Source organism: Lepeophtheirus salmonis, chromosome 8, assembly GCF_016086655.4.
Source record: "Lepeophtheirus salmonis chromosome 8, UVic_Lsal_1.4, whole genome shotgun sequence".
In the NCBI taxonomy this organism is placed as follows: Eukaryota; Metazoa; Arthropoda; class Copepoda; order Siphonostomatoida; family Caligidae; genus Lepeophtheirus; species Lepeophtheirus salmonis.
In genome coordinates this window covers 31266417-31554774 of record NC_052138.2, presented here as the reverse complement: position 1 = coordinate 31554774, position 288358 = coordinate 31266417, and the positions used below count along the sequence as shown (strand labels likewise).

The following is a 288358-nucleotide window of genomic DNA, read 5'->3' as shown; positions in this document are numbered from 1 at the left end:
ATGGGTAGACTTTGAAGAAAACATATTGATTATAACCTTAGATTAAAGGTTTTATTTTATTTATTGGGGTGATATTTCGTTATTATTTTTTGGCAAAGGAGAATTTAAATAAAATATATTCATGTTTTTGAATGATATGATAATTATTAACGAGTCCTTGCCAATGGATCTGTGACAATTTGAATACTATCTCATTTTCCGACTCCTGAGTGCATATGAATTGTAAAGAATTGAGACAGTACAGAAAAGAGCATCAAGTGAAGCATGTAAAACAAAATGGATGCAGGTTTTTCAACCATCTGATTGATCATTTGAAAAGGAACAAAAATATTGCAAAGATACATAATGTATATTGATTTATTTTGGTATTTATAAATCTCTAGAAGTACAAATCAATGGTTCCCCTTGAGGACAATTATAATTATCTGTTTCAAAGAGGAACGTCATTGTTCATATTGCTTTCATTCTTTTTTGCAAGAGTTTCATATTACTCCATGATTATAGAGTAAGTAGAACTACGTCCCAGATTTGAAGGAGGAGTACATATTATATGATATTTTTGCCCTTTTCTCCAAATACGTACATATGTACATGATGTCTACAAATATATGTATAGTATCAAATTGCAGTATGATGTTCTCATCAATAAACTTTTATCTCATTTGAATCACTTATTCAACCCCATTATGTAAAGGATCAAACATAAGTGTTTTGTCAGTCTTTATTTAGAACTGAAGACTACAGTCCCCTCAAGTTCTGTCTCGGTCCAATTCGATCCCGTTCAGTCTTGCAAAAAGTCCTACAAATTATAAAGCTCGTTCCTTGACAACGTGACTCAACTTTATTTCTTCTCCTTTTAAGCAGTTCTAGTACTGACAATACAGAGAATCAACATTCTAAAGGACCGGTTCTAAGACTGGAGTGTACCGAATAGTTAAGGAATGACACATCAGTAGTTGTGTAGACTTAAGTTGAACACAGGACCAGCATTAACAATTAAGGAGCCCTATGCAAAACGGATTTCATTGCATCAAAATCTAAGTCAGGCTAGGGAGGAGGATAATAATTGAGGATGAGGGTTCCTTTAGTAGGCTTTAGTATAGATAAAGCTGCAGGTATCATTTCTTTTCGTACTTTTTGAAAATTTGAATTAATTAATTTTTTTAGAAAATAAAATGCAAGGACTTTACTTATTATTATTTTTTTTGTTAGAAAATAAACTTCTTAAATAACCCTTTTTTTAAATATGCTTTTCTTTTTTAAACAGGAGAGGAGCCTAATGAAACTGCAGCCACATAGGATACAGGAGCTTAAAGTTGCCCCTGATTGAACCGTGTTGAGTTGGTAAGGATTGACTCATGACGTTAAATTGAAAAGGAAAACAAAGAGGATAATAAGTAAGAAGCAATACATGATCATAGTCAATTCATTAATGTATATTTAGATTTATAAAAAACATGTCCTAGTTTTAGTTTTTCTAGTTGGTAATCTGAAGAGCATTGTTTTTAACTCTTGAGAAGGGAAATCTAAGTAGCATGTAATAACTAGCGTATGTGCTTATGAATGTCGGAGTAATTTCAGCTTATATGTCCTTGATATATACGGAGTGGGATTTGTGTTTCTTTCCTTCCTCTCACATTTGCTTGCATCTGATCTTATAAAACTTATTGAGAGCAGAAGAAAGGATCATCCCTATAGGAATGTTATTAAAAGTACTAGTGCGTCAGTAGGATTTATTTTAAAATGTGAATGTTATCAATTTACACATATAAAATCGAAATTATAATTTTTTATTTATATTTCTGACATCCCTAAAAATCCGCTAAGCTATTGCAAATATTAGCTAAGCTTTACGGTCATCAGCTATATAATACTTTTTTCAGCTTAATAAGTGAAAATCAGAGCAATTTTCCCGCGGAAAATCAGCTAGCCTGGCAACACTGGTAAGTGGTACAAATCACGCAGTCAGCTGTGGTTTTTATTTCACTTTTTTCAAATTTGAAAGTCGACTCACAACCATTTGAGCCAATTACAAAAATCATCGAAACCGAGTCGATAGTTATTCGAGTAGACGCACCACTCTCAAATTCTCTAGTGATACCCCATTAACGATCATCATCAAAGTTAAATATAATATACTCATTTACAATACACATATGTTGGTACTACTACTACTAGAAAGAAGAAAAAGAGAAGAAGTGGGCTCCAGGTGGAAATACCCTCAATCACAATCTCTAAGTTGGAATCAAACCAAAGGAAAGAAAGAAAGAAAAAAAAACACTGTAAAATATTTTATGAACGCTTAATTGAAATTAGAAAATTTTTCCTGCAAAGGCCTGCAACATCCATGTTGTTCTCCTTGTATCACTCTCTTGTGGGTGTGCTTTACTTCACTAACATCTAAAATTACAATGTATTTTGTAGTCCGCTGTCAATTTTTCCCCCCCCCTTTTATCAGTGTTCTGATTAGTTACATTTGAATAATTCGAATAAACTCTTGTTAAGCAATGATTGAATAATAATTATACATATAGTTGGGAGTAAGGTTGTGCCCTTATCGGTCTCTCAGTTCTGGTTCTGGAACCTCAGAAACCGGAACCGATATATTTTGCTTATCGGTCTCGGTTCTTGTGTTTATTATTTATAACTTTTTAATATTCCATATTCATAGTTTTATGTGAATGAAACAAGTCGTTACTTGTATTGTACCACGCAACCTTTCATTAAAAAAGAACTGGAAGAAATCAGGTCCTCTACAAAGCTTGTTGCGTTATAATATGATAAATATAATATTTCTTAAGCTAGATTTTCCCGGACTTAAATATGCCAAGGCCCACCACACAAATACATTTTTAGATGAGACCCTTTACACAAAACATTTATACTATGTATGTGTAGACTGAAAGCCCTCCTCAAACCTCCATCTTCCAGCAACACCCCCTCCCCCAGGCCTCCCCTCACGACCCACTTTGAATACCACAGTATTAAGCAATCTTAGTTTTCAGGGCCCCTACTGTAACTCGGTGCACAACGTAATCTGCGTATTAGGTAGCTGCGGCCTGTTTCTATCTAATACTATTTTCTGGGTCCTAGTTTTACAGTAACGCCCTTTGTTTTAAGTGCCTGTTACTGAACTCAGCCTGTATAGGGGGAAAAAACGAAACTAAATACCGGTAACCAAGACTGATAAAGCTGAACCGAGACCGAACCCGTTGAAATGAAAGAAACGAGACCTGGGACCGATAGAATCACTCAAATAGATTCGGGCACAACCTTTGTTTGAAATAATAGGGTATGATCAAACTTAAAAATGTATCTTATCTGCAAGGTGGTGTATCAGTATGTAGCCTGGGCTCATATAGGTATATTGCTCGAGGGCTCTGGTGCAGCCTGTGCCCCCTGCTGCACGAATGATATACTTTGAGTTCTTATAAATTATAACTTATAAAAATGACGCTTACTGCAAAATAATTTCCATTATGCACTCTACCGGGTGGTCCATTAAAATCTGAACACTCTGAATTTTAAACTTCAACATGATATAATTTAAAACAATGATACATTCCAGTCGGTGGAAGAAGGCCTTGCACCCGCTGTGGATGTAGCCCTCTGGCATAGCATCCCAGTGCTGAGTGAAAGTGGCTTTGAAGACCTTGGTGTTTGGATGACAGACACTGCAGGCCTTCCCCTCGACATGCACCCAAAACGTGTAGTCGATAGGGATGGCATCAGGACTGTAGGTGTCCGAAAGTGTTTGAGCCAGAAAGGAATGTTGTTTATCAACCATTTTTGTTCTTCCCAGGGAGTCACATAATCGTACCCTGGTTGCCTGTACCTACCAGGAACCACATCAATGGGGCTTCCGTATCCTCAGAGGTCATACATTCGAAGGAAAGGCGGAGATAGGGTACTTTGTGGTACTAAGTATCCTTATTGATTCATCCAATTCTGCCTGTTCCTCACAGGGCCGACAGGGGTCTTTTTGAGGTCATTTTAAAGAGTCTTACAACGGTTTATTTCATTGCAGGTGTTAGCAAGACCCTCAAAACTCTTTTTATCCTCTTTTTTGATAGCTCTCTGGATAGACCAGTGTGAAATCCTGAGATCTCTTGCATGGACTCTCATGGACTCGAGGGTATTAGCCTAGGTAAGTTTCTTTAACTAGTTTGGTCTTTTACAGAGCCAACTTTCTCCTATCTCCAGGCACGAATTTATGTCGGCAACCCTTCAATTTCTAACGAGTTTTTTGTTTTGTAACTAATTGTTTGTCCTTTAATATATCGTAATATGAATTAATTTCACTCACTCTACCTTCATTAATTATTGAATTAGAAAGTGTTCAGATTTCAATGGACCAGTCGGTATGTGATAATGAGAATTATCTTTCATGGAGTTGTATTATTTTGATGCAACACTGCACCACTCTCTAATGCCTAGTTAACATCTAATATAATAAACAATGGACATACCTTATTGGCTAAATACCAAGTGATTTTGGGATTTTTTCTTTTTCTTTATTTCGAGAATGGTTTCCAGTTTCATATACATACTTTATCCATATATATGTTGTATACAAGTTGCGATGTCTGTATAAGTTTTGACTATGTTGCAACCAAAAAATAAAATGAATAATTTTGAGTGTAGGCTTCACAGTACTTAGTAGAGAATAAAGCAAGAATTGAACATTCCCTGGCTACTTTAAAAAAATGTAATTCTTCAAAATAAATTTCCAAAAAATTCCATTTTTTGTTATCAGAAGTGGATTTTTGGAAATTTCTTGTGAATAGCTATGAATTTTTGAAAAAGATATCCCAAAAAATTTAATTCTTTGTGAATAGTTGAGGATATTTAATTTTTTTTTTCCAAAAATTAAATATATGAAATTTCATTTTTGATACTTTTTCCCATAAAATTTAATTTTTACAAAAAATTTCCAAAAAGTTTAATTTTTTGTAAACGGCTGTGAACTTTTGACATTTTTTTTTTTCCAAAAAATTCCAAAAACCCCCACCCTTCAAAATGTAATCCTGCGGACGCCCCTGTTAATTACAATAATCAATGTTGTAACCAAATAATGGATTTTCAGACGAATAAATTTCAACTTTTACAATATGCTTATACAAGTTGCAACTCGTACACAATATATATACATAGAATGTACAAAGCCACTTCCCTTAATGTATATTGTAGACATACATACTAAAAAATAAATCATAAAAAAGCCAAACCTTTTTACAATTCATTCAAAATGTTTTAACAGTGTAATAAACATTACAATATTCATAAGAGAAGTGAAGAGGACTGAGGAGAGGGGATGATGGAATCATTTCTATGGGCAATGTAGCTGTTGCTTCAAAGGAAAGATTCAACAACAACTACTACATATGTACAATAACAATAACAAAACAAAACAAAAACCTCAGGAGCAACATGCATTCATTTTTCTAATCTTGATAACATATTATGTACATATGTATATATAATATACTGAACCTTGGTTGGAAATATGTCACTTATCTTAATCAGAATCGAGTGGTGCATACTTATTATACCAAAGCTTTTGATTGTATACTTTCTAGGTTGTACCTACGTAGTAGATGATTAAATGAAGGATGTTTCTCCTCTGATTGGTTTATGAGTGTCAAATTTTGTATATTAGTCAGGGGCTTCCACAAGGGGTGGGCTGGAGGACCCCTCCAGTCCCAAATTAAGGATGTTTTGATTTTTACTAGAAAACTTAATATTTGAAATTTTTTTACAAAAAAAATTAAGTTTTTTTTTGTTAACAGCTTTGGATTTTTGAAATGTTTTTGCCAAATATTTAATTTATTTCCAAAAGATTTAACCTTTTTCTGAATTGAGGTGGGTTTTTGAAATGTTTTACAAAAAAATTTAATATTTGAAATTTACCATTTGAAAGTTTTTTTTACAACAAATTTAATTTTTGGTTAACAGCTGTAAGTTTTGAAATATTTTGTGAGTAGATTTGGATTTTTGAATTTTTTTTCCCAAAAAATTAAATATTAGAAATTTAATTTTAGGATTAATTTTCAAAAAAAAATTAATATTTTTTGAAGATAGCTATAAATTTTTGAATTTTTTTCTAAAAAATTGAATGTTAGAAATTTATCTTCAGAATTTTTTGAGATTAGGAATTGATTTTTGAAAAAAATTCCAAAAATTTGAATTTTTGAATTTTTTTTTCAAAAAAATCAATTTCCTATCCCCCTCTCACCCCCCAAAGAAAAAACATATATGTATAATATGATCCTGCCCCTAATTAATAAGTATATTAGTAGTTACATGTGTGGCCATTCAACACAAAAGCAAGCTAGAATTTCACAAAATTGAAAATAAATTATATTTTATTCGTTAACAAATTATTCTTTAACCCCCTTTTGGTATGTCACAAATTGTATTTAAATCAAATAAAGGTTATAAACTAAGGTTAAAATTCTTTGGTAACTTATCCCAAAAATTTGAATACAAGGCCAAGGTATTCCACTGGACTAGAAGGGCTTCAGTCCCCTAGTTTTAACTCTAAAAACTCTACAAAATATGTATCTTCTAAGAAATTAAGGTCTTCCTGAAATAAAATCCAGCGGGAATGTACCCTTGCCGTCGAAAATAAATATTGTAAAAAATTGTTTGACAGAATATTTTATAAAGATTAAACTAATTGCAAATTATCTCCTGAGTTTTCATTGGTGCGATTTATAAAAATTAATTAATTGATTCAATTTTTAATATACTAAAAACGAATCGACGTAGCTCATGGACAAGGCGCTCGGGAGGAATTATTCTCTTGAACTCAATGTGCTATCCCAGGCCCTTCCTAGAGAGAGAAATATACTTTATAGTATTACATTTACTCCATCTAACCTAGAAATCTTGAGAGAAATCCATATACATAATGTTTACAAATACTTAATCAGTACAACTCTATCTAACCTATTAAAGGAACATTTAAAAAGAAACAAAAAACAAAAAAACACACTTTATTTAATTTGTTTTTATCATCTAAAATTTGCAAAATTATTTAGTTGTTATTAAGAAATTTTGGATTTCCCACTCTCCATGAACTGCCTACACAACCACGTATCTACTACTCATATTAATATACTTAGAGTGGAAGAACACATCTATCACGGAGGACCAAAAGGATAATTATTATAGATTTCTTGATTGACTAAAGTGATGATTTTTCCTGATGGATACTTTCAGTAAGCATTTGCGAGATGATATATCGAGTAATTCCATTCACATTTGAATCAGCAAACTATTTGTATTTGAATATTGATATTCAAATCCGCAAGATGTCATCTGCAAATCTGCATTATGATGTTCGACACATTGCTAAGGTGGGTATTATCTTTTGTTAAAAAAAAACCCACATAATTTTTCCTAAAAACACGAATTATTTGTATTTTAGAAATCTTCAAAGTTGTATATTTCTAATTATTGAGATTTCAATCACTTATCTTCCCAGTATAATCCAACCTTTCCCTTAAAAAGAGAAAGAGATAGGTCCAACATTGACTAGTGTCTGGCTTCTTCCGTCATTGGTTTTTAGAGGGATATACTTAATGAATAAACAAACGAAAAACAATCTTCAACAAAAAAGAAAGAGGGAAATGTTCTAATTTTTTTTATATTACAAAATAGACCTATTTTAGGTCTATGATAGCCCTTATATTCAAATTTCTGGGATGACTTAAGATACCGAAGAATCTTAAGTATAGTTTATGAGTCGTAATTTGGCCCCAATAGGGTCTTTCTAAAAAAAATATATCAATTTAATATTCTTTCATTGTGTTGATTAATTTTTCCTAGTTTGAGTGTAATTTGGAGCGCCTTTATAGGATTAATCAGGATAATTTGTACATATATATTGACAAATATTCGTCGACGAATACAAATGTAAATCTGATTCAATATAGAGAAAAAAATTTCGAGTTTACTTTTGTGTTAATGCGTGGATATTAAGTAAATGAAGATCAAAACACTAATAAGAGAAGAGAGATCAACAGTTGACATTTTTTTTAAAATTTAAAATATTGTGGATGTTCTATATAGATCATTGTGATTTATTGAGGAAAACCTCAAAAAAAATAGTAAACAACCTGAACAAAGACAAAACAAATATCGACCTTTAAAATGGAGGCTTTCACGATAGGAATATGATCCCCAAACCTTTATCTAGAGGACTCTAAATACACGTAATACAATTACAATAATTTATCTCAATTCATTTAAGAGACATTTTAGAATGAGGTATATCGTTCATGGCTCTACAAATCAGTCTTTCCCCCCTTTTTGTCTTTTGAAACAACAGAAAATGGGTGGAGAAGGGAAAGAACCCAGGAAGAAATACACATTAATTAACTTTAAAAAGAAAACAATGGGTAAAGAGTAGAACTTTTGAGTGGGAGAGTAATGTAAAGAAAGATCAGTTGTAAAAATGTCGTGAATCATGCACATTAGGGGGGTTCGTACTTCAACTTCTTTCGAATTTTGATTATGTGCAGTGAGGGAAAGTTGTAATATGGTATGAAAATGACCTATGCGATAACGATTTATCCTACATGATCATCTTTTGGTGGTGCATCTCAATCCAATTATGAAAAAAGACAAAAACTCTTTACTTAGACAATGTAGAAACTAAGAAGACGTGTTTAGTTATTTTGCATATAACAGTTTCGATACACATGTTTCTAACTTATAAAATGTATTTTAAAAGTTTTTTCTTAAAATTGTCATAGGAATCATTTTTTTGTAAACAGTTGTAAATTTTTTAAATTTTTTCCCGAAAAAATTTTTTTTTAAAAAATAGATTTGGATTTTTGAATTTTTTTTCATAAAATTTAATTCTTTGTTAATAGCTGCGGATTTTTGAATTTTTTATACAAAAATTTAATTTTTGGCAATTTTTTTCCATAAAATTAAATTTTTTGTGAACTGCTGTAGATTTTTTGATTTTTTTCCTACAAAATTTAATTTTTGAAATTTTTTGTGAACAGATTTTGATTTTTGAAATTTTCAAAAAATTAACTTTTTTCTAAACAGCTGTAGATTTTTGAATTTTTTTTTTTTTTAAATTTAACTTTTGGCAATTTTTTTCCGTAAAATTTCATTTTTTTATGGATAGCTATGGATTTTTGAAATTTTTCGGGAAAAAACTATAGATTTTTGGAAATTTTCAAAAAATTAACTTTTTCCTAAACAGCTGTAGATTTTTGAATATTTTTCTAAAAAATTTAATATTGGAGTTTTTTTTTAATTTCATAATAAATTTTTTTGTTAATATTTTAAAAGTTTTTTTCGTAAAATTGTGATATGAAACAATAAAAGAGAAAAAGTTTGGACCATTTGATGATTCGTGTTTAGTGTGTATCATTTCTGTACATTTTCAGAAAGGAAAAATCAAAATCTACTCACGCTATATTCTCTTATTGCTCCATAGTGTAGAAGAATTCTGTCATGATTAATAAATACAAAGTTATGATGAATCCTTGTATTTTAATCTTTATTGACGTAATAAATAATTGTTGTTCCCTTTCACACCTTGAACCAGATGTGCTACCTAAAGATGACATTATAGGGCAAAGAAATTTTGCATAGGTTATTTTCTTTCCATATCACACCTTTTACGAAGTAACCGTAATCGAAATTCGAAAAAAGGTAGAAAAAACGCCCTAATGCACATAGATGCAGATTTGGAGATTATGTAGAGTATTTGAGCCCTTCATACTTTGCATTTCATTTCATTTATGCCAATCTTTACATTAAAAAAAATTAAAAGAATCAATATATTTGATTGACATTCATTTAGTCGTTCAATATTCAGCTTCTTTATTCGAATACATCTTTTACCTCAGGGTCAAAGTTGATACAAAATGGAAAAATGATGATCGCAAGATAAATTTGTTTCCAAATTGAGTTGCCTATAATAATACTTTTTAGATGTTAGGAGTGGATAAGAGTATTACGAATTACGATATTATAACACATCCTTACTTTTATTGTATCTCGCAACTTATCCTCCAAAAATAAACAGGAAAAAAAAATTAGACCAAAAGCAATTTGGTAGTAGTTCACTCATTCTTACCAAATATGGAGTTATTATTCACATAAACTGTTGGGAATTGCTTACAGCTTAACAAAAGCTAATTCCACCAATCCACGTTCAGAAAATTGATTTGGAGAAACGAAATTTTATCTCAATGCAGAATTCCCAAATACGACTATTTACGCTGATTCCCAAATACGACTATTTACGCTGAAAAAAAAAAGGAAATTTTTTTGAATCCGAAAGTTAGTTGACCAAAACAATATTAAATGTAGTGATTATTAATACGTCAATCACTCCATATCTTGTATGGAATTGACCTATACTTCTTTAAACAATGTAGAATTCCATAAAAAAATCAAATGTAAAATACAGTCAGGTTCGAACATAAAAATTTAAAATATTGTTATAATATTATTTCTGAAGAAGTCTCCAATGGAGACGAAATCGATTAAATGTTACTGATCCTCTTAAACATCTATGTTTTATTGTGTTGGTTGAGTCAAGTCCGTTTTATTTATTTGAACATAAAATATCCACAGCGCCCTCTATTTTGCGAACATAATTATTTATTAATACTACAATTTGAATATTTTGGTCAACTAAGAACTTTTTCGCATTATCACTCTTTGTTTTTGATCTCTATGGAATTCCGTTAAGTGAAGAAAATATTGCATACGTCAGAAGTAAACTTAGAAATGTTGAGCGATTTTTTTAAATCTAAACCGAGTAAAAAAAAAAAAAAATAGCACTCAATTTTTGAAAAATGAATACCCAGAGTATCAAATATGTATTTTATAAAAATACAGTTTTATAAGAATAATTAAAGGAATCAAGATTTTAGAAAGATATTCTTCCTTTTAATTTTTGCCTTCGATCAGTTTGGTAGTTTTAAACATACTAAAAGACGTCCACATTAGTAGTTGAATGAAATCGTAAGTTGGCGAGATCTTCAGGAGTCATGGTAAACGGAGGCATCTCTTCTTTCCACCACTGATATTACGTCCAACCTTTTCCATAAATGGAAGATTAGGATTTGGGAGTTTAGTGCAAAAGTATTTCTCATTTGTTGCAAGATTCAATGGGTATTATTCAACAGTCAATTTTGTGACAAATTTATTCTTTCTCTAATTGGCTGTTGTCGGAATCTGGCTCCTTCACATATCCAATCAAGAGTAATCATAACCCTTTATATATAAACATTTTACCTACAAAAAAAGAGCCTAATGATGGAGGGTTTTGACAGGTAGATTTTCCCTTGAAAAATAGGATCAAATAATCATAAAATACTGTTATGTAATCTAATTAAAACCAAAACCCTCTATATTTCATACAAGTGATACAAAAATGAGCAGTTTTTACAAAAAAAGAAGGTCAAATTGAGCAATTTTGAGCGATTGCTTATAAATCCCAAGTCTAGTCATAAGGAAATAGGATAATGTGACGTCATATGTGCTATTTCAAAAGTGGCATATCACAAAAAAATAGGTATTTTGTAGGCAATTCAATTTGTACTAAAATTGTATCACGTGGTCCTCAGTTTGTTTAAAATGAATAAACGAAAGAGCGAACCCGATCAGAAATTTTTCAAAAAAGACGAAAGGAACGGAAGGGGTACATAACATGTGTACTTATGATTTATATTTGTTCATCCTATACATCATAAAAGGTCACCCTAGTCTGACTTTGCCCTTCTATGTATATATATATATACATTCATATATAATTTTATTACTAAAGTCCTTTTTTTTCCTGAGATTTAGAAGTAATAAAAATATTTTTGCATTTTTATTTACTTCAACCATCTGCTTACCATCTCACAATGGATTTATTCCTTGATAATAATGGTTGTATACATTCATGGTTTATTTATTTAAAGATTTTATTAATTTTAATATTTTTTATACATATATACGCATCTGTCTTAAGACTTAGATTTTATGGGTCTATTTTTCAAATTCAAATAGTGTCCTTTATTTTTTAGACTTGTTAGTCTGAAGGGTCTAAGTAGGGAAGAGGATTGTAAAAAGGCAGTGAAATCCCTCTTATTATTTAAAAAAAAATGAGGAATCCATGGTTGTTCTTGTTATGGATGAGTACAAGGCAAAATATCCCCTGTGGTTAACCCTAAAAAAAGAGGTAAAAACAAGAATGAAAAGAAAAGAAACTCTTTAACTTTTTCTCAGAGGAAAAACTTGGGTATTAGTGATAGATACTCTCTTTTTTTTCCACAGATGATCAAATTAAAAAATTCTTCATTATGGGACTTTTTTTTCAGGGATTGTTTTTATATGAGCATCCATATTATGTAGATCTTTGGTCGATATATATATATACATATATATATATAAATAGGTAAATTCCATTGTTCAAATAGTTTTAAGTCTTTATTACAATTATTTCTTGTTTCTTTGTCCCCCCATTTACTTTTTGTTCAAACAAAAATAAGCAATTTTTTTTAAAGAAGTAAAACTCAGGAATGTGTTGCTTAAATTATATTTGAAAACGATTTATTAGAATACTTTCTTTACCATCATAGGTGTATTTGTGTGTGAAACACAATTCATGTAAAAGTCTTCTCTTAATTTAATTTCCGAAATGTGAGGAAATTCTACGTGAATGAATCCGAAAATTAATGTATGTTATTCATATATATATATATATAGCAGGATGGTTTAGAAAAATGTTCTTATAACAAACCACTAACAAATTGTTGTGGTCTTACAGATTTATATTTATAGTAAGTATGTAAGATGTATCTTGTAGTACCAATGTTAATCTATAGGATTTCATTTGAAATTGGAGATGAAGAGGGGGGGGGGGCATTCCAGGCAACTGCCTAAGGATCCTCACTTAAATTAAACTTAAAAAGGATCTCTCACATTGGACCAGTTTGACCATAGTAAGACCAAAGGTAAATATGAATAGGCACAAACTTTTTTGGAGATAGACCCATATGAAAGGAGTAGGGTCGTCAAAAATATTTTGGCAACTTTGATTGACGACATGGTGCTAAAATTAATTACTTGGTAATTTCATAAATTGACTCCCTGCAAAATTTTCATACATAGACATCTTATTCCCATTTCGAAAAGGGATATTTTGTGACGTGTTACGGTTTATGTTTCTCAACTAGTCATTTTTTTTGTGTAGCACTGTAGAGGGAGGGGCCCGAGGAACTTACTTATTGCTTACGTGGATTTGAATTGTGAGAACATTAAAGGAAGAGAAAAAGGGGTTATGATCAATTTCGTGTCGGTCCTTATTTATTTGGTCCATGGTATATTAACCCAATAAGATATATGAGATATTGTTAAGAGCGTTGTGCATACCCTGTAAAAATATTCATGCTTTCGTTATAATGCCAAAACATATTCTATTATTAATAAGCTAATTAATTTATTCTAGTATATAACGGAATAATTAAACAAAGAAAAATCACCATCAATGATGTCATGAGCAAAGATGGGATGTCTGTTAAGAAAAAAACAAGTATAGCGATTAGAAAAGGAAAAACGGTTGAGCGAGTGCTCCTTCTTCTTTTTCATTCATTATTTAATCGGTCGTGCGGGTGTTAACATCTCCCTTTAAAAGAAGAATTATCTCCTATCCTTGTGTGTAAATTGCTTTTCAAATGCATAATAAAATGAATATCTATATTTTTGAAATATAATTATTATATTTTCCTTGCACTAATGCTAATTTAAATGTAGAAGATTCTCTTTTCTATAGCAGTAATTCCTTTTCTCCACCCAAATTCAAATAACAGGTATCTGATAGTAGCAAAGGTCTTAATTCAGCAATACCATATGTCTTGCTCCTGCTTTCTCCTCGCGCTCTTAACCAAATCCAATCTCTAGTCTCGAGAGAAAAATTTTACCTTCTTTAATTACCGACAAGTAAGACTGTACTTGACCGAAGTACTTGGTCCGTAATTAAAACTGGTACAACACTAGTTCTGATTATTGACTGGGATGAAGGAGAAGCAGTAATGATGGACAATAGCCAATAGCAGGAGACAAGTAGTTATATAATTTAATTACATCTCCCAAGGTACCAATAATATCCATTGATTCCATTCCTACTCACCATTAAATATTTATGATGATGTCATTTTTAAAGCATAAATACCATAAATCATACCCGTCTCCCATCCATCACTACTTATCTCCAGTGACGTTTGCCCAGTCCTCCCTGTACAGCATTTAAAAAAAGTAATCGTTTTTTTAAAACATAAATCGTATGACGTCACTTAATAAATAGCTTCAAAATGGGAACGAAATGTCCTTAGAGGGAATGCATTTACTGGGAATGAAAAGACATCACATGAATTTACTCAGAATGTAATTACCCGTCCCAAAACGACAAATATATTGACGGAGATCTCTTTAAAGACTTTAATGGTATTTGCTAATATGTTATCCGTTAAAAATAGTGGATTAATCTTTGATTTATTAATATCTTTGTTAAACAATATTTGTTCATTACGACATGTGCATTAATTAATTATTACCCTTTATCCGATAAAAGTGGACCATCTTTGATTTATTAGTAGTTTTTATTCTTGTTCAATAATTTTCGATTCTTGTTCTCATTTTTGATTTTTTTCTATAAATTTGTTTTTATTTCTGATTATTTTTGTCTATAAAAAGGAATTGATTCTATTTTAATGTCCCTTTATTTTGTTGGATGGAATATCACTTATTAAGGATAAGTAGGCATTATAGTATTACAATTACTCCATCGAACAATTGTCTTTTAAAGTCCATATACATATTATTCATAAAGGAAAGTTTATCTGTATGTATGTCTGAATGTCTGTATGTATTAAAAAAGGACGGTATATTGTAAATCTCCCTGGTATATCATTTACAGGTGTTTACTTCAATTATATTAAAAAAAGAAGTACTTTATAGTCACATTTATAAAAATGAATTTGACTTTAGAGGAGGTTTAGCAACGAGCTACAAAACTCCCTGGCTCATCAAATCCTTGTTTTTTTTTTGTTTTTTTCTCAGGCTGTTATTATTGTTTTTTTTATTCTTCAAGAGAGAACGCCTAAGTATTGAGTTAGTGTGTTGTTGAAAAATAAAACCAAGGATTTCTTACAGAGTTATTTATTTCTCGGGAAGTGACCATGAATTGAACCTACACACATTGTATTTAATAGAATAATTGCTCTCGAGTGCGTTCTCCACTAAGCTACGTTGCTTCATTGATTTTTGTATTTGACAATTTTTGATTCTATTTGGAAAAATAATAATATCTTTGTTATTTAAACTCACTCTGAGATTTGGGAAATATGACTGCGATGTCCCATTTCTAAAATCAGTCATACTTGGCCATGCAATGTACATATTTTTGCTTGTTTATTTAGTTGTGTTTATAAAAGGTTCAAAATCTCATTTATAAAAGAAACAAAAATCAAAAATGCATCTTATAAAAAAAGCAAAATTTAAAAAAATATATATAAAAAATCATTAAAACTGGCCTGATGTCTTATCCCTTCTCATATAGCCAATGAAGGGACACTGATGCCTTCACTAAATGTCGTGAAACAAAACAAAAAAATTAACGACATCCTCCTGACCAGGTCAATAACAAATAATAAGAACTTTCCATCCTTTTTCCTTACCTATAAAATTTACTTTTCCCCCCTTTCCAACCCTTTCTCCCACTACATAAAACTATGCACTACTCAGTCAAAGAGCTTTGATGGCAGATGTATGTGCTTTACGGTCATAAAAAGAAAAAGAAATAAAAAAAATTGGTATTCATTAACTCGAATTTTTTTTTTTTTATTTTTAAAAAAAAAACCAACTTAGTTATTTGTAAGGCATCTGTATAATTCTGATCACAAGTCCTGTATGAGTATGTGACGCTATTTCTCTCTTTTATATATATGTAGTACAACCTTACACCACCCCAAAATAAAGTAGGTACCTTTGCACTCTCAGCTTGGGGTCCGAAAGAGAGAGGAGAAAATGTGGGGATGAAATTGTTATTATTATGTAAACAAAAACTAAATAAGACAACTCCTTTAAATGAATTCAAGATGTTGTATATATGTTAATGATGAAAGCGTCTTTTAGTGTCTGTGAACGCATTTAATCTCTTTTAAAAAGTCATTAATGGTCATAAAAGTATTCAGGCATGAGACTTTTTCTGAATTAATGGTGAAGTTATGTACATACGTAGAGTGTGTTTCGTACCGTTTTTGTTAGTAAGATTTCAATCAACTTCATGAAAAAACAAGATGTGGATCGACCGGTTGGATTTTCATTCTTTTTCATATTTTGATTACGAGTAGTGTGGAAAAGTGATCATTTCGTATGAGAATTTCATTTTCCTACGATGTCATCTTTAGGTAAGACATCTTGTTCAAAGTTTACAAGGAGATAAAAGTTATTTACTTCGCCAATAAAGATAAAAATAGAGCATTACTCCTGATTTTATATCTATTAATGATGATAGACATTATTCTAAACTATAAGAAACATTTATTAATTTTTTTTCTTTCTAAAGTTAGCTTATGGAGGAAAAAAGAGAATAATACAAGAATGTTTGTATTTTTTCCTTTCCTTGGTCATTTTTCTGAAAATGTAAAGAAAAAAAGGATGCGTACCATAGGTGGATCATCAAATTTTCCAAACTTTTTTTTCTTCTTATTTTTATCAATAAGACAATTTTAGAAATAAATTTTTATATTTTATGAAATACAACTAAAAATCTGTTCTTAGTATCTGTGTTCACTAAGTCAAGATTTTTTGTCTTTTTTCATAATTTGATGGAGATGTGCCACCTAAATATGACCTATGTAGAACAATGCAATTTTGCATTTGTAATTTTCATACACCAGTCAACTTTTCCGCTCTTCCCGTAATCGAAATTCGAAAAAAAATCTGAAAATCAAACCGCTCAAATGTAGATGCTATCAGGAGTATTTTTTTATTGTAATTATATCGTAAAATATAAGCAATTATTTCTCAAAATGTCCTCCTTCTGCAGCCACCATGGCCTCTAGTTTTGGCTTGAAGACCTTGCACACGTAGTCAATGGACATATCAGCCCACTTTTTCTAACAGGGGACTTATTTTTTGGATTCTTTTTTTTTTTTTTGAAAAATTAAGGGGCTTCAGGGAATCAACATCGGGGTGAGGTTACTTTGCATCCCTTTTTCTCCATGAAGCCCAATATTCCATAGTCCAGTAGCGAGCAGTCTGGTGATGAGGAGAGCAACAAATTTGTAGTTCAGAAATCGGCAAAGATTTCTTTGCACCAAGCTTCAGTTGTTAGGATCTTATCGCCAGGTGTTGAGTCTTGTTGATAATACATAGTAATCCCATTTAGATCACCGACAACCTCAACAGAGTAATTAACCAGGTACATCATCTCCGTTGCAGAGGTATGTGCACGAAGAAGATTTGCAATCCATTGCATTTTTCTTGACGTATTAGAACCAATAATACAGCAAATGAAAACTGATAAATTTTGAAAACAATTTCTTTCTTATAATCCAGCATCGATGTCAACTAATAACAGCTTGATCGAGGTGCAATTTGCGCGGTATAATTTGTTCAAACACACTGTACATATAATTGAACTGTATAATTTCAAAATATATTGTCAAAAAAGGCAAAGTTTTGTATAATATGTTCAATTTTGTCCATGCCATTCAAAATCTTGTATTAATGCTTTAAATTACCTTAAGGAAAAACCTACAATTTGATGCTAATTTATCACTTTGCCTAGAATATTTTTGCCAAAATACATTTTGCTAAACGGAAACATTGCCGAAAGGACACTTGACCGAATGAACATATTACCGTAAAGAACAGTAAATATATTCGATGATGATTCATGCTGCAATATTTTTTAATTTTGTTATTCCAACTTTCAAGGATAAAACGTTTATTATGATAACCTAAAAATTGCAATAATTAAGTGTTAATTACAAATCATGGTGTTGTTACCTCTCTAATACAAAAATATATACTACTTTTCCTAGGAGCCTGCGCTCCATGTGTAGTATCATCTTCTCATTCAATGATAAATAGATCTTGAGAATTCTATACATAGTCGGAGACGATAGTTAATGAATGAACACGTCTTACTCATCTCAATTCTTGGCCAATAATTAAACATTTTATCTTGATGATTCCTGCTACAGTACTACAAACTATCATTCCAATCCATGTAATTACAATATTATAAAATAAAATGTTCAAATGTTATGTGTCGGCGCACGTAGACATTCGAAGCATGATAAATTTGCAGATATTCATAATATTTGGATGGTCTCTATATTTGAGTTTTCAATGCCCCCTCAAGTAGAGTCATATAATAAATTTGCTTAAAGAACCCTACATGTATCTACAAAGATAGTCCAGCTCAGCCTACATATGTGGGACCCATGTGAATCAACATAATAAAATCATCACTACGTTATTAGTTATTTGTTCATCTGTTTACAACTTTTTGTCTTCCAATTCATGAACTAATAATAGAGTTTGTTATAAGACTACTAATAAGTACATAATTGTTAGTATCTGCATCTTTATTATAATTCCATGGTGTGAGGTCTTTTGAAACAGAGGACAAAATAGGAATTAAATAATAAAGACATTCCTTTCTATAAATGAACTAAAAAACAAGAGAGTCTTCGTATGTTTTCTTTTTTTACTTAAAAACAAATAAACAAATAAATATGTCAAAATGCCTCCTGAAATAATAATAGTCATCCGTAAAGTGTACTTGTTTTTTGTTTTGTTTTATTCTCATGTCTTCGTTGTGCCCTCATGTCACTCAAAACTCTTCAAATAGCCTACATTGTACTTATAAAAAGAAGCTCTTATTTTGATGATTTTTTTTTTCTTCATCTTGACGGACTGTCAAATCTCATATTTATGGATGTATTTGATGGCTATTTGTTCAAACATAATATCGATGTACAGGGTGGGGATTTTAAAATCGAAACAACTTTAGACAGGGGGTACACAGGAGGTGTGGCCTGGAGGGGCTGTAGCACTCCCCAAATTAAAGAATTTGTGCTTTTTCCTGGGAAATTTAATATTTGAATTTTTTTTTTCAAAATTTAATTTTATGTAAAATAAAATTGGATTTTTGAATTATTTTTCCCAAAAATTGAATATTTGAAACTTTCTTCAAAACTATATTTTTTTGTGAATAGCTGTGGATTTTTGAATTTAAAAAAAAAAAAAATTTTTTTTTTTGTCATTAGCTGTGAATTTTTGAAGTTTTTTTTTTAAAAAAATGATATTTGAAATTTAATTTTTCTTGAATAGCTGTGAATATTTGAATTGATTTTTCAAAAAAAATAATTTTTCTCATTTTATAAAAAAAAAGAACCCCAAAAATCCCTCCCCCCATAAAAAAATAAAATATAGATAGATATATACATATAATCCTTCAGACGCCCCTGTTAGACCAAAATGTCTTGACAACTATTTTTATGAAAATTTGCCCTTCAAATTCAACCGACAAAACCGTATAAGAAAAAAAAAAACTAAATCATGGAGATGTCCTCCGAATATAAACTTCATAAAACTATTGTTATGTGTCTCCGTGCCGGGTGAACGTGCAAGGAGATTATTGAGTTTTTTCATAAAAATGCACAAATCAACTGTTTACGATGTTGCCAAGCCTTTTAAGAGTTTGATGTGTCGGCCACACTTGCAAGGAAAATTCATGATCCTTCTGAGAGCAAGAAAATAAACTCCAGACTTCCATATTTGTTTTTGAAGAAAATATGGCAGTCTAGCTTGCCAGACATGAACTCCTTGAACTAAAATGTCTGGGGTGTCATGAAGAGAGAGTCTAATAAACGTACTCATAACACACTTAAAACTTTGCAAGCATTTATTATCGAGGATTTGGTCTGGCTTAGGGCCAGATTGGAGGCTATGGTTGAAACTGGAGGTGGTTGGTTTGAGTGATTAACTTCACATTGGATCCCTTCATTTAATAGGAAAAGATTTGTAAATCTCTGAATTAATTTTTGGAAATAAATCCTCAAATTTTCTGCCTTTAAAATTCCCACCCTGAATATATATATATTAGGGTTGGACTTGGGTCTGGAAATCCTAGACTGGCCTAAAACCGTTGTAATTTTAACTAATGCCGTTCAACTTCAGTCTGGTACAGTGTTGTTATAAAATATAAAAGAATCAGCATTCATGAAAGAGAGGACGGGTTTTGGAGCTTGATCTAATGTACCCAGGTATGGTATATGTAAACATGTAATATCCAAAAAGATCCAAAACCCGATCCGCCTTCGAACTTTTAGGGATCTTTAGAAGTTTATAGTATTACTTAATAAAAATCAGACGGGTCCTGGATCTGGATTCGAAATACTTGGCTACAGTATTGTTACATTTGTATAATCCTAACAGGATTCGATTACTCGAATTTTCACATTTCTTAAAAAAAATTTCAGGGATTTTTCAGATTCTAAAAAACTGATAGAATACCTTAGTTTAAAAAATATATATTATTTATATCGAAAGAAGAATCTAAATTTATTTAGATTAGTACTTTGACCGACATCTACTTAAACAGTTGCATTGCGCAATTATTCCCCAATATTATTATAAAAATTATTCCTATAATTATGTTTTAATAGTAATAACATTGGGTTATTTATTGTTTTAGCATTAAAATGCTAACAAGAAAAAGTGTAGCCTTAATCCGGATCCTATTTTATTTAGGTGTGAACTTTGGTTAAAATGCTCATAAAATTGGATAAAAATATTCATTTAATTTTCGTTCCGGATCTGGATCTGAAAGTTTGGGTACCCAAAATTTATTCGTATATTTACGTCTAAAAATCCGAACCGATCTGATATCCGAGAAAATGTGGATCTGTATATTTGGACCAAAATATCGGTTGAAATTGTCAAAAAAAATAAATAATGTTTTGAACAATTTTTCAACACATATATTTATTTTCAACTTAGTAATGTGTCGACTTGAACAACTATCAACTCGACAAAAACTATAAATCGATTGCAACATTCGAAAAAATGCGAGTCACTTCATATTTCTAGGTCGCCTTGATTTTTATTACTCAACCTTATCAAATGTTTTGAGTTTTTTGCCACTTCTATCCTTAAGTGAGTTTTTAATCAATCACAATCAAAACTATTTATAGGTGAAATTCGACTTTATAGATTTTCTTCAACATTTTCTTGCAATTTGAGGGATTTCAACTTGAAATCGTGTCATAAAAATTTGGTTTCCTTTTTCGCTCAATATTATTTCTTCACTCGTGATGCCATTTGTAAGATTATATGACAAATTGATTCTGCAATTTCTCTCCCGAGCCAGGAAAGAAACTCTACTCATTCTATGCTTATTCTCTAATCTGTAGGAATAAATCTCCAGGAACCTCTTTTTGAATACCTATCCTCAGCCTATTAGTGAAAACATTTTTCGTCAATGATAGACTAAAACGACATGGAAAACGTATAAAAGAGCACTACTTGAGAGTCCCATTCAATTCAGGAACCGCGAAAACTCTTGTTCCACAAAAAGAAGCGTTATTTTGCAATAAATATATTTATATACCTTGTGGATAATTTATTGTCGTTTTCTAATGAAGTCATTTAAATTGATGACAAGGCCATCAACATCACCAAGTATGTAGCCTACCTATAGTACTTTACTCTTCCTTATTATTACTTCCGGCAGTTGCATGAACATGAAGACAATCCTTTAGTGTGTTTTTATGTGTATGCGTAACATCACATTAATTCTTATTACTTAAATGAAGCACTCACTCCATCTCATGGAATTCAATTCAAATTAAAGTCACGTCTATTTAGAACAGTAATAATAAAAAATAATAACAATAAATTATAATAATAAACTAAAACGATGATGCTATGATAAAGTCATCATCTCTGAACGACTCCAGACGGACGCCGTCAGTTAAAATAACTATCCACCTGGAGACTTTAAATGACAATTCGAGTCGATAATAATAAACATTATTCTGCTTTGGAATGTGGGACATCTGAAATGATTAATTAAACGCCTCATCTCTTTTTCTCTCTTCATTAACTCTTAGAATCAGTTATAATTAATGAAGTGATCTCCATTAATTATATTGTATGTAGGTTTAATTTTATTTATGGAATGAATGAATGAATACTCTCTTTAAACTAACAAAATTCCTTCATTTTATGAAAATAAGGGATTGCTAATGAGACGAGTTGCAAAACAGACCTTGTACTAGAAAAATACAATGTGAAAACAAGAGGTAAAATTTTTTTTAAATGATTTATTTTCTTAAAAAAAAGTTCAATCGGCCAAATTAAGCAGCAGAGGGAAAATTATAATTTCAACCCTAGGTTGTATTAATCAAATTAAAAAAATGAAACCCGGCTAGCATCTAAATAACTAACCAATTTATGCAGAATGATTTAAAGATTGAATGTTCTTTATAACCAATATGAGAGATTTAATCTGCTAACAGAACTTTATTTTCCACATATATATGTTTCTAAAGGAGCTATCCTTCCCTATAACATACTTTGTCTTTAAATATGTAATAGTACCTGAATTTCTTAGTCATTAAAATGGTAGCTTAGTTTCATTATTCACGGGGTTTATCTAAACTATTTGGACTTGCTTAATAATAAATTTAAAAAATACCATTTACGGGGGTGGTCTGAAAAGTAACTCGACCTAAGAAAGATATCAGACATTTTCTCTGAATTTTTCAATTTAGACTTCTTGTAGTTCTACACACTTCTCCCAACGATTCTTTCGTCTCGATAAACCTGTCCATATAGTACTCGGCGTTTTCCTCCGTAAAATAATTGTTCACGAGACTTTTTTGTGTTTGCCTCAATTACTCCCAGTTGGATTGACTTAGACGCTCCAAATTTTAACACAGCAAGCCTTTATATTTCTGCTATTGATTGAATTGATTTTAAAGTCCCACTTTCAAAAACAAATATTTAATAACAGTTCCATATTCGATTTTGTACATTGTCACATAAACACTCCCATTAACTCACTAAAACGCCTCCAAAATGGCTGAAACTTTGGTGAGTAACTGTCAACAGATGCTAGGAAGATGTGGTTAACTTTTATTTACGAGTGCTGTTATTTTCACGTTGAGGTCGGTAACTTTTCAGACCAACTTTGTATGAGAATGAATATGACACATGAATTACTTTAAAATAACAAAATTTGCTTAACTATATAAGTATGACTTCTATAAAAACAATTTAATGTGAACTTTAATAATATAACTATATACACATGAACAAATAAAACCTCTCATATCTCCCAAGCCAATAATGGACCGACAACTCTAATCTTTTTTCCTTTTTTTTTCAAGTGAGATATTGACTAAATGTTCTTCTGAAAAAAGTTTTATTTAAATCAGAGCATAAGATGGTTAAGATATTTAAGGTCAGGTCAAAAAAAAAAAAAATACTATTTTAAAGTAGAATATAAAAATTTGTGTCAAGTATTTTTTGCATAATTCAATAGCTATCAAATAATGTATTATATTCATTCATCAGATGATTGGTTTACCACGAACTACACTCCAATCGCAAGGGCCTTCAAGACGATTTTTGATCAAATTCAACATGGAAAAGAGCCTAGAACTTAGAGCTGGATTGAGTATCAGATCTGGCATTTATTTTTTGTGTCTCCAAATAATAGTTTATTTGGCATATCAAATTTTATTCAAATCGGATCAATAAAAATAAAAACAAAGTATTAATGTTCCATAATATAAAAATTTACCCCCTCTCAGAGAAAAAAAAAACGTCTAGCAAAGCCAATGTATGTATGTAGTCGTATTTAAATATTGTATGTATGTAGTGGCAACTGGCCCCCTTGTAAATACCCAAAAGTCCACTAAACAACAACAAAACAAAGGAAGCATGCCAAGAACAATAAAGATTCTCTGATTGTATTGCATTGTATTCTACACATTCAAAGACAAAGGATGAGTGCTATGCCGCCTATGAGGTTAACCCATTGGTGTGTGTGTTGGTGGTTCCTTTATTATTGTTATTATCATTACTTTTTTGGGGTAAAGGGTCGGGTCATCATCCGTCGTGGTTGATTTTTTTTTTTTTTTTTTTACGAGTTTGTAACTAATAATGAGTTTAGAAGTCTATGTACTATTTCTGGCAGCTGAAGAAGAAGGTTGCGAGAAGGAATTGACGTCATGATACATGGACTACAATAAAAAAGGAATAAAAAGAGTATTGAGACAGCTGTTGACTGCAGTCCTCAAATTCATTTCATGTATGATTTTTCATTCGTTGGTTTGTTTGTGCTAATTATTATTTCATTTTTATGGGAGTACGCACGCGGAGGGGTGGAGGGCTGTATCTCTCCCCCCCAAAAAAAAAAAAAAATTATAGAATTTTTGCTTATTTACTAGAAAATTTAATATTCAAAAAATTTTCTACAAATTTTTTTTTTGCAATTTTTTTTGTGAATAGTGCTAGTTTTTCGATTTTTTCCCCAAAAATTTAATATTTGAGATAAAAAGCTTAATTTTTTCTGAACAGCTGTGGCTATTTAAAATTTTCCAAAAAAAATAAATTTTTGAGAATATCAAAAAAAATGTTTGCAATTTTCTTTTGTGAATAGTGCTAGTTTTTCGATTTTTCCCCCAAAAATGTAATATTTGAGATAAAAAGTTTAATTTTTTCTGAACAGCTGGGGTTATTTAAAATTTTCCAAAAAAAATAAATTTTTGAGAATAACTATAGATTTAGCAAATTTTTTTCAAAAAAATATAAATTTCTATGAAATTTTTTTTTTAAATCCAAAAAAAATTGAAAGAATTTCATATTTCAAATAAATTTAAGAAAAATATCGAAATTGTATGGTATATTGTAAATTATAATTTGTATACTGAAGATAAGTCGAATATTATTCAATAAAATGAGTGTTTTATTCACAGTTATTTTCAGCCCTTTATATATTTTTAATTGTAACAAATCATTATCAAACATATTATTATTCATCTAATTTCTATAAATGTTTTCAAAATTTCTACAATTTATTTTGTTCGCGTTCTTACCTTTATTGTATGGCTCAAACTTTCCCATAAAAGAAACCGGGAGAGGCCGCAAATCAGTTTGTAGTTAGCCAAATAAGTCATTCATCAAATGTTATGTGTCTCTTATGTAATCCTAGCCTATCATTGTTACATTACTTCTCCACGATTTTTAAAAGGAATTGTGTATATATGTATACCTATATTTAATAATATTAAAATCCTAAATACTATTTCTTTTAATATTGTATTATAAATTGCTAAGTAATATTATATTAAATTTGTATATGATGGCCAAAATGTGCTCATAAAAGTATTAAGATGGCCAATATAATTATAGGCCGAGGGATCACAAAAAATTGTATTTATGTACTTGAAATAAAACAGAGAGTAAATAGATCATAACTCATAACTTATTACATCGTTTATTTATCAAAAAATGAAATAGCCATGACGTATCAAGTGAGACGAGGAAATTGACAGCTGACAACAAAATCCGCGAGATATTTTGTGTTAGCGATGTAACGCCATGAGCTATGTACGTTATGACGATTAATGTATTAGTTTATTCTTACCGTTAATTTTTTTGTTGATATACCTTGACCCCGTCTTACTTTTACTGTGCCTTGCAACCTTTCATAAAAAAATAAACAAGAAAAAAGGCCACAAATTGGTTAGTAATTCTTTGTTAATTCTTCCCAAATTATAATGATTATTTGATAATAATACATAATAGTTGATTGCAGCTAATTGCAATACAAGCAATGAAGGTTTAGGCCAGTAATAAGTAGACAAATCGACAGCTGACAACAAAATATATACAAAAGTGTACATTTTTGTCTTAGTGAGTTAACGCCGTGAAACTATGTACATACATACTGCACAACACAACAATAATGACTTAATTACAACGTCGTAGGTATATGTAGACCCAAATGCCTAAGTGCTCCCCTTTAGTACAGCACCTGAATATCAATTAATTCATTATTATTCAGTTTAATTAAGACATCCTCTCCTCCTCCTTTCAAGCATGAACCTACTACCTAGGTATGTGAGGGGAGTATAAGCCATTCAATGCCTCCTGATGACTATATTATAAATATTCATATTCAGGGGAAACCATAATTATGAACATCATTTGCCGGCTACCACTGCCACCAAAACCACCTGGGTCAAACTCATTAATACCTCTTTAATATTCAACATTAAAGACTATATTTTCTTCATTAGGGAGTTATTTAAATACGTATTACATATATATGTATAAATATGTATATTAGTAGATACTTTTAAGACTCTAGAACAGTGACTCCCAGCCTTTTTATCTCACTAGAGACCACTATAGCAGTGTTTTAATATTTCTTGGGATTTATATATTTTATTTTAATGGATAAAACAAAAAAACTTCAAATAAATATATTCACATTATATAGTAAACTCCTGAGATATGAGTGTCCTATTGGTGGATTTTTGACACTCACTGTTCTTTCTCGATAGACAGTATACGATTTCTTCATTTGCCTTTAATGCTAAGTAGATGTTACTATCATACTGGAACAAGTTGAAAGTTATATTGTTTTAACATACTACTCCATATTTTTGCTGGAACTAAAGATTGAGTTATCTTTTTTTATTTATCAGAGTTTTTTTGTTAGGTACATTAAGTTTTAAAAATATTATGTTAGTCAGTAAAAAGATTGTTTATATATAAGTTTGTTTATTTGTGTTAGTAACATGGATAAAGAGGTCATAAAATGGGAAATTAATGTTAAACTCAAATGTTTATTTAAAAAATAAATTTCCTTTATTTTATCTATTTAATGATTTGTAGTTTATAATATTAAATGGAATGGAATAAAGACCTTTCTGAAGAGAGAAAACATAACATATTAACCAGTGAGACTTTCTTTCAAGCTTTTAATTTGCATACCTTTGGTAAATTATTAACTCTATGTCAAATATGTTTTTTTTTTTTTTTCAAAAATGCTCCACCAAAATTTCTTGTAAATTATTCATGTAATCTATCACGGAGCCCTTGACGATGCGCCAAGGAGCATTGATAGAATAAGAAGGGACAAGGGGTCCATGGAGCCCCTGCAACATGGAAAAAGTAATTTTCTTCTTCGAAATATTTTTTATAAAAAAGTAAGGTATTTTTCTTAAAAAATCGCCATTTAATAAAATATATTAGAAAAAGGTCGTTGATAAATTATTTAAAATTAATTACACTGTAGTTACAATTACAATAGTAGAAGAAACACAGTATGAACTTATCCGAATTTGATCCTTTGATTTCAAATATGCCCTTATTTTTTCTATACTAGACTCATGTCCTTAAAGCTGGCTATTTTTAAAGTCCAAAGCTTTTTTATGCACTTAGTGTTGAAGATAAGGATGAGTTGTTTGAATATATTTTAAAACCTAATCTAAACAGATTCTGAAACCGTTTTTAAAGTGTTTGTATCTTATTTAAAGCTCGAATTATCATTGTTTAAAGTTGAAAATATATGTTTTTTATTCAGAGGCTCATAGCTTCAAGAAAGTTTAAAAATATCAAATTTGATAGCTGAAAGTTTGAACTTAGGTTTTTAAAAGAGAGCTTGCTCAAAATACACTCTATGTTGTTTTGAATTTGAGATAAAGCCAAGACAATATATAAAGAACAAAACTAAATATTAAATGGATCTTATAAGAAAAGTCCATATTTGTGTGTCATAGCTAGGAACTAGGAAGAGAACAAAAGTGGAATCTATAATTATTATTAAAGATTCTAAATGTCTTTGCAAAAAATCAAATTTAAAAAAAAAAAGTTAAAAATGTCAAATAATATCCTATAGCAAATTGAAAGAAGATTTCACATTAAAAAAAAAATTAAAATATGGTGCTTTGGGGTGTTTTCTATTTATTGTGAATAGCTATGGAAATTTGAAATATTTTTTCAAAAAAGTTTTATTTTAAATTTAATTTCCAAAAAAAAAAAAATTCTAAAATTATCATTTTTTGAGAAAAGAAATGAATTTTTTGAATTTAATTTCAAAAAATTTAATTTTTGTGAATAACTATAGATTTTTGAAAAAAAAATTCGAAAAAAATAATTTTTAAAATTTTTTTCTAATAAATTTTACATTTGAAGTTTAATTCTTTTAGAACAACTCTGAATTTTCAAAAAAAATCCAATAAATTTTACATTTGAAGTTTAATTTTTTTTGAATAATTCTGAATTTTTGAAATTTTTTGATTAAAAAAATGTATTTTTGAAATTTTCCAATTTATTTTTATTTTTTGTTTAACAGTGTATTTTTAAATTTTTTTTCAAAAAATTCTTATTTATTGTGAATAACTATGGAATTTTAAAATATTTTTTCTACAAAAATTTTATTTAAATTTAATTTTCAAAAAAAAAAAAAAAATTTATTTTCATTTTTTGAGCAAAGAAATTACTTTTTTAAATTTAATTTCAAAAAATTTAACTTTTTATGAATATTTGTAGATTTTTGAACAAAAAATTCAATGAAATTTAATATTCGAAATTTTTTTTACATATTTAATATTTCCAATTTGTTTTTTTTCATGAAATTTTCAATTTTTGTTTTTAAATTCCAAAAGCCAAGCCCCCCTTTCCCCATCTAATCCTGCAAACTGCCCTGCCACTCCATTCTGGTTCGGAATCTATTGCTCAAAAAGTTAGAGCTATACATAAACATACATAGTTTTGGGTCTTATTAAAAGGAAATCCAAGGAATTCTCATTTCACTCCATTATCATACCTAGTTACTTCCCTCCCTTTCTTGTTCTTAATCAGTCCCTCAAAAATACCGACGAAAAAAATAACAAAAGCGGTTCCTAGACACACACGAAATGAACTTTTGAAATAATATTATGTATATTATGTACAAAGATAAAGAAGGATCCTTTAATTTTTATTATTTAAAACATTTAGAGGCAATTTTATTTTATTTTTTTTACTTTTGTCTTATCTTTAATGCTCATTGAAGATTTTCTACTTTATTTTATATACAGGGTGGAGATTTTAATTCCAGGAACTTCGAGGATAATTTATATATCAATTTATTTCCCAAAATTAATTCAGCAATTCACAATTATTTTACCCTTAGAGTTGAAGTTAGTATCTCAAACCAACAAAATCCAGCTTCACCTGACCCTGGCTTTGATGAGGGGCTTCTTGTACATGTTAGCCACTGCACCAAAAATGGAACTTACAAAGAGTCAAGTGTGTTATGTGCACGTTTATTGGACTCTCTCCATGGGATTGATATTATCATTTTTTTATTTGTATAAATAAATTTTGGATATCATATAGAAATACAATTGTATAGCTACGCTTAGAATAAAATATTACTAAGTTAAATTATATTACAGTATCGAATAAAAATACTATGTATGATTTTAATATTATAATATATATATATGTGTAATTAATTCATTTTAAAAGTTGTGAAGAAAAAAAAAGACAATGATAGCCTGGGGGTACGTTAGTGTTTAATAGCAGTTACTCTGATTGACTTATTTGACTGACATCCTGATAATTTTGAACCTTTTTACTGTTTCCTTTTTGAAGAAAGGTTACGTGATACAATACCTAATGGTAAACAACCTGCTCAAGGATTTTGTATTTTCTCTGATACAGTTTTGTCAGCTAAAGCTGATGATTACACTTTCATAAATATAGATATCATGGTTAAAAAGATAGTTAGATCCTAACTTTTTCCGAATTTAATATCCGCACCCTGTATACCTATATTTTTTCATTAAGCTATAAAGTTTCGAATAAAAGTAATAGTACTTGACGCACAAGTATCAGACCCAATTCTCATAAAAGCCATTCACGGGGTTATTGAAAATAAAATCATTTACGTGCAAATATAGGGAACTCTTGGGCAGGAAAAACCAGGTGCTCATTTTTTTTTCAAAAATCAAATTACAATTTATTTTTGGATACCTCCTTGTGTTGTGAGTATGGTTTTAACTTTTTTGAACCATTTATTTAAATAAAAAATATATAGATTAAATTTGATATTTGAAGAAGTGTATTAAAGTGAACTTTCTTTAGTCAATTTTAACGTAGGGGGGAGAGGAAGAAATTTGAAAGAGTCCCTTTTTCTAGAACTAACTCCAAAAAGCAACAATCATCAAATGTACATGAAAATTGTATAGTATTGTAAAAAATCAATAATTTTTAAACAACCTTTTATCTTTGAGATATTGGATTAAAAATGATTTTGAGGAGTAAAAAATAGTGAAAGAACGATTTCAAAAAAAATCTCGATGACTATTCAGATGCGATTCTATTAAAAATTCCGGATGCTGATTCCAAAAGCGATTCTTTAATATTTTAAATAATAGTTAAAAAATGCCATGGTCTAATTGTTTGGATTCTTTTGGAAAAAAATACAAAAGCTTAAAATTTTTATTTTTTGAAAAAATTTCAAAAATACAATTTTAGATTAAAAAATTTCAAAAAAATACTGTTATTCACAAAAAATTATCCAAAATTCACAGTGCTTAGCAAAAATAAAAAAATTTTGGAATTATTTTTTAAAAATCCATAGTTATTCTCAAAAAAAAGTAATGTGTATTGGAAATAAAACAGATCAAAAACCCATGGCTGTTCACAAAAAATTAAACTTTTGTAAAAAAATATCAAAAATTTAATTTTCAAATATGAAATTTTTCGAAAAAAAAATCAAATATTGAAATTTTTGGAAGAAAATTTTCAAAAACCTATAGCTATCAAAAAAAAATTTAATTTTTTTGGAAGAAAATTTGAAAAATTATATTTTTTGTGAAAAAAAAAATGAAAATTAATATTAAATTTCAAATATTACGATTTTTGAAAAAAAAAATTCAAATATTAAATTTTTATTTAAAGCAAAAATTCCTTAATTTGGAGGAGTGGACTACACCCCTCCAGCCCAACCCCTCCAAACGCCCCTGAAAAGTGTTGTGACTCTCCCTATATATATTTCCTATATATTAATAATATAATTTAGGTAGATAACAAGTAGTTATAAATTAAATTAGAGAGTTAATACATGAAATGTCTCTTTGTGTATTAAATGACATTGCGCTATTTTTGAAGCCTTTATCACTCTTCAATAATGAAGGTTGAAATATCATATGTACGTACAATTCTTTTGTCTTCTATTTGGAGTGTGCCAACTATTGAAAAGTGTGGGAAGACATCAACAACAATAAAAAAAAAAAAAGAATGCTTCAAAATATAATTGTATTTTTATGTACGAGTTCATATATAATATATGAATTAAATAAACTCGGTTTTTTTAGTCGAGAGAATATTCTAATTGATTCTTTTCCGCAATAACTCACTCTCTTTGACTACAATATGATAAAAATAAACATTTGGAATCACTGACAATACATTTGATGGATCTGTGACAATTGGAGTCCAGATCATATGTAAAGCAAATGAAAAATGTCTGATAAAATGGACGCTAATTTATTAGCGTATTCATCCATTCTCATTTTTTCAAAGAATACTTTTGTTCATGCCCTCCCCCCTCCCCACCTTTGAGAAACATTGATAGTTGGTGCAAGATTTTTTTTTATATTGTCTCAAAAATTTTAAACGTCATCATTTTGGGAAATTTAAAAGTTATTTGTCAAATTTAGCATTTATGAAAAACCAAAAAAAAAAAAAATCATCATATAAATAGCCAAATAAGCTCAACATCCCCACCTCCAAAGAAATATCCTTGTCACGGACCCAAACTCTGCCGACGCCCATGATGACGTGACCATAATATAATTTTTTACAATATTTATAGAAAAGAGGATGAAAGGAGGTAGGCCTCCCTTGTTCCTACATCCTTTTACTGGTGACGATTGGAGTTATGCTTCCACGGATTCATAAAAATTAATAACTATTAACTACACATGTATTTCCAAAATAACTCCCTCTAGTTTTAAAATCCGATATTTTCTCCAATACCGATTGGCAATGCTTGATAGACATTCTTTGATATTTGAGAAGTTGACTGGCATTAAATGTGAAGAAATAAAGATTAAATTATAAAACATTTTCCTTCTTAATTAGTAACAATGAACAGTTTATTAGATGAAACACCTATTCATTTAAAGAATGATTTCATTGTACGACTGAGATCATTCACGGTTCTTGAAAAAAAAAATTGGGATTCGTCCATTTTTTTAGAAATATCTCATGGTATTCAAAGTTATAACTTACGTCAAAGTTAGGGTCATCAACTATCCTCTTGGCAACGGGCAATGTAAATTTATGCTTTCTTATGGCCCGTACCGTTTTCCGTAGATTTTGTGGGGTATGATTTCATAGTTTTACTTTGCCTCTTTCCCCAATACTCCACCAAAAATCAACCTAAATACTCAATGAAAAACGATAGGGAAAAAAGAGAAGTCCATAGGGCAATGAGATATAGTTTTACATTGCCAGTTACTTAGCCAAAAAGCAACCTAATAAATAAAAAACATTGCCCAAAATATATTCTCAAGCAGGAGTCAAAATGTACTAATACCAAATATTAAGAGATTGGACAAAATCTGTCCCCTATAAAATAAATCCACCATATATAATTCCTTATATACTATTATATAACTCATCGGGGTTTTCCGAATTTTAAATTACGTATTAAGTGTTGTCGTCTTTTAATCTTAAATTTTCGAAATATGAACGCCTCCCCTTGACCTCTTTTCTTAAGAAATCAAAATATGATCCCTCCATTTGAATCCGTTGTTGTAACCGAGTCAATGATTATACCAACAACGTTATTATGATGATGGAATAATAAGCGATAACATTCACATATGTACATATCATTTTCCCATTTGTAACGACCATCATCAAAGATAAGCAGTAGTCAGTGAATACAATCGTCATTAAGAAGTAAGGAGTCCCTAATTTGCTGCTATTTAACTGGCTTAACAACCATTGGAGGAGAAGCCCTCTTTTTCTAACTATGAGTACATACAGTATATTAGTTTTGGGGTTCGGTCTGAAAATCAAGGACCGGTTTGAGACCGTTATAACTTTTTTAGACCGAACTAAACATGTAAAATTAAAATATAAAGTATATAATCGATCGTGTTTATAATTCGGTCTAGACTAGATTAATTATTGTTGACTTCATATATGTTTCCAAATTATGGACATTGGCGCAATGACGTCATATGAATGTTAAAGGGGTTCATACAATGTGTACAACTTTTATATTTGGGTAAAGGAGAATATCAGACAACAGAGAAGGAACCCAAAACTTGTAATAGTATGAATAAGTTACGAAAAACGTGATTTTTATAGAATGCAAAAAAGACAATTTAAAACCAATTTGTGATACGTTTAAATACTATATTTGTATTATATCCAATAATAGCCTTGTGACGACGTCAAAGAGATTGGCAGCTCTTATGACGAAAGTTTTTCCATTGGCGTATAACGCTTATTTATGGCAGCTCGGACCAAATCCAAATTTGGATGTGAGGTGCAAGATACATTCTTCTCCAAGATAACCCACACTGCAAAGTCCAGGGTATGGAGGAGAGGCATTTATATGCAGACCAGAAGTAAGCCATATTATTAATAAAATCATAACTAAATGCTACTGCAAGTTTTGGGTCCTTAACCCCCACAAATATCACCAACACAGAAACATGAACATTATTCTGTTGTCAGCTGTGGATTTTCTCCCCTTCTTAATCTATAACCAATATTCTTAACGTTGATTGGTTGAATTATAATTAGTATTTATTCAATAATAAACAATTCCAAGACATTAATTATTAGATAATACAGTTTCATAGTTGAGGAAAGGAATTGGTACTAACTGAGTTTGGGCCTTTTTCTCTATTTCTTTTTGATTGAAAATTTACAACGACGTCCAGAAATATAAAAAAACCAATTAAATTTCGTTCCATGATCCAAAATCGCAGTCTCAACCGAAATATCCCTCCATATTCGTCAAGAAAAAAACCCTTAAGACTGAAACAAAATAAAAAAATCGACTGAGTCTCAACATATCTCTAATATTTTCTAAGTATTACAATCCTCATATGTATATACAGATGCAAGAAAGTAATTGAGGATAATTATCTCTATACTTTCTTCCTCAATCCTATTCATCAATTTAATCATGAGTAAGTAAGTATTCATAAGAATACTTGTGTAAGTACTTTCATAATATGTACTCATTCTCCTTCAAGATTCCATTTCATCGATGCAGATACGAGTAGATTAGAGAGAGAGAGAGTTATGTATTGATGGATGGAGATATAATAATCAATTCTGTGCATTTGTGGGTTCTGTTGAAAAGAGAGGAGACTCTTGGATCCGTCTCTCTCTCTCTCTCTTCAAATACTGGGACGACTACAAATATGCAATTAAGACGATTTGATGAAGACGGAAATGGTATATTATTATAATATTTATTATTATCAATAATATCCAAATGGAATGTATTTTGGATTTTATTTTGTATTTAAAGAAATATAAAAACAATCATCAATCATCAAGCGAGGGGGAAGGAAAAAAAAGTAGGAGGAACACAATTTGGACCTCACAATTCATTATATTATTTCTACTGCTATTATGAGAATAATGAAGACACTGAAAATGACATGTAAACGTGTCAATAAAAACAAATAAACAGACACATTCATAGATGGATGGATGGATGGATCGGGATGGAATAAATGAAGAAAGAGTTGTTGGCTGATCATAACAGGAAGAAGAAGTTCATTACTTTTTTGTCAAAATGACGTATTTACTATTTTCCAACTTCTTCTTAATTATAAGTATATTTATACATCTCGTCCTTACATTTATTGAGACTCGTAAACTTTTCCTCCACAGTAACCAGGGGGGGGGAGGCCTAAAATGAGTTGCTAGTGATTAGGCAATTCATCCTCCCAAACCTGGAATTATTATTGGATAATTGTTGACAACTTAGGAGGAATGAATTTGAATTCAACCAATCAACGTTCAGAATACTCATAAGTGGAAAATAAGAAGAAAGATCGACAGCTGACAACAAATACTGTTTATATTTTTTTGTGTTAGTAAAGTAACACTGTTACACTGTTATATGTATATAAATTTGTGTTGAGACTCGTGTCGAGACATCTCGACTGGTCTACTTCCAGATCCTCTAAGGTACTAATTGTTCAAATACCTTGGGAAAAAAATCAGAGATTCGCTTCATTTAGTAAATTTATTTCCTTTTTTTTTTGTATTCAAAGGTTGCAATAATTGAACTTTGACTTTCCGCTGCCCCTGTCTCCAATTTTGGGATAGACAAAGAAAGCATGACCTGCAGTCAAAAATACAGTGTACCTGCGAATTTTACAATGAGGTCAATCTAAACTGAATTGTCCCGAATTACTAAAAAATACAAGGGTTTGAGAATAGTAGATGATTTTTTGAACCCAACCCTCCACAAATATAAATGTACTTCCTAACAACGGACTTGACGTGTGAACTATTGTCATAAAAACGCAGAATAAAAGACCTTGAATATGACAAATTAAATGTTCTTCGTTTTAACTTTAACGGTTAAAAGCTTTGATTCATTTACTAACATAATAACTTATTATGGAGTAAAAGAATTACTCCATAACAATTCTTTAAAAATCCACACGGGCCACACAAAAAAAAAAAACACCCCATAACACAACACAAATGACATGATGAGCGGATTTCATTGTACGTATTTCCCTATTAATTTTCGTCTTAAGTTGTTGGCCTTTTCGTTGATCCTATTGATGCGGTAAAGAAGTACATAAATTAGTAGTGGTAATAGTTGAAGAGTGAGGGATGTATTAGCATGCATGTGTAAGCTTGCCTCCTGACACACACAATGACGGGCTTCCTTTATATGTATTCAATATTGGGATTTAAGTAGTAGATATATTTATTTATGAAAAAAACAAAAAAACATTCTTTTTCCGGTCCTTCAACAAATATAAAGTTATTTTTTTTTTTGTAAAATGGTAGGGGAGATGGGTTCAATGTTGTTTTTGGCTATATTACTTGGGGCTGATTTGAAGCGTACGACGTAAGGAGGGGGGGAATTGAGAACACAACCTATAAAAAAGTACGTAAATTATAGGTACTGAAATGCAAACAAACGTGGGTGGGACAAAATGCCAAAAAATGGTATACTTACTTTATACAGGGACCCTTAGACTCGCCAAATTGTAACGCAACATATCTACCTTTGTCTACTATTTTTTAAATTGGATTTGCTCCGAGCTACCATCACGACAGAGTGGGGTGCGCCATGAAGTCAAGAAAGGACAACTCAAAACCAATTTGTGATATGTTTAAATTTTATATTGAGCATTATTTACTATTTAATATGTCTGTCTTCACAAGTAATAACAGTCTTGACGCACGAGCTCCCTATCTGCTTGCTGGCGTGTCAAGACTGTATTCAATTTTATATTCGAATTTTTTTTTCAAAAAAATTACTTTTTTGAGAATAACTTTGGATTTTTGACCATAACTGTGCGTTTTTGAAAAGTTTTTTTTACAAAAATTTAATTTTTCCTTAGCAGCTGTGGATTTTGAAAATTATTTCTAAAAAATTTAATTTCTTGAGAAAAATTTCTTCAAAAAAATTTTAATTTTTCAAATTTATTTTAGAAAATTACAAAAACGAAGCCCCTCTCCTACCAAAAATATAATCATGTTTAGGCCTATGTCTTCCCTACATGCATACATACTTTTGGCCAATACATTGAGTAAGTAATTCTCACGACCATTATATCCACATAGAGTGGCTCTTTTCTTTTTTGATAAGTGGGGTTTGAGAGTGCCTATAAGGAGAACATCCAAAAAGAAAAAAAAATGATTGTTTTGACAAGAGTAGTAGTCTTTTTGTATTTTTATCCATCATTATCTTGTAGATAAATTAATCTAAAAATATAAATGTGTATATAAAATATTGTCATTTGACATGTTTTGTTAAAATAAATATAAAAAATAATTATCAATCAATTTCTAATCAAACATGGAGTCCAGACAATAGAAAAAATTTAATCACAAAAAAAACAACCAAAAAAACAATTAATAGATGTTTGTTAATTTCTTAGGACAGTCTCCTTTGCTCACAATAGATCAGTTGGTATTCAATGACTGTTAAGTTATATTTTTTTCTATTTATTTATACACAGTCAAAATTTGCTCTCATGCAAAGTCCACTTTGATTAAAAAAGTGTACATTTACAAAATAAAAATTGTTCTTATCGGTAGAATTTATATTGGTAAATAGTATTCAAAGTTTCTAATAAAGTTAAAAAATTGTATTTAAGAAAAAAATACTCTTAAACGATTTTGATTTTATTTTTAATTTTTTCTGAAAAAGGAAATGATTAGAATTTCCACAATTTCAAGTTTTTGTTGTCTAAAGGTGACATTTTGTTGTTTTTTAAATTATTTTTGTGTAAAAGAAAAATAAATTGGCAATAAACTGGATTTTTCACGAAATATTTGGAGCATTTGGACAAAAATTGTGGGCTCAAAGTTGATATTTTTTTGTCATAAAATGGACAAATTTCCAATAAATCTTGATTAAACTTCATCATATGGCTTTAAGAATAGAAAATACTTAATAATTCCATTGACAAATAGTTATATTTGAATATTATCAAAATAATATGTACTGAAAATTCTTATAAATGGCTACATTATCTTTTTTTTTTGATCGATTATGGACGAGCAAAGTAAGATCATTAGAGGAAAATATCTTATTATTTTCGTTGCAATACTTAATGCCTATCACAAAACGGAAATAAGATTGTATAACAAAATAATAACATTGTTTAATTATATACATCATAAAACTAGCAATTAGAGAGATAAATTTAAACATACAGTAAGATTCAAGTCTATTCATTTTTTGGTCCCATTTCGGCATTCATTTTCGTTAATATCTGTAGGAGTTCGACTTGCTTCGATGATATTAATTATTCATCATAGTACCTTGTATTCCTTTTCTTGTCTTTTCCTTTTTTATTTTCATAAAAAGGAATGATCATTTTGACTGAATTAATTTAAAGATATTTAAATTTTAACATATCTGTAAAAAAAAAAAAAGGTTTATATAATTATAAAATTGACCGTTTATGCTCCTAAAATGGCTAACATAAAAAATGTAACGTCAAGTAAAAACGTTTTATGATCGATGAAAAATAGTGAGCTAGAATTTGTGCCAATGATATGTCAACTTTGGTAAACTGCCCAGAGCTCTAAATGTTTTATATGTTAACCCCAAATATACTAACCTCTCCTATACCTACACTTATGAAGTTATGTGGTCGAAAAGGATAGCATAACTTATGTGTTATATAGCCTACATATAATATCACAAAAGAATATTATGTCCCAACCAAATTACTTTCCTCCAGCAAAATCCATTTTTTAAATAATGAGAGAAGAATTTTGGGAAAGTGAGAAAATTCACAAATCTCCAATATATGTATTGAAAGGTCATCTTATTTTTAGATTCCAATCAACACATATGTAAGGGGGGGGGGAAAAATTGTTATAACAATTATTGTGAATAACAGATTCTTATTATTACATCACCCACCCATTGTCGTGACGGAGCCAAAAGAATAAAGAAAAATATTGAAAAATTGTCAAGTTTCATCACTCATCACACAGAAATCATTCATTTTTTTCCCCCTAGAAAAAAAAATCGTTAATTTCTGTTTTGTTTTGTTTAGTCAACAACAATAAGAAAAAGGTTGAAGAAACGTACATAGTTAATTTGTATTTACTGCGGTGCTGATTGTGACTACATACATATTTATGATATTCATAAACATATACCTAGTGTGGAAAAGTAACTTTATATATTTGTTAGCTTGTTTGTTCATGATAATGGCTGAGGGGAGTGTTGCAACATTCTTTGTTTTTCGCTCAATTACTTTGATCTGATTTGTATCAAAAGTGATTAACCAAGATTATATATTATATATATATATATTTATTATTTTGTGGGTGGGGTGCTTGGTTTTTGAAATTTTTTGAAAAAATAAAATCCAAAAATCAAATTTTTTTGGAAAAAAAATTCAAAAATCCACAGCTTTTCACAAAAAATTAAATTTAGTGTCAAAAATTCCTAGCTATTCTCTAAAAATTAATTTTTTTGGTAAACAAAAGTTATAAAATTCAGTGCATTTCGCAAAAAATGAAATTTTTTGTGAAAAAAATTTTAAATTTAAATTGCAAATATTAAATCTTAAGGACAACAATTTCAAATATTAAATTTTTCTGAGAAAATTTCAAAATCCAGAGCTGATCTGAAAAAACTGAAATTTTTTTGGGGAAAAAAATTCTAAAAATTAAATTTTTATATTAAACTTTTTTAAGAAAAATTTCAAAAATTCATTTGTATTTCCAATAAATATTTTCTTTTTTTTCATATCCAAAGTATATGAAAACCACGATTTTTAGATACTTCGGTAAATAATCAAATACAATGAAATTTTTACTATTAAAATTAATATTTATTGCATTTATTCAGTAATTTTTTTGTGATGTTATTAGTATTGTTGTGTAGGTCCTCATTTATTCAGTTCAGTCCCGTCTTAGGATCGGTCTATCAGATCGGACTGTCATTTCTAAAACTGATTGAGCAAAGAATAAATAAAAAAGAGTCACATCATCAATCACCGAATTTTATAAGTTTTTTTATGACTGAACTGTACCGGACCGAGACTAAACTGGAAGGTACACCACTAGTTATTAGCGTTTTTCGGGGTATCACTCATGAAATATATTCATATTGATTGAAAAGCAATGTAATATGAATTTAAACGAAACAATTTACGATTTGTTACTATAAAAAAAGGAAAAATCGTCTTGGAAATTCTTCATTCTAATTTTTCCAGCAAACTCATGAATTGCTATGAAGTTGATATAAAAAAAAGGAAAAAGTTGACTTTAATCGGGGTTTTTCATTTCATGTTTGCTCTATGTGAAGTATTTTTGGAGTAAAAATTTGTATCTATTGGTTAACTAGAAGCTTTTCTTAGTTCCAAATTTCTTATATCCGGAATTTACATTAAAAGGTGTTTTTTGTACATTCGAAATTTAAGCAATTAACTAATTTTCATACTTTGCACAACTAAAAACGAATGAGGTAAATTACAGTTAGTTTCATTTTATAAAATATTATGTCAAATAATTTATTGTTTATATATATTTTTGACGACAAACAAACGTTCCTCACTAATCCAACGCATGATTGCAGCTAACTCTATTTCTCGTCAATAAAATGATACCCACCCACTGCCAAGGGTGTCCACATGGTTATATTTCATTTGGGGGGTACTTGGTTTGTTGACTTTTTTGAAAAAACATCAAAAAATTAAAATTTGTTTGAAAAGAATTTGAAAAATCCATAGGTATTGACAAAAAAATTGAATGTTTTGGAAAATAATTTCAAAAATCCCCAACTGTTCAAAATAATTTCAAATATTAAATTTTTCCTAAAAAAAATTACAAAAATTCAGTTATTTAAAAAAAAAAAAGTTTTTTAAAGTTCAAGAATCCACAGTTATTCACAAAAGATTACATCTTTTGGTAAAAAAATTCAAAAATCTACTGCTGCACACCTAAAAAATTTTTTTTTTTTAATTTCAAAAATAAATTTCAAATATCTATTTACAGAAAGTTAAATTTTTTTGGATTCTTTTTTTTAATATTTTATTTGGATATTATAATATATATTGTATTATAATAAGTCAATGAAATCCTCCCGTTATTATCCTAAAATGAGTTATAATGACTGAGTGTATTTATCTATTGTTTTTAGGAATAGAGGGGATAATTGCCGGCGAGTTCTTATAATGAGGATTACTACATATGGCTCTTTGAGCAGACTGTTTAGTAAATGTGATGAATTCATTCAACCAATTAGTGTTGATCCATTAGGAAATGATTAATACATATTTGTTTTTCCTCTCCTTCAAAGTTTTTTTTTCTCACGGACACGAATAAATGATCATTAAACCCAGTTTGACAGCACTTATCCAATCAAGTAGTTGGTAAAAATAATAATTATTGTGTTAAAATAAACACCATAATTCACATCTCCTCTTCAAAGGGAATCTCTTATGTTAGAGAATGTATTATTCGGATTCCAACATCATAAAGTAGAATACATTCCTTAAATTAATCTCTTCAAAATTAGAGCATATTTGTATGTAAAGTATATTTACTCACGTCATAAATTGCATCATAATGGAAGGAGACGCAGTCTTGGGCATATATCATTGGGCTTGACTATATGAGTAATAAACAAGACTTTACAATTACATTAAATATGATAAATAATATTTTAATATAATCAAAGTAATATGTACTAAAAATGTACTCTGAAATGGTTAGATTTGTACTCCTTTTCTTAATCCTACAATTTCAGACGAAAAAAGTAGGATAATTATAGAAAAATATCTTTTTCCCCATGGTATTAATTAATTTTTATTTACAACACGAAAAAAGGATTCTACAATTATTTAATAACATCATTTCAATACTTTTTAGGGTTGGATATGTAGTAAAACCAGGCAATAGCTCAGGCATAAATGTTTGACAAGACAGAAGACCTTAAGTTTTTTATTTCCTGGTCCCAGTTTGACATTGAATGGTTCACTATTTTCCTTAATATCAATGAAAAAGGGGATTTCATGCTTATAAAACTTGTGTGTTTAAGCTCCCCAAATGGCCACGATCAAATATGCTGACGTCACGTGAAAACGTTTTATATAGAGTAGAACAGGGATACTACTTAGAGCTATTTTGACATAGATTTGCTAAATTTTAAAACAGTATACCTACATATACAAGGCAGAAGAACGTGTAGAATCCCAAGTTGTTCTTCACGGCCCTCCTGATGGACCTAGCAGTCACGGATAAAGGTTTTTGGTGAGGCGATTCATTGGTTTGGTGGGGTACTCCTTGATATTTTTCTTCAAGCTGGACAAGAACCATCATTCTTTATCTTTGCCACCTTGAAAACCAGGCTCCCGGAGCACTTCACAACGTCAATAATCCTCGCCATTTCAACTTCAGGATCTAGGATATCTGAGATGCACTGCCTTTTGGCTTTTTGCTCACTCATGATGATGAGATAACGAAATGTTTATTATTGTTTGTTTATGCACAAAGAATGGATGAACCAGGATGTCTAAAAATAATCACTCAACTTTTCTATATTAATGAGAAAATTAACATTAATTAACATGATGACGACACTATTACTAAAACATTGATCCTTCAAAAAATCCCTTTTACACCTCAAAATAGTTTTTATCCAATATCCCAAATAATGGTTGATAAAACTTCATATATCATACAGTTATAATGTCAATTTTGGTGTTGTTACGTGTAAAAAAAGGGCCTCTTGCAAGTGTCCGAGTCTCTACATCGAATATTTGACGAATTAAAAACTTTTAAACCATCAAAATCATTGACATATTTATGGGGATGACTATAACAAATGTTAACTTTTCTAACTTTTAAAGTGCAAGAAGGTGCAATATTGAAGGAAAGACACGTGGCACATTCATTTGAAAAACGAAAAATGTTTCCTTAGTAAATGTATTCGTATTATGTATAACTTGTAATAACAATATGGTCCCTCATCAGTCATTCCTCATCTTCCTTTTCTTTTCAAACTCCGTGTTTTTTTTTCTCCTTTCTCTGTTCCCTTCAAATGACGTAATCAATGGAATCCATGAGTACACATCAACCCTTTTCTTCATTTGCTTTGAAAAAGAAAAATTAAACTCATTTATCATAGTAGCATTTGACTCTTTTCCCCTCCTCATTAGAATGAATTTTCTTCCTCCTTCCAAAAATAGAAACTATTTCTTTACCACTAGGTATTCACTGCATACCAAAGGGTCCCAATAATATATGTATGTATACATACTCCAGGTTACTTACCGTATATTTTTTTATTACACAATTAAGCATAATGAACCCACAAACTTTGAAAACTTTTTAATACATAAAAGCAGAGTATTGGGTGGTCAATAGAAACGAACTCATTGGTAGTCATTTGTAATTTTCTCTTTTAGAAAACATGGAGAGGGGAAAAATTAATTTCTAAGAAGTAGTTTTGAGAAGTTAATTCATTAGTTGTTGAAGTGATCCAACTGTTTGATTGATAGATGAATCCACAATACTACAAGGATATATAGTCCAAATGATAGCCATGAAGAACTGAGGAGGCCATCAACGATTTCTCTTACTTGGTCATCAGGGATCACAGCGTTACCACCACTTAAATGAAGATTACTATTGTATTTTATTGTCAGCGCTCGATTGTTCCACTTTTTTCTGGTTCTGAGTGTTTTAAATTTTGATTCGTTGAATTGGAATGAACCATTGTTAATCAGCAATCACTGTACCATGTCTCCTCCTACTCTGTATCATGTATCCTCCTAGTGTATCAAGTATCCTACTTTTAGTTAGTTTCGAAAACACCAATAAATGGCTATTAATTATTGCACTATATATAAATTACTTTGTGATTATTTGTCTTAGGTAACTACCAATGTCATGTTGCCCGGGCGTTGAATTATCTTTTAAATTGTGAAACTTATGCCAATTTAAAAAAATAAGTGATATGGAAAAATAGTGTACAACATCAGAGATTGTGTCATAAATTGAAGTTATGCCTAATTGAGGGCCTAGATTTAATATATTTATTAAGTAAATTTGCAAGATTACTCCTCTATTGAATAAAAATGGAATTAAATCAAATGAAAAAGTACTGTAAACCCTTATGAAGTAGTTAAATCTTGTTATAAATTGTGTTTTGGATCAATTGGGGTAAAAAAAAGTAAGATAATTTGAGAAAATATATCATTATATTCAATGTTATAATAATTTAAAGTCTACACTATGATAATAAGAATGTAAAATGATGGAATTACATATTTTTATATATATATAATTAGGGTATCATATAACTAGGCAATGGAGTCTTGGATATTTCATAGATCATAAAAGTTTAAGCCCTTTTATTTATTTTAAGTCCATTTTGACATCCAACTACAAATCAGTAGTTCATCTTTTTCCTTAATCTTGCTTATGCCTCCAAAATGACCGACATGAACAAATCTGATATTACATTAAAACACTTAAGTAGCTCACTACTAATAGAGCTTTTCCTCCGACTTCATAAATTGTTCCATAATTGAAGGGGAACATAAAATTAATATTTTTAATACTTTAAAATGCACAAATTTTCAATCAATCTGAATATAATGATGTAATAACGTATTGTTAATACATTTTAGGGTCAGATATATATAATAAAACTAGCCATTAGAGAGATAAATTTAAATAAACAGTAAGGTTTTTGTCATTTTATCTGTTGATCCCAGTTTGGTATCCAATATTTCATTTTTTTTTTTAATATTAAGAGTTTTTATTATTACAAATTTGGTTGTTTAGGCCCTCAAAATGGCTAAAATCTACAATGCTGACGTCACAACAAATCACTTTACGAATTTTGGACCTTTTTTATGCTAAGTTGCGAGATATAATAAAGATAACGACTTGCAATACCGTTCATAATTTTGTGGTGGACATATTCACCTATGTATGTATGTCTTACCACCTCCTCCTACTCAAACCCTTTCATACATACGTAATTTAACATTGTCTCCACAATCAACCTAAGTACTTCATTTTCTTACCTCATTCATTCATTAAGAAATGATTCACAAAAAAAAAAAAAAAAATAGCCGAGGCCATAAAAACAAACTAATGCAAATCTGCCAAAATTACTTTTACAATTGAAATAAGCCAAGAAAGTTTTTATGATGAGTAGGGATGTTAGACTCAGTCTCATAATAACTCTTTTGAATTCCCCTTTTTTAAGTGTGTATGATCCAAGTTTCTAACGAATTTTTGTTTCTCTTCTTTTTGAATAAATAAATTTACTCTTTTGACAAAAAAAAATTGAAATCACTACTGTACTAGGTGTACCAAAGAAATCCGGCACTTCAGGTTTCCACATTTTTTCGACATATACGAAGAAGGTATGAAAAGTTGCCGACCTAACAAAGATACAAAACATTTTATCTGAATTTTTATTTTATTTTTCAGCATCTTCTTGTTCAAATAATACTCGGCGTTTTTCTCTGCAAAATAATTCTTCACGAGACATTTTTGTCTTTAGCTCAATTACTACGAGTTCGTTAGAATTAGACGCGTCAAATTTTTAAACAACACATCTATATATCTCTGCTATTGATTGAAAGTATTTAAAAGTTACATTTAAAAAAAATAAATATCGAATGACAGCTCGATACTCGAGCTGTCCATTTTCACAAAAACGCTGATATCAACTCACTCAAACGACAGTTATATAACAATTCCGCGTCCAAAATGGAGTAAAATTTTATGAACAACTTGTCAATAAATGCTAGATAGATGTGACAAGATTTCATTTGCAATTGCTGCCATCTTCACGTTGAGATTGGAAACTTTTCAAACCACCCTCGTATGACGATTAAATTGTGCAATGGTTGTTTTTTTGTTCTAATATAAATATAAGCGTTTCATTTAGATTCCAAAACAACGTCATGTTGTCAACGACAGAATATTTCAAGACTATTCATTTCCTGAGATAGAACGAATGTGCACTATTGTGATGATTTTGTGAACAACGATCTGGATATTAGTAATGATAATGTTTCAAGGATTAACAAGACAAGAGTTGACAAGTTAAGGAAGGGTCTGGTGGAGAGCAAGGATTCAGGGCTACCTCCAGGGGCACTGCTACGACTGGTTGTTCAATGATATTTTCTCTCCTAGCTCTAACAACCTAAATACGATAAATTATTTTGTATGGAGTTACCTTGAGCTAAATGTTAATAGAGGTCCTTCCACCACTAATAAGTGAATTATGGACTCCATCGTCACGGAATAAATAATTAAGAATGGGCTCTAGTATTAAGGGACTTTACCTCGATTCAGGAACCGAATCGAGGCCTTTATTGAGATTAGGGGAGGCTCCATTGAGTGAGATATATTCTCAATCATGTATCTGCTTATCAGCCTTTGTTTTTGAATACATCTTTAAAAATGACCATTCCATGATAATTAAAAGTAGATGCACCAAAAGCGTCGGATTTTGTTGTTATACCCCTGTGTATCAGGGGTGGGCTGTGGGCTGGAGGAGTAGCCCCAAAAAAAAAAAAAAAAAAAAAAAAAAAATAATAACAAATAAATTTTTGCTTTTTACTAGATTTTTTTTCGTCATTCGAGCAAATTATCAAATTATGCAGAAGAGCAAAAAATTTAATATTTGAAATTTTTTGTGAACAGCCATAGTTTTTAGAAATTTTTTCCAAAAAAAATAATTTTTTGTGAATGATTATGGATTTTTGAAATTATTTTCAAAAAAATTTCATGTATTAATTTTTTCCCAAAAATTTATTTTTTTGTAATAGCAATGGATTTTTAAAAAAATTCCCCATAAAAATTAATATTTTAATTTTGTACATTTTTTTCAAGAAATTTAATTTTTGGTGAATAACTATGAATTTTTTTTCAAAAAATTTAATATTTGAAATAAAAAAAAAAAAATCTGTGAATAGCTTTGAATTTTAATTTTTATGTGAATAGTTATGGATTTTTTTTTAAATTCCAAAAACCAAGCGTCCCTTCCAACTTATAATCCTACAGACGCCCCTGTATACATACATATATGTATACAATATATTAGTTATGAAATAGAATTCATCCACATCCGCCCATTAGAGGAAGGTCAATCTAGGGCATAGGAAATTATAGTGATAGTATTTATCTATTTATGTATATTTTTCCATCATATATCTTACATATTTCGTGTAATCTGTATACATATAACATGACGTCTCAAAATGCGTTTAAATGAATATGTAATCATCAACCGACAATTAATTTACGATGTACTCAATTTGTCTGATTTGTGTTATTCCATGCGGAAGATTTTCAATTCAATCTGTTGTTGTGTTGTTTTTCTTCTTCTTCTTCTTCTTTTTTAAATGGTTGATCGAAATAATTGAGTGGTTGTTGCGTTTTTCATTATTCTATGCTTCTCTCTCTTCCCACGGGCAAAATACAACGCACAATTAAGGGCGATGCTTCCCTCACTGTGAAGAGCAGGTCTCTGAAATGTTTGTTATTTAATCCATTCTTTTTTTATCATGTTAAATTATTATTAATTTGAAAGTACATACCAATATAGACTTGATATCCAGCTGCTAGTTAGTCGTTCACATGAGTGGATTTTACATATACTTACGTATTGCTTAGAAAAAGCATACATGCATTTATGTTATGTAGAACTTGTATAAGGGGATTGTGCTACATGCAATTTATACGTCTTAAAATGCCTTGTTTAATCCTTGTAACTAGTGATGAAAATCGTGTGTAGAATGGACATGTTAAAAAAAGAAACCGAAAGTCAACATGGTAACCCTGTCAATTTGAAGAATGTTTTGTAGGTGATCAACAAAAATCAGCTGTGACAAGGAAGGATAGGGAGAAGGAAATAAAAAAGGACATTAGCAAGAATTACGTCCTTCTACTCTGAGTACAACAAGGACTTACAATTATAACTCAGCAACAAATCATCAACTTTTATCAGCATACCCGAATGTTCAACCAGGTTCCATTTAGGAAAGGAAGTTCCCTGCTCAGGAATGAAATAATAATGACAACTGCTGAGGCAAAGAAAATGTATTCTTTCGATTTCCAATTACAAAAAACAAAAACGGACCACCTAAAAAATTCACAACAAGGACATCACTAATTATAACACGAGTTATTTTAATCATCAAATATGTTAAAATTACACATTTATGATGTATTTGGAAATAATATAACACTAGGCATTTGAACTTTAAATATCTACTTACTATTACTCATTTTCAGAAGTGGGACAAAGGGCTTATACTGCAAGTCCAATTGTGTCTCAAGTCCTTGATTATTTTCGTCGAATCCAATTTATGTCCTTAAATATTTCTATCGAGTGCAGTTACAAGTTCTCATTTTTCCGATTAGTTCCTTGTAAGTCCATAATTAAAATATAGATAAAGAAGGGACCTGTGTATAGAAAAAGCTAAGTAAATCTATTAGAAAGGAAAAATACACAAATCCCATCTTTAAATGTAAGAACCATAGTGTTAAAGCTTTTTTTGAGCATATATACAATAGCTATCGAGTCCATTATCTGTACCATAAATACTCTAAATTATTTATGAAATCAATATATCCCCTATGTTGCCTACAACTTGTACAATTATCCAGAAAAAGTTAGAATTTCTTTGATTTTTAAATGATAGATATTATCTTATATCCAATATTAGAAAAAATAACACAAAAGAGATTGTCTATTTACTCGACCAATGTCGATTAACTTACAATAAAATAAAAATAGGTTTATGACAAAATTTAAGCCATATAAAATATATTTACCATTATATAAAATAAAACCCTAGAAGGAAATGACAACTGTGTAGACGAGACACAAATGAAAGTATTATATTTTGTTTGCAAGTTTCGATTTTGTACAAGTTGTACTTCTAAGTTCTTCATTTAAAACTGTGGATCTCATTTGTAGATTTCAACTTGTACAATCTGTTTATACTTGTCACAACTTGTACAAAATTACAACTTGTACTCAAAATTTTGCAAAAACATAAAAAAAGAATGAGTTTAATAACTTTTTGTGTGTAACAAGTATTGAATTAGTCCTTCATCATTCGGTTCAGTCGAATCAAGTCTGAGTATCGGTCCTTCGGACTGTCTGTACTACAACTGATTAAAAAGAGAAAATTATAGTTGAGTAACGTCATCAAGGACCGAACTTTATTAGTTTTAGAACTGAACTGGACGGGACTCCAGTCTTCAGGCCTCAACCAGGACTGACACTACACTAGGGTTAATTATTCATGGAGATTTTGATTCTGTAAATTCTATTTGTTTAAACTCAATATTTTTCCATAATTCAGAAGCGACCATACACTATGAATCAATTAAGAGCAAAATCATCCTATGTAACTTTATCAACCCTATCTACAATGTAGTGTTGCATTCATATTTATTTAATGTAAAACTGTTCAAAATTCCCTTAAAAAATCAATTTCTGTACTATATCTAGTATACCCTGTCACAGTTTTTTATACATACATAACAAAATTGGCTTTATTAATAAGATGTATATGCACTTCAAATACAACTCTTAGATTACATGGAGTAATTGTAAAGCTTCAATATTTACTTATATTTAATTAGTGCAACTCAATTTATAGAAATATTTAAAAAAACATACAATCTAGTGACTAATTGTTAATGGTGATGGAAACATTTGAATTTCCTATCTTCAATATTGGCGAAGATATTGTTAAGCAAAAACGGAAAGTTAAACATCTCAGTTCAAGCTTTTCTACATATAGCATGTTTTTGCACATGGTCAACGATATATAAATAGCACATATGTAGTTAGTTTTAAGAGCTAAGTAGGATAAACAAATGAGATAAGAGTCACATTATGGATGGAACATATTGGACATTCAAAAAAACAACAACAGCACTTAAATCCATCATAATTTACATACATAAAATACACATGTGCAATTTTTGAGATTTTTTTTTTTTTCGAAAGCCAAAAAGTAAACATTCCTTTGATTCACTTCCCAGAGTCAGTATGTCAATATTTTGTAACATTTTTTCGGTGGGTCTTCTTCTACTTGAGTGATAAGAGGGTTGGTTGATTAGTGTTTTCCTTGAGCAAATATGTTTAACAATAACAATATGAAGAAAAATGTATTTCACGCTTGAAATCCGAAATTGTTTCATCATCAATCCCAGAGATAGTATGTTCTTCCTTCATTCCTTTGTCTATTCCACATCTCATTCCCCTGATCGAACTAGGCCATGGATTATTTAATCTACATTTTTTATTATTAATTATAATTCTGGGCTATTATTTTACTTTCTTTGAATCTTTGAACCGAAAGGGAATAACCGCAACATTTTTCACATTGATCAAATACTTATTTTTTGTGGTTACGTCTTAATTAAGGATTTATTCGTGTAAAGAAAGTAGAGCAGTTTTTAAGAAAGGGAAACTGAGTACCAATATATATATAGATATTTATGTATTAATGGTTTTTCTTCCCTATGTATAACTAGCGGGATCACCCCACGAGAAGAAGAAATGAAGTGAATAATAGAAAAAGGAGTTTGAGTTGCTGGACGACGACCTCCAACAAAGAATTATTCTTTCTTTTGACATGTATTAAATGGAAGAATCCCCTCCTATTGTTATCGCATAGGGCATAAGCCCATAGGTCCTTCTTCTTCTCTAAATATTGTAGTATAAAAGTGTTACAACTTGTATAAGCAGATTGTACAAGTTACAATTTCCACCTCTCATAATTGACTATTAATTCATCTACTACTTAAAGATAGTATCGTGGCATTTTGATCCATTAGAATTATGTACATAGATAGTATTAGTATTGGGTTTCCGTCTGAAAATCTCAGACTGGTCTGATTTTTAGTCAACCAAACTAATTGGTCTTACAAAAAAATAGGTTTAGATAGATGTCACTTAAAATTCGGTCTAGACAAATTCATTGTATTATTTGTTGATGACGTCATGTGAGTTTTAAAATTGTGATCATCGGCTCAAGTACGTTTTTATGAAGTTAAATGTTTTGCATCAATCATATTTGTACAACACATAAATCAGGATGCGGGAGAAAATCGGTCAATAGATTGAGAACGAAAAAATTGGTTCAATTCCCGTAAGAAAAATGACTCAGGAATTAACTCTGAAAAAAAAAGTTGGGGTTGGAGCAATATACAAAAATTAAATAAGGATATTTTGTTTTTATCCCACGTCTTGATGTGGAAAAACTCCAGAGCACTAACAAAAAAGTCAACGGTTATGTCAGTGCCAAGAAAGCTGTAGAGACCGTTGGCTGAGATGTAAATGTTTCCGGCTGGAACTTGAAAGTGAGGACATGTTGAGGGAAAGAAGAAACTGGAGCTCTTGACATTGGGGAGAGGTTATATTGAGGATTTTGGATGTGATCCCTAGTCCTTTGAATTAAATAAATGAGATACAGAACAATATTGAATAAAAAATATAGTTAATTAAGTATTTAAACATATCACTTAATGGTTTTGAGTTGCCTTTTATGAAACAATAAAAATCTTTTTTTTTTTAAATATTAGATTCATGCTCCTGAAAGTTGTGAATCCCCACACTGTTTCAAGTTACAACTTGAACAAAATACCCACATGTACACTGCATAAATATGTAAATGATAGTCTAATTTGTTTCATATATTTACAAACAACTCCGCTTAAGTTATTTGTTCTCAACGATGTCTAATGGCCGAGTCTGTTCCTTCTGTTCATGTTTTTGGTCTTCTCATACAAATAATAATAAAAAAGATAAGTTATTTTTATGTCTGTAACGTCTTTAATGATAATAACCCAAGGGAAGTCATTAAAACGGAGGAAAAATAATAATAATTAGGGTTTTTATTAATTTTTGCTAAATATTTTTGTTGAAATGGCCTCAAATATAAATCTTAATGATTTCTGGAATAACTTTTGATGTTGATTTTTAAAAATACCAAAAAGAAAAGAACGTAGGTAATTAAGATTTGCAATCCATTTAGATATTAATAATAATTTCATCTCTATTATAGACGTAAAAAACGGATATCATTTAGCTAATGTTGTCTGTTTATACCTATATATTGGACCCACGATTAATTGCAATCAACCCGTAAATAACTACGTACATATTTATTAGTGTTCGGTCCAGCACCGATTTTTTTTTATTCGGTTCGGTCTTAAGTAATTTTTTATGGACCAATTTGGACTGATTTTTCGGTCTAGGCCGTGGATCGATTTTTTCGGTCTCACTTTGTAGACCGATTTTGATTCGGTCTCAATTTATGGACCGATTTTTATTGGTCTCATATATTATGAGAGATCATTTTTTTTCTCTTGATCAACTGTCATTCATTTGTTTCAATATAATCTCAAAAGTACACGAAAAGTTCTAGAACAAATACTGTATACATATACGAGACGGCAGGATCGAAATGAATGCAAGCAATCTATGTTTAAACTTCGTCTAACGTCATTGTACTTGAAAAAAACATATGATGTCATGTTATAAACAATTTATCTGTAAAATCCGTCTAGACCATTTTTTTGGGGACCGAACTAAACCGAATTTTTCCTTTGGACCGATCTAGACCGAATTTGTATATGAAACCGATACAGACCGAGCTTTTTTGTTGAACTAAACTAATTCGGTCCAACACGGTCTCAGACCGGTCCAGGATTTCCAAACCGAAACCCAACAGATATATTTATGGCTTATCAACTCAACAAAAGATTTGTAAAATAATACGATATTTTTTTTCTTTATTCATAGTAACTTAAGACGCCCGTAATTGTTATTGTTTGATACTACAAATGTTTGTGCGTACTCTTTTGTTTCTCAAGTCACAAGGAGAATGCCGCTATTTGATTTTATAAAAAGTGTATCTTGAACCACTGCTACTAATGTTACAAAATATAGCAACCTATTTTCTAAACAGAATAAAGGGGTGTCTGCAGGGGGTGGCTTGAGTGGCAGTAGCCCCCTCTGCCCAAATAAGGAATTTTTGATTTTTACTAAAAATTTTATTGGTCAGGGTAAAAAAAAAAATTATCGAAGTCAGTTGAAAAATTTTTTATTTTAAAGATTTATCTTTTTTAAAAAAAGGTAGTTGAAATTATTTTCAAAACTAGTCAAGTTTAAGTGAATAGCAATAGATTTTTGAAATTTTCTGTCGAAAAATTAAATTTTTGTCAATAGCTGTGGATTTTTGATTTTTTTTAAATTTAATATTTGAAATATAACTTTTGAAATTTTTTTTGAACAACTGTATTTATGAAATTCTTTTTGAATAACTGTATCTTTGAAGAAAATTTGAATAACTGTATTTTTGAAAAAAAAAAATTGAATAACTGTATTTTTGAAATTTTTTTCAAAAAAATTTTATCATTGAAATCTAATTTTTAATTTCTTTTTCTTTCAAAATTAAATTTTTCAATCTAATTCTTTTTTTTTCTTTAAAAATCTTTTTTCCAAAAAATTTAAGTTTTTGTAAATACCTATGGATTTTGGAAATTCTATTAAAAAAATTAAACTTTATGTAAACGACTGTGGGTTTTTAATTTTTTTTTTTCAAAAAATTTATTTTATTGTGAATAGCGAGGGACTTTTGAAATTTTTTAAATATTTTCGATTTTTGTATTTTTTTAAATTACAAAAATCATTAATGTAATGTGGAAATTGTTTAAGCATTAATGTTGTTTTGGTATGTAAAAAAACTGAAACTGAATAGGGTAACGCCGAGAATTTGAAGAATGTTTGTGAGTAAATCAGATTAACTGTCATGACGTTTTAATAAATAAGCTGCTAGCAGCTATGAGATGAAGAAAATAAACACAAGCCCCACTCCGTATCAAGCAAGGTCATTGGCAGGAGTGACTCTGTTTTCAATCCACAATTCTGATCCTAGTTCAACAGGGACTTACATTTATAACTCTCTGCCAAATCTCCAGTCTTAATCTCTGTCATGCATATGTAAACTCGTGGATAAATTTTATAGTTAGATGTTCTCTCCTCAAGAATCAAACCATAATGATAACGGCTTTATCAAGGGATTTTCGTCGTTATGACAAAGAAAAATTATGGAAAAAATTCAATTTCAAATGACGATTGGATAAAAAAAATCTGTTAAAAGCTTTAACATTTTTGGCGCTAATTTTAAATTTAAAAAAAATTAATGCCTTCGGATTCCCCATGCCATCCATTTGTAAGTGAAACTAATGTTGTACAGCTCTTCAGTATCCGATGTCTAATGTTTTGCAATATTTTAACCGATCAATACCGTTTTTCTTTGTTTTTTAAGAGGTTTTAAGAACCTCACACCCACATTTTCAAATATGTGCAAGTTCTTGAGACGATTTTAGGTTGGACCCCTATTCACTACGCAAAAATAAGGGCTTATTTAAAAATCATTTTTTTCATAGAAGACAAATTGTGATTCGTAAATATACAAGCAAACTAGAATGGTTTTTCTCAAAATTGAGTCTGGATTATATACATTTGTATTCTTCAACAAATTATCATCCATTTCCATCAACAAAGGCGCCGCACATTGTATTAACTAAGCAAAAATTTACTGTCAAAATGAAAGTATTATAAATGACTCGTTTTTATTTTATGGGGCAAATTCATTGCAATTAAATGAAGGCCTTAAACCACTGTTAACATTCTTGGATATCTCAACTTATCCCAGGAATTTGAATACAATGTCTATAATTGACTCAAATATATATGTCTATAAAAATGATGAATTGTATTTATCTTTATATTATATAAAACAAAATTATTCAAAATTTTGCCTTCTTTTGATTTTTCATCAAGATATTTTTTTGTGTTAACTCACTGGAATTTTCCTATCCTGGATAACTTTTAATAAATAAAATCCACTGATCTTCAAATTATTTTTCTTTTCTTAACTCTGAAGCCTGGGGAGATGATTATTATATATATGGCCATTTCAAGTGAAATCAATCAACAAAGGGACATTTTCAAAGCATCATCTTCGATTTTTTTTCAAATTTGGGACATATTTTAATATCTATTAAAAACTAACAAATCCAATATTTCAGCCTTTTTTGACCTCCGGTTCAGGATTTAGAGGCCTCTAATGTATCGGTCACTACTTAAATACTGCAGAGGAAAATGTGTCCATAGGAAGGTTTGCTTCAACTATCACTCTGTACAATGTACATTAGGGCAGTTTGTTTTTCAACTTTCATTGGAATTTTGATCACGACTACTTCATAAAAGTTGGGTTTGGAAATAACCTAGCTAAAATTTCATTTTTCTTCGATCTCATATTTAGGGAGGACATCTAGTTCAAATTTTGAAAGGAGACTAAAGTTATTTATTTCGTGAATAAAAATCAAACTGTACCATTAATCATTATTTAGCATCAATGTATTATGATAGACATTATTCTAACACATACAAAACATTAATAATTATTTTTTTCTAAAACTACCATATGGAGTAAAAATATAGAACAGTATTAAAAAAAATGATCGTTCCTCTCTGAAATTTTTCTCGTTTTTTCCTCAATAAGACAACTTTAGAAAAAAACACTTTATAAATACTTTTTATTTCTTAGAAAAATATCTATCAAAAACTATTTTATGTAAAATAACTAAAAATGTATTTTTAGTAACCATATTTACAATGTAAAGAGTTCTTGTCTATTTTCATAATTTGATCTACATGTGCGACCCAAAAATGACCTCGCAGGACAAGGCAATTTTGCGTAGGTGATTTTCATACCATATGACAGCTTTTGCGCATTACACCTAAACGAAATGAGAAAAAAGTTGAAAATCAAACTGCTCTGATGTACATGTTAGTTCTTAACTAAAAACTCTAAATGTATTTATGTATTGCATTTTTTTTTTTTGTCTTATACTAAATGCTTAGCAAATTTTAAACGTTTGTATCTTCTGAAGCAGTATTAGAGTCTAAAAATAAAAGAAAGTATGTTTGGACATTACGAAAATATTTAAACAATATATGTAGCTATATTCCGATACATTTATTTCATTTTTTAAACTCGTGGAACCACTTATAATTATTCTAAGATAATTCATTCAAAATGTTGAACCGTATTTGCGGAAAACGGGAGAAAATATAGGTATATATATATATTTTTAATTGTATGTAGAGCAGAATAGAATAAACATATGCAATTTAACTATACATACATATTAATAGCTTTTATGTAAAAAAGTTTATTGGACACGTATACTAATTTAAAGAGCAGCCTGATCTCTCCATGTCGGAGATGGTGAAAGGCACCAATGTCTCATGGTCCACCATGTCAAAGTGCTTCAAAGAAGGTGGTCATGTCTCTCTATCAGCGCTAAAAGTACCCCTCCTGGAAAACAGAAATTGTCTAGAAATGTTTGGGATACAATTGTAAATTCTGGGACAATAACTCTTGGGCTCCAGAATCATTAGATCTGAATCTCCTGAATTATAGTATCTGATGACATGTAGAGTCTTAGGCCTGCAGAATCTAACATCCAAATGTTGAGACCTTAAAGTCAATGATTAGTTGACTGTCATGTCAGATCCCTACATCAAAAACACGTTCAGCAAATTCTACGGCATATGGAAGCCGTTATTACTACTTACGGTGGCCATATTCAAGATAAATTATCCTTATTATAAATTATATTAATCTAACTGTTTAACTGTATACTTTTTTATAAATTCATAAATTGACTGGTTTTCGTTAAGACCAAAAGTTGAAAATGAACAAACTATTCTAAGTAGTATAATTCGACTAAATAATGAATACGCAAAAAAAAACATAATCTTTGAAACATCTTTTTTTTGTAATTTTATCAATTTTTGTATAAAAATATTATCAACCTTTCCCCTCTAAAAACCCAGACTTGATCAATCGTGAGCAACCCGTGTGTCTCCTTTTTGAAAATCAAAATATAATAATTGGCAGTGTTGTGGCTGCCCTTGTTTAGGACTGCGGTCCAGCCTAGTCCGGCAACTTCCAATGCAGTCCAATTCCATTTGTAGGTCCTTAAAGAAGGTAAAAATCCCTTGTAACGTCATTGAGGGTTTTTTTTCCTTTTTAATTATTCCGTTATATAACAGAATAAACTATATAATTAATAAAAAATATTACATGTTCGTATTTTACAACATTTTAATGAAAAAATGAATATTTTTGGCAATATATGACCAATGCTCTTTATATATAAATCTGTATTTATCTGTATATATCATATATCTTTTTTTGCTGAATATATCATCGTCATTTATGGGAAAATCCAAGTACCAACAGTTAAGGACCAAGATTCCTAAGTTACGACAGGACTGGTCCTAAGGATCGACTAGACCGAATGCAAAATGACCGACACAACAATAATAATTGTTCATCCTAATTATAAACAATTAATTAATAAATATTAACAGCCCCACCCCTCTAAAAGCGACACTGATCAATAGTGTCCGGTCCGGGTGTCTCCTTTTTGACAATCAAACTATGGTCATTGGTCATCCTCATTTGAGACAATCAATAAATGACAGGCTACTCCCCTCTACTTTGAAGATTTCAAAATGTACAATGTTTTGAAATCCACTCCCACATTATGACAGGGTATTATTGACCCATAGCCTTTTAAATGAATTATCAAGGGTACTCAAGTAGCCCTTTGTCCATCCCTCACACAAAGCCATATTAAAGAGACAACAAGCAATTTATGGTTATTCAAAGGTACAGGGAAGAAGAAGGGAAATAACCTATAAATCCATTCGTACCTCAAAACAAACTCACTTTGACAGACAGAGTATTTATGCATAGATTAACAGAATGAGAAGGTTTTTTTTTTTTTTTTTGACATTGAAAAAAATGGCATTCATCATTATGTGGGTTAAAAAAATATATTTTTTTTTTGACTAACTTGACTTTAAGGAATGTTTGAAGGAAGGAAGAGGAAAAAAAAAAGAATCTTTTAAAAATATTCAAACGGCTTTTCCACTGCACATTGCTTTCACGCTCGATTGACTATATTTTGATCACAATATTTTCATTTTCCCCCCTCCCTACTTTACTTTACTTTTTTGCAGGTATGTATCGATAACACACACACACACAAAAAAAAAACAGGGGACAGAAGAGAAACTAATCTCTTGTTCCCATTGTCATGATTACATAGGATGGTGATTATAATAGTGTCTTGGAAACGAATTCACGAACAAAATAAACAGGGAGTAAGTACATAAATCACTCCCGGGGAGAAGTAGGAAGCCACAATAAACAAGGAGTAGTAAGTAAATCCTCTAACAACCGACGCCCCCCTCCCATTATTCTTGACAATAAATGAAGTTTCTAATTAACCTCGTACCTTTTATCAAATGACACAAAGGTAACAAACAAAGTACATACATAAGTACTTATTTGTATTACAATAATCGCTTCTGAACGGCTCTTTGATTCCACGATCCCTAGAGGCTAAAAGGAGGTGGGCTTTAGATGGGGATTTCGTCCCTGGCCCTGCATTGGTTGGATATAGTTTTGTACAAATTGTACTTTTAATTTATTTTATTAGTTACTTAGCCCAGAGGCGTCCGCAGGATTAAAGGGGCTTTGTTTTAAAGTTAAAAAAATCATCCCTTTGCAGAAATGTCCTTTTTTTACGAAAAATAAATCCTTTTAAATTTTATTTATAAAAAAAACAATGATTTTTTCCTTGCTCCAAGACAAATATATATATATATATATTTGGGGGGCAGCCCTTCCACCCCTCCTCTGCAGACGCCCCTGTAGCCTCTTGTATGAGTAGGTCAAAGCTTGTAAATGATGACTTTATGAGAACTCGTGCATTCAAACATTTGTTCGACATCTTAAAAACTTAAAGTCAAACCATAGGTAATTGAATAATATATTTTTTTGAAGAGGATATTTGAACGAATATCTTCTTTTTTTTTTAAAAAAAGACAGTTTTGAATTTTTTTTTAAACAAAATTATGACATAAATTTCTTTTTTATATTGACAACTATTTAAATTTTTCTTTAAAGGGGGGGAGTAGGAAGTAATGGGCCCTATGGCCACTTTTTGCACACTGTATTGGTATATTCATACATTAAGAAAAATACATGTTATATATAAAAACATTTTAAGAATGTTCTTCTCCAAATAAAGTGATCAAAGATTTTCCGTTTCCACAAAAATGTTTTGTTTTTTAAATAAGAAATACCTTTTGCAATAAAAAAAGTCACCCACCTAAATATTACTTAAAGTCTTGTACTTGACGTAAAAAATAAGGACTCTGTGCAAAACTATTTTACTCGAAATTTCTCTTGTTAAAAAGATAATTAATTTAATTCGTATTTAAAAAAAGAAACAAAAGGTTCCCGTATGTATCCCGTACTCTGTCATGGTTCAACCAGCCCTGCCTAAAAAGTATCATAAAAGAAACGGATGAGAGTTGTTCAATATGAATGTATCCAAAAATGAACTTTAGACTTCCTTCTTACAAATGTTTGACCTAGAAAACTCATCAAAAAATATCTAACTTTGTAAGAAATAGTTTAGATATTTAAATATAATCTACACGTATCCCTAACAATGTACACCATATTTGATGCAATACAGAAAAGAAAATCATATGTTACTTAAAATAGTAAATAAATCTTTATATATAGCCTATATTTTCTTTTTCGCTTTAAAAAAAAAATGCTCGGAATGATTTGACATGAATAAAAAACGAGAAGGGAGAATAATGACCTTGCAGTTTCTACACAAAAAAGAAAAGAAATTAACGCCCATTATTTTTGTTCTTTCCTTGAGTTACAGTAATGATTCCTAATAAATTAATTGTCACTCGCTTTGAACTGTTTTTGTTTAGTATTCCCTCGAATGTTTGATTAGCAAAGTGGAAAAAATGGCTGTTTTTTTTTTCTTCATCTCCTCTTCCGTGACTTTTCACACTCTTTGTACGTAGACATAGTTGATCCGAGAGAGTGTTTTTATTTCCTACATATTATGTAGGTATCATAAAATAAATCGCATGGATTAAGTGGTAGTTAAAATCAGGAAATATTTGACACCTAAGGCTTAAAAATCCTGGAATCCATCGATACATGGGGATCCCCTTCGAAGAAATCTTTGCATTTTATTGATTTTATTGAGAAATTCCAACTTTCTTATTCATTCTATGATCAGTATGACGTAAATCAAACGCAGATAAATGAAAATCTATGCATATTCAAAGAAATTCAACTACAAAATGCGTGAGGAGCTGAATAAGTAATCAGCCACCAAATATGTATATCACAATTAGTGTTGGATCGGGCCCAGGACTGATTTCCTCATTTTTATTCTGTTTTCCCTCCCCTCTCCATATTTCAGTTATTTTTTTTATCTGTCAGATGTTTTTACCATTCATGAGTCTTAAGGACCAAGGTTGTATCCTTAGCAGTATTGCAGTTCAAGCAGTTCCGGGGCTTGAACCGCTTAAACCGGAACTAGCCAATTCGGACCGAGACCACAATAAATTACTTATCGTTCTCAGTTCTTTGGCTTTTGTTTCTATATAGATTATATGTATAAAGAAAAGAAATTAGTTATTATAAAAAATAAATTAGCCTTAATCAATAAGTCAATTTTCTGAGTTTTTTATTTTGTACAATTATATGTACAAAGCCGTTTTCGAATGATTTTTACTTGCCAGGTTGATACAGTTCTTCTGAGTTTCAAATAGCTTAGGGCTTCTAATGGATCTGAAAAGTGGTTTTACGCACCACATGGTGTAAATACAAGAGGGAAGGGGTGGGGTAGACTATGGATCCAGGTCCACTACTAAGCTTGTAGGGCCCCTATTATATTTCTTAAGTCAGGGTTTCCCAAACTTCAATATGTCCAGCTACCCCTATACTAATACATTTTAAACTGAGGCCCCGTTTATACGAGTTTTCAGAGCCCTGGTGGAACTTGGGGGTACTAAACACTCTGTGTATATGGTAGGTGCCGCCCTGTTTGTATGGAATATCATTTCCTGGGCCCAAATTTTCTAGTGACGCCCCTTGTTTTAAATTCCTGTTACCAAATTGTTCATGTACTAAAAAGAAGCGAGACCGAAGATCGGAACCGAGACTGATAAAACTGGACCGAGACCTTTCAAATAATAGAACCGAGACCGATAGAACCGCTGAACCTGAACTGGGAACAACAGATTAGTCGTTTCTTCAGTCTTAGTTATTTTTATAGCTATTCATCACTTATAGCTAAAATTAAACAATATACAAAAGAAGAAAACGTATAATGGATGATTATTATACGTTCAAGCCGCACACCTTCTATGACGTAGTTAGTAAACTGCGTCATTTTGAGCTGTTGTAGTTAACATAAAAGACGGATAAGGACTGGTCTCAGGACTGACAAATTTTATTAGGACAGGGCTATTAGGAGTTGAGTCCTTTTTTTTAACGATCCAACTCTAATTACACGTTGTTGTGAAGTATGATTAATTTTATGACGTCACCAGTGTGATTATAGTATGTTATAAATCAAAATTGATTCCCTCTGTATGCACTTATAGAATTCCAAACAGAATCTTTATACCAAGGGTTCTGCTTTCAGGCGTATTTTTTCCGGGAGCGGAAAATAACTTATTTTTCCCCACATATTTAAAAATACGTTATCCGGAATCCTATTTAATGATAAACTTCCTAGAATTGAGAAACTATAATTGCAACCCTCATTTATTCAGTTATTTATGTGATTAATAACAACCTGCTTGACGATTAATATGGATTACCTTCCACACTTTTCAATAAGCTGAAAAATTAGAAATTGATGAAATAACTAACAACTCTTGATTGTTACAATGATGATTAATCATCAGAACGGGCGTCTGCAGGGGGGGGTGAAGGCTGAAACCCCCCCCCCTCAAAAAAAAAAAAAAAAAAAAATCCCCACCAAAATTCAATTTTTTCGAACAGCTGCGCATTTTTTATTTTTTTCCAAAAATTTAACATTTGAAAATTTTTTCCCAAAAAATGTAATTTTTTTTGGACTGCTGGGGTTTTTTTAAATTTTTTCTAAAAATATAATATTTAAAACTTAACTTTTAAATTTTTCCCCAGAAAATTTCAGTTTTTCTAAAAATTTCTGGATTTTTGAATTTTATTTCCAAAAGATTCAATATTTGAAATTTAATTTTGAAATTTTTTTCAAAGAGTTTAATGTTTAGTCAACTGCTTTGGATTTTTGAATTTTTTGTTCAAAAAAGTTTAATATTTCAAATTTAGTTTTTGAATTTTTGTTCAAAAAAGTTTAATATTTCAAATTTAGTTTTTGAATTTAATTTTTTGTAAAGAGCAGTGGACTTTTGAAGTTTTTTTCAATAAAAATTCATTTTAAATAAACAGTTGTTTTTTTTTTTGACGTTTTTGTTACAAAAAGTTTAATATTTGAATTTTTTTTCCAAACAGCTTTAGTTTTTTTTTTAAATCCCTAAAATTTTACTAAAAAACTAAGCATAATACTGCGGACGCCCTTGATCAGGGTTATCAGTGTGCAATCAATCTCTTCTATCCTTTTGAACAACTTATAGTGATAATATTAATATTAATTAATCAATACAATGTATGTATTGGTTGAAGCATTTATTGACCTATCAATCCATTCCTAGCACAAGGATCCTTTCAACAACGATCAATTAATCATATAGTCCAACAACTTCCGCATGCAAATGAATCAATATTTCTAAAGATGGACTATACATAGAAAATGATTTAGTACTTTTTGATATCTTAGACAAAGAGTCATAAATGAGAGACAAATTGTCTAAGAATACATCAAATTATAATACATATGTAAAATAAAATTTCAAAGAGGTCCCTCTCCGGAAATCCTTTTTAAATAAAAGAACAAACCCTCATATGATATCCGCTTTGTCACTTCAACAATTAAAAAAGGTGACATTTTTGACAAATTCAAAGGCCTCATTTAAATAATGATTTATGGGAGTGGTTTTATTGGAGGACTACAAGAATCACGGAAGAAAACACTTCATGTCATGATAATTATTTTATATATATATTCTATCATGTCCAATGTTGTGATAACGGATTTTTCGCGTGTTTCTTTGTAAAGGGTAAAATGTAATAATTTTGGACCCTCTTCAATAGTAATATGTACGCAGTTTAAAAGTATTTTTCCTCACACTGACCAGGCTGGAGACGTGGACTCATGGACGGTATTATTATTTTATGTACATAGGTGGTTCTTTAGAGGTCAATAAGGGCACACTTTGTCGTTCATACTTTTATATATCGCTTATTCGTTGAATTTCACACAGAGCAGCTCTGCCTTAAATTTTATTACTGTTGTTATTATTATTATTCGGACGTGTGAATCGAATCGAAGAAAGATTTAAGATGTGCTATGTTATGGAGTTATAATTTGTTAAGTAACAATAATATCCCCAGAAGGGAGAGAACGAGTATTTTGATTGAAATTTGATGGGAATTGACCTCCTCCATGATGTTATTGAATTCACTCGACTCACTGTCCACACGTCATAAATATACATATAATTTACTATCCATTGATGTCATCGGTTTCTTTAAATCTTGCCATGACAAATATATTGGTTCAAGTACAAAAATAATATCAGTATTTTGATCATTGTCCTTAAAAGCAATGTTGTAACCGAAAGCCTGTTCTTGTCTATGGGATTGCGGATTCAAACTTGGCCTCAATAGAGCCCTATGAAAGCTGGTTGTCCTAGTTTTTTTAGTAATAGGGACAAGGGCTTCTAGGAGAAGGGTTTTATGAAGTTGGATTCTCTTTGACAAATAGCTATAAAACATAACAGGGCATATTTGGCATAAATTGAATGATTGTAACACTTGTTAGAAAGAGTTTAAATAAAGCAAAATAAGAACCCCCCTATTATATAAATAATAAAAAACGGAACAGTTTCAATATTTATCAGGAGCAATTAGTGTTGAATCGGTCCTCGGACTGATTTACTAATCCAGCCGTTTTTTGACGGTCCCATCTTTTTTACTAAGGACCAATACATTGATCTTTTAGTCCTTCTTATTTTCTTCATTCCTAGCTGGGATTGAAGAATATTAGAACTAAGAAAATAACAGATGATTGCTAAAGCGTATAATAATATATTTTAGTCACACACTTCCTTCGCATAACTTCAGGTATCTTGTCTCACTGATAGAGGTTATGAATTATGATAAAACTTCCGCAGCTCAAATGACGTAGTTAGTAGTTATAACGTCTTTTTAGCTCTCTTAGTTTCCATAAAAGGCTTATAAGGAACAGTCCTAGGACTGACAAATTTTATTAGGACCTCAGAGCAATTCACATACTCTTACAGAGACGAAGTAGGATTCTTGTTTGGAGTAATAGAAGGCAGCCTAATTTGTCAAATGTTTCTCTCCTCCCTTCAAAAAATGAATCAAACCTAACCCTTTCAACATAATTGATTATTTCATGAATGAAATAATCTAATTTACAACCTAGGGTTAAAAGATTTTCAACAAAATATATACTAATAACTTTCGGCCTTCTATTTATTTTTAAATATAGATCATAGATAAGGAATACATTTACATATATACATACATAATATTGAAACATATTTCAAAAACGATTGACCGATTGGCATTAAACCAACTTGATTAGTCGATTTGAATACTGCCAAGTCATATTTACAATAATATTATATATGTATACTTTTCATATACATTATATCTTATAATTTTTGAATCAGTCAATGAAGGTCAAAACATTGCTATGACGGATGTTAAAAAATATTTATATTTAATAACTAATATCGATTACAATATTATGAACAAATCATTCAATATAATCCTCATTAGCATCTATGACCAGGCTAAAAGGAATATGAAGTTCTTGTCGACTTTTTAAATGTACTCGGAACTAATGAAGTCTTAGCCTTTGTTAATGTAATTATTTAAATTTTCAAGCTCCAATGAGACTTTTGAAGGCATTGTTAGTCTACGTATATCTAGACAAAAAATCGAGTTGATTTAGATTTTGACACTTTGTAGCCATAATTCCTTTATTTTGACGCTAGGCACAGGCTTTTCCTTACGGGTGTGATGACACTCTTTGACTAAAATTTTGCTGTCAAATTTGAAATAATTTATGTAAAAGACATAAAGACATTTTGTCCAAAAATGGAAATATATTCTCAAAATTATGATTTTTTACTTTGTGTCATTTTAAAAAGCGCTTATTATTGTCAAAAAAAAAAGTTATTCAAAATTTGTTTTAACATTCTTTCAAAAATTGTCAAATATATATAAGTAAATCAACACTAATATATGTGTCTTATGTATTAGGTCCTGTTCAGTTTTCTAACCGGTTCTTTTGGTCCTTGGAACCGGTCATACGAACTATAAGTCCTTCCCTTCTAAGGACTCTCAGCTGATCTTAAAACTAGTCCTTGGACGATATTTAAGGTCGTAGCAGACCTCCAGGCGCTTGAATACATTGTACATTGTTCTTAAGGAGACACTAGTCCTGGGATGATGTTTAAGGTCGTACCAGACCTCTAGGCGCTTAAATACAGTATAGATTGAGCTCTGCACATTATTCTCCCTTCTAGACAACTCATTTTTTGTATTGCTCTCCCCTTTCTTTATAAAATGAACCTAGCGTGAGAATGTTGATACTTTATTATGCCAAATAAGATATCTTTTAAGAGTATTGCACATATCTTGCCGAAAAAAATCATGTTATGACTGCAATATAGAACGAGCATAATATATTTTACATAGTTATATAATTATTTTTTAAAGGAAAAGAAATTATCAATGACGTCATGATTTTACCATTTCTTAAGGACTGACAAGTGGGACTGGACTGGACCGAGGTCCTAAATAAGGATCGACACAATCCTAGTCACATCCTGGCTTTGTATTCTGAGCTTATCTTGAGTTGATCTTAAAACTAGGTAGTCCTGTGATGATGTTGAAGGTTGTATCAGACCTCCAGGCGCTTGAGTATAGTGTAGTTGTCTTCGAGTAGACTCCCGTCTGCATAGTATTCTCCTTTCTAGACAATTTGTTATCGTAGTACTCTGTTATATCTTTATAAAAGGAAACAATAATATTGTATACAGTAGAGTGAGCCGAAAATCGATTGATTGGGTGTATTGGGGAATTTTTAATACTATGAAAAGTTATTCCATTTTACATTTCAGAGCAATTGTATTTTGAAGGTTCCTCATTTGAGTTTCTAATATTAATTATACATCCTTTGTATATTTTTTTCCACCCATTATTATTAAGAATTGTCAGAAGTTGCATTCCTGACCATGAGTTTGACTAATTATAATTAATTTATAATAATCAAAAGGTTTCAAGTTTCGCTCTTATTTAAAAAAAGGATTTAGAGTTCCCACAACTCAAATTCTCCATCTTCAGTTCAATATTTTATCATTTTCATCATTATTCTTGAAAAGAAAAACAATGATACTTCAATTTTGACTTATTTGTTAAGGAAAGTGATTTTTTTAAGCGACGGGTGAGTCAGATTGGACATGATCACAAAAGAAAACAATTAAATGAAAAAAAATAATAATAATAATTAGTAAAGACACGTAACAAGGACGATTTTTTATTTATTCGATCTTATTTGATGACTTCGAGACCAATTTGGACCAATATTTCGGTAGAGACTGTGATTTCAATTGAAAATTGAATTTCAATTATTACATTCTTTGGGAAAAAAAAAAAATCAAAAATCTATAGCTATTCATAGAAAATTAAATTTTTATGGGTGAAAAAATTTCAAATTTTTTTTTTTTTTTCAAAAATCCACAGCTATAATAAAATAAATTGATTTGCTCTGCTGCATAATTTACCTGAATGAGGAAAAAAATCTAGTAAAAATAAAATATTTCTTAGTTTAAGGGGGCACTACCTCCCTGCGTACATATCTGTGACCATAAACAGAAATGTAATCCTTTTCAAATGGTGGACCAATTTTTTTATGTCAATATGTAGACTTATTCTTTCCGGTCTCAATCTACAGCACATTTCTCCCCGCTATCCTGATTTATGAATGATACAAATATGATTTATGCAACACACGTTACTTAATGTGACGTTGTTGTTCGATTTTCACAATTTCGAAACGCACATGACATCATCAACAATTCATATTTGGAATCAGTCTAGACCGAATTGTAAATGAGACTAATCCAAGCCCGATTACATGATGGTATAACCTTGTATTTCTATTAACCTTGGGAACCTCTGAGCCCCACTCCCTCGAGCTCATATTTTGTTATTTTATACCAATACACAACTTTTCTCGATACCCCGTGTTCAAAATTCGAATAAGCTGATTAAACCCCCTTAAATCTATTAGTTTGTCAAAAAACACTTTATAATTTAATGACAAATAATCATGAGATAATTAATATTGTGCATAATATGTATTTCTTCAAAGATAATCTATAAAAATATTTAAATTGCAGATATAAGGAGGTAAGGCTTTACCTAAATTAATTCTAAATATTTCTGTATACCTAACAATCCCATATCTAAGTCGGTATAATTAGCCTATCTATGTATAAATAGTTACTCCTATGGATGTTAACAAACTTTAACACTCTCATATGTGAGCAAAATGAACGTTTAAAAATCAATTAGTGTCAGAATTCTCACGAAACTACAGCAACAATCAATCTACTTTGTGATAAATGAACCCACATCTCAAGAGTGTTGTTTTCACCGAAAAAAACAACAGAATTAGAATACATTTGTTGGATCTTTGTAAAGGAAGTATCATTTTTTCTGGACGAAAAAATCAGGTGCATTTCCTAGGTATCAACATTGGACAAATACAGTCAAATCCTAATTAAAGAAACTGTTTTTTTCGAGACGAAAATTTGATCTCATACGGATTTTTTTCTTATTTAAAGTTAATAATATAGCTGAAATTTTTGTATATAACTGAATAAAATATATTTTATTTATTTACATTTGTAATATAATATTTATTTAATATATTCCGTAATTATTTTGTGATTTTTTTTACCGTTAAATGATGACACCAGTGGTTTGAGCCCTCCTAAAAGTTCCTGAAGTTACAATTTTTTTATCATATCTAATAAATATTAATATCTGTTTTTTGGTGTTATCACGCATGGAATCCAAAATAGTCGAACAAATCAGTATGAAATTGAACAAGTAGACGTATGAAATAACAAAGCATATTACTATGATAATTTTTTGACCGAAATAGAACCTTTTTTCCATTCTCTCTTTCTATATCTCTCTCCTTCCTTTTGTTTCTTATTTTCTGCCTTCATTCTATGTTTATATTCCAATCTATTCATCCCTGCAACACGGGGCACCCTTTACAAGTATATATATATATACTTGTAAAGGGTGCCGTTGTAAATGATTATATATATATATAATCAATTTATATAAGTAATTATAAAAACGAGTTGATAATTTTTGGGTCTAAGCCTCCCCCACCCCAAAAAAAAAAAAAGTTTAAAGTCAACAATGCCATAGATAATGTTTTTGATGATATTGTGAAGTCCGTTAAATTCAATAAATCGTCTTAATGAGTCATTCATATTCAGTTTTTCTGTCAGAATTTGCTCATTCTACATTTTTCACCCTATTAGAAGGCCTTCCTTTTCCGACTAACATTCCCAGAAGGGATGAATTTGAATAATTACATAATTACATTCATTCCCATCAAGACTAAAATTAGGAAAGAAGTTGATACTAAATTTTTACGAGACAATAGGTGTAAAAAAATTATTTTAAAGGATTTATTTTCTATAAAATAGGTCATTCGGTCAAATGATGTATCAGAGGAAAAAGTTTAATTTTTGTTCGTGGTGTCGGTCTATATTTAGGACAGGAAGCTGCAGTGCCGTCCAATCCAGTCTTGTTCCGATCCAGTTCAGACCAACAACTATAAAGTTAGGTCCTTGATGACGTCCCCTAACTTTATTTCATCTTTTATAGTTCTAATATTTCGAGTCCGAACGAATGGTCTGATAAGAACAGTACAGAGACTGGACTGGATCGAATAAATAAGGATTGACACAACACTAGTTATAATGAGTCAGTCCTGAATTAGGACTGAATACTACAGTCCCGTACGATTAAGTCTCGTTCCAGTCTAGTTCGGTCCTCCATATCAGTCACGAAACTTGTAAAGTTCCGTATTTGACGACGTCACTCAACGATATTTCTATTTTTCAATAAGTTATATTACTGACTGTGTGAAGGACGTGTCTCAACACTAGTTGATGTTTGATACCCAAAAAAGGAGAAAACCTGATTCTTATCCGATTGTTTTATTTCATATTTGTTTAAAGCTTTAAAGTTTATGTAATAAAAGATTTCTATTAAAGAGAATATTTCTTTCTGGATTTGACTGTTTAATGCAATTTCTAAAGTATGGAATCTGATACTACAAAATGAAAGTAATTGAATGAGATTCTGTGCTTATAATTAATATTTGTTTAATAAATTGGCTAACTTTTAGCCAATAAAATAAAATGAGAACTCTTAATAAACTTTAATACAAAGGGAATTACAGAGATTAAATTGAATTAATGTGGTTGATCTTGATTCCATCTCATAAAAAAATCATAAAAATATTTGTGGTCTTTCATTTTTTATAACATATTTTGATAATCTTTTAAACAAAGTAAAAAAAAAAAAATCAATTTCTGAAATTACAACTCTATTTCCAAGGATTTATCATCAGATAAGATGTTGAGCTCTGTGTAAAGTCTAAATATGTAAACATTTATTACTATAAATTATAATAAAAAACAGACTCAAATTTATACATTCCAATCGGTTTTTAGACCATAAAACCATCATCATTTGTGTTTTACTAGACAAAGTATTTAAAAAATGAAGTTTGGCTTCATTTTTAGTTTATAGACATAATTAGCTGTTGTCATATACTACCTAAGGTAGAAGATGACTGGCACCAAGAGTCACGCAGTTTATCCAATTGATGATATTCAATAATCAAGAGTCTGTGGCACTCATTTGCTAATGAGAAGAATCTAAAGGAGAGTGAAAATATATTTAATACTTTATGGAAGCAATTAAATAAGTGAAAACATAGAACTATTTTATGATACAACTGTCACGTTGTAACCTTTATTTTACAATGCAACCTTTTCTTCGACAAGAAACAAAGAAAAAAGGCCCAAAATCAGTTGGTACTTGGTAGTTAGCCAATTCTTGCAAACTATGGAACTATTGTTCAATGATTCTTAGGAAATGTTCGCGGCTTAACAATAGGTCATTCTAATTCAACCAATCAATGTTCAGAACACTGATTAGGAGAAAATAAACAGAAAAGTCAACAGCTGACAACAAAAAACTATGGTTTTTTTTAACTTTAACTATATCTCCACTTGTTGACAAATTATTTTTTTATATTCTTGAATGATTAAAGCCTGTAATGTTCTTATACACAATATGTACAAAGTAAATTTTTTGAATTACTTCAAATGTTCCCCTAAACAGGACTGTTGCTTGGATTTTGAAATCGTCGATTAGTCTAAATTATCAGTCTGTTATTTTTTATCACATAAAAACAATTTGTAAAGTACATTACATATTTTTTTATTCAGTTGGGCATACTTGGAGTTAAAAGCAATCTTAAAAATTATTGAGGTCCTGACGTCCTTGAACTCATTCCTGACTACAGCTCTATTCCAAAAGGCACACTTTTTATCAAAAATTAGATTTTCTAAAGCTTACATTATGTACTATACAGGGGTGTCCGCAGGGTGGGGCTGGAGGGGAGGTAGCCTTCCCCTAATCTAATAGGAAAACAAGAGGGAATTTTTTTTTTGAAGGATTGTTTTTCTAAAAGAAAGAAAACGGTCATTTGATCACATTCAGCAATGGAGGATTTTTTTTTTTTTTCAAAAAAAAACTTAGTACATCTTTCATCTTATTAAAATAAATTTGATATGAAGTGACCATAACAATATGATTTGCAAAAAAGAGGACTTGCATCCATTTTAGGAAGGGAGGAAATAAAATATTTCTAAAATTTAATTATAAATTATTAATAAATTTATCTCAGTTTTTTAAATTATAAAAAACATTCTGATATTGGTCTTTTTTTAATTTGATTTTTCTTTACAATAATAACACAATAATTGCATTAGGGTGTATTTTAAGACTACTTTAATAAAAATTACCCAAATAATAGTATTCTTTGGCACATGTTGAAATTCAAATGCCCAGAGTAGCATAACTTATATATACATAATAACCATTTCATTTGTTTATATTACAATAAAAGTTAGTATCAATTAATAGTTGGTAATTAAGAGGACCAATGTTGTAAGACGTGGAAATTGTACAACTTCCTTATACAAGTTAAAACTTGTACACACCCTATGTATGTCCATTGATTTTGATAACTTGAAATGCCTAAATCTCATAACAATAATATGTACTATTTACATTTTTACTTCATGTTAAAACTCTATTGATGATTATGCCTGGGGTGATCAATCGTACTTGTTTCATAGAACATATCCTTTTTTACATCCTCTCCGGGGCGTCCACTGAATTTTTTTCTTAAATTAATTATATATCCCGTTTTATAATGTATAAATGGCGCATGTTTTTAAAATCTACTTTTATTGAAAATAAGTTTAAAAAAATATATATTTATTAAAAAAACCCAATGCCATAACCAAGCGGCTTATGAGAAGGTCTGGACCCCGAATAATTTTAAAGCATTATTGAGGGACTGAAACAATAAACAAGAATAAATAGGATTTTATTCCTAAATGGATTAACTTCAAAATATAAACCCCTTCTCCTAAGCCGAGTAACCTCTAGGAAATCCAAATATGGTCACTAGGGTGTACCAAAATGACGAAAAGTGGGAATTTGGTATCGCCGGATATTTTTTATTTTATTCTTTTAAACAAGAAAATCAAACGTTCAAAAAAATGTTTAACAGTGTTGAGTGAAAACATGGATTCAATCGTGATTCTCAAACGTATGATATTTATGTATGTATACATATATTATTTTCTTATATTCGAAACAATGGATATCCCTATTCCAATCACTTCAACATTAAGTTGCGAATTGATTTCGTGAATGGAGTTAAAGTCTCTTAGTCGAATCTTTTGAGAAGAGCTACAATATTTGTTTAATAATAATATGTATTTATATAAAACAGAAAATCATTAGCATTTGTCTACTTTTCTTTTCTTATATGTATACAAATAGAATGGATATCCATAAATCCCCATCAAAGACGCCCAAAATAACGAACCCTGGGTTCATTCTATTTAGGTACTGTGCGTGCTGCCTTCTGTTTTCAATTACAAACAATTGCATCATTTAAAGACAAATTGTTTGTAATTTATCAGAGCAAATTTACGTTCTATCAATTCAATAATAATAACACCCAATTTCGGGGCTCATTGTTTCAAGTAAAATAATGCAAGAGGAGAATGAAATAAATTAATGAGAGATATGGGAAAGAGTCCTTCTTCCATCTGTTGTAGGCTCTGGCGCTGTGGGGGTGTTACATCACAACCAAACAAACATTCGACTGAAAGGAAGAAAGAAATTAAATACGATCAGCTAGGGAACCATAGGTTGAATGTACAAACACATGCAGATGAACCCCCACCAACTCCAACTTGCCACATATATTATGTTGCGCATGTACATATATTATTATTTATTTACTTGGGAAGGAGTTGATCGAGGAGCAGATGGATGGGCTTTTTCAAGTACTTGTTGCCTAAATGCTTTGTTGTTCATTGTTGTTATGTTTAAAGGAATAAATAATAATAGCAACTACCGAGAAGTAAATTCATAATTGTATATAATATTGTATTTGATCGCGACAAGAGTCTGAACATAATTTAATCATTGTAACAATGTTTTAAACATAAGAAATGGGAATAATCATATATAAATATAGAAAATATATAAATATTTAATAAATAATAATAGGAGTATAAATAGATTTTTTGGGTTATATAAATATACGGTAAACAAGAAGAGATAATTATCTATAATTAAAAATATATGTCATTAATAATTATATTATGGTAAGTAGTACAGAAGAAAGAAGAAGTCAAAGCTGAGGAAGGAGGATGAACAATGGCTTAGGATGATTTGATTTGAGACACTAGAAATTGAACATTCTTTGATGACTTTTTGATAAGCTCAAGCGTTTGATTATAGGATACATTCTCCAAAGATCGCCCATTGACTGCAATGATGCGATCCCCAGATTTCAAACGACCTTCTACAACCATAACTCCGCTGGGATCAAAGTCACCAATATAAATACCAGATGGTGTACCCGTAATTTTGACTCCTAACCGGCCTCTTGAATCCTTACTCAATACAACGGCCACAATTTCTCTTTCTGGCTGAGATGACTCATCTGACTCCATTTTGTCGAATCTCTCAATAAGAGAATCGCTTAGGCTTTCATTTTGCTGTGGAAGGAGATTATTTTCCTCATTACCCACTTTAGTTAGAACTGGTTTGGGTTTGGGAGGGAATGAAACATTTTGATAGGTTGTTAAGACCCGTTGAGGGAGAGACTTGACTTCCATTGTATCAAAGTCCAAGTCCAAATTTCTTTTCTTTGGTGCAGGGGGGAGTGTGCTCAAGTCGGTTGTGAAACGAATCCTTTCACGATGAAGAGCAGACATGGAAATTCGAGTTCCCATTCTCATGCCAGTACTTGTAACTTGAGATCCACATTGGCTCAATCTACCCATTGCAATACGTCTAGTTGGATTAGCGGATTCAGACCTTCGACGTTTTTGATGGTCGGCAATAGTAGAAATGCGCCGTCTAGAAGTTACTCCTCTGTGGAGGGGTGTTTCAATAAAGTCCCTGATGGGTTTTTCTTGAAGAGGCATTCTTTGGGCTCTATTGTTTGAAGAGCTTTCATCATCATCTGGCTCCAGATATACTTTGTATCTATCATTAAAATAAAAAGAAATTTTAAAAAAATCCAATAAAGACGGCAATGTTGATTAAATTTAATTTAAGGAGTTATTTTTTTACCTGTAGTTTTTATCTGGAGTGCAGTTTTCTTTATTGGATGTGTCCAAAATACCATTAATTCCAAGATCATTGGCCATGGAGGAATAATGTGTAAGTCTCTTGACGGTAGTTGAGGCCAAAGTGGTGGAGCGTTTCAATTGTTGATGATTATTTGAAGTTTGTTGCGTGGAGTTTGGCTTCTCTACCTCAGTGGTAGTTGCAGGCTTTGTGTATAACTTTCTTTGACTCAATTGACGTTTACTCAGAATTCTATTTTTTAGGCTCCTAATGCCTGACATACTTGGTTCTTTATAGTTGATAACAGCAGTTACATCAGCTTCAGATGTTTTATTAGAGGATGAGTAGCGCATTTGATTGTGACGTTGATGGTGAGCAGCAGAGAGATCAAACATAACTTTTGCTTGAATATCAATTGGCAAATAAAACTTGTATTTGGTGTTTTCAGTTGGACGCTCTGACTTAACAACTAAGTGGAAATGACTCTTATCAAATTGAATTCTGACAATTTGATTCCAAAGATAAGATGCAAAAACTGTGTGAGCACTGGCAGTGAATGACTTATCAAAAAGGAAAATACCCTGATTATGAATACCAACAAGACGCTTTCCATCGCGAATCTTCTTGTTTTCATAGACGGTAAAGAAATGGAAACCATAATGGCTCAATTTCTGAATTTCTTTACAAAATTTGACTTCAGCTTTACTTTGACTCTGTCCAAAATAGGCTTTGTGGAGCTGTGAAAGTGCTGCATAAGCTTCCTTCCTTCCGAATTCCTTTATGATTTCTCTAGGTAGATAATGATCCAATACAAAGTATTCTCCACCATCATGAATATCATCATTATAATCTCCAAATTCTACTTGAAGAGCCATTGCAGCAAGACCAAGGGCTTGATTGACACTTAGACGGAATTGAGATTGGACAAAGTCTCTCCTGCATTGCAAATAAAATTGATGCTTATTGTTGGGATCTTTGAAAGAGGTATCAATATCTTCCGGAAAGAATTTAAATCGTAGATAAAGAGCAAAAGAGTCACTAGAGGATTGACATCGAGCATCGTTGAATGAGGTTGAGTCCTTCCATCCAGAAGGAGCTACTTTTGATAGTTTTGTATCTGTTGATAGAGGAAGATATTCTTCCAAGCCATTCATTGTTGAAAGAGTAAATAATGATGATTCTTTGATATCTAAGGCCTGAAGTGATCTTTCCAACACTTCACCTGCTGTAGCACTAGAAGGAGTGACATGAACGACGATTCTTTGACCAGAAATCATGACAACAGTGACTCTTTTTGATATACTATCTCTTCGTGAATGAACAGTCATGTCCAAAGTAATAGGAGATTTCTCACTCATAACGAAAAACTCAGGACCAACACATCTTTTGGTTGCAGGTACTGGAGACATTGATATTTTAGTTAAGGGCTCTACTACTCTATATAGACGAGAAGGATTACGTTTGAAGGTTTTGGGTGTTTTTGCTCTTGTATTTTTAGCTGGAACTTCTGGGACAACTTCAGTATGAATTCTCTTAGGAGGAAGTGCTGGAGGAGGTGTAGAGGCTTCAGATGAAGTACTTGTATCAAGTCTCGAAAATTCTATTTCATTATTTTCTACTATTGGAGATGAAGGTAGAGGCCTTGATCTATATTGATTTAAAGTACTGGTAGAACTAGATCCTAGGGAGCATTTGCATAATTGGGCTATAAATTTTGCTTCAGGTGACAGTATGGATCCGACTAGACGTTTGAGTTCATTGGATGCAAGGCTGTGAACTTCGTTAGCTGTTTTTCCTCCGTTCATCATTTGATTCAGGCAGTTCTCCATTTTATTAGAAAGAATCGCATTTTTAGAGGCTGACTGTATGGTTTTTGCGAGTGAGTAAATGGCAATTCTTTCGAATTCTGAGGAAGGAATTTCTTTTTTGTCTGTGAGAATTTGAGGGCATAGATATTCATCTCCAATAGTAAAGGACTCGTCACTTACTTTGATGCTTCCATTGGATTTAAGCATCATGTTTTCTGGAGAATAAATAGTGGGTTTTTTGTGATAATCAAATTTTTCATTGCTGCATCCAAGAGAAGAAGCTGCAGCAGAGATAATTGCCCAACATTCAACTTCATTTAAGGGGCCATGTCTGAGTGAAATGGCTTTTCTGAGAGAGACTTGTGAAGAGGTGACTGTTGTGGTCCACTTTTTCATTTTGATTGTGAAAAGATAATTCTCTTTGAATGAAAATGATTTCAGGTCCTATGTTATTGTGGCATTTAGACTGAAAAAAATAAAGTATATATATGTATTTAACTATCATTTGAAAAATAAACATGATTAAACAAATTTGTACATCCAACAATAACAACAGATGAGGAATGAATCAACAAATTTAATAGTTCTTAAATCGATTTTTCTTCTGCAATAACTATAAATAGTGTAGCAGAGTAGAAAACTAAACCACAATAAGGTAAGCACGTCATGAGAAAAAACAATGAAATTAGGGAACTTCCGATCATTCCCTTTTCCAATCGTTTCCTGCCCTATGGAGACTAGACCAGATTTCCTTTATAACTATGCACAATGACCTGATTGGTCAGAAATACACAGCTCATTTCAAACATAAATGAGCAAAAGTACAAAAAACGGAAAGCAACGTTTGGTTATAGAGAATAATTGTTGCACAGGAAATAAATTTGGGTCCCTCAATGGGCAAGACTATAGATAAGTATCAAAGCACTTATTATTACTATTAAATATCCTTTTTAATTGAAAAAAATAGGTACACATAATACTTAAAAAAGAGCAGATGCTCAATATTAATATATATATGATTAATGTTAAGTAATTCTTACCTTCAATTATCGATATAAATTATAATTCGTGTATAGCGTGAAGCACTTGATATTTATATCTATGTAATAATGATAATCTTCTGAAGAAATGAATTGTTATTTTTTTAAAAACTCTTTAATTTTAGTGAATAAATATAATGAAGGAAACTCTGTGACCTATCAAGTCTCAAATTGAACTGATGAAGAATGGTTTTCGAGGAAAGAAGGTAGTGTGTGAAGAGGGTGATGATTTCACCCGCCCGCCCGTCTGACGCTCACTCGCAACATTCGAAAACGGAAGGATATAAAAAGAAAAAGCCATAAAACGGCTCTCCGAAAGGAATACCGATGAATTAAATAGGTACAAAGAATAAAAAAAAAAAAGAAGTGAAAAGCATAGGTATATCAAGATAATCATAATAAATAGATTATTTTAAACCGCATGGTACTATTTTTTTTTTTGTTGGTTGGTATTTATAGCCATTAATGACGGTAAATAACATTTATAAAAAACTATAACTTATATTTTCTTTAAATATATATATATATTATGATATTGTAGGAATTTCAACTCTAGAAGATCATTATAACGACATGAATATCCATTGTACAAAGGTTTAATTTGTAAGATCAAAAACCCATCCAACCAACCTAAAAAATCTCTCCCATATTACTAGTCACATTTTATAGTACATAATACAGGGGTGTCCCTAGGGAGTGGTCTGGAGGGGCTGTACCCCTCCCCCTAAATTAAGGAATGTTTACTTTTTACTAGAATTTTTTGAAATTAAATTTTTCTTTTAAAAAAAAATTAAAAAAACAGCCCCTTTTTTTTTTCCCAAAAAAAAAAATATATATATATATTATCAAACTGACGCCCTGTAATATATATATATATTTTACAATGATATCAATTCTATTAAATTGAAATAGGAAGTTTTCTGACGTCATACATAACAACATAATTTAAGAAAACACCATCTTGGGTGCTGAATTTAATATTTTTACTTTATAAAATGGACAAATTTCCTATAAATCTTGATTAAATTTCCTCAAATAGCTTTAAGAATAAATAAATAAAAAACTCCTGCATTGACTTGATGTCAATGATAAACCGTGATATTTGAATTAAATCAATTAATATTTACTGAAAAATCCCTTCATCATGTCTAAATGTATATATAAATATATCTATTTTGATTGAATAGGGACAAGAAAAGTAAAATAATTAGGGTAAAATACCTTTTCATTTCCATTGCTATATTTAATTTGTACCTACCATAAGGAAATAAAATTATATAGTTATGTAATAACATCTTCAATGTAAGTGTGCCCCATATATGAGACGTAACGAATTTTGGGAAATTATTTATCAAGAAGTCCTTGATTTTTTTCTTTAAAAATATCAGAATAGAAATGATGAAATCATAATGAAAAAGCCTGCTTATATTCAGTCCTATTGAATAATTTTTTCCACATAACATAGTTGATCAATTATGAAGTTTTAAAATTTATTTATTTTCATTTTTTTCACCTACAAATTCAAATTTATGCAGGGTCAGATATATAATGAAACAAGGGAATTGAGAAGTTTAATTTGTTAGTCCCATTTTGACATCCAAAAGCTCACTATTTCCCTTAATATGAATGAAAAGAGGGGTTATATGGTAATAAAACTTGGTTGGTTAGGCCACCAAAATGGCCGATATAAGAAAACACACTATTATCAAAAATTGCATCATAATTAAAGGTTTGCAACTCATAGGTAATGACTATATAAAATGACCATCTCGACGCACCGTTTTTTAAAGTTAACGGTTATTAAAAAAAAAGAACATTTTAACTGCTGTACGATAACTGTAAATTATGAATAAGTGGAGGGGGCATGGCCCCCTCCTCTCCATTCAGCCGGCCCTTAGCGACAATTTTTTTACAAAAATTACATTATATTAAATATTCAAGTAAGGATAATCAGTTTTGCATCAATTAGGGATTACAAAATAGGAAAATTGGAGAAAAATATATAATCCTCACAAATGTAACAGCTTATTTATGGTACCCAAAAGTTTTGTTCGGAATACCGGTACTAAAGTGATACCGGAGTACTGATGTATTTAAAACAGTACTAAAACTAAATTGGTACAGGAGCCCGTACATGCAATGGGAATATGTTATTAAATAAAATAATCATTGATTGAGTAGCTCTCCAAATTTTAGAGCCCCCCCCCCCAAACTTCAAATAAATAGAAAAGTCCTTTATAATTAAACAAAGAATGGAAATGGGCATCTCTCTCTCTCCATATATATATGTAGAAACCTTAAATTTCTGATCTACCTTCTACTCCTAACAAAAATCCTACTGCCGCCCTTAGTGCATGTGAATTACTAGTGATGTAAATCCCCTTGAATTTTTTAGCTAGTCCGTCTACATATGCTCCATTTCCAAAAGAACAAGAATACAATTTCTTGTTGATCCCTCGTCCTGAATATAATGGCCATTTTATTTTATTATTTTTATGAATAAATGCTGGCTATTTCTCGATAGAAATAATATAATAACTACTCTTCTAATAAAATATTACTAAGCAATATTATGATACAGAATCAAATAAAATACTTAGTTGATTTTTATAATATGTCATTCATTTTTAAAAATGGCGAATAAATAATATGACAGTGATAGTCCGGGAGTATAAGGGATAAATGGCAGTTGGTACAATTGACTTATTTGGCTAACTACTAGATGATTTCGGGTATGTTTCTCTTTCTTTTAGGAGAAAAGGTTGCGTGATACAATAAAGGTAACGACGTGACCCATTACAGACAGGATTTTCATCACTTTGAATTACCTTAAACGTTTTTATTTTATATTTTAGTCAAAGTATCAAAGAGTACCAAATTATTATATAAGAATGTATAATGATGTAATAATCTATTTTTATTACATCGAGATTTGATATATAATAAAGTTAGACCCGATATATTTTTGATACACAGTAAAGAGTTAACCCCCGTATTTATCACTCCTATTTTGACATTCAAACATGGCAGTAGCACACCATTTTCCTTAATCTTATGGGTTTAAATAAGTGGTTTTTTTCTGTAAAAAAATTGAAAATGGCAAACAGCAACAGTGTTAACGTCATATGAAAATATTGTATAAGGATATAATATAGAGTTTCAATAATACTAATAAAATCCCTTCGAGAAGCAAGCCCTCTAAAATATTCAAGGTTGTAATTCAATCACAATATATTATATACTAAGTATAATACACAAACTTGTCATGGACCTCAATGTCATATCAAATGATTATTTTTTGGTCCTCCTCATATATATTATATAAAAAATCTCGAAATAATTGGCGTAAAAACTGTAATAAGACACACAAAACATCTATTGTTAAAAATGATATCAAAGAGAAAAAAAAAAGAGTCTTGTGTTAACACAACAACAAAAACATTGTATTAAAAATTCACCTCAAAAAGGACATCCTCATAAATTAATCTCATTGTCAAAACCAATTTTGGGATCTCATTCCAAGGGAAGTTATTAATATGCCACAGATTTTATTGAGATATTTTTACTGCACTCTGAACCTACTCCTTTCCCCCTCTCAAATGACTCTACCTCAATATAGTTCCGGATCCATAAAAATTAATGAGCATCTTTCAAAGAGGAAATTCATTCTTAATCATTCTTAAAATAGTTATTATAATATGTACCTATACATTACATAATCATTATTCAAGAATGCAATAAGTGAATACCTTCTGAAGGTCAACTCACAAGATCTTGTCTAGATACACACTTAATTATTGTTTCAGTTGGGAGGGAAAATAACTATTTAAAAAAAGTGATTTATTTGAAAGATGAATTTTTGGCGCCCTTGTTGGACGGAGTGCTTATCAGTTTTGAAGCATCTATTTTTGCGCACTGTGCACGAAACAAGACGACAATCATGGTTGTCTTTATTGTTTTTAACTCTCAGTTAGAGAAAAGGAATTGAGGAATTTCAAACCCCTTCCTTATTATTGTATAACTTGACTCACTTGGAGAAGAAGAAAAGAAGGTGATCTTTTTAAGTCAGAAGTGAAATATGAAAAGGAGGATATAAGTACAAATTATGTGGATACTCATTATCAAGCTACTTAAGGAATTCAATAACAATAGTACATTGTGTACATTTGTTCATAGGAATTGTGAAAAAAGGTCACACAATTTGTGGGAGTAGAAAAGATAATATCTATGTACTCTCCTCTCGTTGTAGTAATACTCAAATATCTTGTTTGTTTTATACTAAAAAAGATAAATAGGTCATAAATACCCTCTTGAACCCCGGATTTCATTTTGTCGTGTAGTTATTCACCAGAGAATGATGAAAAATAAGTTCCTTAGTAGCAAGAATTACAACATGACGGTTTTTTCAACCCAGTACACACACACACACCTTAATAACATATCCGGCACGAACCTAGGATGAGAAGAGAAAAAAAAATCAAAGATGATTAGAGCAACAACGCCTTAAAAGTCATTCTGGAAATGAATCATTTTGTGTTTTAGACAGGATTAATTAATATGACAAGTAAAAGAAAAAAAAATATAAAGTTATCCTGCCGGATGTTCCAAAAGAAGAAAAAATTCATAATGACTGCTTTTCCTACATAGAAATCATTATCATCATTATTATATTATGTACAACTTTTCTTGTCCCCACCCCCAGAGAGAACATACGTAAGATCTCGTAAATAATTCACTTCTTCTCAACGCTAGACGATCATCTTCATCATAATTTTCCAAGAAAGAAATATGCCTAATAAAATATGTCAACCTCTCCCACTCAATCATAAATTTTGGGAGAGGGAAAGAGAGCTTTTATGCATATATACATACATACATTCTTTGAAGCAGCGTCTGTTTTCATAATCATACTAACATCCATACACACTCAAGGGATGACAGTACATATATATATATAACATATACATGATCATTAAACCCTCTCAAACTAAAATAATTTGCATAATTGTTGGAATTGTTTTGTAGCACGTCAATTACTCAAGACATATCATTAATTTTAAAACTACATATGGTTACATACGTACTTATATACAGATATAGACGTTCATACATTTACACTTATGGTTGTTAGATGAAGTCGAGAAAGCGTTGTTGTGTACATAGAGTCCACACATTTTTCCCACAATGAAATAATTAAAAAGTAAAAAAAAATCAAAAATATGAATGCCTTCAAGCAGGAATCCCTAAGAAGGGATTGATGAACTTCACATGTGTAATCATCCTGCTCTTCCAACCATGATTGGATATGGTAGGAATTTCTTATACATTTATATCTTAAAAGACATGGAATTTCTTCCTTCTTTTTTGAGGCTGAAGAAGATGTATGAGCTTATTATTAATAGTTCTCTTAATATGTTATATATATATAGGTCAATTGCGAAAAAGAAAGATGGTAGATAATGCATCAGAGACTCGAGCGGTGATTTCTTGGAAAGTGATGAAGATCATTATACATAATAATATATAATATTTCGAAAAAGGGAAGATAAAAAAGAATTAATCATGGAGCTCATAAATTACATTTTTCTTTCCAAAAGGTATTCTTCAGGAGGGATCCATTTGGAGCAGGAACTCCGAGTGGATCTAATGCATGCATTTCATGGTTCGTATCAACAGACACCTCGTCTCCTTTGAATAAGTATTTTCTTGTATTTCAGAAATCCTCTTGAGAGATTGCTGCTCTGTCTAGTGACTTCTCAAGAGAGACAATCTGGAATCCCTAAAAAGAGGTAAAAATCAATCAATCAATAAAATAATTATATTCTATTGATAAATAAAGTGATAAGATCCTCTCAAAAAGAAGAAGGATCCGCTGCGTCTACCGTCAAAGAGTTTCTTATCGTTTTGTTAAAATTATCCTGGGAAAATCCAAGTGAAAACCAGACTGAATGACTCTTTGACTTACCTTGTCACCGCAAACCAAACTTTTCTTTGTTTTCTGATTCCGTAGGAATAAATGATACAGAGGGGCTCGACGCTCTGTGTCACTAGTTTTGAAGGCATCATATAAGAGTTTTACTCTTCTTCTTTTCCCTATGTTCTTTACCGGTCAAAACAAAAATAGGCAGGTTTGGGAGCTAAAAAAAAGAAGGAATACAAACATGATTAATTCTACGCGCATCATGACGATGATGATCTGTTTAGGCAGATGTACTTTTATCATGGTCATGGAAAATCGGCTTTGAATGACATTACTATTAATAGTATTATTATCCCTAGACGACGTGATTTCTTTTACGACTCAATTTGTCTGATTTAATTCAAAATCAAAATAAAGAAAAGATTTTATTTTTATGGTTTTAAATCCTTTTAGCATTATTCAACAAAAAAGAAAAAGAAAAGTGATTTCGTTCCGGAAACAAAAGGGAAGAAGATATTTAATGTGATTTTTCGGAACGAGATATTCGTCTTGGCTTTGTTTTATACATAGACTTAAAAAAAGTAATAAAAAGTCCTCATGTACAAACTCCATAATATCATTATTTGGTATTTTCTTTTATTGGATAGATATGTACGCACTACAACAGGGTTTAACGATCATGAGAAATCCCTTCTACATAATATTTAAGTCCCTGCAACAACTCTAGGTGGCGTTTATTGGTATCTGATTAATGATGCTCCGGCCGTATATAACATATATTTTCCTTTTTTTATAAATATATTAATGATGTTTAGTTCTACAAGTCGGATGATGTTTTATCGTTTTTTTATGTCTAAATTCTATTTATAAAATGCCAATAACATTTTTTGTACAAAAAAAAAAACATCATTATTTTTGTTACTTAACAACATGGTATTTTGTTGTGTATCTTCTAGGTACTGTAAATATTTGCTCTTGATCCTACTCTTCTTTGACGTCATCATTCCAGCTGCTAAAAATAAAATAAAAGAACGATTTTGTCATAGAGAGGAGCTATGGATTTTGTACTCTATAAATATGTAGTAGGGTTGTGAGGGCTCGAACCAAATATCGAATTTGAAAAAAATAAAAATAACGTCGACATCATATTTATTTTGAGTAGACTTTTTTTAAATCATTTTAAATCTCAGGAACGGTCTTTTGGATTGTAAGTAATAGAACCGATTAAAAAAAGAAGAAATAAAATTGAGAGACGTTATCAAGGAACGAACTTTATAATTTATAGAACGGAAATGCAGGACTGGACCGAACCATGACTGAACAGGACGGGACTGCAGTCTTCAGTCCTAAATAAAGACCAACACAACACTAAACGTGGTAAATCTATTATGAGATGCTCGTAAAAATTGTTGCTCAATATGGTTCCCTTAGATGTCATGACAAATATTATTATTAGGACGATTCTGCGACTTATCCACCAGCTAATACATTAATTCCATCGATTTATCCTTACTCTCCCTCAAAAGCCGACTTTAGCGTGAGCGGACCCTGGAGCAAAGATAAGTATGCGGGTTCCTTTTCATTTAAAAAAAATACATTTTTAGAAAATATTTGCTTCTTCTCCTATTAACCTTTTTTTTAATAAAAAAGATCTATCCTTTTTTTTATAGGGGTTTTAATAGATTATGGATAAATATTTCACTGAATACCGTTTTTTATTACTTTCTTTATATTTTTTTTTTCAAATAAAATATCACTATATTTTCATTGTAATAATACCTATTCGTTGAATATCTAATGTACAAGTTGCAACTTGTATAAGTAAACTGTACAAGTTACAACCAAAAAATGAGATTAATAATTTTAAATGACGGATTTAAAGTGCTTGAGATGAGATTACGCAAAAATTGAATACTCCTACGAGCAGGGGTCGGGTAACTTTTTCTAGCTATATCCCAAAAGAAATTGTAGTAAAATTAATCTAATTACAAACTAGTGGCATGATGTTTATCTGTTTATTTTATTTAAAGCTAGTAACACTTAATATTCGTCTCCCCCACTAAAAAAAATCCACTTTCATACTCCAAAAAATTTATAAATTACCCCATTAATTCGCTCCTGTTTCCCGACACTGCCTTAGATGGTCGATATATTAATACTCTAGTTTTTGGTTATTTTAATACAAATGTCTAAAGTAAAAGTGTTCTGTAGAACATTATAAAGCTCAAATGCCCACTGTTGTAGTACTCATAAATACATAATAACCATGGAATTTAAATAAATCAAAATGAAATAATATTAACAATTAATAGTTGGTAATTAGAAGGACCAATATTCTTATTAAGTAATGCATTTGACGACAAAAAAATTGCAACGCATATTTAACATGTATATGAAGCAATGCAGAGCTGCAATTCTGGAGCTATCCGCGTGCAGAATATCACTGGACATCTCAAGGGGAATCTTTAGGGAGTCTGATACACAAAGAAGGACGAACTGAAGCCCATCGTCATCACTACTTGAGCCAACCTAGAGCCGGGCTTTGTAAAGTTCCGAATCAGGATGGAACTAGTCATTAAGGCAGCTTTATTGATTGAGAATGTAAGTAAAGTGTCCTTTGACTGTACTTATGAATTGAACTTTCCAAATTTGACGAGATTTTTTTTGAAGTATAACAATTTTTGTAATTTTAAAAGAGTATTGCATTTTGTGCCTTTTATGAACTACAAATAAATACAATTGTTTTAAGTAATAATGGATACTCTCATCATACTAAATATACATACTTCTAAAAGATCCTAAAGTCATAAGGAAATGAATAAAATGTGTATTTATTATACCAAGTAAGACAAAGGCTAATCCTCCTTCTGACACCTGAAATAAAACGTATTATAGGACTACAATATACCCTCCTACGTGACTTTGACGGAATTATATTTTTTTATTAGGGCTTGAGTAGTATCGTATTTATAGCCTTTACTTTCACATCTGCTGAAATTGGGCTCCACTGTTATGTGCATTGCATGCTGCTAATACTACCAAGTAAAGTATGTAATACTATGACTCTTTTCCGGAAAATTATTACCACAATTTTCCGATTACAAATAAACAAAAACCTTTATTAATTCTTATAAAAATTATAGCATCAGTCCTTTCCAAGGGGGCAAAGCAGTAGATTTATAGGGGTAAAGGTTAAACACATTTATAGGGATATCGTTTATGATCCCTCTGAATATTAAATGACTATTGTAAGTGGAGTTGGAAGCTCTGTTTATAGTCCAAATGTTGTCGTACACATCAATAGGGGGATCCGCATTGGTTTCTTTAAATACACGTTCCATTACATCTTTGTCCATGATTATTCTATTAATCATGATCCAACCAGAATCCTATTTTCTCGACTCTTGTGACATCTACTGTTGAATGTATAACTATGAAGAAAATAAAACTTTTTTTTTTTTGTTGTATATATGTAGGTAAAAATCTGATTATTTGGGATGAGGGTAATTGGGGATGTGTGCAATATCCGTTCGATTCCTACATAAATCCCTTTTCAAAATGATTAAAAAAAAGAAGATTTTTTATACTGAGAAAGAGTCATCTTTTAATTCTTTTAAAAAACCCACATAATATTCCTTATGTGATGTTTTAAGACAAGACATACTATCCCTAACACAACAAATGATTTAAGGTAAATGATTGCTTGCTTTAAACATCACTTGCAGGTGATATTCCTCTCGTTTTTTATTTTAAGATCAAAGAGATCTTTTTTCTCTGTATTTTTATTTTAGTAGAGAACCCCTACCATGATGATTGAGATAAAAAATTATGCTATTTGTTTTAAATAATTGAAGCAGAACTAAATATCCTTTAAGTTCAAAACTTTACTACAAATTTCTAACTCATCAAGAGAAATGATAAATCATCAAAACATCTACCATGGGTTCTCTCTTTGGATTTTTAAGGGGTTTATACCAACGAAAAATTTACAAAAAATGTATATTTTATCTCCGGTAAAATCGCATTTTATTATTTCATACTATAAAGCTTTTTTTATGCAATTCATTCAAGAAAAATTTGAATAGAGAATATTGTAGATTCACTCAAGCTGAAGTTTTTTAGTAATTTATGCTGGAGTCTAAATGATGTGCATCCTTAAAAAATGATGCCTAAAGAACCCCTCATTTATAAAAAGCTAACGAATAAATATTTAATTATAACTTCACCTTCTAACATTGGAAACTTTAATTAATTTTTGATCCTTTACGAATGTAAATACGGCTAAGACGGGATTAAAATTTATTTTTTCTTATTCAAATATAAAATAAATTAATTCTATTTCATAGTATTTATTGTTTAGTATCTCATCCCAGAATTTACTGGGTTCCATAAATTGAAAAATTGTTTTTTTCGGGATAGAAAATAAACCCTATTGAAGGAGGCCATGGACCTCCATAGAAATGCCATTGAGGAAAAATTGGATATATGTCAGGAAATTTGATGTAATCTAATAACAAAATTGTTTTATTTTCTGCAAAAAACAGTAATTCTTGAGGATATTTTGAATAATTAATAACAAAAAAATAAATGATGAGGTCATAAGATCATATAAAAATATCCCTTTTTATTTAAAAAAAGAGTGATCAAAAGTAATTTTATAAAAAAATAAAGATTATAAATGTTTTATCAGAGACATAAGCAGGATTATTATTTTAAAGTTATAATTTTTGGCTCGACCCCCCACAAAACGATAACTTTGAGTCGATAACTTGAAAAAATCCTTCTTTTTTTAGGAAGTTGGAGCTTCAGCCCTCCAGCTTCAAAAACGTCCAAAAATTTCAACAAAGTATTCGAATATATATTAATCATAATCTATTTTTTATACAAAAAATTTAAAGTTGTAATTTTTGGGGCAGCCCAGAATTTTGACCCAATTACCTTTTTTTGTAGAAAAAAAAAATTTGACTTTTTTTAAATGTCCGTTTACAAATTCTATTTCTTACAGCAAAGTGATAATTTTTGGATCGTTAACAACAAAAATTTCAACAAATGGAACAATGTAGATCAATGGACAACGTGCTAAGGATAAATTATTCTCTAGAACTCAATATGCATAGGTTTGATGGTCCTAGAGAAAGAAATATACTTTATGTTTATGGACTTTAAAAACATTTGCTTAGTTAGATGGAGAAATTGTAATACTATGATATTGACTTATACTTAATTACTGCAACTCCATTTGACGAATTAAACGGAAATATTAAATGTCAATAATAAAAAAATCCTGTAAAGCGATAATTTTCTGTTGATAACAGCAAACATTCCTTGGTTTGTGGGAGGTTGGGCTTGGGATTAAGGTAAATTTTATAATTTATTTAAGTTTAAGGCCTCTTCCCCCAAAGGAAAATTCATAGAACCACCCCGGGTACTAGTTCACATTTATCCCCACAACACCCAGGGACGTCCACAGGGTTATATTTTGAGGGAGGTTAGTTTTTGGATTAAAAAAACATACAAAATTTTTTTTTTGGAAAAAAAGCCTCAAAATCGACAGCTGTTCACAAAATTTATAGCTATTCTCAAAAAATTAATTTAAAAAAAAATTCTAAACTGTAAAGCTGTTCAACAAAAATTAAATTTCTTGGTAAAAAATTCGAAAAATGTACATGAATTTTTTAGAAAATTTTCAAAAATTCAATTTGATATATAACATTTTTGGAGAAAAAATTTCAAATATTAAATTTTTGAAAAAAAAAACTGAGAAATTAAATTAAATTTCGCATATTAAATTTTCTAGTGAAAAGGAGAAATACCTTAATTTTTTTTTGGGGGGGTACAGAACCCCTTCAGCTCACCCCCTGCAGACGCCCCAGACAAATTAATAGTAGAAAATGTTTTTGAGGGCGCCCCAAACTAGAGATCATCCTAGTGACGCCCCTGATGTATGTACACATAAGTATTGAATGGTGATAATGCCCCACAAATGAGTACTTAGACTATATGTGTGTATATAAATCCCCAATTTGTGAACGTGTTTTTTTGTTTTTTTTGCTTGCTCCATTTGCATGAATAAATAACGAATTTTTTTATGTTCTTTTAATAATAATCCACTAATAGTTCCTGTGAGTTGTGATCGCCTCAAAAGTAACGTCTTACACGTGTCCTCCTCAAGGAAGAAGAATAAAAAGTAAAGACGAACCTAAAAGATAATATACATGAATAAACGTACTAAATACAAGAGAACATGTGCTCAATATCATCATCAGCGACCCGTATTGTATGGAAAAGGGTTATTTATCTATGTACTGTCTACCTATTTTTAAAAGCAGGCTTACCTCAAAATTGAAAGGAATGTTCTTCAATTTTGAGCTATCCTCATCAAAAATTTGATATATATATATATATATGTAATGTTTATTCAATCGTTATTAATGATTTAATCCTCAAGAAGAATACATATTTCACACCCAATATTAGAAATTTTTCTTTTCATTTTCACACGATTTAAATACTACTGACCCCTTGGGCTGACAAGAAATAATTAGGAATTATATATTATGAATGTAGTATATTGATTGTTGGTGTTTATAGGTGGGAAAAAATTATTCATATGGAAATATTTTTATATTTACTGCTCCTCATAGAGATTTCTTTTTTTTTTTTTTGCATACGTGTGTATTTTTTAATTTCCTTCATTACATATTTTATTTCCAATGTGTATAACGGAAATTGTATCGGATATCCAGCAGTCATATACGTATTTCATTCTTTTATTGCATTTCTTGGTGCTCGTACTTTTATCTTAAACTATTTTGCCTCAGGACATTCCCCCTTAACCCGTTTGTCCTTTGGCCTTAAAGCCATTTTCCCTCAAGGATATTTCGCCTTAAAATTTAAATAAATCCTGTTTATACGTCGTTATTGTTTTTTTTTGGTTTACAATGTTGGACCCATTGAAATTTTTCATCAAAATATGTAATTTTTATTTATATGGTTGAAAAAATGATGGAATTATGGTCTTGCCACGCGGTATGCCTGTTTGTCAATCCATGAGTCTTTTCCAATATGATTAATCCATCATGTCTAATGATAATTGATTAACAGAGAAGTTTTTGGCGTGTTTATTTATTTTTCTTATTATACTAATTTTGCATCTGGTTCGAACTCCTTACATAGTGAGATTTCGATAGTATGCATGGTTTCAAATTTTGGGTACAATTCCATCATTTTTACAAAGAAAACAATCATTATTAGCCTTAATTTCCACCAAAATAAACAATAAGGATGCATAAGCCTCGTTTATTTACTTATATATTAAGGCAAAATATCCTCGAGACAAAATGGCGTTATGACGAAATGATTTAAGGTAAAATATCCTCGGACTAAATAGTTTAAGGCAAAAGTACCCTGCGCCGCATTTCTTATATTGTATCTCTAATATAACTATTTGTCTCTTTTTATTTATTTAGCTATTATTAATAGTCAACGACAGTTTTTCTAGTCTCTATTAGATACTGTACCAAAAGAACAAATTCATTCCAACTTCTCTTCGTAATTACGAACGAATAATGATATTTGGCTATAAATATGTATGTACTGTGTACTTATATTAGACTGCTCCTTTTTCGGGTTAATACTTTTTTCTTGCTGGGAACAATTTTAAAAACTGACATTCTTTTCGATGGTTCATATACAGAACATTAAACAATGCTGCAGCTTTTGTGAACATGTATGTAAAAACACTGGAGGAGACATACTGAGTTATATTGAATGTTAATCATTTTAGTTTGATCTAGATTGGCCACCATCAAATAAATTTTGAGATTTTGTACATAAGATTTGTGGCGTGTATTAAATTTCCAATTCCATTATTAAAAAACTGACTTATGCAAAGTTTGAAGCATGGATTTTAGGGTCAAAATGTGCTATTTTTATGTGTCTTTTGAACGTTGTTTTTAATAATTGAAGAGGGTCTAAGATGTACTTTCTTTGTTTCATCAAACTTTTGACTCATAGTATTATATTTTGGACCCAACATCACAGTGATCTAAAAATAACCAATTTCGACCCAAAAATATAGTTTATCCCTCTAAATTAAAATGATATTTACCAGTATTGTTGCTAGCACATTATTTTTGGGAGAAGCTTTTTTTAGAAGCTTGAAACTTTGCCAAAGTCAGTATTTTGATTGTCCCCAGCAGAAAAAATCTTGGGTGCAGGCAAAAAACTGTTTACCTAAAAACGGGACAGTCTAATATAAGTACAATCTATGTATATTTATCCTACATATCAAACAGCTGTTATGAGTTCTTCTTCTTGAACTGTTTTTCCCTCCTATACCAAAAATTCATTACTTCTTCAAGACGTTTAATTGTCAATACCGCGTGTGCTTGGTTACTTCGTTATTTTATGATTATATACCTTGAAGGTGTTGTTGAGCTTTATTTAATTAGACCTACTATTTATTGTTGCTTTTTTTCTTACCAGAGGGCAACCGCAACATCATGTCAACGTTACTACATAATAAAATGAAGAGAAAAAAAAGGGGGAATCTCCCGTCAGTTTAAGAATAAGAAAAAGAAGAAGATGCTGCTGTTCCTAGGACAATAATGATGATTTATGCTTTGCACACCTGTGAATCTTGGGAGAAGGATTTTTTTTTTATGAAGATGTTGTCAAAGTAAGGGACTTTATTGTAAGGAAATGACTTTGAAGAGAAAGAGGAAGACTATGAACTAATACTTGGACGCCTTCGTTTGAAGATGTCCAATTTTAAAAAAAAGAAAGAAAATAAATTATACGAATGTATGAATACTTTTTCAAAAAGGATGTAGATGTGAATAGCCAGGATACTAAATGAAATTGACCATTCAATAAAATATAAAGATCTTATTGACCCAGCATATGAATTTTTGAGTTTCTAGGGAGGGGGGAGGGGGCAAATTATATAATGGTGACGTCATCCGGGGTGTCCACATATATTGTTTTTAGATACGGGAGGGGGCTGTGACAATGATAGTTCCTTGGAAGAGGGGGTGCAAGGCTTTTTTGCTACTTCGAAAGAATCTTTTCCATTTTTTATAAAAAAGCCAAATTTGACAAATAACTTTTGAAATTTTTCCCAAAATTATGACAGTAAAAATTTGTTGTGATAACTATAAAAGTTCCTCTAAAGTAGGGGTAACGGCTCATTGACCCTTATGGTTCCAACACCACTGCATTTGGGATTGTTTTTTTAAAGTCTGCAGGATTTTTTGGTGGGAACTGTGACTAGGACAGTATTTTGGAGAAGGGGATACTAGGCTTTTTTGACAATTTTGATGGAGTCTTTTTTTTTAATAATACCAAATTTGACAAATAACTTTTAGAATTTTTACATTCAAGTATTACATTTAAAATTTTTTAGGCAATACAAAAAAGTCCTTGTGATAGTTGTAAAAACTCTTCAAAGTGATGGGCCAATGGCCCCTATGGTTCCAACACCACTCCATTCAAGATGTTACTGTATGTTGAGTCTGTTAAATACATTGGAGGGATGCTTATTATATCTTGTAGGATACTGCTTAATTTTTCTTTGGGCACTGTGTATGGGTATAGGAACATAAAAGTACAATTTCATTGATATATAGAATATTTACATTGAGCACGAAAGCAAAAAGTGATTACAAATGATAAAAACCAAATTTTTGGTTTTTATAATGGACCTAACAATTTTTTGGACTAAAATATCTATTTTAGATTAATATTCAGTGATTGAAAAATATGACTACCATTTTTTCGAACAATGGAGAACAATTTAAAAAAATATTTACTTCATTGACCTTTCCTACATTGCGCAAGGTAGTCACATATATTAACCGAACATACTTTATTACTTCATATAAGTATTATTTTAGGAGCAGCTTTAAATTTGTTTCTATTACATCAGTCCATATAAGTGTTTGATCGGTCTAAAAAAACTAAAAAGACTGCCGTCCTATAAGTCAGGTCCTAATAAATTTGTAAGTTGTCGGACCAGTCCTTACCGGTCTTTCATGGTAACTACAAAGGCTGAAATGACGTAGTTACTAACTATTTCCATTCTGTTGTTCAACATAGCCTCTTTCAATAAACAAGATACCTGAAGTTTAATGTAGGAAATGTGTAGCTAGAACTTATTATTATCCGTTCTAGCTATCAATATTTACTTTCTACGTTTTTATAATATTCATGTATAGCTACAAATGAAGAATAGCTATAAAGAAGCCATATATGTAGGACCGACGTATCGGTCCTTAAGACCGGTTGAAAGGTAAAAAAGATTGACCCGATAAAAAAAAAGAAGACTGAAAGGTGGAACAAAAAACACTGATTAGTCAAATATTCCTAGGATCGATCCAACACTAGTCCATATCCATTCGACAATTCACAGTCTCAAATACCTATAAACTGCAGACCACTTAATGAACTTGACCATATGTATGTATATATATATATATATTCTAATTGAATATTGTACTAATGCAATGTTTTGACGATGTTCCAATGGGTCTCCAGTGTATTATAAATTACATTTAAGTAAGGTCTTACAGTGAGAGATACAAAAATATATTTGTCTAATAATGTAAAATAGCCTTTCTTTTTCTGGATGTAGACGTTCGTTTTAATGTCTTACAGTTGCTTCGCTGCTACACACTAATGAGTAAACCTACTCATAATTGAAAAGGAAGAAGAAGAAAATAATGGGCCAAGGCGAAGAAGGGTGTCACTTTAAATTATAATAATTATCAGGAGTTGTTAACTAATTAACAAAAAGTAAGTTTGTAAGGTAAAAAAAAAAAAAAAAGACTTTTTGCATCTGGAACGATGGTATGTAGTACATATATATATATATGTATGTCTCAAGTCTCTACCGAGATTTCTCTCATTCCCTAACTCTGTCCTTTGTGGCTGGCTCGTTGAGGGATATAATTTTATTACAACCCATAAATCGCGCAAATAAAGAACTCATAAAATCCCTTGTTATTATGATTTCATGGGGAAATACTATTATTATTATTCAGAGACAGGCATATGAGTAAAAAGAGTCAACTTCCTATTTGATCACAAGAGACATAAAGACTCTGTTTTTTAAAATAATAATAATAGTATTAAATGCAAATCAAGAGGTTCCTAGATTATAATATTATATATATGTATGTATAATTTATATCGTGTATATATATATGTATGTATTTAAAGCAATAAAAAACCTTCCTGGATTTGGTTGCTCCTTTGACTACGAAGGGTGGGTAAGTAATCCTCATAAATTTAAATTTATTTATAAACCCATGAACAAATTGCAAAATATCACAGTACTACTACTTTGGGCTACACCTATAAATTGTATATACAATGTACACCTTGAGCTGAGTTAGGTTTTATATAATTTATTAAAACTCGAGAATCTACATAGGTACTTTCCTGGTAAATTATCTTTGATCCCGTTAGTAAATACTGTTAAATTGATGTATTTATTTTTATGCTTTAATTAGAAATAATATATATTTTAAGAGTGTTCTACCCATAAATATAACCTCAATTCTTCCTGTTCTTTATTTTTATCATGATCTTACTTTTTCCTAAATTGCAACACTTTATAAAATGGCGCACCTCTGTCCTATTTGCTATATTTCAATGCTTAATCCTAATAACTTATTGCATACAATTGTACCATGTGACCCTGAGAGCTTCCACCAGATCTTGATCAAGGCCGAATATTAAGGGCAGCATCGGAGGTAAAAGGGTGACCGTCAATTGCATTGCCAGACTACCAGTCACCGCTTGGTGAAGTAAGACATAAAGCTTAATCCCTACAAGAGAACAGCTCGTCGTCAGGGTTTGAAGCATTTGGATTGAGTAAAGTGTCTGACCCGGAGCAAAATATTCCTCTACAAGATGAAGAAAAAGTATCTTGGCCCCCCCATGGACTTTGATATTTTTGGGCAACTCAAAGGGAAGCTTTTGGGATCCCGATACACAAAAAAGGAACAACTGAAGGACACCATCATCACGGCTTGAACCTAACTAGAGCTGGTCTTTGTAAGGTTCCGCATCAGGATGGAACTGGTCATTAGGGCAAAATGCGGATATATTGATTGAGAATGTAAATAAAGTGGTCCTTGATTGTGTTTTAATTTTTAAAAAGTGTTGCACTTTTTACGGAGGAGCCTGTAGTGCATATGTAGATGTTTTTTTAGAGCTCTCAGGTCTGCCTTGTGGAATTCCGTAACCCCAACAGACCCGTAACAAAAAATAAGTAAATTAAGTGACAAAGAAGCTAATTTTTGGTGGATTATATATAATCCAAGTATAAAACTTCATCTAGATGCGAGATTATATATAAATGGATTGAATGTACCAAGTAGAGGTAGGAAAAAATCCTTATACTGCAAGTCCCTGTAGAGTCACACGTATTTGCTCATAAGTTCAATTCCTTGAATATTTTCATCAACCTCATTTCAAGTCCTAAGAAATCAAAGATACTTAAAAGAGTATTTTATATCCAGTGAAAAAATGGAAATGACTTTCGAGTTCAAGTTGGAGGGTCGAGTCCTAGCTTTTGAGTCCACGTCAAGTTACGATTCCAAGACCGTACACTCTGGTTGATTTAATTTACCATAGGTAAGTACGTAATAATGATACATTGATGTCATGTGCAGATATATTTTTTTTCCCTAAACCTTTTTCTAACTGAGGGAGGGGTTGAAATAATGACAATGAACGTGAATTAGTACCTTGTTCAAACAATATATGTAATGCTTTAATAACATCAAAAACTGTACATAATGCTAAATAAACGGGAGACCTGAGCTTATTTTTTTATGCAGCTAGATGGTATTATCTGAGGGCCTGTTTTTTAGTCATTTGGCTAGCTGGGTTCAATTTTGGTGCACAAGTAGGGAAAATATGGGCATTTAAAAATAAAAGACCGTTAGGCTTAGACTCCATCTAAAGTTTGTTGAAGACGAATAAAATATTAAGGATGAATGCAAATAATAAAAGAGTGCTAAGAATATGGTGCAGGTTCCCCCTAAAATCCAATTAAAAGTTAACAACTAAAAAATAATTAACAACTACCTCGCGCAATTAATTATCTTTTCTAACTTATATTTATACTTAATATTTAATTCTTCTCCTACCATTTTTTTTATCACAGACTTAAATAATAAATAAAATATCAATATCTAATTAATTATTGTGTGGCCTGGTGCTGATTGAAACACGGACCAGGGGTTGGGGACCATTGTTATAGAGCATTTGTTGTGAGGCCAGTCATATTTGATGAGGCATTAAGGAAAATAACATTTTTTACTAGGATTATAGAAAATTTTACTACTACGTATTTGGCTTTGATAATGGGGTTGACATATAAAAGTACTTATACCTTTACTGTCTATCAGAAATGTAATTATCTAACGTCTAGCTTTATTACATTTCGACCTTAATATGCATTAAAAACATATTATTACATCGTTATGCATTTTTATTTATATAAGTAGTCTAGCCAATAAATTAGCTGTTACATTTGCAAGGATAAGATATTTTTATACTTCTTTTCTTGTTCCTAATCGAAATTGAAAGATTCTACAAATCTATCCAATTCATATGTATTTACTTAATCGGTATCTATTATAGGGTAACCAACTTTAAACTTTTCGTCGGACATGTTGGCTTTATGTATCCTGCTATCGAATATCTTTTATAAATCCTTAACATGTTTAGGTTTGTTATAGATTAAGTTCAAGTAGATTTTCATCGACCAAATATAAATATAACAAGGGCGTCCGCAGGGTGTGGGCTGAAGGGCCGAATTTCTTGTGACCATCTGTGGGGTTTTGAAATTTTTGTCCTTAAAATTAATTTTAGCATTTTTTTCAAAAAAATGCTATATCAATTTTTTTTTTCCAAATAATTAATTTTTTTGGTGAACAGCTGTGGATTTTCGAATTTAATTTGAAAAGAAATTAAATTATTTTTGGAAATTTTTAGATTTTTGAATTTTTTTCGAAAAAATTTGATTTTTTGTTAATATCTGTGTATTTTTGAATTTTTTCCAAAAAAATTTGATTTTTTCATAATAACTATGGATTTTTGAAAAAATAAGTTATAAAAAATTTAATATTTTAAATTCTTTTCCAAAAAAATTCCATTTTTTGTTAATATCTGTGTATTTTTGAATTTTTTCCGGGAAAAATTTGATTTTTTCATAATAACTATGGATTTTTGAAAAAAAAGTTATAAAAAATTTAATATTTTAAATTTTTTTCCAACAAAACTAATTTTTGAAATTTTTGGGGACCATCTGTGGCATTTTAAAATTTTTTCCAAAAAATTAATTTAGTCTTTAGTCTTATTTTCACTTTTAAATACATTAAATGAACTTTTTCAAAATTTTTTTTTTGGAAACTTGTCATTATTATTTCATCAACTCTATGCCTATAATATGGGATCGTTTCGGTTTATGATGCAGTCTGTGACCTCATGTAAAAAATTCTATATAAAGACTATTAAACGTCCTGCAGATGTACGGTGCTTTTATCAGAGCAAAACTCAATAGGATTTTGAACAATAATTATGACTGGAAACATTATGAAAATTGAAAACTCGAAGGTCAAAGCAAAATTTTTATCACCAAAAAAAAAAAGAAAAAAAAATAGCAAGGAGTAATTGGAGTTTTTCGACAGAAATTCGACTTGCCCTGAGTGATTACAATTTGAAATCTTGTGAGGTTTTGATTGAATAAACTAGTGTGTATTGTTTTACATCAATGCAAACAGTCCTTATTAGCATTTTCACTGACGTCATAAATTGCATCATAATTGAAAGAAACGCCATTTTGGGAGCTCAAAGGGTGTATATTTATCTTGATCAAAGTCCATCAAATAGTTTGAATATTAATTGATGCCAATCATAGTAAATGATAAACAGTTATATTAGAATTAAATCAAAGTAATACGTACTAAAAACCCATAAAAATGGTTAGATTTGTACAATTATTTTTTTGATGGATTTGCTTGAGAAAAACAGGATAATTAAAGAAAAGTATTTTTAATTTATTTTTTACAATATGGAAATAAGGCTGTATAGCGATGGAATAAAATACTTTAAATATATAACAAAATTAGGCATTAAAGGAATACATTTTTGATAGAGGATAAGGTTCAATTTATTTTATTGGTTGATCCCATTTTGACATCCAATAGCTCAATATTTCCTCATTACTAATTAAAAAAGGGTTCTTATATTCTTATAAACATGGTCATTTAGGCCAATCAACAATGTTGATGCAACATGAAAAACTTATATAAAGTATCATAGCTCTCATCATCGTAAGAAATTCTCAGCGGGACGTCTTCAAAGGGATTGAAAAAATGGGAAAGTGCAGGACTTTAATTTGAAGAAAATTAATATATTATTATAGGAATGTACCCTCTAATGAAACATGATTTCCTTCTATCTACAATTAAACTCCCATTCTTCCATCATGCTGTGGTCATTCATCAACTCAATAAGGACCTATAAATGGCTATAATGAAATATATATTGCTCTATTTTTAAGTTGTAATTTATGTGTTGAAACAAAAAAAAAAAAAAAAGAGAGAGGGAAAAATCCTGAAATCAGATTGATTTTCTTTCTAGCAATTTCTTTTTATTTTATGACCTAGCATTATTACCTCTACATTAGACGAGTTCTCATTGTATTTTTTCTCTTGAAATGTTGGGCGGAATTATTATGTAGTCCAAAAAGGTTATTTTTGATCAGTAAATGAAAAAATATAAGGTTTGAATCATATTGATCAATGTTTGGAGTTTGACTTTGTAAGTTAAACTATTTCAAGGAGAAAAAATAAATAAATAGAATTTGTACCTAAAAAATAATTGTCGTAAGTGACAAATATAGTACCCCAATATTTTATACGTCATTTTTGTACAAAAAATAATTATTTTTCGGGTAAATTATAATCAGACTTTTGAAAGATTGTTAAGTTATCTAAAATGGTTATTTATAATAAAAAGCTTTGTTTTGAGACTATTTTGTAAATAATAATTCAATTTTTGTCATAAAATTATGAAATTTACAAATTCAAAGGATGTGCAAAACTTTTATACTTTTCATTTTTACCAAGATATTGTATGTCTTCCCCCAAACGTTTGAAAAAACAAACATTTTAAAAACTTGTTTTCTCTTCTTAAATATATGGGTCTTCATTAAATTTTCACGAGGAAACAGGTTTGACTCAAATTTGGTTACTTATGCATAAGTCAATATAATATTGGATCAGTAAATGAATTCAACTTTGAGTTTGGAGGTCGTCTTAAAGGTGAAGAAATTAGGATTTGGATAAATTTTTGATTATATGATTTTTGAGTATAATTAAAGAAGGGATCTTTGTAAAGAAAAAAATAAGTATAGATATTAGACAAGGAAAAGCGGCTGATGCGTGTGCTCTTTCTTCTCTTCTGTCCATTATTTAATTAGTCGCGGGTGTGTTAACATTTCCCTCTAGAAGACAAATTCTCGCCAATTGTTGGTGTAAATTGATTTAAAAATGCATAATAAAATAAATATATAATTATAATATTTTCTCATGTACTAACTTTATTTTAAATGTAAAAGGTTATCCTTTTTATAGGAGTAATTCATTTTCCTCTCTCAAAATCATATAATAGGTAGCTGATATTAACACAGGTATCCATTCGGTAAAAACATATTTACTGCTCTCGCCTTCATTTTACACTCTTACACAAATCTCATTTACCTTCAAAAACTGAGGAAATATTTTTTTTTATTATTATTGTTATGAAATAAAAAAGAGTTAACCATGACTTTAGATATTATAAGATGTGTGGTTTTTGATATTTGTTAAAAAAATTTAAGCAACTATAGACAGAATACTTTTAAATCTTTCAAAAACTATGTTGACTACTGATACAGTAATGGTGAAATGTATGAAAATTATAACTTTATTGTTTAGTAAAAAAACAAAACAATATGGTTTCGTCTAATATACCCTTGTATAGTAAAATAGTATATATGAACAATATCCGTTTCCTCGTAGAAAGACCCATATATTGAAAACATTTTGTGTGAAGCAAAAAAAAAAAAAAACTCGTTGACTTGTTTCTATAATAATATGTTAATAAACCAAGTTTTGTTTTGTTATATTGTAACTCTAATTCCCAACCCTTCACGCAAGGATAAAAAGGATTTATGAATAAAAACAGACACATATCATATATACACACACACACATCGTATATTGTACATGCAAAACAAACAAATAAAACATTGCAAAATAAAGCATAAATAATAATAAATCCGTGAAATCCCTCCCCCTCCCTCCATGAGTTTTTGTTAGCTTTCTTTTTTATGATTATATTTTTGCAAACAAAGGGGATGCGACTCCTCTGTATATACATACAGATACGCTTTTGCAGCTGTTGCGGACAACGTGCAAAAAAAGTAATGAGGGAATTTGAGATATTTTTTTTTTTAGCAATGCCGGATTTTCTCTCATCTTTGCAAGGATTTCATTGTAAACAATGGCTTTACTCTACATACATAAATATACATTAGGGAGGTTTGTTAGTCAACTTTGAATAAGGAAATTTTCATAGATATATGCTGTCATCCTTAGGTGGGTAATTTCGATCAAAGTTAGGAAAAAAGGACCAATTCTTTATTTAGTTAATAAAGATACGAAAAAGCATGTAGAGTTAAGTTGGTCTAAAAAATTACTAAAGAAACTGCTGTTCTATCAGTCTAGTCTTGATTAATTTTTGTCAGTCCTAAGATAAGGTCCTTATCTGTCTTTTGTGGTAACTACTACAGCTCTGGTCATGTCATTGGGGACATTTGTTTAGACAAATCATGGAGATCTAGACACATGGAATACTTGCACTTGCGCTCAACCTGTTTTTCTTTATTTCCCCTCTTGAAGGAATGGAGTAAAAATGACGTGGACTCTTTTTTTCTTTTATTTTTCCAACACATCCTATTTTTACTTTCTTCTCATGTAGCATACAAATTATTATCTTTATTTATATCCTTTTGTGGGGAGTCCCAATGACGTCATTCATTATGCTAGTACATTTTCAGGCAGAATTGAAAATTGTTAGTGACTAAACTTCTTATAATAACATTAGTAGGGACTAACTACGTCATCTCAGCTGTTGAAGTTTAATTCTGAACCCCTTTTAAAGAGACAAGGTACTTTAAGTTTAAAATATGGGTAATACGTTCAAGCTATCATTCATTATTCTCTAGGAGTGAAGAAAATAAAACGATAGCAAGGAATTAGGGCCTATTTAATCATCCTCAGGACTGTTGAAAGAAGATCAGATCGAATAGAAAAAAGACTAAAAGAGGGGGGGGAAAATGACTGATTAAAAATGCTGTCCTAGGACCGATACAAACTATAACTCCGTGATTTTTTACAATATCATTTTGATAAACATTTTTTCATGATGTATAAAAAATATTATTAGAGATTTTTTTCTAAAGTCACTCTCTATGAAAAAAAAGGAAAAAATAACATGAGAAAAATTTCGGTAAGATCAAAATATTATTAATAATGTTTTTATGCAAAATTTAAAAGACATTTATTTTAAAATTTATTTACTAAATACATAATAATTCTTTTATTTCAAACTTTGTCTAACATATACAAAGACGGACGGCATCGTAGAACAAATACAATTTTACATAGGTGGTATTTTCTAAGGAAATCACAATTTTTGTACATTAACCATAATCGAAATTCAGAAAAAGTTATCTAACACCCCGTCCTAATATCCTTCGTTATTATGAGAGATTTTTGGTCAAGTCATGCATGCTTAATCAGATTAATCCTTTAGTTTTCTACTGTTGTTATTTTAATATAAATCATTCATAAGAGATTAAAGCTCTTGTTAAATGTGTAATAATAATTAAATTTGCATTTAATTCCCTTTGGGAACGACGACTTGTTGATATGATTATTTAATGAGGAGATTTTGTTTAGTAGGAGGCAAAAAGGAAAATGAAAAAAGTGTTGTGAAAAGATCGTTACTTAGTTCTCTCGTTTTTTTTTTTTGTTTTAATGAGTTGGATAATGTGATTATTTATGACGTGAGCATGTATTGAATGAGTTGATTATATGTATGACTATACAATACAGAGCAGCCAAAGGTTTGAATTCACTTTCCATCGCCATAGTTTCTCTATTGAAAAAAAAAAAAAGTCACTGTAATTATCCTATTATTAGAATATATATATAAGTATTGTTTTAAATACTTGAACAGGCTATACATACATAAGTAATTGGTCATTGAAAACACGTTTCTGTAGAAAACTGTTGAATGTTTTGTCCTTTCTCTTAGCTTTGCAACTTTGACGTTTACTCACAATGACATTTTGTTTATACCTATAACAGTTAACTAAAAACGTTTAATCTATCTATCATTGATGCCCTAACTACAAGCGCACTAAGGGCCCCTACCTAGTGTTGTCTCAGGAGTTAATTATTCACTCCAAGCAATCCTTAGTACCGGTCTTATCGGTCCAGGGGATCAATCCTTAGAACCGGCAGTTCTTGAAAATTTTCCTCAAAATGTTGATCTGTTTATTAAGCCAAATAAATATACATTCGATATATATGAAGATCATTGCACATATGTTGCAAAAAATATTCATATTTTCAATATAATACAACCATTGTATATTTTTACTCGCTTATATAGTTTATTCTATTATATAACTGAATAACTCCCTGAATGACGTCCCAAGGGATCGATTTTACTTTCTTTAAAGAGAGACATGTAGAACTGGACTGAATGGGACCGGACTGAACGGAGGTTTTTTATCCTAAATATGGAGCAATACAATACTAACCGTAATATAAATTTGAGTATTATTCCAATTGTATTCAACTAAAATTGTGTTATTGTGACTAGATCTTAGATTATTGTGCTGAACTCTCCTTTATTTTAAAATGTGTCCCCCAAATCTATGATTACTCAGGGGAGTAATTAAGTTGAATAAATTGCACTTTCTAATAGAAAAATTCAAATGTTGGACGTTTGATTAAAAAAGGGAATTAATTAGTTCATGCCCAGAACCACATCAAATACTTTACCCTTTGGAATGTCTGTTGGAAAAACTCTGGATGAGAGACAATGTTCTTTCTTTAAAATTGAAAAAGGTATCCCGGAACATTTTTTTATCAAAATGTAAGTTTACGGAAAGGATAAGAAGTCGATTGTCAGAGACATTGTATGACAAAAACAGAGTATCATTAGGGGTGTAATCTATATTGGCACACCATCAAGAAATTTTCAAAATTTACTGCTTTAAAAATAGAATGCTTTATAAATTTAGAAGTACGATGACTCCTTTGCCAGGAGATATTATAGATTTTGTATAAAGACTTAAAGCGGCTATTAAATTTACGATTCCTTGACTTCAAAAAAAAAAAAAAAGTATTAAGAATAAATAAATATATAATAAAATTTATAATTTAAAAAATTTCCAAAACAGTTTTAAAAATGTCTGCACTAAATTTATATTTTTCTGAAGGCCACGAGGCTCTGAGACAAAAAAGAAGGCCATATTTGGAATTAGGGAATTAAACTGAACTAAGTTGAATATATGGTATTCATGTGCATAAAAAAAGGTTTATTTTGTTGAATAGTGTAATCTTTTAAATATTAAGTTTTATTAAAACCATCAGAAAATATGAGTAATAGTCTCGAATTCGGTTTATAGCAAAACACTTCAATTTGAAATAACCTTATTTAAGGTGTTTTTACCCCCCATTTTTACTGTCATAAATATGTTATTTGTTGAAAAGAACCGTAGGTTCAGAAGATATAACTATTTAAAATTTGAACTGTTCTACATTTGTTTTCTAAAATTATAACAATATCAGAGTCATTTCATATCCAAGGAATAAATCATCTGATTGCAAAAAAAAATTTAATAAGCGGGGATCAGATTGTCGCCTACTTTAAACCTTGATAACTTGAAGACGACATTATCAAATAAAAAACCGGTTACCAAATAGGAAAGCTATTCTCGTCAGCTGACGATACGTAGTTCAGTTAGCATCATGCCGTCATCATATGAGGAGATAAAGAGCTACAAGTGGAACGAGGAGCTTGCGAGGTCCGCCGTAGTCATGGTATTGGTTAATAATGGAGGTGAAATCTCCAATTCAACGATTGCTTCAACCTTAGGAGTGAATTTACGGACTGTTCAGCTTATCTGTAAGAAGCTAGAGGACACCTGGCATGTTGATGCCACCATAAAGAGGGCACCCAAGGAGGAGGGCGCCGACAGGAAGGTCAGGGACACCGACTTTGTCGACAAGGTGAAGAAGATGGTTGAGGATGACCCTACCAGGTCCATGAAGGCCATGGTGAGGGATCTGGGCTGCCATGAGAAAACAATAAGGACTCAGCACCCTGCCATGTGTCCAAAATCTCCATGCAGTGGTTAACCGAGAACTGTTATGACGTCGTAACCAAGGATTTGTGGCCTCCTAACTCTCTCGACCTTAATCCTTTGGACTATTTTGTCTGGGGCTATGTCGAGAGACATACCAACAGCCATCCCCATAGCACCAAGGCCAGCTTGATGGACTCCATCAAGGAGGTATTCGGCAACATGGACAATGAGATGGTCAGAAGAGCATGCGGCCGGTTCAGAGGCCATATTGAGGCCGTTATTGATGCCAATGGTGATTATATCGAATGAATGGCTACTCTATACCTATATACTCGTCATAGTTTTGATTTTCAATAAAAAAGTTAAAAAATGTATATTTTGTGTTGTTTTTTGTAGAAAAATATTTTGGCGACAATTTGATCCCCGCTCCATGCATATACATTTGAAGATTACAGGTAAAATTATATATGTATACTAAGTTAATTCCACCTTGCTCTGAGTTGTTAAAGTGAAGCCTATTGAGCGATTGGATGTGAAATGACTCTAAACTATATATATGATCAATATAGTTAATTGAATTATTATAAATGAGTTTGGTACAAAAAGAAATTTCTCTTCGCATGTCTAACGGTGAACTGTTCATTACATGTACGTGTATCTATAACAGTTAACTAGAAACGCTTTTTCTTTTAATTAATCTTCAAATGCAATAAGTTATACAACCCAAGATATGAGTTAATTTTACTTAGACTTCTACAGAACATGATCTACTTGATACCATCAGTTTTAATCGTTTTGTGAAAGTTGGCCATAGTCTCTTCTATCTGATACAATGTGTACAACTTGAGTTAGACTATGAATAAAGAAAATAAACTTCTACATGTGGAAAAGGTTAATGAGTTAACAATAACTTTTAAGTTTTAAAGGTCAAAAATTAGATAAAATAAGGAGTAGTGTTGTTCTGAATTCCGGGAATATAATGGTTCCCGGGTACTGAGACATTTAAAACGGTACTATACTAAACTAGAATACACTAATCAAATCAGTACAGGCACCTTCATAAAAGTATTGTCCCACCAATGACATAACCAGAGCCTTTTTAAGGGAAGAAGATTGGGGGACAGTGCCCCAGGCCCCGTTCTTGATTGGGACCTTGTGTTGGGTTGAATTTGAAATATACACACCCTAAAGAACTTTTTACAAAAACGCCATAAAAAAAAGGTCATTTGAAGAAATTAAAAATTTATTATTAAAAAAATCATTCAATAAACAGGGCCCCGCACATTTATCTTTGTCCCAGGCTCTGCTCACAATAAACCAATTTAATTTGTATATTTTGGGTGGACAAAGTAACGAAATATCGAGAGCTATTTTGACAGTTGAACGAGTACAAAAATATCGGTATTATGACGACACTTGTAAAAAGTAATATTTTTATACTGATCAAACTTATAAAGAATTTATATGAAAGATATGTCAAACTTTGCAATCAGATCTACATCAATCAATATATATATATATTATCTATGTATAAATATAAATCTATTTGTCTCTTTGAACAATAGCTTAGTTTGTCATTAATCAATTATTATTATTATATTTCTTAATCTTGTGATAATCTTGAAGAATGTGGCTAATATTTTTATTGATATTTCGAAACGGTTTTCCTTTGTGAGAAGGGTTTTACAAAAAGGAAAGAACAAAAAACCATGAGGAGTCAAATCCATTGATTTGATATCGAAACCGCTGATCCTTAGAGATATTATCCACTGATATTGATTCCTCATATAGTAATAATAATAATAATTTATGTTGTGTGACAATTTTCTGTTTTGCACATGTAACTTTCTGTGGGATCTTGATCAATAAAAGATCTATTTTACTAGGTATTTTTATTATTGATTCAATATTTTGATATATATGGAGGGATATCACTTGTATCTACCCATGAAAATATGTTGGTTCAACCATTTCTTTGCATTGCTAACATATTTTATTCATCCAAAAAAGAGTTAATTGTCTTTACTTTTGTCTAATTTTGCAAAGCCAATAATAACTATATCATTTTCTTGGTGCATTTGTAGAGATATTATCACACAAGGCTTGCGTAAGGATACTTTAATTGCTTGTATTTAAACGTTCCCTGATGGTAAAAACATGATAATTGTGGAGGACTTATCATGGTAAACTCACAAAAGGATCTTGCATGGTATTTTACCCATACTTGTTACTAAAAGGGATCTATAACCATCGACGAGTCATCCCTCGTATATAATATTATAACATTAGTGTCCACTCGATTTTTATATTAAATATAATAATGCTAGTTTGATCCTAGAGACATAAAAAAATCAACATTTAATTAAAAATACTTTTAGATATCTTATAGGTTTGAAAGGGTTAAAATGAACTCGAACGCCTTCAATGTATGTAGAAGCGATTTCAATAGAAGAGAAGAAATAATTTTCTCTCCCAGATGCAATTAGGATCCGATTCCAATATGCATGAAAAAAATCACAGAAAAGGAGATTGATATTTTTGGAATTAAATTTCCTTCCTTCTGGTCTCAAAATGTTTCCTTACAAACTTCTTTTTTGTGGAAACAATCATTTGTATTCATATGATCAAGACCTGTTACCATGACGTCTGATTGACATGTTCAGATAATGTTATTATATATCTGTGGCACCGCTGGAACCATAACAGACACGGGACCATTGCCCCACCCCAATTTTGCAGAATTTTTAAGACATAACAATAAAAAAATGAAGAAACTGTTATTCCTTCAAATTCCGTAAAATTTTAAATCTAAAATTGAAATAAATAAAGTTTTTTGTTTCTTCTAAAGTTAGTTTTCAAAAAATTTCTAATTAAAAAAAAAACGTTCTGTCAAATTTAGCATTTATAACAATAAAATAAAATCATTCTGTCAATGTTGTCAAAAAAAGTCCCCCAATACTCTCCTGATCACGTCACCACTATATAATTTGCCCCCCACTCCAACTTGCAAATACATTCTGAAGCGTGCTGTAGTTCAGTCATCAAGGGCGTCCGTAGGATTAGATATATACCTTTTTTGAGGGGGTTGGGGGCTTAGTTTTTTGAAAAAAATGTTCCCCAATTTTGCAAAAGAATTTTTCATTCTGACAAAATAAATTTCTAGTAAAAAACAAAACAGCTACAGCCACACATCCACCCCTGCGGACGTCGTAATGGGGGTAGGTACTTGGAGATCTTGATATTTTTTCAAGTGGTACTTACTAGACTGTCCCGTTTTTGTGTTAATATTCCCCCTGCAAAAGACATTATAAGACATTTTCTACCATGAAAGATCATAACCCAACATTAACAAAGTTTGAGGCCTCTAAGAACATTTTTATGCCTCTTTTAACGTTCAAAATAGGGTGTTATGAGTCAAAAACTGTAGTGTTATATTTTTGTATTTTGTTCATCAGTAATAAAATATTGTGTATCTTGCTTTTAATCATTTCAGATGTGCTCAAGGATTTGCGGTTTTCTCGCTTTATCAAACATTACAAAGAAAAATATAGCCCTGGTTAAATTAGTAGTTGTTAAAGAATTGGGAGGAACGTTAATATCTTTGATAAAACAGGGGAACCGCAAATCATTGAGCACAGCTTAAACCTCTTTGATGATTAAAACAAGGTACACTTTATTGTTTTACTTACAAAGTAAATACTAAAAGTACAGTACTTGACTATTAGTATCATATTATGAAAGGGCCAAGATTAGTGATGGGACGATTTCGAAAAAATCCCGATTCCAATGCAATTCTTGTAAACATTCCAATGGTGGTTACCATTTTTAAATAATACTTAAGAAATACCACTTTGTTATCAGAATAGAAAAAATAAACATAAGATATTAAATTTTTTGAAAAAAAATTAAAAATATAAAATTTGATACTAAATTTTTTCAAAAAATCCACAATTATTTATAAAATTTTATTTTTTTGCTACAAAATTTTAAAAATGCATAGCTATTATCAAAAAATTTAAAAATCTATATCTATCACACAAATAAAATTTTTCAGCAAAAATTTCAAAAAAACAAAGTTGTTCTGAAAAAAAATTACAAAAATTAAATTTGTAATATAAAAATGTTAAAAAAAAATTGAAATATTAAATTTATTCGATAATTTTTTTTGTTAATATATAGTTATTCACAGGAAATTAAATTTTTCGTGGAAAAAATGAAAAATTAATTTCTCTTTGCAAAAAAATTGGGAAAAAATTATCTTTGCAAAAAATGGAAATTATATTTTTTTTGCAAAAAAATTAGAAAATTAAATTAAATTTCAAATATTACATTTTCTAGAAAAAGAAAAATTCCTTTATTAGGGGGGCATTTTTTTTATAGCTTAGACAAGTAATAAATATTTAAATACCATTAATAAATAAGAATCAGAATCACAAATGAAACATTATTTTCCGGATGCCCATTCCGATTCCAGAAAAAACACCCAATTCTCAAATTCCCTTTTCTGATTAATCGTCCCATCACTGGTCAAGTGACTTCAAAATGGCCGATTTTGAGGGAAAATCTCATCATTTCACATTATTATGGCCAGGGTGCATCAAATTTTGTCCGCTTTTTTAATATCCCCCGTGGAAAAAAGACTTTATAGTGGGGGTAATCCAGTAATGGGATAGTTTAGTGCATACTGTACTCATACAAATTGTACAGAATGTAAATATATTTGTTAAGCTTATTTCATTTGACTCTGCTCACTAATTTGATACTTTTCGTCCGTTTGAAGACTTTAACTCTTCCGCTCTTTATCTATATACATAAATGACGATACTTGCTCTGAGAGTCATTAAAAGTCACTTAAAATAAAATGGACAAATACTTCTTCAGAAACCAACAACAAAAAGGGGTTTTTTCCCTTACCTTAAAAGAGGTAAAGTTGATACAATATTACAGTGTTGTTGAGTATACTGGTGCTCTAGTGATTTTGAGTTACTGGTGCATTCAAAATGATAGGTTACAAAATAGTTTTGAAAACTGTATTTGCAGTGACATAACGTCTTACGAAATTGGTCCACTGATGACGTGCCTCTCCGAATAGCTAAATTGTCCTTTATAAACAAAAATAAGAATGGAAAACTAGCCCCTTTTTACCACTTTAAACAAAAATTTGGGAGAAAGTGTACGTGAATTTCAAAATTAAAATCTTAGCAAAAAAAAGTTAAAAATCAATAGCTTTTCCAAAAAAATTGATTGAAAAAATTTCCGATTATATTTTTGGAAAAAAACCAAGTTATACGGAGTGTTTTGTTAGCCTCTGTTTATTTGCCTGCCAGTTATTTTATTTCTCTGTCGGTCACCCGGATTACAAGAAAAATTACGGATCGAACTTGACCTAACTTTATACAAATAATATCTATGGTTGCACTAAGAGACCATTAAATTTAGAGAGGTAAAGGTATCACAAAACGTTAAAAATGCATAATCGACAATAACTTTGTAGCATATTGAAGTACAAAATTCAAATTGGCCTCATAATGTAGTTTCATTATAAATTCTTCATATAGCAAAAAAACAAAACAAGGTCAAGATTGAAGGTCAAAGTCACCCATAAGGTCAAAAATATATAATCAATCCACCATTTATATTGATCAAATTTAGAACAAAAGCCGAAATCATCCTTTCAACAAGAAAATAGCATTGATTCAGCATAGTTAATATAATCTCTAGAGCAAATTGTTATTACTCTAAGTATGTTTGGAATTAAATTCATATTATTTATAAATAAAGATGGATTGTTATGCATTTTGTGACACACGATACCAGGGGCGTCCGCAGGGGGTTGGCTGGAAGGGTTGTAGCCTGCCCCCAATGACGATTTTTTCCGTTTTACTAACAAATTGAAGATTGAAATTTTTTTAGAAAAACTTCATATTTGATATTTAATTTAGTTTCTAAATTTTTTTTGGCAAAATGATTTTTTTTTTTAAATAAATTTTTAAAATATTTTTCGATAAAATTTAATTTTTGGGTATGGCTATAGATTTTTGAAATTTTTCTCCGAAAAATTTGATTTTAGAGTTTTTTTATTTTTTAAACTTGATATTTGAATCTTTTTTATTTAAATTGGATATTTGAAATTTTTAGCCATGGATTTTTGAATTTTTTTCCAAAAAAATAATTTATAGATAAAAAATCCCCCTCCCCCTAAAAAAATATAATCATGCGGACACCCTTGAATACATATTTAACACATATCAAAGTATGAATGCAATATATTTTATATTTCATTAAATGAACATGTTCACCATTCCCCATATTTGACTTCAACGGTGAGAAGAAATGATATTTCATTAAAGAAAAATGACCATAGCAAAAATTATCGAAATACCTAATCAATTTCTGTACTAAAACATTTAAAGGAAATATTCGTGTCGTTGTGTTGCACCAAAATGTTATTTAATTAGATTTTACCTACATATGAAAAATAGATTCATAGAAGGATTTATATTCATTCATTAAATATTTTCACACAGAGATTTGAAGGATTTTAACAAGAAAGAAAAAAAAAACACACACAAAAATAGAGGATGAAATAAAAACCACGCCGAAAACCCATAACAACAGCCCTACAAATACATTGTATTATCTGCAAGAAATGAGTTATGTAGAGTTTGATAAATGAATATTTCTACTAGTGAATGAAGGAATCCACAAGGCTTGCAAAAGCAATCCTTTCCCTGTAAAAACAGATCGTTAATCACGACGACTCAAACTTTAATACACGTTATATGTACATATTATTTGAATATATTCAAACATTTAAAAAAAAACTAGTGTTGGATTCGAGTAATAAATATTGAGCTCGAGTTTTTGAGCATTGAGTCGAGTCAAGTTCAAATAAATGTATTTTTATCGATATTCAATTAGACGACTTCAATCATAAGACAATTAATTAAATATATAATGTAGGTTTTAAATGTCAGGTAAATTATAGGCTCATTACAGATTCACTTCCTACAATTAAATGGGCTGAAAAGTAACGGTACAAGTATTTGCAGACTGTGTGCCAAGAGAGAGGAGGACGATATTCATTTATTCCGGAAGTGTCATTATTCACAAAGTTGAAGGTCTAATTTTTTTGCTCGTCATTATTTATTTGGTCCACTCCAGTCTTAGGACCGGTCCTTATTACTGTCAGTTCTTTGGACCGGTCCTTAACTGTAGCTCATTTGAATTTTTCTTAAAAAATATCAATGTTTTATTTAACCAAATAAGATATAGATGTCTGTTTTAAGAGGTAATTATGTTATTGTAAATTTGAGGATAATAAACCGACCAAGTTCCGAGCTAAGAAAAATATTAATATTGAAGGTAATTTTAGAAAATATCTATTTGCATATTAATAATTTATTACAAAAATTGTATCTACAATTAACAAGACATTAAAGATTTTATTGATTTGAATCTCCCGCCAAAACTATGACAAAGAAATAAACATGTAGACACCCCTTGAAATGAGATTATTCTATTTTGAGTATATAGTCGAGTTTTTCATACAATATTTCGTGTGAGATTGAGTCATTTTCAAAAAATTATGGGCTTTAGTAACTCTGAGTTTTTCCGTCGAGTTTGAGTGATACTCGAATCCAACACTAATATAAAAGTACGATTTGAATATATCCAAACATTAAAAAGAAAACCAACTTGAATACATGATTATATATGTATTTATTTTAAATAAGTATAATGAATCCAAGTCACGTTTTAAAATGTTCACCCCCTCCTTTCTCTGTTGTTGTTGTTGTTGAATAATTACAGTCACAAAACATGGGGCGCAACAGCAGCACCTGTGAGTAAAGTATTATTATTATTATCAAACATAACAATGTTTATAAATATTATTCTAATAGTAATCCGGCTACTTAATTCATCCCCTTATTAAGCTTAAAATGAGGGTTATGTCTCACGGGGTGAAAGCATTATTACTTATTTTCTCTTCCAATGATATAAAATTGTCATGTACAACTAATGTATTAGAGATTCTCAAAGAGATCTATCTGACTGTCTCCTACCCTAGATTCACATCAATTTCATAATTAATGTTGAAATGGAATTAATGGGAAAGTTATCACATTCCTGCTCTAGAATTCATAAAAATGTTTAGGGGCGTCCACAGGATTATACTTTTTTTTTTGCTTGGCTTTTTGAATTTTTAAGAAAAAAATAGCAAATTATTTTGAATTTTTTTTTGAAAAATTACATTTTTTGAAAAACAATTCAAAAAGCTACAGCTGTTTACAAAAAAAATTAAAAAAGCTACAGCTGTTTATAAAAAAATTTCAAAAAGCTACAGCTGTTTACAAAAAAATTTCAAAAATTCTTAGCTATTCAGAGAAAATTAAATATCTCTGGAAAAAAGTTCAGATATGAAATTTAAAATATGAAATTGCTTCAATAAAAAATTAAAAAATCCTCAGCTAATGCCAAAACATTAAATTTTTGGGATGAAATTTTCAAAAATTCAATTTTTTTGCAGAAAAAAATGGAAATATTTAATTTTATAAAAAAAATCTATTAAAAAGTAAACATTCCTGAATTTGGGTTGGCTACAGCCCTTTCAGCCAAGCCCCTGCGGACTCCTCTGATGTTGCATAGTTAAACGTGAGATAACGTTTACACACAGAAGGCCACAGTTTCCGATCAAAAAGACACTAATAAGGGAAGGTAATGTCTGAAGGTTTCACTTTGATTCCTCTAAATTTTTAAAGCCAATCTATGACTCCTGTTTGTTGTTTATAATTTAATCACAGTTAAATTATGTTATGTCGTCACACATCTTTGAAAAAGGCTTAAGCGTCAACACTGGGGTATATTTAGAGGTAGATATTGGGCCATATAATATTCCTCGGAGATGAATCTGATATGGATTTTTTGTGTTGAGTCAAAGGTCAACAGAGGTCTTCATACCAAGAACAAGTCCTTGATTGACTCCATCCTCCTGGAGTGCAAGAATTTAGATGGGTGGGGGTAGTTTTGAGGGCCAGTATGCTGCTCAAGACCCGAATTAAGCCTGTTATTGAGGCTAACGGAGACTATATTTACGCATATATAAATTCAATTATTGTATATTCTGCTCAGATTGAATGATATCTTAAAAAATGACAATATTATTTTAATTTAAAGCAAATAAATCAAAAGCGTCGGATTTCGTTGTTATATCCTTAATATATGATTTTTTTAAGGGTGGTGGGGGGTGCGGGAGGTGACTTATTATTATCTGACATATTGATGTTTTAAAATATTATTTTGATTCTTCCTCAGTAAATATGTAGACTCAGAGACCAAGCCCTGTTAGTCGATCATTTAATCACAATTAAATAATATGGAGTTTATTATTTTGGGTATGGTCTTGGGCAATTATCGTCCATACCCACCCACCCTAATGATAAACGGACCATTGGCTTAATAGTAAATAATATACTTAAAGGGATAGAAAATCATATACTTAAAGGGATAGAAAATCATATACTTAACGTCATGAAAAATATGATCCTTAAAAATTATATAGCTAAATAATATTCTCTTCAAAATTTATTTTTGTTATAACAAATTGAAAAGTCGGAGTCGATCACTTTTCATCGATACCGAATACTACAGCTGAATAAATGTAACGACACTCCAGCCCAAATAATAAAGTTATGTAATTTTATTTAACAGAATACAGTGTCATTCTGTAGTTCAGCTGCGTTTGCTCATAATTATATGTTTACTCCAAGGTTTTATTCTTTAAATAAAAAATTTGATACTTTTCGAAAAAATTTGACAGAAACCATAGTTTTTAATTAAATGTTTTGCTTTTTTTAATAAATAGTTTTAAAATTTTTTCCCAGATTCAATTACCATTTTAAGATATTTATTACTCAAATATATTTCGAATTTTGACAAAAAATCTTTAAGATCAATAATTTAAGTGTTTTTATATATTAAAATCCGCAAATTGTTCAAAAAAAAAATGATAAATTTTGCAACAAATTTTTGTTTTTATGACTAGGATCATACTTCTCCCAGAAGTAACGGGCCTGGACCTTTCAAATGTGTCACTACATAAGTGTACTGAAGCGAGGTATGTTATATTTAATGTGGTTTGCCACTTCTATCCTGATGTACACGTAATTTATTTCTAATACTTTTATATTATAATCTTCAAACCTCAACAAACCTCACTGTCAAAATCAAGAAGTTATGTGATTTAAAAAGAAATCTTACTTGGGAGAGAGAATATGCCTTGATAGTCTTTTTTTTTTTGCTTTCAAAATTGAATTAATCAAGGTATTTTTATTCATACAAACAAGACAAATTTTAAATCCAAATACATCTTTGATTTTGTATCTGGAATTTTTTTTTGAAATATATTTCTTTTACACGTAATAAAAACATTGTTGTAAGCTATAGATTCCCTTTGTTTCACTGGATACGTCATGGATATTTCATAATTCATTCTTTTAGATAATTAAAGGAAGTAATAATTTACACGTTTATTTATGCTCCAATTCCAAAAATACATGAATACAATAATCACTTGTTGATCCCTCGTAGCATAATATATATTGGCCTTCTTAAAGAGGGTTCAATAAGGTGCCTACAGACAATTTAGCAAGCATATCTTCTTCCTTTTTATTATTTCCTTCTGTAGCAATTTTTTAATTTTCCAAAAAAATTATGGAGTGAAGTGCAATAATAAAATGGGATAAATTGTGCGTGCTAAATGAGTGCGTAAGCACTTAAGTGAACCAACCTTGATTATTTCTATGAAGAAATGTCGTCTATAATATACCTAGAAATACAAATTTACTCTTTTAATAAAATATTCCTATGCAATATTATAATTAGAGATGTAAATCTGCGTCTTCTATTTTGGAATTGGTAATCTGAAGGATGAATTTTCTTTATTTTCATAATTATTTAATTCCTGAGTAGCAAACTTCCTTACTTAAATCGATTCAATTATACTCAAAACATGATTGCACACTCGTGTATGATCATAAAAGACGGAGTGTAAACATCAGTATTTGTTGGGGAGTTATATGTAATTGTAAGTCCTATTTGAACTCAAAGTGGAATTGGGGATCAACATTGGAGTAATTCTTGCCAATGTCCTTGTTTTTTTCTTTTTCCTTTTGTCACAGCTAATTGTAGCTCTGAATATCCTCCAAAACATTCTTTAAATTGTCCGTCTGTCCATGTGGATTTTTGTTTTTGTAAACGTGCCCATTAAACACACGATTCATCACTAATTATAGCAGAGATATATTACAAATAAAATACTATGTAGGATTTTATGAAATACATTTATGTAATTTATTTTACAGTGACTATAATAGTCTGGGAGTATTTATGAGATCAATAGCAGTTGGTATGATTGACTTATTTGGCTAACTAACTGATGATTTTAGGGCTTTCTTCAGTTTCTTTGAGGAGGAAAGGTGGCGTGATGTAAATCAAGTAACAACGTGGAAAATACATATAGACGTGGTGGACCCACCTTTACACACAATCTGTGAAGGGGCATGACCCTGTCCCCACTGACAACTGCGTCTTTGATATACATGTATACCTAAAGGACACTGTATCTTAGATTGTAGAATTTTTTTTTTTTTACTTTTCTCATGGAAACACCCATATCCTGCGTCCAATTAAGGATGAAAATGACGTCTGCATGCATACCGCTAGCTCTCATTTATTTCCTATTTGAAAGTCCATAGACTCATGACACTAAAAGAAGATGTCTCAGTGGGTTCAAAAGAGGAAAAAAGAGAGAGAGAGAGAAATGAATAGAAATCTTTTCTTCTTAATTTCTATGAAATTAAATTTAACCCAGTCACAGCATGACCATTTCATTTCACACAATAATTCATTATATATTAATAATCCTTTAGAGCCAAGGATCCATCAAAATGATGATATTGATGAATTCACTTATATAATAACTAACAAGGAGTCCATGAAAGAATAAGTGTATCCTCTTTCAGGAGTGTCCACAGGGGGAAGGTTTGTGCCCCCCGAATTAAGAAACTATTGATTATTTTTCAAAAGATTTAATTAAATTTTTCTAATTTTTTCACAAAAAATTTGACCGTCTGTAGAAAGTTATAGATTTTTGAAATTGTCTTCAAAAAATTTAATATTTGAAATTTAATTTTAGAATTTTTTTTTCAAAAATTTAGTTTTTTGTGAATAGCTGTGAATTTTTGAAAAGTTTTACATTTGAAATTTAATTTTAGTATTTTTCTTTCTAAAAAATTTAATTTTAGTATTTTTTTTTGAAAAATTTAATTTTTTGTACATGATTCTAGATTTTGAATTTTTTTTGTCAATAGGAAGAGATTTTTGAAATTTTCATCCAAAAATTTTATATTTGAAATTTTGTTTTAGTATTTTACATCCAAAAAAATAAATTTTTTGTGAATAGCTGTGGATTTTTGAATTATTTCTCCGAAAAATTTTAAGTTTAAATTTAATTTTAGTAATTTTTTTTTGAAAAATTTTAATTTTTTGTGAATAGCTTTTAATTTTTGAAATTTTTTTCCAAAAAATTTAATTATTCAATTTTTTTCCAAAAAATTGAAACTTTTGGATTTTTTTCAAGAAAATTCCCAAAAAAAATAAATATATATTATGCTGAGACCTCTTTTTCTTTTAATGCCATTACTAGAAGAGCCCATTGATGGAATCTCTGTTAAACTCATAATAAGCAGCTGTTGCCTCTTCTTTCTTTCTTTATTTCCCCAGCGTTGTATCATGACTCAGCCGGGCTACATATACATAAATACATCTCAACTTAAAAGTTGACAGAAGGAGTCGAAGGGATTTCGAATAAGTGTAGCGAAAGTAATTTGAAGAATTTGAGGGAAACAAAAAACCTGGAGCAAGAATAATAAACCTAACAATATGATTATTCATAATTCCTCATTGTTTGACTTATTTACTTATTCATTCATCATCCCTGTTCCTCCAGACGGATGATTATGCATAAAAGTTCAAACGTTTGGTTGAGTATGTAAATAAATATATGTATATGTAAATATATTGAGTTTCTTAATGAACTCTCTCTCCCCAACTCTTTGACGCAATATTCATATCCAATCCATCCATCAATAATGGGTGTGTTCGCTGAATCACTAGAGGCGCAACAGTTATATAATAGGGGAGACCGGTGCAGTTTCAACAAGGAAGAAGTTTGCAAGCGTTCCTTTTTCTTTCGACCATCAACAAGCCAGCTATATATTTACATGATAGTTCAGGGGTTTTGGTTGGTAGGGGGGGTGTTATTTTTTTATATCTTAAAAGTTCACAGCCTCAATTTGACAGAATCACTTTTTTTAAGAAAATAAATACTTTAAATAAAAATTACCCCTATTTTTTGGAGGGGTGGGGGGACAACGGACCCTCCAGCCCCCCTTATATGAACGTCTCTAGAGTTGTACAATAATATGCAAATTATTGTAGGAAAAAATCAACAATTTTTGTCTGCTTTTCTGCAAAACATTTAATATTTTCTATTTTTAAAGGGGGAAATGGTATAATGATCCCCAAAAAAAGGTTAACTGATTTTAGCCGTATTATTAAAATACTCGATAGTAGAAGACCTAAGTTTGATTTAAATGTATGGAAGAGAGTGTAATACTTTGAGGTATCTATGGAAAACAAAACCTTTAATGCATTTATGGAAATTTGGTTTGTGAAAGTCCGAGTGATTACAAATTTTCAAAAAATATATGGTATTCAATGGGTTAAGGAACTTTTATTTTTTTTTTTATTTTTTTTAGTGGTAAAACAGTTAGGTTTTTTTTTTTTTCCTATAACTGATATAATTTGAATCATTGTTTATTTTCCTATCAGTTGATGTAATATTATAAAGTTAAAACACACTCTTCAGCGTACATTTGAGATGCTGTAACTAATTTTATGTTGGTCCTTATCTATTCGGTCCATTCCAGTTTTTGGATTGGTCCTATTGGTCCTTAAAACCGGTCCTTAAGACTGTCATTACTGGGGCTGCCCCTTAACTGTTGTTCCTTGGAATTTTTCTTCAAAATATCTATGGTTTATTATGCCAAATAAGATGTATGATACATGTATTACGAGCATTGCACATAATTTGCAAAAAATATTCATGTTTTCATATAATGGAATATAATGAAAACATGAATATTTTTAATTAGTTATTTAATTCATTCTATTAACATATATAATGGAGCAATTGTAAGAAGGTAAGACACCCTCAATGACGTCACGATGAATCGATTTTATCTTCTTTTAAGACCGATAAGTGGGACCAGATTAAACTGGACCGCGGTCCTCCGTTATATAAGGATACAAGAGTAGTAACCCTTAGTACAGAAAGGAACAGTTGCAACAAGGGCTGTCATTTTCGTTGCATTAATTATTCTTCTTAAACAGAAACAGTGCTCTTGTTATACGCGCCCGCCCGCAATATTTCATTAATACCAAGGTTATGCCATAACGCTTATACGACTGATGTTTGACTTCCTCCACGCTTTAATATTGACGTCATAGTAGATGAGTAGTTGCATGTTTGTCAATAACTGTTTTTCTTGGAAGCTGTCGGTAGGATACATTAAATTGAAAATTCTGGTTATAGTGACGTCATAGACTATGAGTGGTTGCGTGTTTTGTTAAAATTTCCCTGTGTTGCCCAGCAGTTGGTACAATACATCAGATTGAAAATTGTAGCAAGCCCCATTACATGATGGTCTGACCTTGTATTTGTGGGAGTAAATTTATCCGATCTATGACATATGTAAATCTGATCATATCTTAATCTACATTGAGTTACAATGAAATTTTGTGAATGAAAAACAGGGAAAGTCTAGTTATTTATTCATAATAAAATATTACTTAGCTTATTTTTTTTCTCAATTTCCAACTCAAATTTGATATTTTTGTACTGTTACAACTCCCCAAGGCCACAGATACGTTTGCAACATCTGACAAGTCTCATTCAAGTACAATTTGTAGAACAAATGCTGATCTTTAAATAAGTTCAAAAATAAGCAGACATGTGTGAAGAAGTTGAGTAACAATTTAACGAGTCTACGCCAAACCATTTTGGAGTAATATAACCTCAAACAAATAGTGTTGCAACTGTCCTCTGTCTACCCTATGATAAAATATATCAAAATGATTTCCTTAGAGATTAACGCCATATTGTCATCTATGCATGTATTTGATCCACTCTGACATAAAAAGGATTAAATGAGGGCTAACCATCAGTTACTAATAATAATAATGACTTGTAAAAATTATGGATGGATTTTTTTTTCATTTATCTAGAGACTACCATCCTCGATGATAGATATTATGTACTTCATTAACAAGGCTTTATGGATTCCACTCCAATAGCTCCTTAATAGAATGACTAATATATATATTATTTTATTTATATACTTCTCAGATATTATAAAACTCTTAATTGATGTCTGCAAAGTGATAAACTCTGGAAGTTATTGTGCACTATTCTGTTTTGTTGTAAAAAATATTGTATTCATAGGATATTTTTATGGGTTCGTTCCGGAATCCCCATATTCATTCTTGCCTATAAAAAAATGAGTTATATAATTTCTTCAATGAGTCTTCATTTATACTCGTATATCCGTCATCAATTATAAAATGTTATTTATTTATCTTAATTAGGTATTAGGAAGTGAGCTCAAAAAAAAAAAAAAAAGAGTTTCCGATTCAACTTTGTAGTGATTGTTTATGGGTGATATATCTTTTTTAGAAACTTTTAATGATCCTTTTAAAAGAGATGTACCAATTCTCTATTTGGATATACGCGAGGGTGTATTGAAATGTATAAACGAAACATAGCGTTGCAAGATCTTTTCTTTTTGGCTCAATTACTCAGAGCAGGAACGCTTTCCTCAAAATAATAATTAATATGATGATTCATGCTGTATGTAATACTATGTAATTATGATTTCTATACCTGTAAATTCAATTATAATGGATTAAATGTTTAATTATTTGCACCAAATTGCATGATTAAGGGTTTTTATTTTTTAATTATCATCTCTGCCTCTGTAATTGTTCATATGGTTTTGTCCTTGGATGAATAACTTACACTACGCAAGGAGTATAAATCCCTGCAAAAAGTAGACCGAAAAGTATCCAAATATGGACAATGGACAACAAAATACACTATATATATAATTTGTTAGCGAGGTAAAACTCTGATTTATTGTGCGTGATCATACCTTTTGTTACTTCCGTTCTAATAGCGGGTCTAACCAACTGTTGAAGCATCTTCATAATAAAATGACTCAATTCATTATTAGTTAATTAATACTTAATGATTGCAATTCGTGACGATTAATTAAACATTTTATATTTACATGTTGGAGTATCATGAACGGATATTCTAATTTCATAGTATTGCAGCATAAATCATCATTAAATATATATATATATTGGCAAAGTATCTATTTGCTAAGTGTTCATCCGGCAATGTGTCCGTTTAATAAATTGCATTAGCGAAAGTGGATTTTGTTATATGTCCGTGCACGAGTTTAAATCTAGTTGAAGATTATACCAATTAGTGGGTTTCCTCATAAATTCACTCCTAAAATCCTCTTCAGGGCCCGGCTCTGACTAAAAATATTCTTGCATTAAAGGGGAAATATATTAAAGAATAAAAAATTGAGGAAAATTATGTTCCTTGTTGCAACTGGCCCCTTTGTAATGAGCCTATCTAAATGTAAAGCCTTAAAAAAATAGGATGAATCAATAGTTCAAATGATATGAGCTACAATAATGACAATAAAAAAACGTAGTACGTTATTAGAATAACATTACTGGTCCAAAAACATTTTCAACATTTCGTAGAAAAGTTAATAATTTTATTCCACAATAATCTACATACATTATATTTAGGGATGAAAATCGGACGGATTTTTTTGGCTCGCCCGTTTTTTGGAGTTGTGTAACTGAAGAGTGAGTGAATTTGCTTTTTCTAACCTGTCGTAACTATTATTTACCTTCCAAGTAGTGAACTTCCTTTCCTATTACATTCAATTATATACAAAACCTGATTGAACAAATGGGTGTCCTCATGAAAGACAGACAGAGAGTAACCTTGAGGATTTGTTGCAGAGTTATAAGTCAAAGTACTTGTTGTACTCCGAATCGAATCAGAATTAATCTTGCCTATGTCCTTGTTTATTTTTTTACCCTCCTCGTAACAGCTGCTTGTAGCGGATATAATGAAACGTCATGACAGCTAAGCAGCGTCTCTTTTCCAAAATATTCGTCAAATTGTAAAGGAGTCTAGGGTTGTTTTTCTTTTTTTTTTAACAGGCCCAAAATACTCCTGATTAGCATCACTAATTATATTATATGTCTTTCCTATATCACATTGTAACAGGTCAAATATGCAATGAAGGTTCATTTGAGTTCAGATAATAATAAATAAAAAAATAGAAGTATGAAATAAACACATCTAATTTAAACAATCAAAATTGGACTCAATTTGTCCAATATATGATTGCCAAGGTTGACTCCCGGCGCATCTGTTGATGAGTATGATTAGAATAAAAATATAATACCCTATTTTAATAATAATTATAATTTATTTAGCTGTGACTCAATGATGGTATTTATTTAGCGTCAAATGACAGGGGGAAGTCAACTCCTGTCTCCTGATAAGTACATACATATTATATTGAAACGATGTTTTTACTAATAAATTATCAATTCCTCAAAAGCGTTCGCCTGCGTATTATTTCCAAGGTTCACCGACAATGTCTAACAAGCAGATGTCTTAATTCCGCCCACGAGCTGATATATGTATGTATGAACTGCATTGACAATACCATGAGGAGGAGATCAAGGGTGCAACAATTCATAATTATTATCTACACATAGAGTGATAACCCTTTATAATGCGTATTATGGACATATGTATTTAAAAAATTGGGAAAATTGCCTCCATTGTATGAATAATATATATTCAGTTGCATGGGTCTTTATATCGTTTTAACCATTCATAGTTTTATATGTATATAAGAATAGCACAGAGTGATCTTGTGGACATTGTTGAAGGGGACTATCAAGATTTCCCCCTTTATTTTTTTAATGAGATGCAGAATTACACTACTTTAATCAAAGGGCGTCGTCAGGGAAGAGAACGAGGGACATATCCACACCAGATTTATTGTAGCCTAAATAAATGATAATCCCGAATTTTACATCATTTATTGAATACCCTTTTCCAATTAAAAAATCCGACCTGCGTCCATGATAGGATTTTTTTTTCGGTCCTCATTTAGGAATGAAGACTACAGTCCCGTCCAGTTAAGTCCTGCGTATGAGTTCTAAAGCATGTGTGCGGTGATAACATAAAAGCAAGCTGGGATTTTTCTTATGAAATAGAGAAAGATGCATTAGAAGTTTTTTACTTTTTTTAAAGAGTTAAATACAATATTAAACCACTGAAAAGCTGTCTAACATGTTATTAATATGATAGATATTAATTTCAATTTTTACATGAACATATTTTATACAAGTTCAGTTAATTTGATTGTGCGGTATTTGAACTTTAAATCAAATTTTGATATCATCAATATAATCAATTTGAGGTGATGAGGTTTGTTCTTAACCAACAGCTAATCCCTCGCAACGTGAATACTTATACACTTTTCTTTAAAAATAATTTTCACGTCATGACGTCTCAGTATCTTTTATGATCAGTCTTACCAAATGACCGATTCTTATCAGGTTCAGTTAACCTTAAAAACTGCAGCTCCTTAGAACTTTATCACTTTATTTTATAATTTAATATAAATTATAGTACTCATCTCAACGCATATGTTTATCATACTGTCGCAATATTGAGACAATTTATCCCAGCTTGCTTTTATGTTATCGCCAGACATCTTTGTTTTTTTTTAATGCCAAATTTGACAAATAATTTTTTCTAGAAGAGACAAAAAACTTTTTCTTAATTTTTAGACTTTTAATTTTTACAGAAGTGACAATTTGAACGAATAACAGGCTTATAAAAAGATAACTTTATAAACTTTTCTCAAAAATTCTAAGATTTTTTTTTCTTTAAAGAGGAAATTTTTATTGTGATGACTACAAACATCCTGCAAAAGTGAAGGGGGCAATTGCCCCTTGACCTCTATGGTTCTGGTACCACTGACCTAGCTGAATTATAGATATGAACATAAAATAAATTATATTCTATTAGAACCACGGCATTCTGTCCACAGTAATTTTATTATGCATAAATACATACTATCCATCGAAAAAAAAAACAACTCCTCATATCTCCCAAGGCCATATAATATATAAACTCTAATCTTTGTTTCTAAAGTGAGATATTCATTTGATCTTGTTTTGATATTTTTTTAAATCAAAAAGAAAGGAAATAATGGTTGAGATATTTAAAATAAAATAATATGGTCAAGGTCAACCATGATTTTTTTTTTTTTTTTTTTGCATTTTGTTACAATACTCAAAAGCTATTAAGTGATGTATTACATGAATCCATCATGAAAAGTAGCTCAAAACTCATAGCTGGATTGAGTGAAATATGCGTAATTTTATTTTTGAATTTCTCAATAATAGATTATTTGACTTTAATATTTATTCAAAAAACAAAACCTGAACGACAGATATAATAATTGAGAATATATCTCACTCAATTTAGCCTCTGTTATTTTGAATATGGAGCTCCGTTCGGGGCCTAAACCGGTACACAGGGCCTAGAAGCCTGATCCCCGTCTAAATTTTTGTTCTCCAGGAAGATGGCATCGAGGAGGGACTTATTGTTGATGTGAGGACACCAGTTGATCTTTGACTAAAGGTAGCTCCGGACAAAATAATTTATCGGATTCAGGTCGGGGAGCTAAGAGGTTAAATATCTTTGGACACTTAGTCGTAGAAATGCTTCTGGAGCTAATCCTGATCCCGTTTTGGAGATGAAACACGTGGTAGAGTTATGTTGCCGGATCTATGGGACATCTTTGATACATCAGGATTGACTATATACATATAGTTAATGATCAAATTAATCACAGCAGCCACATACGTTCGGCCTCTAAAAAGGAAATCTTCGGTTATTTGCTCCAGTGCGGTGTATATTCACAAAAATATAATACAAAAATGGGCAATTGCTTCATCATATATGCTGGAAATATCCGGAAATATCTATTGACAGATTTCCTTGTTACATCATGGATATATATATAAATAACGTTTTTATAAGGGTAATCCTATATACATTGTTGAAAAAAGGGCTATAAAGATTTTTTTTTTAGTTCGTGGAATACAGAATTACATTCTCCTTTAAGATATTTTTATAAACTTCATTTAATTAATGTCTCAAACTATACCAGATAGAGCTGTTGTCCCTCAAGGATACAACCATATGCGATTTAGTTTGTATGAGTAATAAAAAAAACCATACATATTTTAAATACTATGTACATATGTCACAATCACAAAAATTCTAAATCTGATTTCCTCTCTCTTGGAATGTATATATCACAAACATAGTTAATCCTTTTTCCATGGTTAACTTATTCAGTGTTTATGACATGGATTTTTAATCCTCATTGTTAGTCAGATGCATTGCATACCACCCCCAAACCTTTCAAAAAAGAAAATCAGGCATTTTTTTGGACATTTAAAAGAATTAAAATATATATATCATTGTTTCTTTAAAACATATTTCAGCTGCAGTAAGGAATGCAAGTTTTCCCCTTCTCTTAGACGTTTTGTGTCATCAGGTATTCATATAAGAAGAGTACATTCATATTATATTGTTTTAAATTCTTTTTCTTTTTCGTTAAAGAAATATTATATTCCTTAAATATTTAAGGAAATGGTATTTTTGTCTTCTTTTTCTATATAATTCTTGATGAACTCTTTATTTTTATATATATATACATGTATGTAAGACGAAATCCAACTGTCGGGTATGAAAAGAGGTTGATAGGAGGACCTCTTTCTTGAGCCACCTGCTGTTTCATGTATATATAAGTTGACTTAAAAAAACATTCTTATGAAGGAATTAGGAGTAAGGAATATCTTATAATATAATATAATAATCTTGGTTGTATAAAAAATATCAATATATTTATGTAACTTCTTGATCGAATATGATTAAAGATACATTCCATTGACGAGATAGTCTCCATCTGCATCTGTCATCACATTGCGTTTTACTCCAAAAAAGTTCCTTCTTGCACGAATCTTACAAGCCAGTACGATAACCAACACTAGGCTCAATGACATCCCTGAAATGAAGATAATATTAATGACATGTTAAGTCTGTACGTAGTACATAGGGTAATTGAGGGGCGGAAATGTGCTGACGTTTCAATACATTGTTCATTTGGTGAGTTCTACGTCTTTTAACTTTTCTACTAATACTAAGTAGAACTAGTGATGGATCGGTCCTAGGACGGATTTCCTAATTAGTAGACTTAGGAAATTTGTAAGATATTCGTGAATCACTCACTTTGACCTATTTTGTGAGATAATTGCTCATTTTTTTAAAGACTACTAAGCAATAAATAGAGTAAATTTAGCTTTTGATGATATTTTTTAAAGGTAAATCCCCCTTCAAAAAACCTTCCCTCATTAGGCTCTCTTTTTGGAGGTAAAACGGTGTATATAATGCAATCAGGCTTAAGATTAGTGCTGTGTCAGTCCTGATTTATTCGTTCCGATCCAATCTTAGGACCGATTCAATCAGTCACGGATACCGTTCCTTAGGACTGTCATTACTAGAACAGATTATAAAAATTAGAAATTTAGTTGAGTCAATCAAGGACAGAGCTTTTTAATTTTTAGTATTGTAATGCAGGACTGGCTTGGACTGACACAACACAAGTAATGATTACATGATCAAATATGTAACAACCAGCTAGAGGAAGGGGAAATTTAGGCCAAAATTTACTGTTAGAATAACCTTGAATCTTGTAATAAAGAGGAAACAATTAGACGCCAAATTGCGAAAACTTGATTTGTCTATATAATATACAAGAATATACCAATAAGTTATGATAAATTATACAAAATACTAATTACTTTAAATTACTATTACAAAAATGCTTTTTTTTTAATACAAGTAGCTCAATTTTGATATTTAGGGTGCTCATTTTCCAAAATTTTAGTGCTCTTTTTTGTGTGCTTATTTAGGTCAAAAAACCAAGCTCAAAAATACTAGATCTACTAATTAGCCTTACAGTATTTTTTTATGGGTACGATCTTTTCTACAATTCAAGGGCTCTAAAAACCAATTTGTCAGTCCTCCAGTTATATGCCATTGCTATCGTTTTATTGAAGAATAATGAAGGAAATAATTTTATGATACCTATAACTTAAAATAGTCAAGCATTATACGTTTTAGCAACACACCTCTAACTTTAAACTTTTGGTATCTTTTCTCTTTGAAAGATGTTATGAATGATAAAACTTCACAACGTAGTTAGTAACTACGTTATTTCAGCTGTTGATGTTAACATAAAAGACCGATAAGGAGCTGTCCTAGTGGTTTTACCCCAAGTGGACATATTACAAAGATTTATGTGCTGGATCTTTTATTTAAAATTGGAATTCAATTTCAAATTTTGTTTGTTGCTTAGAAATTAGACTTCGAATCTTGATTTTTGTAAGGAAAAAATTTGGCTATTTTTTTTGTTTTTTTTGAAAATTTTGAATTGCTTTTTTGGTTTTATTTATATTTTTGTTTAATAAATTTTTGATTATTTTCATAACGATGTTTTTTTATAAAATAAATTTTGTATTTTTTTTTTAAATCACATTTTTTTAAATAAAAATTTATTCATAATACAATCAAGCACGGGGTCTTTAATCAGATTTAATTTCATCTGCATTAATCCCATTTTGTTTTATTTCTTTTTCTCCCGTCTTCATCAAACTTAGTCTCGTCTGTATTTTCTCAAGAAAATAAAATATATCTTTTAGTCGAAGCGAAACATAAAAAAAATGTTTCTATTCGTATCTTAAAATTTATACAAAACACATTCGTTGACAGATACATTTTTCTAGTCCATAGAATTCTAGAGATCTGGAATAATCAGACATAACTTTTATTCCCCCATGAGGGAAATATCAAAGGAGTGATTGGTTTAAAAAAGGAAAAAAAAAGAGTCAACATAATTATACTCATTTTTTTAAAGAGTGGAAATGTAGAAAACAACCTAATTTGCAAGCATGATTATTCCAATTGTCTTGAATTCTATGGTCTCTTCATATCTTACAAAAATATATCCATGGAACCGGGAGTGTCCTTTACATCGGACCCTCAGAATAGGGGGTAGAGAGCAAAGAAAGTGCTATTGGTACTAATAATAACACCTTCTTTAAAGGTTGATTTATCAAGTTAAATATACACTAAATATATTTATTAGTTTTGTGACTAGGTCCAGCACCAAATTTTTTCCCGGTTCGGTCTTAAGTGATTTTTTCTGGACCGATTTCTACCTATTTTTCGATCCAAACCGCGGTCTCAAACCGTGGACTGATTTTTTTCGGTTTCAATTTATGGACCAATTTTGATTCGGTCCCACTTCATGGACCAATTTTTTTAGGTCTCATATATTATGAAAAGTCATACATATAAGAGACGGTGGGATCAAAATTAATCTGAGCTATCTCTGTTTAAACTTCACATAACGTCATTGTACCTGAAAATACATATGATGTCATGCCATAAACAATTCATCAGTAAAATCGGTCTATACCGAATTTTTATATGAGACCGGTTCAGACCGAGCTATTCTGTTGGATCAAACTAATTCGTCAAATAGTGTGCTTTTTCTCTTTTTAATTATTCCTTTAATTCATATAATAAATTATATAATTAAGCAAAAATATATGTTATGTTGGTATTATATTGTATCATAATGAAAAATATAATATTTTTTGCAATATATGTGCAATAATCTTAATAGATGTTTCATATATCTTATTGGCTCAATATTTTTTATGAAAAAATCCAAGGAACGACAGTCCTAACGATCAGTCTCAAGGACGAACGGTCTTAAGTGTTGAAGGCCCAATCCTAATACTGGAATGGACCGAATAATAAGGACGTACACAACACTTCTTCCGACCCTCTTATTTCAATAATATGCATGTACTTGCCTATAATTAATGTAAAAATGGCTGCAGAAGGTGTTTCCATAACCAAGTCCACATCTTTTAAATCCTTGATGAGAGAATTTTTAATTTGCTCAATTTTATCCAAGGAGTCGTTTGTCGCAAGGTTACCGGCCAGATCCGTTGGTGTTTTCTTTTTTGACACGGACTGTAACATGAAAAACAATTATAATAATTAATAACAGAGCAACACTTTTGCGTGGGAGAGACATCAACGTATTTTAACTCTAACGGTAAGTAAAGCGGAAAAAAAAATGAGGCAGAAGTAAAATGATTATAAACTTTTACATATATTATTGAGCATAAATAATGTGGGTTCGTTCATGGTTGTAGTACATATATGTATGCTATAATTATAGACCACTTCATTCGTTTTTTATATATGGCGAATTTCTTTCTTTAAAGAAAGAAAAAGGGTCAAGGAATTAGCAACATCTGCCATTCCACAGCGATTTTTTTTTGCATGCAGTGATTACAATTTTCATTTTTTTTTTGTGGGAATTGTCAGTTCATCATCATATATAATAAGCCTCCCCTATGAATTTAACATACACGGCTTAAAATATACATTTTCCCCTCTCTTTAAAACAATCTTTGTTTTGTTTTGTTTTGTTTTTGGGGGTCATCATAAAGCTGGAACCATGGGATTTACATACTACATGTGTTTTTGATTTTTTGTTTACGTTCCCACCTCTTATGGATAATTTTGCAAAAATTGCTCATTTTAATAACAATAATAATAATATAGTCACAATATGATAATAATGGATACCAACGGACCCTGAGAGTATCCGGTATGGTTACACATCCTAAAAGATGGACATATTGATAATAATACGAATAATTCTTTTTGATTTTCTCTCACTTTTAAAATAAGGATTTGCATATCTTTAAGATCTAAAAGTGTTGGATTTCATGGGAAAAATCACGGGATATTCACATCAAGCGTATATATATATGTGAGTATACGTTCTCCTACTAGTATTGTGTTAGTCCATATTTATTCGGTCCGGTCCAGTCTTAGGACAGATTCTTTGGACTGTCAGCATGGCTTTACCTCGCTAACACAAAAATACCCTGTTCATTTTGCTGCCAGCACCCGAATCCCTAATGGTTAATTGAATAAGTTATTCTATACGTTTTCATAAGAACAGGAATACAATTTATTGTTGATCCCTCGTCAAATATATATATCAACTGTCCATTTTATTATTTCTATTAGGAAATTTTGGTTATCATATAGAAATAATACAAATGTATTGCTATCTTTTATAAAATATGCAGTATCAAATACTATGTATTGTTTTAATGATCTTATTAAGCATATTTAATTTGTAATTCATTTTAAAAACTGGATAAAAATGATGTCTGGTTTGTAATTCATTTTAAAAACTGGATAAAAATATGACAATGAAGTCTGGGAGTACTTAAAAGATAAAGCTGCTGTGGTACTTATATGGCTAACTAACATATGATTCCTGGCTTTTCTTTTTTTCGAGGAAAGGTTGCGTACTACAATAAAGGTAACATCGTGTCAGTACTAGAACTGATTCAACAAAGTAGAAATAAGGCAGAGTGACATCATCAAGGACCAAACTTTAAAAGTTGTAGGAACAATATGCAGGACTGAACTGTATCTGACCGATACTGCACAGGTCGGCTCTGCAGTTGTCAGTCCCAACTAAGGATCGACACAACACTACCTACTACGTTTTCATTCTTATTTCGTTGATTTAAGTTTGAGGACTGATATGCAGGACTGAACTGGACCGGACCGAGCCGCAACTGAACGGGATTGTAGTATTCATTCTATATAATGCCGACACAACACTATTTCCTACGTTTTCATTCTTCCTTCTCTGATCTCCACATCACTAATACCCCCCAATAATAGTAATAATAATTATTGGGGATTTCAAGCTGTGGAGAGGTATCAATAAATACCTATAGCTAATAATTATACTAGTGACAATCAGAATTATAATTGGAATTATTGCACACCACAACGTTCTCTGTCTGCATTTGTTTCTCATAAAACATACATTTGTCGTCTGCTCTTTGGATTTAATCTGCATCATTAGTAGGTATACACTACTACAGATAATTTATACGTGTGTACATCAATATTTAAATAGCTGATTAAAATAATACAATAAGAAAAACCAACATTGGATACACGACTTGGCGTCGACGGGGTAGTCTCTCCCCCGCATAATATGCTGAAAAAAGGAATATAATAAATGATGATTTATATCCATCAATGATCGAATTTAATGATATTCTGCATCAATTCCTTCATTAGTCTTTGTGTTTGTCACACTTTTGTCTCAATTCCTTTATATTCATCATTTAATTGTTCACGTTGAACAATACCAAAGCTATAGAACAAAGTGACGAAACGGGTCTGTTAATTAGATAAAGGATATATCTTTGTCTAGGTGAAACTTTGCCTCTATTGCAAAGAGTCGATTTTAAGATATCAAAGGTGATGACGTTGCTTAATATGTTATGTTTTTCACGTGATACAATGCTGGTAATTGGGGACCCTGTGTATGGTAATTTTATTTTTATTAATAAATATTAATAATTGGCCCTTTTTAAAAAAAATTCGAACGGGCCCAGCATTTTATTTTATAAAAAAACAAGATTATTAAATTTCTTTTAAAAAAAAACATACACGAAATTAAATTTGAATTTTTAAAAAGAGAATATCAGAAAATGTTTGCCGCGCAAATATATTTGCTTCAGTCCTTTCTTACCATAAACTGCTCTTGTCGTGATAACTGCCAAGAAAATTATAATAATAATAATAATCTTGACAATGTAAATTCAATAAATGTATTAATTTGGGCACATTGGTAGTTTTGATGTATTTCGCAACCTTTCTTCCAAAAAGAAATATTAACAAAAAGGCGCAAACTCAGATAGTATTTTGCCAATTTTCTTAATTATGAAACTATTATTTTTATGTTAGTGAGCTAACGCTAATGTTAGTATTGCACATTCTATGGACAATAAGTGTTTGGGTAGCCACAATAATTTATACAAATATTGATCACAAATTTCATAGCTTTAATAATGATTTATATAATATATTTATCAATGATCGAATTCAATCCCATTCCCCTTCCATTACTCACATATGTGTGTCCCAATATTGTTTCATTTGTCAATACTCATAATTTATTCACGTTGAACAATACAAGTTTGAGTTTCATAAAAAGTAATCAAGCATTTGCAGTGATGCGTAAAACATGTCCTGCGAGTATGCAAAAATAAAAGAAACCGGTATATGAACGTGGTAATCCAAACAATTTTAAGAATGTTTCGGATGAGAGCAGCTTAGCTGTCATGACGTTTCATAAAATCAGCAACAAGTAGGGGTGAGGGGGGATGTGAATAAACAAAAAATTTCTACTCCGTATATGGGTAACACACTCCGCTGACGATCAGGTGGCTTAGTTTTTGGAATTTTTTGGAAAAGAGATCCAAAGAAAAAAAATTTCAAATGCTAAATTAAAAAAAATATATATATATATCAAAAATCAACATTTACTCACAAATAATTAAAATTTTCCCCAAAAAAAATTCAGAAAAATTAATTTTTTGAGAAAATATATCAAATGTGAAATGTTTTCACAAAAAAATAATAATATCAAAAATTCACATCTATTCACAAACAAAATTAATTTTTTCTCAATAAAACATTTAAGAAATCCATAGTAATTTTCAAAAAAAAAAAAATTTTGGGAAAAAAAATTTCAGAAATTCATAGCCATTCTTAAATAATTTAATTTCTTGGAAATCATTTTTTAATTTTCTTGAAAACATTTAAAAAAAACTTAGTTATAAACATAAAACTTTTTTTTTTTGGAAAAAAATTTGTAAAATTAAATTTTTGGAATTGTTCTTTGGAAAATTTAATTTAATTTCTAATATTTAATTTTTCTACTAAAAAACAAAATATCCTTAATTTGGGGCGCAGAAGCCCCTTCAGACGCGGCTGCCAGAAAGACATAACCTCATTGTTACTCTCGGTCTTTCATAAGCACATGTACTTGTGATTACTTCATGCAAAGATGTTCCCTTGTTAAGAATTAATTAATAATGATAGCGGTTTTAGAAATTGTACACTAGAAAAAGCCGTTATCCCATTTTCAGACATATTTTACACCGACAGCGGACATGTGACCGATTTTTTTCTGAAGGACAATGTGCCAAATGTACATTTTGCCATTTCTGTTGTGTTTATATAATGTTTATTTATGAATATATTTAGTATTTATCATCTATCATTTTGAATTGAATCATAATATACAATCGACAATCGTATATATCAAAATATTATATATCAATTTTCGGCCAAATAAATAATTGTTCGGCAAAAATGTTTATCACTTTTCATCTCTCACATCATCTTTCATTTTTTTTATAAACCAAGAAAGAAGATATCCTCCACATACCGCCAGATGTTTGCTTAATTAAAAATAGTGAGTTATGAATTTTTATCTCAAGAATGAAAGAGCCTTTATATTTTCGTAATTTGTAATCATAATTTCCTTTAATAAAATGAAATCATGTATATGAAAAAAAATGAATTAAACATGTCATTACCGATATCTGAATAAAAAAGCTGTATTTATACATACAGCTTTTTATAAAAAAGGTTTTGTGACTCATAAGAGATAAAGTTCCGTAAAACTTTGTTATATGCAATCACGCAACATCTCAATTATTCCGAGAAATAAATTTATTTAAAATAAATGAAGAAAAAAGACATGTTTCGGATATGTTCCAAGGATTATATTCCCCTACAGCACCTTGATAACCTTTTTTTTATGGCTGACATTTAACTTCACATAAGTAATAATGAATAAAAAATATTGCCAAATTCTATTTTGACTTTTATCGACCATATACTTGCATCTAATAGCTAATAGAGAATAAAAAAATATATATTGTACATGCATGGGAGGGTTTGAATGAAGGACTTTTGGTCCTCCTCGTCTTCATCTGTAAAGGTAATTAATGTAACATCTTTTCAAACTGCAGTTTCCAAAACACAAAGCATATTAATGTGTTGACACCGTGACGATACTTCCTCTTGTGATCTTTAAGTCTAGATATATGTACAGTATATGCTAATACAGATACATCCAAGGGCACCTTTCAATATTATTTAGTCTTTAAAAATAATTATTAAGACATACACATATGATGTACAGGGAGCCCCCGGATAACCTGATTTCAATCCTTGCGGATTTGAATTATTCCAACTCCCCTCATGGAGCGGAGTATTCTTCTCATGACGTAAGGAGACATCTACAATGAAACAACGATGTCAGTTATGGGTTTGGGGGTTTGTAAACTTTAAATCTCGTAGACCTTAAAAGTATCCTGTATAAGTTGGACCATATGTCATACTTTCTATCCTCAAATTGGAGACAGCGACGGAGGATAGTTGAAATTCAACTCGTGACAACCTTTTAACACTAAGGAAATAAATTTGGTACGTCAAGCGTAGGGACGCGAAGTGAATGGAGGAATATAGTAGGCATTTGCACACTAGGACTCCCGTGCAATGTATTCCTGAAGTTAATTCTACTGTCATGATCATGGTAGATAAAAGAAAGAGTCTAAATGCCTTACATAATTAGATATGATCTCCTCCGGCCTCCTCTCTCAGTCAACGGATGGACTCCGGAAGAACTTAACCCCCCCTCCTCCGAATACTCCATAAGAGCCAAATTCACAACTTCTTCTACACAATGAATACCTTCCATCTACTTTCGTGACCCTTCGAAGTGCGAATTACCCGAATAACTCGGAAATTCGAGATCCTTCCTTTCACTTCGCGTCTTCTCATCCTCAGCCAAATATATTCTTCCCTTCATTTCGCGTCCCTACGCTTGACGTACCAAATTAATTTCCTTATTATTAAAAGGTTGCAAAGGTTGAATTTCAACTATCCTCTGTCGCTGTCTCCAATTTGTGGATACAAAGAGAAAGTATGACGTATTGGCCAACTAATACAGGATACCCCTTTTTCGTTTAACGAAAAAGATCATTTTATGAGATTCTTACAAAAAAAAAACCAAAAGGTCATAGAAAAAGTTCGGTTTAAAAAAAAATCTTTTCTCCAAAGAAGTATTATATCTAATTTTTTGTCTTCTAAAATAAGGTCAAAAAAGGCTCTGGATTAATAAAAACAAGGGGTTCTAGAGAGAAGTTTTCCAAAAACCTTATTGAACATTCCTGTGTGCTCATAAAAGATGGAGGATTGACATCCGAGTAATTATTGCCAATGTCCTTGTTTATTTCAGTATCCTTCACATCCCTCGTCACGGATGATTGCAGCTGATGTAAATAAATGTTATGACAGCTAAACTTATCTCCTCCAAAAAATTATTCAAATTGTTAGGATTTCAAAACGCTCAAAATGTTTTCATCGATTTTCATCAATACATATAAGACCACATGAGGGGTAAAAATTATGTGACGAAAGTATCATGTGCTATATGAATAAAAGAGATATAAATAATTATTTCAGGATATGTATGAAAATATTTTTATTGATGAATTTGTCCTCTAAAATATATTATAACTCCTATATATTACATGTATTTATAAAATACATTTTTTTTTTTAAATTTTGATGAAAAATCAAGGGTCAAGGTCAAGGGTGGACGTACCAATTTTTTTTCCTTATTTTAGCGGTTCCAGTACTAAAATTGTCTGTGTACAAGGGAAATTTCATATAACACAGAACTTTATGTCCCCAAAAACTATATTATGTGGGAGTCCACTTTATGGTTATAAAATAAAAACATGCCATTTTCCTTAAGAGGTTGCGTTTCTCTTTTAAAATATTCCGACATTTTGATTATCCCCAAATGGAATAACTTCCTCCTGTTGATGATAAGATATTATTATTAGTATTTATTTCCATTTTACTTTACTACTCATAAGATCAAAATAGTCTTTGAAATATCAAATAAGTAACTACCAACTTATGTTGTTTTCCATCATCTTCTGCCTGTTACATCTAATTATATGTGCAGTACACTATTATTAACATATTAAAATGGCAATCATTCCATTTGAAGGTCGACGTTAATATGGATGATAATTTTTATCTCATCCTTTTGTTAGAATTATCTCTACAAGTTGATTATTATAGAGAATTTTTGCATCTAAAGTCGTGCTCTTATTAACCTTAGGGGGATTTATGTACATGTACCTATATAGAATTATAAATAAATTATAAATAGGAGCGTTACAGAAGAAATGAATGGATCTACATAGACAATGACACATCCTGGATTATGATAAGTATCTGTACATACGTACATGGGATTTTTGGCCAGGATGAAGGAGTTCTGATAATCGGAGATATAATTATTTACTATTTCGAAGCAAGTTCGGAATTTAGTGTCTCTTTTTAGGAAGAGGTAGATCTTGGGCCTGATTGGAAGTTTGGCATGTTTAAAACAAAGTTTCTGAATCTCATTTACATGATTCAAAATTTACTTTTTACCTTTAAAAAAACCTAAGAATAATAAATCAATGTGACATGATCGTTGTTTACTTATAATGGTTTTTAAACAAAGCAACAGAAAGTGGCGCCTCCTTCTGGCAAAATAACTTGAACAATTGATAATATTATTTAATATAAGATATAGGTGTGTGTATGTTACCAACAGATAGAGCGCTGTGATTTTTCTCAGCATATTGTTTTTATTTTAAACAACAAGTTAAAGACTTTCACCATCTTATGAATAGTATATATTCTTCAGTTTGCTCATGCCCTAATGAATAAAAAAATAGATTTTGATTTGAGGACCAAAAGATTCTGTACAATATTTTTTGAGTAACCACAGTGAAATTCCCCATGCCAAATGTTATTTTTCCGATACAACAGATTGCTTTACTTTACCTCATAGAGCCTATGAGAAATAAGGAGACGAGCTGGAAAAGTAATAAAGAAACAAAAAACACACACCCTTGTTCAAAAAATGACAGGGGAGAGGACTTTTGTTGAGCGTAAGAAGAATAAAAATGTTAGAGTTCTCTACAAAAATCCCATCCCTAAAATTAAGGGGAGTCAAAAAAAATGAATATAGCACACTTAGACTATTCTGAACTAATCAATAAACGAAGGTAGTGATTTTCATCTCCATTGATTTGTTTGTTACGTTTTTCCTTAGAGGTCCCTTAATTTTATTCTATTCTGAAATATTATCATATAAAAGATTTTTAAATCACTTTGAAAAAAGTTAAACTCAGGGATGTTGTCTTATTAAGATTTAAATTATTTCAAATCTGAATTTACAGTTTAATGATACGTAACGACATTATCCTATTATTATGTCAAGAGTCGATATTACGACTATTTGTTTCCCTTGTGTATTGGTAGTGCTTTAAAAAATTGATTAATTAAACTCAAATTAGCTGTTATTAAAATGTCAACAGTACCTTAGCTTTAAATAAAGAAATTATCCATAGATAAGAAAAAGAATGCTATAAATACCGGGTGTTACAAACCTGTTATACAACGTGAAATCCTGTTTAAAAGGTTAAGTGAGAGTCCAATTAATTTTTTTTTTAAATATATATACTATATGACAAATATTTTTTATCATATGTTAAGGAATGCCAATCAGAGAGACGAAATACCAGCAGTTCTCGACTTTGCTTGACGCAGACTTCAGCATCTCTATAATTGAAAATCATTTAAATGTGACCAGTAGGACCATTTATAGTGTAACAAATTTTATAGTTGACAGAGAAGATCTCCACTAAAATTACAGATTTAGCAGGAGGTCAAAAATCAACATTGGAAGACTAACAAAGAGCTATTAGAATGAACAGCCGTTGTCAATTCAGATTCATGCAACAAGGTTAGGTGTAGTATCTTTCATAGTCTTGAAATTGGTTAAAAAGAGGATGGGAAGCTCTTATGAGGCCGGAGAAGACACTAACCATGAAAGAAACCCATTTCCAACGTTGTTAGAACTACTAAATAACTCAAGTCATCGTCTGGACGACAAATTTTTTTCTCTGTGTAAAAAACCTTGACAGTCTGGCCAATGAGATACAGAAGAAATAGTAAGAACTTTACTATAATTGGGATATAAATGAGTTTTTTCGGACGCTCACGGGCATAAAAAATAATGCCATGCCTCTAATATAGATCCATAAGTTTAAAAGCCTTAATAATGAGGATTATTTGGAGAAAAAAAAAGAAGATAAATATTGCAACAATGGGTTAAACTGATCTTCCCACATAAAAACTACTTCCAGCAACTGGACAAATCCTGCCAAAACGTCAATTCTGTCTAGTAATCACTAGATGTGGATATAAAACAATCTTGCTTCTCAACAGTTCAGACCAGAGCTCGCTGGATTATACTTTTTGGTTACAAATCCCGTCCAAAGCCTGTAGACAAGAATGAACCCTGTCAGAAGAATATCAATGCAATGAAGCAGGCATTTAATCGTCAATGGAGGCCCAGGGAATAGCGAGTACATCATTTGTGTGTGCAGTACCTTGAGACGCCAATTAAGGACGGTATTAAGTCCAAAGGAAGATACCTTCAATATAAAAGTTTGTATACTATGTTGAATTTTTCATTAAAATTAAAAAAATCAATATTGTTTAGAAATTGAAAATTTATTAGTACTCGTAGTTATAAGATTAAGTTTACCTATTTTCACAACATGCGTTACTTGCCAATTTTAGGCCTTTTACTCTTTAGAAGGAAAGTTTGAGTGCCACAATGAAGATAAAATTCAATGTAACTTAAATCTGACCCAAGAGTATGTGTTTCCAACTCTATTCGGAGAGCATTGCAGGGGCGTCCTTAGGGTTATATATTGTAAGGGGTTAATTTTTGGAATTTTTTTCAAAAAACATTCAAAAATTAATATTTTTTTGGAAAATTTGAATAATTATACTTTTATCCAACTTTTTTTGAAAAAGTATATTTTTTGGAAAAAAATTCAAAAATTAAATTGTAAATATTAATAGAAAATTTACTTTTTTGAAAAAAAAAAAAAATTTATTAAAATTTTTGGAGGAAAATTTCAAAATCCATAGATATTCACAAAATATTACAAATATTCTATTTTTTCAAACCAAAATTTCAAAAATCAGCAGTTGTTTATAGAAAATTTAAATATTACCAAAAATATATATTTATCAACAAAAAGTTTACTTTTTGTAAAAAATTTTAAAAATTAAATTAAAAAATAATTCACAAAAATTACAAATAATAAATTTTTTTTCTAAAATATTTAAAAATCAATAACTTTCCTTAAAAAATTAAATTTCTTGGGACAAATATTTTAAAAATACACTGCTATTAACAAAAAATTTATTATTTCGTAGAACAATTTTAATAAATTAAATTTCAGTTTCAAGATTACAAATATTAAACTCTCAAGTAAAAAGCAAAAAATCCTTAATTGTTGGGGGATACATCCCTTCCAGCCCAACCCTCGAAGACGTTCCTGCATTAAGTCTCAAGTTATCTCTTAATGGCCCATGTTTCTAGGAGTACTTGCTATTTCAATAATTGTTATATTTTTGTGTTGTTTGAGGGTGGAATTTAAAAAATGGGGGAGGAGAGAGGGAATGGATAATGGTGATAAGAATTAAATATGGAGTACTACTTTACAAGGACAAAGTAAATACAAAATATATATGTAGGTTCTACTACAATATGTAATCTGTATGTAAACGTAAAAATAATAACAATCAGACTTGCTCCATTTTAAGTACACACAAATGGATAATGAATGAAGGATCCTCTAAACTCGTCCCACACGAATATTAGACAGAACCATTGAATAAAGACATATGTACTTATATGTATGTAGGGGAGACCAGGAACATTTGCCAAGGAGGTTTAGTTTAGAGACGTAATAACCAGAGGGTCCACAGGATTATATTTTGAGAGGAGCTTGTTGTTTTGGATTTTTTGGAAAAAAAAAATTATATAGCTGTTCATAAGTACTGAAATTTTTTGGAAAATAATTTCTAAAATTAAATTTTTCTGAAAAAAAAATTGAAAATTAAATTTTTTGGGAAAAAATTTTAAATGTTAAATTTTTTGTAAAAATAATAAACATCGAGAATTATTATCAAAAAATTAAATTTCTTGGAAAAGTTTTGAAATATAAATAGCTGTTCACAAAAAATTGAATTTTTTGGAAAAAAAAATTTCTAAAATACATTTTCAAAAATCCATAGCTATTCACAAAATATTAAATTTTAAATATTTGTTGAGAAAAAGCTTAAATTTTTTTGGAAAAAAGCTTCTAATATTAAATTTGTTGAAAAAAAATTTGAAATACTAGATTTTTTGGAGAAAAATTTCAAAAATCCATTTTTTTCATAGACAATTAAATGTTTTGGAAAAAAAACCTCAAATAGTATATATATTTTTTTAATATATCCTCCTTCTCAAGCAGTAACACCCTCAATACTTTGGGGAACAGATTGGCAGGTCTTGACAATAAAGACATGTCCAATGTGTACCACGCTGTCATGACAGCAGCTCAGAACGAATCCAAATTTGGATGAGAGGAGCGGCAGAGATTTTTCTCCAAGCCGCCCCAAACCACCTTAGTCCAGGGGCTTGAGGTCAGGCCAAGAGCTGACCATAAGTCAGCAAATTTGTGTTGCGTAAGTTTTGGTTCTTATTGTCTGTATGGAACTTTAATTGACTTTTTCATGTAGTAGGTAGTCCGGATGGAGATGTTAACCGTCTTTGCAGCCTTTTCGGCATTGCGCTGACATTTTTACACTTAAAGACATGATACAAGAGCAAAAGTGGTGTGTTTTTGTTTCATCTGTCGTTTGGTCTTGGTAATAAAACCTCATAATTAAAAATAACGTTGGTAAAATCTTAATTAAATGCTACTGCAAGTTTTGGATCCCCCTCTGCCAACCCCTTGCAGACACACCACCGGCATTATCAGGCACCTGACTACAGGGATACATCATCCCTTATAGTCATGCCAAATCCCCATTGACTATAATCTTTTTGTCAAATTTGTTGGTAAGACGATATTTTTTGTCCTTAATGTAGGTATTTTGTCAAAAAAATCTATCTCAATTTTAATTTAACATTATGTAGTGTTTCTACTACGACTGGTTACAAATATATTGTAGTTCCAAATTTTCTCTTATTTATATCAAAAATCCATCTTTTCCAATAGTTTGTCTAAAGTTGGCAAAAATTATGGATTTTTAGCGACAATAATCTTCATTATATTATAATATATAACCGTGTTGTAAATATTGTGGATGAAGCTATTTAGATATTTGACAAAATAGATACGTCTCCCCTACCTACTTGTACACATCAAAATAAAGTCAATATTGGATTATTGTCGATGGTACATGGATGTACTTTAAGTTGAATTCTAGCACCTCCTTATTTATAGGTAAATATGTATTTTAAAATAATTTAAATAGGTACATCGGAGTCTCAAATCTATGCCTTCCCTATCTACCGTAGGGTGGGTCGTTGTTAGGGGGTTTGATCAAATTTTGAAAACAAGATAGCGGAAAAAGTTGTGTTTTATTATTATTATTGTAGGGATTATTAATCGAAAACGTGAATCGGAGAATCAGGTGTTATTTCCAGAATCGGCATGGAGAAAAAAAGGTGTAATTTACAATTCTTCTCTTCCGATTCTTATGAAGTTGTATTTATGTATTACTGGTATATAATTATGTATTATTTTTCTAAATTTTGAAGGGGAAAAAAATAAGAAATATTTTCATCAACATACAGGAAACGACCATGTAAATTTATGACTTTAGTCTTATAATTTATAAAATATCGTAATCAAGTAATTTATGATCGAAAACTCTGAAGAAACAAACTGAATACAAATTTGTTCTAAGCAAATGTGGTAAGTGTATTTATTGTTATTTTAGTACATAAGTTTTGGTAATGTAATGCATTTTGTCTCGTATCTGGGACCGTACTGAACGTTTCTAAACGTGAATGATCCTTTACTGAACCGACTTAGCCGTTAGACTCGCTAGTAGTCTTGTAACAATAGCCGACTTACATGTGTACTTATTATGATCTAACCAGTTACTATTTCAGTCGAGTAAAAATGTGTTAACATGTAAAATAGTCTCAAGACGGTTAGAAGTGTTATAAATATGTCGGAATTAGATGTATAAACGGGAATTTGTATAAGAATCAGCAAATGAATCGGCTTTGCGAGATTTTTTTTGAATCGTTCCATTACAAATTTTTGTACAAATAATCTATATACGTTCAATTGTCCTGGAAATTTGATTGGATTAGTCATTCAGAGTTTTAAAAATGTACAAATACCCTCCATCATCGATTAATAAACTCGGATTTTCGATCCACTCTAATGTACACCTGTAATTACTAGTGTTGATTTTCAATCCAAGGCCGTTTTTTTTCGGTTTGATCATAAGTGAATTTTTCTATACCGATTTTGACCGATATTTCTGTCCAAACCTTGATCTCAGACCGTACCCCAAATTTCATTTTTTACAGAACGTGGATCAATTTTATGGGTCTCAATACATTGCCCGATTTTCTCCCTACTTCTGACTTATGTAATGTTGATATATTTGTAAAAAATAAAAAAATATAAACTAACTTTTAAAAAAAATAGAGTTGTTGCATGGGCTCTTTTACTTTCTTATTCATTATTTAATTAGTCCATTTTCTTTTCTAGAAGAAGAATTCTCGCCTATCTTTGGTGTAAATTGATTTAAAAATGCTTAATAAAATAAATTTATATGAATTTAAATTTTTCTTGCACTAATGCTATTTTAAATGTAAAAATCAAATCAAAAATCTTCCCCCAAAATCATAAAACAGGCAGCGGATATTAACAAGGGCTTTAATTTAGTAATACCATATTTCTCGCCCCGTCTCTTCCACATACTTTGTTTTTCGTCACAAAAAGGTCAACTCTACAGATGAATAGTACAAATATCATTTGTGCAACACATTTCACCTCATATGACGTTATTGAAGGCTGATGTTGAAAATTTGTGAAACACATAAAACCAAATCAATTTTTTTTAAATGAGACCGATTATCTATTGGGTTCGAGTCACAGCACTACCTCACTAACATAAAAATACTGTGTGTACTTGTTGTCAGCTGTCAAGTCAAAATAGATTCAGAGAAATAATATGACAATAACAGTCTCGGAGTACTTAAGAGGTAAATAGCAGTTTGCTATGATTGACTAGTTTGGCAATGTACCAGATGATTTAAGGCTGTTTTTCTATTTATTTTCAGAGAAAAGGTTACCGATACAATAGAGGTAACGATTTGCTTACATTTGAAATATGTATGTCGAACAAATAGACAGTTCCCTATTTTACTCTAGAAAAAACAAGTGCGGATTTGATTTTCTTAGGAATAAATTAGTAAAAAATGGATTGGTCATGATAAACAACACATGTGTCCATAAGCAACAGTTATCATAATAAGTTCCACTCTACGTAAATTATTGATGGGATTAAGGAGTTAACTCTATTTGGTAAAATCTATTTGTTTGTGAGTGCATTTCGTTGAAAATTTGTGTAGAAATTTTAAGACAATGATAGTTTGAGAGTACTTAGAAGATAAATAACAATTGGTATGACTGACTTATGCAGCAAATTTTCTTCTAGACCGATCCAGACTGTATTAGTTTGGGTCCACTAAAAAATATTACTGTATTAGACCGGTATAAGATTTTCAAACCAAAATCCTACACTAGTAATCACGTATATTTAAAACATATCTATGTAAATAAATAGAGTTTTTATTCAAATGGAGGATTTTTTTATTTTTTTCAAAAGAAGGATATTAATTGTATATACATACATATATAGAATGGTTTAATTGTTAATGCACTGTACGTAGATACAAAGTAAGGAAATTTATTGTTAATGACACAGGGAGGGTGGAGAGATAGAGGAGTAAGTAAGTACGTGGCTCGGATAAGGATCTTTTAATAATAATAAATTTTTTACGCTAAAGTGATTTGATATGAATATTATATCTATACATCTAAAAAATGTACATACAAAGAGATCCATGTAAATTGTACAAGGATTAAAGATCCGCTCATCATACCTTTTACAACCACATAAATATTATTTTGAATATCAGGAGACTAAATATTATTACTGAACACAGGGTGTGCATGCTTTCTATAAAGCCAATTTGGCATTCTCTCTTGGGCAAAGATGGACACTTTGGTAGCTGATATTTTATTATTAGATAGCTTGTTCAAACCTGCACCAGTTTGAAAAAATGAAATCAAATGACAAATACGTTATCCTAAATATTTGGACAAGGGAAAGGAACCCTCACACGACAGGAGCAACAAAACAGCAATTTCTCGAACTATGGGACTCCGTGAGACGTTTGTTCTCAATGTTAGGAGGGAATTTAAGGCCCCTAAAGGTGATTTTGTGGTATCAGCAATGCCACGTCATGGTGTTTGGGGTGGTTAGCTCCAAAGCCCAGGCTATGCCTCCCCTGTCGTTTTTCAAGGCCGCAGGGTCCATATCGATGCCTGCCCAGACGTGCTAAAGACCAAGGTGAAATCCTGTATTGACATGCTTCTCAATGGGAGGCCTTATATGGGACAATACGACTCGGCTCAATACCACACACCGCGAAAAAAGTCTTAAACGGCTTGAAGACAATTTTGAAGATTTCTTCCTGCCGGAGTTTGGCCGTCAAACTCTTTCAATCTGAATTCGATGGATTTTTTTGTGTGTGGAACGCGATAGAACAACAAACCACCAAACCCCCTGCAACAACAAAGATAAACTTATCAGTTGGATCAAGAAGGGATTCCAGGATTTGTCAAGGGACCAAATGGCGAAGCCCTACTCGCGCTTTCGGTCTCGTATAGAGACTATTTTTGAGGCTGGAGGTTCTTTTATTAAATAAAATAAATCAAAAACCACCAATCTTTCATTATCAGGTTTTCTTTTTTAATCTGATAACAGGTTGGAGAAACAATTGCATTTAAAAAAATCCTTTTCACGGAACAGATAGCTTGCGCACCCTGTATATCCTGGATATTACTTATGTTATGTTCATTCCATAAGGATTATAATTGTGCACAAAGGGAGATGGAATCAACGTCAAAATAATATATCTATTGATTTATTATGATTGGGTTGAAATTATGCGTGCAATAAAGGAGAAGAAGGACTTCAAAAGGAAACTGACATATAGATATAAGGGTTTCTCATTTCCAGGGAAATTGACTAACGGAGGAATCCCTGGAAAATATCGATATAAATAATAAATATTATCAATTTTAAGTATTAATTTTTATATTTTAAGAATCAAGGCGTCTATAGAACTATATTGGGGGGGATTTTTAAATTTTTTTTATTTAAAAAATCCAAAGCTATTTATAAAAAAATTAATTTTTAGATTTTTTTTTTTTATTATAATTTTTTTAAATTTTTTTTTAAAAATTCACTTTTTTATGGAAAAAAAAATTGAAAATTTCATTTTGACTATTAATTTTTTTCTTCAAAAATCTAGCTATTCACAAAAAATTAGAAAAATTATACGTTTTTTGGCAAAAAGAGACAACAAGTTGTTTGAGGAGACAATTTTGAGTGTTGAGACTCGGTTCAAAACTGGGTTTTATTTTATCAATTTGATCTTATATGATTTTATCTAGACTGTTTTCACCGTTTACGAAAAGTTAACAATTTTTTCCCCGTTTTTTCTCCATCAAACTATTTCTTTTCTGCCTTTTAAACCCATCAAATCGGTCCATACCGGATTTCTAATTAGACCAATCATAATCTAATTTTTCAACGTCACCTATTTAGACCCCAATCTAATTCAGTGACCAGATATAAATTATAACGGTCCCATACTGTTCTAGGACTTTCTGACAGAAATGCAACACTTGTACTTTTTTAACAAACTAACAAACCCTTCCTTGTTGTAAAAGAGATCAGCGAACATGAGCCTAGTAAAAAAAGTTCATAGCTTAATGAATTAATTAAATGGACAAAACAATATCCCAGAGGGAAAAGGGAGAAAAAAAATAACTACCATTTGGGTGCTATATAGATTTTTGGCCTTGGAGGTAGATGTGGATCCGTGTATCTAATGTATTTATCCTCGTGAGCTATGTTTTTCCTTATTGCTTTAATAGAATCATTGAATATTAATTAATAAGTGACTTATATTTATGCAATAGTCAATGTGATACCCAAAAACCCTAAAATATCATTCAGAACACTATTAATATTACCCCAAGGGTAGAAAACAAAGTGGCACCCCTGCTTGTTAGCTTACAGAGATTTGCTTGGCTACGTGAAAACTTATCCACCTGCAAGATGACACTTTTGAGCAGAAGGCAATTTCTTCTCCTCTTTCAGAATTCACATTGTTATTACACAAAAAAAAGTGTGAAATAATTGAAATGATTTAGTTAGTTATGAAGTAATATTTATGGCACCCTCAATGCCCCTAGTGGAGGAAATCGTTGTCGTGTAGCCAATTATATTTGAGCTAATATTGGTCACGTGGTCTTTGTTTCTCCACTTTGTATATAGGGACTGGGAAAAGTCTGTAATTATTCACTCGAATTCAAAGTGCGAAGGTTCGTGCCCCGGTCGTTCCTAGGGAAGGAAATATACTCATTGTATATGGACTTCAAAGACAGATCCTAGGTCAAATGGAGTAAATGTAATAGTGTGATGTTATACTTCCTTATTCCAACTCTATCTAATCAATTAGAGGAACAAAAATAGTATAAAAAAAGAGAGAGAGAGAGCACCCTAGCGTCTTACAGTCTGTATTGATTAATGTCCGGTACATCTTGTCATCTGATGCAAGGTGCATTAAAACATTATGAAATGTCAAAAATCCAAGCTCAATGAAAAGTTTATATCACTAGAAAATGATGATTGAAATGAATTTTTCAACATGAATTTAAGATTGTGTTGGGTTTTGAATGGATAGAGAGCTTCCTAGTGACCTTTTTTGTACTTCAAACATTTCTTAAAGCTGTCTGTTGTTCCAGGGGTCGATAGAGGAACAAAAGTTGATACAAAATACATAAGGACTCTAGATGTTTTGGATATACTCGTTCCATTCTCATGTACGTATTTGTACCTACAATTACAACAGGTACTTTATTGTATCTCACAACCTTACTTACAAAAAGACATGGCTCAAATTCAGCTGCAGGGGAGTCTGCAGAGGGTGGGCCGGAGGGAATGGGGCCCACCCAAAATTAAGGTATGTTTGCTTTTTACTAGAATTTTTTTTGTCATTTGGGCAAATAATACAGGACAGTAAAATATTTTGATTTTTGATTTTTTTTCTCCAAAATATGTAATATTTGTGAATAGCTACGGATTTTTGAAATTTGCCAAAAAAAAAAATGTAATTTTTCTGAATAGCTGTGAATTTTTGTAATTTTTTTCCCTAAAATAATTTCCCTTAAAATGTAATATTTAAAATTTTTTACCTATAATTTAATATTCAAAAATTTTTTTCGAAAAAAATTTAATTTTTGTGAATAGCAATGGGTTTATGAAAATATATTTAATATTAGAAATTTAAGTTTTTATTTTTTTGGAAAAAAAAAATCGAAACCCAACCCCCTCCCCAAATATAGTCACGCGGAAGCCCCGGACCTCTTAGCCAATTCTTTACAGCTATGGAATTATCATTCAATAACTTTTAAAAACAAGAGCTAATCCTATTTCAACCAATTATGTTCCAAACACTGTTAATGGGCAAAGAAGCAGAAAACACCGACAGCTCACAAAGAAATACAATAATCATTTTTGTTATAGTAATGTAACGTCGTGACAAATATACAGAAGAGGAAGAGAAAGGGCTCTTCAAGGAGCTGGAAGGATTACTTTGATTTAAGTTAATTGTAATTTGATGATCATTCCATCATTATGTACTTAAGTACTGCCTACATATTATGTAGTATATATTTACACGTGTACTTGATGATGCAAAAGGAAAAACAAAAAACATGGTATGTTGAATATTCGTTAAAAAAAACTAACTTCCTTTTTATTGTTGATAAAGTTAATTAGAGGAAATAATGATTAATATTGTTATATTACAATTGTGACCCGTCAACACAAGAACAAGCTAGAATGATTTTCCCCTAATTTGAGTCTGGATTACATCAAATATATCTTTTAGTTGCACATTTTGTTAGCCCCCATTTTGGGGGGAGGGGAGGTATCTTTAGCCCCATTAAAAGTGTCTGAAGCCCTCTTCAAAAACTGTTTCAGCATATCTTATATATATTTATAAGTATGGTTTGGTGTTAACACATATGGAATCCAAAATGGTCAAATAGATCATTCTGGAATTGAGCAAGTGGATGTATAGAATAACCAAGCGTGTTCCTATGATGTTTTTTTTTTTTTTTTTTTGGGGGGCTTCCGATGTAATTAAGAGGCTGTTTATGACTAAAATAATAAAACCTTATTTCCCCTTCTCTTTTTTCTCCTTTTCTCTTTTCTTCTACCTTCAATCTTTGTTTCTATTTCCCTCCATTCAGCTTTGCCCGGCAGGAACTTCTGCTAGAATGTATAAAATTAGACCTATTTCTATAAATAATTATATAACCATGTTGATAATTTTTGGGGAAAAGTACCCCCTCCCTAAAATGATGAAAGCTAGCAACATCCCTGGTACACTGAATAAGTTTGCCTTTTATATATCCCATATTGTAGACAATACCACTGGAAAGTTGAAATTCCATAAGGGTAACCTTTAAATGAGAAGGAATTAACTTTGATGAGGGAAGCAAATATATGAATCTAATTTCATCTTTAAGCGATTTCATCAATGTCCAAAAATAAAAATGCCGAAGTAGACAGAAGGCGTTGGATTTGTATACCTTAACACTACAAGGACCATTTAAAGGTTTGACCTTTTTAAAATACAAAAAATATATGAAAGGAAATATGTTCACCATTTATAAAAAGTGCCACTGTAAACATTAAGGGTATTTAAAAACAAATAGTAAATCAAATGCCCACAGTATTTTTGAACACCCCATTCCCTCCCCCATCTTTAAAAAAGGTAAATATAATGTACACACTTTATTGCAGCTTGTGTGCACAATTTCTAAACCCCTCTTAACCCTTTGTACATAATATATTTATATATGAATTTTTTTTATTTTCTTAATTTTTGCTCAAGACTGTTTTTATGTTAATTCACAACCCTTTCAGATACTTTTCTGTTTTGTTTCAGTTTTGAAAAGGAAATAAAGTTTCAATTTAAATGTTGATGTTTAATTTAAAAAAAAAAAAAAAAAAAGAGTTCATTCTGCTACAGCCTTGAACTTAATTTTCTCTTGCATTATCCATTTAAATATTCATGGAGAGCAAATCAGGTAGTGATGAGGAAGAAACGAAATGAAAAAAATAAAATAGAATAAAGATGTATTCCTAATTGACTATGACTATATATATATATATTAAAAAAAAGAGTTAAGAACTCAAGGCCCTGACCCCAATTTCTCTATTAGTCATCTCTACATATAAACCATTGATGATATTTTTTTCTCATCTTTACCCTATACAAAAATACATATAATACGTATTATACTAACGTTTCTCTCTCGATATCCGAGGATCCCTTAATTTCTCATGGTTTTACATCAACGGGAAATTTAACGTATTTAATTATGTCCATATATATGTTTTATTTAAACAAATGTATAATCCATCAAAAATACGTTGTTCATCACTAATTATGTAATAGCTTTTTTGTGGCGGATCGGATTGAGTTACAGATCTCTAAAAAACTGGACCCAGGGTCTCTCAAAAACAACCCGTGTACAATATTGCTAATGGTAATAGTGAAAAACATGATAATGGTGAAATTACCAAATTTAGGTCAAAGGAAGGAAGTTATGTAGTGAAACAGGATGGGGGGACCACTGTTCACACGTCCCAAACCACGAAAAGTGGCTGGATACAAATGTTCCTTTTTGGTCCAAAATAATGTGCCCCTCCACAATAGCCTTTAATCACCTGAACTATGGTTTTGTGCCACACAAACAGTCCATGATCTGTTGGTGACGTCATTGGAATATAAATATAAACGCTATTAAGGAAGCCGTTGACTGTCATTGGCGGAGCATGAGCAAAGAATCCATTGTAAGTACTTGAAATGCCCTTAGAGCACGATCAGAGGCCGTTCTTGTGGTCGAAGGTGAATATATTTAATAAATATTTTTTAAATCATTATGAAACATCATTTTCTGTGTTGAATATATCAAAATTGACCAATAATGAACAAAGAAGTGGTTATCAAAACTTTGAGCGTCTGTAACAGCTGCGCAGTTAAGATGTTGTTTGTTGCATTGGCGGATTGCCAGAAGTGTTTGCTGTCAGTTTACAAAAATGAGATTGATTAACGAAGTATTAACTCAACAATCGTGAAAAGGTGGAGTATCCTTGTTGCTATCCGCGCTGGACGAGACAATATTGAGATTGTAAACTCCTTAAGCCTGGAAATGTCCATTGTTTGGAGAGTCAGAAAATCACTGGAACAGTCTTGTACTGATGATAAGACCTGGTTGTCATAATTTTTTTCTCACTTTGTTGGACCAAGTGTTTGGACTCCAAGTTGACCGGACTTGGACCCTATAGACTTCTTTGTGTAGGGCACAGTTGAACGACACACCAACAGATCCTCATACAACACAAAATATGAGCTGATTGAATATCTGTCAATGGAGACTGCCATCAAGACCTACTCTTGTTTCCGAATACGAGTCGATGTCGTTATTAACGCCAAAGGAGATTATTCTGAAATATACTGATTTTTTTAAAATTTAGCTTACACTATGGTATTGGTTTTATTAAGATAGGATGATTAGTGTTGTAAAAAATCCATTTTTTTTTTTTTTAAATAAATCGTTTTGGTTTTTAAATAGATGTCGCACCCTGTATGCCTAGGAAACACTTAATTAAAGTATAAAAAGATATACTTCAAGTTCACTCTGTATTTATTATTTACCATCGGGTTCCCCATATTTCCCAGTATCTTCTATTTCAAAAATGTGTTTTCCATGACACTGATTAAAGTCCCTTTCCAGGAAAATGAGAGCCCCTACAATACACGTATATATTTTAGAAAATAATAAATAAAAAATTTGACAAATCGGGTCAAAGGTCAAAATGGATCATTTCCCCCTTCTTTCTTCTTGATAACGTATAATATGATACGTATGTTGCTTATATTATAAGTTACATTGAATGACACAAATTACAATATACGAGGGAAGTTTTGGAATGGATCATTTTGAAGAAAATATATATATATATATATTTGGTAAATTCAACACAAAAACAATCCTAAACAAAACTCAAGAAAAATAGAACTGTAGTCCGTCAACACTCAAACAAACAGAAAGGATTTCTCTGAAAATTGAGCTTGGATTATATCCGTATTCTTTGGCCCATTACCTCCGCCAACGAATTTAAACGGAGGTTATTTAAAAGCCTCCGTTTGTAAGCGGGATTATATAAAAAGTTACTGCCCCACTTCGCTAAAACTTTTTAGAAGGATTTTTATATGTTAACAGTAAGAAGGTATTAAATTTTTAGAGGTCAAGGTCACACAAAAGGTCAAAAACACATAACAAATGATTTTAGGGGAGCTTTGCGCTCTAATTATTCTCTATTCCTATATTAATAAAGCAAAGTGTGTCTCTCTGTTTCCCGATATCTCATGCTTGAGTGTTATGACTGTTGATGCATAAAATGTGCTTGCAAATTATTAGCAAAATTGCATTTTTAACTTTTGCAATGTCATTGTAGTAATTTCTATATTCATCTACGCTATTTATAGCGGGTGCACTTGATTTTTTATTGTTGCCAACCTGAACAGATTTTTGTATTTTTTTAAGCTGTCTAGAGGAGAGAACATCTAAGCATACAGTGTGTGCTTATGAAAAAAAGATAGTAAAAATAAGGATTTCTTGGGGAGTGATCTTCTATATTAATCAAACAAAGTTTGCCTGTTCATCAGCGACTAATAACTCTGAGCAAATGGCGTGTACTACCCTGTTAAAAATATTATGCTATATTTTATGACTAAAATGCCCTATTGAGGTCAAATATAGTATCATAAATCAAAAGTATGTTTTAAAATTAACATTCTTCTTGAGTATCACAACTTATCCCAGAAATTTGGCTATAAAACCCATAACTGATCACATATTAGGCTATATAAATTTATGAATAAAAAAACATATGAGGAATTTCTCCTATGTGTGTTGTTTATTCAAGATTATTTTTGTGTTAACGCACCACAGGCGTTAAATATATATTTTATCATGATTTATATATATAATTTGTAGAAAAAAATTGACGATGAGTATAATTTGTGTAAGAATACAAATATGGGCGTTCGCTTTTTCGTCATGATACATACGGAAAACGTCAACACAAATGCAAGGTAGAATAATTTTTCTCAAAATTGAATCTTGATATAACTATTTGACGAACTAAGAGTGTTAATTTCTATTAAAAAATTGTTCTGATTAATAACTTGCAATAATAGTTAGAAAAGAAAGAGTTAGACATTGTTAGATTTTATTCAAAAGGCCACATCGGAGTTTAGTTAAGCTCCTTAAATTAAACAAAGATTATAAACTATAGTTAACATTCTTGGGTATCTTAACTCATCCCACTAATTTAAATAGTGAGTCTATAATTGACTACAATATATCTATGACCAGGGGCATCCACAGGGAGTGGGCTGAATCCCTCTCCCCCCCCCACCCACCAAATTAAAGAATTCTATTTTTTTACTAGAAAATGTGATATTTGAAATTTTGTTTAAAGAAATTGAATTTTTAAATTTTTTTTAAAATTTTCTGTACATTTTTTAAAAAAATTCCAAAAATTTAAAATTTATTTTCGAAAATAAAACTTTTTTAGTAAATGGCTGTGGTTTTTTTAATCTTTTGATTTATTTGAAGTTAAATATTTCAAGTTTTTTGTACAAAATATTTAATTTTTGATCTACAAAATTCCAAAAACAAAGCCCTCACCCTACAAAAAATATATATATATATAATCCTACGTACGCCCCTGACTACATATTGGCTGTACTTTAAGTATTTGAAGTAAATATTTTAATTGGGATTTTCTAATTTTTGTTTGATTTTGGTTCAAGTTTGTCATTGTCTTAAAAACTCACTCCAAATATGTATAACCAGAACTCTATTTTGTAAATAATTGTTCCAGCTTGTTTTTATGTTGACGGATCACATGTATTATAATGTATATCAATGCACTGAACAGGTACCTACATACAAACATATTATAAGTATTTTCTCTTCCGTTCGCATTAAATAGAGCGAACAGGAATACATAATAATAATAATAATATCATAACGGTTCATTTCGTATTGAATATTATAATAAAAACCTTTGTAACTTCATGAGAGATATCACCGCCACCTTTGAAACTGTGTGTGTATGTGTCAATCCTGTGGTGTGATATGATATTAGCGTGGAGAGAGAGAACGCAAATACATAACATACACAACAGAACCTGACTCCAAATATTTGGTTTACCCACCACAAAAATACTTTTTAAATTAGAGATAAATTTGTCAGGTTGAACTTGTAGATATTTATTATTATATTTTTAACATGTTTATCTATGTACAAATATGGTGGTTGTAACAAGAGGTACACATGTGACATGAGTCTCCTATACATACATATACGAAAATAGTACCACCCAACTTTTGTTTAATAGAGTAAAAATTAGTGTTCGATTTGGAAATCCCAGCCCGGTCGTTCAAAGAATATTATTCGGTCCTTGAAGCACGTTTGGCATAGGCTATTGCTGTTTGGTATATCGATACATAAGTGGAACTAGGGTACTCCTGGTGTGTTAAAAAGATTAATGCCATTACGTCATAGAAATGTTGGTCGACAAATAATGTTATAAAAAAATAATCCTTTACAAAGATTGTGGTAAACTTTTATGGGAATCTGCATGTCTTTGTGGATTATCTCAGAGTGGGTATTTTAAAATGCTTGATAAAGTTGACTTTAAAAGGATTAAAACATACTAAATTAGGTTTATATCCATCTATTCCAGTTCGGTCCACTTGTCGGTCCTTAATGAAGGGAAAATTTATCCTTCTTGAGATCATTGTGAGTTTTCTTTCCTTTTTAAAAATTTTCCGTGATGTAATAGAATAAATCATGTAATTAATTATAAATAATCAATGGTAGTATTATATTGAATTATTATGGAAAAATGGATATTTTTTTGCAAGATATGTGCAATGATCTTAATTTATATCTTATTTGGCTTCATAAACCATCGTCATTTTTTTGGAAAAATCCCAAGGACAGACACAAATGCTAATATTGACAAAGGCATGGTTTTGTTCGAGATTTTTAAAATGAACAGACGATTCTCATAAGGAAATAAGGCTTTAGATTTTGCTCTACTCAACGCTAAAGCCTTAAAAGAAAGCAAAATAACAAAAAATATGCAAAATTATTAAGTTAAGTAAAAAGTTATGATCTTTTTTTTTTCTGGATGTCTTTAGCCAGCTATATCTTAAAATGAATGCATTGCATCAAAAAAGGCTCAAAGTATGCTTAAAGGATAAGCAAACACTTAAAAAAGTTGATTTACAGTTTTGTATTTGCTGAGGGCAGTTGTGTGTTGCAACGTTCCAAAATGTAAGTAAAAAAAGGGAAAATTCGAGCCATTCTTCAGTATCACTACAATGAAGGTGACAGTCGAAGCAAGCACCCAAATAAATTGTGCTGTTTATGGACCCAATATAGTATCAAAAGTAAAAGCAAAGGATTGGTTCCAACGATTACATTCTGGTAATATGGACGTCGAAAATGGCTATAAAATAATGGAAATCGTGGAGTTGGACCTGCATGTGAGCACTTTTTCCGTTGCCAAAAACTGAAGATTACCAAGAAAACTGTTTGGAACTATTTAAATCGAATAATCCTTAACTAGGTTAATTTTATTCTTTAAAAAAAGCAAAAAACGATTCGAATTTTCTACTTCACCTACTATCTATATATATTTACGTAACTGCTTCGGACTTTAGGTGCAAGATAAAAAGAAAACAAAAAAACATTAAAGTCAATTAATATAATTGCACAAATTTAGCTTATATTTAAATGGAGTTGTAGCGCCTTAAATGAAATATTTTCTTAAGTTTATACTATATAATTAAGTGGAGTTTTTACAACCAGTCCTTATTTATAATGATAGGTCCCTATCCCAAACAATCATCCTGTAGACGCCCCTGAAAATGTATAGCGAATTGTCCTTCAAGATATTTTCAAGAGAAAAAGTATCGAAATACGGACATCAATTTTGTTAACGAAAACAGACCGAAAATAATGGTATCGTGACAACACTATCTATGGATCGGTTCCTAAGAAAAATTTAATTTTTCAATCGTCTCATTGATAATTTGACACAGATGGAATTTATAGATGAATAGTAGATGACGTCAAATATATCGTATTACTCGATTAATGTACTTGTAAAGAGTAAATAATAGATACAGATGGGATTTTTGTAAGAGCCCGAGGGGAAGTAGGAGTGAGACTTATGATATTACTAAATTAAAAACCCTTGGAACTACCTGCTTCCTGTTACATGATTTGGCTGAAGAAAATAAATTACTACTATAAAGAAAAGTACTTTCCACATTTAAACTAGCATAATTGCCGGAAAAGTATTGTAATAATATTTAGATTCATACATATATATATGTATATTAATATACATTTTTAAAACAATTTACACCAAATATCGGCGAGAAGGCTTACTTCAGAGAGAAATGTTAACACCACCACGACCTATTAGTTAATGAAAAAAAAAAGAAAAAAAAATCCACGGGCCAACCGTTTTTCCTTTTCTTATCACTAAACTTAGTTATTTCTTTACACAGATCCCTATATCGAATTTATAGATTTTCAAGGTGTTCTAGATATTTTTCTATTAAACAGTTATTATTCATAAACATCAACGACAGTTCATAAAGGAGATGAAAATTAGAAAAAGTCGTTGGCCAATTTGAAAACGATCAAATTATAGTGAACTAACGGTCAGAGACCGTTAGTTGACCGAAATATCGATCATAATGGAGTCTAGAATATATCACTTAAGATCGAACTAAAAATTTCGATCTTGAACTACTGTACCTCAACACTAATAGGGATATACATGTATGCGATATGGACATAGGTACTATCTATGAGTATTTTAAAATCATCCTTGTTTCTTCCTTCCTGTGTAGAGATATATGTATACTAAGACTTTATTTCATGAAGTCTTTTCATTTTGGAAACAAAAAAGAATAAAGATATCTTTGGTCTAATGAACCAAAAAAATATACTATTAAATTGATTATAATAGTCATAATCTCAATATGGGGATGATAAAAAGCTAAATTAATGGACTGAATATGTATATATACACGTACAATACATGCAGATGAGTTAAGTATGTATCAAAGTGCGGATGAGATTCCATTTTTGTGATGTGTTTTTTTTTATTTAGTAAATGGGTTATGACTCACTCCTCTTGGCAAAAGTTTGTGGTTGTTTTTAGAATGTTCCACTTTTCATATTTTGTTATTGTGGAATTTCCTTTACTATAATTACCAGAGCATACTGTTTTTATGTATCTAGATATATCTGTTGGTTGATATTAGGACTTCTCATTTCCCAGTACAGTTTCTTCCATAGAGATCCCGGGAAATATTTTTTTAAAGTTAAGGGATAGAGCGAAATATAGCTAATTGTGCGTAGGTTTTTTTATTGCCTCAGGATCCCTTTTTAAAAAACTCCGTTACCCAATCCAACCCACAATGCAAAACTGAAATAGTAAGTGATAAAAGAGATTATCCACGGTCTAAAACTCAGTATACATGTAATGTATAATTAAATGCAGGATTTACCGTGGGTGTACAACCCCGAAAATCACAAGAAAATGAGATATCGGGAGAGAAAGCTATTAAATACTTGGTAAAAAAGGTTGTATCTACCCCTTAAAGCTCACGTAATGGCCCAAGTTTGGTATGAGCTGATCTAGAACATTCAGAGCTTCTAATCAGTAATTATGGCGGCGACTAAGTTCCCTGTTGCTGGGATGATCCTGGAGGTGAGAAAAAGAGGCAAAGTCATGCCCTCCCCAACACCTTTGAGTCTGTAAACCCTGATGTCTAACATCGACGTCATGAAGAATGTGATGTAGTCCTTGTTATATCAGGAAGTTGGAAGAGAGGCAAATGTCTTCCAGCAAGATGGTGTCCACACTCACACTTCGAAGAAGTTCAAGCAGTTACTCCTCTAATACTGGGACAGGGGATGTCTACCCACCAATGTTAATCTCCTGGACTTTTGTTTTATGGAATGTGGCAGAAAGGAACGAATAGGTTCCCTTGTAGCAGCAAGAAGGAGTCTGTCATTGTCTCCATAATAGACGTGTTTACCAAGATCCCAAAGAAGGACGTTTTAACACGATTGTGCCTGTGCGGTGTCCCATCTAGAGAAAAACCCAGCTGCTCAAAGCGATTTTATTCGTTAAATCTAAACAATACATACTAATGAATATCCTCAATGAATTTCATGCGACTATCACTATTTTTACCGGAGATACATAGAGTTTGTAAAATTTTAAGAACCGACGTCAATAACGATTGCACCCTTTTTGTGCTATTTGTCGATTTTGTACAGGTTGTCCTTTCTATGCCTTTTAATGTTTATTTTAAATTAAAACATCCGTCATTCTAATTACCAACTATGAATTGATGCTGTCATTTAATGGTTATCTATTAAAATTATGCATTTATTATGTATTTACGGATAATTTAAGTTTAATGTGCCACAGAATATGCACATACTAATTAGTAATTTTTGTTCAAAAAAGGGGAAAAAATGCACTGATTATATTTATGTCCAAAGAATATTCAATTATTGCAAAATTACACTACAAGTCTACTCTTAATTCGTCATCTCAACTTGTACAATAAATTATTTATACAAGCATATAGTACAAGTTGCAACCTAAAAAAATGAGATAAATGAAGAATTTAGAGTACTAGTGGTGAGGATAACGAAATAATTAAATATTCCATGGATCGTATATGTATTAATTATGTAATTTATGACTTTTTTTTTTTTAAAGAAAATTACTAATTGTATAAACGTATTTTCTACATGATAATAATATATAGATCAACAAAATTCTTATTAAATAAAGCATTCATTATATTACGTACAAATTGTACTTTGTATCATATTTTTTTTTTTTTTTGAGAAATCCATAACTGCTAACAAAAAATTAAATTTCCTGGAAAAAATTTCAAATATCCACAGCTGTTTATACAAAATTATATTTTTGATAAAAAATTTAATAATTAAATTTGGAATATTGAGTTTTTAGGAAAAAAAAATTCAAAAATACATAGTTATTTTTAAAAATTAAATCTTTGTAATAAAATTTCAAAAATCTGCAACTGCTCATAAAGAATTAAAATTTTAGGATTTTTTTTTAATAATCCACAGATGTTCAAAAAAAAATCTCAAAAATTTAGCTATTCACAGCAAAATAATTTTTTTGGAAATAAATTTGAAAAACTAAATGTTTTTGAATAAAAAGTTGAAAAATTAAATTAAATTTCAAATATTAATTTTATAAAAAGAAACAATTCAAATATTAAATTTTTAAAAAAGAAAAAATTCAAATAATACATTTTCTAGTAAAAAGTGAAAATTCCTTTATTTTTTGGGGTTGGCTACAGTCCCTTCAGCCCCCGCTGTTAATACAAGCTACAACTTGTACAGAAATTGCAATTGATATGACTACTTAGGGATCTATAATTTCAATCTTCTCTAAGTGAGTAGCAATTTACGCATCATCCATTCAACAGAATATTAAATACACTATGTATGTATATACCATATATGATAAGTTAGCAACTATAAGAGACTCAAACTACTCCACGCATAAATACACTCAGACAAGGATGCCGACGTCAAATTGAAAGTTATTTATATAATTTTCATTCAAGAACATCCACAAGGTCAACAACGTAAATATAATAAGCAATGGTGTATACCTAATGAAAAGACGTATCGGAATATGCTAATTAAGGGACGCATTAGTTGTTACGTATTGTATTTAGTTAGGAGGGAGGAAGAGGGGGGTAAGTTGATACGATATTAATAAGCTTGTATGTAAAAGGGATATTGAGACGTAAATTATTGTTTTCCGATGTTTAGTATTTCATTTAGATCATGGGGTACTTGAAATTTTGAAAGAAAATTTAACAAGTGGAACATAGATCAGGGGAGCCCGCAAGCGTTGTAGACCCCCAAATTAAGGAATTTTTTTTTTTTGACAAGAAAATTTAATATTTAATTTAATTTTCTGTGAATAGCTTTGGATTTTTAAACTTTTCATCAAAAAATGTAATATTTGAAATTTTTTTGCAAAACTTTTTGGAGAAAAATTTAATTTTTTTGTGAACAATTGTGGATTTTAAATTTTTTTTTGGCAAAAAAATTCCTTTCTTTAAAATAAATATAGATATTTGAAATTTCCAAAAAATTGAACTCTTTGTGAATAGCCGTGGACTTCTGATTTTTTTCCAAAAAAATTAAATTTTTGTAAATCCCCTGTGGTTTTTTGACCCCGAAAAATTTTATATTTTGAATTTTTTTCAATAAACTTATTTTTTGATTTCTTTAAAAAAAAAATACAAAAACCAAGAAGCTGAAGCTAAAAACGCATTGTAGGGGGTAATTGGATTAAATAAATATTTTGTAAGTGGTACATCACTAAAAAAAGGTAGATAATCTCTGTTTTAGAGATCAACTGACTTTCAATATTTTCTAAAATTTAGATTTTTACGTCTACTTATGCATAATAACCTGGGACAAAATTCAATTAGTGTTGATTTTATATCATAAATGCCTTAAACTCATTCTTTCTCTTTTATTAAGATAGTTCTTTATTAATAAAAACGATGAGCAAAATTAGTTTTCACGAGATTCACTTTATGATATGTAGAAGTGATATTGAAACCTGATTTCTTTTTATAAAGCTCAAAACTACAATATGCATCTTTTGAGACCGATTGCTTTTTTGGGTGTAATTAATGTTTTTACAAGTCATTGTCTAGGCGCCAAGTTGAGACAACTCTGGAGGTCATTGAGACAATAACAACTATTGAGTACTGCTAACATAAAATAATAATATTTATCACTCCAGTTCAAGAATATATGTATATGTTCTTAATCAAAAATATTTAATACCAGAAGAAGGTGCACGCGTTGCAGGTCTGAATAGAAGGGAATAAAAACAAGGAATGAAGGTAGAAGGAAGGAGACAGAGAGAGAGGGATATAGAAAGAGATAGAGAGAGAGAGAAAGAGAAATATATAAAAAAAGAGAAGGGAAAATAGGCTTTATTTCGGTCGAAAACAACTTCTGAAATAACCTTTTAGGCCCAAAAAATACCATAGGACTATGCTTGGTTATTTTTTACGCCTACTTGTTGAATGTCTGACTGATGTGTTTGACATTTTGTATTTCCAAGATAAGACCCAAAACAGACTATTAAATATATATAAAATTTGATTGGTTGATAAGTTAATAATATACAACCAACCAGTTACAGTTGTAATAGCGTAAGTCAAAAAAATAAAAATGATGTCTTGGCTACCCAAATCATCGATGCAGTCCCCCTAGGCAGCAATGGTGACTTCCAGGTGGACTCAGACATGGCATCCCAGTGCTGGTTGACGGTGTCCTTGAAGTTGTTGATATTTGGGAGACGGACGGTGTAGGCCTTGGACTCAACATACACCCACCCAAAAAGTGAGGTCCAATGGATTGGCATAAGGTCAGTAGGGCCACATTTTATTTGCTGGAAAGGCAAGTTGTACTTTAAACACTTTTGGGTCTTTTTGGACGTGTGTGCAGGTGCATCACCCTTCTATAACACCACGATCATGTCTGGGTTCTTAGCAACCTCTGTTGGTTTCTTGCCAGCGTCCAAAAGTGAACTGATCACGCTCAGATGTCATTTTCTCGGCTTCTAAGACCCTTAGGAAGATCTAATTCTTTTTGTTTGTTTCATTTTTGTTTACTTTTAATAGATTGACCGGAATAATTTTACCGCATTCACAAAAACTTTGATTATGCAGCAAAAATGAAGTGTAAAGATTTTTTCCTGCACCCGGTATTTGACGACAAACACAAATATCTCCCTTAGTACTTAATTTATTGACTACATTTAACTCTTAAATTAATCAAAAATAATTAATTATATCTTCATAAAATAGAAAGGGTTCTAGAATTTAAATTAATTCTTGTGTTATCGATGAAAATTGATGAACTTGACAAAAATTACTCCGAGGTTGTAAATTAGGAAAAGGAGAATCATGTTATTATCACTCTTAAAGAGCTCTAGCTGATTTTGCACTAATATTTGGTTACTTCTTGAAAGTACTGGTCCAAAACTCACAGAAGAATGATAGAAAATTCAAGGATATATTTACGTAAATGTAAGATAATTAGATTCAGAATACTATTATAATATTTGCTTAATTTTGGTGATAAATTCTTCCAGTTTGTTTTTACGATGACGCTTTTAAGAAATATAATATAAAAGTTAATCTTTATGGATTCTTATATGTATATATAATATTATCCAATAAGACGTAATATGTATATTTGCTGTTACTCATGAAGGTAAAATATTTATTAGCTTTGATTCATGCATTTCTATTTATACAAAGCAAATCTCATCCATATTTTTGAAGAGGCTAATACCGAACATATACATAAAATATGTATACGTTCTTACACGAGATATACAAGTTTACTATTCTTAGGACAATGATAATACATAAGTAGAAGAAGAGTTACTTCAAAATATGTTAATTGACTCAAAACACCCCACCAACACAAAAAGATTGACCAAATACCATATCTAAAATTATAATATGTCTGTATTTTTTTTGTTAAAAAGGGATTGTATGTCTAACAATTGAACGATAACACATTAGATTCGCATAAATCTACCCCCCACACACGCAGACTGGGTGTTACTGAATCATAAAAATCAAACTACACACAGTTATAATACTTTTAAACGGGTTGACCCATAATAATTGCCAATATCCAAGGCATTAGTGAGCAGAGCTCAAAAGGTGTGAAATTATTAATTAATTTATCTTTCGCTCATTAACATTTTAAGGGAAAATGAGGATTCCGAGTGAGCAGGAGCGCGCAAATTGATTCTAAAAACAAGCAGAATATCTCATTCAATGTGTTAACCCTTGTTTTGGCAGCCTATTTGAAAGTAAGGGGGGGGGAGGATTATATAATATAGTTGTCATAGTCACGTAACCTTACAATTTGATTATAGAAATATTACATTTGGTCTAAAAAAGTGAGACGAAACGGTCCCTTGACCTAGTGGCGCTGAAACCATAGGCCCAAGGGTCTATTGGTCCCCATTCTTGTAGTGTTTTTATTGTTATGATAATACAACAATTTCCTCTAAAACTAAAAAATTTAAATGTCTATATTTTCTAGAAAAAAAAAAAACATTTTTCCAAAAAATGATATTTGTTTAAAATTAATTTCTTCGGAAAAATTTGAACTCAAAAATAAAAATAAAAGTTTTTTGCCATGTCTAAAGAGAATACCGGGCCGTACAAAGTTATTTACCGATGATGTAAATATACTTTTTAAGAGGTTTTGTGGCAACCAATCTGATTGTTTCGTATTTTTACTGTTAAAATAAACAAAAATCCTTTCTGTGAGAGCGTAACAACTTCCACACGTGAGACCATGTCCAATCAGGAAACAAAGAGGATCGAAATTGCAGCCCTCCTCCGAGTGGGAGTGCCTCATAACAACATTAAGGAACAGGTTGGGACCTCGTTGAAGACAATTTACAACGTTTACAAGCCCTTGGAGGCTGGGGGTAATCTCAAGCATTCCCCTGGGGCTGGCAGGAAGCCCACTGTCTCAACAAGGCAAGTAAAGGCAGTGTTCAAGAGGACTCCCAACAGGTCCATTGCCGACATGGCCAGAAAGATGGGAATGCCGAGATCAACTGTTTCAAGGGCATTGAAAAGGGCTGGAGGAAAGTCCCTGAGGCGTACTGAACGCTCTCTGCTAACTGAACGTCAGCGAGAAGTCAGAGTTGAGCGTGCCAAGAAAATCTTGAATGATTTCAAGAGCTCATCTGGACGCATCATCATTTTTTCAGATGAGAAAACTTTGACGGTCGATCCTGTTTTCAACAGGCAAAATGACCGTGTTGTGAGCTTTGGAGATGTGCAAGATAAGCACCGCTATGTGGCAACAACAAAGCACCCTGCTTCGGTGATGATGTTGGGTCTCGTGGCCTCCAACGGGAAGGCCATGAAGCCGGTATGGTTCCCCACTGGCTACAGATTAACAGTGGTGGATTATGTGAAGATTCTAGCGTCCAAGGTCCTTCGTGGATCAAATCCATAGTCGGCAACTCTCCTTGGGTTTTTCAACAAGATGGAGCACCCGCCCACGCTTCCAAGAAAGCTCAGGAGTGGCTCAAGGACAACATGAACTTTTGGCCTAAGGACTACTGGCCCCCTCAGAGCCCAGATCTGAACCCACTAGACTTCTCTATCTAGGCGCACGTGGAGACCAAGGCCTGCAAAAAACGACACAAGAACATAAATGCCTTAAAGGCTGCTGTCAACAAGGCCTGGGCCTCCATGGACGCCGATTACATCCAGCAAGTCTGTGGCAGCTTCAGGTGTCGCCTGACCAGTGTCATTGAGTCAAATGGTGGCTACATTGATTAAATTTGATCACAAACTATTTTATTATTCTAAAAATGTATGAATAAATTGTTTCTCAAGTCATTCGAAATGTAATTATTGTCCGCGATATGCTCTGAACAAAAATCGGTAAATAATTCTGCACGGCCCGGTATGTCTCAAATTTGGCATTAATAAAAATAAAAGCCCAACTCTCCCACCCCCACCCCAAAAAAAAAAAAGAAAATCCTGTGGATATAACCTGATGACATCACTATTATAAAATTTGCCCACTCTTACACTTGAAAATATAATCCGCGCCCCTGTGTTGTCCCCAATAGTTCTGGCACCACTTCCTGGGCTGCTATGGTTCCGGCGGCACTTCCTTGCTCTAAATAACTTGGCAAAGACAATTCTTCACTGACTTGCAGCTAGTATGTACATTTTACATAATGTCTTTTGGAATATTTTGCCTGCACAGCCGCCTTTAGGTAGTCCTTGCTTAGTATGCAAACTGCACTGGCTTCACCTTTGACCATATTTTATCTTACAAAGTCAAGAATGGAGAGGGATTGCCCAAAGGGCTCAAAAGGTGCCTTTGCACCATTCTTGAACTCAGCAGTGTCAGAACGTATTTGCAAGTGGTGGGCCAAATTTACTAATGGTGAAGTCCATGGGCCATGACAAGAATTATATATATTTAGAAAGAGGTTAGGGAGGGTGTATTTTTGGACTTTTTAGACAATGTAATATAAAAGCTTCTTAAATTTTTATAGTTAACATATTTTGGACGATAATTTATTTGAGAATATATATATATATATATATTTTTTGATATTAAGACAAGAGAATAATTTTATAACACGATAAAGTGGGGAACTAACAGCCCCTTAGTCCTTTAATTCCAGCACCACTGATCCCACTTCATTTGCAGTTTGCTTCATCCTGCATTCACAATATTTCTAACTTGGTTAACAAAATCTCTACATACAATACGTGACAACACTCTTGATTAAATGATGACATTCAAGTGAATGGGCCATTAATTCAGGACCACCCAGTATATATCATAATACATATAGACTCCACAAAGCATATGCACTGCTCAAGTCCAACAATATGTATGTACCTATATAAATAGATAAAGACAAGACAATGATGATGAGTGAATCTCAAGTAACTAATGACTAACAAACTAAGGAAGAGGGAGGGGGGGAAGAAGGAATTAATTGATCCATAAACAATTAACTACTATTGTTTTTTATTATAATATGTACAATAAACTATCCATCAAAATATTTATTTAAAAAACAACAATAATAATAACGAAAAAAACTTGTGAACAGGGAAAAAAACAAAGCGTTATTCAAAGCTACATAGATATATAATATATGTTATAAATAACTGTGCTTTGATTTCTTTCCCATCACGTTGGTAAGACGATGTGAAAGTTGATAATACTACAAATATATATATATATATATATTATATGCAATGAATAACAACGGTCCCGTAGTTGTATGATATTATTAAACTCACCACCCTGTTCCATCATAGGTAAGTATACACATATGAGGATATTATTCAAAATGTAGGAAAATATATCTAATTATAATGTATGTAAAAATATATATGTAAATTCATGGCATATGTACTCTACGTGTACTTGAAATAGCTAGGCTATATTTATGTTTACTTAAGTGTATCTTATATTATAAGATTTGGTTTTGATTCTTTTTTTGTGGAAGCAAATGAGAGACTCGGTGTTACTTCGCTAACAGAACAATATCCTTTGTATTTTGTTGTCAGCTGTCGATTCCCTCCTCCGACTTGATCCGTCATGGCTATTTCATAGTTTATTCTTCTCATAAATACACTAAGTAATAAGTTATTTTATTATAAAATGTTTGATCCTGGATAACGTCAATCAAGTTTATTTATTTTTTATTTTTTTAAATAAATTGTAATACTGACTAGCCGAATGACCGATAGTCTTAAAGAACTGTCCCAAGGAGTAATAGGACCGGTTTGAAGACTAGACTAGCCCGAATAAATAAGGGCTGACTCAATACTAAATTTGTCTCAGGCCCAGCATATTCTAAAACCGGCTCTGATTCTGCATAACGGGGTCTTGAGGAATTTGTATATTAATGGGCATACAAAAATCTGTCTTGGCTAAATATTTTTTAATCTTCAATTTTTCAAACATTTTTTAAACATTTAATTTGTCTTGTATAAAAAAAGGAGACTCGTTCAAAATACTCTAAAAAGTTTCAAAAAGTTTTTGTCTTAAATTTTGCCTGTGAAAGAAAAACAAACACAAAATCATCTTTCCTCTCAAAAGAAATATCTTAGTCGCACTCCCTTCCAAAAAAAATCATGCAAACACCCTTGATCACGTCATAAATTGCACCGCCTAGGCCTTCGTGAGGTCAATAAGGACATTAAAAAGTGTATTTCCTAAAAAAAAAAAAAAAGTAATAGAACAAGGTTAATAAAAATACAAGGTTATGCCAAACGCTTTTCCGACTGATGTTTGACTTCCACTATACTTTTTAATAGTGACGTCAAAGAATATATACTGTTACTGTTAACCATATAATTTCTCGTACTATCTTCTGTTAAAATACCACTTTTATACTCTTGGACGTTAAAATCTGTCTGTCTTGCACAGCAGTAGGTACGGTACATCAAATTTAAAATTCTAGCAAGTCCGATTAATTATGTTTTTCTATTAACCTTGGTAATATACAAATTTAAAAAAAAAAATCCTATAACCAAATATTAAGCTATAAGTGGTTCCTCCACCCTGTCACTCCCAAATCACTAATCTATTGCGATATCAGAGCTAGTCGCCACAGGGAATAAGTTGGTATTCTTCTGTTTCAAGCAAGTTTCTACGTCCTGTTATTTAGCTAATCCTACACTGTTCCTTCTATAAGACTGAAGACGGTGACCCAGTCCAGTTTATTCGGTCCTGAAGGAAGATTAAATTGATTCCACTGAGTTGATTGAGGGTTTGTTTCTTTTTTAATTATACTCTTATATTAATTAAATAAGGGACTGAGGACCAGAGTCTAGTTTAATACACATGTCAGTCCTTAAAGAAGATCAAATTAATCATTTATGACGAAAATTGAAAAAAAAACAAAAAAAACACTTTTATACTTATTCAATTAAATTAATTAGAACAATTAATATAATTAAATAAAATAAAATTTGTTCGTATTGTATTCCAATATAATTAAAAAAGGAATATTTTTTTGAAGATTCAGCATTTTTGTTGAATAAACACCGATTAATGCTACATTAGCTACGGTTTTTTGAGGGTAGCGAGTACATATGTATACCAAATCCTGAGCTGTGTCTCATTTTGTGGATTTACAATTTTGGAGTAATTTTTGTCATGTTGATTAATTTTCTACCTACAGTAATTAATAATATTTCATTATAACCTAAAATACTCCTTAAATAGAGTTAATCAGTTAAATATTCAGTGGGATATTGGTTTTTGAGTCGAGAAGTAGCCTGTGGGTAAGTTCTCACTCACTCTAGTTGGGCAACCGGAAAAGAAAGAACGAAAATCGAAAAATACTTAGCCAAAAAAATTTTATAATGTAATTTCAAATTCCCATAATCTTAAATACCAATTTGTGGTATCACTCTATGGTTAAAGTTAAATTATATAAATCTATATAGTATACAATAAATTATTTTTATTAGTTTATTACATTATTAATTTAAGTTATATATTTTTGATTAAATTAAATTTTGTTTCCACAGCCGGGTATTCCATTGAAATCTGATCACTGACTAATTCAATAATTAATTAAGTTAAGCAATTGAAATTAATTCATATTTTGATATATTAAAATATAAACAATTAGTTACAAAAAAAAGAACAAAAAAAACTTGTGCTCTCTAGCTTACGTACAAGTCGAGAAAATGACTCTTAAACATGATTGACGAATTTCCACCATTCAACCACTCCAAGCAGTTGGGCGTCTACGGGACCACCGTCTCCGCTATTAGCAAGTCTAAAACATTGGAGAGGAAGAAGGGATCTGTCATAAAGGATAAACTGGACCCGGAGCCCTAAAGTCCACAAGGACCCATGCAAGAGATCTTGGGGTTTCACACTCGACTGTAGAGGGAACTATTAAAAAGGTAGGTGGAAATAAAGGACTCTAGGAAAAGAGTGGACACTTAAGTCGAGAAAAGTAGGATTTTGTAGTCCTCAACTCTGATTGGTTTAAAATTAGAAGCTGCTACATGTTCCTCCAGACATGCAGTCAGTTTGAACAGGCCGTCTCCCCCCTAGTGAAAAGAGAAGAGAATTTTTGGTGAACTGCGTAACAAAAATAACAATATATTATAGGTCGGTGTTAGGAGCATAGTCTTCCTTCCCTTTTGATTGAATTGTTTATTTTCCCCTTAAACACTCTTTCCATAGAGTCCTTTTCGTGGAAAGAGCGGGTAGAGATGACACTTTTGACACCAGCAATGAAAGAAGTCCATTTTCTTCGTTGGAAGACTCTTTCTATGAGTTTTGATTTAATATTTGAGTACTTTTAGATTATTTTCTGACACTTCCCCCCCTCCTCCATGGTCCTGATGCCTACCCCCTCGACTACTACATATTTTGGGTGCGTGTTGAGAGAAAGGCCTGCAGTGTCCGTCATTCAAAGACCAAGGCCCTCAAAGCTAATGTCAGCCAACAATGGGACGCCATGGCAGAGAACTACATTAACAACGGATGCCAGACCTTCCACTGCCGCCTGGAAGCCATTATTGGAACTAAGGGTGGAAATAATAATGATTGGGATTAACACGATTATTTATGGATAATTATTACTGTGTAAACTATTTCCTAATCTAAGCCATGGGACTCTAGATACCTGGATTAAAACGACATTTTCCTTGTCCCAGATGAGTCTCTTTTTCTTATATTATATACAATAACAAATCAATCACTGAAGTGTGTCAGGGGGTGCTGAAGGAAATACAATGACCTCGAATGACTTCAATGCATCTAGAATTCCATGACAAGCTCACTGGTTCACGTGGACGAAGTAGCTATTGCTCAAAATTGCTACCATTAAAGTTGATATTATTGCTAAAGTACCATAAAATAATTAATGAAATCGGTACCAAAAGTTACATATTATTTTGAACTTATCAACAAGAAAACCTCAAATCTCAATGTCTCCCCCACTAGGTATGGAATTTTGGGCCAAATATTCCGGCTTCTCTTATCTACATAATGTTTTTGAGTCCATATTATGAACTGAAGACTGCAGTCCCGTACATTTCAATCTTTCTTATCAGTCCTAAAACTTAAAAGGTTCGGTCCTCATAACGTGAATCAACTTAATTTCTTCTTTCTTTTAAAAATCAGTTCTAATCGTGACAGTCCGAAGGACTGACAGTCTTAAAGATCGGTCCCAAGGAGTGATATGGTCAGTCCTAAGACTGGAAAAAAATATTAATCCAGACGCAACACTGTCTCTAGATACTTTGTTATGTACTGTTTTGTATGTAATGTCTTTGGCCAAGTCCAATCTATGAACGGTCCCAAGGTTGGGTCCTTATTTATAACTGAATAGATTAATGAATAAGTACAGAAGAGATCTGTCTAAATAAAAAACTCAGTATAACGATTAGACAAGGAAAAAACGTTGGATGAGTTTGCTCTTTTTTCCCTTTTTTCGTTATTTAATTAAAAGAAGAATTCTTGCCTATTTTTGGTGTAAATTTATGAAAAAAATGAATAATAAAATAATTATATATGAATTTAAATTTATATGCTATTAACAAGGGTCTTTGTTTATTAGTACTAAATGTCTCACTTCCCCCTTCTCCACGTGATCTTACACAAATTCCATCTCTATTTATAAGGAATACATAAATATACCAATGACGTCACATTACATATTTTGATAACAAAAGTGAAAAGGAACATCTATTAATAATATATATTAAGGCAAAATATCCATGAGACGAAATAGTTTAAAGTGAAATGATCTAGCGCCCACTCCCAGTCCTCGTTCCTAAATAAGGATTGACACAACATTAATATTATGTAGTTCAAGAATAAACTTCTTTGATTTTGTCACACCCTCCCAAAGATGGGCGTGAAGACATTGGTACAGCATAAAAAAGATATCAAATAATGCAACATTTGATATCGAGTTAACCCCTTCTTGTATGGTTTATAAAATACGTGTACGACTTGCGTTATTTATGTATATATTCATTGAGTTGAACTCATTTGCATGTGGAGTTTAATTTAATTCAAATTAAGTCTCTACAAAGATAATATGTTCCTTCTTCTTTCCTCCTTGGGATTCGATATTTTGTATATTTTAAGAAGTAAAGTAATCAATTATGGGTGAGATGATCACAAAGTAAATTATGTAGCAAATGTTGAAGTAATATAATTAATGATTTACTTTTGTGAAGTCTATTAACGAAAAATAATAATAATTAATGAAGTTTGGAAATAGGAGCAGTCATTAATAGCAGGTTTAATGGGAAATGTTTCATAGTGTTGTCACGAACCCATTATTTTCGTACAGGGTTCCAGTCCGAGCCGGTGTAAGGAAGCATCTGCACCATGACCCGCTAGATAAATATATACATGAATTGGACATTTATATATAAATAGAAAAAAATTTGACCCTTTAAAAAAAAAAAGTCCTTTTGAATGAAAAATTATTTTCTAGAAAAACATCAACGATTGAAGTATTGATATAAATTATTGAAAAAGGCCAATTAAGTATTGATCTTTTCTATAAAATGTTGATTTAAAAATATAGTACAACATTTTTTTTTTTTTTCTACCAAAAAACGTCGTGTAAAGAAAGAAAATGGCCTTGCACATAGTGTTGTGCTGAACTTTATTCAGGACGGAATAACACATTTTCGTCCAGTTTAGTCGAGTTGCGCTCCAGTCCATTTCAGACCTGAATATCAGTCCTACATACTTTAAAATTCGATCTTTGATGACGTCTGTCAAATGTATTTCTTTATATATATATATATCGTTTCTAGCACTCACAGTCCGAACGACTGAATGGGCTGGTTATAAGGCTGGAACGGATAGGATCGAATAAATAAGGACTTACACAATATACCTTGCATATTTATCTTTGCCTTAGGCCCAGCATATTCTAAAACCGGCTCTGGCTCCAGTACTAAAATAGATGTTGTCATTTTGGTACTTTTCGATACATTTCGTAAAAAATATACAACAATTATATCATTAAGGGCAATTGACGTGGATTTATGGGGTTATCCGCAGAACTTTTGTTTGGAGTAGGGAATAGCTCAGAAATTTGAGTACTTTTTTATTAAAGAAAAATTATACAGAGTGGGACTCAAAATATGCAGTAATTTAATTCTTGGTGTTGTAGATAGTCTGGATGGAGATGCCAACGGTCTCATCAACTTTATCGGCAATGCCACTGGAATGGAGAAGATGGGGTAAACGTTGACTTTTTTGTTGTTATTTTTACACTTAGAGACATGGGAATAAAACAAAACTTGTTCATTCTTGTTTCAGCTGTCGTTTGATTGCATAATGAACCCTTGTAATCAAAAATAGAGGAATAAAATTGTAATTAAAAGCTACTGTAAGTTGCAGGTACCCACATTGTATTCTTGTTTTTTTTATGAGGGATATTTTTTGTACCTGTGTGATACATTTGGTAGGTTACGTCATCGACGGACTAAATTGACATTGGTAAACTGCATGTACTGATCTCCTATTAATTTATTATAATACCACCTTTTTAAATGCGTCATACTCAAGTACGAGTAACTATAGTACCAGTATACCAAACAACACAAGCGCCTACGTATCATGACTAGGCTATGTAGTAGGTTTGTATGTGGTGTAAAGTGTCAAAACTGATTGAAGGGGAGAAAATAATGATGACTGACGATCGCGAGAGTATCAATATATGTATTACATAACAACAACCAATCAATGAAAAATGATAAATGAAGTTGAAATAAAAGTTTGTTTATCCAAGTGATTCCAAGTGTAAAATTGAAACAAATATTATAAAAAAAAAAAAAAAAAAAAAAAAAAAAAAGCAATATCACATCCATAACTAAAATACACTTCATTTATCATCACTTTTCGTTGTGATTTTTGTTTTTTGTTATTTTATACAAAAAAGAAAATCCTAGGAATGAATCCGTCAAAGCAAGCGGTTCTCAAACTTTTCACATTCTCTACTATTTGAGAAAATATCCAGATCTCCAAGTACCACCATTGTGACCTAACTGAGTTTATACTAGGAAATCCTGAACCTATTATTGACGTTCCTACACATGTTTATACAAAAATATACAGGGTTGATCTTAACTAGTAGTATACATTTTACTTTTTTCAATCCGGAATGACATTACTGCAAAATCATGGAGGGGAACAGCAAGACATAAAATCTCTGAACAGAGTAAGCGGAGACAGTTTGAAAGAACATAGAAGATTCTAAATTTTCTCAAGACACACAAAAATTCGGGCAAAGCTTTTCTTTTATCTGAGGAAAAAAAAAATATCCGTTGATGCCACTCTGAATAAGCATAACAACCGCATCACCACAACCTCAGACAATGTCTCAACTTCAGTGAGACATGTCCTCAAAACAAAAGATCCAGCCTTTGGCGTTGTTACTAGCATAAGTAAAGTCTGATCTCCCATTTTGTGGAGAGGAAAGAGCGGTTTAATGCAGATACTAACATGGGATTTCTGGACCCGAAAGTGCTATCTTGGTCCAGATAAAATTTCGGGGAGAACTTTGTTTCCAATCAAGAGGATTTTACGTGTTATTGCACCACTAAGACCCAGGCTGTCCTGAGAGATAACTTTCCAGACTTTTGGAAACTCCATATGTAGCCGACCTCCTCTCCAGACGAGAACCCCTTCAACAACTCTTTTATGCACGTCTAGAAGAGAGGGTGTATGCTGCTCCTCAGAGGAGTGTCCAGTCTCTAGAAGCTTCCATCAGGAAGGAGTGGACCAAGCTTGTGTCTGACTACATAGTCTAGGTCTACAAGGGATTTAGTCCTCGTAAATAAATGTCCTCACAAAACCTCTCGTTTAAATTTTACTCTTTAAAAATTGAAAAAGTGTTTACCACTAGAATACATCAACCTTGTATCTGTTTTTTTTTAAAATCTGGATGTGGCAGAATAGATGTTGTTCCAGGAATGCTACGGAGGAGCATTCCTCAAAAAATTCTCGGGCCCACTGTTTGAGAACCACTGTTCTAGAGGGACATTCAGTGGAACTAATCCCTCTTACGACGTTACCTCACTAACATCAAATCCTAAACTGAATTTTGTCATCAGCGGACGATGTTTCTGATTCTATTTTACTCATGTGTTCTGAAAATTGATTTGCTAAATTCGAATTCCCTCTTGGTAAGCTGACGTGAGTAATTGCAAACAATTAGTGTACAAACAATAATTCAATACTTGGGAAGAATTCGAAATTGCTACCAAAGGGGGTTGCAACTTTGGTTCAGTGACCCCCTAGAGTATCAGAGTTGGAAAAATATAGGATGTCACCAGGAATGTTTGGAAAAAATTTCAAAAAAATACAAAAACCAAGCCAAATATAATCTTGCGGACGCCCCTACGGTTAAAAAACACTGCTCAAAACAAGAAGGACTCTTTTCTTTTCAAAAACAATGTCCATTTTATAATTAATATAGGTCAATGGATAAAACCTTAAAAATTCATTATATTTATCAAATTGAATTTTAATTAAATAATATACAAACCAAGGTATATATATTTTTATTTTTTTGCTTTAATAAAAATAATTGTATTCCCAATTCCTGCAGGATACCAACTCATATTTCATGAAATTCCACCTCATATGGATATTTTGACACACTTAACAAACGTTGATTGATTCTAAATCAACAAAAAATCATCATTATTTTTTTAATGAATTTGATTGATGAATGATTCTCTAGATTTGTAATAACAATTCAAATCATGATTGAACATTAGACTGCTCCATTTCTGTATTAATATAAACTTTTTCTCTTGAAAAGAATCAAAAAATTGACTTTGACAAAGTTTAATGCTTCTAAAGTCTTTTTTTTGACGCGGTACGAGTCATTATAATTACATAAAAATGTGATTTTTTTGTGTAGAAACTGAGCCTTTTAAGCCTTTTGGACCGTTGCAAATCTGATACTATACAAAGTGGGGAAAAAATTAAGTCCAACAAGGATTTTTAACTCTAAACTAAACCCTCATTGTTATTCTTTGTCATTCATGAGCACATGCACTTGGATCATTATATATTTAAAAGTCCTTACTTTAGGAATTAAATAATAATATAACACCTTTGTAATATTAGGTAGGGGGAAAAGTAATCGCGTATTTCCCGCCTTTAAAATAAAATAGATATATCTTGTTCATTATTGGTCATATAGGATCGGAGGATAAATTGTTGTAGAGATCTGAGAGTATACTACCAACGCTTTTTGTGCAGTATTGAGCTTGGATGATTCAGTCGTGAATTATCGTGCGTTAAGTATGGAGGTCTCAATGGAAGAAATTCGCCATATTTTACATTTTTACTACCTGTAAGGGGAAAACGCGTCAAAAGCAACCAAGAAAATTTACTATGTATACGGGATCGATACTCTTTCGGTTTGTGTTCCACAACAGTGCTTCCAGTGTTGTTACTTTTCTCCCAATTCTGCCCTCTACTGTGAACAGCTTGACCGTTTGAAGCTAGGGATCAAACAGAAGCGGTCAGCATTGGTGAATAGGAGACAGCAAGAGATTATCAAGACAACGCTAGGACACACACACATCTTTGATCCACTAGTTATTGGACTATACTTTGATGTTCCCTTCTCAAGAATCAAATAACCATGATAGCAGCTTTGGAGTATTAAAAAAAGCCTGTAGATATTGCCAACAAAAAACGCTGCTGCCACTTTGTATGACGTACTATATGCACCTCCAACAATAAGACTAATTTATGTTGAAAAAAGAAAACTCTCCCTTTCAAGATATTATTGATCATCTTTGGACAAAGGAAATTTATATAATGCATTTTGTGATGGTTTATTGGTAGTATGTTCAATTAACCTACAATTGAACAATGTGTCAAGGAAATACATAGATACAATAAAAAATAATGATCTCTGCAATTTTAAAATAAAGCTGATATATATATTATGCACCTATGTAAGTACATTGCAAAGATTTGTCTTTTTTTGCATGCAAAATACATTCAAGTGAGTTTGCATGTAATAATTACTATTTTTGTAGCAAGTATGTAAGGTTACGTCAGGATTCCTTTACCCATATTTTTTTGTAAAAAAGTATGTATACATACATAAATAGTTCCTTAATGAGGACTCTAATTGCAGTCAATAATCATAATTATAATACCTACATTTCAAACTCACTTACTTAGATACAAAGATATTTACTTACTTCATAGTATGGACCTGCAGTTTACATACATACGTTAGGGGGGTCTGTGTTTCAACTATTTTCGAATTTCGATAACCGTTTGTACGGTGAAGTATTCAATTTTGGTTAGAAAATTCCTACTTCTGAAAAATGGCATTGCTCTACAAGGCACCGGAATGTATTTGCAGGTGGGGGAGGAAATTATAGAATGGTGACGTCATTAGGGGTGTCTACATATTTTTTGACTGAATGTTTTTTTTTATAATTGCCAAAAATCGTTTTTTAGCAGAGAGAATACACTTTTTTTTTCATTTTTAGAGTTAATTTTTTTGGAAATAGACTTAAGGTCAAAAATTATCCGACTGTTTAGAATTTTTTTTTTAATTATGACAATTATTATTTATAAGACAAGACAAATATTATTTTATATGTGATAACTATAAAAGTTCCCAAAAAAGAAAGGGGGGGGCGAAGGTAAAATTTATGAAGCAAAGATAGTGACTCACCCTGTATTTCGTCCAAAAATAAACAGAATAAAAGGGCCAATTCTGTACCAATTATATTCAATTATGGAATGATTATTCGATAGTAGTGGAGAATTGTTCAGGGCTTCGAAAGAGGGGATTCAAATTCAAACAATCAAAAGTCATAACACTGATATGAGATAAAAAAGCAAAAAAATATCAACAGCTGTCAACAAAATACACTGTAAATTTTTGTGTTAGTAGATAAGACTATGAATAACCCAGGAAATTTGGAAGATTCCATTAAAATCATGGGGGTTCACAGGATTACATTTTAGAGAGGGCTTGGTTTTTTAGATTTTTTTCCCCCAGCTATTTATTTCCAGTTACTATTTTTTGGGAAAAATTTAAAACATCCATAGCTATACTCAAAAATTATTATTATTTTTTTTTTTTGTTTCGGAAAAAAATTTCAAATATTAAATTTTTTGGGGAAAATTTTCAAAAATTAATAGCTATTCACAGGAAATTAAATGTTTATCAAACAAATTTGAAAAATTTTATTTTTTTTGAAAAAAAATTACAAATATTAAATTTTCTAGTAAAAAGCAAATATTCTATAATTCAGGCCACCCCCTGCAGATTTCCCTAAAATACACCTCGTTTTTAGACATTTTGAGGAAGGAGAAGTCAAAGTATACCATTCTGACAATACTTAGGTTATTATTTCTATTTGCTTTAAGGGATGACCTTAAAAAATTACCTTAATAACATTTTTAATTGGTTCTCAAAATTTTCTATCAAAATATTCTGTGTTTTTTCCCGCAAAATATGCATCGATCTGCAGAAAAGTTGTCTATTGGTGAGAAAATACAACTTATTCATAATTTAATTATTCTACAAGGTCATCTTTAAGTCACACGTCTAGAATAAAGTTTATAAAGACTAGTGATACTACTATTCCAACAAAAAAAAAAAATCCTAAAGCTGTTTGCGATGTAATTCTAGTATAATTTCCGATGCCAATTCATTAATATTTTAAATAATAATTAATGATAAATATCATTTTGCTATAAATTTCTAAGAATTGCAATTCATAATATAAATTGTCTTTCTTTCGTCCACTGCTTTATATACATTTATTAGCTGGTTTTTGGAATTTTTTGAAAAATGTTTGTTCTCAAAAGACATTTTTTGGAAAAAATTTCTAAAATTAAATTTTTAATACAAAAATGATATTTAGATTAAAATAAAAAAAAACAATCTTAAAAATTCCCAGCTATTCTAAAAATTTTTACATTTTTGAAAAAATTGATGTTTAAATTTGATACAGTTAAAAAACAAATCACCCTAACACACATATGTATATTAGTAGAACATATTGTGTGATAGTAAAAGGTGTAATTAAATCAAATGAAGCCTAATTAAATAGATTTTAGCCCTTATTATTGTTTTGTCTTCTGAAAGAAGAATTACCAGGAGTCGTTGTCGTGGGGTACTGTTCTTGAGAGAATTATGTTTATCGTTGATAATATTTAACATGATAATAAAGTAACTAAGTTTTGAAAAGTTATTTTTTGAAACAATTACAATAATTGTTTACAACTAACCTACGACTAAAGAAGAACAGAACAGTTCCAACATGCAGGCTCGTGCACTACAATTGGAATAAATTTTGACCTCATCCAGATCATGTATGAGTGAATCCTGGGTGAGTTTTGTCTGCTTATGAAAGAGGTAAGGTGATGTTCTGTTTCTTTTCATTTTTAGTCAGTTGTCGAGACGGAGAAACACAATCACTCAAAAAGTAGTGTTTTGCTAATTTGAAAATTTCCAAATTATTTGAACGCAAATAACTCCAGAACTATTTGTGCTAGAGTACTATAATTGGTGCCATTTGATTTTCTGCCATTCAGGAATTCCAAATTAGTGCAGTTGGTTTAGATCAAGTAATAAAACCAGGCCTAGGACCGTTTATGGGAAATTTTTTAATGAAGTAAAATGGTTACAACCGTTTCTACTTCATAAATTCAGAGGTGTTCAAATATTGACGTTTAAGGGTTGAATAAAGATTAAAATGTGTACTGCACTGTCTAATACAGATATAAAATTCTAAATTTTGTCCTTAAGCGTCTATTCATTGAAAAAGAGGTACACATAGAAAATGGAAAGCTAAGTCAGATAAGGCAAACTTTTTTTAAATTCAAAACCGTGTATATTCAAAAGATCTACTAATGCTAAGACCATGGTTTGACTATAATCAAATATTACATACTCTTGGGTCCTTTATGTAAGATTAATATTTTTCTTTATAAAGTAAAATGGTTACTCTACTGAAGAGTTGAGGTCCATGGGAGTCATATTTAAAATTAATATGCGATTACCACCTATTTTATCAGTTAAAACCTACAAAATCGTCACAATATATTTGTTCAGGATCTGTATGAGTTAAAAGTGTATTACAATTGTAGGGCACAACTCTGTATTAAAGTATTGCAGAAGAAAACACCATACGAGAAAAATTGCACATTTTGTTACTAAAGACCCTTTGTACTGAGGCTTACAATATCTTAAATGTATCCTCAATGTGATATTTTTGAACTTTGATGATACTTTATCAACTATATGCAAAAGGATTAATAATTCAAATGATATTAGATACAGCTAAAATAATGGAAATTCAACTGCAATATTACAAAAATAATTATTTCGAGATAGAATTACTGTATACCTTAAAATAAAAAATCAGTTTTTATCCCATTCTTATTTCAAATTGAAATAGATTTTTTTTTGTAGAATAATAATCAGTAATACCATTATTCTGAAATTGTGTTAGTTTATTTTTTTATGGCCCAAAAGGCACTGTTGCAACTGTACCCAGTAAAATGTATAACAAGTGTGCTGAAAAGTAATTGGTATCACACATAGAGGGCATTTCTTTTTTTTTTTGTTTAAATTTTTATTTTGTGTTAGTACCAGCCTTCAAAAGACAGCTGTCAAAATTTTATGACAATTTGTTCCCTATTTTGTGAGTTATTGTGCTATGTGTAACGCTCCTTTGTTAATTCCAAAACAATATATCAAAAAAATTTAGTTTTTTAATTTTTTTTCTGCTTCTTGAAAAAATGCTGTTCAAGCTAAACAATGGTTCAAAAATTGTTGTGCGGATTCAAGAGCGTGCACATCGTGTTTTCTTGGTGGATGTAGCTCCACCCCAAATAAGGAATGTTTGCATTTAAGATAATTTTTTTGCGGTCAGGATGAAAAATTTTTACAACAAAATAGGCGTTAAAATATTTTTTTGAAAGATTTGTTTTGTTAAAAAAGAATGATATTCAAGAAATTATGAAGTAGAGCAAAAAATTTTTGAAAAAGTTGAATTTTATGTGAATTACTATGGATTTTGAAATTTTTTTCCAAAAAAATTCAAAAAAAGTTATTAGTTGTTGGTTTTGAGAAAAAAGTTCAAAAAAAAAAATAATTAAATATTTTGAGATTTTTTTTCCAAAAAATTAAATTTTGAAATTTCTTTCCCAAAAATTTAATTTTCTCTCAATAACTATAGATTTTTGAAAATATTTTTTTTTTTTTTTTAATTCCAAAAACTTCAATATAGGAAATTTAATTTTAAAAATTTTTCACCCTGCCGACACCCCTCTCTATTAAGTGAAAAACAAAAATATATAAAAAAACACAAATGTTTTCATTGTTAAGCCCTGGACTTTTCTGCCCGTATACTAGTAAATACAACAAGCTTACATATTATGATATCACTCTTACCGTTCTATCAATATTGGAAAAAGTACCATTATTATTCGATCGATTTGGATCCAAGGTCTTTTTATTGGATTTGGTTATTTCATCTTTCGTAGGTAAAGAAGATAAGGAGGGTGGCAAAACTGAAAAAAAAAAATTAGTAATAATAAGAACATGTTGATATTCAATGTCTACTAGGAACAGAACCCCGTGGACAATACCCCCCTTCCTCTCTATGATAAATAACACACTCATAGACTACTTTAATATTTCGCCACTCTTTTACCATAATGACTCAATCATTTTTAACTTCTTGTAGGAATATAAACAAAACCGGGGTTCGGTTAAATTTGATGTTCTTTTTGAATTTTTTCATTAAAATAGATTTCAAAATAAGTCATAAAATTAGTATAATAAGAAAAGGAAAAAACAACAAGCCAACGATTCCAGAAGAAAAATTGCTAATCACTTCTCCATTAGTAATTATCATTAGACATGATGGATTATTCATACTATAAAAGACTCATGGATTGACGTACAAGCATAATATGAGGCAAGAACCATCATTATTCCAACATCAGATAAACATTGAATGCATTTTATAGTAATAAATATTACATATTTTGATTTCAACCAAAAATAAACAATAACGAATGATAAACTTCATTTATTTATATACATATTGAGGCGAAACATTGTTGAGGCAAAATGACTGCAAGGCGAAATGTCCCGAGGCAAAATTAACGGTCACTTATTTATCAAATTGTACTAATATGGTTATTTTTAATAAATAATATTCAAATGATTTCCTTTAAAATCTAATCTAAATTTTTATATAGTATACCCACAAACCTCAGAATGTTTCCCTCGATACTGTCTGAAGTGGGTTTTTTTTCTGGACCAAGGCTCTCCCAGAAGTTGATTTTCAATGCAATAGTTTTTTTTTTTTTTTTTTTTTTTGTGGGACAAATCTAGCCCAATTTTTTCTATTATGGCACTGGTCCAGTCCGAACATGGACAGAATTAGTTTGATCTTATAATAATGATAACGGTCTCAGATCGGTCATAGAACTCTAGATACCTGGAATAAAGAAGGCATTTCTCCTTTCCCAAATGAGCCATCCTTTCTTTTAGTATATACAATCATATATCAGAGTCAAATAGGTATGTGGAACATTTTGAATATGCCAAACCACAAACTCTTAGAAAAGATTGGTCTTCTCCACATTGTTTTAATTACAAATTTTAATGTTAATAAAATATCTAAGGATCTATGAGGCAATGAATACACAAACGGACGTCGATAGACATCCATGTATCAAGAGATCGGCCAATGTTCTCAATACCAAAGCCCAACACACATAGTATCTAAGCTTTTTATCCCTTACATTATATGTACATACCTTGTGGTGGCTTGTCAGGAGGTGGATTCGGAAGAGCATTCATGGGTTTTCCATAGTAACTGTATCCAAAGGGTTGACTGTCAAATAAAAATGAGACAATGAACATTGTGATCAATATACATGCATAATTAGAACAACAGCATCTATATACTTAACAAAATGTAACTCCTACAAAGTCTTTTGATGGTAACAAAGGTGGTTCAGAACCATATATACATACGATTAGATTAATATAATAATTTATATTACATGGCTTTTCAGAGAATTAAAACAATTACCATGGTTGTTGCAAGATAGACAATAACGAGCTCAACGCTAAAAATGTAATGTTTTGAAGAAAAACAACTACTCTCGTGTGAGTCAGAATATGTAAATACGAGTATGGACTGTATTATAAAGTTAGTATACAAAAATACCCATGATAATCTCTCTAGGTAGGAAACATACGTATCATTCAGCGAAACATAGGTATGTATAACGTTGGACGTACATATTAGGGTTTCTCAATTCCCAGTAAAATTGTCTTTGTGATGGATCTCGGGAAACTACTTCTCAAATTATGGGATCCGTGTAAATATACGTTATGGCGATATAATACATTTTAAGCTGTTGCTATACATAATATGTATATTATCAATTATCATATTTTTTCCTATCCTCATTAATACTAATAGTGAAAGGCAATGGCTATTTTAGAAAACAAACCTATTTATATAAATAATTAGCAGAGGGTGCCCAGGATGGTGCTAGGTCATTTCATTCCCAGTAAATTCATTGCATATTTAGTGACGGGATACGGTTTCAATCCAGAGATGAACTTAAAGTAAGTGATCTTGGAGAAGGGTGTGAGGGAGGCGAGCAAACTTGCTCTTTATTTACGTAGATCTGAACTGTGAGAAGATAAATATGGATGATGAAATTGATGAAAGGGAGAAGTAGTAATGACGTCATTTACTTTTACTTTCCTGGGTATGAACAATATCCACGGATCGTGATTCCATTCCTACTCACTATTAAAAACTTATAATGACGTCATTCAAAATCGATAAACTCCATAAATCCTGCATATCAGTGCCCATCCATCACAAATCATCAGTTATATACAGTGCCGAAAGCTCAGGCCTCCCTACATACATCATTAAATATTAAAGTGGGAAAAAATTACCAGTCACGACCCGGGATGCATAGCTGAATAGAGGGGAGTAGAAACAAAGAAAGGGATATAATCTTAAACAAAAAAGAAGGATATGGAAAGAGACATAGAGAAGGATGTGGAATGAGGGAGAAAGAGACATAAAGAAGGACGTAGAAAGAGACAGTAATAGGGATGTAGAAAGAGACAGAGGGAGAAAAGAAGAGGGGAAAGACAGAGAGAAGGAGAGAGATATATAGAGAGAGAGAGAGAAAGGAGATAAAGTTTTAAAACCTCTTGTTTTCGGTGAAAAACAGCCTAATAATCATCTCGTAGACCCAAAAATATCATAGGAACATGATTTCTTATTTTATACGCCTACTTGCTAAATTTCATAATGATCTCTTTGACTGTTTTAGATTCCACGATGGAAACGAGGAAAGATATCAAGACTTGTAAACATATATAAAAGATTATATTACGGTTTTGATAATAAAAGGAGGATGCTAGCATCGCCCCTGGAACCAGGGTTTTTTTAGAGCCCAAGGATATAGCTTTTTTGAATTACGTAACCTAATCCGACACATACAAAAATAATTAAATTGTAAGTGAGGAAGAAGCAAATTTTTTGGTGAATTGTATATAATTAAGTGAAACAACTAACATTATGAAGTAATTCAATTTGGGATTTACTGGGAATTTATCGTAGATGTAAACCCTGATATATCCGGGGAAAATGGAATCCCGGTATCCCGAGAGAGAAATCCTAATACATATAGATCGCAAAGTAAACACACAGAGTAAAAAAATATTTTTGAACCAATTATAAATTTGTTTTTTTGTTTTTTCTTGGCAAAATTCCTTTAGTCTTATTGTTATTATCATCAAAATAGTTGCATATTTTTCCTTTATATACATTTAGGTAGGTATATAAGTATAGTATGCACAAAAAAAAAAAAAATATATATATATAAAAAACACTGTTGTTGCTACTGACATTTTCAAGAAAATGACAACAACAATATTATGTAGAAATGATTTACGTCACTCTCATCATCCAGTAAAGCATTCGTTAATTGTTGTTGTCACACAATTATTATTATGTCGTCCTTTTAATTCCGTCTAGTCCAGTCTTAAAACCGGTACTATTGGTCCTCAGGACCGATCCTTGGACCGCTCTTTAACTGTCTGCTATTGGAATTTTCTTCAAAATGTCGATTTGCCAATTTTAATGGTATATTATTATACAACAAATTAATTAAAATCAGGAAATCACCCTCAATGATGTAAAATTGAGGTAACGATTTTACTTTCAGATTCATATATGATAAAATTAAAGTCTACTTATTTTCAACGAATATTATATACAATGTCACAATATGTTTTACCATTTGTTTGTTTTTTTAAGTTTGATTACTTTATATTAATTTAAAGTGCTTTGAATCTCCTTTCCAATCTTCTTTGTGTCCGTATTCATTATTTCTTGTCTTTATTTCGTAGAGGAAAGAAATTCTTTACTTTATTCAGACGAACAATTAAAAAGAAATGTTTCCTTTCGTCTTTATATCGTACTGTTCATGCGAAAAACATTAGTTGACAATTAAATTTCGTCTATTCATAGCAGACGAGAAAAACACTGATACTCTCACGTGATTATTGATACATCCGTTATATTTTTTTTTGTCTGTTTTTTTAAATCTCAAAAGTTTGTAGTAAATTCACGAAATAGGAATGCGTAAAGGTATTATCGATCCCTGGCATGCAGAAAAAAGCCAACCATGTATTGTCAGGGTGTCGGTATTTTTTTGTGGGGGCTCTCATTTTTATTTTTTTGAAATATTCCCCATACACACATACTAACCGATAATTTTTTGTTGATAAAAACTAAGATTTATTCATCTGGGAGGGGGATACAGCACCTCCAGACCATGACTGTGGACATCCTTGATTGATAACGTCTTCAAATTCCTCAATGTGACCAAGAGCAATGTCAACTAGGCCATACAGAAATTCAAGAAGATTAACAACATTGAACACATTATTGAATTCCATTTAATTGTCTGCATGGGACAACAATGACAAAGAAAACCATCCTTAGGAGTGAGTTGGAGATTTGAGAGTCTCACAGGTGCTGTGGGCGTCTTTAATGAGTAAAGTTCCTCATTTAAATTAATGATACGTCACTCTTTCGTTTGTCATTTAATAATTTGTAAATTGTCACACCACTATAAAATTAGTTATTCATAATTAAGAGTACCATGAATAATCTAGTTGTCCCACTAAACTAGTGTTGGGACTCGGTCCGAGTTCAATTTGTTTGTTTAATTCCGTCTTAAGTTGTTGTTTTTTTTGGGCGATCTATGCTGGACCTAAGATTTTCAGAGCGAAATCGAACCCTTTTGTAAACCTCTAAAATGGCATCATCCTATTTTCAACTCAATTTTTAGGGGCGTCCACGAAGGGGTGGGCTGGAGGTATTGTAGCCACCACCCAAAATTTGATTTTTTTCTTTTTACTAGAAAATTTAATATAACTTATAAAAAAAATCCAAAACAAAATAAATTTTCTATGAATACCTATAAATTTTTTTCTCCAAAAAATTTAATATTTGAAATAATAACTTATATTCATAATTTTTTGTTAGCAGCTGTGAATTTTTGAATTTATTTTTGAAAAAATTAAATATTGGAAATTTAATTTGTGAAATTATTTAGTAAAAAATTTAATTTTTCTAATTTTTTTCCAAAAAATTTTAATTTTTTGATTTAAAAAAAAAATCATATTATAATACAACGGACGCCCCTAATTTTAAGTTTACTCAACTGCCTTGCACAACATAAGTTGTATGTATATTATGTGCACCTATGTACATAGAACAATTAAGTCTTATTTAAGAGTCTTTGTATGTATGTATATAATCCAGAACAACAATATTTATTTATAAGCATAGAAGCATAAGTAAACAGTTATTTCGTCGTGACATTTATAGCCAAGATGGAATCATTCTTAAATTACATAATTCAAAAACAAGAAGAATTAATTATAATTGAAGGTTATAATCATAAATAAACATATATATCAATTTAGATTTGACATTTGCAATCAATTTTTTTCTATATATTATGTACCCATATCTGTGGATGTAATTTTTGTAAAGAAAAATTCTAAATTAGAAAATGAAAAACGGTTATTGGATGTGCTTTTTCTTTTCATTACTTTGTGGGCAGAGGTGTATAAAATATGTCATTGAAAGCGGTAGCGGCTTTTTGGCAATCTGAACTGTCTTTTCATTTTCTGAAGTTCTTATCATTGTTATTTAATTCTTGAAGACAGAACATCTAATTATACAGATGTGCTCATGAAAGTCAATATAACAATGATTTGTTTCCTCGGGAATGATAAGTGTAACCCCTTGTTGGCTCAGAATTGAATTGAAAATCCACAGTGGAGTAATTATGTCATATATCATTGATAGGTATTTATTCCCTTCATCTCATAGCTGATTTTAGATAATCTAAACTTCCCAAATAGCTCTAAAGATACGTTCTTTGCATATAACAGGGAGCTGATATTATCAAGTGTCTTAATTCCGTAATATCTTAAGTCTTGCCCCACCTTTTCCTTGCGATCACGAGGAGAGACATATGGTGTACCTGAATTAATATGTTAGTTAACATCAGCTCCATGTTATATGATTTTAGGTGGATAAAATTAATTTCGTCTATAAAGAGGAGAACCTTCTACATTTAAATTAGCATAAGTGCTGGGAAAATATGTTAATTATATTTAAATTCATATATAATTATTTTATTATGCAATTGTAAATCAATTTATAACAAAGATAGGCGAGAATACATACTTCAGAGGGAAAAATTAACAACCTGACGACTTATTAGGGGAAAAGAGTAAAGAAAAAAATAAACATAGTGATCAGAAAGGGGAAAAAGGGTTTATGCGTGTGCTCGTTTTTTTTTCTTCTCTTCATTATTTAATAATCGTATGTGTGTTAACATCACCCTCTAAAAGCAGAGTTTTAGCCTACCTTTGGTGTTAATTGATTTAAAAAATGCATAATAAAATAGATACGTCTTAATTAAAATATAATTATAATATTTATTCTACACTTTTGCTATTTTAAATGTAGAAAGTTTCCTCATGATAGAAGTAATTCATTTTCTCTCTCTTAAATCATGTAATTGATATGATTCATATCTTATTATTATCTTATCCTTGTCTTGCTTTTATAATTCAGGTATACCATATGCCTCGCTTCCGTCTTCTCCTCACATTTAACAAAAAACATATCTCTACAGGTTAGTTATTATAATCAATAAATAAGAAGGAGGTGCACACAGCCAATCCGTGTTACCTTTTATAATTTCGTAACTAAGTGTTTTCATAACAAAAATGACATCCTTAACTATATCAGTTCATATAGCTGTAGTACATATGTGAAAATAAGGTACTGAAGGAGAAGATGTAAGCCTTTTTCGGAGAGACCCCACCTCCTACGTGAAGGAATGGGTCTTACCTTTAATAAAGTATATACATAGAACCATAATCAAAGTGTATAATTCCTCTATTAATTATAATAGGCTAATTCATATAAATAAAGTAATTTATTACTTTAGTCTCCTATTATATAGCTATATACAAAAAGGAATTAACATAAGGATACATCCATGTAATTAACATTCTTGAGGGCAAAAGTAGCTAAAAGCTAATTCATTAATTACATATTATCTATCTACCTATGTACTGGGCGAGTAGGTGGGTGAGTACTGACTGCTGCCTATTAGAGATGTCAAGATACCTATATTCTTGTATTGGTTAGGCTTCTATCAGTCCTTCATATTGGACTTCTGCCCGCTCCCATCAGATCCCAATAATCGGTCCTTTAAAAAGTTCCTAAAATTAAAGCATTCTCTACAAGATACTTTTTTTAACCAATACAGGGGCATCCACAGGGTTGGGCTGCAGGGGTTGTACCTCCCCTCCAAAAATTAAGAAATTTTCCCCTTTTACAAGAAAATTTTATATATAAATTAAATTTAATATTTCCAATATCAAAAAAAATAATAATAAGTTTTCCAATTTTTTTAATTAAAATTAAAAAAATTTCTAATTTTCTTATATAAAATTGAAATTTTTCAAATATTTTTCAAAAAATTTAATATTTCAAATTTCTTTAAATAATATTTAAATTTCTCAAATTTCTTTAAATAAAATTTAAATTTTTCAAATTAAAAAAAAAATTACTTACAAAATTTAAAAAAAACTAATTTTCTGTAAATCAATATACATTTTTAAAAAAATTTTCCAAAAAATCTAATGTTTGAATTTTTTTTCAATCAATTATATATTTAAAATTTAATTTTTTTGCAAAAAATTTAATTATTTATATTTAATTTTTGAAATTTTTTATGAAGAGCTATGAATTATATATATTTTTTTTCCGAAAAATTTAATATTTTTTTGAAGAAATTATATATTTGAAATTTAATTTTTGAATTTTTTTTGAATTTAATATATGGCATATAATTTTTGAAATTTTTTTCCAAAAATTTAATTGTTGGATTTTGTTTCATAAAAATTCCAAAAACCAAGGTAGTATTATATTGAAGTACAGAGTGGGGATTCGAAACTTGCAGTGAATCTTTATTTTAGCCAAATTGCAAAGTCTAATGGGATTGAGTTCATTGCTGGAGGAAGGCCACATAGTGGCAGACCATACGTCATCCGTATTGTTGCAGTAAAAGGTTTGGTTCTTCCAGGCAGTATTGGCTCGGCACTGACACCCTTGCATAGGAGATCCTGAACGCGTTACTCATTTTGTTGTTTCTCCGACATTTTTACATTTAGTGACATTGGATAAAAACAAAACTTGCTCATATTTGTTTCAGCTGTCGTTCGGTAGCGTAATGAAACATCGTAGTTAAAAAAGAACGGAATAAAATCGTTATTAAACGCTACTGCAACTTTTGTGTCTACTTCAGTTCAACAATTGAATTACATAGTTTAATAAATTTTAATACAGGATAATAGTCAGAGGCGTCCGCAGGGGGGTGGGGAGCAGGGAGTATGAAGGGCTGAAGCCTCCTCCCCAAATCGAAAAATTTAAAAAAAGTCATTAAAATGGGAAAAAATTAGCCCCCTGAAATCAATTGAAGGATTTGTTTTCTAAAAAAAATGTTTTTAGAAAAAAAAATTATGTCTTCTTTTATAAAAAAAGGTGATTGAATTTAATGGATAAGATATCTTATTTTATGATTGTAGATGATTAGTTGATACAATAGTTAGAAATTTGCAATTTGTCAACCGTTTTAAAATTCTTAATTTCCCAAAATAAATTACTCATTTGGAACAAACCACAACGATTGAAATTCTTGCATGACACTAAATCTGAATACTTTATTTAATCCCTTTAGCCTTTTTATTTGTGGAGTTATTTGCATTCATTTTTTTTTTTTTTGCAAACTATAAATTAAGACAATTGTTTTTTGTTTATTAAAATCTGAAGCAATTAACTGATTTTCATAAATCCCACCAATAATAAATTGTTGCTAAATTGCTATTAGTTTAATTTTATAAGATATTATGTAAATCCCAAGGTTAATAGACCATATATAAGGTATACCATAGCACGTGTACGACTAATGTTTGACTTCCACCACGCGTTTTAATAGTGACGTCATATAGTATGATTGGTTGCGTGTTTTGTCTAAATCTGCCTGTTTTGCCCAGGAGTCTGTACGATACATTAGATTGAAAATTATAGTAATGCCCATTACATAATGGTCTTACCATGTATTTCTACTAACCTTGGTAAATCCTTTTTTTAGGCATGATAGCGACCAGTTGTATTTCCAAGAAAACTTTAGAATCTCACATCTACAATGAAACTACGCCCACACCCCTACCTCTTCTACAGTTTGATTGACAGACATTATCAAAAAAAAAAGGAAGTTATGTTACTGCACTCTGTAGATTCCTTATTGGATTATTTCATTTCAATTGTGACAGGTATACAGAATAACCTTATAACTGCACAAACATATTATTAGTTATGATTATTTTTTAAATAATAAGCTTACTAATTTTTAATTATAGATTATTTTAATTTGTGCAAATTGACCGTGTTCCTTACTTGAGTATGGGTTGATATGCATAAGGAGCATTATTGGCTACTTGAATCCCTGCATTTTTATGATGAAATAAACTTGGCTCCATCCTATAATTATTTTGAGTTCTTTCAGGGCTAACTGGGAACAATGTCTTGAGTGTGGATGGAAGTGGAGTAGTTCGAATCGTCGCCGGTGTAGCTATAATAAGGTTAAAGGAAAGAATGTAATTATATTAGTCCATTTTATACAATATACAGTCAAATTTTATATATAGGAACTAAATATGTATGTATATTTAAAGTTTTTATCTTTTTAAAAAGTAAGGGATAACGCCCTATATATGTTTATAGGTTAGGGTGGGTCAAACGCCTCATGTTTTTTACATTTCGATGGATTTTTTTACCTCTTCTCTCAAATGTGGCACAGGATGATAGAAACATGTATGCAAAAAAAACAAAAAAAAACAACTAAATGTTGGTCCGGTGTGGTCACCGAGCGCTCATACCCTCGAGCCGTTATTATTTACCCATTTTAACACAGAAAGTATTGAAGTCCAGGGCGGGATCCTGAGGGAATTAGGGAACACATTTAATAACTATTAATTATTAGTCGAAATTCAAAGAACATCTTTAGTTAATATATCCACCCTCAAAATTGATCGTGAGCACCAGGCGGTGGTGGAAGCTGCTGCAGACCTTTTGCATGTACTCGGCGTTGATGGACGCCCCAAACTTGTTGAAAGAGGTATCCAGAGCGCGGGTGGCATCTCCTTCAGGTCTTGGTGTGTCTAGGGTGTTGAGGTCTGAGCTCTGCAGTGGCCAGAATTCCTTTGGCCAGAAGTGCAAGTTGGCTTGGAGCCACTCTTCAGTTTTCTTTGCGGTGTGGGAAGGTACTCCATCTTGTTGGAATTCCAAGGGAAAATTGTCACCAATGGATTTGATTTATGGGAAAAATTTGGTGTCTAGAATGTTGACGTACTCATTAGCCTTCAATCTGTATCCTAGAGGGAACCCACGGGATTTATGGCCTTCCCATTGGATGCAACCAGCCCTAACATAATCACTGAAATTTGGTGGCGGGGACATATTGGCGCTCCTCCGCCATATCCCCAAATGGCACTACTCGATAATTCTGCCTGTTGAAGAAAGGGTTAACAGTAAGGTTTTCTCATCAGAAAAGATCGCAATGAGTCCACATGTTCCCTTGAGGTGATTCAGGATATTTTTTGCACACTCCATACGAACCTTTTCTCTATTGCTCTGTAAAAAGAGGCCACAGAACACGCCACAAAACTTTTCTCATGCCTTTTTTATAACCCTGGACATTGCTGATGGGGACTTCTTCATCTTCTTGGTCATGTCAGCAATTGAGAAATTCGGTTTCTTCTTGCATGCTGACTTCAGACATTTGACGGACAATGAGGGTTTCCTTCCTTTTCCTGGAGAGAGTCTTAGGTCCTCCCCGACCTTTAACCAATTTGAGACATTGTAAATCGTCTGCTTCGAGGCCAAAGTCTGCACACAGATGGCCTTCTTGGACAATCCCAAACGGAAGAGTGCTTGGATCTCAAACTTCTTCTCTTAAGGTGTGTTCATGGTGGCGACTATGAGAATGTTTTCTTTTGAATCAACAGCTGATTATGCGTTCTAGAACATTTTATTGTAAAAAATGACTCTTAATCTCTCAAAATTTGCATAATAGAGAAGAGTAAATAATAACTGTGGCGTGGTATTTAGCTCGCCCGTTTTTTTGGAATTGGTAATCTAAAGAATAATTTTTTAGCTGTTGCCATTATAATTTAACTCCTGCTTAATGAACCTCCTTTTTTACTACATTGAATTATATTTAAAACCTGATTGATCATTCGTGTGTGATCATAAAAGAGAGTTGCATTGAGGATTTGCTGCGGAGTTATAATTGTAGGTCCTTAATGGACTCAGAGTTGAATTGAGGATGGACATCAGAGTAATTCTTGCCAATGTCCTTGTTAATTTCCTTCTTCCCCTCCTTCCTCGTCACAGCTGATTATAACTGACCAAATGAAGCGTATTGACAGATAAGCTGATTTTTTCCCAAACATTCTTTAAATTATAAGGGTTACCATGTTGATTTTTTTTTTTTTTTTAATATGCCCAAAATACACACGATTTTCATTTCTATGTATATAGGTATGCATCTATTTGGACATATAACATAAAAAAGCTCGTCAATGGATATTTGAGTTTTATGAATTAAACAAAAAAATAGCCTATTGTACCTAAGTATTAACTCGTATCTTGTCCAAACCTGGGAATCTTTAATATATATAAATAAGCGTCAGTGCCACTAAAAATATATTGGTTCTAACCAGTGGTGTGTTGATCCTTATTTAGAAAGGAAGACTGAAGTCCCGTCCAGTTCAGTATCGGTCTGGCTTAATTTTCTCCTACATATCAGTCCGAAAACTTATAAAGTTCGGTCCTTGATAATGTTAATCAACTTTATTTATTCTTTTTTTGAATCGGTTCTAGTACTGACAACATGAAGGATCGGTCCCAAGGAATGATAGGACTGGACCTAAAACCGGACTGAATTTAATCGAATAAATAAGGGTTGACGCATCCCTAATTATAACCCGACTATAGTATTAAATAAATTGATACGTTAATGTCTTAAACTGTTGAATTACGCTTATGACCACGATTCAAATAAGTTATACTACGTTTTAAGTTACTCTGTAGAACATAAACTAGAAAAAGCAAAACAAATTAAATCAAGGTTTTTAATGATTCTATTAAAAATATGATTTTTTGACTAACAAGTTTGTTTGCAAGCAAAAAGTGTTATGGAAAATAACGAGTATAGGTCGTAAATCCTCGATTTTTATTTTGAACTCTATTGACTTTTTACATACATATTTCTATCATTAAATGTCCCATTTGAGAGGATAAGTAAGCAAATTAAGTACAATTAAAAGAAACATAAGAGCGTTTGATGCACCCTAATATATGTAACATACTTAATTTTGTATACAATATACATAGAATCTCTTCGTAATTTAAACTCGTAAATAATTATTATATATGTATATTTGCATATTATTAGTATTAAATAAAGATACACCCTTTAATAGAATATTTTCACATCAGACCAAAAAATGGGATTTATGCACCACACATAATTTTTATGTTATTAAGAGTTCCTGATTATTATTGTGACTAGCTATTATTACACAATTACAGACTTACATTGAACTCTTACCTATACATAATGTTATAGGTAGAGAAAAGTACTTTAATGAGTCGTCATCTTTGTCACATGTCGTTACTTTACAAAACGTTAATGAGAAACACTTCCTTCTCTTTCATAAATAAGTAAGTATCTTAAGACTTTTATTTAAGAGGAAGTTCAAGTAGTATAAGAAGACATAGGTATGGAATAATTAATATGTAAGAGACGGCAATTGCCTTGTTAAAAGGGGGGGGGGTGAGATATCAATGGAGTTTGAAAAAAATCAGAATAGGTTCTACATTCCAAAAAGAAGGACATTTTGATTGGTGATAGTTCTTAATAATGTTTGTATATGGAGATATATATTATACATGGAGGTCGTACATTTATGACCTCCAGTTGACGGGGAAGGGGGAAGAAGGAGGGGTATTGGATATTTCAGAGTCCATTACATTGATCACTGTTTCACTGATCAACAAAACCTTTTCAATATGAAGTACATCAATGCTCTCCAAGATAACCAATATACTTTATGTACTAATGCTATTCAACTTCAATTCCCCGGTGCATGAAATCTATGAGAACCAAAGAATGAAGGATTCAACAGTTATGTGTTTGGTTTTTTTACATTATAAGCAATTTTACTCTTGCTCTACCAAACGGATTCCACTTCGAATAAGAAATAAGAAACATGAATAAGAAAGCATAGTATAAATTTAAAGAAACAAGAAGGTCACAAAAAAACTCAAGGGGAGGGAAACTGATTGAAAGGCTCTCCAAAAGAGTACTAGAACATTATTCAATCATTGAAGGCCAAGGCTGCAAGAAGAAAATCCATTCAATTAAATTGGTGCACTATTAATTATAAAAATATCAAACATTAACGGGAGGGGGGTGCCCTAAAAATTTAGATGTCCAATAGGAGTGGGACTCAACCTTTTGACCAACACAGACAAGGGTCTTGGGTCAAAAATAGTACTTTTTCCCCGACATCATAAATGTATGAGCCCATAGTGTTGTGTCAGACTTTATTTACTAGGTCAAGTCCAGTCTTAGGACCGATCATATTAGTCCCTGGGACAGGTCCTTAAGACAGTCGGTCTTTCAGACTATCAGTGCTATAACTGATTAAAACAAGAAGAAATAAGTTTGAGTGACCCATCAAAGACTGAACTTTATAAGTTTTAGGACTAAACTGGACTAGACTGAGGGTGAACTCAACGGGACTGGAGTCTTGGTCCTAAATAAGGAGTTACAAGAATTTGATTAGGACTTTCCGGGTTTCTTTTAAAACAAATCTTCTTTATGATTAATTTTTTGGAACAGACTAAATTTGAAATACAAAATTGGGAACATTTTGACATACTAATTTTTTTTGACAAAGCTAAATTTTTGTATAACAATAATAAGTACTCCATTTGGGTGACAGGGGGAGGGCTATAGCCCCTCCAGCACGCCTCTCCCCTATAGAAATGTTACTCTTTAAAAAAAAAAAGGAAGACATAGAATGGTTTTTTGAAAAAATGAAATTGACCCTTTTTCAAAAAAGGGTCATTTTAGTAATATAAATAAATATTAATTTATAAAAAAGTGTCATTTAATTAAATAGAGATACAGTTTATTAAAAGGCCAAGAAAAGAAAAATTGGACATTATAAAATATAACATTCTTGTAAAAAAAAAAAACGTCACATAAAACAAAATATTAAAGAAGGTTTTTTAGGGGGAGGGGAAGATTCAAAGACCCACACTTTATTTTGTAAAAAAAAAAACGTCATCAGCTGAGAAATTTCATAATAAAATCAATAACCCCCGAAAGGTAAATACTAATTGACCCTGATTGGAAGACTTAACCATTGTCCTCCTTTGTAATAGACAATAATATGTTGCAGTAATTTTGTGAGAGGCAAATTTAGTTATAAATGTATAACTTAACAAAAAAGTAAATCGGACTCTGTTAAGCCATCAGCAGCATGCATAAGGCTGGGGAGAGGGCCTATGGAAAAGATAAACATGGAGTGCCCTTGTCTTCTATTCTTAAATTTGCATTTAATTTTGAATTTAGTTTATATTTTGAATATTGCTTGTATTAGGAAATTTAATATCAATGAAAATATTTTCGAATCTTGATTAGTGATAAATTGAGTTTGCTAATTACTTATAGCAAGAAAATAGGTTAATTCAACTGATTAAAGAGATTGAATAAAGAGAAAACGTGATTGAAATCCTTCAAAATTGAATAATTAAGGTTTAATTGTTCTATTCATACATTTTGATTACAAAAGTATTTATACTCTAGTTCAAATATCATCTTTATAGTTAATATTATTTTCTTCCCTTATTAAAGTGCAACTGTCGTTTATCACTTATTGCATGGCTTCTAATATTGTTTTTACTTGAGCTGACATTTAATTTTGAAAGAGAAAATGCCATGATAATCCTAACAATTTAAAGAATATATATATGATTTTAATGATGTTCCCTTTCTTCATTTTTTTCTCCCTGCTCTTAATTTCTGCCTTAAGGAATATGTCTTACACATTATCACTCACTTGAGGGGCATTCCTGAGGATCTTCATCACTCGCATCCCTACACTGAGGAATACCATTGCAAACGTCATAAATCGCCACACATTCCCCTGAATGACATTGAAATTGATATCGACCACACTCTGAAAGATAATTACATTATGTTATTATTATACATATTATGCTGACTTAATTTAAGACCATAATACATAATCGACACCATTTATCCAATAAGGACATTTTAAAAGTCAAATATAACATTCATTTTATAAAAATATCTACCAATAATATTGTATGTAAAAAAAAGTCTTTTAAAAAAAATCAAAATTTCAATTTGTTCAAGGTTCCTACTCACTCTAAAACTTGTTAACTAGTTAGTTGAGATATAATTATCATGGCTCTTTCACGTCTGGTACGACTTCTCTGTTGATGCACGGTGCTAGTATCGAGGGGCGGGGGAAACTTCGGTAGGGTTTTAAACAATGTGGAAAGTCCAAGTTAAAAGCAAAGTTTATATTACAAGAAAATGACTTGAATTTTTCCTACATAAATTCTACTTCTCCTTAATGTTTAAAATTTGATACCAGGTTTTGAACGGATAGCTAGCACCCAAGCAGCAAAACTTGTACATTAAATAGTACATATAGAGACTCTTTGACGTCCTGCAGGACTTCTTTGAAGATGTACCACACTAAATTGTGAAAACCTCAATGTGAAAAAAATTTGATATAAAGCTGATATCCAAAAAAATGATGCCACAGAGTGGTTTGAATTTAATGACAGAAATTTGAATTATTTTTAGTGTTTAAAATTAGGGATCATTTTATGATTTGACTGTATACAAAGTGCCCTAGTGGCTATACTTGTACATTAAAAAGTCCCTTTTAAATATAGGATAGAATCACAATATCTCAAATCCAGGTCGGTTCATATCTGTAGACCTAAATACTCAAGTAAATTTCGGGTAGCCAAACTTTTGGATACATATCCGAAACCAAAATTCAAAAGATACTTGTCTTGAATTTTATGAGCAATTTACTCGAAGTTGGGACCTAAACAAAATAGGATCCGCATTAAGCATATATTTTTACGGATTTTGTATCGCGATTCAAACACTAATCAAAATAATTAGAGTGTACGTTCGATATAGATAATATACTTAGTAGGATGAAGTATTCTGTAATACTTTGTTAGATCCGGAAAATATTTGACATCTTTTTCATGACCCTTAAAGCTCGTTTTTGTCTGGGATCTTTTCTGATAGTACAAGTTTACTTATACCGTACTAGGGTACTTCCTATCCGGGTTCAAGATCTGTCCTATTCCTAGTCTCTAAATAATAATACGAGGATGGTTGGTCTGAAGAGTTTCCGGCATCAACGTGTAGATGGCAGCACTTTAAAATATAATTAGTCACATCTATCTAGCATCTGTTGTCAGTTACTCTCCAAAGTTTCAACCATTTTTGGACCCACAATTCTTATATAACAATCGTTTTAGTGAGTTGATGTTAGTATTTTTGTAAGAAAAAAAAAGTGAATTTTTTATTTTATTTTTCAACATAGTCTACACACTTCCAACAGGGATGATTCCATCTTTGTAGCCTGTTCAAATAGTACTCGACGTTTTTCTCTGCAAAATAATTGTTCAATAAACACCTTTTGTTTTTTGGCTCAATTACACAAAACAAGCCTGTATAATGTATTATATATCTGCTATTGTTTTAAGCTATTTAATGGTTACACATTGAAAAACAATTATTTAATGACAGCTTGATACTCAATTTTGTCCATTTTCACGTTGAGGTCGGAGACTTTCCAAAACATCCGCATACATGCTAGTGTTGCAGTTCGGTCTGGAAATCCTAGACCGGTCTGAGACCATTACATTTTTTTTTTAGACCGAACTAAATCGGTTCAACAAAAAGCTCAGTCTAGACCGGTCTCATAGAAAAATTTGGTCTAGATTGGTCCAAAGGAAGAGTTCGGTCTAGATCGGTCCAAAAGAAACATTCGGTTTAGATTGGTACAAATGAAAAATTCCGCCAAGTTTGGTCCTCAAAAAAACTAGACCGATTCTATAGATAAATTGTTTATAACATGACTTTATATGTATTTTCATGTGCAATGACGTCATACGAAGTTTAAACAGAGATAGCTCTGATGAATTTTAATACCGTCATCTCTCGTGGAAAACAGAATTCGAGCATCTCTTCAGATGCGTGATCAAGTTAGAATTATCTTTCGTCGATTCCTTTCATCTTCATTTGGTTCTAACTCTTGTAGAACATGGAAGTCCACTTAATTAAATAATTACAAAAACCAAGGGGGGGGTAATTCTTAATTCTCATTCTTATACAACTTATTATGTATCACACAACTGATTTGCTCGTATAATCGAAATGAATAAATTTATTTTATATGTATACAGTATTTGTTCTAGAGAATATCTTGTACTTTTGAGATATTTCAGAAAAAATCAATGACAGTTGATCTAGAACAAAAAAAGAAATTTGGTCTCTCATAATATATATGACCGAAAAAACTGTCCATAAAATAAGACTGAAAAATCGGCCTCGAAAAAATCACATAAGACCGAACCGAATAAAAATTCGATCCTGGACCGAGTACATTTTTCAAATACATACATTGATTGAATCATTTCACTAGTCCCTAATTTTTACAGATCTGTACATCTTGGAGGCTGTGTAAATTAAATAATTTGTATTCAAAAGTGATGTGTATTTGTTTATGAAATGAGAGGGTTCAAATAAACCTACCACACCCATGATTGGTATAAAGGCGATAACAACTCCAATGCAATTTCCCGTTTATTGTGTACATATACGTAAATCTACTTTGTAATGTACAATGTAGCGAGAGGGGATGGATGGATTGATGATGGAATAATATGCCACTACACATATGGAAAACCTCCATTTCTTATTTTTTTTTTTTTTTTTCTTAGTAGGGTTTCCTCCGGAAACGATTAGGGTTATTATAATTCAAGAAGAAATACAACTTCTTACAAATAAGGCAATGAGAAGAGAGGGCTAAGAATTCAAATCATATTGTAAGTACATATAGAAATGACGTACATAATATGTTAATATCAATATGTACGTAGATTATAAACTATTTTACATAAATTATGATAATATTTGTGACCTGTCAACACAAAAAAAACAACCCTGAATTATCTTTCTTAAAATGTAGTTTAAATTACAGGGGTTGGCAAAAGTAAAAAAGAAAAGTTTAAATAGTGGCATTTTAAGACAAAATTTGTAACATATGCAATTTAAATTGATAAATTAGCTGTTGTATCATTCAATATGATCACCCACCGGCATTGATCACCAACTGTAAGCGGGGCATAAAGGCTGAACAGGGCCCTTATTACATATTTCTTATAGAAGCTTCAGGGATCTCAAGGAGCTATGGAGATGTTAGTTTACCTTCCTTCTCATCTCTGATCACAACTATAAATCACACGGGTTAAGGAGAGGATTATTGGAAGGCTACGATTCAAGTTTGATAAAAACGCATTTATAAAAGGTATAAATTGTTAAAAACTTACAATCTACTGACTAAATGATCCTAATCATGTTAGCAAAGTTAAAATCTTTTCAGCTTTAATATTGTCGAAAAATTAGTTATCCAAAAATTTAAAGTTTTATATCTAAGTTCAAGCTTTTGTCCAGATAACATGTTTTTGTGCTGTATCATCGATTTGTAGGGTCCTTTGGCTAGCTTATTCTGATAGATCCTTTGGATACGCTGCAAATTGCAATTAAATTAGCGTAAATTCATAGTCACAATCTAAGAAATTGATTGTTTTTATGGATGAAATGGCCCCCATAATATTGGGTTCAAATCATGAAGTTTTAAAAATATGGTTAATATTCTTCTTGGGTATTTCAACTTGTCTCAGAAATTTGAATACAGAGCCTATTAATGACCGAAAAATGTCTATGAATTATAGGGTTATAAATTGTTTAAATGTTGCAAAAAAAAAAAAAAAAAAAAAAAAATTGGACCCTTCTTCTTTTCTTAACTATTATTCAAGATTGTTTAGTAGTGATTTACCACATATCTAGCATCTACAGATCTATGTACTGTTGCGTCTTAAATACATAACATGTACTAACCATGGGTGCAGTTGGTATGGGGCATATTTATTTAACACAAAGTATCCTCCCGTGCAGATCTATTACATTTGTGAAACTGTATACATATATATAAAAGATTTTATCCCTACTCATTTTATAAATAGAAAATTTCCTACTATGCGATAATTTTTTTATGGTAACAAAAAAAAATTCTCCATTGGGGAGGGCTCAAGCCCCAGCCCACACTCAACAGACCAGATGATCATGCCTCTCCTCACTTGAAAAGTCGTATCAGTGTCTCTGGAAGTAACTAAAGCTATAATCCAAATGACTAAACGCGTTTATTAGCTTTAGGACATTGCCTTGGCAATGTGACAACCCTCCCCCCCCTCCCACTCCAAGATGTCCCTTTTGATATTCTCTTGATGACATCAGTGAATAACATTTCTTTTAAGATATGCAATTTTTTCTTTCCTTTGTAGAATTCATGTTCTTAACTCAATTCAAATGGCGAATACCACCCTCAACAGCCATAGCAAACAAAAAAGTTATCACATGGCCAACTATATATAAACAAATATTGCTTATGTTGGTTTTTGTTTGACCATTTGATTGATATACAGAGTGGGTACCCAAAACTTGCAGTGACAAAATACGTGATTTCTATGGAATCCAGAAAAACAACTCAAAATTAATTTGTGATATGCTTAAATCCTATATCTAGTTATTGTTTTTTATTCAGTATATCCTCCTTCGCAAGCAAATATAGCCTTAAAACGCCGGCAAATAGATTGGCAACTCTTGACGATGATATGATGGCTGATCGAATCCAAATTTGGATTAGAGGTGAGGCAAAAATTATTCTCCAAGACACTTCAAACTGAAAAGTCCATGGGGTTGAGTTCAAGGCTGGGGGAGGGTTACATGGAGGCAGGCCAGAAGTCAGGTCTAATTGTTACTACGGAAGGTTTGGTTCTTCTTGTCTGTATTTGACTTCTTGGTGTTGTTGTAGGCAGTATGGATGGAGATGCCAACGGTCTCTGCAATCTTCTTGGCACTGATGACGGGGAGGAAGAGATCGGTAACTTTTGACTTTTTTGATGTAGCTAAGACATTTTTACACATAGAGACATGGGGGTGAAAACAAAACTTTAATATTTTTATTTAAGCTGCAATTTGGTGCCGTAATGAAGCCTCGGAAATAACAATAATGGGGATAAAAATTTAATTGAAAGCTATCCCAAGATTTGGGTTCCCCCTCTGTAAAGCTCACAAAAATAAAAATTTAAGGAGGATTTCTGATTGAAAATAGTAACAAATAGTCCCTGGTCTGTAGATGAGTATCACCAATCCAGGATGAGAAAGAAAGAAAGTAATAATAATAATACGTCATATATAGACGACTGACTATCTTTTCCTTTTCATCATTCATGGCTGACCCTTGACTCCTAGCTGCTGTGACAATTTGCTTTTATACTCATCATAACATGTACATGACATGATGAAGTGTGATGAGACTGTCACACACACACACACACCCCTCAAACTTAAAATGAGAAAAGGTCAATTTCATCATCAAGGACAAAGCCATGTTCTTCATTATTATTAAATGAATTTTTTCGTTCAAGGACAGAAAGATGTTCATAATAATAAAAATGATGAAATGATGGTTATTATTATATGTAGAAGAGGGGGGAGGGGGTGAAGAGCAGCAGCAAGAACCATTCTTTGGAGCTAACCTTATTTTTTCCATCATCATCTTAATATGTAATAACAAAGATTCTTCCTGCGTCGTTGGAAGTTTGTGGAGTGGTAATATTATATACTATAGTAAATAATGGTGGTTGTGACTTGAGGAGAATGTGGAAAAAAATACTGCATAACAACGAACCCTCGGAGCGCGGATTTCAAAAAGAATTAAAAAAAAAAAAATTAAAGTAACCCGTCGAGATTTTTCATTACATTCCTTACCGTGTTGATGATAGACGTTAGTTTACGTGTGTATCAGTGAACGATCCGTGCCCATTTGTTCTCTTACAAAGGTGTATTATTATTCATTACTATTTTAATCCAAGGCAGTGCTCAATTATTTAGGAAATGTGTCATTGATTTCCCCTCAACTCCACATAGTATAATTAAATAACCCAGTGAGTGGTGTGAATAGTCTCTACATATAGTTTGTAAGGGATTTGACTGACTGACAGACGAATCATCGATATATACAAACCTCTCCATGGCATCATCCAAACTACGAAGAACACCGCTCTTCGGCTACGATGGAAATTTGGGCATCCCCATCATTCCTTCAGGGGGTGGCGGTGTATCCGTAGGGAAGGCACCCTCTAGCGTCTACAATGATTATCAGGTAGGTGGTGGTGTATAATCTAGGGATAATTAAAAATGGGTTGACTCCATCTTTCCAAGAGTAGTAGTAATTAAAAAAAAGTAGTAACTACGTGAGATTTGACATCTGTTCATCTCCCCCTCAAAAGAGAAGAACCCCATCATTACTCTAATTATTTCTTAAGCGCATCCGAGTTAGAAGAATGAGTTGATGTACTCGTTCTGTACCTATAATCAGGTCGTTCTTGTTGGTGTAATAATTAAAATACATACGACTACAAGAGTTCGTGACATCCATTATATCTACATATTATAATCTTGTGAGAAAAGAAGGTGGTTTGTAGAAGAAGATGAAAAAAAGTAGACCCATTCTATTGAAGTAGATACATATTTCTTCTCACATCTAGCGTTGAATTACGTGAATTTTTCTTTCTTATTTTTGTACCATAATAAGAGCAATGATTTTATTCTTTGCAACTCCCACACAATGAGGCACTTGGTACACGTCTAAGTAATTCATCTATATTATTTGTTATCATTGTTGAATGAATGACCCAGCCCGTTATGATAAACTAAGAGTCTTTTTTGGGGTTTTTTAGTAGTTATTCCATAGGTATGGAGGAGTATAATGTTGTTTTTGGGGGGTAGACAAATTTTGCTCAGATATTTATGACCAGCAATTTTGTCTACATTTTTATGGAAAAGGGTATTATTCCTTGATAACCTTTTCTTGGAAAATACATTCCTACATGCATTTTTTTACCGTGATCTATTTATTGGCTTTTTATAATTATCATTTTTTTCCTACATTTTTTTTTAGAAAAGACATTCCTCGATGACCTTTCTTTATAGAAAAACATTGTTTAATGACCTTTTTTAGAAAACACATTTCTTGAATATATTTTTTTTAGAAAAGAAATTGTATCAGTACCTTTTTTAGAAAAAAAACATTACTTGATGCCTTTTTAGGGGAAAAAAATACATTTATTGATGATCCTTTTTCTTGATCTTTTTTTAAGAAAATACTACGTCTTTTTATTGGGTTTTTATAACTATCATTTTTTTTTACAGTGTTTTAGAAAAGACATTTATTGATTACCTTTTTTTTTTTTTAAATCCCAGCCTTCACATAGGTTTTTTAATTAATTATTTGTTTTTTTATTAAATAAAGGTTTTCTTTTTGAAAAGAATCCTTATTTATATTTTTAAATGGCCTTTTCTTGAACAATGGAAAATAAATGAATCCTTTTTCTATTTATGGTCTTTTAATTTAAAAAAAATTGAAATTCAATTTTCAAATTCTATCCAGCGTGGGCCCCCTTTCAAGAAAGTCTCAGCTACTTGTTCAAACTGTTTATTAATATTGATAGATGCCAGAGAATTATGCAAGAAATTTCTGTCAGGTCTCCTACGCCTATGACTGTTGCCACTATAACTATATATATGTACTCTACACATGACTATTTCAAATATTTTAGAAATCCTTTTGCTATTAGCACATACCTATGTAAGTACATTATTGCTCTTATCATGACTTGTCATTGTCACATACATAAATATATACATTGGATTAGAAAATATTTAGTGTAGCGGAACATTGGATCCCCCTTCCTCCGTCGAAGGTTTCGTGATCAGTTTTGCAGAGTCACTTACATTATACGTATAATTATTCGGCATTTTGTGCATAGTCATCCTTAATTTCTAAGTTAGATAATATCCATGATGCCGTAGGTCCATATTTTCTACAGACACACTCCTTAAAATGTTTTCAAGGGTAGTCGTAGACAAGGGTGGATTTGTATATTTTTGAGGGTATATTGGGTATAAACGAGGTATTGTACTTTCCACACGGGTAGAATCAACTATTTATTTGTTGAACTACAAAATCCTGCACTTTTGATCTATCTACTTTAAATTAACATAAAATGGTCATTTTTTAAATGACCGATCCCTCTCATCTTTGAGACCTCAGCATTGTTAATATCCAATTTCAAATTCTACCACACGGCCTAATACAGGTTTTAAACTCGAACATTTCTTCATTAAGCCTTTATTCCTTGGAAAATTGTAACAGATGGATAAATGAAAAGCAAGGCCAGATAATGCAAACCTTTTCGTTTCAAAACTGTGTATATTCAAAAGATTTAATAATGCTAAAGTCATAATTTGTCTCTAAAAATCAATATTACCACCTCTGAAACCCCTTATGGAAGATTAACAATTTTCTTAATGAAGTAAAATGGTCACTCCGTAGGAGAATTGAGGCCAGTGGAGGTCATATTGAAGATAAATAGACTTCTTGCGATTTTCACCTATGCTATTAAATACAACCAAACAATTCTTCACAATGCTTTTAAATCAGGATCTGGATGAGCTCAAAGTTTGTTCCAATTATATTGCACGGCCCTGTATGATAAATATCCGAGCAAAAACGTGTACTTGCCAATAATTAAAGAACAAAAAACGAATACTCTGGTTATTTTTTAATTGTTCCGGTCACAAGCCCACAGGTTCGAGTATAGCCCGGACACATCCCAAATAGTAGTCTATTCATGTTTCACTTTTTCAAAGAATCCTCTGTTGTTGTTTTTTTAATTATAATAATTCATAACTTTTATTATTAATTTAATAGATACATAGATTCTTATTTATTATCTATTGTAATTTCTTCAAGGGCATGGATTGGCATATTTTTAATTTAATTAACACTCAACATATGAATGAAAAGAAGACTTTGTTTTTTTACTTATTGTAATATCTCATTCAACGAACTGACGTTAATTTCCTTGTTATTAGAAGTAAAAAACATCATAATTAGTTGCTATTTTTTAGTTTGCAAATAGAATAATACATATATGTAATGTATTTCCGGCAGATTTTTCTCTCCCTGCTCATACTATTATTAAAAGGGCTTCAAGTCAAAATCATCAATGTGATTAATTATTATTCAAAGGAGTTATGTAATTTCAAGATAGGAAAATGCTATTTTTTTAGGAGTCATCTTTCCGGAAAAATATATATATTTAATATAAATCTTTTTGTTTTTATTTTAAAAGGAAGTTAATATCTTATAGATATACTACTCCCTATTCAAAGGTACCAGATTACACACAACAGTTATACATACATAATATATTAGATATAAAATTAAGATATCAACTTCCTCTAACAAGGAAATATTTTCTATTCATCCGAAAACAACAAAATCCGTTTCTTTGTGTTTCTTTACTGCATGTCTGATGAAACAGAAAATAGGAAAGTGGTGCATTAACACAAAAACAATTTTAATCAAAAATATTCAAAAGAAAAAAAAAAAAATATTTACAGCACAAGACATATTTTGATTCATTATAAGCTGTATAATCAAATTTCAGGGATGAGCTACAATAACCAAACATGTGAACTATAGTTGGAAACCTTCAATTGAATAATGAGACTTAATTTGTCTTTGATATGGTACTTTGCATAAAGTCATTCAAATATTAAATATCTTTCATTGTGACGTTCAGAATAATTATTTGTTGATAGAAATAAACGACGATATTTGTAGATAGTGTTGTATCGGTCCTTACCTATTCAGTCTAGTTCATGCCAGTCATAGGAACGATCCCATTGGTATTTGGGACAGGTCCTAAGACTGTAAGACTGTCGGTATCAGGGCTACAAGTGAACTTTTCAACAAAACCCCATACCTTCCTTTTAAAAGCCCAGGATTTAAAAAAAAACAACCAAGGCTGGTAGAATATTAAAAGAATGATGTATTTTCTTATCTTTATTCAAGAATTTTCTGTATATACATACTTGCAAATGGTTGGCTGCAGATAAACTGCAAAACCTATTTCTATGGTTATGCAAACCATGTAGTCTACACTGTTCTAACTGAAATTTAGAATTACACGTACAGACGAAATGGTTCTATATTAGCTAATTATACACGAAAAACCCAAGATTATATATACATTTTCTAAATTAAAACCCAAGAACCCAGAATGATATGTAAAACCAAAGGTATGGGGAGACCCCCAAGCACTGGCATCCCTGGTCAGTACTAGAACTGATTATTAAAAATTAAGTGGTGTCATCAAGTACAGAACTTTATCAGTTTGGCGGGATATACTGGAGCAAACTGAATCGAATCAAGACTGAGTTGGAAGGGACCGCAGTCGTCAATCCTAAATAAGGAGGAATACAATACAAGTTGAAGAATACAAATATTGTTGACCATACTGGATTTGTAGAAAATCATTTTGGGTTGCTTTTGTGTTGAGGGCCCACATATGTATGCAAATGAAAATAGGAGGGAAGTGTGTCTGGTATCCTTGAATATACACATATTATTATTTATATACGTAAACTTAATTAAGGAGTACTTATATGTACTCTTTCCATCTTATTTTAGATATGTATCATTTTTTTTCTATATATATATATATATCTACTAAATTATGTACACGGAATCAGTGAGCCCTTCAAGGGCACTATGTGGGTACCTCTTTGTTAATGTTTTACAAACAAAACCTTAATTTCAATTGAACAAATATTATGAAAAGATGAGGAGTGCCAATAAATAATAAAGGCACAGACCAATGTATGTAATGTATAGTGACTTTAATATTTGTATGATTTGCTCAATGAACCATGATGTTTGTTGTAGGGTTTGGATGGTTGTTTTTATATATTATTCGAAAACATATTATGATAAAATATTATCTGTATACTATCTCACAACCTTTCCTCCTTCAAGGAAAAGGCTCCACACTAATGTTTTGTCAAATTTAACTATTCAGTTCATAGGGTTGTTCCTAGGGTCCAATCCTCAACTATCGGTCCTTGGAATTTTTACAAAAACTCAGGATGATTAATTAGCACAAAAAATATATATATTAAGAGAAGTCCACATATCTTGCAAAAATAATCCTAGTTACATCATAATTTGCAAAATAATACGAACATATTATATTTTTACTTAGTTATATAATTTATTCTATAATATAACAAAATAATTAAAAAAGAAAAAATACTCTCAATGACAATACGAGAGATCGATTTTATCTTCTTTAAGGATCCCGATTAAGGACCGACACAACACTAGTCTACACGGGGTTATCTCGCTAACATAAAAATATACGGTGTATTTTATTCTCAGCTATCGATGTTTCCACTTTTATTATCCTAATCTGTGTTCTGAACATTGATTGGTTGAATTATAATTAGCTCATTTTAAGTTGTGAACGATTCTTAAAAATTTTTATTGAATAATAATTACTTAGTTGGGAAGAATTGGCTAACTACCAACTGATTTTGGGCCTTTTTTCTGTTTCTTTGTGGAGGAAAAATTGCGTGATATTATAAAGACCTGAAGATATGTCCAAAGTAATATTCTCAATATACTTTGGTTAATGATTGTGGGGGACTTTTATTTATAGAGAGGGGATGACGAGGCAAAATTAGGGGATCTACGTCATCAACGTTCCAATTCATTTTATGACATAGTGGCGTTACATATACCGGCTTAATACCCATTTAGTACAGTACAGTTTTAATTTATCTGGTACCTCTGTAGTATCGGTATACCGAAGAACACTAGTCAAAGGCCATAATATACTATTTTAAACTTAATTTACAAGACTAGCTTTTTTGAAATAAATACAGATTCCTTCTATAGGCTGTGTCCATGATCAGAGTCCTGTATGATATAAAACAGCTGACTCTACATATGATAAAATCAAAAAGTGTACTATAAATGATATTGATTTATATAAATATGTAACCTTCATTTAGTATACGTGTCATTTCATACTCAGTCACTGATTCTTATATTGATAAAACTATGAATTCAATCTATATAATAATTAACAACTAATATATAAAATACTGTTAAAAGTTGCCAACCAAAAAATACACAAGCTTATTTACCCTATGTTTTTTCAAAAAATTTCCTTTCTGAGAGTGGAGGTTGAAAGTGAATAAAAAACCTCAATGAGTTTATAAAAGTGAATTGACAGATAATTTAGAGATAATTAGAGTTTAATCAATCAACATTGAGAACACTAATAAGGGAAAAGAGTTGTAAAAATATCCGTAGCTGACCAGATAATTTCATTTTAGCTGTATATAAAAATATATCACGTCGTGATATCTCAACGGAACCTCCAACAATTTAAAAATGTTCCGTGGATTTTGTTCTAAAGTGAGCCATTAACTAGAAATGTGATATAAGATACCATAGGGGATTAGTTTTCAAGATTTTTATAGTGTGTACCACCTGATACAATCTGAAGATCCCCAAGAAACACCATTATAAACAAACTGATGAAAAATATTGATGGATTAAGCTCTTGATGACGTTCCTCTACTTACCATCAATGGTATGTGAACTGCAGTTAGCCTTATGGTGCCTACACTACTTTAAGGTGATAAATGTCTTCTTTTCACTGGAAATTTCCTATTTTTAAATCCTATCCGAGTGGTTTGAGGACTTTCTACGGGTTAAAAATCGACAAAAATGAAAATATGATTGGAAAATTAAATTTTTTGATTATTCAGAACTGTAGAATAATCTAAAAATATCTTCCTTTTTAAATCATCAGTTTCTTAAAACTATAATCAAAATTTGTTATTGTTTTTTTCTTAAATTAATTAAAAAGAATATTAATAGCCTCTCCCTCAAGGCATTATCACACTGACATATCAATTTTCACCGTATTTTGTTATCAACTGTCGATTTTTTTGTTCCCCCACACCCTTATCAATGTTATCAACGTTGATTGGTTGAATTCAAATTAGCTATTTGAAGCAATGAAAAATTTCCAAGTATTATTACCTTTTGCCAACAAAGTTCAGTGAAGGTGATGTAATCGGCCCTGTTAATTTGTTTGTCTGTTTGGAAGCAGATTTATGAGAACAGTTACGGATTGATCTTAGTAAAACTTAGTATGAAGATTATATGTATGTGTTAAATGAAGAGGTTATTAAATTTCGAGAAGTCAAGGTCGCAAAAAAACATTAAATACGCATAATGGACCATAACTTTGGAACAAATTGAGATACATCACTCATAATGAAAACGACTTTCTAGATCAGGTGGAGATTTTGCACTAGCGAGGCACATTCTAGCTGGATTATAATTCCATAGTTAGGGAAAAGCGGCTATTACAATCTGATTTTTATCCTTCCTTCTGTTTCTTTTTGTAAGAAAGATTGCACAAGATACATTAAAAGTAACGAAGTTTTCTAAACCCTACACTAATTAGGTACATTTTAGGAAATCAAAATATGTTAATTTACATACAATCAGCACAATACAGTAATGAATAGTACTAGGATTTGCCTGGAAATCCTGGATTAATCTGAGACTGTTATAATTAGTCATGGACCACTTATAGGAATCGTGAGTAGAAGGATCGGGTACTTTTTCTGGAATCGGCATAGGGAAAATAAGGTGTACTTTCCAATTCTCTCTTTACATTATTTTTTTAAGAAAATGAAATTTTGGGTTTAGTAATTGAACTTTGGTCCATGGTTTCAATTTCTAGACGGAAAAAACAAGGGGGAAATTCAGTGTTGGACCGAGTCTCAACTATAATCACTAATAACTAGTATTGTGTCAGTCCGTATTAATTTGGTCCATTCCAGTCTTAGGACCGGTCCTAACAGTCTTTGACCGGTCATATCAGTCTTTGAGACCGGTCCTATCAGTCTTTGGGACCCTTCCTTAATAAGACTGTAGGGGTTCGGACTGTCAGTACTAGAGCTGATTAAAAAAGAAGAAATATAGTTGAGTGACGTATTAAGGACCGAACTTTTTAGGACTAGTATGTAGGACTGAACAGGATCCAGGACCGAGACAGAAATGTACTCTTCAGTCCTGAATAAGGTCTGGCACAACACTTCTAATAAGTATAGGACTTTAAGCAAAGAGTGAACACTCAAGGCAAAGAAGGTAGGGTTTAGTAGTTCTCAATTCTGAGTGGCTTAAAATTAAAAGCTGCTACATGTTCCTCCAGCTAGGCACGCAGCATATGGATGTGGGGGGTGAAGGAGTGAGTACCCCTCCCCCTAGTGAAAAGAGAGGAATAAGGGAGACTACGTTAGGAACATATTCCTCCCTCTGTTTTAGATTGAATTGTTTATTTTTGCCTGACCACTCTTTCCCTAGAGTTCTTTACTAATAAGTATGCCTGTCACTGAGCTGAGATTAGTTATGACGAACGCTTCTTAAAAGTAAAGAAGGAAATACATTATGACAAAATATAGACTTAATTATTTCTAAAAAAAGATGTTGCTAAAACTCATGAGAAATATTTATTTATTATATTTAAGATATAACGAGTAACAAATGAAAATGTTGCATGCATTATTTCTTATATCTGTCCAACTGTTACGTGCTGTTGTCGACCGAGAAGGAATGAGTCAAGGACTAATTCTAATTTTAAATTATCACGAATCTAGTAAGAGTAGTAGTAATAGAAGCAGGTTAGTTCCTTTTAATGAATATAACCGATATCTATAAGTATATGGATACAGACAAAAATATAAAATATGCTTCATGTAAATGAAATAGTAAATTGTGCGTAAAATTAGGAACAAATATGTAAAATAAATACATCATTTGAGCATGCGTTCGATTCATATAAATGACAGTCAAACATATTACAATTTTTCTGACATTAGAGATAGGACGCAGAGTCAACGGTTTGTATTTCAACTTTTTTTGAATTTCGATTGCGGCTGGTTTGGAAAAGTCGGAATTTGGTTAGGAAATAACACATGCAAAATTTTATTTTCACACAATGTTCTCTTTAGGTAGAACATCTAGTTCAAAGTTTGAAAAGAAACAAAAGTTATTTACTTCATCAATAAAGATTAAAATACAACGTTAATCCTTATTTTACATTTATTATTCATGATAGACATTATTCTAACCTATAAACAATATTTATAAAGTTGTTTTTTTAAAGCAAAAACAGAGAATAACACAATAAAAATGAGATATTTACATTATCAAAATGGACAAAAATGATGCATACTATACGCGGATCATCAAATTTTCCTAACTTTTGTCTGGTTTTAGGGTCAAAAAGACAATTTTATATAAAAATAAATAAGTAAAAAAACCCTTCTATAGCCTAGAAATATGTCTATTAAAACTACTTGAAGGAAAATGACTAAAAATGTATTCTAAATATGTATATAAATTAGAGTTTTTTTATTTTGATCGAGGTGAGGATTTTGTATTGGACATTTTAATACCATATGATAACTTTTCCGCACTACTCGAAATTCGTAAAAAGTTGAAAATCAAACCGCTCTAACGTAGACTCTCTTCTCATCCTTATTTTCAGCTGAAAAAACGAATAATAATAATAATATATGGATGATTAAAGTGTAATGTCTATTGTTTCTTTGATAGTGTATCCGTTTACAAGGTCTGTACCCTCATAATATTTAAGTTGGAAGTTATTTATACATAATAAGGTGGTCCCTACATATATAACGTACAGTTTGCTCCCCTCTTCGACTGGAATATCACCTACTGCTATGCTAGTTCGATAGTCTATAGCTACCTAATAGGGGAGAATATGCTATTTAATCACTTTGTAAAGTCTATTATAAAATAACTATGATATGTAACGTCGTCAGTGTGTTATAAAATAAACAAAGTTTTTTTGTTTTTTTTCCCCACATATATCCATAATATACGTATTTCTAATAAACTATACAATATAAAAAACTGCTTATAAATGAAATTCAATCTGAGTGCATTCACTGCGAAAATAACACAACAAATGAAGAAGAGGATGTCTCACTCCTTTGGTATTTCATTTCTTTCAGGCTATTTCCGTCAATGTACCTATACATACATTTTTCACCTAGGCTATACCTACATAATATATTAGAAGATACAAAATCCTCAAATACATATTGAATCACATGCCATCTCACCTTCCTTCACCGCCTCCCCTTCCTCGTCTTGCAGAATGGAGTACTGATCCCTTGTAGGATTCAAACTCTGCAAATGAGTTCGATGATAATCCCTTGACTCCATATCCAAATCGGATCTCTCTACTCGAAGGAGTCCACTCGTAAACATGTTATGACTATCAAAATAACATTTGAAATCTTCTCGAGACCCACAGTCGAATAAGTAACAGAAATTGGTCTGGAAATAATTATGCGTAATATAGCTTGGTAATTAATGAGTTAATATTCTATTTTCCAATTACGTTTTGATCCCAAACAGCTGTATTGCAACCCAGGGTCTCACAACAATTCTTGAAGCATGATTTGTAGCTATAAGCCGCAGTTTCATTTATAAAAAAGGCTCCATTATCTTGCGACTCTTTGGCTAAGATGACAGTTTGTGAGCTGGTTTCGAATTTGTTGATGCAGTGATTTTGATCAAAGCGGTCCAGTAGTAAATCCTCTCCTCTACCAAGACCGCTATTGATGATCCTCCTTTTGGATACTTTCTTGGATTGGTTGTCAAGGGATAAGTAATGTGCCTTCTCCTTCATACATTCAGCATATAGGCACAGGTTTAAAAATACATATAGGATTTGCATGTCTATCTGGATTTGTTAATGTTTCTTCATATGGAATAGAAAGCTGACTAAATAGAGAACCAGTAAGGATAGTACATGACTATGAGTTATTTCTCTCCAGCTTGGAGGGAAAAGAGAGAGGGGAAAGGCTCTTCTGGTAGTAGTAGGTAAAACCTACACACATACATATTTTGTAAGGGAGAGATCAGAGAGAGAGAGAGCACCTCAGGGTCTGGGCTCAACAAGTCATTGCATATTATTTGTCTACATATTCATTAGGGATTATTTTCCATCAAGAGACGCATTGCAAAATCAATTGGACATATTTTTAACGTGTTTGACGTCCATAACCGTTAGTGTATCTCGTAACCTTTCCCCTTAGGAAACCAAAAAAGAAAAACAGAAAAAAGTGGGACAAAATCAATCGGTATTAGTTAGCCAATCATTCCCAACTATGCAAGTATCGTTGCATAACTCTTGTGAATCCCTCACAGCTTAGCAAGAACTAATTCGAATTCAACCAATCAACGTTCAGAACACTAATAAGGGGGAAAAAGTAGAAAAAACTTACAGCAAAATACAGTATAAATTTGTATGTATACTCGTATATATAGAATCCAATCCGTGTATCAGCATCTCCTCGGTTTCAGCAAAAAAAAACACCATTTTTTGATGACTTAAGTACATGTGTGACCTGCACAATGGCAATTTTGCTATTAATTTCATAGCATTTTTATTTCCTAAAGTAATTTATTTTTTTATGGGTCTTTATTTAATATTATAAGAAATACTACCATTCAAAATTGGGAAACTACATTTAATAAAAAATATCAATAAACTTCATATAGGTTATTCGTTTTCTTAATTTCATCAACGATCTTGGAATTGTTGCCCCCATGTATATCTTCTTCCAACCATATAATATAATAGACAAATAAGATGGTGAAAAATTGACCCATGGAAATTTCAAAAAATTGTATCTTTTGATCCGTGAATTTTTAATAAATGACGTCCAAAAATTGGACTTATCCTGATTTTTTTTAGCATTACGTTGTATTTATGCAAAGTTGTATATGGATTAATATATTTGTGGCTGAGGAACAAAAAGTTTATTTTACAAAATGACCCATAAACGTTTTCAATTATAATGAAATTACTTTTTAATTATTTTTTTATAGCTTAACGTTTTTAACTGTAGTTTTCAACAGCCTCTGCATTTTATATAAAAATTGTCACAGAAATGTCGGACCCTTCCACCCTCAATCATGCGTTCAACGATAGTTTCCAAATAAGGTCATTGCATCCAAATCAAGGTTACCTTGTGTTTGTTTTTCAATTTTCAATTTGATGTATCGTACCGACTGCTGGGCAAGACAGGCAGATTTTGACAAAATACGTAATCAATCATATTCTACGACGTCACTATTGTTAGAATTTTCGGTTTAATGTATCGTACTGACTCCTGGGCAAGAAAAACAGATTTTGACAACATACGCAACCACTATGACGTCAATATTAAAAAGCATGGTGTAAGTCAAACATCAGTCGTACACGCGTTATGGTATAACTTTGTATTTCTATTAACCTAGCAAGTTACCATTTATATTATTACAGCAATATTTGTCCCTTCGTCGACGGCTATAAATTTCATGCCGATATCTACCCCTAGTATATATAATTATAAACATGGAATTACGTGGAGGGGAACTCTAATGTTTTTTAAAGAGGAGTAACTTGAAGAAAAATTCAAAAGCATAGGATCTTTCAGCTTGGTTGAGTTTACATTACAAAAATTGAAAAATAAAATAAAATATGTAACAATTTATATATATACATAAATAGAAAGAGAGAGAGAGAGAAGAAAATCTTTCCCTTTCTATCTTCCTTCCTTTTTTCTTTCTTCTTCCCTAATAATAAATACTCTCTCCCTCCCTCAGTTTTGAAGGCGAGCGGAATCCATGCGAGCTTCGTGGTTCATCCCCTTTTTTTTTTCATATAATAAAATTAGTTTTCATTTGTACTAGAGTGCGGACGGGTCCTCAAATTTTTTACTGTTAATCTACATACTAATACTTCATAAATCCAATTATTTTAAGCCAAACTGTGATCTTTTTAAAGAAGTGTTGAAGCACTGATCGATTACCTTACTATCCAAGCCTTAGGTGAGTTGGTTTTCCACATATGAGATGGATGTGGATTGATATTTTAACAATAATAATTATATCAATTACTATTGAGATCTCTGGATCCCTATTATTCAGTTTAGATTTGAATAAACCTGATTAGTTAATTATTAGAATGATTATGAATCAATTAAAGGAGAGGTGACTTCATGTTCGCAATGGAGGCGTTTAAGTGGAGTGTGACTTGACACTGACCCCATACCAGGAGCTAAGGGGGCTTGCTTTGTTTGTGGTACTAGGGAATTTGAATGAAGATGATCGTTATGTTATCATATTCATATAATAATATATGCAGCCTTAATAAGAAACGAAATAGTTTTTTATTAAATTCTTCATATATATATGGGTTGTACAAGTTGCAACTTGTACAAACAGATTGTACAACTTACAATTTATTTGTCTGATAATGATTTATTCTAAATATAACATCAACGATTTTAATTACCATTGATATTATCGTTTCATTTTGATATATTAAAATGGATTTACAAATAAATTTATATTGGACATTTGAACTAAATAATGTGCCATCTACTTTCATTTTCATCAAACAATAGTCATAAATTAAACCCCATTGATATATGGACCATCAATTGAATATTTCAGTTTCCTACTTCACAAATACTCTAAATTCTTCATCTATTTTTATGTCTCAACTTGTACAAAATTCCAACTTGTACACAACATATACATATAAGTAATGATCACAAGAGAGTATCAAATGTTACTTCCCATGGTTACCATATGAAGCTAACCACACATTCATGATAGGGAGAAATGAAATGAAATCTAGGGATGCTCGACTATTCTATGTATTTTCTATTCAATTGAAACTTGATTCATAAACAGTGTGTAATTTAATAATCAACTTTTAAACAATAGTCAGACCTGATGTATAATTAAAAACGATAATTATTATTAAGCCTCTATACATACAACATTGAGGGTATATAGTATTCAAAAAGCCTCCCTGCTTTGAAATCTTGATTTCAAGTATATACATTCCTACTAGTGATGGGTTTCGGTCTGGAAAGACCGGTTTAACTAATCATGTCCAATTTGAAATTTGCTCTACCTACGCACACATTTTCATCTGTTGTATTTAAGTGGGATCGAATGCATCTCCAAATTTATTGTATATGTTTATGGTATTTTACAAGTTAATATCAATAAAAATTTGAGTGAAATTGAAAATGGACATGTTTCATTTTTTTAGGGACAAATATTGACCTTGTCATCTTATGGCTAAAAACTCAGTTTGTTGGCTTATACAATAAAAAAATACAACAATGATCAATTAAATGGTTTTGAAAGTAGATCGATATTTTCAAAAGAATTCCAAATACAGCCATTTAAAAATAGGGTAGTTGTCGTCGAAGCCTAAACTTTAGAAGCCTCTAAATTCTGAACCGGAGAACAAAAAAAGCTGAAATTTTGGATTTTAGAGTTTTGACAAATATTTAAATAAATGTCAAATTTGAAAAAAATCGAAGATTGTACTTTAAAAAATGCCTTTTTTTTATTGATTTCACTTGAAATGACCTTTGTGCGGTTTTTTTAGACAATGAAATATTGGTCCACGGTCTGATTTTGCTATATGATTTGAATTTCGGTCTGGACGTAAATATCCGTACAAAAAAATCATTCCGGACCAAACCGAATATAGATTTGACCTCGGAATGAGTCACAACGTGTACAACGTTCATACAAATCTGAACGGATATTTCGCTCTAGACCGCGGACCAAAATTTCAACCCGTTTTCTGAGAAAAAAAGGCATACCTTATTTTTTTAAAAAGATCGAATTTTACTACGAGATTGATCCGGACCGAATTAGTTAATTTGGTCTAACAAAAGTTACAACTCTTTGGACTAAAATATCGAAATAATAAGCATTAAAGATCGGACCGAGTCTCACCACTAATACGTACATGATATTCTACCATATATCAAAAAATAATTATTCATTTTCACTTTTTATCTTCTTCATTAAACTTCTTTTTTCTCCTATACTTATACTTATAATAGGCATGGTTAATTTTCATATAAATCTCGCAGAGTTATCAAAGAAGATTCAACCGTAGAAGTATGAAAGAGAAGTTATTCTCTACTTCCTTTGATTTATTGGCCATTATTTAATTATTTCCCCATTCTCAGGCAATATCAATCCTTCTCAAGACATGTGAGATTCTATTTATGTATTGTAGTAGTATGAATTAGTCATAGATTTGAGTGTGTACATATTTAAAAAATGGTGACCATTTTTTTATTTTATTATTATTTGTGTGTAGAACGAATTTTACTACAAGATCGGTCCGGACTAAATTAGTTAATTTGATCTTACAAAAATGATAACACTATCAAATGTATTTACGAGGTATGTAATTAACGGTCACGAAAAAACATAAGGGTCTTTGAGGGTCTAGTATTTCCAGACCGAAACCCAACACTACTTAGTAACTACGTTTATCCCTACAGAGATTATTCTTAAAAGTGGTCTTCTTTGTTCAAAATATTGGGGTTTTTTCGTCAAAGATATGTATGTGAGATTACATACATATGTATATACAATATACGCGTTTGCTTGTATATTTTTTCACTTTGTACATACATACTGAGTGATAATGTAATTCAAATAAATGTTTAATGCTCATTCACCACTCTGAATCATTTCAATATTCATTGTATGTACGTTGTTATATTAGTTGTAAGTGTGTAATGGCTCTATTGTTCTCCTGATGTACAGTGTGGTTTCTCTTTAATTGAGCCCTTACAACTAATCCAACCATACAGCCCAACAACCACTATGTAAACCCCCCAATATAAATAATACTTTGTACCTTTAAACATTCAGCGTCCATCTTTCTTTGTTCAACCATGTTGTTGAAGTAGATTGATATAATACTAACGAAGGGGAGGAGACGTTAATGGGCCTGTCAATGAGAGATAATTTTTACATTACTTATATATATATATATATATAGGGAGATAGTCAAAAGAACTACTACATCTAAGAATAAGAAAAAAAACCTTTTTGAGATAGAAGAGATTAAAATTTGAAGGGGGAAAAATATATAAATATCATGACAAATGTACTTCTTATTTTTTATCGTCATTCCTTGTTGATGATGGGTCTTTGACCTTGCTTTTATTTTGCATGCTTCCCTCTTATATGTATATATCTTTTGTTTTGCAACGTTTTTATTTACTCTTATACAAATAGAGGAAATTGCCATTTTATCTTTGCTATTGTTCTTTTTTTTCAAACCTTTTTTTATTGATCATATTTTTTTTTTTAAACTCTGAAGTGAAGAGAATTACAGGTAGGTAAATTATACATAAATATGACCTCCCCGTTTTCGGCTTAGTACTTGCTGTTGGAACAATCAAACAACTGACTTTGGTTAAAAGTTTGATGCCTCTTACGCAAGGATTTATCCCAAGATCTTGGTATATTGACGTTACGTTGGGGAGGATTTTTATATAAATGTTTTAAAATCTTGGGATTTTATACATGCAACAATAATTAATTACTTTTGTTTGATTATACTAATTATATCTTCAAACTTTATTTATCTAAGGCAGGGATTGTCAATATCCATGATAAAGAGGGCCAATTTTAATCACTATCATTGGATCACTTCAAATAACTTGATGTGAAACGGTACAAATGATTCTCAATAAGAACAAATCTATATGTATGTTTATTGCACCTACATAGAAGTATTTTTTTTTCATATAAATGCATTTTCACATGTCCTTAATAAGCAACAATGACAAAACATTTGCTTTAAAAAAATTGCAAAAATGAATATTCATTCCTTCGTATAAAACAGTTTCTTTAAAAAAAAAACTTAGTCCAAATTGCTCACACTCAATAATGGCAACATTAATTAAACCTAATCAGAGACCTGTGGTTTGGCCTGCTGGCTCACAATGGATTAGATGTCAATTTTTGTGGTCCCAATGAGCATTAAAGGAAAGAGAGTATCATCGGTGTTTCTCTCGTTGGATTTTAAATACATCATGTGCGGGCCACACTGAGTATTTTCAATTGCCGTATGCGCCCCTGGGCTGCCAATTACCTATCCCTGATCTAAGGGGTAAAGAGTTTATTACTTGTTCAGTCGTTTTCAACTCGTTCTCGTTTCGTCTGATTTTGACTGTAGCTGAACCATATATTAGAAATAACAATGGGATATGTTCCAACTGAGAGCTTCCTTTAGCCTGAATAACGAAACTTGAATTGGGGAATGTTAGTCAAAGATAGGTTTAAAACGCATGAAAAATGATTTGATACACATATCAGCAGATAATATTGAAGGTGACTATAACTGATTCAATCTGATTGTCAAATTGTATCCATATTCTGTAAAATATTATTATTTTCTTGGGAAATCAAGATATACTATAAGATTCTGAGTTACATTCCTCATATTACCTAATTGTTTGTTTGGTTCAGAGTATTTTACTTTAGGAAAATGTGTCATTTCTAAGCATCTTGTACTTTTTCTAAATAAGATGCTATGATTCAAAAATTATGGTTTGTATATTCTTTACTATTCAGTTTATGTGAGGAATATATTTTTTAGGAATTAAATTTGCCTGTATTATTCTCAAAAAAGGTCTAAGATGTCTGAAACTGACTCATAGTATCATTTTTGGGGGTATTGGCACAATAGACCTAAAAATGAATAATGAAAGGACAACAACCTACGGAAAAAAATATTCTCTTGAACTCAATGAGTGTAGGTTCGCTTCTCGATCGCTCCTAGAGAAGGAAATGTTTACTTATACTTAATCAGTGCAACTCTATCTGACCAATTAAAGGAACATTAAAAGGAAAGGGCATTTCTGATCCTAAATCCCTTTTTTTTTTTAAATATAAATGACCGCCAAAAATGTCTTTAAAGACATCAAAATTTGTCAAAGTATATTTTTTGATTCCCCTCATCAGCAGAAAAGGTCATCTTGAGGGAAAGGAGGGAGATATTAACTTGAGGCAGCCTAATTTTTATAGTACATAGAAACTGCAAATAGAAGTAGAAATTTTATCATGATCAAACTGGTTGTTGCCTTTATCACTCTTAGCGTAGGTTTTTATTTGACTCGTTCCATAAAAAGGTGTGTTTCTTCTCTCTCTCTACCATCTATTATTTATGATCACTTATGAATGATAAGGAAGGAAATGATTTAATTAAGATATAGGTAATTTGATATTTAAATTATGATATTTCACTTTTTTTTTTTTTTGTTCATAATGGATACACACTGTCTTCTTCTTCAGAATGACCTAGGCCTATATAAAACTGCTACGCCACTTCTTATTCATTGAATACGATACAAATGTATAATTTTCCGACCCTCTTCCCCTATACGGACTGTTAGATGTAAAAGAATAGCAGCTAGGCCGCCCTCTATCCATTCAAAACCCAACAAGATTTTAATTTTTAACACTAAAAAAATAGAAGTAGGAATTTCTGCCGAGAAATCCTATTGAGTTTTGCCGTGATACTAGCGCCGTGCATCTCAAAACAAGTCGTTCCGGACGTTAAACAGTCCCTGGTGTGAGGATTGTTAATGTCGGCCATCTCGGATGAAGCCTAAATAACCATGTTTTATAATAATAATAAATTGATTAATGTTTTAATAAATCTTATAAGCCCGTAAGAGATTCGTTACACGATTGCTTCAATTCAATTTTACTACTTATAAAGTCCTTAGTAGGTAAAAAAAATAAAATAAACAAAAGATTGTACAGTCCATCTATAGAGCTTTTTATGCAGTTTAAACAATTTTATTTATAAAACCCTATTTTTAGTTGAAATTAAGGAAACGGCTGAACTTTTGCTGTGTTAATGGATATCCAAATGGGATTGACAGATAAAAGGACTTAACCTTCACCATCTATTAAAAATATATCTTTCAAACGTCTAACTTATTATATATCAGACTGTAATATGTAATTACATTCTTATTAACATAGTGTACTCGTAGACAATCAATATCAAAAAGAGAATTAACTGTACAAATCTGGTTATTTTATATGGTTTTTTTAGTACTTTATATTATTTGATGTAGTTCAAAGATCACCTTTTTTCTTTGACATCAAGTTGGATTCAATTAAAGTGTATATTTCTGATATAATGTGATATAAAGTTTTTTCAAGATTTATTGAAAATATGTCTCATTTATTTATTACATCAATCAACTCAAGGCCCCCAACTTGGGGTCTCCTTCAATTATGATGTAATTTGTGAAGTTAATAGAAAAACTTTATAGGGACCAGAAAAGAAGGATAATTAAAGAAAAAATATCTTAGTCTTTCAAATAAAAAAGATAAATTATTGTTGAAAATATATCATTATAAATTTAATGGATAAAATTACAAACGGCAGTAGTTCTCTATTTTTCTCAATCTTAATTAAAAATTGGGTTTTTATTCTTATAAAGTTTGATTGTTTAAGCATCAATAATAAGGACGTCATATGTAAAACGGTCCTTATCATGGCGGACGCAGTAAATACATAAATTTGCTCTCTCAACATAAGAACAATCATGAAGAAAAGGAGAAAAACCCAAAGTATTTTTTACTTCATATATTACTCAACATTTCATTGACGTATTTAAATCATTTGTAGGCTTAGTATTCAAATTTGTTGGATGAGTAAATATAGCTCCGAGTTGTAACTATAGTTTAGAACCTTTATTTGATTTAAGTCCCTCAAGGTTAATAAAAATACATGGTTATACCCTATGATGAAAATCCAGGGTAGAATGGGAATGTTGAAATAAAATAAATAAACATGGTAACCCTGACAAATTGATGAATGTGTTTAGAGGAGAGAAATAATAATACGCATGACGTTTCATTAGATCAGTTGTGACAAGAGAGGAAGGAGGAAAGGATATAAACAAGGAAATTTGCTAGAATTTATCCGATGTCGATCTCCAATTCTACTCTTAGTTCAACAAGGAAAGGAAAGGATGTTCAATACTCAAGAATTAAATAATAATAATAACTGCACAGGAAAAGAAATTCCTTCTTTATTCTACCGATTAGGCCAGCTAAAAAACACACCGGATTTACATAATTGGTTATGGCATAACGCGTGTACGACTCATGTTTGACTTCCACCACGCTTTTTAATAGTGACGTCAAAGAGTATATAATTTTACTATTAATAATTTAATTTCTATTATATATGTTGATATACCGTTGTATATGACGTCAAAACCTGTCTGTCTTGCCCAGCAGTCGATAGGGTTAATCAAATAGAAAATTCTGGTAATCCCAATTACATTATAACATTGTATTTCTATTAACCTTGATTAGCCTCGATATGGCCCCTTTCAAATAAAATCTGTTATTTATCATAATTTTATTGTGACGATCAATTTTGGTTACTTTATGTGCAATTCGCGGCACATCCAAAGAATTGTTATTTTTTGATATAAATTGACGAATATTCGATCAAGAACATAAATTTAATCCACACTCAAATTTTGAGAAAAATAATCCCAGTCTTTTTTTATGTTGACGGGCCACATACTGAGAGTGTAGTTGAAATCTGAACACTTGTAAAAGAGAGGTATAAGAAAAACACATTGGAGGAATTGATAATGTGTTCCATCATCTGAGAAACTCATTGTTTTGACACCCCTCTCCAAAAAATGGACTCCATCAATCAAAAAATGACCTCACAAAGCAACAAAAGAATCGAGATTACTGCTCTATTTTACCCGGGAAACACTCACAGAGATCCTAAATTTGGCTTAGGCAAGCTGACAGACTATTTACAATGTCAAAAAGGCCATTTAATGACGGTATGGACATCGAGAAGAGCTTCAACAAGATGGTGCACTGGCACACAGAGTTGGAGACCAAGATTCAATTCTGACCGAACACAATGTGCCCACCATACGCTACCAATGCCAACCCACTCGACTTTTCCTTCTGTCAGCATTTCGAGGCCATGGGTAAGTCAGACAAAGGCACTGAATCTTGAAGCACCAAAGGCTTCTGTTGATGAGTATTGGAACTCCATGCATATGAGTATATGTGCTCCAATTACAGTATTGGCAACTTTCATAGCTTGTAGCGGTGCATCAAGGCCATTATAGAAGTCGATGGAGGCTACATTCAAGATTAGAAATGACAATGCATATAAAAAAAGTACACAAAGTTTAGTTTAAATAGTTTAGAAGCATCCCTAATTTCCGAAAGTAGATTCAAAATATTTAGTTTTCAATTATGCTCCTGCTATACATATAATGTTGGGTGAGTTAGTGACTATTTCATTTATTTATATATCTTCAGATTTATGGCCTTTTTTGTCTTTTCTTCCAAAATTGACGAATATAATAATATATATTCTGCGAGTATAGGCAAATACTGTTTAATATTCAATTATTTGACTTTTATCTTTTATTCTACATATGCAATACATTCTTTATCCATATTTGGTAACGTCTGAATGTTTTATTTTTGTCGTCTTTATTATTTTTGCAGAATGAAAAGATAAATATTTCGTAGCATTCGTATAGTGACGTCAAAACTCAATTATATACTGTTTTGTTCTTTGTTATGTGATATGTATGTATGCATTTGCCATGCGCCAGACTCCTATGCTGACAAAGAATGAAAATATTATGTGAGTCATTTGGAACTGCATTTCCCCTATTAGAAGAACTTCTAACATAAATACCCTACTCTGACAAATTTATTACACTTATTTGTACGTGGAGGGAAAGTCAATTCTTGACAGTGAACATACATGAGAAGGGAATAAGGGAGATTGTGGGGTTTGTTCCCCCATTATGTATATAATGTATACACCCTCCACCCTTAGGAACACACCTTCAAATTATTGATTAGCATGATTATTTTTTTCAAGACAACTTTGATCTTTCCCTCTCATCGGCTCCATCCATCATTTTTTTTAATGGAAATCCCTCTTACTCTGTCTCTTAGAACAAGACTCTGAATATCCTCTGATAGAGGGTCTCATCAGGGGCTCATATAATAGTAGTTAAAGGGAGTTTTCGGTGATGAATACAGCGTGCGACCGTTGTTTAACAACGAAATTTGAGCTCATGCGTAGTTATGAACAACAAAGTATTTATTCCACAATTGTGGAAAAGGTAGAGTGCCCTTTTTGCAATCTGCACTGGACGAGACAAGATTGAAATTGCAAACTTCTTACACCTGGACAAGTCCATTGTCTGGATAGTAAGGAAGGAAATGGAAGTGTCTGGAGGTGATTATGAATCAACAGTAAAGCGTACTGATCACAATAGAAGGTCAGACTGCCAGATGGTTATTTTTTTGATTTGGTTATACCCAGTGTTTGGGCTTCAAGCTACCCTGCCCTGAACCCCAAGGACTTTTTGTGTGGGACGTAATCGATCGACATACCAACAGATCCTTCTGCTGCACAAAATCCGAGCTGATGTCCAGGATCCGGGAGGAATTTCGGAATATGTCAAAGGAGACTGTTATTAAGACATGTTCCCGCTTTCGCGATCGATTCTAGCCCATTATTTACGCCAAAGGCAATTACACTGATTAATAATACAAAAAAAAAAGTTTTTATTAAAATTGCCTAATAGTTCAGGAGAAAAAATGCATGATACACAGGATTGAAATTGGAGGAAGACAGTCAACCTTAAGGAGTGATAAGGTTAAGAGCTTGATAAATCCCCTTATCAAATATCATTCTGTGAAGTCCCAGAGTTACAAAAATGCAACTTAAGGCTGTAATATCGGGTGTTAATTTAAATTAATTACAAGGTTTAAAGTATTTTGGATCGAGGTTTAGAATTAGAGTCTGAGTCCAAGGTTCTACTCTTTTCCTATTAACTGGGGTTCATGGTTTACATGTATTAGTAGGGCTAATTTCTTAGAATTTACGAATAAATCGTCAGCATTTTAGAAAAAGCCACCACCATTGTGTGTTTGTTCACAATACGTTCTTAGATTGTTTTTTGTTTTTAAATTATTCCGCCCATATTTGACATTCGTCAGAATATTTCATATGTACAGAGTCGTTCAGTAAAAAATTGTTCCATGAAAAGGGGCTTAGATCTGCTCTGGAAAATAAGTTACAAAAAAGTGAAAAAATAAATATGATGTATTGCTCATAGTATACATGTTAAAAACATGAAGAATTTCCGTAATATGGACGAATGACAGCCTTAAGCCTCTTAAAATCACTAGTACAACGCACAGTTTCTTGTCAAATGTCATCACTAGCAACCATTGCAGCTGTCATAAGCTGAGCCTTCCTGACTCTTGGAACAGCAATAACCTTCCTTTCCACCGTACTCAACAAGGCATAGTTAAGAGGTTTGCAATTCGGAGAAGAACGAGTCCAAAAATGCTCAAAATCCCCACAATTTTAGCTGGTTATTTCATCCTGTCTAAAGCAGATTAGGATTCTTGAAACACCTCATTGATTCATAATAGTAAGTTAGTCGTCTACAGGAAGTCTAAGTGTTGATATAAATTTGTTGAAACAAATTTGAGGTTCTTAACGAAACATCGAAAATACTTATGTGAATACAAAAAAAGGATCGAAAGATTAGGGTGACGGTAACTTAGAAAATACCCTTTATCTAATCCTTATAGTAGAATCGCGGTAATTTTTAAAATGATAATTAAAATTGCAGGGCGTCCGCAGGATTATATTTGGGGGGGGGGGGCTGATTATTTTGATAATTTTTTTTTTAAATAATTCTAAAATCCGAAGCTATTCATAAAAAATAAAAATAAATTTGGAAGAAAATTTCAAATATTTAATTTCTTTGGGGAAAAAAGTATCTCAGTTTACCAAAACTTTGATTATCTGAAAAACACATGAGTATTTTGCAATATTCTTAATTTAAGTTTAAATTAGGCTGATTAAGATTATAAAAGAATGATTTATGATGACGACATTTATCAAAGATTGCTCTATTTGACGGTGTTTGCGTCCTATTCGGACGCATCCTTAGAATTGAGAACGGGATGTTTGGGACCGATACATTCCTAGTTTAAGGATATAATAATCTTTTTAAATCAAAACTAAGGAACACATTATACATATTATAAATTATATACATATGTACTGACTGTAATGACGCTATAAATTATGTACCTACTTAATCTATGTATGTAGTTCATTTCTTCATATTATACTGTATTTCTGTGTATTGTCTTAACATATATTAATTGAATATATATATATATCCAAAAGGCATGAATCGATAAATCAATATGAAAATTTATTTAATAGAGATTCCTTTACTACGAAATGGGCGTCTTTAGAACTACAGAAAATGATTTATCCCCATGTAAGAGTAAATGCCTACGGTATGTAACGAATATTGTGCCTTATATTGATGACTTTAATATCCCTATCACATCATAATAGTTTGATTTAGGCTAAAAACTAAGCTCATCTAACACGTCCGGTTTGATTGGGTCTATGAATGTAGAGTAGAGCCTACAGGTAAGACTTCGTAAACGTAATTTTTTGTAGTTATCTCTTATGGCATATCCCTTTACCGCCTGAATTTTATCTAATAATTTTAAAAGAAAATTCTCTTTCATAGGCATACAGATATAATATAAATGAAAAAACATCAAAAATATTTTTTTAATAAAAGAAATATATATAAAAGACTTTGAGATCCACTTGGTCACATAATTTAAAAAAAGTTAATACTTATATCTATGTACCATGGCTTTGAAAGCACATTCGGGCAGACGACTATAAATAATAATACTAGAAATTACTAGAAAATAATAAAAATATTCTAAACATAGACAAATATATATCATTTCCTTCAAAAACATATTTTTTATATTAACATATAAACATATTTCTTATATTGATCATAAACTAGCTTTTATCACAATTAAGTAGAAGATATTATAGACTTGGGAAAATAATGCTACACATGTTTATTTAGTAAGGGACTTTGAAGTATGTATATCCCGGCGGTAAAGGGTTAAATTGCTTTGACTTACAAACTACCTTCAAAAACGAATTCAATACGTGTATATCAAGATATTATTACTCTTTGTACAGAGTGGGAATTAAAAACTTGCAGGAGCATGACTAAATCACGAAAACGTCATTTTTATGGAGTCAAGAAAAGACAATTCAAAATAAATTTGTGATTTGTTTAAATATTTTATTTAAATATATTTTTGAGTCAATATGTCCTTCTTTACAAACAATAACAGCCTAAACACGCCGGTGAACAGGTTAGCGGCTCTTGACGCCCCTTGAGAGATGCAACAGACATTCTTCTTCAAGACCCCTAAACAGAGGTTAAGGTTAGGACCAGAGGAGAGTCACATAGGAGCAGGCCCGAAGTCATTCATATTGTTGCTACAGAAGTTGTTGTTCTTATTGACTGTATGGGCCTGTGATGGACTTCTTGGTGTTGTAGGCAGTCCGGATGTGGATGTCAACGGTATTTGCGGCCTTCTTGGTACTAACATTGTTGCTTTTTTAGTTCTTGCTCGTACATTTTTACACTTATAGACAAAAATAAAACGTATTTATTTTCGTCGGAGCTGTCGTTTGGCTACGTATTGAAGCCTTGTAATTAAATGTGATTGCAGGTTTACTGTCCTCTTTATGCATGTATTTGTGAACAAAAGTCGGTCAATGATTTATTGGGGGGGGGATTGTTCTTTCATTATGAGAAATTAACCGCTCTGATGAGTTACTTATGAGGAATCCTTGCTCAATATGTTATTTATGAGCGTTGTTCTTTTTTTTAATTCACAGTAAATGATGAACATCGTCGCCACATGACTGATTCGCATTTCTTCTTTTCTGTGTAGTTTGTGTATATGGAAGTTTGCAAAAATTTCAAACAATATGTAATTATTACCCTCTCTCTCTTTCGGCTGCGAGTCATGATTTATGTGAGGATGAACCACCTCCCCATATTAACTACTCCATTGTTTTTAAAAATTAAAAAAAAAAAAAAAACCATACATTCAATGCATGTGTGTACATAAAAGGATTTTCTTTTTCATTTATGTAGTCAAACATGACTTGAGCGTGCCCAGCACGTTTTTTGGACACATATATGTATCATTCCTCCATGTATGTTGTGGGTACATGTTCTGTCTTCTCATGACCTCTTTTTTCTTCTTCTCCTGCTTCTTTCTTACCTTCTCTTTGTTTTAATATCAATACAATTTGTTTCTTCTCATAGATTTATTTAATGAGATAGTTTCATGGCATGCGTGAGACATGATTTTATATATATATATATACCTATGTACTAGTGTTGAGGTTCGGTCCGAGATCGATTTGGTCTTATGAGGTTTTTCTAGACTGATTTATTCTGATATTTTGCTCCAGTCTGGGTTTTTAAAGCGTGGACCGATGTCTTTTTTCAATACAAAATGGTCTTTAAATATATAGATATATATACTGTCTGTTGCTTGTTGCTTATTCAAAATGGTGCATGCTCAGAAATTTTTTCCTAGCACCCTCTATGGCAGAAACACACACTCATATCTGATTACCTTCGCAAGGAAGTTGCGCAGAGGTTATATTTTGCCCTCTGTATGTTTGTTTCTTCGTCATCAGGATTACGGAAAAAGTTACAGATCGATTTTGCTCAAACTTGGTACACTTATTATCATAATAGTAAGAGGTCAATAAATTTCGAGAGGTCAAGGTAACATGAAATGTTAATTAAAAATATATAATTGACTCTAATTTTGAAGCATTTTGAGGTACGGAGCTCAAATACGTGTCTTAATGTAGGTTGAATAAAGATGTTTCATATAACAAACAATGCAATTTAGAAAAAATGACCGTAGGCGGAGTATCATGTATTTTTATATAGTATAATGTTATCATTCAAGGAGTTGCATTATTTTGCCACCAGGTGGTACCACTATGTCTTGCTTTGTTTACAAACTTTGGGTCCCAAATCAGTTGATAGTCAATCCTTGCCAAGTATGGAATTATTATTCAATAGTTGTGAATTGTTCACAGCTTAACATGAGCTAATTCAATCAAATCAAAATGTTCATAACACTAATATAAGAGGGAATTTTCTAGAAATGTCGAGAGCCTGACAACAAAACGTATAGTAACTTTTATCCTGGTGAGATAACACCGTGTATTCAGACCGGTCTACATATGATTTCCAGATTGTTGTGCAACACTAATACCTACTTAACGAGTTTTCTTTTCTTTTTTTGTATTACAAATAAACTTTGTTAAATCATTTGTTCTTTTTTTTTAATTTTGCAAAGTTAGTTTCTATTTTTTTTTTTTTTAAATAAATCATTGTAGTATACAAAATATAACAGAGATATTTTTATTTTTATCTTTTTGCCTTAAAAGTGTGTAAACCTCCGAGGAAAAAGAAGAAATATGGTATATAGATGGTTGTGTAATAGATATTTAAAAATAATTATTATTTAACCGTCAGATGATTGAAAGTCGTTTAGGCTAAAGTAAGAAACAAAGAGAAAAGAGGATTTCTTTTATTAATAACACGGTACACAGTCATATGAATCTCCATGCTTCTATTTGAAAATATATCATATTATGTATACACGAGCTTGGTCTGTTTAGTATCCAACATCAAGTGAAAATGGTTGTATTCCTAAATGAGGAGCTAGTCACATCTATCTAGCATCCATTCACAGTTAATGACCAAAGTTTCAGCCATTTTGGATGCATAGTTGTTATATAACAGTACTTTGTCTCAGTTGATGTGACTGCTTTTGTAAAAATGGACCAAGTTGATTATCAAACTGGTATTGAATTATTTGTTTTTGCACGTGTAACCTTTATATCAATTCCGACAATGGTAGATATATTAAGACTAGTTGTGTTCAACTTTTGCACGTCTAAGTCAATCCAACTCGGATTGATTGATCCAAAAACAAAAATTGTCTCGTGAACAATTATTTTGCAGAGAAAAACGCTGATTAATATTTGGAGACAGGTTACAGAGATTGGAGCATCGCTGGGAGTAGTATGAAAAATCTTGTACGAACGTCAATCAAAAAGTATCGCATCACTATTAGATTTCGGTTTATCAGTGGGGAAAAAAAAAAGATTGTACACTTTGTGTGTAATAATCCAAGGGTTATAAGTTAGATGTGCTCAATGACCTTGCGGGGTTTCCCTGTTTAATCAAGTATAATATAACAAAATTGAAGTATTTCAGATAGAGTTGTTTAAAATATGACTTTTCTAGGATGTAAAATTTTAAAAATAACGTAGTAATCCTGATTATTTGAAGAATGTTCGGGAGGCCAGCAGTTTTGCTGTTATAGCTTCGTATTAGATCAGCTGTGAGAGAAAATAATTAAATACAAATCCCATTCCATATATTGCAATGATATATGGCAGGAATCACTCAAACTTCAACAGGGACTTCACAACAATAATGACAGGAACTTTTGAAAAATTTGTAGATTAACCATAATAATCAGAAATTGGGGCAGTTTAATATAAAAATCATAGATAGAGTTGGATAATATATAACCTTCCATGATGTAAAAATGTTTGAGAGGAGAAGAGCATAGTTGTAAATGTAAATTAGTTCAAACACTTTTGAGAGAAAGGAAATAAACTCAAATCCCACCCCTGATATAGAAGAACATATAGGCTCCAATTCTACTCCGGATCTAGCAAGGACTTACACTTAACACTCTCGACATAACCCTCATTGTCTCCTCTCCCTCTTCTATGGGCACATATACTAGTTATTACTTTATACGGAGATGTTCTCTCTTCAAGAATAAATCATAATGATAACAGTTTTAGAAAATTAAAAAAAAAATCATGTTCAAAGGGCAATTAGAAAAGTATTGCACGCATTCTATGTCATATTTTATACAGTTATAATTATAGATATATTGTTGGTATATTGATTTGCCTAAATCATGTATAATATTATATTGGTAAGAAATATGCTGGAGAATGAGACAGATAGAAAATGCACGAAACCAAAGGCAAATAAAAACCTTCGTGTCTTTTTTTTTTTGCATTTTTTATTTCATTCATACATTGAACGGGTGCTGAAATGGACACTTTTATTTCAAATATTATTTTTTTAAAGTTAGGAATAAATAATAAATAATAATAACATCGACATGGAGTGTACGTCGTAGTGTGGGTATTGGGTAGGTGGGTTTAGATTGTGTATGTTTTTTTTTGCAAATAAATTAGTTCGTGTTCATATATGCACGTAGCTATTTTATTAAAATACATAAACATACCTCATTTTATAGTTCTATTTTTGGTGATCATTGTGTCCGTTCATACTCTACTCATGATGATAATGCTTAAAATTAATTATTGATGTGTGTGTGGGGGGGGTGCTAGTGGTAGATTTCGGTCTGTAATTCCTAGAGAGTGTAATGATTTTTGTTGAACCAAACCAAATCGGTACTTTAAACCAGTGGCTCTAAAATGGGGTACTTGAGATTTTGAAAGAATATTTTACGATTGGTACATAACTCAGGGGTGTCTGGAGTGGAAATAAAGAAAGTTTGGTTTTTTTAATGGAAAATTTAATATTGGAATTTTATTTCTTCAAAAAATTAAAATATTTGAATTTTTTTTTCTAAGCTTAATTTAATTTTTGTGAATAGCTATGGATTTTTTTGGATGTGGATTTTGATTGTTTTTTTCCCATTACAAATGAATTATTTGAGAATAAATATGGAATTTTGGAATTAATTGGAAAAAAAATTTAAAAAATTTAATTTTTGTGAAAATAGCTATAAATTTTTGAAATTTTTTTCGAATTTTTTTTTTTTTTTTTTAATACCTCTTAATTTTTTGATTTGTCTTTCGAAAAAATTTCATATTTTGAATTTTTAGATTTCATTTCAAAAATAAAACCATTCACACAGCGAGTTATAGCTAATCACGCTCGTTGTTACAAATGAGCCCTCACTCATATTTTTTTCTTAGATCATGTAGCTACACAGTCCAAATATAAATGCAAAAATGACTAGAGAAAGTTTAAACATATACAAACTTTGCTTTATTCATATAAACTCTTGATGACGTCTTTATAATTTGTGAACATTGATAAAATTCTGTTTATTTTATATTATGGCTTATACATCCTTACTTATGCCTAGGGATGTGATAATGAGCGCATTTTGAAGCGTGCGAAAGATACAATTGTACAAAGTATTAAATCCTAGTTGTAATTTGTACTAGCAAATTGTACACGCTTAAAAATGTGTGCATTTTCACTTCTCTTGTTATGACACATTACTCAATTGATGTGTTTGTAAAAGTATTTTAAAATTTACTAGATGTTCCATATGTTTCTAGACTCTTTGTTATATAAAAAAAGCATTGCTTTTTACCCAATAATTGAAATTTTATACAAGAAGAGATTTAATGGTCTTTTTTTTTTTTTCAAAAACGAAAAAAGTTGTTGTACTCATAACTGCTTGTAATGTTTGCGAAGTAAATCCATGATTCTTTGTCGATGATGTTCTTGCTTCTTCGTCTCATAGTTGTCTAATCCAAGCTGCACCTTTATCAAAAGCTTCAGTCATTAAATAAAATCATTTTTGTCTAATTGGATTCTTATGCAAGGAGAGAAGATACAACAACCTGAGGAATGATGACTATAATTTGAAATAGTCATCATATTATTAATTTGAAAGAAATGTAATTAATTTGAATGGGGATTTTTTAATTCTTCACTGTCACTTTGATTGACGTACACACTTATAGTGTTTTGTTTCGGTCTGAAAAAAATCTAAACTGTTATAAACTATTTGAGGCGGGTCTAGAAAAAAGTTAAGTCTTGATCAGAACACTGAATGAATTCGGTCTAGACCGATCTAATATAAAAATTCCGTTAACATCGACTTTAAACCTTTAAAACAAAATGGCGGCCCGCGTTCGTTACCTTGCAGAGATTCCTGGTCGTACTGTTATATTTTTTCCAATGCAAGATTTTGCTTTTTATGACACTATAGATAAGGTACCTTCATGACGTATGCTACTTCTTCCTCCCTTCGCAGACCTCATCTTCTTATTAATTTGAATTGAAAGGTTGAATTCATGGAGGGTGTGTAATTAGTTATACATAGAGTTGACATTTTTATAAGGGAAAAAGAGGGCGAGGAGAAGGTGCGACGGAGATATATGGTACGCCTGAATTAAGACCCTTCTGGATATCAGCTGTCTCTTACATGATTTTGGGAGGAGAAAATGAATTACTGCTATAAAGAGGAAAACATTCTACATTTAAAATGGCATTCGTGTAGGGAAAATAATGTTAATATATATATTTTTTATTGCGCATTTTCAAAACAAATTACAAGAAAAATAGGCGAGAATGCTTACTTCAGAGGGAGAAGTTAATAGGAGGACGACGTGTTAAATAATGAACAAAAAAGAAGAAGGAGCACACGCAGTTAACGTTTTTCCTTCTCTATTTTTTAAAAGTAGCTTTTTTATTACAAACATGTCAACTCTAGATAGATTAATGTTCAAGTACTCGACTCGACACCTCGAGCAGGCAAATAAAGTGAAGTATAGACAATTGGTTCCCGAAGTGGAGGTTGCCGGTCACAACGGAGGGGGTCACAAGATGATGTCCAAAAAAGCAGAATATAGTTTAAATTGACGTTACTTTGAGGTGTATCAAGGCTTAAATATGAGAATGATGAGTGATATATTTTTTATAAATATCTTCTAAATCATTTTAAAAAGTATTTCCCAGAAGATAATGGTCCACAATTACATAGCAGGTACGCCCTTTCATCGCCACAGCTAATCTTCTGTCATCTGATAAGGAAGATCCCCTGATTGAATTTTCATGTTACCCAACACTAAAAACAGATTTGGATTCTAAAACATTTGACGAATTATGGATTTCTGTGAGGAATGAGTACCTAAAGCTGGCTATTTACTTTGAACTTTATAGGATTGATGGTGGCTTTAAATAATCTATTTACGTAAAAGGCCGTTCAAATATTATGTTCACCTCTCAACGAAAGGTGTCGGGATTGTATATTGCCTAGCCACATATATTAAGGGTCCAACTCAAAAAAGTTTGGGAACCACTGGTGTAAACCTCTACTTTGTACAAATATTGATCACGCGGGCTTCGTTTCGCACCTTGCTTCTTAGCTTTGGATCGGTTAATTTTATGCATATCTCATAGTCTAATATTAAAGCTAATTTGGGTCTACCGTCTGCACAGAGTCCAACCTATTCTCCATTATTTTTGATCTACGTTCTGAACCGAAATATTGGTCTAAATCTGAATTACCGAGTCTCAACCCTAGTTGATACATATAAATAAACATATTTCTTTGTGTGTGGTTCCTAGATGGAAGAAGGACTATGATTGCATTTTGAGTATACATTATATTTTTGATTGTTGCACGAGAGACTAAATTGAATGAAAGGCCGACTCTACTTGTAATTTAAAAAAAATAATTCCATATTCCCTTTTATTTATGTATATTCAAATACAATGGCGTATTAGAAAAATGACAAGTGAAAAGGAAAGAAAGAAGATCTTTCTTCTTGATTTTCATACATCCACTCCCTCTGCATCGTCTTTTTCAAGGACATGCATCTGTATATTGTACAATACTTTGTCTTTGCAACTTTTGACTACATTATCTGCTTCATAGAGCATGCCTCGTATTATGTTATTATTAATAGTGGATTACAAAGATCACTTTCCGACATGAGGAGAAGAAGAAGGGAATGATGACGATTACTCTCTACTTGTTTGTTTTGTTGTATTTTGAGATGACGGGAACTCATTTCTCTCCGTCTTTCATTTTCATTTTTTTTTTTTTTTGCAATACATATCAATCCTCATATATTACTCAATCCTCTTTCTTTCTCTCTCTAAGCAACAACAATAGATATGATGTCTACATAGTACATACAATGTATGCATTTAATTTGCTTTTTCAACTGTTATTATTTTTTTCTTCATTAATATTTTTGGCAGTCTGCCAAACTCATATCAATGTGCGGCTGCTATGTACAAATATAGATGAAAAACACTCAGTTGTGGTGTCCAGGGACGATGCCACAGGGGTGATACCCCCCCTGGGATGATGATTCGAGTAGAAAAATTAAATGACACTCTTTTTTTAAAAAAGGTCCTTTGAAAAAAATTGGAATAGTTATCTTTATTTCACTTAATAAAGTATAGTGCTCCTAAGTCGCAAACACGTTTGAATTTTCAAAATAGGGGCATATCCTAACCTTTGTAGAGTATTGACACATTCTTTCGCGTATGTTGATTTATTTTAGGGTAATTCCTTTCAACATGAGAGTGAATTGAAAATTTATTATTGACTAACGAAGCATAATATATATTTCTGAAGAAGAAAATTCGAGGTAGTCACAGGGGCATCCGCAGGATTATATTTTGGGAGAGGAGGGGGCTTGGTTATGGGGATTTAAAAAAAAAATCAAAAATTACAAAAAAAAATTGAAAAAGCTATTCACAAAAATCAATATTTTTTGCATAAAAACTTAAAAAAATTCAAATATTAAATTCTTTGGGGTAAGTTTTATATATTTAATTTAGAGAAAATTAATTTTTTTGTAAGAAAAAAATTAAATATTACATTTTCTATAAATAGCAAAGAAAATCCTTAATTTGCGGCTGTATCCCTCCAGCCAACCCCCTGTGTACGCTTCCCAGTCATCAATATCTTGATAGTAAATTATAATTGAACAAACATGTTTGTCATACCCAAGAATACATGTGTTCTGTCAATAACAATAATATTTGAATAAGTAGATTAAGTCGTGTTTTTGATTTACTTCTTTGTTGAAGAAATATATGTATATATAAAATACATGTGTTGTACATCTTGTGGGCGATGTTTCTCAATTTTAATTGGTTTGTATATATGTATGTATCTAATATCCATGTACACTTGAAATCAGTCCCTTATGTTACCTCGATTCTATGGAGGGAGATAGGGATGAATCATGCTGTATTCATGTTTTGTGCCGTACATACCGGTCTAGGGAGAAAGGGTCACTACTTTTTAATTGAATCACAATCTGGAAATGGGATATATGGCCTTCTTTATCGCTTGACCTTTCGTGACACCCAAAAAATGTGCAGATCTCAAAGGTACAGTTGGCTAATATGTCCCAATATTTTGTAATCTTGTATTGTAAGGACTGTGTAGAGGCATTGTTGGGTGCAGAGGGGGGGGGGTCATTTTAAATAATACATTTTGTATCTACAGTTAATATCCTGCAGAAAGAATAATTGACCTAACTTTTGTTATTTATGGGAATCAGTATGTCAAAATTTCAGAGGGCAAATGGTTCCAATTTACCCCCCCCTGTATATTCCTGGTTACATAATATTTTTTTGTATTTTACATACATCATTTGTATGAGTCGTTCCCTCAGTATTTCCAACAACAATTAGTTGCAGGACTTTTTTTGTGGACATGACTAACATTAATCCGTTCCCTCCCTCAAAATGAGTCATCCTTCAAAAAACAGACGTTTCTTCTTCTTTCTATGCAATTTATAGAGTTTTAAAAAATGTAAATACACTTTGTCATCTTCATGATTATAACTTGTAGGTACTAGGTGCTACTATTATTTTTTTTTTATGTATTATAAAATATTTTCATTTTCCAATTATAATCATGATGAGAATTATTCCAAAAAAATATACATATTATTATAGCCTATAATAGTAATAAACCATATTTTTGTAGCACCTTCAAGTAAATTCACAGTAATCATTAAATAAGTAGGTTAGATTAAATAACAAGTGAAAAATAAGAACCGTTCTAAGTATCAAAATTAGTGTTGTGTCGGCCCGACTCAAAGACTGAGTCGATTTGCAAATTAGAAGAAATCCGAGTAGACTTCATAATTTATTGAGTCATCGGTTTGATTTTTATCACTGAACATCATTTAATGTGTTGACCTTTCCATCACTGTTTTAATCAAATGATTTTCTTATCAATAACAATTTCTAATGAGGTTCTTCTGAGGAGACAGACACATATCAAAGTTTTCTAAGGAATTGCACAATTTCACACTGACTACAAAATATTAGCTCATTAATTCTCAAAAATAAAAAAATAATCTCCAAAAGATTACATAAAACGCAGGTAAGGGCTTAAGCCTATGGGCCTACTAATTTAGAGGCCCACTTATCATCTGAATAATTGTACATTTTAGGAAGGCCTATAAACATTTTCAGCCCCGTGACCTATCATTTGACTAAGGTGGTTTAATCTACTATGAAAATAAAAGCAACATCCTACTCTACATAGAACCTAGTTAAAGTGATCACGCTTAATAGGGATATTCGTTTAAAGTTGAGATTTATGTTATTTCTGAATTAGTCATAATTAAGACTAGGGACAGAACGAGAGCAAAACATTGGTACTAAGGGTAAACGTTTGTCTTTGAAAGTCAGCTCCCTAGTATATTATGATTCTGAAGGATAGAATATGACTTTTTTCTGCTCTAGAAATGAAATCTTTTATATTTTAACAGACACTAGATTTTATTAGGCCTTTCACTACTAATATTATTTTGATTGCACGCTCTCTTAAAGATAATTAATAATAAAAAATTTAAATGATTTTATTTATATTTAGGCTGTTTATTTTAAATTTCCAAACTAAACGATCTACTATAAACTTTAAATATATAATAGGTACATATTTCTATAGTAAAAAGCTTCCTTTGTTACAATATTTTTTTGTTTTTTTTCCGTCCAGACTTTGTCCAGCCATTGAGATCCGGCCTAAGAGGGCTCAATTGTATTGTTATAAAAGTATTTCATTGAATATAAGTAATAAATGGGCAGTGGACCGATGCATAGACCACTTTATTTTTTCTCTTTTTGTTTCCATTGATAATTGATCGACTCATAGACGGATTTATCTTTTCTCCTCTCTCCAATGCACTTTCATCCTTTTTATTATTATTGAAGCCTGGAGGAGGTTTTAAAGTACTGGTGTTGCCGCTATAAATATTTATAATGTATATGCTTGATCGTAAAAACCACGCTAGAATGAAGATAAAGATTGAGTTTTGATCATTTGTTAAATGCATTTCTTCTTTCTCATTATTGATAGTTATATGTATATATATATATATATAGTATTTTTGTCACGTGTTATGGGTCTCCTTTTAAGGCAGTGTGTCTCTTCAGTTGTTTGTAGGTCTTGAATGGTTCTGTTCTGTATACATTATTTAATTTTGAAAAGAGGAATACAAATTATAATCATTATTGTTATTGCTTAAATGAGAATGAATTTGTCTTTGTTGTACAATACATGTCATGTTAACATTCATTAATTAGGAATCTTCCCTCGTTTACTCGTGTACTAGTATTACAAATAGCAGTGGTTCTCAAACTAAATACAGTGTGTACAAGGGGTGGATGTAATTGTCCTAGTCGTGTGTCAAGTATATTTCTCAATAGTCCTTCAATATTAGATTTATTTTGCCTTCATTTCAAGTCCATCTTTATAATAAAGGGTGCATACTATTAAGGCATTTATTGAGCTCAGTCATGGAATTCTAGAGACATTGAATAATCATGCAGAGTTTTTATTCTCAGATGAGGGGAATAAAATAGGATTGATATGTTCAAAAAAAGAAAATAAAGTCAATTTTTATTCAATTCCTTTATGCGGAGAATCATTAAAAAACAATCTAATCTATTTCTGTGATTATTTCATGTTTATAATTCCATGTTTCTGTAAAAACTAGCTATCGAAATCAAGTCGAGTCGCGAGTCCCTACTTCTAGTGTGTAACAACAGAGAAAATAGGATCAAGATCTCCAAATACCACCATTATGACCAATCTCAATATACAATAGTGTACGCTTAACCTATGACGTACTTCTACATAGTACCAATTCAAAGATTTTTTCCCCAATAGATGACACTAATAGTTTACTTATATTAGTTTGTAAACTAAGCTTCAGAGAGTGGCGCCGCCTTACGGGAAAATAGTGAAACTCTCTTAAATGATAATATTACTAAACATAAAATATAGGTGTATGTTAATCACATAGGGGGCGTTGTAAAAGTTCTTCTCAACATGCGCCATATTTTTAAACAAAGAACTACAGACTGGCATAGTACCTTGGGGATAAGATATATTTTTTAGTTTGTTCATGCCCTATTAAATGTGACTTCATATATACCTTAAATTTATGGTGACTATATCAGAATAAAAATATTAGTGAAATGTGAAAAAAACTTTCAGAAATGAATGCACGGGCCATGTTTAGGTTACCAATAAGTAGGTGATATACAATTATCTTTAAATATCTTTCTTCTCGGAGAGAAGAATTTTTTTTTTTTTGTAGAAATTGTATGGTTTTTTAGGGAAATGATATATTCGTAATAATAATTGACAAAATAGTGTGATTACCAATTAATCTAAAACTGCTTATAGGTGGTCGATTTAATCGACTCACTCGTATATCGGTGGAGTGCATTTTACATAACGCAGTGGATCCACAGCTGTTGTAAGTAAGGGTGGGGAAATATGATTCTACATATAAAGAAACCAAAGGTCAGCAAATATGGATTTTATGAAATAAACTAAAGTGGGTATCCAAAATTTTATATCACATTCTGTCAAAATCGGGAGATTTTATGAAAAAAAAATTTAAATATGAAATTTTTTTTGGGGAAAAAATTGAAAAATTAAATTTCAAATATTTATTTTTCCAGCAAAAAGCAAACATTCCATATACAATTGAGGAAATTCCATTACTCTTCCTCCTTTCCTATCAAGATTATTGAAAGTCGTTGTGGAAAATAGTCTTGAGATTGTAGGTTTATTTGTCTATATAAATAATGTTATCTGATATTTTATGTATACGTCATAATCAGGATGCATTTGCTAGTTGTTTGTTTGTCCGTTAGGTCATTCATTACTTTGAGTAGTGACACATTGTGTGGAAAGGAAAATAATTATTTTTTCTTTGTTTTTTTAAATGAGTTTTTTGTGGAACGCCAATTGCAAAAATATAAAGGCAATTAACACCAACTACTTTATATTAGATAGTATGATGAGTTTTCCCCCCTTGCTTGAACGTATTACCAAATATGTGGCCCATCAACAAAAAGCACACTAGAATAACTTTTCTCAAAATTGAATATGGATTACTTTTGTAATCTTTAGTAAATTATTGTTCATTTTAATACAAATTTATCCGGCTAAACCTTTGTTGATGACAAGCCCATGAATACTATGGATAGGGCTACTCCCCCCACACTAAAATCTTGTGGTCAAATTTGTCGAAAATACGATGTTTTTTGTCAATTATTATTGTATTTTCTAAAAATTTGAAGTCCATAATATTCAAATTTACTATTTAAAAAAAAAATCTTCTTTCAAATTATGACATTTTCTTTGTTAAAAAAAGTTATTCAGCAAATACGCTTTAAAAAAATATTTACATATGTCAAATTTTGCTCGTATAAATAAACAATATTTTGTCAAAAAGCCCCTTCCCCATCCACCCTAAGAAGAATCCTCGTAATATCTCCGTTTGGAGGCGTTACAAATTGCACTTAAAGTATAAAAAAAAATAATTGTCACAATAAAAAAAAATAAAGATTGATAGATTATATGCTTAAAAGACCATATCGGAATCAAATTAAGATTTTCAACAATAGTTAACACTCTTGGTTATCTCATCCCGAAAATAGGAAACCTCTAATGTACCCAAATATGTCATATATTGGCAGGACAAATTATCTTCTTTTTTTTTTTTTTTTCGTATTCCATTCTCACCAAAAAACTCCATCGTTGCTCTTTTGACCATCTTTTCATCCCCTCATTGTTGCCTTTTTATTAGTTACTTGCCGTTTACATGACTGTCTGAATTTTTGCTATAAAGGCCTCTATGACTTTTCTGGATGACTTGACGCCGTTGTCACTAGCCAATTACCCGTCGTGATTCTTCAGTTCCATTGTTGTTGTACCATCTCCTCCATTCCGTTAATTAATTGTAGCACGGACGGAGATTATATGTGTATGGTTTTGTTTTTTGGAAAAAAAATTCAAAAATTAAATTTTTTCTCAAAAAATATCAAATATTGAATTTTTTCACAAAAAAATTTCAAAAGCGCATAGTTATTCAAAGAAAATGAAATATTTTTCAAAAAAAAAGTTGAAAGATTAAATTATACGGACCAAAAATTGAAAAATTAATTTTTTGACAAAAAATTCCCAAAATCCATAGCTATTCAAAAAAAAAAAAAAATGTTTTGATAAAAATATTTCAAAAATCCATAGCTATTTACAAAAAATTAAATTTATTTGAAAAAAAATATATATATATATTAAATTTGTGATCTGTTGCTTAATTTGAATTAATTACCTTTTTTAAGAAAATAAATCTTTCAAAAAATAAATTTTTTACACCTAATTTCCGCGGAATTTTTTTTTATCCTGACCAAAACAAAAATTATAGTCAAAAGAACAAATTCCTTTTTTTGGGGAAGGGGTCCTCCCTCTCCAGCCTTTCCCCCTGTGTACTCTTCTGACATATGAAGAAGAGGTCCTCTAAAATATTCTAACGCCAAGGGATAGAAAGTGCAGTACTTATCTTACTTTGCTGATTTATTATTATAGAGTTAGGATGTAGCCATTCAATATGGAAACCACTTTTGTTCATGGAAAATAAAAGGATTCCCCAAAACTGTTTTAGGATCCCTATCAAAACCTAAAATCCCCTAACTACTGACTCTTCTATTAACAATAGATGCGCCATATTTGTTATTTTTTTGTTTTTTTGTACAAGATTGTTTTTATGTTAAGAACATAAATATAAAAAAATGTATAAAGACTTGTGGAGTCTAAATCAATAATATTGTGTACATATCAGTAGTAGACGTGTGGGGCAAAAAATGAATTTATAATTTAAAAAAATTTAAATTTATTATAATCATAGAACTCATTTCAGAAATAAATATTTGCTCGTGTAATTATTAGATATGGGACGATTCAAAAAAATATTCCGATGGAATTCTAGTCAAAATTAGCTATTCTTTAATATTTTAAACAATAGTTAAAAAATACCATTTTGCTATCAGGGGTATCCACATAATTATATTTTACTGTGGGACTATGTATTTGGAATTTTTTTGAAATAAATTAAATTTTTTGGGAAAAAATTTCAAAAATTATATTTCAAATATAAAAATGTTTGAAACAAAATTTCTAAAATTATATTGAACAAATTTCTCATTTACGATAATATATTGAAACTTTTTGATCCATAACTACTCACAAAAGTCAATATTTTTGGAGGTAAAATTCAAAAACCCATGACTATTCTCAAAAATTAAATTTTTGGGGAAAAAATTTCAAAAATCAAAGCATTTATAAAAAAAAAAAAAAAATTTGAAAAAAATACAAAAATTAACTGTTGTTCCCCAAAAAATACAAAAATTTTGAAAAAAATTCCTAGCTATTTTCAAATATTAAATTTTTTGTAGACAAATTTCAAAAAGAAATGATTTTGCAAGGAAATTAAATATTTAATCGTCCCATCACTATTAATTATAATACCCCCTTCTACTGTTATTATTATATAAGTCTCAAGGTTGATTTGAACTCTCTTTGACCAGCATCTGTATATACATAATATGTAGCTCATCATATTTTGAATATGAATATACATGTCCATATTTGTAGACATTTATTTACCCACCTCGAGTCAGTTATTTCAAATATACTCTTCTATTTACAGAGTCCTAATACAATATCCACAATGGAAGTTGGTGTGCCCGCACATAGATCCCCTTATCCTCCTTCATCAATAGACAATGGGACCACCAATGGAGTTTCCTCCACGCCTTCTCGACTATCCTCCTCAGATGCACCACCGTCCACACCTAACAAACATGTCAACTTTGGTACTACGACTGCAGTAGAGGAAAAGAAGCGAGAGAAATTCCTTACTGCAAAGTACGGAGCCCATCAAATGGCTCTCATTCGGAAAAGACTGAGAGTTGAAATGTGGATGTATGATAAGCTCCAGGAACTCTATGGAATGGTGAGTATTTTTAATTGTAAATCAATTGTATTTGAAGGGATTTAAATAATTAGGGCTGTATCATTCCTTACTATGAGACTTGTATGTTGTCCATGAAAAACGCCCTCTACAAGTTATCATGTTCACTAAAATCATAGTAAAGTATACCAGTGCAGGGTGTTCCCAGGTTGTGGCTGGAGGAGCTGTAGTTCATCCCAAAATTAAGAATTTTTTTGGTTTTTTACTAGAAAATTTAATATTTTCAATTTAATTTCCAAAAATTTAATTTTTTTTTAATTTTTTTTTTTTTTTAATTTAAAAAAAAAAAATTTATATTTCAAATTCTTTTCGGAAAAGTGTATTTTTATTTAAATTGCTTCGAAATTTAATATTTGAACTATAATTTCCAAAAAATTTAATTTTCTGTGAATAGTTATTGATTTTTGAAATTAATCTCCAAAAAGTTTACTTCTGAAATTTTATTTCAAAAAACCATCACAATTAAGGAAATTAAAGAATTTTTGTTTTCTTTACTAGAAAATTTAATATTTTCAATTTAATTTTCAAATTTTTTATCCAAATAATTTAATTTTTGAATTTAAAAAAAATTTTATATTTCAAATTATTTTTGAACAAATGTATTTTTATGTAAATGGCTTCGAAATTTAATATTTGAACTATAATTTTCAAAAATTTAATTTTCTGTGAATAATTATTGATTTTTGAAATTAATCTCTAAAAAGTTTAATTCTGAAATTTTATTTCAAAATAATTCAAAAAACCATCACAATTAAGGAAATTAAAGAATTTTTGTTTTCTTTACTAGAAAATTTAATATTTTCAATTTCATTTGCGAATTTTTTTCCTGAATGTCTGTGGATTTTTAAAATTTAATATTTGAAATAAAATTTTGGAATTTTTTTTTCAAAAAATTTAATTTTCTGTGAATAGTTATTGATTTTTAAAATTTATCTGCAAAAAGTTAATTTTGAAAAAAAAAAAACCAAGAAAAATACATATATATAATCCTGCGAACGCCCCTCCTGTGCCAATTGAATTAGTTTTTATAAAACCTAAAGTAGGTTTGATGTGCAAGAATAGTTTGCCAATATTTTTAATTTAGACCCTATTAAAGTACTTATTACCCTTATAATTTCTCAAATTTTGAATCATATTACTTGACGTCATATTTCCGTCCTCTCAATTTTTTAAACAAGTTCTGACAAATGAAAAACCATGGATACCAACTTTTAATCTTGACTTATTAGATAAAACATTTAATGAAATGTGTTGATAGTTTCATATCTTTTTCCCCCTTTAAAAAACATCATGTATAGAAATCAGCCATTTTGAATTTTTCAAAAATGATACAGATGCATGATAAATGAAATATATGGCGTGAGATTGATTGAAAAATCCCTAAGTTTCACGCCAATTACATGAGACTTGAGAGCCATGGATTATAGATGGTGAAGATTGATTGATAATGACGCTATGTAGCAAATTACATGTCTAATAGCGACTAGTTTTTGTATCCACTCTCAACCTCGACCATTCAAAGGGAAAGAAAAAAGTCAAAAAATCCATGGTTAGAGTTGAATCCGTCTAATAAGACTACTGTTCGTTTTGTACTAATAAAATGTGCCAGTCCTAATCGGTCTTTTATGGTACATATAACAGCTGAAATGACGTAGTTAATTAGTCCTTTTAGCTGTTCAACATAACCTCTCTCAAAGAGACAAGACACTTGAAGCTTAAAGTAGGATATTTGTGGCTAGAATTTCTAGCTATCATTCATTTTTTTCTTTATTTTTATGTATATTATTTAATCCTAACTAGGAATGAAGAAAATAAAAAGATATATATGACCGTAGGACTAAATGATCGACGTATCGGCCCGTAATACCATTGAACGGTAAAAAAGATTGGACTGATAAAAACAAATAGACTGAAAGGTGGGGCCCAACACTACCCATGGCTCTCTATATTCTTCTTGTTGCTAACCGTTGATTAGTACTTAAAGAGTAGTTATTAATTATTATATACATTGAATTGATGATTTTATCAATGAGAGGAATTCTAAACAAAGGCCATTGATTGATATAATTTAATATACAAATCCAAGTCCTCTGTAATACACGTCATTTAGCAAATTCCATTTTTATTATTGAACTACTTTTCGGAGGAGACCGGACTGGACGTCAATATTTTGGTCCGGGGACATTCCTAGTAATTATATCCTTCATTAGATAAATTATGTATAATATAATATACAATATCCATTGCTCTACCTCCTTCTTCTTTTAATCCGATGTTATCTTATACTATATTGGATTCATTGTTGTTCAAGGTACATATGTTATATACTTGGAGAGAATATTTTATTGTCGTTGAATTTATTAAGATACAATTGATATCATATCATTTTTTTTGAAGGAACTATTTTATGTATTATACATAATTTATTGTTATTATATATATGTATATATCCAAATAAATATCAAGAGAAGGAAGGCTTATCTAATGGTTCCCTGCATGCTATGTGATTACATACATATCTTGATGGTAAATAACTGAAAAATACATACATGATAGATTGATAAATACGTATTTATATTATTCTCATATCTTCCATCAATCTCTTTACTTTACACTATAATTTTATTTATTTATTCTTTCTTCCATGAAATAGGATGAAGTTGAGATTGATCTGGATGAGGTCTTGGATATGGATGATGAGATGGAACGACGGGAGTACATTTTTGTAAGTTGTACTTATCTATGGGCCTTTCAAGTTCTTAAATAATTTTGATGTGAGATTTTTAATCGTGTTTTGGGAATTTTTCAGTCCTATGACGTCATTTTAAAAGGCTTTTAAGTTTTGAAATAAGTACCACGGGTGTCCTTTTGTTGGGGGGTTGAATTTTTGTAGAAAAAATCCTAGAAATAAAATTTTGTGGAAAAAATTTGATTTCAAATATTAAATTTTTTGAAAAAAAAATTCAAAAATCTACATCTTTTCGTATTGAAATGATAAAATCTACAGTTGTTCACATAAAATTTAATTTTCTGATAAAAAATTTCAATTATAAAATTTTTAGGGAAAAATTACAAAAATCCACAGCTATTCACAAAAAATTAGAGAAATTAAATTGAATTTCAAATATTAAGTTTTTTAGTAAAAAGCAAATTTCCTTAATTTGAGGGGGGTGCAGCCCCTCCAGCCCACCCCGCAGACACCCCTGAGTACTGACAAATGATTAATTGACTTCAGATAAAATCTTCAACAATAACATGTGAGTTTTTATTACATGCACCTGTTGCTTATTTTAGACCTTTACGACAAGGGTATGTAACTTTCATTTTTGGAACATTGTGGTTCTAAATTGGGTACTAATTTTACTCTCATACAAGAATTCTCAATTATCAAAATCTATATAGTTTTGATTTTGTTTATTTCAAGTAAGTAGGGAGAAAATATATGTATAGAATTGTAAAAAAATATGACCTCCCGTTAGGTAAAGAAAACGAAAATTAACACAGACAATTTAAACAATATTTGGTAGGAGAACACCGGCTCCAAAATGCATTTTGCAAGTCGGGAAGCCAAATTATAGAATGTACATTATTTGAGGGGGTCGTGGCTGGGATTTTTCTTTAGTTTGAGAAGAGACTTTGTTTGACAATTTTGATTTTTTTTTATAAATGCCAAATTTGACAAATAACGTCAATTTTAACTAAAATTTTTGGAAGAGTTTTTTGAAGTCTTTTTTCATGGAATTCTAGAGAAATGGAATACTCACGCATCCTCCATAAGGATAATATGAAAGGAGTGATGGTTTGAAAAAAAGGAAAAATATGAGTCAACTTCATTTTCTACTACATCCATCATGAGGGTAAAAAAAACCCAGAAAAACAAGCTAAGCTCCATTCGTGATTATTCCATGTGTCTATCATTTTATACCATTTTTTTATAAAACAAATATCCTTTTGCGATAATTATAAAAAATAAAAAAAGTAGAGGGGCCTAATCGTTCCGGTTCCACTATCGCTTCGCTGCCATGACATTTTATTAGATTAGAGCGTGAACAAAGAAATAAATTCAAATCCCATTCCATATTTAGCAAAGACATATACATAATTAAATGTCTCCAATGTCGATTTTTCAATTCTACACCGAGTCTAACAAAGGCTCGCACTTACTCCCTAACAAATCCTGGATCCACGAGTCCATGCACTTTGATGCTCCCTCTTGAGCCATCAGGAGAATAATTATAACAGCTCTGAAAAATAAAAATACTTCTTATACTGCAACTGCATAAAGTATCATCATCGTTTTAGGTCATATTTTTTACAAATTTATCCATGTATATGAAATGCGTGAGAAATTCAATGTGTAGCGTGAGATTCGATAGAAATGCGTGAGTGTCACGCCAATCGTGTGAGATTTGAAAGCCCATGTTTACATATTTATTAACTAATGTCCATATACTAAAATGTACTTTTCTCTTAAATTCTACTAGAATCTTCTAATTAAAGCCAAAGCGTCTCGAGAAACGGTTAATGTAAGTAGTGCTCTTAAATGGGATTAACTATGTACTATGGGTATATTTTAGGTAGGTTGGACGAGTGATAAAATATTGCAGCAACTCCTAAGTTAACTTGGTTCTCTGCTGCAATATTTAGTATTTTATGTTAGAGTACTTTGTAATATGTACTCTAATTTATGTATGTAGAATATAGGAAGGAATGGATTTTTTTTTTAAATTTGATTAAAATATTTAGACTTTTTTTATGGTATCTGGAAATAAGCACTCCTCCTCAATCTTCATTAGGAACAAGAGTATATATTTTCATTCCAAGGACATGGAGGCCTTTTTCCATCGTCATATATAACTATATACTTACAAGGTTACGACTATTAAGGTCACTTTATCATGTATAAAATACATACATCAGGGGTGTGCGCAGGATAATATATAATTTTTTTTTTTTGGGGGGGAATTGGAATTTTTTGGAAAAAATTTGAAAATTACATTTTATGGAAAAAAGTTTCAAATATTACATTTTTTTGAAAAAAAATCAAAAATCCAGTGCTATTCACAAAAAACTTCACAAATCCACAGTTTTTCACAAAAAAAGTTAATTTTGTTAGAAATTTTTTTGAAAAATACATAGCTATTCATAGATAATTTAATTTTTTAGGAGAAAATTTGAAAAATTAAATTTCAAACAATACATATATTTTTTTTTTAAATCGAAAAAATTAAATTTTCAAATATTATATTTTTGCAAAAAAAATTCAAAAATCCACAGCTTTTCACTATGAATTAAATTTTTTGGAGAAAAATTTCAAAAATACATAGCTATTCATAGAAAATTAAATCAAAAATCCTCAGCTTTTCACTATAAATTAAATTTTTCGGGGAAAAAATTAAAAGATACACAGCTATTCATAGAAAATTTAATTTTTTTGGAAAAAATTGAAAAAATTAAATTTCAAATATTACATATCCTAGTAAAAAGAACAAATCGGTTAAGTTTACAGCAGCCCCTCCAGCCAATTTCCTTCGGACGCCCCCTGATATGTATGATAAAAATTTAAGGGAGGCTTCAGAAATTACAGGGGGGAAAAAGGCTACTGATCCCCTTGAGGACCTGGCTAAATATACTCGTACATAGTTAGTCCTTTCTCAGTATTCAAATTAATGGATCTGACAAATAAAAATTATATATTTCTCATCCCATAGGTTTTCGTGGGCGATCTTCTAGCCAAGGTGAAGACTCTTTAAAAGTAGAAGGAGTAAATGGGAGAAAAAACTGTCTTACGTTTGATTCCTACAGAGAACCATATGCTACATAATGTCTATTTTTCGTTCGTCCCTTTCAATTACACATGTATAATTATAACTATAATTGCTCCTTGATCAACATTCATAAACTATCTGAAGGCTGTGTGCGTGCCCTCCTCTTCAAACAACCGTCAAAAACATTGATGATCATGAATAATCACTTTTCAAAACTGCCAAAATGTTTTATTTCTATACAAATTTCCAACTATTTCATCAATCCTAAAGTTTGGCCCAAAATACAAGGAATTAAATAGGTTCCTTCTGGATGTATTATGTTAGAGATGTGAAAATGTCGCATTTCCAAGCGCGCAAAAAAATCAAGAGAAGGAGTGGAGTAATCGCCGAATGCGCTCATTGCCCCTTCTCTAATTAATTATTTCTTAATTTATGTACTATCTACAAAAGACTGATATTTTGAGCACTTCATGAGTTAGTTATTAGAATTCACGTTTACGCGTACATTAAAGAGGGTCGCGCACATTCATCAAGGAGTTTTATACTCTTGTTTGACAAACAAACAAGGAATCACAACATGAAAGGGGAGAAAATTACGAAAAATTAATTACATACAAATTTTTTTATCATTCAACAACTAATTTTCGTAAAATACTGTATTATTCGCCAATGATTTTTTATATATCATATTATAATTATTACAACTTGTAAATTGCGTGAATTATCTTCTTTTTATAAAGATGAGGAAGAAATGGAGAAGAAAAAGAGTCTTTACTCTTCTAGAAAGCAGATTCAATTAAAAATCTTATTTCCTCCACTCTTCAATTTTACTTAAGAATTAGCTTTAAATACTTTTTTTTTCTTTTGCAAAATTCTATTTAGTTGAAAAAAAGGGTGATTATCAAAACCTACTTACTAAAAAACAACACTTACTTTGAACAAATATAATATTCTAGATAAATCTCTGCTTTAGATCTCAATTTTCTTTCTTTTGTATTGTGTCTCTCTTTCCTTCTTACATATTTGAATTATTATCATATTTTTTTTTCACTTGTAAATAAGTAATATTTAAATAAAGTCGTGTATAAAAAAAATGTTTTTTATTGTTGAACTATAGGGCGTTTTCTCGTAGCCAAGGAAATCTTCTAAAGTCACTTTGCTACGTCACAGAACCATTAAGCAAAATATTTTTTATAATGCGTTTATACGTGACGTCAGCATTGTTGATATTGGTCATTTTGGGAGCCAAAATGGGCAAATTTTATAACCTTGAAAACCCTTTTTTCATGAATATGTAATAATGAACTATTGGATGACAAAATGGGACTCATCAATAGAAGAACTTAAACTTTACTGTCTATAAACATTTTATTTTCCTATTACCTAGTTTTATTATGTATCTTAGGCTAAAATGTAATATCAAATATGTTATTACATCGTTCTCGTACCTAATCGATCAAAAAAAAAAATTACTACAAATCTAACAATTTTTAGAAATTATCAAAACAGATTCCTTTTTATCAGTGATATCAAATACAATTGAATGTAATTGTTAAGTTTTTTAAATAATCAAGCCATTTGATGGAGTTTTATCAAGGTTTATTGAAAAATTGTCCGTTTTATTTAGTAAAAATATCAATTCTGAGTCCCCAATATGGAGTATCCTTTACATATGATGCAATTCTGTGACAATGTTCTATTGTGAGTTTTATTACTACATGATATACAGGGTCGTGCACTACAATTGGAACAAATTTCCCGATCCTGTATGAGTGTATCATGACCATGTTTCCCCCTTCAATGTCTGTTTTCATATTTTTCATTTTTAGTTAGTTGTCAAGATGAAGAAACACGATCACTCATCAAGTAGTGTTTTCTAATTTGCAATTATTGGAACGCAAACAGCTCCAGAATTAATTATGTAAGAGTTATTGATGTCATCAGAACCCTCGTTATTCAAGAATTTTAAATTGGTGCGTTTGGTCCAGATCTAATCATTGGAACCAACCTTGGATTGTTTATGGAATATTAAAATTTTTAATTATGCAGTAAAATGGTTAGGATTGTTTTTACTTCATAAGTTCATATCAATACAAATATTGACGTTTAAGAGTTAGAATTGGATAAACTTTCAGAAATGCCAAGGGTTTCAAATGGTACTTCTCTGCTTAATGCAGTTTTAAAATTCTGAAATTTTGTCATTAAGGACCCATTCCTTGAAAAAGTAAACGCATAGAAAAATGGAAGCAAGGCCAGATAATGCAATTTTTTAATTTAAAACTTTGTATAATAAAAAGATCTACTTTTGCTAAAACCATGAATTAACTGAAAAATAAATATTACCAACTGTGGGACTATTTATGCAATTCCTAAGGAAGTTAAATGGTTTTTACTCCGTGATTGAATTGGGGCAGTAATTGATGTCCATGGAAATTATATTGAAAATTATTTTGCTATTACCATCATTTGTTCAGGATCTGGATGAGGTCAAATTTTGTTTCAATTGTAGTTCACGACCATATCACTTTGATTCTGCCTCACAGCCTTTTTTTTCTCACAAATAAGAAACAGGAGGAAAGGACCAACATCAATGGGTATTACTTCGTCAATTCCTCTTCCCAACAATGGATATATTATTTCATTCAATAATAATTGTTTAGAGGACCTTAACAAGAGATAATTATAATTAATTCAATCAACGCTGATCACGTATCTTGCAATCTTTCCTTCAAACAGAAAGAGAGAAATGCCTGTGAGTTGTGATTAGTATACCCATTCCTCCTTCAAGTATGGAACTATTATCTAATAATTTTCACAATTGTTCACAGCTTAACAAGAGATAAAACAAATTCAAATAATCAATATTCAGAACACTGATTAGTGGAAAAGAAACAAAAACAACGACAACTGACGCCAAAATCAAATCTAAATTTCCTGCTGTTGAATTAAGGCCCTAAGGACCATAACAAGAGATATTTCAAATCCATTCAATCTACATTTAGAACACTGTTAAGGAGGGAAGAAGCAGAAAATTTTACAGCTGACAACACAATACTGTGTAGATTTAAGTGTTAGTGAGATATATGTTGCGTTTTAGTTCCAATTTATTGGTCGGATAAGGTCTTACTTAATTAAAACAACAGTCACTTTATTTACCAAACATTACTCCGAAATTTAGGAGGGACCTGGGCCGTGACTAGGACTTGTCTTTGCAGGTTGACTAACTTGAGATGACTTTTTTATTCTTTTTAATAGGAGGGCAAATTTAAAAATAAATTATTGTTATGCACAAGAATTTAGAATGTAGTCAAAATTTACCAATTATAGTAGAATAAACTTTAAATTATGTTTATATTTCAGTTGGGGTAACAAGGATTGTTTTGGTAGAACTTGGACCTCGTATGCTCTTCGTAGTTTCGGCACTGTCTGCAGGGGGTAGGCTGAAGGGGCTGTAGACACCCCCAAATTAAAGAAATTTTGCTTATTACAAGAAAATTTAATATTATAATTTTTTTACAAAAATTTAATATTATTTTTCAAATTTTTTGTGAACAGCTATTGATTTTTTTAAAATGATTTTGGATTTTTGAAATTTTATTCACACAAATTAAATATTCCAAATTAATTTTCAGTATTTTTTTATGAACAACTGTAGATTTTTGAATTATTTTTCCAAAAAATTTAATTTTTGGAAATGTACATGAAAATATAGTTGGATTTTTATTCGAAAAAATATCACACAATCGTGAATGAAACTCTGGAAAAGTTTCATTGACTTACAAATATTCTTGCCCATGTTTTTCTAGAAAATCTTCTGTTAGAGAAAAAACAAACAATTCTATTAATACAGATTTCTTCATCATACCAAGGACAACTGAGATGGAGGCCAAAAGAAATGGTAAGTCAGTACTTCTTGACGCAGGAATGAGTTATGACGATATCTCTTTCATGATCCCCTTCTCCAAAGGTCTCATTGTTAAGAGTTAAAAGCTGAAAGACACCAACAAGAACCTTGAGAGAAACCACAAGGCAAAAAAAAAAAACAACAAATAAGATATGTTGTAAAACCAACTTGGCGAATTTCTGGCCCTGGTCATTTGTCATTACCAGACTACAACCCTCTTTACTATGGGATCAGGGGTGCCATTTAGAGGAAAACCTGTTCCACATCCAATGTAAACACCCTAAAGGCTAACGTGGAGAAGGAGTGGGCGACATGACGTAGGATTATTTGTAGTAGATCTCCAAGGGCTTCAGGCCTAGGATCGAGACCATGTTGGAAGCCAAAGGCAGGGGCTTCGGAAGGGGGTAGAAAATTTAATATTGGATTTTTTTTTTCAAAAAATTTAATATATGAAATTTAATTTGTGGAACTTTTTTTTGAACAGCTGTGGATTTTTTTCAATCTTGTGGACGCCCCTGAAAGGTGGCCACTTTGAGATAATATTAAAATACCTATATATAATAAGTCTAATTGTCTTACTACTTGTACTTAATCTGGATTGTCTTGAGCTTCGGAAAATTCCTTCAAGATTCACAGGGACACACTCTATTTATCAATCAGTTATATCTCATCATTAATAATTATTTATATAAACCATCTATTGAAAAGCCAATCATTGCATATTTAGGAATAAACCATTTCTATTTAAAAGGCTTCATTGATTGTTTGATAGCAACTTGTACATGACGTAAAATGTATATCACTTCCCCCTCATGTTACATCTTATTATAAATAAACTGCTTTGAAAATAAAGAATGGAAGAAAAAACTTTGTGATGGGTACATTTTAAATATCCTATTTAATATAAGTTAAATTATGGAAATATAAATATTTTTTTCACGTGTTATACAAGAAGAAAAACTTTCTGGCACAATGGAGAGCCCTTATATGGACTTCAATTTAATTGGGGGTTCTACTGCATATTATTTATCTATTTATTAGTGTTGGGTTTCGGTCTGGGAATCCTAGACCGGTCTGAGACCGATACATTTTTTGTTGTACTGAATTAGTTCAGTGCAAAAAAAAAAAAAAAAAATAGCTCGGTCTCGATTGGTCTCATATAAAAATTCGGTCTAGATCAGTCAAAAGGAAAAATTCGGTCTAGTTCGGTTCCCCAAAAATATAGGTCTGGGCCGATTTTACAGATAAATTGTTTATAACATGACGTTATAGAAAGTTTAAACAGGGATAGCTCGAATTAATTTTGATCCCGCCATATCTTATATATATACAATATTAGTTATAGAACTTTTGAGATTTAGAAAAAAAATTGTACTCATTATATACGAGACCAAAAAAAAATTCGGTCCACAAATTGAGACCAGAAATAAATCGTTCAATAAAGTGTGAACGAATCAAAATTGGTCTACAAAGTGGGACCGAAAAATAATTGGTCCACATCTGAGACTGCGATATGGACTGAAAAATTGGACCAAATTGGAATACAAAAAAAACGAACCGAAAAAAAAATTAGGTGTTGGACCGAGTCTCAACACTAGTATTTATGTTCACAAAATCCATATTGTGTATAATATTGAAAAATGGAAGTTTCTGATCTATTCGACTAGCCTTACTTAGAGCTCGGAGCCCTGTGGAGCCCTATAGCATTTTTTTAAATCTTGCAGTATATAACTGCACCAAATATTTTATTTGTATTTACTTACGGGAGCACTTGGCATAGCCTGGAGTTATCTATCCTATAAGATAACTCTCCTGTAAATCCTTGGTGACACTCTTCGTATTTAATGTGTAACGATGGAAATTATGTGTATATATATACACAGTGACTGTTTTTCATACAAGCATACAGATAACCTTTTCTTTATTGATATAGATGTCATTTCTAGCAGAGCTTACATTGTTGAGCTCAAGGGCTTCAATTATAGGTGAATGCAGGACAGCTTTAATGGAAAAACTAAACTGGTATGAAGCCCAGTGGCCTACTAAGTTTATGAGTCACTCATTATTTGAAATTTTGCATTTTTTGCTATTTATTAGGATGGTACATATTTTAAATATTATTGGACCTTATGATAAGGCTAATGCAGTTGTGAAAGCTTCATTAGCCAATTGGCCTTCCCGTCTACATTTGGTTGACCATATTCATAGAAATGTTTTTTCTAGTCCCAAATATTAAAGCAAAGTTTCGTTACCTCCCAAAAAAATTATCCAATGGCTTTGAGGATTCCTTGTTGAAAAGGGGACCCTTAGGAAGAAATACATCAGGAAATGAATACCAGGCCGTGCAGAATTATATACCGATTTTTGTTCAGAACATATCGCGGACAATAATGACATTTCGAATGACTTGAGAAACAATTATTCATACATTTTTAGAATTATAAAATAGTTTGTGATCAAATTTAATCAATGTAGCCACCATTTGACTCAATGACACTGGTCAGGCGACGTCTGAAGCTGCGACAGACTTGCTGGATGTAATCGGAGTCCATGGAGGCCCAGGCCTTGTTGACAGCAGCCTTTAAGGCATTTATGTTCTTGTGTCGTTTTTTGCAGGCCTTGGTCTCCACGTGCGCCTAGATAGAGAAGTCTAGTGGGTTCAGATCTGGGCTCTGAGGGGCCAGTAGTCCTTGGGCCAAAAGTTCATGTTGTCCTTGAGCCACTCCTGAGCTTTCTTGGAAGCGTGGGCGGGTCCTCCATCTTGTTGAAAGCCCAAGGAGAGTTGCCGACTATGGATTTGATCCACGGAAGGACCTTGGACGCCAGAATCTTCACATAATCCTCTGCTGTTAATCTGAGCCAGTGGGGAACCATACCGGCTTCATGGCCTTCCCGTTGGATCTCCAAACATCTCCAAAGCTCACAACACGGTCATTTTGCCTGTTGAAAACAGGATCGACCGTAAAAGTTTTCTCATCTGAAAAAATGATGATGCGTCCAGATGAGCTCTTGATATCATTCAAGATTTTCTGGCACGCTCAAGTCTGACTTGTCGCTGACGTTCAGTTAGCAGAGAGCGTTCAGTACGCCTCAGGGACTTTCCTCCAGCCCTTTTCAATGCCCTTGAAACAGTTGATCTCGGCGTTCCCATCTTTCTGACCATGTCGGCAATGGACCTGTTGGGAGTCCTCTTGAACACTGTCTTTACTTGCCTTGTTGAGACAGTGGGCTTCCTGCCAGCCCCAGGGGAATGCTTGAGATCACTCCCAGCCTCCAAGCGCTTGGAAACGTTGTAAATTGTCTTCAACGAGGCCCCAACCTGTTCCTTAATGTTGTTATGAGGCACTCCCGCTCGGAGGAGGGCTGCAATTTCGATCCTCTTTGTTTCCTGATTGGACATGGTCTCACGTGTGGAAGTTGTTACGCTCTCACAGGAAGGATTTTTGTTTATTTTAACAGTAAAAATACGAAACAATCAGATTGGTTGCCACACAACCTCTTAAAAAGTATATTTACATCATCGGTAAATAATTTTGCACGGCCCGGTAATGTAAAAACAATTACTATATAAACGACTTTTATTTGATTATATGGGACCAACTGGTGGCAATATTATTAAATATTTGAAATAATAGGTTAAGGAAAAAGTAATTACATATTTTGTTTTATTTCAATGCTTTATTAGAATCTGATTTAAACCAAGTATTCCCCGTTTTCTTCTTTAACTTGCTGCCAAAGAGAATTCGATTTAATAATATCCTTATCATATAAGCCCTGGCCCCAATTGGCAAAAAACTCATACAACCAATTTTTTCTACCCCCAAGTGCATTGCTTATAGACAGGAACATGTGGTAGTCACTTGATGCCAGGTCCAGACTTTAGGGTGGATGAATAAAAACATCCCATCCGACCTCCCAGAGCTTCTGGTGCTTCATCAAAGATGTATCCGGCCTGGCGTTGTTTTGATGATGTCTTGTTGTATCTTATTCACCAATTCTAGTCTCTTTTGTTCAACCGCCAGCTTCAAATAGTTGAGTATTTTACAGTAGAGGGCAGAATTGAGTAGGGGGGGGGAGGGGGATCGCTAGAACCACTGTTATGCAACACGAACCCCAAATGTATTGGCCCCATATACATAGCAAATTTTCTTGGTCGCTTTCGACGCGTGTTTCCCTTGCAGATAGTAAAATGTAAAATATGGCAAATTTCTTCTCTTGAAACATTCATACATGATGCATGATAATTCACGACTGAAGTGGCCAGGTACAATACTGTCAAAAAAGTTTTTTAGTATACACTCCCCCCTATACAAAAGCAGGAAATACGAATGTATTTTTCCGCCCTACCTAATATAGAGCTAAGTATATTTGTATCTATATATGCTGAAATAAGTCATTTTTGAGTTTAGATACTAGACTCTAGGAAAAATACAATCCAGCGTCATAAATGTATATAATTTTATACAAAATTTCGCAGACGTTCAGCATTTAAAACTTTTGATTAGGTTTATCAACGGGCTAAAGTAAATCAAATCCTATTTTGAAAAATAAGTCTTGAGCTGATATTATTATTATTTCACCCTTGAGGAGGGAAAAATTAAGCATTTAGTAACTACGTGTGAGTGTGCTCATGAAAAACAGTAACTAAGACTGATGATTTCTTGGGTAATGATTGACTAATTTATTTTAAAAAGTTTGTGCGTTCATTGACACTTAATAACTAATATACTAGTTTAATGATTAATTCATGCATTATTATAATTGAAAGGGTGGGCAGTGCTTTCGCCTGAAACTATTAGCTTCAGGACATTTTGTCTTAAAGTTTTTCACCTTTAAACCTTTTTGCGTCGAGGATATTTCCCCTTAAAATATAAATCAATAAGGTTTATACGTCATTAATGTTTATTTTTGGTTGAAATTGATATTCCCTTTGATTTTTTAAATCAAATATGTAATGTGAATTACTATAAAACACGATATATTAGGAACGTCCGCAGAGGGTGGGCTGGAAGGTCTGCAGCCCTCCCCAAATTAATAACTTTTTGCTTTTTATAAGAAAATTTAATTTTAATTTTTTTTTCCAAAAATTATAATTTTTTTGTAAATAACTATGGATTTAAAAAAATCTCTTAAAATTTTTAGTAAACAGCTGTGGATTTTTGAAATTTTTTTCCTAAAAATTTCACATATAAAATTTAATTTTTGGAATTTTTTTCAATTTTAGAAATAAAAATTCAAAAAATTTAATGTTTGTAGGAATAGCAAAATAAAATATTTGATTTTTTTTTCCAAAAAAATTACTTTTTAGTTAACAGCTGTAGATTTTGGAATTTTTTTTCAAAAATTTAATATATAAAATTTATTTTTTTCCCAAAAAAAGTTAATATTTAGTAGACAACTGTGAACTTTTGAAAAAAAATTAAAAAATTAAATTTTGCAAGGAATAGTAAAATTAAATCTTGAATTTTTTGTTATAAAGTTTTAATACTTGAATTTTTTTTTAATTTTCTGTGAATTGCTGTGGGTTTTAGAAATTTTTTGTTAATACTGTGCGTTTTTGAATTTTTTTTCAAAAGTTTAATATTTGAAATTTAATTTTTTGTGTAAGCTGTAGATTTTTTTTTTTTTTTTTCAAAAAATATCTCTTTCTAATTTTTTTCCATGAAAAATTATTATGTTTTTTAAATCCAATAACCAAGACCCTCGTAAAATATAATCCTGCGGACACCCTTGTGAATGGTTGTTTTCCGTTAGAATTATGTTCATGCTTCAAATTATGCCTGTTTTTTTAATTCATGAATCTTTTCTAAAATAAATAAACCATCATGTCTAATCATAATTACTAACGAAGAAGTGATTAATAATTCTTCTGTTCGAATCATTATCCTATTTCTTAACTTTAATAATAATTTTATAAACTATTTTGTCTCTGGTTTGCACTCATTACATATATAAATTTCGATAGTATTTAGCTATTGAAATTTGGGGGTATAAATCGAAAATTATTTATTATCTTTTAAGGCAAGATGTCTTAAAGCAAAATAGTTTAAGACAAAAGTATCTAGTGCCAATTGAAAGGCTGCGTGTTTTTAACATTATTGTATTACTTACGCAAACTTTTATATTTAAGTGTGTGAATAAATCATTATTAAACAACATATCATCAACTCATAATATATTCACAACAACGATCAAATATTATACTTATATGTACTATAGTTACAACAACTTCTAAGACCATGACATTTTAAATCTATTTATATTGAGTCTACTAATGGGTTTTTTTAGGAATGAGAAGACTGTAATCTCTGTATTTATTATTGTGTATGTATGTAACTAAGAACGTTCCTTGCAAAACTATAACTCATGTCAACTTACATATTATTTTCATATTGTCTCATTATTATATGGCGTTATTACTTGGGGATATATGCATTATAGTTTACGCTGTTGTGAGGTGGCTCTCTATACAATTAGTATTCTTATTTAGTCATGATTCTCATAGATGGAATTGAATGTATATAATAATATTATGTAGTTTGTGGTGTAGTTTTATGAGAAATGAAATGCTTCAACTATACTATCGAAGCTCTTTCTTTTATTGAGATGCATGAAACTTCAAGGCAGGTAGCAACATCTACCTACCTATGCAGGGATCTATCTTTATTTATTGTAGTCATTATGAAAATATGATGGAAACTTTCCTCCTCCTTTGAAACATCTACTTTACATTAGTAAGTTAAGTGTATGTATCATGGATGAAAATAATCTGATAAGATTGCCACCTGTATAAATGTTGATTTTTTTATTAATTTCCAAGGCTGTTATCATTATTCTTGAAGAGAGAACATTTAAGTAAAAAGTAATCACTAGTATATGAAAGTCAGAGAGTAACACTGAGGAATTGTTTTGAAGATATAAGTGTAAGTCCTTATTGCACTCGAAGTAGAATTAAGGATTGATATCCCTGTAAATCCTGGCTATATCATTGCTAGATACGAAGTGACGCTTGTTTTTATTTCCTTCAAATAATAGCTACTGGCAGCTAATTTAATGGAAGGTACGCTCATCCCCCTACCATTATTCAAATTGTAAGGTGACTACGTTAATTTTCAGTTTCTTTTTTTCAACATACTTGCAGATCACAATTTCAACAACATTTATACTATAAATAAGTGTGTGTACAAGCTCTTTTAATAATTAATGTAGCTACCTTTAGCTGCAATGATGGCTTCCAGGTGGCCGTGGAACGCCTGGCAACTACTGCAGATGTAGTTCTCTGTCATGCAGTCCCAGTACTGGCTGACAGTAGCTTTGAGGGCCTCGGTGTTTGGATGACGGACACTGCAGGTCATCCCCTCGACATGCACCCAAAAGTATATAAGGGGTCGACATCAGGGTTGTACAGGGGCCAAGAGTGTCAAAAAAGAGTTCAAGAGACTCAATCAAAAAAGTATTCCAACGGAGGAGATGGGGTTCTTTCATTGCTGGTGTGAAAAATAGCCTCTCTAACCTCACAAGCTCTATAGATAGTCTGGTGTGAACCCCAGAGATCTCTTGCATGGGCCCTCATGGACTTGATGAGATTGACTAAAACTCTTTTTTCCCTCCTCCAGATCCAGTTTGGCCTTTTTGACAGAGCTCTTATTCCTCTCCAATGTTCCGGCTTGCTGATGTCGTAGACGTTGGTCTACTCCTAACTGCTTGGAGTGCACAAATGCAAATTCGTCGATCACGTTCAAGTATCATTTTCTCGACTTGTACGTAAGTTAGTAGCTCAGGTTTTTTTTTTTTTTTGTAACTAATTATGTATGCTTTAATGTATCGAAATATGAATTAATTTCAATCACTCACCCTTAATTAATTCTTGAATTTCAATGGACCACCCTATACATCATGTTGTTACCTTTATTACAAAAGTAAACAGAAAAAAAAGGGAAAATCAGTTGGTAGTTTGTCAATTCTTCCAAACTATGGAACTCTTAGGAATTGTTCATTACTTAAAAGGAGCTAATTTAACAGTCAACAATGTTCAGAACACTGATAAGTTTGAAAAGAAGCAGAAAAATCGATAGCTGACAAAATATACTGTATATTTGTGTATTATTAGCGTTTATTTCACGGTCAGTTGCTACTGGAGTGAAGTTAGACACTTTTTTTTGGGGGGGGGGATTTTGAAATACAGTCAGATTTTTTAAGTTTACATATCTATACGTATATTAAAAATATCTCCCTGCAATAGTTCAAATAAAATCATCTGATAACAGCATCAAACAAAATGTATTTATCTGAACCCGGTCCATTACTACGTAGGAGTATTCAATTTGAAATTATCATTGTTCTCATTTCTTTATTTAAATTTTTTTTTAAAAGACAATCCAAGAAGTCAAAGGTTTGTCAACCCAACACGTTCGAAACAAAAGTTTATGTTAAGAGTCAACCGAAATTTCAATATCCTCACAAACTTCTCCGATAGTGATTCGACGGTTTTCAAAACGTGCCTGTGCGTCCAGAGCGAGGCTCGTCATTGGCATTTTCCCACTCATCTTGGAATAGTTTGTACCACTCGTAAACATTTTTTTACTGAGAACAGTTTCACCGTACGCCATTCTCAACATTTCAAATGTTTTGGAGGACTTAATTTCATTTTTTACACAAAATTTGATGCAAATTCTTTGATCCATGTTTTTCAATAGTAAAAAAAAAAAAATCCCTCAACACACAAAATAATTCGAACTGTTATGTCTCTTACAAACAAAATAAACATATCATACATATATTTGAAAAGGTATTTATATGTTCATCAAAAATCAAAAAATCCAGCATATTAAATGTACCATGCCTGCGAAATTAGAAAAGCCACCTAACTTTTTGAACACACTTTGTATATCTACATCCATAAATTTATAGTTTAAAGAGGAAAAGAGGCAGTGATCATTTCAACTCTTCAAACTTTGGATCTGAACATATTTTAGTCATAAATAATTATCATGATATTCGTTCACAATGTGATTTTGGAATTTTATCGTTTTGTACAAAGATTTATATTGTTACTATTTATAACTTTTGGGAAACTTAAACTATGTAGATAATAGATATATATTTAGGCACATATTTAAGGAGGTATCTTTTTATTTTATGGGCCCATAAACAATCCATACTTTACTCTTTTATTGGTCAGCAAATTATAGCCCACTGGGTATTTTTCCATATATTGACTTCTTATCCTATAAAAACCGTCGCAAATTGAAATGCAAAAAAAAAAAGGTGTAGGGTATTGAGATGAAGGAACATTATGGATTTCCCATATCCCCAATATAATTTATGGTCAGGTATGTTTATTTTATTTTTCGTTTTCAATGCACTTTTAAATGTTTTATGCTGTTAAGTCAGCAAGTCCATTGCCATCTTTTTAATTTATTCAATTTTTTTTTCTTTTGAAACTCTTCCTGTTTGATCAGTAATCTGGAGAATAAGTATAATTATACCAAATACACAACAGTATCGTCCCTCACACAAAGATTATTCTCTAATACAGTTATAACTTGGACACGTCCAAGTTCTCATATTCCATTTGTATCAGAAGTGATGACTTGAGTCATTGAAGAGTAGTTTTTTTGCTTGAATCGCTCCAAAAGTACCAACTTAGAGGGGATCATTTTACTGCATTTTTTACTGACCATCATTTTTTAACATTATTAAAAGAATTCAAATTATATCTTATTAAACTGTGAAAAATCTCAAAAAAAATTCAAAATTTATTCTAAAAAAAAAATTCACCTCTTTCAAATAATTTACAAAAAAAAACAAAAAAAAACACTCCAGTTATTAAAATAGAACAGGTAATGACTAGGATTACGAGACATATTATCGAAAGTAAGGTACTTGTTACCTAGCAATTTTTGGTCGTTTTGGCAAATGCAACTTTTTGAATTAGGAGCTACTTTCGATCATGGATATTTATGTTACTAGTAATATATATCAAAAATATTCATATATGTATTTGACCGGTTCAGCAAATTTATTTGGGAGAAATGACTTGATTTTAGAAGATATTTTCATTAAATCTACATTCTACCCACTTATACCCACATTTCAAGTCAAACACGTTTCTAATACTTTAAATCAGATAGAAAACAATATCCAAACTTGTTATTTCACTCTGAAACTGCAGATAGGTCCTCTATATATAACATAAATAATCATACTTTGTAATGAACTGATTTATGTAATTTTATTTATCACTAGTGATAGTATTGCCCGGAGCTATTAGGCGCAGCCTAACAGAAGCACTCTGTTTTAATAATATAGAAGATAACTAAGCCAAAAATCCTCAGTGTTGCTCTACATTTTTCATGAGCACACTCACACGTAGTTACTGCCTCAATGCTTAGAGGTTCTCTCTCAAGAATAAAAGTAATCATAGTAACAGCTTTAAAAAAAAATAATATGGCGTTATGACAAAAATATGTATATTAATATGATATACAAAAGGGAGTACTAGATACAGTATACACACGCTCGATACTACATATAAAACGCCTGTCAAAATTATTTAATATGACTACATTGTTATTTCTTAGATCAAAAATATGAACATGGTATACATCAAGGAGCTTTTTTTACAGTGCATTGAGTATACACGCTCGATACTACATGCAAAACGCCTGCAATATTCCATTAATATGAATAAATTGTTATTTCTTGGATAAATAGAAGTTTCTTGTATCCAGATTTGACTGTATAATCTTTTATTTTTATACTTGCACAATTTATTTAACTATTTGTCACATAAATGACAGATCGTGCCAACCTCAACCTTTATGTTCAATCTTAGTTTCTAAAACAAAGAAGGACTTATACTAAATCCAAGGTTCACTTTTCTATATTTGAAAAAATGTCTGCCAAACTCAATACATTGTATAGAAGGATGAGAAAAAGTGAATATGCTTGAATTGTGAGACTTGAAAGCCCTGTAAATGGAGAAAGGGGACTTGTCTAGTAAAAAATATGACATTTAAAGGCTATAAAAAATTAAACTACTAATCCATGAACGAGCTGATTTTTTTTCAAAGTACGGGTTGCACATACACATTCCAATCCGTTCGTCACTCGTTTGTACCTATGCACTTTTTTTTTTGTCTCCACAATATAAATAAAAATGATTTTTAGCAGAATAATGCTGAATGTATCAATCACTTGTTTATCTTTTGTAGAATCTGAAAAATGAATATAGTATGTCGTTATGAATAAATATATAATAAGTATGTTCTTAGTTAGATAAAGAATAAATCAAAAATGGTCTTTACATCAATTTTGATAACTTTTTAAGCCCCTTCGTACTTCGAAAAATGGTTCCAAATATTTTAAAATTAATTTTACAAATGTACCTGTGACGTTTTTACAAGATATATAAAATTGTATTTATAAAAAAAAGAATCTTTATGATTAAGAGTGTGAATAAACTCAATAGTTAACACTCTGTTAAAAATAAGCCCACCTGCGAATGCTCCTTGGCTAAGTGGAAAAATAGTTCATGAACGATTTGTGGAATGCCTAATTGAGATAAAGCTCTTTCTAAACATGAAAATAATAATGACTTTGATTATATATAACACGTGACTAAAGATAGGTTGGCCTGATATTTTCTCAGATCCGAAGCGGTTCAGATCTTTAGGCGTAAATAGTACATAAACATTTTATAAGCATTTTTCCAGAGTTCGGGCCTAAATAAAATACGGTTCAGGATTAAGATTTATTTTACTGATTATTGATGCTGAAACAATTACAATATTATTACTATTATAACTTAAATATTAGTCATTTATAGAATTACTGTTACGAAAACATTGGACCCGTCGTTACCTTTATTGTAGCGCGTAACCTCTCTTCCTAAAAGAAACAAAAAAAGGGCGAAAATTAATGGGTACTTTGCCAATTCTTCCAACTATCCAATTATTATTTAATAAAGAAAAAAGAGAAAAAAAATCGGTTTTCACCGATTTCTTTTTTAGCCATAACTTTTTTTGATTTTGAATAAATTAACAAAACGTAGTACTTTGTATAGTTGTTTTCGAAACGCCAATCACTTATAGATAAATAACTCAACCCCGTATTTAGTCTTATTGAGCTGAAAAAACGGTTTTTGGGTTTTGGGTATAGCATAAGCATATGACCTCCCCAAAAATCGACACCCTCGTCTTAGCCTGTCCCAGCTCAAAAGAAGAACCCATGCAAATTTCAGCCTCCTAGGTTCAATGGTGTGTGAACGTATAAAGAACGTCTACACACACACAATCTCTCTTTTATTTTTATACAGAAGAAGATAGAGATAATATCCGGAAAATCCTTTGTATCTTTTATATGATCCGTAAAAGCTAGTTTGGGTCTCATATCTTTTCGGGTAATACAAATTTAGTTATAAAGTACTCAGATACTTCGGATCAGGGTCCAAGACCCCACCTTTCTCTACTCATGACGAGAAAAACCCAAAAAATATAGTTTTTTGATACACAAACTGAAAAGTATTTTCATTCTTTTTATAATAAATAGCACTAATCATATATAACATCACCAATATATGGCTAGTTCTATTTATTATAACTAGCCATATATAACATCACCAATATGTATTTGATCAATTTCATAAATTACAGTTAATTCAACGTAAAATATATAATAGGTAGTGATGTAAATCATGTGAATTTCTTAGCTGGCCCGTTTTTTTTTGGAATCGGTAATCAGAAGAATTAATTTTCTTTTCCTTAGCAATGACCTAATATTTAATTCCTGAGTATATTCAATTATGTTAACTAAGCTGAGCATTCGTATATGCCCATAAAAGACGGCGAGTAACCTTGAGGAGTTGTTGCCAAGTTATAATTAAGAATTGGGAATCGACATCGGATTAATTTTTGCCCTTTTGTTCTTGTTTATTTCCTTCCATCCCTCGTCCCCTGTTACAGCTGATTGTAGCTGATTTCCTGCAAAATATTCCTCAAATTGTCCTGTTGATTTTCGGTTTCCATTTTTTTACTTGCCCATTACACTCACAATTTTGATCACTAACAATAGACAAACCAGCATGAAACCTATTCAATGTCCTCCCCATTTTTCTGGCTTTAGAAACAATAAAAGGCTTACTAATTGTTAAAACAATTTTACAACAATATGTATATATAAAAGAGAGATTGCGTGTGTGTTTGTAGATGTCCTTTATACGTTCCCACACCGTTGAACCTAGGAGCCAGAAATTTTGCATGGGTCCCTCTTTTGAGCTCGGACGTGCTAAAACCAGGGGGGGGGGGCCTATAAAGGTGCTTATGCTATACCCAAAACACAAAAACCGTTTTTTGCAGGTCATGGAATCTAGATGGTCGTTTGAGTTATTTATAAAAAAAGGATGATGGTTTCAAGCAAAAAATATACGAATAACTACGTTTTCTAAATTTATTCAAAACCAAAAAAGTTATAGGCAAGAAAAGAAATCGGTGAAAATAGCAATCTCATTTATTTCAGGTGCAAAAAAATGAGCTTCCAATGGAATATAGGATTAGTAAATAGAATAAAGTTTTTAGAAATTTTTCTGGAGATTGGTTTGTATATAAATTTGCCAAATAAAAATTAATGTTTAACTGAAATATCCGTGATTTTCTGAATAATTTTTCCTTCTATTTTATTTTTTCTCTATTTTTTCCCCATTTTTTCATCCATTTTCAATATTTTTAAAAGAAACGCCGCAAAATGATACATTTGGATATAACATTTAAAACTTGAACTGTTCATTGAAATATTTTTAATTTCCAGAACAATTTGTTACACCATTTTTGCAATATTTGCAAAAATGAACCAGTTATTGTGGGTTACTTTTTCGACAGCATTATTCTTCAAAACTTCATTGTTTTTGCAAGTACAAAAAAATATTGATAGGTTTGTGTTTCTTTTACAATTCCAATAAATGCTATTAACTATTTTATTTTTTTGCAATATTAGTGCAAATTCTTTTTGAAGTAAATAGAAAATGGACTTCTTATCTAGACAATTTTTTAGATGCATATATGATTGTTTGTTATTTGAAGTTTATAACACATAAGCTTTTTTTTATTCATAATAAATTCATTAACTAAGGTTATAAGAGGCAATAATAAGAGGGGTTTTTTCTTCGGAAGGGGGGTTGCTATGATGAGACGTTGTAAATTACCTTATATAGTCTGAAGAATCCAAGAGAAATATGATTATAGTTATCAGGATCTTTTTCGACAACAACGAAACATTCATATTATAATTATTAGCATATAAAAGTTTTTTCTGAATATTTTTTTAATTTTCTTAACTAATTTGACCATTTTCAATGTGATTCTCCTCTCCCTCCTTAGTCCGAGCAAGGCTGGGTAATCATTAGCTGGTCTATAATATATATATATATATATACTTGAAAGTATAATTGCTCTGTGTTAAACTTTTTTTTAACATTTATAAAACAACGGAAACATTATTATCACGTCCTGGGTTTTAAAAAAAAACATTAAAAAATAAGAAAAAACGACACTTGCATGTTTAATTAAAATTAAGTCTACGACACAAGGATAAAAAGAAAAAAAAGAAAAACTGGCAAATTTTGAGATCTGATAGGTAAATCATATCATGAAGAGAGGATCTAGGGCTCGCTCTAACAAATAATTATTAATAAACATACTATATATTTTTTGAGGATTATAATTTCCGCGAAAGAGATGTAATCCTGGAGCCTCGAAGGGAGCTCTTTGTTCTTGTACTTCACTGCGTATTATGCTTTGAAATTTGCAATTCTGAGTGACTCAGTCTCGTCTCAAAGTTCATCCAAATATCTTCCTCCACCAACTTAAGGATTCGGTTAATTTTTTTACACTCATAGAATAGATGAAACGAGGTCTACAACTCCTTATAACAGAAATAACAACCTCTCTCTCTTTAAGATCTTCCCCTGACTTATTTTTTTTTAAAATATAGGACGTTCCATATATATTATTATGTTAAAACGTAGAGGGCGCCACTTCAAAAAAATCACCATTGGATTAAGTATCTATCTTTTTCAAACTTGTTATTCAGCGAATTTTGTATTATTTAATACATAAATCATTCATTTGAATACTATTAGTGTATTCAATTTTCATAAGGTTTCGATAGATTTAAATTTAAAGTAAAATATATTTAACCTATTCTTAAGGATACCAACTACGTCACTGCCCAACAAATTAAGAAACTTTGTGAGTTATAACTACGTTATTTTTTCATTAATAGTATGTTTTAAAAATTCTTGGCCCCTATATGTTTGATATTTTTCGACTTCCAAGTCTTTCTGGTTGATCTGAGGAATATTTAAATATATCTGACGTAAACTATAGTCTTTTATCTATTAAGTGGCCAAGTTTTAATTTGCCTCACTGAGTGACAATATTCATAATTTCAAGTGCAAGATAAATTATTTAGTATCAATAAGTATACGTAGTTATATTTGTTATGACGATGTTTTCAAATTTGATGGGCCATCTAGTGTTCAAATAGACTCAACGAACAAATACTCATGAATAGTGTGACGATTGCGAATGATCCATTTTTTAATTTTTTCCCAAGAAAAATTGCAATTAATCCATCTTTATCCAACCAGTTAAGGTAATTTTATCATCATATGATTTGTAAGCTAAAATTAAAATATGGTTATTAATTATTATATGAAAAAAAATTATAAGTAGGATTTTTCATTAAATTACTCATAATATATACCTTAACCATTTTTGACATATATCAGTGAATGGATTCTTTAAAATTACCTTTGAGACTTTGTGTTAAACTTAAAGCCATTATTTACCTCCTCAATATTTAATGAGAGGGTGATGATTATGCAAAGGCGCAATGTTGGACAGCCTTATGTTTCGTTTCGTTCATGAAATATATATATATGAATCAAAATATAACATATAATATTATTGAAGCAAATGATAACACGTATGTAATTTTCTTTGAGTAATTATAATTGAATAGACAAAGAAACAGAAGTAATCGAGGCATGAAACTCCCATTTTGAAAGGAGTGAAGACACAACCTATTTATAAGAGATTCAAACTATGTGATCCTTTTGTTTAATTACCTGGTATTAGACGTTTATATTTAATACAATATGTTGTTTGTATTCCCACTTCAAAAAAGATTATATAAATATACATATACATATGTACAATTAATAAAGTAGAGCCTTGTAATCCTTGAAGAAGAATTTGGAGGAAGGCTGATGACCAAATAAAATAATAATTGTATATATTTTTGACAGACTTAATTGTCGAATGAAGGGCAACTCTTGTACCTACATATAAGAGATTGTAGATACCAGTAAGTCCCATGTTTTTACGAATGGATTTTTAGAATGAATTACTCGTATCAAAGATACAGTATGAGAAAATGAGAGTCTGTCTGAAATATGCGATAAAATAGAATAAATATGAACGCTGATATTTCGAGAGGTGCTGGAGTTAACAAGAATGAAACTATTATCCCCACTCGGTATATCCTAAACCTCCCCCTAAAATCCAATTGAGTTATGTATCTCAGTTTGTTCTAAAGTTATGGTCTATTATGCATTTTTTACGCTTTGTGTTACCTTGAACTTGACCTCTCAAAATGTAATGAAAATTACTGTCATCATATATCTATATAATCTTAGTACCAAGTTTGATCAAAATTGATCTATAGCATTTGAGTGAAAAACATAAACTCTGCACAACTTGCTTCGTGGAGCTAATGAATACGCTATTAAACATTTTTGAACGGATTTGAATTTGAATTTTTTTGACATAAATTCTACTACCTCTTAGTGTTTAAAATTTAATTTGCCTGGATAGATGATGCCTTAGTGGCTATTCTAGTACACTAAACATCTACTATTTCTATAGATGAAAATAATGTTATAATGGAAGAGGCCCGGGCTTTTGTAGTTGCTACCTGAATATATGTTGTCATATCTTCTAAAGATATTCTCAGTATTGTTTCATTCTTGAGGAAAGAATATATATTTACGTACTTTAAACTATAAATAGTATGTGTTTGATCATAAATGACAGGGAGATACGCTGAGGAGTTACTATCTTAAGTCCTTGTTGTACTCGGAGTAGAATGGAGTATCGACATGGCTGACATTCTTGCCAATGTCATTGCTAGATGCGGTTTTGTGATTATTTCCTTCATCTCATAGCTACTCGGTTTTTTTTCGAAAAATAGGTTGAACGGTTTAATAAAGGTAACGACGTATAATGTGAATGGATAAATCGACAGCTGTCAACAAATACAATGTACATTTCCATGTACAAGTGAGTTAACCCTTTATAAAAAGAAGAATGATTTATCCTTAGGGTGTATTTAAGTTCAAAACAAACCAAAAGTAATCAATTAAAGACGTTCTCTAAAGTAGGAATATGTTGGTATGGTCTAAACTACCATAAATGGATTTTATGAGCTAATATCTTTCTTTTTAATTTTATGGACATGTACATATTTCTAAATGAGATTAAAATTGTTATATATATATAACAATATAAAACAAACCGAATGCCCGATTCTAGTAAGTGTTCCTTATGTGTCAATTAAATAATCAAATTTACATTTCATTATTTGGAGAAGGTATAGTAGGCATATATATTTACTTAATTAATATTTAATACTTTAAGTAAATACTGTTCATAATTAGATGTAAAATGTACATAGTACATGCATTGCATATGTCCCATATTATTAAAAAAGTAGAAAACTTTTTCATTCTCATAAAATATTTAAATAAATATTTTATAAGCCATTTTGCAAATAATGAGGACGTCTTTTTAAAATATTAATAAATTGATCATAAAATAATTATATGCACAACTATTTATAAAGGAAATTGCAAGATGATTTTTCTTGTTCATATGGAAGCATAGAAACAGCTTTATTCGGCAGTTGCACAATTAAATTTTCATTGGGGTTGCCATATGTAAATTTTAGTAGCTCTGCTACACTAGAATTTACAAATGCTAATTACTTTGGACTACAATCATTCCTTCAATATCTTCAAAAGAACCAATATAAATACAGAATCCTTTAGAAGGACCTAATTGTATCAGTAAAATAAAGAATATGGATCAAAGATGACGGGACGTCCATATGCTTCACACCCATGTTCCACCAGAGGCTTCCGTAGGGGTGGGCTAGAGAGGCTGTAGCCCAACCCAGCAAATGAAGAAATTTTTACTTTTTCCTAGAAAATTTAAAATTTGATTTTTTTTTTTTGAAAATTTAATATTTTAAATTCAATTTAATTTTTTTGCCGAAAATTTAATTGTTCGTGACCAGCTGTAGATTTTTGAAATTATTTTTCAAAAAATGTAATTTTTTTTCAAATAAATTTCGAAGATTTATATATTAAAAAGTTAATTTTGAAATTTAATTATCTTGATCTTTGTTTTATCCCCCCCCCATTATTGAGCTCTGCTACGCGGCCCCTCTGGTAGTATATATATAAAATAAACCTATTAATATAAGTAATTACGGAGACATCCTGCAAAAATTATATTTAGAAGTGGGGGAAAATGAGATATTAAAATTTTTTGAAAAAAAATTAAAAATCTATAATATTTCATAAAAAAATTCAAAAATCCATAGCTATTCACAAAAAATTAGGTTTTATTATTTTTTTTGAATAAAATATAGAATTTTTTTTTTTTTCGAAAAAAATTTCAAAAATTTAATTTGAAATATTAAAATTTCAATTTTTTTTTTTCAAAAATCCATATCTATTCTCAAAAAATTAAAATATTAAATTTTACTTAATTTGGGGGGCCCTCCAGCACCCTGTCTGCGGTCGCCTTTGAATTATAAAATGATGTTGATAATTTCTTGGGGCTCAGCCCTTCCCCAAGTGATGAAATTTAGCAACGACCCTACATCTGACTATTATTGAGGAGACACACTATTGTACAAATTTGAGACACACTAAGTAAGTTTGTCATGAACTGTACAGTTTATTCACCTTATGAGACTTTATTTTCTTTTCGCCATAACCTTCATGCTCGCCTCATTTCCCCAATTCTCTTTAAGGCTTTATACAAATTTAATTAATTTCAATTTTTGCAAAATTTTGCATATATGAATGTACAGACTTATTTATATGTATTTTTTTTTTCTTCTTTGTCTTGATTTTTTGCGCATTCACTCTCCGAGTGATGTTGTAGATATGTATTTCTACTTAAAGAATAATAGCACTCTCCATTTCTTCCTACTAGAACTTATTATGTATAGGTATATATTTCTCACAATTAACATTTGAAATTGCTACATGAAATGTAAAAAAAGAAGTTTAATTTATAAAATGATATCATCTCTTGGCAAAGGGGTTGTTTTAAAATGCATTTCTATGCATATATGCTTTTATCCAATAATCATATTCAATTGATTCTTACATTGATAGAGTTTATATAAACTCTATAGAGCTTTTTCACTGACGTCATAAATTCCATCATAATTAAATACGACGCCATCTTGGTCATAATTGATATTTTGAAAACTTCATTAAATAGATTTAACGATTAAGCATTTTTACGGCCATTCTAAATTGCATCATAATTGAAGGAAACGCCATTTTGGGGGATCAAATGTGATATTTGTAATACATAAAATGAAAAAGATTTCAATAAACCTTACTAAAACTACATACATCAAATGGTTTTATGAATAAAAAAAGACTGAACACCTCCATTGATAATACTTGATTCCAATGATACATACTGATATTTGATTTATAACAAAGTAATATGCACTTAAAATAACTATGAAATGGCAACATTGTACTATTTATTTTTTAAGGGATCGATTAGGGACAATGAAAGTATGATCCTTAGAGATAAATATCTTACCCTTGCTAATACAGGGTGCAGTAAAATAACTTCCTTTTTTATAAAGCATAATGATCAGATTGCAGTTTTTAGTAGCGGGGTGGGTTTCATTCTAGAGACGCAATTCTAAAGTTTTCTTGGAAATACAGTCAGTTGCTATCATGCCTTGGTGTAATGAGAAAAAAAAAGTTTTTCGTCAAAAATAAATATTAGCAAAAAATATTGGTACATAATTTTTTTAATAAAACTAAACTAATTGCAATTTAGCTCCTGAGCTTCATACAATTTAACAAAATCGGATAATTGCTTCAATTTCTAATAGGGCATTCCAAGTGAAATAAATTTTCCAAAAAATTAAAAAAACTTTCTTAATTATGTGGGAGGGGGGACTACATCCCCCTCCATCCCTCACCCTGCGGACCAAGCGGTCGAATGTCACTAAAAGGTCAATTTTTTCTAAATTTTTATTTTAGCGTGTGTACTAGTGTTCCCCATTTTTAGGGTGACCTGTTCATTCCATCTTTCGTTGCATTGAGTGCGGCAAAAAATCTTTAGACTTTGTTTTTGCAAGATCAATCAAGGTTTTTCTGAATGCTGTAAAATTGTTCCGGTCAAAAACAAATAATGAACAAAAAATGAAAAAAACTAGATCTTTCTAACTGTCTTAGAAGCGGACAAAATGCCATCTGAACGTGAGCAACGAATTTCGGTCTGCGTACTTTTGGACGCTGGCAATGAACCAATGGAGGGGAAGTTGTTACCATGGGTCCAGACCACCTATCCGCACATGAACGTGGTGTTCCTGCGACACACGTCCAAAAAGGCCCAACAGTAGTTGGAGTACAACTTACCTTTCTGGCCAAAGAAATTTTGGCTCCCCTACTCACCAGATGACAACCCATTCAACTTCACTTTTTGGGTGCATGTTGAGTCCAAAGCCTGGTAAAAATAGTAAAGCCCTGACCCAAATATCAACAACCTCAAGGACACAGTCAACCACCACTGGGATGCCATGTCTGAGGACTACATCGTCAATGGGTATAAGTCCTTCCGTGGCCACCTGGAAACCATCATTGCTACCAAAGGGGCTACATCGATGAATAGGGTAGTCAAGACAACATATTTGTTATTTTTATTTTATAGGCATGCTCTATTACAACTGGTTGCTGAAATGCATCTTGATAAAGTTGTAGATAGGAAGTGTAAAAATTTTTGCGCTGCACCCGGTATTTTGATGAAAAAGTTATTTTGTCAAATTTAAGTCTTCAATGGGCATTTTTTACCTCTTTAGCCATTTGAAAATGATTTGTTCTAACGACATTCTCTATTTGTAAAGGGATTCAGAAGTTTCAATATTAAAGTTATGTTGCTGAATATTAAAAATTTTCATTAAAGTTCCTTTTCTCAAGTGATACATGAGATTATAATCAATATTTTTCATTTGAATAAAAAAAAATGTAACCCAACCAACTAGTTCGGATACTCAAACGATAAGAAACACTATATTGACTTCCAAATCGAATCAAAGATATATAAGTAAATTTTAGTGTAAATGGCTATAGTAATACTAATTATTGTTATGCTGATTGTCAAAATCAAATGTACTCATAGATAGACAACGGATCATAAGGGAAACTGTTTATGCAGTAAAAAAATGAATAAAAATAAATTTCGTAGAAAAATAATTCAATATTGCTGAAGGGTATCAAACTTCCAAGCAAATACGATAACGAGTATCTTCAAAAAAAGAAAGAAATAGAGTCCAGTTTCTATGCATTGGAGTTACACCTTACAGTTACATAATTCCTATATTCTTAGGGGTTTAATATGAGATGGCAATGCCCTTGAAGAAATCTATGATGATATGAAGGGTTACTATTGATGTACTTACATTAGAACAAAATTGCTTTGATATTTAACTCAAAGAGTAAGCTTTTATCAATGCAGTAATTCCCTTTCATCATAATTAGGTAGGTATTATTTCATTTCCTTGAGAGTAAATGAAAAGAAAAAGATGACGTCAAAAGTTATCGACATTTTTTTTAAATTGGATTTCATATATTATATAATGTGCGCTGAGTCAACATAAAAACATTTTCTTTTATAGATTATACCTATCAGATTTAAAGGGATAGATTGTGCACACACCGTGGGTTGGGGTGTATCATAGCATATTAGAAGAGGTCATTGGTGATTAGAAACGTGGTACCGGTAGTGTTTAAAGGGCCTTTTGGCCCAACACTTCCCTGGACCACCAGATGGCTGGTGTGTATTTTGCGGTGCTAGGTGATTTCATTCCCAGTAAATTAATTCCCCGTCTTTTCATTCCCACTTTGAAGATGAATAATTAGTAACGTCATAAGGTTTATGTTTCTTAACTAATTAGTAGTTTTAGTGTAGGGCTGTAGAGGGAGGCCTCGGCAGTCGGCAATGGAGACCAAAGAAGTCCATAGCCCTTTCCACTAATCCTCATTCTTAGATATAGCTGAAAAAAGATCTCTTGGACCCATGGTAATTCTTTCCTCAAAATAATAGCCCGTGTTGTTCTTAAAATAATTTCTTATTCTTTTATCACAGAAATACGCACTCAGCCTTAATCGTCTGAGCCAGGAATAGTTTAAGGGCCTCCACTATATTTCGGCATTACATAGACCCCCTTAGAAACGCATCGGTGGTAGATTTGCACTACATTCGAACCAAATGCTACATGTAGTGTTTACAAAATGATCATTAATCATGAATATATAAATACTTTTCTGCAAATGAACAATAATTAATTTACCTATATGACATAACGGGTGGTCCATCTAGCGGTTGCATTTTAAACTACCACTTTTTTGACGTTTGACAGCTGTAGTAACATTCTCATTGTGTCTAATATTTTGTAAAAGGTCTCCGATTTACGAAATGGTTAAGTTTACGCTCAAAGAAAATTGGGAAATATGAAGACTTACTTCCAAAATGGAGAATCTTCAAACAAAACTGCAAGAAAATTACGTCGGGCGAAATAAAGCGCCTTCCAGGCAGTTTGTCCATAAATTTGTGAAGCGTGTGCGCAAAAATGGTTCGTTAATGGATAAAACAACGCGTTCCCGTGTTCGTCCAGTGTGCTCAATCGAAAACATTGCTACTGTTGCGGAAAGCAAAAAAACGAGCAAAGAGCTGCCGTTACGGTCAATGGTGAGCGCTATCGGGCCATCTTGGAAGATTTTTGTTTCCCCAAATAGAAAAGGAAGACATCGACGACATTTGGTTCCAACAGGGTGGCGCTACGTGCCACACAGCCAACGTTACAGTGGATCTTTTGCGCACTGTCTTCGACAATCGCATCATAAGCCGAAACGGCAACGTCAACTGGCCACCTCGTAGCTGCGATTTGACTCCGTTGGACTATTTTTTGTGGGGAACCGTCAAGGATAAATGTTACGCCAACCATCCAGAGACAATTGACGATTTGAAACACGAAATTGGAGTCCCCATTGCAGCTATTGAAGCTCACACAATCGAAAATGTATTGAAAAATTGGGTCGACAGAATGGGCTACTGTAAGGCCAGCAAAGGCGGTCATATGAATAAAATGATGTTCCATAATTAACCGGAATGTTGAAACTTTTAAATAAATAAAAAATATTGAAAAATAACCATGTGTCTTTTTTTTATGGCAAATTCAAAAAGAAAAAGTTTTGTGGGCCACTTTTTATATAGTAGAGGAACGAAACCAATTTATCATACTATTATTTTAAATAAAATTAAAATATGCAACCGTATACATATATCAATAATTTTAATATCATTTTTCGTCAAATTGTTCTAGAACAGATACATACGTTGTGTACAAGTTCTTGTTTGTTCCTCACATAACGTCATATTTAACAATAAAGCCAGTCTTTCTAATTACTAATTATATACATTGATGCCAGATCATTTCCTTTTGGTCAATTAAAATTCTTTATTAATTATGTATCTACAAGCAAAATAACGAGGAGTCCTTGGATTACCTAATGTATCAAAGAATAGTTATCAATTAGTATTTTAAATTAGGTAAGTCAAAAATTATACCCTTAATACAGTGCTTGTTATAAGAGGGACAGATAATTGAGACCCTTGCATTGGGGCCATACTTTAACATAAAGTACACAATGGAAGGAGTTATTTTTAATTTTATTTTTTTAATGTACATAACATGATACTATAATGGGTACAAATTTTTTCTGAAAATTTGATTTTTCAAATTTTTTTCCAAAAAACTTAACACTAAAATGTCAAAAAGTGTAATTAATGTTGTCATATTATATATTTTTTTGACAAAAAAAGAAGGAATACAGATTTTTTCATTTTGAATTTCGAAAAAATTTGAAATTTTTTCCCAAAAAAAATTATTTTTGGATTTTGTTAAAAAAAAATCCAAGACTCGAGCCTCCCCCAAAAGACATCAAGTGGACGCCCCTGTATCCCTATTTTTTAACATCAATCAGCTACATCATCATGTGTCTATCTCAGTATTTTGTAGAAATGTTCCAATGTTATTTATGAAATATGTAAAATATAAGTAGGTCCTGCCCCACTTTTACCCATTAAGACCTAAAAAAATTCTTCTTTTGAAATGATAATTAAAAAAAAACACCTCATTAAAAAAAATTGACATAGTATTTTTCTGTAAAAAATTTCAAACATTGTATTAAAAAAATTGGGTATTGTACATAAAGGCAGAGTTTATAAAAGTTGTCAAAAACATGATACTATACTGTCAAAAATTTAGAAATAATTAGCATACTAAAATGTAAAAAGTGTATTAAATGTAGTCATATTATATATATTTTTTGATAATAATAGACGAAAAAAATGAGATTTATTTCATTCCTCATTCAAAAAAATTTACAAAATATTTTTCTGTCAAAACTGTCAAACTTTGTATTAAAACAATAAAAAAGTTATTCAAAAATTCTCGTAAGGAAGATGAAAATAAAAATGTCTGGGTAATAAGTTAAAAATTCAGAGCTAGTAACACCTCTCTTCTGAGAAAATCAGATGCATTTTGTACATTTTTTGTGTTATCATTACCTCTACTTCTCAAAAATAATTACCATCTTATGTATAAATCTAAAATATATTTGGTACTTTTCTTCATATATTTTTAGCCTTTCCTTCAGATATTCATAACACATTTTGTTAAAAAAGAAAAAAGTGAACATCCTTTTCCGACCCCATCATTAATAACAAATACTATAAATTTGTTATTCAAAATGTTTCATTTCATTTTTTGTTATGAACTTTGGAACTCTTTTAAGAAAAAAAAGGAATCACTCCCAATTTTATATATTTTGCATAGGTCTATTCAAACAAAGGCATGATGAAAACCCTATTTTTCAAGGGAAAAAGAGTGTAGGTTGATTAATGTTATATGAAGGCTACAAATTTGAAATGATCAGCACATTTATTCAATTAAATACGATATATTATTGATGAAAAAATATCCTTTACGTGAATAATCTTTTTTATGAATATTAGAATTTTAGTAGTGATGGGAATATTAATCGGAATCTGGTGTTTTTTCTGGAATTCGCAGCGGGAAAATAATATTTAACTTGCGATTCCGATTACTGACTTTTTATTATTAATTATTTTTATACGTTATGAAAAAAATAACCCTTCCCACACAATTTTGGTGATTTTTGAAATCTTTTTTTCGTCAATAACTATGGATTTTTGAAATTTTTGCCAACCGCTGTGGATTTTTGAATTTTTTTTCAAAAAATTTAATTTTTTGTAAACAGTTAGGATCTTTGAAAAAAAATTTAAAAATCAAATTGTACATTTGAAGTTTTTTTTTTTTAAATATATATATCATCCTGTGGACCCCCCTGATAGCAAATTGATATTTTTTAACTATTATTTAAAATATTAAAGAATCGGAATAGTGATTTTCTTGGGAATTGTGCCATTTCTAAATTCTAGACACATGGAATTATCATGCATGCAGTTTAGCTTCGTTTTCTTTATTTCTCCATGACATTGACTCTTTTTTTTCTTTTTCAACCAATCACTCCTTCTATATTCTCCTCATGTGGGAATAAACACTCTGCATTATAATGCATCCAGCTTAGCTTGTTTTTATTTATTTATCCTCTTAAAGGAATGGAATAAAAAATGACTTTGAGTCATTTTTATTTTTTTAACCAATCCCTGCTTCTATATTCTCCTCATGTGGGAATAAAAACTCTGCCTTATCATGCATGCAGCTTAACTTGTTTTTTATCTATTTACCCTCTTAAAGGAATGGAATAAAAAATTATTTTGAGTCATATTTGTTTTTTTTGCCAATCACTGCTTCTATATTCTACTCATGTGGGAATAAAAACTCTGCATGTTTATTCCAAGTCTCTAGAACTCCATGACTGAATCTATAATTTGAAGAGTCATTTCAATTATTATTTATTTATATTATCCTCATAAAATTATGTTATTATTACTTAGTTCAATGAATACTTAAACAAAAAGTTGTTAAGATATTATTGCTTAATTACATCTAATAAAAGATTACCTTTAACTTTCTCAAGTGTAAACTTCCAAATTTAATTACAATCTATAGAAAGAATAAATATAGGAAATTTTATAGAAAATGAAAATATGTTTAAGTATTTTATATATTATTAGAATGATAATTTTTGAGTGATTTTTTTGGCCAAAAGCAGGAAAAAAAGAGCGCTAAAATTTTGAAAAATGAGCACAGAAAATATCAAAATAGAGCAACTTGTATTTAAAGAAAAAGTCAATTTTATTACGATGATTCAAGGCAATTAGTGTTCTTTTATATTTACCAAAATTTATCGATAAATTTTATCTTATCGTATTGACAAATCAAGATTTCATAAAGGTTTTATCCCGTTATTTTGTGCATTCGATCAGTAATGGTAGTGTTTAATTTGAAGCAAATCTGAAATTTGGGAAGATCTTCAGGATTCTTGTTAGACGGAGCCATCTCATCATCCCCACCACTGATTACACGTCCAATATTTTAAATAAATGAAATACTATGATTTCTGTGAATGAAAGAAGATATTTTTTCTCATAAGTATTTTCCATAAATTTTTTGACTACTTTTTTTGTCCTCAAAGTATATTCAGAAAATCATATATGAGTTTTACTTCTGTTTCAAGATGTCTAATAGTTTCCGGTAAACATGACAAATTAGCTTTGATGAAAGGCTTCCTAGGGCTGTATCTTCAAGACCTTGTTGGCAATTTGAATGGATTTTATATTCAATTTATATACAATTTTCTTCAACTCTTCAAAATAGGTTGTGTAGTAGATAGTAGCCTTGACTCATGACTCTTAACAGATTCAAGTTAAATTGTACAATATTAAAAACAGAGTTATGAAAAATTTGATACAAAAGTGTTTTTTTCTTTGTCGCAAAATTCAAAGGGAATTACTCAATAGTTATTTTACAGCATATTTCCCCTTTCTTTCATTAGATTTGTAGGAATCTGGCTTCCTCACATATCTGATCATGTAAACATAAACCTGATTGAATCATATACATATTTTTTCCTTCTAATGAAAGAGGGCTTTGCAAAGGGATTTTCCATACAAAAATATCATCAAAGAATCACCAAAGCTGCTGTGTAATCGAACTAGAATCCCATTTTTCTCTATTTATTTCATAGCAAACTCGAAAAATGAGCAATTTTCCTTCAAAAAAAAGTCAAAAAGAGTAATTTCTTATCTCCTAAGTATATAATATTAAATTCATGACTTAATCATAAAACTTGAATTTTAATAGATTTTTAATTGAAAAAGTTAATTCAAATTTTGATTGGCTAAATAGAATGTCATGTATTATAAATTAGTTATTCCAAATAAAAGAAGTATTGAAAGAAAGTACGTACTTAGTTATCACAAGTAAAATGCCCATTTGGTGTATTTATGAATGAAATATATTTTATCCTAAGACATGAAAAGGAATACTTAAACAGGGGTGTCCAGAGGGGTGGGATTTTACGCAAAAATATAGATGTAAAAAAAAATTTAAGGATTTCTTTTCTAAAATAAAGGTTATTCGAACAAATTATACAGCAGAGGAATTTTTTTTGTTAAATTCCCCTTGTCTGATAAATCATCACAGCTAAGCTGCTCTCATTACAAACATTTTTCAAATTGTCAGGGAAAAGACGTTCATTTTTTGTTTCTTTTATTTTTACATACCGGTGAAATATATATTATGGGCATTGCATCACTTTGCCCGCACTTTTTCTTTGTAGTATCTCGAAACTGGAGAGGGCGAGTAGATAGCTGAAATTCAAATTTAATGTTTGCGAAATGTCTTCGCAAAGCAAAGAAAATATTATTGATGTAGGAGGAGAGGTTTTCGTCAAGATATTTGGAAAATTAACACTTTGAAGAATCATTAAAGTAAATTGAAGGTCTCATTATGTTGAAGAGGTTGTGAGTTGGTCTCACATGAAGTATTCTTGGGTGGAGGGGGTGAATCGGAGTCCATCCGAGGACTAAGGAATGAGGTCGGAGGAGATCACATCTCATGACTTTTCCTTGTATCTACCATGAACAGTAGTTACAGTATAATTTGAAGATGACCGTAGTAGTTATCATCGAAAGGAACTTCTATGTCATCAAATCCATTAACTCCTGAAACAGAAGATTATCATGTACATACATTTAAAGAAAAATATCAAACAAACTCCAATGATTGTCAAATACTACGGGGAAACTTACTCTAACAATTGTGATCGATTGAGTCGAGATCCCTATTCCAAATATATATTCTTTGCTTTGCAAAGTTATATCCATATTAGTCAAAGGTTGTTATAATTGAATTTCAACTATCCGCTATCGCTTTCTCCAATTTTAATATAGAAAGTATGACGTGCTGGCAAGCTTATACAATATGTGCCCATGGTACAAAGTGTGCCCCCCCCGCACCAATACCTAAAATCTGCACTGACAACACCACTGGTATCATGTACATTCTATATATTAAATGCAATGTGTGTGTGTATGTGTGGGAGAGTTTGTTCAGGAATCACGCCCAAACCAATAAATTGATTATTCCAAAAAATTTCCTTTGGGTTTTGGCTCAAGAAACGGTTCTGGTAATAAATTTTTTGGGTCTTCAAGGCCATGTCGGTTCTGAAATAGCATTTTTTTTAAACTTTTTTTTTGACTAACAAACGACTTCTGCAGTTAAAACATAAAATAAATACGGTAAAATTCTAGAAACTATTCTCGCTGCATGTTGGTATGATTATTTGTACACTTTTTTAAAGGAGATACTTCGGCTTAGAGAAGAAAAATAAACGAGAGAACAAGACAAAGGATTTTTGACAATATTTTTTTTCTACTCTAAACCTTAAAATCTCCTTTAAAAAGGCTGTATAAAGATACAACTTACATGCAGATAGAATAATTCTTAGAATTGAAAGGTCTTTATTTTTTGTTTTATAGTAAGCAGAAGAGTTCAATATTAATTTTAATTTCTTAATATCCCGGGCAACTCTGAACACTGCCGTGCAAACCTACTCTAGTTGCTATTATGATAGATAACTTACTACCTACTTCGCTCTAAAAAAGAATAATAGGTATGTATGATTTATTATGCCTGATTGAATACTTAATAGAGTGAGTAGATCAGGGCTCAGTAGGAGGGGAGGGGGGTTGAAGGAAGAATAAATAGGTACAGTACATGGGTGGACATTTTAATTTGAATTGTATTTGATTATCCTTATCCTTCACACCTTTTATGGAATCATGGACATGGTCCAAGTGTATGTATAGTTATTTCTATACCTAGGTACCACCTGTAACTATTACATACATATACCATATAATTAGTGATGTAAATCGTGTGATTTTTTTAGCTGCCCCGTTTGGGGAATTGGTTGTATAAAAAAAGATTTTTTTTATATCTATATTTTTGCGTAAAATTTTCAAAAAAGCAGCCCCTCCACCCCACCCTGGTGATGCTCCTGTTTAAGTATTCCTTTTTATGTCTTTGAATACAAACTAACTTATCTTCCTCCTCCAATACTTGCACTCAATCTTCCTTCTACTCGATAATTACCTAAAAATGGCGGGAAAAAATCAAATAAAGGTCGTAAATGCAAAAAAAAAACGCAAATAAATCTTATTTGCATAATTTGGACATCACTAGTTATACATAAGTATTAAGAAGTTAAAATTATCAATACTTCAAATGGTATAAGTTAGAACAAAAACCATGACAAACTAACTGCATTATGATCAAAAACTGTTTCTTCAATTTATGATTGCTTTTACTCCTCAAAATCATTTTTTATCTGATGAGCAGTTGACAAAAATTATTGATTTTTGTCTACAAATAATGTATCATTTAAAAAAAAAATTGTACTTTCAATTTTGTAATTGGAGCTTTTCTTATATTCGAGAAAAAGTGGATGGAGCAACTGTTTTTAGTCTCTCCTGCTTTGAATGAAACAATGCTGATTTTAGTTTTGGCTGTTAATCGTGTGTAAAGGTCCCCGAGATAAAATACATAGATTACTAACGCTGAGCCAAAAGCAAAGGATATTTTTTGAAGCCAAAAGTTAGTTGAGCAAAAAAACCCGTAATACATCATTACTATTAGGTTATCTGACAAAACTTGTCCCTAGTATAGTGGTAAAACTCAATAGGATTTTAAACGATAGTTATGACTGAAAAAATTAAGAAATCTGAAGAATCCAAGCTCAATACTAAGTTTATATCACAGACAAATGATGCCACAGAGTCATTTGTATTTTTGAGCGAAATTCGATTCCTTCATAGTGTTTAAATTTTAAGATCCTGTCCAATTTTGATTGGATAGTGAATATTATTGTACATCAGACAGTCTCTATACATCAATCACTTCATTTATATTGTAGAATCATCTACTACTTATATAAAAATTTAGTGATGGATAAAAAAAATCTAATCAAATCTGAAATACATAAAAATATTTGAAGCGCCCTCTATGTGGTTAACATACTTATTTATTAATACAACAATTTGAATGTTTTCCTCAATTATGACGGCCTCAACTTCTTCTTCACATCATCACACCATGTTTTTTTATATCTATGGTCTAGAGCATAGAGGTGACAAGGTGCTCTAAAGATTGAGCAATATACTTCAACTAACAAAAAGGTACGCTCAAAGAAATGACGTAACATTTAATTTTTAATAATATATTGTACAAACTTGTCTCAGAACATAAGGACGTATATCGGATTCGGTGAAGACTTAGCTCAGAAGCTAGGACTTGATTGATTGACAACCTGCAATCCCTATTGCGGAAATTATATTCAAATCTGATTACCTAATAAAAAGTTGACCGATCAAACCTTTTTACTAGTAGAAAATAGAAACCCCCTTTCTTCAAGCTACAGTTGAGTGCAGCAGACTGAAGATTTTAATTTACTACTACCTTAATATGTCAAAATGGCATATATATTTTGACAGTGGCCTCTATGTTTTTTTTTTTTTTGTCTATGGTCAAGAGTCAAATTGTATTTTTGTAGGAGTAAATATTTTTTTAATAAATAAATAATATCTACATAACAGAGAATATTGATGTAGCTTTATTTCTTATGAATGAGTGATTTCCTATGACAAAAGATCCGTTATTTATATTTTAGTTCATTTTTTCGTATGAACTCATCATACTATGTAAGTCTTTAAAAATAAAAATACTAAGAAATTCTTGCCTTAAATGATTCTACATAGAATATATTTAGATATGCTTATAGCAAATGAGCTTAAGTAAGCAATTGAAGAGAAGAAAACAATAGTTTATTGACCTCAAACAATATACAACATAGGCAATATATGTGCCAGCTGATTTGCAAAATTAATATATCTAGCTTTTGAGTTAAACTGCATTTTAACCTTCAATTAATCACAATGCAATTACTTTTATTTTTGAATGTTGTGAGTTAAACTACATAAAATATACTGGGGGCTTTCCTCTCCATATCCCGGGATTCCAAGATTTCTCAGGGTTTTACATCAACATGGAATTCCTGAGAAATCCAGTATTTAACTATTTCATGATAAAAGTTTCATATAATAATATACAGTCAAATTTGGATATAATAAAAATACGTTTATAATCACGTTCTCTCAAATACCAATTCTTTAGAACATAAAATACTTTGCATTGAAGGAAAAAATCCGCATAAAGTCTATTCACCCCAAGTCAACTTCATCCTAAGAAAAGTTCATCACGAATCAAGTTCATCGCGAGGAAAGTTCATTCCAAAGAAAATTCATCCCCAACAATATATTTATTTGGAATGATCTCTTAATCAAAAAAGTCAACTTTAATGTAGTATTTTATTCTACTTTTAATACAAAGATTTAATAATTCCATAATATAATATTTATCTTATTTAAGAATTCCTAATTGAAATAAAAACTTAAATTTATTAAACATAACGATAAACATTATTTAACCATTAATCACGAATCATAAAATTTTTTGCTGCATAACTTTATATTCAATAGAATAGTTCGCGCTCAGGTGATTCTGCGAGAAAGAAACATACTTGATGATTATGGATTTCACCAAAAAGATTCCAAGTTTTAGTAGGAGTAAATGTAATACTATAATGTTTAATTATACTTAATCAGTGCGATTCCATATAAGCAATTAAAGGAACATTTAAAAAAATATTTCGACCGGAAATAATCCACTTCCAATTACCCAATTTGGACAAACCGCACAAATTTAAAATTCTACCATAATACAGGATCCATTAACATCAATTTAAGATCTTTAGTATCATAATCTATGGAGTTATTTGCGTCCTTGAGTGAGCGCTAAATAATAGCCGCAGGCTGTTCGTATTTGGAGGACATCACAAGTATTTTGTATTTTTTTCTTATTTTGTCACCTAAATCTTTTATAAACCCCAGGGTTGACGAGATATTGATATCTAACCTTGCTCCGGATTTAAAATCCCTATCCTGTTTAATCATATAAAAATAAACTTGTTCATCAATTATTATTTATTTTTTTGGCTCGGATTGGATTATGGAATTCCAAAAAGCTGGACCCAATGGCTCTAAAAAATAACTTGTGCACTGTTGGTGATAATGATACCAATGAAGATTGAGAATAGGTGCACATTAAGACAAGCTTTAAATGTGTTATTACTTCATAAAATATAAAAAAAAAGACTTAAACCTCAGAGTATTTGTTATTAAATAAAATATACTTCCCGAGATCCGGCTCAAATACAACTTCCCGGTAAATGAAACCCCCCCTAGTAGATACACAATATGTACATAGGACAAAGGTCTACACAAAGAATGAACTAAGAAGGAATTTGCATTCTATGAGAAGGGGACATACAGGACAAGCAAATATGTCAAAGACAATAGGAAATTACAAATAAATATTTTATAGCTCTTTTGTACAAGTTGCAACTTGTACGTTTCATAATCCCTTATTGACTTAGAACATTGGTCATAGGAATGAATCACCAACTATTAATTGATTTCATTTTGATCTATTAAAATTCCTAAATTAATATGTATTTACAGTAAATCAACTGTGGGCATTTGAACTGAACATTGTGCCACGTAATACAGGCTCTTAAGACATAAATTGTTACTGGGGTCACATTTTACGTGGAATTTACTTGAAAATGGATTTGAATTGTACATATGAATATTGAGGAAGAGCTCATTTAATGTATTCACCTCCTACTTACAGGCCTGTATCAAGGCCTGGAAATAGGAGGGGTCCCCGTCATGCCCAAAACTTAGCTAAAATTTGTTGATACACAAACATTTATGCCCACAAAAAAAAGACGCAATTACAAACCTACATCATCACAAAATCGCCGGCTCCCATAAGCGCCAATATGTGTACGCCCTGTACATACTTATCAATTAGTCATTTTCACTGAGAATAATCAAAAATAACACCATTAATATATCGACATCTTAAGAATATTAAGTTATTATTGTAATATCCTCTGCCTGTATGTACTATTAAAAAAATTCCTCGTTTTTGTGTATGCAACTTGTACAATCATCTTATACAAGTTACAGCTTGTAATAAATATATTTGTAGAATGTAAACAATGCTGGACAGTTGTTGTCATTTGTTTGGAAGTAGTTTCTTTGGGCTAAACTTCTTTTTTTTTTTTCAAGGATACAAAAATACGTACAATATGTGAAATAACTATGAAGGAAGCAAAATAATTTGATCTTTATTAATTTTAATTTCCAAATTGATTATTATAAAAAAATGTATAAATTAAATGAGATACATTTTGAAAAAAGAGTAAAAATAGTTATTTGTGTAATATTGTAATTAGTATAAAAAAGTTTGTTACTCATCTAATCACAGGATTTTAAATAATTATTTAATCAATAAATATCGTTATAATATGTTGTTTGTATGCAATTTGAAATAATAATTACAAAATTATTTGGAATTACTTATGTACAAAAGAGTACACACAAAAATCAGGTAGAATAAGTTAAATAAAAAAACAGCAAATTGAACATAAAATACTACTCCTTAATAATTAGAATTATTTGATATAAAATATATAATTAAAATATAAAAAATCTATATTTAAGGATAAGATAATAGTTTATCACATATGTCTAATGTCTATTAAATATCAGTGGATAATTCCCGAGTTCGGGAGCGCGTTATGTCCATACTCGTCTTCCGCTCTGCTTTTGATCTCCGTCTCTCCTTATTTCGTTTAAGGGAAGATGTGTCCGGAGCCATCATTAAGGTTTCTAATAGTCCTCTCTCCATATCATTATTTGGATTAAAACTCATAATCATATCCTCTGTAATAGGCAAAGTTCCTTCTCCCATCATTAATGATGGTCGATGTCGACGAGACTTTTTCTCCTTTCGGACTGGAACTTCTACGCTCACTTCTCCTCCTTCTGGAACCTTTCGAGAACGATGATGATGATGTTTCTTTCTTCTTCGCAATGTCCCATTATCTGTTACATCTATATCCTTTCCTAGGATTTTCTCAAGAGCCCCTTGTCGTGTTTCATCTCTAGGAGGACGTGGACGGTGATGAGACGAGGGTGGAAGATTGACAGACTCTCCATTCTCAATACTCTTTTGTAATTTCTTTTGAACTAATTTCTTCTCTCTTGCAGCTTTCTTTTTTTGAATGGTTTGTATGACGCGATCTCGGGTTGTTCGGAATTCTAAAGCAAACTCAGAGAGTGTTTTACAAGTTGCATGAACTGGATAATCTGACCAAAGGAATCCAGGGACTCCCAGCCAAGAAAGAAAATTATGGAACTTTTTAATCACTTTTTTATGAACCATTGTCATAACTATGATTCTCTCTGCAGCATCTGAGAGAAAGTCATTAAATTTTGCAAATTGCTCAGACTCTTGAGCCTCGAGAACAGTTGATTTGTAAATAACTTTAAGATAATCCCATGCGTGTTTGCACTCCTCTTCCATTCGACGTAGAGTTCGCTCAGATTCTGAGAAATCTGTACGAGAGGCACGAATAAGGGGTCCCATTTCCGAATAGAGATCACTACAAGTAGGGTATATTTCTAGAAGCCAAAAAGTTGTGTGATATAGGAGGGAGTGTTTGTGAACTGTGTCTTTCACTTCTGGAACTTTGGCTAGATAATCCAGATAAAATCCCTTACAGGATGTTCCATTCAGAAAATTCCCAATGCATAACAAAATGTGAAGAATCGTTTTGAAGGTAGAATTTTTACTCAGGGAATCAATCCCTGTCTTCAAGTCCATGATTGGATCACATAATTCCTTCTCAATAACTTCAAATTCCATCTTGAAAGACCAGAGTCGTAACCGAGCTTCTAATCCAGAGATAGAAGAGAGAGTAAGGAGGAACTGTTCAGCTGTACCTAATGGAATATCTGGCTGAGCTTCTCGCGCCTCTTGTATTCTCTCTGTCTCATCTTGAGTTGGAAGCATGGTTAATAATTTATCGACTCCCTCTCTATTCATAATGGATGAATCCATTTTTATCACAGCTGAGCGAATAATTCTTGGTGGTGGTAACTTTGTCATACCAATGTTTATAGAATTTGATCTCTTGGCATCCAGAACAACAATTTCTCTGGAAGTATTTATCAAGCCTGGTTTATTGTCCTTAGTTGTTACGTCTTTTCCTCGATATTCAAACAAGTATTCGATCATTTCCTTATCTATGACATCCGTACCTACTCTTTCATCCCAAATTGATAACTTCTTCCCATTGCTATTACTACTTTGAGAGGAGCTGTCATTACTTCGAATCTCCCTCCAAAATAATTTAACAGTTTTCTTTGTTTTCTGACTTTGAACGGCGGGTTTTTTCTCACCCTCAGTCTCCTTTTCAACAGGTGCAGCTGGGGGTGGGGGAGGTGCAGGAATCATAGTTCCAGTATTGTTTGTAGGAGGAAGTGGTGGAGGCGGTGGAACAGCTGATCCATTTTCAAGTGGAGGTGGAGGAGGCGGGATTGGAATATTGGAGCCAGGCAAGGGCTTAACTTCTGCCGATGGTGAATGATCGTCTTGCAAATCTGTAAAGTCTAAATCGCATATAACTAAAGGCCTCTTAAACTCGGCTTTGATTTTTTCCCATTGCTTTTCTCCTACAGCCTCATCATCATCGTCCTCATTCTCGGATTTACACTCTTCCTCCGAATCTTTAGTTGACTCATCAATTTCACCTTTAGTAATTTTAGCGGCAAAAATCGATCTTGTCTTGTCTAAAAATCCATCTAGTTCCAATGAGTTTAATGCCTCTGCAGATCTTGTGGTGGGTAGTCCATGTTTTTTGAGAATGTTTTCAGCATCCTTAAATGATATGATCCCCATATCACCTGTATCGTCCAAAGGATCTTCAGCTATTTTCCTACTCTTATACCTCAAAGACTTTCTTACAATCACAGATTTGTCTATTGGAATATTAGATTTGATTCTCAGAACGGATCGGAGTCCCATTTCTGAGGCTTCTTCTTCAATGAAACTAATCTCGTCCTCTGTCACAGGTTCCCCATCCTCCTGTTTAATTGCAACATTGAAAAGTTGGATTTGTTCCATTATCCCATGATCTCGACTTGATTTATTACTCATTCTTTCAAATACATCTTCAATGCCAGCACATTCCATGAAGTCAATTTGATCGTAGAAAAGATCTTGAGTGGGTATTCCATAAAGTGTTCTATTGA

The 288358-nt window shown here is 31.1% G+C and overlaps 4 protein-coding genes across 10 annotated transcripts in view; 1 reads left to right on the top strand and 3 right to left on the bottom strand.

Annotated features, from left to right (window-relative positions):
- Positions 1 to 72709: 72709 nt before the first annotated feature.
- LOC121122784 (tyrosine-protein phosphatase non-receptor type 13) lies at positions 72710 to 82902 on the bottom strand. 5 transcript variants are annotated; one of them, XM_040717832.2, is made up of 5 exons: positions 82742 to 82902; positions 82357 to 82555; positions 81083 to 81229; positions 73932 to 76202; positions 72710 to 73844 (listed from the first exon to the last, which is right to left on the bottom strand). In XM_040717832.2, the coding sequence occupies exons 4-5, from the start codon at positions 76130 to 76132 to the stop codon at positions 73013 to 73015; spliced, it is 3033 nt and encodes a 1010-aa protein (XP_040573766.1). In that variant the 5' UTR covers positions 76133 to 76202; positions 81083 to 81229; positions 82357 to 82555; positions 82742 to 82902; the 3' UTR covers positions 72710 to 73012. The 5 variants fall into 5 exon arrangements, with proteins under 5 accessions (XP_040573766.1, XP_040573767.1, XP_071746437.1 ...); XM_040717833.2 differs by having other exon boundaries at positions 82357 to 82546; positions 82742 to 82861; XM_071890336.1 differs by having other exon boundaries at positions 82357 to 82546; positions 82659 to 82825.
- Positions 82903 to 124871: 41969 nt separating this feature from the next.
- LOC121122632 (uncharacterized) lies at positions 124872 to 211386 on the bottom strand. Its single transcript, XM_040717665.2, has 8 exons — positions 210996 to 211386; positions 210715 to 210931; positions 194342 to 194461; positions 188604 to 188778; positions 180325 to 180401; positions 178946 to 179064; positions 128340 to 128502; positions 124872 to 125461 (listed from the first exon to the last, which is right to left on the bottom strand). Exons 1-8 carry the CDS (start codon positions 211332 to 211334, stop codon positions 125328 to 125330), a joined length of 1344 nt encoding a protein of 447 aa, XP_040573599.1. The 5' UTR covers positions 211335 to 211386; the 3' UTR covers positions 124872 to 125327.
- On the top strand, positions 200301 to 247495 carry LOC121122633 (protein phosphatase 1 regulatory subunit 14C). 2 transcript variants are annotated; one of them, XM_040717666.2, is made up of 5 exons: positions 200301 to 200791; positions 241266 to 241571; positions 244243 to 244314; positions 246074 to 246115; positions 247301 to 247495. In XM_040717666.2, the coding sequence occupies exons 1-5, from the start codon at positions 200660 to 200662 to the stop codon at positions 247340 to 247342; spliced, it is 594 nt and encodes a 197-aa protein (XP_040573600.1). In that variant the 5' UTR covers positions 200301 to 200659; the 3' UTR covers positions 247343 to 247495. The 2 variants fall into 2 exon arrangements, with proteins under 2 accessions (XP_040573600.1, XP_040573601.1); XM_040717667.2 differs by lacking the exon at positions 200301 to 200791 and adding an exon at positions 213249 to 213475.
- A 38163-nt stretch (positions 247496 to 285658) lies between these two features.
- Positions 285659 to 288358, bottom strand: part of Fhos (Formin homology 2 domain containing) — a 5856-nt gene continuing 3156 nt past the window's right edge. For both annotated transcript variants that reach the window (XM_040717538.2, XM_040717539.2), the window contains one exon: positions 285659 to 288358. This exon is cut by the window's right edge and continues 2201 nt beyond it. In XM_040717538.2, coding sequence (XP_040573472.1) covers positions 285801 to 288358 — 2558 coding nt within the window. In that variant the 3' untranslated portion in view covers positions 285659 to 285800.

What these genes read in the sequence shown, in the direction of transcription:
- LOC121122784 (XM_040717832.2), bottom strand. Translation starts at nt 76,132, where the DNA reads ATGAAAAAGTGGACCACAACAGTCACCTCTTCACAAGTCTCTCTCAGA. An exon ending in ACTCCAGATAAAAACTACAG is followed by an intron (nt 73,845 to 73,931) that starts GTAAAAAAATAA and finishes TTTTAATGATAG; the next exon opens with ATACAAAGTATATCTGGAGC.
- LOC121122633 (XM_040717666.2), top strand. Translation starts at nt 200,660, where the DNA reads ATGGCATCATCCAAACTACGAAGAACACCGCTCTTCGGCTACGATGGA. An exon ending in TCCAGGAACTCTATGGAATG is followed by an intron (nt 241,572 to 244,242) that starts GTGAGTATTTTT and finishes TCCATGAAATAG; the next exon opens with GATGAAGTTGAGATTGATCT. An exon ending in CGTCTCGAGAAACGGTTAAT is followed by an intron (nt 246,116 to 247,300) that starts GTAAGTAGTGCT and finishes CTCATCCCATAG; the next exon opens with GTTTTCGTGGGCGATCTTCT.
- LOC121122632 (XM_040717665.2), bottom strand. Translation starts at nt 211,334, where the DNA reads ATGCAAATCCTATATGTATTTTTAAACCTGTGCCTATATGCTGAATGT. An exon ending in GCATATCAACCCATACTCAA is followed by an intron (nt 180,402 to 188,603) that starts GTAAGGAACACG and finishes TTTATTTGACAG; the next exon opens with TCAACCCTTTGGATACAGTT. An exon ending in TTTCCAATATTGATAGAACG is followed by an intron (nt 128,503 to 178,945) that starts GTAAGAGTGATA and finishes TTCATGTTACAG; the next exon opens with TCCGTGTCAAAAAAGAAAAC.